Genomic DNA, 271,321 nt, shown 5'->3' with positions numbered 1-271,321 from the left:
ATGTAGCCATCATTGCCCCAATATGTGGACCATGAGTTCTTGATGAGCCAGTAGGTCTCTCCCTGCAGGACTCCATAGCCCACAGCCAGCACTGCGTGGTCCAGCGATCCCGGCGTGTTGTCTGCAGGGAATGACATGGGAGAGGGTTCACTTGAAGACCATCCCTGTCTGGAGACTATCCCTGTCTCGTGAGCATCCTTGTCCAGAGACCATTCCTTTCCCTGTCTGGAGAAGATCCCTGTCCAGAGAACATCCCAGTCTGGACAGCATCCCTGTTCCCAGGGCTACCCTCAGTGCTGCAGAGGACTTCAGGGCTCATCCCCTCCACCCCTCCCTTGACCACAAGGATGGGACCTGGGTGCTCTGACATTTCCTTGGGCACCCAGGCCCTCCCATGCCCCGTGTGCTGCTTGTCTCACCGCACTTGGGCTCATAGTAGATGCCGTTGGAGTAGAAGGAGAAGGTCTTGTGCGAGGCGTCGATGCTGACGGCCACGGGGCCGTGCTTGTAGATGGCAGCTTTGACTGCTGTGATGTTGCCCGAGGTAACATTGACGTAGCCCGTGATCTTGGCCAGCATCTCAGACTGGTTGTAGTGGCACAAGCCGTTCTACACAGCCAGGGGACACACACTGTCACCAGGACCCCTAGGATCCCTCGCTGGGACCCTGCCCACTCTGCCTGACCCTGTGGATGCAGGGAGTGATCTGGAATTTGGGCTGTGAGAGCATCCTGGCTCTGACCCCGCTGTCTTCCCAAGCCCAGGGTGGTGGACATGTTTTCCCAGTTGCTCAAGAAGGACACAGTGCGGAGAGCTGGCTCTGCACCCAAAGCCCTGGAGGGCTGTTGCCTGCATCTTGCTGCCACATCCCTGTCCCCAGGCAGCTTTGCTCCATCCCTGGGTAGCCCGGGGTATGGAGTGACCCATGGCACCATGCATGGGTGGAGGAGTCTTGTCCCTGTTTTGCAAGAAGAGAAACTGAGGGACACGGTGACAAAACCACCTGGCCGGGCCTTGGGGCTTGACTTTGATGGTACTTTGAACCACGGAAGCCTGGTGCCTTGGGGACGAGGTGACATCCTCATCTCCAGAGCCTCTTAGTGCCTCTGACACATCCAGGTGGGTCTCACCATGTCTTAAAGCCACAAGATGTTGGGAAGGCCATCAGGGACAAGGGGCCACCCTCACCTGTCCCTTGTAAGTGCCGTAGGACTCAGTGCTGGCAATGCCCCCGTGCTTTTTGATCCACTCGTACGCTCTCCACTCCTCGCCCCCGTCGCAGGCGTAGTTCCCAAAGCCCCAGGAGCAGTCAATGAGGACTTGTTGGGACAGGGGGGTCAGCACGCCGGTCTGCAGGGGGGACATGGTGAAGGGATGGGAATGGGCACCCTCCAGACGCCCCATCCATGCCGTGGGGCACAGCCCTGCTCCCACCTTGAGGAAGAGGGCACCTTCCATGGCTCCTGTTGTAGCGAAGCTCCAGCACGACCCGCAGACGGCCTGATCCTTCACAGGGGTGACAGCACCTGAGGACAATGGGGCAGGGGATGAGAAACTGGGTTGACACCACATGGTGGCAGGTGGAAGGGAAACTGAGGCAGGAGTTGAGTTCCAGAGGCAGCACAGCCAGGTCTTGGTGCTAACTGAGAAGTGGGGGAATGCACCAGCAAACCTGGGACCCCTGCCTTTGGCTAGGGGCAAGCTCTGGGGGTGTCACTCCCAGCTGATGGAGACATGGGGAAAGCCAGATGTTGCTTCAGATATCACATCTGTCCCTGGGGCACCAGAGTGAATTCAGGGCCAAGTGCTGACTCAGCTGCCTTTAATCATAGAAACACAGAATGGTTTGGGTTGGAAGGGAACTCAAATACCTTCTCATTCCACCCCCTGCCATGGGCAGGGGACACCTTCCACTAGACCAGGTTGCTCCAAGCCCATCCATCCTGGCCTTGGACAGCCTCAGATTCTCCATACAGCCTGTTCCAATGTCTCACCAACCTCATAGATGTGCAGGGACAGCACAGCCCCACAGGCTCCTCAGTGCAGTGATGGAGAGCAGGGGAGCTCTGTAGGACTCAGCGCTGGCCCTGGTGAGGAGCGCTCACTCCCAAAGCCCCCCAGTGTCCCTCTGACCCCGCACATACCGTACATGCGCCAGTCGAGGCTCTCGGGCAGGATGATGCCAGTGTAGAGCTCAGTGGGGAAGGGCAGCCCATTGTTGGGGGTCCCGCTGTGACGGCGGCCCCGCAGGGCTGCCAGTTCCTGGGGTGTGCGGTCGGCCAGGTGGTTCAGGGACAGTGTGTAGGAGAGTGCGGCGCGGTTCCGCGAGTGCACAAACCTGCCACCACAGTGGGGACAGCCCCAGATGGCACTGCCACCACCTCCTCGGTGTGAGCAGCACCCCCAGAGGGTCGTCATCCCCCCGCCTGCCTGTACCTCATGTTGTGCACGAAGATGCTCTGCCTGTGCTCCAGCTCCCGCACGGAGCTGTAGCGCCGCCCCATCTGCCGGCGGTAGTCATGGAAAACCTGGTGTGCCCAGGGCTGGTGCTGTCCCACCAGGTCCTCCATGGGGTTTGCCAGCACACGATGCTCTGCCACGTCCCCTGGCAGCACCCCACACTTGGTCTCTGGGGACCAAAGAGAGGACACCGTCAGCTCAAGCCCCGCGGGCAGGACGGGGGGACCCTCCCTGGCTCACCATTGATGGGGAGGTCGAAGACGGAGGGGGGGTAGCTGTTGTCGAAGTCAGTGTAGGCAATTTCGTATTTGTCGTAGTGGGAGCCCAGCAAGCTGTTGTACCCCCGCATTTCATAGTGCACGGGGGCCACCCCACAGCTGGAGTTGGTCACCCACAGGGTGTAGACATTCTTCTTCTGTGCCCAGCGGGTGACATTCTGCCACACAGCGCAGTACCGGCCCTCGTAGTACTCCTCCCGCAGGAACTGGGGGGGACACGGCCTCAGGGAGGGGACCCCAACCTCCCCCAGGCACCCTGCTGCCCATCCAGCCCCTTTGCACAGTCCAGTGCACACACACCAGGCTCTCTGGCTGCATCCAGTGGCTCCATGGCCATTAGCACACAGCCATGCATGGGATGGAAACGGGGGCAAGGATTTGGGGTGCAACACAGGGCAGACCTCCCTGTCTGGTTCAGCAGTGCCCTGGGGACACTCCACTGTGCACAGCACTCTGTGCACCCATAGCAGGGGTTCTGGCTGCACCATTTCTCCAAAAACCTCAAACGATTCCAGGTTTTCCCTGTGTGTTTCCAAGCTCTTGCCATGCAGGCATGTGTCCAGCTCAGTGACAACCTGCTGTCCCCACTGCTCACGTGCTGTGCCCAGCCCTGACGCAGGCTGGGGCCAGCGGGAGCTGAGCCGCCATGCAGGGACTTGCCCAATCCATGCCGAAACGCCAGCGTTTGTGTGGGATGTGACACGTCCCAACACGGCTGCTGGAGTTGGGAAAGGAGCCAGGAGTCTGGCCCCAAGCCGGGTGGGGAAGTGACCCTCCCTGCGCCCTGGGGTGTGGGCACGTGTCCTGGCCTGTCCCAGCACCCTGCAGCCCTCGGACAGAGAGGAGCATCTCCAAGCACCCTGTCCCACAGCCTGGAGATGCTTCAGGGGGCAAGTCAGTTCCAGGCTCTGATGCTTCCCACCTTAAAGCCCCTCATGCTGGGGAAGACGCTCTGAGCCATGACCACATCCTCCTTGGAGCCAGGCAGCTGGAAGCACTTCCTGGTGTTCACCTCCTTCTCGGTTGTCTCTGGCGTGATCTTGTACCTCATCCCATAGGGCTTCACCGCTGCCAGCTGGTAGGTTATCACCTGCCCTGTGCCAGGGAAAGGGGAACTGAGGCACAGGAGTCCTGCTGGTGCAGGGATGGACGCAGCTGAAGCAGTTGGGTGCCCACCTCCTACCTCCATAGTACTGGATCCGGCTCTTGTTCCCTGTCAGGTTGTACCAGGCTTCAAAAGGCTCCTCGATCTCGGCGTAGGGCAGCTTAATGACCCCTGTGAGCTCCCGGCACAGGACACAGGTCAGCCCCAAAGCCTCAGCACCCCAACATCCCTTCCTGAGCCCCCCAGAGTTTGCAGACCCACAGCCAAGCAAGCCACTGTCCCCACGGGTGAAGGGTCAGGAAGAGGCACTCAGCTGTTGGAACTTGCCCCAACTTGGCACTGGGACAGCCTGGTCCTGCCCGGTGCTGAGCATCCTCTCCTCTCCTCTCCTCTCCCCCAGCACAGGGGGCTGCGGGATCCCATTACCTCGGACGTGGTAGATGGAGCCGAACTGAGGGGGTGGGCGGGAGAGCCCATAGTCCTGTCCTAAAAGGCAGAGAGGGGCAGGGTGAGGGGGGCTGTGTGTCCTCCCAGCTGAGATGGGGATGGGAGACTGCTGGGCCAGTGCTCCCCTTCCTTGCAGCTGGGGGCTTCCCTGCTTGGCCAAAAGATCTTCCTGAGCTCATCCAAGGGACACCGAGGCACTGACACCCTCCCAGGGTCAGCACCATGCCACAACCTGCCGTGACACTGGAGCAAGCCCTGCACTGTTGCACCTCCAGGGAACCTCAGTTCATGGGTGACTGTTGGGGTAATGGTCCAGTGTCACTCCAAGCACTGGCCTTTCCAACGTGGGACTCGGCCAAGTTGTCCCCAACACACAGGGCATGGTTGAGGGGTGCCAGGGACCTGACTGGTTCTGCCTGGCTTCTTTCAGTGACCTCCCCATCCTCCCTCCGGGCTCCCAGCTTATGCAACCCCACGCCAACACAACTGCTGAGAATGAGCCCTTCCCTCTCTCAGCATCTTCCTGCTTGCCGGGAACGACTGGCAGCACGTGCCCAGCCCTAGACAGCACCTGCCCAGCCCGGGACAGCCGGGAGCAGACCTGCCCCCCAACCCTCGGGAACGCAGGGACGAGCAGACCCCCCCCAGCACCCCAGGCTGTGCCAGGGGTACCCATTACACGCTGTCTCTGGGCACCCTCAGACAGTGTCAGGGTCCAGCAACGGGTCCAGCCACCTGCCAACCCTGCTCGGTTTTATGAGCGCCCAGAAAGGGGGTCCCACGGGGGCATGGTCGCCCTGCCACCCCTGTCCCCTCCCACTTGGCTGCCCTGCCTGCTTGGGTTAAACCCCTTGGGTTAAAGCCTCAATTTAGTCTTATTTTCACGTCCCCAGCCCCACCAAGCCCTCAAGGTACATCCCCCCTGCCCACCCACCCCAGCTGTGTCTTGGAGGAACTGCAAATTTTGGGACCCGACAAGCAATAAAACCACTTCCCCAGTCTCCAACCCGCCCTGCAGTGCAGCGGGAGGAGATCTGGTGGGGTGCCGCCATCTCCCTCCCATGCCCGGGGTGTCCCCAGCGGGGACAGTGCCAGGGTGGGGGTCAGACTCACCCCGGACGGCGATGCAGAGTGCAGAGGCCACGAGCCAGCGGAGAACACCCATCCCGGCCGCCCCGGCTAGGCCGGCACCGGCTGCTCAACTTTAAGCCGGAGCCAGCGGCGGCGAAACCCGGCGGAGCCAATGCAGAAGTCGGGGCCCTCCCTGGAGGAGGGAAAGAACCGGCATCATGTGGTGCCTGGCGGGGGGACGGGCACCCCGGGGCGCTCGGCTGGGAGAGCGAGTCTCGGCAGGGCCCCCGTGCAGGGAGATGGAGCAATGCCGGGTGCTGCGGGGGATGGGAGGTGCAGGATGAGCCCCAAAACGCCTCAAGCAGCATTTGGGTGGGTGCACCAGATGGATCTGTGGGGGACCCCCCCAAGCTGGGGTCAGCCAGACTTCCTTCCCTTTAAGGGTGGGTTGTCACACCTAGTCTGCACCTGAAAGGGAGAAATGGGCAGTGGGGTGTTCGGGGCTCTGTCTCTCCTCCTGGGGTGGGAGGGCAGAGCTCCTTGAGGTCTTTTCAAGCAGTCCCACTGCCGGGGTGAGGCAGCAGAGGGGCTATAGGGTGGCATTATCGAGCCAGATCCTAAGACTGGGAGCACTGGGAACTCTTTGCTGGGGGTCTGAGCCAGCCCTGAGGCACAGGGACACGGCTGTGCATGTCCTGACACCAGATGGGCAACTTGTTCCTGTCCCTTGCAGGACCACAGCGCTCTGTGCCCAATTTGATGTCCCTTTGCTGTCCCCTGCCCGGGACGCTCCCTCGGGGAGCTCAGGGAGGCACTGTCAGGCTTTGGGGACAGGTGCAGGCAGCCCCCACCGTGGCACAGGTTGGATCCGCACACCCCCCGTAGATCCCAGCGGGCAGAGCCTGGGAATCCGCGCCAGTGTCCCCTTGTGCTACTGGGGACCAGAGGCCCCCGATGCCTGTTCCCCTCTGTACCACCTCCACGGGCAGGCTGTGGTCCCCAGCGAGCGTGCCGAGGTAATCCGAGGGTGGTCCGGAGGGTGATCCAGCAGCCACCCTGGCTGGGCTGGCTGGTACAATGAACCGTTGCTGCTAGCGCGGGGAGGAAGGGGGGGCGAGGGGAGGGGAAGCTCTTGCTCGGCTGCCAGAGCCGCCGAAGAGACAGGGGAAGCTCACGGCCGGGCGCTCCCGCTCTCCCACGGCTCCCGCCCCGACACCCCCGGCGCTGAGCGAAGCGGGGGCTGCCGTGGCTGCCCAGCTGGTGGTCCCGTCGGGAGCCCCGTGGAGCGGGGATCCATGCCAGCCGGAGCAGGAGGGTGACGGTAGGAGGTACGTGTGCGGTGTGTGGTGTAGGGTGGTGGGGGACTCACCGCTGTAATAGCGAGGGGGTCTCTTAATCCCTTTGCCGTGGTCTGCTGAGAGATGTCCCCTCCATGTGTGGGGTGGCTCTGGGTCCCAGATGGGACGGGCACTGAGCTGTGGGGACGGAGGGTCCGGTGACACTGGTGGGGTCTGTTGGGGGGCCTGCCCTCACTGAGCCCTCACTGCTTCCCTGGGAAATGCCTGGGGGTGGGAGCAGACCCCGTCCTCGCCATCCTGGGGGCAGCAGGTTAGCAGGGGGCTGCCGTGTGTGTGAAGATCTGGGGGCACCCACCAGCTGCAGCTCACCATCCCGGCACTGATCGGGGTGACACCATGTCGGGGACCCTGCAGAGCATGCGGTGCCCTCACCCGTGCCGGACCCACACGCTGGGGAGCGGACAGGCCACAGCTCCCTGGGGGACACACACACACCTGTGCCCTCCGTCCCTGCAGGTGCCCATGGGGTGCCAGCCCAGCCAGTGCTCCGGGGCAATGTTGGAGGCTCAGCTCTCCGTGGCTGGGGCTGGGGGAGCTGTGGGGGGCTCAGGCCCTGGCCGGAGCGGATGCTCCCCCCACTCTCTGCAGCTCTGCTTCGTCCCTGATCCTTGGTGTGTCCCAAGGAGGGACAGGAACTCGCTGCTTCCTGCCCTGCACAATTCCCTCCCCACCCCGCTCCTCCCGGGACATTGTATTTGGAGCCCTGGCTGGCTCCCTCCCTCCGCCCCTGCAGCCCCTTGGATCCGGGAATTGCTCTTCTTCCAGCGGAAATCCTGCTTTCCCAACCAGCGATGGGGCTGGAAAGCTGGGGAAGGGGGGCTTCCTCTCTCCTGAGCATCTCCTGCCAGGGATGGGGGCGAGGGGACCCCCCTGTCATGGGCCTGGTGGCTGACCGGTGAGCTTGTGGAGAAGATCACTTTTGGGGATGTCAGGTTCTTCATTTTTCACCCCAGGGAATAATCCTGCTTGTGGGCATGCGGGGTATGGGTGTCATCCCTCCTTGTGCCCCTTGTTCTCAAGGAACCTGCTCCCACTGGGAGCCACAGGGGACTCACCAAGCACTGGTTGAGCCGGGAGGACTGGAGCTCGAGCAGGGCTCCATCTCCAGGTATCCTCCGGGTGGGCTTGGGGCTGGGGGCAGTGGGGAAGGAGAAGGTACACGCCACCATCTGCCACCGTGCTGGAACAAGGAGCAGACAGGGGAGACAGATGTGGCCTCTTATCCCCTCCCCAGGTCTGTGGGGTCCTGGGCATGGGATGGGGACGCAGCTCCAGGTCCTGTCCTCTAGTGAGCCACCTTCCCCTTCTGCGCTGCAGCTGCCTCATGCCTCAGTTTTCCTGCTGGGACCAGGGAACTCCAGAGCCACAGGGTGACAGAGGAACCTCGGCGGCACCAGGCTGGGCTGTGCAGCCCTCTCAGTTCCTCTTCTGAGGGAGTGGGAGCCAGATCACCACGGGGGAGTGCAGGGTGAGGGTGTGGGACAAGGCATGGGGGGTTTCAGGATGGCCAGGGGGCTGCAGCCCTGCTGTGATCCCTGCCTGACCCTCCCAGCTGCCGCTATCCCCAGGGCTTGAGGTCCTGTCAGTCCTGTCGCCCCTTGGTGGCCACAGCACCATCCTCTTCCTCCCCCTCTTACCCCACACCGTGCTCCTGCTGTTTCCTCTTCCCACTGCGTAGGTGCCGTGTGAGTTCCTCTGCTAGCTGCCTCCTGCCCAGGGGGTCATGGCCCCCTCAGCCTGGCAAATGCCACCATGGCTTGTCTCCACGGCACAGGGTGTGACATTCCCAGCACCCCCATATTGCTCTGTGTGGCTGCATCCCCCCAGAGCCTGAGTTCTCCACTGCTATTGTTCCCATGAGGGGAACGAAGGCAGGGCATGGAGGTGACCCCAGGGGTACCTCAGCGCTGTAGATGACATGTGGGGTGACAATGGTGTGTGCAGGGGACATTGTGCCCTGTCTAGGAGCTGGGGACGGGGCTGAGGCTGAGCTGCCCCGTGTCCCAGGGGTCTGGGGAGCAGATGGATGGGCAGTCAGGGATGCGGCTGCTCCGTGCCCAGCCGTGCCCGGAGGGACGGGGGTGATGAATTGGCCGGGTCTCAGCGTGGGGCGGGACCTGGCAGCTCGGCCAGGACTGGTGCCGGTGGAGCCAGGGCAGGAAGGGCTCAGTTGCCATCTGCTCCCCGGCTCCAGCAGCTCCTTTTTGGGAAAGCTGGAGCCAGAAACCAGTGCGCAATCATCGGACACGGCACCAGCTGCGTCCCCTCCCCAAGGACGGTGTGAGGGATGGCTCTGGGCCACCCTGGGATGAGCACAGGGGGCTTTTGGGTATGCAGGGAAGGGGAAGCCTGGGTTCAGTGCTGCTGCACAGTACCTAAACCCTCAATGCTGTGATACTGGGAGGTTGCACTTGCCTGGAAGATGCTCCATGCCATCCCCGTCCCCGTCCCTGCTGGCATCTGTGGCAGCTCCAATTGCCTACTCAGCACTGAAATTCAGCAAAATGGGAAGTTTCTGAATGTGGCGGGTGGGTGATTCCCAGGCGGGACAGAGTTTGTGAGAGCCAGGGTTGTTCATCAGTTTAAATAGCCACCAACTATCATCAGGAATAAAATCCCCAACCGGCCAAGTTTGCTCAGGTTTGGCAATGCTACCCTGTCAGCAATGGCTGTGGCCTTGCCACACCACCAGTGTTGAAAGCAGAGGTGGAAGGGGAGAGCTGGGCTCTTTCCACCCCTACTGAGAGAGAGGAAAGGGAATCAATGACCATGATGGGGAAAACTTGCCTGAAACACCTCATCCACCCCAAAATCTTTGTCTCCTCCTGCTCACTGGAGTGCAGAGGACAGACATCTTCCTGCTCCTTCCCTCTGCTCTCAGCTGGAGACAGAGTGACCTCTGGCATATTGCAGACTGGATTGCTCTGCTCGGAGCAAACTGGGCAGACTGGTGTGGGTGCGTGCCCGGCAGCCAGGGCAATGACAGGGCTGGGGATGGACGTCTCCTTGCAGCCATGACAGGAGAGGTCCGATTTCCCCATCGTCCTCCTCTGTGACACCTTCTCACCACATGCGGCCGGAAGAGCCTGTCCTGACCACAGCGATGTGAGTGGGGACCTTCCACCCCAAAACACCCACTGCCGTCAAGCAGAGGGTGTGGGGATGGGGACGCTTCAGGGGCTCCTTCCCACCCGGCCTGGCTGCCCTTCAGCCTCGGGGACACAGATGCCTTGGAGGGACGTGAGCAGTGTGGTGAGGATGCAGTGAGAGAAAAACCCACTTGAGGATGTGGTTTCAGCCCCCACCGGGGTGTTGCAGCCCTGGGAGGAGTGTTGCAGCTTTGTGGGGGTGTTTCAGATCACGCAGATCATTTCAGCTCATGCAGGGGAGTTGCAGCCTGTGAGGGGGTGTTGTAGCCCATGCAGGGGTGTTACGGCTCATGCAGGGTATTACAGCCTGTGCATGGGTGCTTCAGTCTGTGCAGGGGTGTTGTAACTTGTGCAGGGGTGTTACAGCCGATGCAAGAGGTGTTGCAGTCCACGTCGTTGGTGTTGCAGCCTGTGCAGAGGTGTTATGGCCCATGGCAGGGGTGTTGCATCCTGTTATGGGGAGTTTCAACCTATTCAGGGGTATTTTAGCCCTTGGCAGAAGTGTTTCAGCCTGTACAGGGGTGTTCCAGCCCCGGCAGGGGTATTTCAGTCCACCCAGGGGTGTTGCAGCCTGTACAGGGGTATTTGATCCCATGGAGGGGTGTTATAGCCCATGCAAGGGTGTTGCCCCCCACCTGACGTCCTCCCTGGTGTCCACAGGTGCCTCTTCTCCTCCCCGAAGTGACATGGAGCAGCTGAAGTGACCTGAGGAGCCGTCGCAGTGAGTGGAGCCGCCATGGAGCACCCACGGGTGCCGCTGGGACATGGGGTCCCCTGGGGCAGCACAGCCCTCCTCGCAGTGGGTCCCTGCCACTGGCAGTGCCCATGGGGACCCCAGTGTCCAGTGTGGTCCAGCGTGCTGAGCTGGGGGGTGGCAGGACCTCCTGGGGCCAGAGGGGTGCACCCCAGTGCCTCTACCCATGTGTGCACACACGTGTGCCCTGCCAGGGGGGCGTGGGGCTCACGGACCCTCTGTCCCACAGGCGGTGCCCAGGATGGGCTGTGTGCCCTGCAAAGAGAAGGGGGCTGGCAAAGGGCAGACAGGGGGCGAGGGGGGCTCCCTCCAGCCCCCTGCCTCCCAGTACGACCCCGATCCCACGCAGCCAGAGGCCATCTTCACCCGCATCCCTGACTTCAACAACTTCCAGGGACCAGCGGTGCCCTTGGCCCCATCCTTTGCGGAGCCGGGGGGCTTCACCTCCAATGTGCTGCAGACATGGAGCGGGGGCATCACAGGTCAGCAGGGTGGCTGGATGATGGGAAGGGGTGTCCAGCTGCACCCCTGGGCTGTGGACTCTGGGGTCACCGTCGTCCCCTCCATGTGCCACAGGCAGGGGGGTGACGCTGTTCATCGCCCTGTATGACTACGAGGCCAGGACGGAGGATGACCTGACATTCCAGAAAGGGGAGAAATTCCATATCATCAACAACACGTGAGCCTCCCCAGACCTCCTGCACCCCCAGCACCCACATACCACCCCAGAGAGGTGCCTTTGTGCTTAGGTACCCATCGCAGGACCCAGGCTGAGGAGCCTGGCTCTGCCTGGCTCCATTGCTCAGTACCAGGGCCACGAGTCATGGGTGGTTTCAGCAGAGATGGGTGGGGGAGAGTGGGGTCTGGCGGGGCTGTGTGCAGGGTGAGGAGGCACATGGTGGATGGGTCTGTCTATCTGTCCCTCCTCCTCCACATTCTCTGTTTCTCTGCCCAGGGAGGGGGACTGGTGGGAGGCCAGGTCGCTGAGCTCGGGTGCCACGGGCTACATCCCCAGCAACTATGTGGCCCCTGTGGACTCCATCCAGGCAGAAGAGTGAGTAGGGGGGGGAAAGGGATGGAGACAAACCCCAACCCCACCTGCCTCAGGCCCAGGTGTCCTTGTGAGCCCCGGCAGTGCCACGGTGCTGGCAGGAGGTTCTGTGATCCCCTTGGCAGCGCCTTCGTGGTGCTGAGCCCATCACCATGGCAGGTGGTACTTTGGGAAGATCGGGCGCAAAGATGCAGAACGGCAGCTCCTGTGCCACGGCAACTCCAGGGGCACCTTCCTCATTCGGGAGAGTGAGACGACGAAAGGTAGAGGGACAGGGGTGGGGACACCGGGGGTTGTGCCCCACATCCCTCCCTGACCAGTATCCCCTCGTAGGTGCCTACTCCCTCTCCATCCGGGACTGGGATGAGGCCAAGGGAGACCATGTGAAGCACTATAAGATTCGGAAACTGGACAGCGGGGGGTACTACATCACCACTCGTGCCCAGTTCAGCACCGTCCAGCAGCTGGTCCAGCACTATATAGGTAGGGTGGGGTGGGGGGCACAAGGGGGCAATAGGAGGGGTAGGGAAAGCTCAGAAGACCTTTTGGTAAGAGACTGGGCTGACGGGGTTGAACTGGGGAAGGAGGGGGCTGTTCTGGTGGTGGCATTAGGGGTCTCCCTGAGGGTCTCCCCTTTTCCGTGTCCAGGGTGCAGGGGGTTCCCACTGTCTCCGGTGGGTGGGCATCACCCACTCCCTGGGTGTAGCTGGGCGGACTGGGGGTCCAGCCCAGCCGAGGGGTCGTGGGGCTGCCCCTAGGGGAAGGTGGAGGGGGATGCATCTGTGTGTTGGGGGTGACTGGGTGATACAGGGGCCTTGGCGATGCCTGGGGTGGTGGGAGTGGGGCAAAGGGCTGGTGGGGGTCTGTGCCCACACTGACTCCTGTCCCCCTGCCCCAATGCTGCAGAGCGGGCAGCTGGGCTGTGCTGCCGCCTGGGCGTGCCGTGCCACAAGGGAACCCCCAAACTGGCCGACCTCTCAGTCAAAACCAAAGACGTGTGGGAGATCCCCCGCGAGTCCCTCCAGCTCCTCAAGAAGCTGGGAAATGGGCAGTTTGGGGAAGTCTGGATGGGTAGGGCCTGATGGGCAAGCCAGGGTGAGAGGCAGGGGGGATGCGGGGGTACCCCCAGGCCTGGCACTCCACCAGGAAAAGCTCCTGCCTGCCAGGACAGGCTGAGAGACACCGATTTGCCGGTATGAGGAATTACCCCATGTCCTGCTCTGGGTTCACAAAGGGTACCCCAGATGCCCCATGTCACCTCTGCATGGGCAAGCAGACTCCCATTGCAGATGGGACCACAAGACCAGGCCAGGGGGTCCCACCTTCATCATCCTCTTCCTCCGGCGTGCCCTGCTTCCTCCACTCATGCATGCTGCCTTCATCCCATCACATCCCCTTCCTCCTCCTCCCTGCCTGCCCCCATCCCCTGCAGAGTACAACGATGGGTTGTGCCATCTGCTCACCCACCCATGCCCTGCTGTGAAGCCCCAGACCTTGGGATTAGCTAAGGACGCCTGGGAGATAGCGCGGGAATCCATCACCCTCGACAAGAAACTTGGCATGGGATGTTTCGGAGATGTGTGGATGGGTAAGGTGGGGGAGCACAGGGGGCAGGAGAAGCCTTGTTCTGTCCTGGCAGGGAGCATCACAGAGTGCCAGGTGGTACCCACTTGTGTGGGGGAGATGGAAACTTGGCACAGAATCCACAAAGGGTTTGGGAATGGGGTGAGGTTGGTCTTGGGAGAGGAGCTCACGGATGCCTTGGGGTGAGGGGAACTCCTTGTCCTGGGTGGGATGCAGTGGGATCCTGATCCCCGCCAACGGATCCCTTCCTTGCCCTGTCCTGATTTCTTGCCCATCCATCCATCCATCCATCCATCCATCCATCCATCCATCCATCCATTCACACAGGCATGCAAGCAGGCACCCACACACCCCTCCATCCTGGCCCCACCAGGGCTGGCTGTCCCCTGTGCTCGTGGTGACTCTGTGTCCCCAACCCAGGCACATGGAATGGCACCACGAAGGTGGCGGTGAAGACACTGAAGCCAGGGACCATGTCCCCTGAGGCCTTCCTGGAGGAGGCTCAGATCATGAAGCGGCTGCGCCATGATAAGCTGGTGCAGCTCTACGCTGTGGTGTCAGAGGAGCCCATCTACATTGTCACCGAGTTCATGAGCCAGGGTGAGCGGGGGGCACCTGCTTGGGCATGGTGCCAGGGCAGGGGGGCTCACAGGGGAGGGCACCCTTGGGTTTTGGGGGTCTTTGATGGGGACCCCTTCTGCCTGCAGGCAGCTTATTGGATTTCCTGAAGGATGGGGACGGTCGCTACCTGAAGCTGCCCCAGCTGGTGGACATGGCTGCCCAGGTACCGGGGGGCTGGTACAGGGTGGGGGTGCCCCCCAGGGGTGTACTGGGGGTCTTCACTGCTCCATCCCCCCTCAGATTGCAGCGGGCATGGCGTACATTGAGCGGATGAACTACATCCACCGGGATCTCCGTGCTGCCAACATCCTGGTGGGAGACAACCTCGTGTGCAAGATCGCTGACTTTGGCCTCGCTCGCCTCATTGAGGATGATGAGTACACGGCGCGGCAGGGTGGGAACCTCTGCACTGTGTCCTCCCTGTTGTGTCCCACCCTTAGCCTGGAGATGGTTACCCCCAAGGCTGGGTAACGTGGGCAGTGGGTGCCCCAAATTATGGTGCACCAGGGAATGATGGACACCCCAAATTATGGGTATTTTGAGTGACAGATGCCCCAGGTGATGGGTACCCCAGTGCAGGGTGGCTTGGGTGCTGGGTGTCCCAGGTGTAGGCTGCCCTAGGCAGAGGGTTTCATGGCTGCTGGGTCCCCCTAGTGCAGGGTGCCCCCCGTTCAGGGTACCCCGGGTGCAGGATGCCCTCAGTACAGGGTGCTTCAGGTGACAGTCCCAGGTGTGGGATGTCCCCAGATGTGGGTGCCCCAGGTGCAGGGTACCCTGGGTACAGGTGCAGCCCCAGCCGTGGTTCAGCTGTCTCCCCTTGCAGGTGCCAAGTTCCCCATCAAGTGGACAGCTCCAGAGGCCGCCCTTTTCGGGAGGTTCACCATCAAGTCGGACGTGTGGTCCTTTGGCATCCTCCTGACCGAGCTGGTGACCAAAGGCCGGGTGCCCTACCCAGGTACGGCCCACTGGGGCAGGGGCACCCCTGGGGTGAGCCGGGCAGGGCACAGTCAGGGGCTGACTCTCCTCAGCAAGGCTTGTCCCATGCCTCAGTTTCCCCACTGGCCTGTCCCATGAGGGTGCTGTCGCTGAGCGGGAGGTCCTTGTCATACAGGGATGAACAACCGAGAGGTGCTGGAGCAGGTGGAGCGGGGGTACCGCATGCAGTGCCCGGGGAGCTGCCCTCAGTCCCTGCATGAGGTGATGGTGCAGTGCTGGAAAAGGGAGCCCGAGGAACGCCCCACCTTCGAGTACCTCCAGTCCTTCCTCGAGGACTATTTCACTGCCACCGAGCCCCAGTACCAGCCTGGGGACAACCAGTGACCCAGCGCTGGCACCCGCAGGAAGCTCTGGGGTGGCTTTGGGGTGAATCTCCTCTTTTCTTTAGGAGGTTGTTGCTTCCTTTGTCTGTGCCCCCCCAAAAACGCCTGTGAGGGGTGCCCAGGGAGGACACAGGCCTTTGCACAAGGTTGTTTGACTCAGAGAGGAGACAGAACTGTGTCCCCCAGCCCCGCCCTTCCCCCACTCCCTTTATTGCCTTCACACCCAGCTTTGAACCTGAGAAGGGCTTTGGCTGCAAGGAGGAGTGTGGGTAACCCCCGTGAACCCCCCAGACACCCCCAGACCCTCAGTAGCAGAGGGCTTGGGGGAAACTCCCCATACCAACCCCAATCTCTTCTGGGAGCACAGCTGGGTGGGGTTCGGCCCCCCAAAATCCTGGCACTGACCTGTGGGAGGTCATCTCAACCCTCCTGCCCTTTATATCTCCTTTAATTTATAAGATTTTATATGCCTCCCCCCAGCAGCCATCGCCCCCACCAAGGGATCCCTGTATGTGGGGGATCCCCTCGTCCTCTGCCTTATCTCCTCTGCTTTATAGAAGAGCCAAGTCCTGAAAGCCATACAAGTCTGCGTGCACTGGGGGACAGGGGGGCCTGAGGGGAGCACACGAGGAGTCCTGGGGGGCCCAGGCAGGGTGGAGGCAGCTCTGCCCCAGGAGCTGTTCCCTCCTGCCCCATGGGGGCAGGAGGAGGGTACGGGATGGGGTCAGCCCCACAGTGCTTGGGGCGGTCCTGGCTGCAGCAGGAATTAAGGGGGGTCTGGGGGGCACAGTCAGTGTGTCGGTGTGACTGTAATGGCTCTGGGAGAGGAGGGGGCCACCCTGCCTGCTGCCCCTCCAGGCACTCCCATTCTCGAGTCCCAGTCCTGTGCCCCATGGCCAGTAGCGCCTCTGCACCCCCAGGGCAGGGCTGTGGGTGGACAGTCCCGGGAGGGAAGGGGGGGGAGAAGGGGGAGAAGGGAAGGGCAGAGGAGGGATTTGTTGTTTATTTTTTTTTTAATGAAGTCTGTAAATACAGAGAAATAAAACCTTTCTAACAAACTGGGGGCAGCCCAGGTCCTTCTGCCCCTGCCCCACCCCAAGAGAGACTGGCTGCCCCAGATGGGCATGAGCACTGGGGGGTGCTTAGAGCTGGGGGGACGACACCAAGTTACAGGATTTGGGGTGGGAACACCCATCCCCATGGTGGGGGCTCCCAGGTTCAGCCAAGCCAGGACTGAGTTATGCCCCCTCACCCGCCCCAGTCCCAGGGCATAGGTTTGGGGGGGTCTCCTCAATGCGGGTGAGCAGAGAAAGTCCCCCCTTCCCCCAAGTCCATGTGGGGAGGGGACACACCAGCTTCCTTTGTGAATAAAAGCCTGGAAACACTGGGTTGGGAAGCATTTGGGTTTGCAAAGCTGCCCTCATGCAGAACGCCCCACAGCCCCCCAGCACTCACCGAGAGGGGACTGTCCCTTCCTACCAGCTGTGACAGGGAGGGGTCCCGTGCTTGCAGGCTGGGGAGGAAGAGGTTAATTTTCCTTGCAGCTTGGCCTCCCCAGCAGGGCCCAGCTGTGCGGGTAATGAATTCCTCAGCACTGATGGGAAGGAGGGACTGGCCCCCACCCCAGACAGGGGGGGCTCAGGCTGTGGGGAAGATGCTGGGCATGTGGGGACGAGGGCACGGGGCCAATGCCAGTGGATGTGGGGACATACCAGGGGCTTAGGGGATATGCTGAGGTGTTTGGGGACATACCAGAGGCTTTGGGGACATACCAGGAGGCTTGGGAACATGCCACCATCCCTGGGTACCACCAGGCATCTTCACAGCTCCTGCTCCACCCCAGCCAAGGGCCCTGTCCCCAGCAGTGGCAGTGGCAGGAGTGGGTCAGGACCCATGTGGATTTGACACGTTCTTTTCATGTGGCTGTGCCACCATAATCCCTGTGACGCCATGGTCACGTCACCAGAGTGTGTCCCCCATTTTGCTGTCATGACTGTGACAGCTCTCGGGGATAGAGAGTGGGGCCTGAGGCTGCAGGTACCTGTGTGAGGGGCTGAAGGGGGGAAGGGGGGACCGCTGTCCTGGTTCCCATCCTTCTGTCCTCTCCCAGCACTGGTGCCCGCAGAAGGGGTGAGGGGCTTAAAGGATTTTGCTGCGGGGTGACCACAGGCTGAGTAGGGGAGGGACATCGATTTTATGTTAATGCTGGGCGGTATTGATCAGGGGTGGAGGGACAACTGCGGGTTGGCACAGCCACCCCCAGTGCCCGGGGTCACCCCTCACAGAGCTCCTGCAGCTCCCAGCAGGGTCCACCCTGAGGCCAGAAGAGATGGGGAGGTGGGGAAAGAGGTTGAGACCCCTCCAAAGGTGCTGCAGGCACCTTTGCTTCAGAGCTTGGGTTGGGGACTTGCAGGGAAGAGCAAAGCTCAGAGCTGGGGGCTCTGCTCTGGCCCCTTCCCCTCCCGGCTGGTTGCTCCCTGCAGCACCACAGGCAGCGCTGCAGCTGCAGCAGCTCCAGAGGGGAGAGGGAGCAGCTCAGCACCGCTTCCCCTGCCCTGCACCCGAGGGTTAATCCACCGCCATCAGCTCTCCCCGATGCTCCGCAGGACCCACGTCCCCACCGTGCCGAGCCCTGCTCGCCCCGCTCCTGCCCGCACACCCTGCCCAGCCCACGTGGCCCCGCTCTGGCTGGCTGCTCTGACAGCGCCGGGCCAGCCCGGGCCACGCGCGGCGGGGGGATCTGGAGCCAGCGAGCCCACCCGGTGCCTGGACACAGGTGTGGGGACGCTGCAGATGGCCGGCGCTGCAGACCCTGGCACGAGGCACCCGCAGCGCTCCCACTCTCCCCGGGAGCCCCCTCGCCCCGAGATGGTGCTGGGGACCCCCGTGACCGGGAAGGAGCCATCCCCACCCACAGCAGGGCGGGGGTTTGTCCCTGTGGCCCCTGGCCTCAGCTCCCCAGGGACTGGCAGAACCTGCAGAGCTCCTGGGTCGTGGATCGGAGCCACGTTTCCGAGGCAGCAACGGCCAGACAACAGTGGAAAATGGCCAAAAATGTGGATTTAGACTTGACCAAGCTTGAGCCTGCTGGTCCAGGCCTTCAGGCACTGTCCCCTCAGAGGGCAAACTGAGGCACGGATGGATTTATCTGCAACCACCCAGCAGCTCAGCACCAGTCACTGTGAGGGGACACCTTTTTCCATGGAAAAACAACAGATAATTGGGAAGAGCTGTGCACTGACAACAGCAGCATCTGTGACAGCAATGGGGGAGCAGCAGGATTTGGGGACGGAGATTTTCTGGGCGTGGGAATGGTCAGGTGACAGCGCAAACACAGGCGATGGGGAGGGGGCACAGCGGGAGCCTTGCTCTGCTGGCCACAGGGCTGCTCGGAAGTGGTTTTATTGGGAGAAATCCGGAATTGTTTTGCTGCTGCTCCGGGGCAGCCCGGTGCGGAATTCGGGGATGGATTGGGCTCTTCTGCCGCAGTTACTTTTATGGAGGCAAAATCTGAGTGCCCTAACTCTCCACAGTCGTTGCAGGGGCAGGATCCTCCCTCCCCTCCCCCCCGCCCCCCAACCCCATCAGGGCCTCTGGACTGCGCTCCCCGCAACGGCAGCTCCCAGTATCCCAGCAAAGCATCAAACACCTTTCTCTGCCCTCCTCGCTCCTCTATCCTCATGCCCCCAGATCTCCCCCACAGCACCCCATTGCCTCCTAATCCCCTGCTCCCACCCCGGGGAGCTGGTGGCTTTCGGGGTGGCAACTGCCATCACCGCCCCCCCCCCGGCCCAGCCAGCCACAGCTTTCCGGAGACAAACCCAGGCAGGTCACCCTCGTCCTGGTCACAGGGGTGGCTTCGACCCCCGGGTTTGGGGAGGGGGGCGGGTTGCGGGGACACGGACTGAGCCGGGGACAGCGGTGGCAAAGCAGCCACTAGATGGTAGCGTAAGTCCACGCCAACGCTGCTGACACAGCACTTGGCTGGGAGACGGAACAAGGGTGCCCGGGTGACCCGGGTGGCCCCGGGGACCCGCCTCCACCACCCACTTCCCCAGCTGAAAAGAAATCCTGGCAGGGCTGAGCACTCGCAAAGCTGTGACGCGAGTGGCATGGGTACAGCTCACCCGCCCCAGTGTCCACTGCCATGGCTGGGAGCCACCTGTGCCCACGGGGACAAGTGTGGGACCCCGCTCTCAAACCCACCGCATCCATCTCTACCCCAAACCCAGACTCCAAACACAACCCCCAAACCACCACAGGGCACAAGCCTGACTTGAGAGGGAACAAACCCAGGCCTGGGGACAATCAGTATGACCCACAAGATGCCCAGTTTAGCATGGGGGTGTGGAGCACCCACGGAAGTCTGGCAGGGCCGGGTGGGGGTGTCCATCCCACTGTGAAGTGCCTCATTTAACTCCTTATCCTCCTCCAGCCCTGCCTGGGGCTCCACGCCAGGCTGATATATATATTTTATGATAACTGTAGAGATGCACTTCAAACCTGACAAAGGACTTTGACAGTTTTAAGCATCTCTTTGATTAATACATGACCTTTTAATGCTTTGGATTAAATTAATAAATATTTTACATTCTAACCCATTCTGCTTGCAATGTCATGTTTTTTGCACGACCTCTCTCTCTTCCCTGCCCTGTCCCTCTGTCCCTCTCTGCCCCCCCCCCCCCCCACCCCCATCCCTGCACAGGTACAGTGATCCACAGCCTTGCAATATTCATGGGGCACAGAGCCCTGCAAAGCAAGAAGGGAGGGATCCTCCTCGGTGGCTTTTTTTTGGAAATGTCCCTAAAAATAGCAAGAAAATTCAAAGCTGACATTCAGGGTGAGGGGACGAGGAAGCCTGCAAAGTTGCTCACTCAGCCACCAGCAATTGCAGTGATCCTGTCTGCGTGTGCAGATTCCTCTGCTGACCGGGCTGGAGCCCAGGCCTCCACTCTGCTCCGCTTCCAGGGGCGATGCATCCTTATCCGGGCTGTGCAGAGTCCAGCCAGTCCCACACCCAGCCCTGCTGATCCCGATGGGGTGCATGGAGGGGACAGATCTGACACCTTTCCAGCTGCAATAGGTCCCAGCTGAAAGACAACTCCCAGTATGACCCCAGCTCACCAGTTCATCCCAGTTTAGCAGCGAAGCTGAGGTGACCAGCGTGTATCTGGAGTTCATATTCCTTCCTTGCTTCCTGTTGATCCAAAAACACACATGAAACCCCAACCTGCCCCACACAGGCGAGGCAAAGGGCTGCTGTAAAGCCAGGTGCTGTGTCTCTCCCTGCACCCATGTGTTATTCCATCCATGACTCACGTGTTATTAGCAGCCAAGCAATATTCCCAATTCCCTGGAGTTAACCCTTCACTCGTCACTCACAAAAACACGATGTCATAACAAACATCACCGGTATTATCTACTTTAATTATATTGTATCTACCCAGCTCCAGGAACATTAACAGCGACGGCGACTTGGTTCTGGGGAGATGCTCCGTGGAGCTGTGGGGAGGGAGGATATGAGGTGCTCAGGAAGTTGGGGAGCAGCTCCCTGCTCTGCCACCACTGTCCCGAGGGGTCTTGTTCACCACCTTCCCTCCTGGCATTCCCTTTGGGACATGGCCAAGAGGGGACGCAAAAAAATTGGAGGCGCAGGGTGTCAGCAAACAGAAGGGTTATTTCCAGGCCTCGGATAGAGCTTTTGATTAAAAAAAAAAAAATAGTTAAAAGTGGGGGGGAAAGGAAAAAAGGACATGCTTGGCTCCATGGGCACATTTGGCTCCATGGGCATACTTGGCTCCATGGGGGTTTTGAGGGTGCAGGGTTGCGGAGTTGGAGAGAGCGATGAAGTGCACCCCAGATTGTCGGGGGGGGGGGGGGGCTGCAGAGGGGTGTGTGTGTGTCCCCAAATCCTGCATCCCTAAGGAGGGGGTGCGCAGTGCGGGTGCAACCCGGGAGAGGGCAGCAATGCCCCGCGCATCCCACTGGGACCTCGGGGAGGGGGGGCAGCCTGGGGGGGGGGGCTACCCTCCCCCCGGGATATCCCCCCCAAAACATCCCCTCTCTGGAAGTGTCCCCCCCCTCCCAGGGCGGCGCTCAACGGCCGCGCGCCCGTTGCGCCCCTCCCTGCGCTTCGCAGCGACTGGGAGGAGAAAAAAGGGGGGGGGAAGGAAGGAGGGGAAAAAAAAGAGGGGGGGAAAGGAAGGACTACAAGGCCCGGCATGCCCCGGCGGTGCTGCACGGCTCCCCGGGGTGCCGGATGCTGGCCGTGCCGCTGACAGCGGAGAGAAGCGGAGCCGCGGTCCCCGCCGCGCACGGAGAGAGGAGCGAGGGGTTGGGCGCGCCTGGCCGCCGGCTCTGCTCCCCCCCTTTTATCCCAGCCCCCACAAAGCCGGGAGCGGCAGAAGGCAAGAGAGAGGGAGGAGGTGGTGGAGGAGGAGGAGGAGGAGGAGGAGGGAGGAGGAGGAGGAGGAAGGGGGGAGGCAGCGGCAAGCCAGGGCTCTGCTGCGCTGTGTCTTTCTTTGCTTTCCGCAGGCGGCGAGCGGCGGAGGCGCAGAGGGGAGGTCGGTTCCCCTCCGCCTCCCGCTCCGCTGCCTTTTGTGTGTGTGTGAGAGGCGAAGGGGGGGGAGAAAAAAGAGGAGGAAAAAAAAAAGGGGGAAAAAAGGTGAAAAAAAGGGGGAGAAAAAAAAAAAGAGAAAAAAGGGAGAAAAATAAGCTAAGCTGTAGAGGGGAGAGAAAATCCCGGAAAAAAATAAAATAGAGGGGTGGAGGGGGGGGGAGAGGGAAGGAGGAAAGAGCAGGCAGGGGACGGAGGAGGGGGCGGGCTGGCAGGAGCGGAGTTGCCTGGGGAGAATGTGAGCAGGAGGCGCTGGAAATGCTCTCGTTGAAGGTGGCGAGCGGTGCCGAGGGCTCCGGGACCCCCGCGGCCGGTCAGGACGCAGCCCCGGCGGGCGGCAGGAGCCTCCCCAAGCGGGCGGGCTCCGAGGGGCGCGGAGCGCAGGAGCCGGCGGGTGAGTACCGGGGACCCCCGCCTTTGTGTGGGGCTGGGAGGGGGGAGGACACACGGGACACCCCCTTTGGGCAGAGCGGGGTGGGGAGGGAGGAGGCGGCGTGTCGCGTGTATGTGTCCCCCCCTCGCCGTCCCCTCCGCTGAAGTTGCGCGGCGAGTTGGTGCCAAATTGCCGGAGTTTAATGGCACTTGTGGTGGGGAGGGGCGTGCGGGCGTGGGGTGCCCGAGGCGAGCCCCCCATGGCGGGGGGCTGCCATCTCCACGAGTTCGGCCGCGTCCCCCTGGACACCCCCCCACCTCTACCCCCCCGGGTGCGAGCGGTGAGTGACAGCTGTCAGAGCCGACTCCGGCCACTAGAAGGCAGAGCCTGTCAACAGCGCGGGGGGCTAGGGGGGCTCCCCGGGGAACATGGGGGACCCCCCGGGGCACAGCATCCCACCCCTTCCTCTGGCAGGCTGTCTCCGGGGAGCGGTGGGCCGCCCCGCGGGGGCACTCCCGGGAGGGTGCGGGGTGAGGGGCGTGCGGGAGGCTTCCCCCAGCCCCGCCGGTGAAGTTGCGTGGTCCGTGGCGCGGGGCTCGGCGAGCGGTTGTTACTCCGGTGCCTGTCATCCCCCCTCTGATTTGTTTTTATCGATCAGCTGATTTAAAACCCCCCCGCGCGGCCCCTCGGTGCTTGCGACAGGGACCGCGGGGGACCGCGATGGCTTTGGCGGGGGCTGGAGTCACCCCACGGGGTCACGCTGACGCCAGACTCTCTGTGTTTGGTGTCCCCAAGGCCGACGCAGGTGGAGACACCTGAGTCCCCGCTTGTTTACGTGCTGGGGGGACTACGTGGCTGTGCCCAGGACCAGGTGGCCTCGTGCATCCAGCCCCTCTGCCCGTGGCTGCCAGGAGAGCCCCCCAAAAGCAGCGGGGTGAGCTCATTGTGTGCCACAGCGCGCGATGGAGTCACTCCAGATTTATCCTGGCGTGACAGAGAGCAGAAGCGACCCCCCGGGGTGACGGGCACGGATCCTGCCCCGCTCGCTTTCCCACCCTGGTGCCGGCGTGGTCTGAGTCGGGGGCCCGTGGTCCAAATTGGGGCCCCGTGGTCTGAATTGGGGCCCCCTCCCAAGCCTCTCCCCCTTTCCTCGCCCCCCCAGGTGTCCCCTTACACTGGCTTCTCCTGCTGGGCTGTGGAATTTGCAGGGGAGGGTGGTGGTGGTGGTGGTGGGGAGCGGGGGGTGGAAGAGGAGGGCGGAGGGGGGGGCTGGAGAAGGGATGGCGCGGCGCCAAATTCCGCTCTGCCATGTCTCTGTAACCTGAATAGGCCAACTCCATCCCCGGTGCGAGTCCCCCGGGGCTCTGCCGCGCTCCGATGCAGTCAGGCGGGAGGTGGCTTTCGCTCGGCTGTTGGCGTGTCCCCCTTCTACACCCCGCCAGCCCCAGTCCGGTTCCCTCCCGGACACCGGCCGGAGCCACCGCGCGCCCGCCGGGAGCCGGTCGGGCAGGAGGTGGAGATGGTTTGGGGGAGAGGGGTTGGCACTGTGGCGGGGACGGGGTAGCCAAGGACATGCCGGGAGCGGGGCGGCCGGCGGAGGAGAAGCCATGGAAGCCCATGGAAGGTTACGGGAAGCCTGGGGGGGGGGGGGGGGGGGGGGCCGGCGCTGCCCTGGCCTCCTTAGAGGAGGCAGCAGAGACCCGGGGCAGGCTATTTCTGCTGAGATCCCGAGGAAAGCTCTGGGAGAATTGTGGGCTTCTATAAATAGTGTGTGTCAGCCGAGTGGAAACAGGGCCTTGAAATGCTCCTGCTATTCTCCCGAGTGCTTGGAACCAGCTCTTGGTAAACAGGGCAGCGGTGGGGAGGGCTGTTTCCTTCTTCCGGGCTCGGTAACAGGAGCGGGAGGGATGGGGGGGGGGATTTTTGCCTGGTGATATGGCAGCGTTCCCCCCCTGGGGCCAGCCGGCTGGATGCTGGGCTGTGGCCGGGCTGCCCGGATGCGGGATGGCCCCTGAATGCGTCGCAGATGTGTGTCCTCCCCCCGCTGCCGTCCCCTCCCCAGCCCCACCGCCCGCCAAACTTCGTGGCTGGGATGTGCCGTGTGGTCCGGACATGGTCCTTGGGGAGCCGATGATTCTGGGGGAGGTTTGTGGGATGTGAGGGCTCAGCTGGCCAGGAGATGCTCAGCACACCCCCTCCTCTGGCCGGCATAGAGGTGCGTGGGGTCACAGCCCGGTTCCCTCTCTCCCCACCTCGTGTCCATCCATCCGTCCATCCCGGCTGGACTTGTTCCCACTCTGCCTCAGGGCACATGCTGAGTGATGCCTTGGCCCCGTGTGCGTGCTGGAGGGCAAGGATTTGATCCTGTGGGACCTTCCCAGGCATGTCTGGACACCCAGGGTGCTGGGGACTTTGTTCCTCAGGGGGTTCTGCATGTGGAGGGGACATGGTGACATGTTCCCAGCGTGTTTGCTTGGCTCTGGGGCACATCCTGGCAGCCCCAGTGCTGTGGTGAGTGTTCAGCTTCCCACAAGGACCCTAGCATCATGCTCTTGTCATCTCCCCTCGCACCCACACCCCAGTATTCACCCTGTGCTGCAGACAGTGGCTCGAAATCTGCCTTGTTATTATTTTCCTTAAAAATAACACAAAAGGGAAATAACTGGGCTGTGCTCACCTACCCATTGGGAGTTTTTAGGGTGATGTACAGTGGGCTGCATGGTGGGAGGGATCCAGCACATTTCTGGTGGGATTTGGTGTTGGATTCGGAGTTCACCAGGGTGTCACAGGGCTGGGGGGCCCACCCCATCCCTATGTGCTGCCTGCCCGGGTGCTCGGTGCCGGCACAGTGGAGTGCATTCTCGGCGTGGGTGGGAAGGGGCGAGCGCCAGTCCGGTGGGGGTTTTTTTCCTTCTCCATCTTTCTTTTTTTTTTTCTTCCCCTTTTTTCTTTCTTTTTTTTCCCTCCCTCTCTGTGGGTTGAGCGTTGGGGCGACAGACAGGGAAAGTCTGAGCAATGGTCTCCGTGCTGGTGCTGTCTTCAATCACCGCGTCCCAGAATCCCTCGCTCTGGGCCTTCTAGGCACAAGGGCTTACAGCGAAAATCGGCAGCTGCAGCTGCGAGTGAAAGCACAAGAGCCCGGCTGGGTCTTTGGCATCGGCAGGAGAGCAAAAAAAAAAGCTGGGGGAGGCGAGGAGGGAAGGGAAAAGGCGGGGGGAAATGTGCCCTGTGGTTTTTTTCCAGGCTTGCCACCGAGGGTTGTGTTTCAGAGCATCGGTTCCCGGGCGCGGGAAGAGGCGGGAGGATGGGGGGTGCGGAGCGATGCCTCCGGGGAGCTCATTAAAATCTGTCGGCTCCCCCCTTTCGCCGGCCGAGAGAGGCTGGATATGGAGGGAAGGAGGGAGGGACGTGCTGGGAAGGAACATGCCGGCAAACCGGCTGCCCGGTGGGGACAGTTGCCGGCCCAGGCAGGAACGCTGCCCCGGGGGCTCACCTGTCGGAGCACGTCGGCCCCGGCATGCCAGCGAGGCCGTGACAGGGGCTGGCGTGTGCCGGGGACTCCCTCGGCGCTGCGAGAAACCCCCTGGATGCTTCGCCAGGCTCAGAGGGGTGATGAGCTGTCCTGGTGCCAGGGTGGTGGTGGGTAGGTTATGGGTATTCAGGCGATGCCGGGGGTCAGTGGGGTGCAAGCAGGAAGGGGTGTGTGAGTGGGAGGTGTCAGCACGTGCATGGGCAGCACTGAGAGTGTTGGCTGTGCAGGCAGGGTTTGATGTGCGGGTAGGGTGTGTGGACAGGGTTTGGTGCACAGGCAGAGACTGGCGTGCAGGAAGGGTTTGGTGTGCAGGTAGAGTTTGGTGTGTGGGCAGGGTTTGGTGTGCAGGTAGTTTGGTGTACAAGACAGGGGGTGCAGGCAGGGATTGGTGTACTGGCAGGGTTTGGTGTGCACAGGTAGGGTTTGGTGTGCTCGCAGAGATTGATGTATTGGGATGCGGTTGGCTTGGACATCCTGAGTGCTAAGGTGGGTCTGGGTAGGTGTTGGCAGGGGACATGCCACCCTGGCAGAAACACCTCCTTCCCCTCCCCAGTGAAGGGGACTGACAGTGTTTGGGATCCCCCTTCCCATTCCAAATCCCATGGCTTGCCGGAGGGAGAGTTGGTGCAGCCTGGCCTGGCACAGTGTGGGGAGACAAGGAAGAAGCAGAATGTGGTATTGATCCTCTCAGAGGGAGAGTGAAGCCGTTCTGGCATCCTCCAGCTCCAATCCTCTGCCCTTCCCACCGCTCAACCAGCTCCAGGCAGAGAGAGCAGCATGCCATGCCATGCCATGCCATGCCATGCCATGCCATGCCATGCCATGCCATGCCATGCCATGCCATCCCATCCCATCCCATCCCATCCCATCCCATCCCATCCCATCCCATCCCTGTGCTGCCGCTGCCGCCTCCAGGGCCCCAAGCCCCACGCACACTCTCCCTTCTCTCTTCCCTCTTCCCTCTTTCCTCTTCCCTCTTCGCCTCCTGCTGACTTCAGCGCATCGGCTTGGGCTCAGCGCCTGAACATTCCTCGCAAAACCTGGGCCTAAAATATCTGGAGGAGGATGGAGCGCCTTGGGCGAGGGAGATGAGCTCCTCAGCTGCAGGAAAGAGGGAGGCTGCCGGGCTGGAGGCAGCAGGGACGCTCTGCTCCCTGCCAGCTGCCAGCCCCACTGGCCCCCCGGGAAAACGCCAGGAATAAATCTTAATCTTGCCTGGTGAAGTCAGTGGTTTGGTTTGGTTTGGTTTGGTTTGGTTTGGTTTGGTTTGGTTTGGTTTGGTTTGGTTTGGATGTGCCCAGGCAGAAGCAGGGGCAGTGGGGAGCACGGCACTCTATGGAGCACCAGATGAGTGTCACAGGGAGCAGGGATGGTGTTGGGAGTGGGGTGACAGAAGGGCAGGGTATCATGGAGTGTGGTGACAAAAAACCAGCGTGACAGGGAGAGCAGGATCACAGGGGAACAGGGTAGCAGGGTGACAGTGGATCAGGGTGGCAGGGAATGGGATGAAGGGGGAGCAGGAGAACAGGGTGCCATGGGAAAGCAGTGGCAGAGAGCAGGGTGGCAGGGAACTAGGGTGACAGTGGAGCAGGGTGACAGAGGAGCAAGGTGGCAGTGGAACAGGACAGAAAGGTGACAAGGGAGCAGGGTGGCAGGAGAGTGAGCTGGGCTGGGGTGGCTGAGGAGGGACAATAACTGCTGGGAGGGAGGTGCTACGCGGGAGCTGTGTGAGAACCAGTTTGCGAGGTCCAGATTGGCAGCAGATCCTGAACCAGGAGGAGCTGAGCATCCATACGGCCCCTGCCGAGATCAGACGCGACGACAGCGACTCGGTTTGGGGGAAGAAATTGGAGGCGGGGGAAGCTTTTTTGCTGAAATGAAATTTGAACCCCGAAGTGGGAGGGAAGTGGAGGTGGGGGGCACGGCTCTCTCCACATGGTTATTACTGCTGTTTTCCACCCAGCTGAAAGGAGAATGTAGCTTAATATGGACCCGCGGGGAGGAGAAGCACTCGGGAACGGGGATTTGGCAGGAGGGAGCTGGGAAACAGCGAGAGGAACGTAGAGGTGAGAGTGGCCAGGGCTTTGCCCAGGGAGGAGAGGACAGAGCCGGGCTGGAACAAGGCGCTATTGTTCTTGGCGAGCAGGGGGCCGGCCGCGGCCCCCCCAGACCCGCAGAGCTGGCGCAGATGTGGGGAAGGTTTTTGGGACCGGTTTTTCCCGGCGGATTGCTGGCTGGGGAGTGAGAAGAGCTCACTGTGCTGGGGTGCACCAAAGGGAGCTCGCAAAACACCCAGGGAAGCAAAGGGAGACTCTCGCGTTTGATGGGGAGGTGACAGCAGGTGAGAGGACAGGGGTGAGAAGGGGGAATTTTTGGATCAGTGAGCGGGAGTGGGGGTGGTGGGGCAGGGGCTTGGTGGCCGGAGGACAGTGTGGGGATGGGGCAAAACCCGGTGTCCCTCATTTTGCCAGCACAGCAGCTCCTCCTTGATGTGTGTGTGGGGCTGGGGAGGTCAAAATGGAGGGTCTGGGGACCTTGCTGGCCTGGGGACCTCTGTCACCCCATGATTCACATCCTGCCATGATCCCCTCTTGGCTGTTGGCATGTCTCCAGTGGTCCCCACTGAGCCCTGCTATCCCACATGTCCCTTTGGTCCCTTGCCCCAGCACCTGACATCGCCGCCTTGGGCACTTCACCGCTGCTGTCAATGTCACGCGCCACGTTGCCACAGCCACCGGCTGTCCCCTGGGCCATGACAGTGCTTGGGGACACCCCAGGGTGCCACTGAGCAGGAATGTGGGGAACCAGTGAGGCTCATGGGGCTGGAGGAAGAGGAGGAGCAGAATGGAGGGATGTGCAATCCCATGGGCTCTGGGAGCTGTGACCGGGGAGGGGACGACGAGGCAGGGGCCAGGCTCAGGGCAAAGCTGAGCTTACCCCAGCCCTTCCTGGGCTCCCCATGCCTTGGCCCTCCCAGCCCAGCTGGAAAAGAAAGACCCCCCTGCAGCACATCCCTGGCATTTGCTCCCCATCCCCCCAGTTCCCACCTCTCTAATGCTTCCAACGCAGTGATGCCCTAAAGGCAGCAGAAGCACCTTCGCAAGTGCACACTAAATATTTGAACACGCTTGGGTGCTCTGGCACCGCTGCTGCTCTCACTCTTCCCCATCCTCTTCCCTGGTATCGCTGGACTCCCCAGATTTAGTGGGTACCCCTCCTTTCCTTTGGTGGGGGCTCCTCCTTTCCTTCCAGAGAGGGGTGTGATATTTGCTCAGCAGCTCTTGCTCAGAATTATTTGCTCCAACCAAGGCAGTGCTTGGCATCACCATGTCACCCTGGGTGTGTGTCATCGCGTGTCCCCCCCTCCCCAGCCCACCCGCTCCCAGCCCTGGCTGCACGTGGTGGTACCACAGTATCCGCGCGACGCCCACCTCCCCATCCTTCATCCCTCCTCTTCCTCCCAGCCTCAGCACCCTGCAGCCGGGCTGGGTGCCCAATGGGGCGGGAAGGGGGGGAGCAGTGTTCCCCTCCCTTCCCCGGCATTCCTTGGGAGTGAAACACAAGAGCTGGCAGGGCACTCCTGCTTTCTCTGGCCTCCGCTCCTCCGGTGCCTGAACAAAGCCCTCCTGCCTCTCCCAGGAACCTGGGGTTTGAAACAGGAGAGACGGCTGGTGCTGCGTGGCAATGCCCTCCTCGCGTGTATTTTGGGTTCTGTGGTGGGTGGGGGACAGAGGTGGGCAGAGTCCCCATGGGGGGCAGCTCTGGACAAGGTACCCCAGGGTGCCCACAAGCACTATGCCTGCCTTAAGAACTGTTGGCATCCTCCCCAACCTGGGTTTTGCATCCCCACCATCTCACTGCCATCATATTGCCATGGAAACTGAGCCCTGAGGAGCACCAGTTCAACTCCAGTTTGCCCCCAGTTTGATCCTAGTTTGGCCCCAGCTCTCTTCCCAACCCATCCGTGACAACATGAGTTGGTGTATCCTTCATCCCACCATCCAGGATGATGTATCCCACAGGGAATGTGCGCTCTGTCCCCCTTCCTAATGTCCAACACCCCCCCTCCTCACCACACAAAGCCCCCCCCCCCCCCCACCCTCCCCACCACCCCCGGTGAAACAGGCCCCTGTTGGAGCGCAGTCCCCGACAGCGAAGGTTATTTTAATGGATGCATTACTTTAAACGAACCCTCCGCCATCTGTTCCACCCCCTAATTACGCATGCAAAAAAAAGCCCATCTCACAGCCAGCGCAGGAGAAAGTAAAGATATAAGTGATTTAAATGCATGTATCCGCAGCTCCGCCAGCAGCTGGGCTGGGCTGCGCTCCTCGGCTGCCTGGCGAGCTGGGCAACTTGGAGGCAAGAAGGCAAAAGGGATGGTTCTCCTGGATCTGGCAGCGCCAACAGCGCGGGAGGGCAGCCGTGGTGCTGGGTGGATGGTGTGTGCAGCAGGCTTTGGAGCACGGTGGCTGTATCCATCCATGCCTCCATCCATCCCTCCCTCCATCCTGCCATGGCCTCTCCCCATCACCCCCTGAAGGTTAGCGCTGCCCGCCGGCTGCCAGCCTCGGTGTGGCGGCGGCTGAGCCTTCAAAGCGCAGGGACACGCGACCGTCCCCAGGCTGCCGCTGTGCATGGCGGGGGCTTGGGGGGGAGCACCCCCCAGCTTGGCCAGGCTCCTTGTCCTGACGCTGTTCGGAGGTGACTGAAGGGGCAGGGGGTCCCACGGGGATGAGGATGGGTGTGCCTGGCCTCCGGGTGACACTGTGGGTGCTTGTTCTCTGGGAGAGAGGCTGAGGAGGAAGGCTTTTCCCCCACACTGCTTTTCCCAAGCAGTAGCTCTGTTTCTATGACCCATCCCAAGATCCAGGGGATCTTGGGCCCTGAGTGCTCCCAGGTGATGTTCGACCCTGGGGGCCTGTCCTTTGGGACAGCAGAAGGTGAGAGTGGAGTGGAGGGGTCTGAATGAGATCCGCTTGGAGGGGCAGAGCTCATAGGTGATGAAAAAACCCCGTTTTTACATCAATCTCCTGCTTTGCGGAGTCCCAGCAGGGACAGGGAGGTGACAACAGTTTAGGTGGCTGCGTCCATCCCCTGTCCAGGGCGAAACAGGGGGGAACCCTGTATCCAGGGCTGCCCCATTGTGACTCAGTTTCCCCCATCCCCAGTACAAACCATCCTCAGGGATGGGATGGGTGACTGGCATGGCTTTGGGTGACCCCACGGTGACAACGCAGGACCATGACCACCACAGCAGGGCCACCGCCTGGCGCCGGAGCCGACAGCAGTCCTGGGTGCCCGTTGTCCCCCCCTCTCCCTCCGTCTCCTTCTCTCCGTGCCTGACTGCAGCAGATGCGCCAGCTCTGCAGGAAGAGGGAATTAAGTTGGGCTGGAGGAATTTTAAAGATTGCTGCAGGCCTGAGGGTCTTAGATCCCCCCGCGGAGATGGGCAGTCATGCAGAATTAATCCTATCGGCAGCCTGGCTCGGCTTCAGCCGGTGCAGAGCTCCGGGAGAGCGCGCGGGAGCACGGGGGGCGATGCTGGGGGCGGCTGAGCCAGCCCCGGCGCCTCTAAGCGTCGATGGGAAATTAATAATGAAAAATTAAAAGCCCCAATTCAGCCTTTCACCCCCCTCCTTCCTTCTCCCCATCAGCCTGGAGGTGGGACTCGTAGGGGGGAAGGAGGTGGGTGGATTCTGCAAAGCTTAAGGAAAACCTGTTTGCCGTAGCCAACAGAGCCCGTGGTGGGAGAAAATGCTGGGGCCACATCCTGCTCCCGGTGCACGGAGCTGTGGCACAGCTGGGGCTCAGCCGTGTGCCACAGGGGGCTGGCTGGGCCTGGCATGGGGACACCCCTTTGCTGCCATCACCCAGCTCCATCTGCAGTGAGGTCACGCAGAGGCAGGAGCAGGTTGGGGTGACAAGAAGGAGGTTGAGGTGGCAAGAGGGAGGTGGGGTGGCAGGAGGGAGGTTGTGACAGGAGCAAGTTGGAGTGGCAGTAGGAAGGTTGAGGTGGCAGGAGGCAGGATGGGGTGCTGTGCCAGCGCAGGGGACACAGGGACACACCAGACATCCCCACGTGCTGCACCAGCTGCCCGCCACATCCAAAGGGACGCCAGGGTGACATCTGGGTGCCCCGTGGCTCTGCCAGCCCCACAGGCAGCCTTGTCCCTATCGTCCCTCCTGGCTGCCGGGGCTGTGGTGCCACCGTGCCAGTGGGCTCGGTGGCTTCGTGACGCCGGGCAGGGCGGCCCGCAAGGGCTCTGCAGCTGCTGCCGAACCCTCTGCTCCTCCAGTTTATAAATAATGCAGCACCGAGGCGTGTTGGCAGTGCCCGCACACGCCTGCAGCCCTGGCATGGCGGCGGCGCTTTGGGGGTGAGCGACGGGTGCTATCACCCCGGCTGGGCGACACCGAGCCATGTCATCCCGGCGGGGAGGTGGCAAACCCTGGTGTGTCCCCCCCCTCCCCTTGCTCCCCACCCTGTCCCCCAGCCCCATATGTCCGGGGTGGGTGGTGGCGGTGGTGGGTGCCCGCGGTGACCCCACGCGTGGGGACGTCCCCAAGCCTCACGACAGTGGCGCGGAAGGCGACGCGCAGCTTGCGGGGTTGCCATGGCGATGTGCTGGCGCTAACGAGCCCGAGTAAACATTAACGAGGGAGAGCCCCACGCGGGTGGGTGCGAGCGTGGGGACTCAGGCGTCCTGCGGGGCTGGGTGCTGGGGTGGGGACACATCGTCCCCGTGTGGGGTGCACCGGGAGATTCTCCCCAGGCGGTCCCTTCTAGGTGCTGTGTGAGGCTGTGGTTTAATGGTCAGCTGGGACCTACTGGGAGCTCTGGGTGCTGGGTGAGGTCCTTGGGGGCAGGATGTCAGTCCCCTTCTCAGTTTGGGGGCACCCAGAGTGGGAAGGTCCCCACCTTGAGGTCCCAGGGGTCCTGTCGTGCCCCGGCACTGCTACCCCCCTCTGGCCTCCGTCACCCTCTTTGCAGGGCCCGCGGGTGCTGGCTCGGAAGGGGATGAGTCCCGAGGGTGCCCCCCGGCGCTGGTGGGAACTTCGGGGTATTCCTGGGCAGCAGCTGCCACCGCCGTTGCAGTTGTCACCATGACTCAACTCCCCGCGTTCCTCCTTCCCCATGGCCACGCCGGCACAGGGACCCACACCGTACTTTGGGTGGGGGTCAGGGTGGGGGCAGCCCCCGCGCCGGCACCTCTACCGTGCCCGAGGTCCCCTCCAACATTTAATGGTGCTGCAGCTCATTAAACGGAGGTGCAGGTGCCCCCGGTACCTTCATCCTCCCGGAGGGCTCTTAATGAGCGGCTGCTAACGAGCGCCCGCGCTCCCCTTCCAGCCCCGGCAAGAGGCTGATTGGCGAGAGGCACCCGCGAGCGGCGCGCGGGCTCCTTTCAGGGGCTTCGAGGGGTCCAGCGACCCCTTTGCCGTGCTGTAGACGTGGCCTTTGCACCGTGCACGAGGGTCCCACGTCACCGACACTGCACCGGTGTCACACCTGTCCTCAGCTTCTCAGTGTGTACATCATGGGCACCTGGTGCCCTGTGCCTCAGTTCCCGCCCCCCCCTTCCCCCCATCCTCGGGACACAGGGCTTTGGGGATGGGCACCAGTGCTCACAGACATGCAGAGGCGTGGGTTGAGGCTGCTGTTGGTCCTCCCAGCCCCATTTTTGTCCCCAGAGTCACACTGTACAAAGCCACCCAACCCCTGGGAAGACCTGCTTGGGTCTGTCTGCATGGGGGACTCCAGAGCGTTTGGCAGAAAGGCTGTGAGGGTCCTGTGCACCCCAGAAACAACCCAGTGGCACTGAGGGTGCCGGGCAGTGGGTGCCCAGAGGAGGCGGGCTGGGGGATGCCTGGCTCAGGGGGACTCTTAAGCTCGTTCCCCTCTTTTGGAGTCTGTAGTGGGGAGAGCCCATCCTGCAAAGAGCCATCGACCCACACCAGGGCTGGGTCCCCCAGCTCCCCACCGAAGGGAGCCCTAATCCTAGGTGACACGGTGCCCAGCTCCATGGTGGCTAATTGCAGTGTCCCCAGCTGAGGATTACAGTTTAAAGCAGGAAAGGAGCAGCAGGAGCAGATGAGCTCCTGAGCAACAAAGCTCCTGTTCCCCTGCAAAGCGACTTTTATTAGGGGTATAATTAAAAGCTGACGGGAGGGGAAAATCATGGGGACGGTCAGGGTGAGGGATGAAGCCACCTGAAGGTCCCTGTGTCCCCCCAGGCGTCCCGCTTGCCAGCTGCCCTTTCTGACCACAGCGTTTCTGGCAGGGCAGGAGGCAGCGAGGTGCTGGGCTGGCAGAGGAAATCCAAACTCGGCCCCTATGAAAGGGGCTTTGTGTGCCCAAGAAGGAGCAGCCCTCCTCCTTCTTCTCCTTCTCCTCCTCCTTCTTCTCCTCCTTCTCCTCTTCTTCCTCCTCCTCCTCCTGGCCACAGGGCCACTTTCCTGCCTGGAGGTGGCCTCAACGTGGGTGCCAGAGGAAAACTGAGGCACAGGGCAGCCCTGTGGCCTCCTGCCCTGCTCAGACTCCTGAGATTTTCCCCATTACTTGTACCCATGGCTGGGGGTGAGGCAGTCCCTGGGGATGTGCTGGGGACCCCCATGGGTGCTCCAACTGGTGCCATCCCTGCAGAGTCCCTGGGATAGGTGTTCTGTACCAGGGCTGGCCACGGCACTGGCAGTGAAGAAGGAGCTGCAGGGACAGAAAGACACGAGGAGAGAGGGACATCTTCCCCTGTCCCTTTCATGCCACCTGGATTGCCCTTTCCCAACACCACCACCTACCTCAGTTTCCCTTTCCCCCCTCATGAGTACTGTGCCTGCCCTCTGGCACGACAGGACCCCAGATCACTCGGGGGGAGTTGAACCCTCCTTGGTGACCCCAGCTGCCCCTGCAGACATGGCTGATGTCCCCTGGGAAGGGAACACTTTGTGGCACCCAGTGTTTGGCACCTTTCTGGGTTTCCGCTCACAGGAACATCGGTCTGGTGCCAGTCCGGTCCTGTGGCAGGGAGGAGGGTGGGTGCAGGCAGGGGCCCCCAGCTGGGAGCTGGGCACTGGCCACCTTGGCCTGGCCCAACCCCAGCCCCAGTGGGCAGTGGGGGGCTTGTTCTTTGCCTGGACAGGAAGATGAATGAATTCCATTATGGGATCGCGATTTTATTCCACGTGTCAGGGAGCCTGAGATTAACTTGCTCACCAGGCTGTGACAAACCCAGACACCCGCGTGCGCACACTCAGGCGCGGGGGCTTCGCACACTTGCTGGGCACAGAGCTGCTGAGACCCTGCCATGCCCACCCAGGGCAAGCAAAGCTGTGCCCATCCACACTGATTCCAGCTGGGAGCCCTTTGGCAGCTGGGGAGGTGGCAAAGACCAAGGCAGGGGTCTGGCAGTGCCACTGTGTTGTCCCATGTCCTAGAGGTCCTTTGGCCACCCAAGGACTTGTATTTTGCAGACAGGCGAGGGGCGAAGCATGATCCCAGCACAGCTCTGGGAGGCCATGTGCTGCCAAGTGACAGGCTGGGAGGGAGGAAGGAAGTGGGACATGGGGGTTTGGGGGCCTTCACGATAGCTGATGACACTGGGGACTTGACAAGACCAATGGGCTGCTCTTATCTCACCTCAGTCAGGTGGTTGCCTACTTCAGGAGGACATGAGGGCTGTGCAGTTGTGTCAGGGCTGTGCTGTGCTGTGCTGTGCCGTGCTGTGCTGTGGCGCAGGGCCGGCTGCTCTCCCCTCACCACCCCCCTGCGCGGGCGCAGGCAGCTGGCTCTGTTTGCTGGAGGCTTTGCACATTCCAGTTCGTGGGTCACTCGCCTTCGAAACCTCTCCAGGGACAGAGGCAGTTGGGAGCCGTAACAAACAACCCAAGGGCTCCAGTGACGCCCGCGCCCGACGCTGCCTGCCAGCTCTGGTGTGGGGGGGGCTCGGGAGATGGCCCCCTGCTCCCCTGGGGTGCTGGAAGGCAGCTCTGGGGTGGTGCTGGGAGGTCCCAGTACAAGCAACCAGGAAGGAGGGACACGCTGAGCAGGTTTCCTTGCAGGAGGTGGGAGTGATCACTTTTTGGGGAGCAGTGGAGAGCGCAGGAGGAATGCTGTGGTCACCTCTGCATTGGGGATGGGGGTATGGAGTGGGGCGCTGGCAGTGGGGCATCATCCATGATCCATATGGGAAGGGGTGGTGGAGTTGGCCAGGCACGGTACGGGCAACATGGGCAGCAAGCATGAGGTGGCTCAGGGCTGGTTGTGGTGTCCTGGAATGTGCATTGGAGCCATCCCGAGGAGTTCCTGGGTCCGGTGGGGTGGTGGGAGTGTGGTGGGAGCGCAGCGTGGCTTGGGGAGGCTGGGCAGTGCAGGGAAGGTCAGCCTTGGCCAGATGCAGCCACTCCACCCTCCTCCAGTGCTTTGCACATTAATGCAAATGCACTGGCCTGAGTGGTTCATTAGCAGCATGTGGAATGGAATAATGCATCCGCATCCCATTAGCCTAATGAAAAAAAGGGAGCCGGCACCTGGAACAAAGCTGCCGACTCTTGGCTAGTGCTCTGGCTCGGCCATGCTGGGCCGTGGGGGCCCCCCTTTCCTTCCCCTCCCCTCTCCTCTCCTCCCCTCCCCTCCCTTCCCGTCCCTTCCCCTCCCTTCCCTCTGCCGCCCCAGCCATCACCTGCCCAGCCCTCTGAGCATCCCTGTGCCCAGCGCTGCCAAAGGGGACCCCGTCCTCAGGGTGTCACCACGGATCCCATTCCCAGGATGTCACCATGGCAGGGTGCAGCCCCAGGAGGACTTCAGGGTGGTCCCAGCATTACCCCTCAGCATCCCAGGGTGGGAGAGGGATCCAAGCCAGTAGTGCCACAGAGGCACTGGCTGGGTGTTGAGATGTCCCCATGTCCCTGGGGCTGGCAGTGCAGAGCCTGAAGGATTCGGGTGCACCCCAGGGTGGGCAGAACCGGTCGCAGCATCATCCTTCTGCATCCCCGGGTGGGAGGGGGTCCAAGCTGGGAGTGCCGCAGTGGCGCTGGCCGGGTGTCGAGATGTCCCCATGTCCCTGGGGCCGGGAGCGCGGAGCCTGAAGGATTAGAGGAAACATTGCCAAACAAACCAGGCTGTGCCGGAACCAATTAGCCTCCAGCAGGCAGAGTTTCAGATGCTGTTATTTCTGCCTCTTCTCTTTTCTCTCCCTCCTTCTGTCTCCCTCTTTCCCCCTCCCCGGCCCTCCCCAGCCCCTCCTGCCCGCCCCCAGCATCCCTGCTCTCGCCATTCCTCTCCGTGTCGGAGCTTGTTTTGGGCACTGGCTCTGGAGTGAGTCATGCCGCGCGTAGGGGATTTTAAAAGCTTTCTGCTGTCGCTGGGAAGCCGGTTTGGGCTGCTCCGACACTGGGGGTGGAGCGCCATGCCTCGCAGACAACCCTCGTCTAGGGAACCCAAAAAAATCCCCCACCCCGATGCCCCGAACCCCTGGGATCCCAGGGCCCCCCCTTTGCGGGGGTCGGCTCGGTCACCCCAGCCAGCGGTTGAGTCACAGGCGAAACTTTCGAGCCGTTGGAGCTTCCTCCGCCGGGCCCCTCTCCGAGGAAGTGGTCTGCCGGGGCGTCGAGCCCGGCGGGGCGGTTGCCCCGTCCCGGTGGGTGCAGCACGCAGGCGCGGACGGACGGCGCTGGAGCTCGAAGCGTGGGAGATTTTTTTTTTCCACCCCCCGTTTCCCTCCCTCCTTCCCTCCACTGCCGCCTCCGCCGGCCCTGCTGCCAAACCCGGGGTGGGGGCCCTCCGGCACGACCCTCCCGCCAGTCCGCAGCTGGCCGCGGTCCCCCCCTTCATCCTCCTCCTCCTCCTCCTCCTTGCCTTGAGCTGTGCTGCTGAGGGACTGCAGCTCCCGTGGATCAGGAGGAGATTTAGGTCAAGCGCTCGACTGAGTCGAAACAGCCATCTGTGTGCGGAGGAAACCGGCCACCCAGAGCCCCCGGCGCGGCTGGCCCGGCATCGCCCAGGGTCCCGGCACCGCCGGCACCCCCCGGACCCTGCGCCTGGGCACACAGCCTGCCTTTGTCTCCAGCAAGGGAAAAAACCCACCCAACGAATAAATAAATGGGGAAAAAAATCCCCCTTCCTGCCGATCCGTCACCCCCGGCTGTGCCGTGGGCATCGCCGGGAAGTTTGGCACGGAGCGGCCGCGGCAGCGCTCCAAGGTCGCCCTGACACGCGGTGGGAAGGTGTGTGCCGGCGTGAACCGGGCAGGGATGCGGGAGCGAGGGCCGGAGCCGGCCGCGGGCGCCCGCGGAGCAGGCAGGGTGGGGAGGTGCAGGCAGGAGGGAGGCCCTGGCTGCCTGCCCGGAGCCCGGACTCCTGGGTTCCTGCAGGAACAGGGTGGAGCGGGAGGAGGATGGGGAGCTGGTGTCATCCCGGCCGCGGCGGGAGCGTTTCCCTCCCCGGGAGAGCGAGGGGCTCCGCATGAAGCTGCGGCCGCCGTGCCTCAGTTTCCCCGGATGATGAAGTGGAGCAGCCCAGTGCTGGCAGTGCAGCCGGGCACCCCGGCGAGGTGGGGACCCCTAGATGCCCCTTGACACCCCGCACCGGGGCGGAGGTGACCGCGGCCCCTCCTGCTCTCCACCTGCCGGCTTCGCCTTGCTTTCTCCATTTCCTTCCGGAGCCTTTTCTCGCCCGCCGGTGTCTGTGCCGCTGCGCCTGTGCGCACGCTGGGCGCAGGGAGAGGAAACGCCGCCGGTGCCGTGGGAGGGCTGCCCCCGGATGGGCCCCCCAGGCCCGGGCGGTTTGGCACACCCCAACCGTGTGACGAGTTGTGCCTGGTCTTAGGCCGGAGCCCGGCCGGGCGCGGGGATGCTCCCCGGCACCTCGCCCCGTTCGCTGCCCGCCCGGAGCCGGGCCCGCGCCCCGCCGGGCCCCTTGGGAGCCCATCGATCCACCCGCCGGGCCTGGTAAGGAGCTTTGTCCGGCTGCGCAGCCAGTTTGCACAGTAATCCCGCCTTGGTCGGGGGGATTATGCGTGGGGTGAACGTGTGGGGGGCCCGGAGCACCCAGGCAGACGGGGTTTGGAGGTCAAGGTTTCCCGCGGTGCAGTGGGTTCTGGCCAGGAGAGTGACGGGGACATCCTTGTGCTCAAGCGGGTCACACAGGGACCACAACGTTTGCCCCCAGCCACGGGGCAAAGCAGGCAGGAGCTCGGTGTCCCTGCAGAGCCCTGTGCTAAGCCAAGCCAGAGCTGCGGCCGGTGCTTCCCTCTGGGATGGTGTGGAGCATGCCTGCATCCTTCTCCAGCATCCTTCCCTCCCAGTGTGGCAGCAGCAGGCACGTGCAGGCAGCAGCGAGGCAAGAGCTGCCAGGAGGTGCGGGTCTCATCCTGGGTCCCTTCCCAAGGTCCCATTCCAGGGTCCCATCCCAGCTTCCCCACAGCACTGGGTCCCTGGGAAGGCTCGGAGGGGGCTGATGGATGCTGGGAGCTCAGCGGTTCTTTATGGTCTCAGAGGGCTCCATTAATTCTTTAAATATCCAGCCTTTCCAGGTGGGTTTTGTTGAAAATTAATTTCCGGAGCTATTTTAATTTTGCTGTATTTAATTTGCTGTTTATTTTAATTAATTAACACCGGGAAAATCTCTTCTCCCCAGCATACTGCAGCCGTCTGGGGTGGCTGCACCCGGGAGGTGAGAGCAAGGGGGTGTCATGGGTGTGAGGGGCACTGACAGGGAGGGTGCCCAGCCCCCACAGTGCCCACCTGGCTCCATCCCACCTGCCCCAGGTGACAGGGTTGGCATGGGAAGGCAGCGAGCGGGGTCTCTTCCCAGCTCCATCCCTACTCCCAGGCACATCACAGGGTTTGCTGCTGGCTCCGTGGGATGTTTGTCACATCTCCTGGTGGGAGATGGCTCAGGTGGTGCTTGCAACCACCTTTCTCCTCCTCCTCCCACCGATGGCCAGGGACCTGAGGGGGTGCATCCATGAGGATACAGTGCCATGCTGTGCCATGCCTTGTGCCAAGCAGGACAGTCTTGGTTTAATAGCCCAGCATGGAGCTGTTCAGAACCACACCCGCACAGAGCGATGCGGGACTGAGCCCAACCTCCCACTCCCATCCCCGCATCCCTCCCAGTGCTCCATCCTCGATGCTGGCCAGACCCCAGCGAGGGGGTCCCTGTGGGGCAGGCGGGCAAGGAGAGAGGGAAGGGATGGAGCCGCCTTCCTCCAGATCAAGGCCTCTGGTCTCTCGCATGTCTAGACGCTGCCACACACACCTAATGTGGTTCTTGGCAGGAGCCGCGGCTGCTCTCCCGAGGTTAATTGCTGCGCACGGAGCTCTGCAGACAGATAACCCGGCTCCATGCTGCCCCCGGACCCCTACCTCAGCCAGCCCTGCCTTGGCTGCAGTCCCCAGATGATGCTCGGATTCCCCCAGGATGCTCACACCCCCCCAGGGAGCAGCAGACCGGGGGTGCAGAGGGGGTGATGCTGTGATGCTGTGCCCAGTGGGTGGTTTGGGCTGCAGCACTGAGCAATGTGGGGGGGGGGGGTTTCCCGGTTTTGGGGAGCAGGCAGGGATGGAGGAGAGGTTCTTGGCAAGGGGTGACAGTGGCCACGGGGGCTTTGGGGCGGGAGAAGGAGAAGAGAAGGGCCCCACCAGCCCGGGGCTGCCTCCATCCTCTGCCTGCTCTTGGCAAAGCATCTGGGCCAGATAAGGGAAGCGCAGCGGGGGGAGCCGGACAAAGGCTCAGCCTTATTCAGCCTGCGTGGCCAGATCCAGGCTCCGGAACGGGAGCTGGAGAGAGATGCGGTGAGGACTGGGGTGGGAAGAGCCGTTTCATCCTCCAGCCCCAACATCTGGTGAAAAGAGGGGATGGGAGAAGAGAATGCTGGGCAGGCTGCAGGGGTGAGCCCCAGGGCTTGGCCACATCCGGACTCCCTGGGATGGGCTGGATGAGGCCATTCCCAGCAACTCCTCTTGCAGAGCACTTTCCTGGGAGCAAACACTGCCGTAATGATATGCTTGGAGCCACTGACACCCCAATCCTCATCCCTGCTTGGGCCCATCCATAGGGAGCAGCTTCCCTGTGGACAAATTTGTGCTTTGCCAGGGCTGGTGCCAGCTCCCAGGTGCCATCACCAAGGCAGGGTGATGCAGAGCAGGGCTGGTAAGTGGCACATTCCAAGGCTGGAATCACATCGGGTCCCTGGAGGGATCCCCAAAGCACGACATCCCCTCACCTCACACATGGCTGGGGCTGGCAATGGGGTCTGGGCTTGGTCCCATGTCCCAGGGCTGTGTGGGGGTGATCCCCAGCCCTGGGACCAGCCCCACACAGGATCCACAGGGAACTGGGTGAAGATTTCAGTCCAAGCTGTGTTTTGGTTTGGGGTTTCGTCATGATTTCATGGCAGGGAATTTCCGTCCGTAACCAAAGACAAGAACAAAAAAAAAAAAAAGGAAAAAGCTGAAACCAAAGAAAAAAACCCCAACCCTGCCTTGAATTTTTGCCAGCAAAATGGGATGTTTCCATTCTTGTTTTGGCTTTTGGCAGCCCCAAACTGCAGCCAGTGGAAGAAAATATCCATGTGGAAATGCTGCTGGCCTCCTCCAGCAGTGCAATGGCCAGGCTGGAGCTCCTGCCCCATGGCCATGCCGTGTTGGGGGATTTTGGGTGCAGAGGGAGGAGAAGGAGCATGGCCCCTCCAGAGCATGTCACCGTGCTCCCTTCCCTGTGCTCTTTGCAGAGGACATTGCCATGAGAACGGGCTTGTTGTTTTGTGGGGAGCATTGAGACAGAGCAGGCGAGCGTTTGCAAGGACACCAGTGGCACGCCGAGCTCGCGCTTCCCACTTGTCCTTGCAGCGGGTCGCTCTCTCCTCCCCAGCTGGCAGCAGAGCCATGTTCGGCTCCAGCATGTGCTGTGCCATGCCATCCTCCCTCCAGGCATTACCTTCCCTCCTGGCATCACCCAGCCTCCTCCCACTTCACCCCTTAGGTTTTGGGGGACCCTCTGTGGGGCTACAATGCTGTGGATGCCAGGGAAGGGAGGAGCGGCCACTGCAATGCTTAAATGAGGTTGAGTTTTTTCCACACATCCCCCCTTCCATCCATGCTAGGAAGAATTACAGTCGCCCAGGCATCTGTTCTGGCAGAGTCGAGCTAAAGAGCTTGTCCTGGGCTTGGCAAACCAGCCGGTGCAGCCGACAGCTTTTCCAAGGGCAGCCTTGGATGTGGAGCAGCAGGTTGACATTGCAGGGAGAGGAGCCTTGTGCTGCAGGCACCGGTGCTGTGCCCCTCAGCTCCTGCTTGGATGGGTTTTGGCAGGGAGTTCTTCAGGGAGGATGCTGAAAACCCCCTTCCCAAAAAGCAGCATCCTCCAGCAGGTCTTTGTCTGGAGCCGGGAAGAGGGTGAATGGTGCCAGCACATCCCAGGGTTCTCATCCCTGCACAGGGAGGACAGCAAGTGTCACCCTGCAAGGGACCACCGCCAAAAAAAGCCCTGCTAAATTTTTGAAGCTGGAGAGGCTCCTCTGTGTCCCCAGGCTGTGCAGCATCCCTGACACTGCCACCCTTCCCCATTTGTCACACCTTGAATATCACCCACAGTCCTCCAGAACACTGTGGATGGTTTCAGTGGTGGCACCAGGAGATGCCAGGAGCATGGCTGCCCGCTGTGCCAGCAGCACCAGGCACAGGCCGTATCCATGCCCTGAACCATCAGCAGTCGAGGCAGGGGGAGGCGAGTTGGAGAGGCTTGGCAGGGAGGTGTGGGAGCCCTGCCGGAACGCTGGGCTCGGAGCTGGAGCGTGTCAGGCACAGATGGGATCGTTAGTGGTGGTAAAAATTATCCAGCCCCTCTTAAAAACCCAGACACAGCAACCTGACCCTGCAGCTCCAGTGGTGGCAATTCCCACCGGAGCAGTGCCGGTGTTTGCTTCCCCTGCCATTACCATCCATCCCTGGGATCTGGGGCCATAGCTGCCCATCACATGCCGCATGTTCCCAATGCCCCGTCCCCTCTGCAGTGCCACGGTGATGGATTTCTCCTTCCCCCTGCCCCAGAGACAAGCACCCTGACCCCACACCCACCCCAGTGCCACCGCTGCTGGGCAAACCCCATCCCTGTGGGTGCTCCCACCCTTTATGCCATTTCCTATTTCTTTTTTAATGCACCCAGGTCTCCTGTTTGCTTTTTTAACTGCAGTAACCACAAGAGGGAAGTTTCAGAGAGGTACAAGCCTGTCTCCACCAGGAAGGGAGAGCCACCACCACTCTGTGCCCATCACCGCAGCACTGCGCCCGGGGGCTTCGCCGCCATGGTCCAGCGGCTGGTGGCTGTTGTGCTTTCCATCCCCCTCTTTCTGCCGCTCATCCCCAGCTCCTTTTCTCTTGGAAGTGAGGAATTTGAGGCTGGTCTGGCGTTGCCAAAGGGCCTCAGGCCCCCCCAGCGCCAATCGATCGCTCCGCGCGCTCCTGCTCCCTGTTTTTTCTGTTTGTTTGCAGCCGCTTGAGGGCTCTTGTGATGAATCCAGCCTGGACAGAATTCAACAACAGCTGAAACGCAGCCCGGGGTGGGGGTGGGAGTGGGAGGGCAGCAGGGCCGGCCCACACTGGAATGTGAAATGGGGCAGCAGGCAGTGCTGGGATGGCAGGATGGGATTGCTCCAGATCCCACTCCAGGGGTGCGGAGGGACAGGGAGCACTGCCAGCACCGTTCCAAAACTGTGGGTGCTGTAGGTTGGCAGCGTGGGGACCTGCCCGGTTGAGCGGGGTGAGCAACTGGGGTGTCTTCCTGTGTCTCCCTGCTGCCCATGGCTGCTGCTGGGAGCTGGGCAGCAGGGAGAAGGGCTGGTCCCACTGGTTGGGCTGCAGGATCACACCTGCGAGGGGCCAGGCATCTGTGCCAGCTCCACCACCCACCCTGCCATGCCAGGTGCTGTCCATCCCTGAGCATCCACAGGGACTGGCCACCTGGCCTACCTGCCATCACTGTAAAATGGCGGATTTTAATAAAAAAGGAAACATTCCCCAAAACTCCAGTGCAAGGAGGGGGGGTGAGCACCACCCTGTGCCCCCAGCATGCTGCTGCCAGCTTTGCCGGGGGCCATGTCAGCAAAGTGGGGGGCACAGGCACATGGGGGGCACAGGAGAGGAAGCAGAGTCTCAGAGGGAATCTTCCCAGGCCAGGATGATGCCGGTTGGCGTGACCACCGTGGTGCTCGGTGCCGGGGTTGGCTGTGATTTTGCAGCTGTGGCTCCAGGAGGGAACAGGACGCGGCTGCGCCGGCGTGCGAGGGTGCGCGCAGGCGGGAGGGATAATTAGTTCCTACTATAGCACTCCTCAGTCAAAGTGCTTTTTAAAAGCCTCCATTCATTAGTCTTCACGGCTCCCCCGAGGTGTCGTGTCCTGGTTCTCTTCCCCCCTCCAACTCCCCACCTTCCCTGGAGTGATTGGGGATCCTGGGCTGGGGAAGGGGAGGTTGATGTTGCTGTCGAGGCTGGGTCCTTGTAAAACCTGCAAATGGGGTGTCAGTAGTGGGGACCGTCTCAGTGTCCCCCTTCCCAGTGGGCTGGTGGGGTCTCATGGCCACATGAGCATTGTTGGGAAGTTTCCATGGAGGCTGAGCTGTGCCGGGTTTGCAGCACCAGGGAAGAGAGTGGGGTAGCAGGGAAGGGCCGTGGGTCCAGTGGGTGCCACCGCCAACCCGCCACCCTCACCAGCATGCCAGGGAGCAGCTCGGTGGTCCCAGTTCCCAAATTACCCAGTGTGTGCCGGGCTCCCAGGGGTCACCAGGTGGAAGGACAGAGGGTGGTGGAAGATGCCAGGGGGTGCCAGTGCTGCTCAGCCCCCAAACCTGAGCATCCCATGGGTGCAGGCATGGGGGGTACCCAGACGTGTGCTCCCGGTGAGGTGGCAGGGCCGGAGGGGCACAGAGGCAGGCAGGCTGGCAGTGGGCCTCCGCTGCAAACCCTAACCTTATTTTCCGAGGTCCGACGCCAGTTTCCATGGAAACAGCCGGGAGCAGAAACGGGAACCAGAATCCAGAAATGCGAAGCCTTGAGCTCCAGTTCGCCTTCCTGGATTCCTGCTCCCTGTGACCCCAGCTGGGTGCTGGCACCCACACTGCTCCCACTGTGTGTCGGGGTGCAGGGCTGCCCCGTCTGGGCACCCCCTGGGGTTGGGGTGCTCCTCTGTCCTTGCATGCTGCAGCATCTGTGGGCATGGTGTGTGGGGATGGGCATGGTGTTCCAGCAGGGATGTGCAGGGGGCACTGTGGGAAGGGGACATTGCAGGCAGGGGACATTGCTGGCAGCCCCATGCACAGACAAGTTCAAACAACACCTGCACACATCTGTGTGTCAAGGGGGTGCACAGGGGTGGGCATGATGAGCCCACGAGCTCTTACATGCACATGCACTTTATAGGTGTAAGGGGGGCTGTAGGCACAGTATGGATCAGTATGTGGTCTCTGTATTACTGGTTAGCACTGGGAAGACCCCAGTCCCGGGGTGTTCACCTGCCCTGGTGTCTCCATCCCCAGGATGTAGAGGGGACAGGGGACCTCACAGCCTGGAGAGGGGCAGCACCAGCTGTCATCACACGCAGGGGCCTGGGTGCTGCCCCAATTCCGGGTGTATGTGCATGACTGTGGGGGAGCCCTGCTCAGCCTCCTGGGGCTGGGAGTCCCCTGGGCTCTTCCAGGCAGCTCCTGCCAAAGTGGAGCCTCATGGGACACATCTATGTCCTGCAAAATCAAGCTCCGAGCCCTGTGCTTTGCTGTGTCCATCCATCCTATGCCATGCCGTGTCCATCCAATCTGTGCCAGTTCCTGTCCATCCAATTCGTGCCATGTCCATCCAACCTGTGCCATGCGGTGCTGATCTATCCTGCACCTTCCCTGCTACCCACTGGCCTCCTGCAGTCCCTCAGGTGTGCAGTGACATGTCCCATTCCTTTGTGAGCTTGTAGCAGCCAGCATCAGTTTCCACAGCATGGGACATCGGTGTACCCCGGCGCCTCCTGGCCAGTGACAGGGATCACTCAGTGCCATCCCAGTGCCAGCTGGCCCCATCCTCCCCGCAGCACCCTGCTGCTCCCCACGTGCCCATTTCACCAAGGTGCCAGCAGGCTGGGATACACAGGAGCAGCTCATGGCTTCCAGATCCTGTCCCCATCCCTCTGTCCTGTCCCCCATCCCCATGCCACACCTCGGGGGTGATGGTGGCACCGCCGTGACGCTTGTCCCCCCTCGGCAGCGCGTGGAGCCAGGGGCGCGGATGCTCTGTAATACATCATTTACCGACGGACAGGTATTAAGATACATTATGGATAACTCACGGAGAGAGACGCTATTAATAATACAGACACATACAGAGGGAAGAAAGTGCACACTTGATTTCCATGTTGCTACCAGGAGTTGTGAGGCTGGCTCTGGCTGCCTCTTCCCACACGTGACTGCAACACAGTGGGTAGCTGACAGCCCAGAGAGCCTGGCTTGGGGCCAGGAAAAAGCAGAAAACACAATGTCTGTGCATATCCTCTCTCTTAAAATAACACTCCAACACCGTCTGAGACGAATTAAAATAAGATCAGGAGCGGTCTCGCGAAGAGAGGAAGACGAAGAGGGAAAAGCCAGGCAGGGGAATGGCCGGAGCTGGGCGGCTTCAGTCCTTGGCGCAGATGGAGACAGGGTGTTTCGGAGGGTTAGAGTTGAAAATAATTGAAGGGGAAAAAAAAAAAAAACCAAAGGAGAAAGAGAAGGCGAAGAGGGAGAAGTAAATCCCGTTTTTGGGAGGGGAGCGATGGCGGCGGCGCTGGCTGTCCGGCACATGGCTGTCCTTTGGAGGGGAGCCGGGCAGGGCGGGGGATGCAAGCACAGGCTGCATGATGGAGAGCATCAGGAATTTCCTGCAGCTGAGGAACACACCAAATACCAGAATGCAAGAGCGAGCAGAGGAGAGCAGGGTGCCGGGAGGGAAAGGGGAGGAGGAGGAGGGGGGATGCAGAGGGCTGGAGATAACCCGTGGGGAGAGCAGTAAGGGCAGGGGGCAGCGTGTGGGGCTGACCTGGGGCTTTGGGGCTTTTTCCAGCTCTTTCCCTGGATTTTTTTGCTGCTTGTCTGCACCACATGGTGCCTCATGTGTGTGAGCGGGTGTTTGGGGCATCTGGGGAGTTTTATGTCTTTCTTCCCTTCTTTCCCCCCTTCTTCCCCTTGGTTATCTGTAATCAGTGATAGCTGGACACAGGGGCAGGATCCGGGCTCGGGGAGCCAAGAGCAGCCTGGAGAACAGGCACATCCCTGAAGAACGGTGTCCCAGGAGTGCGGGGGCCCTTTGGGGGGACCCTCCGTGTAGGCAGCGAGGCCGAAGGCTGCCCCAGGAACCACGGCGGCCCCTCCCACACGCACAGCGAGTTTGCCAGGGACTCTATGACCATGCTCCTGCTTTTCCCTGGGCCGGGCTGGGTTAAACACAACAACCCAAGCCTCCTGAGGCTGGTCTTGCATCCAGGTGCAGCCCGACCTCTCCCTCCTCCTCCTCCTCCTCGGCCACCCCCAGCTCCCCCCTGCATCCCGCTCCTGGCTGCATCCAGCCCCGGCTCCCCCGGGGATACTAGGGGGCCGGAGGGGAGGGGGGATCAGAGGGGGCATCTTGCAGTGCTGGATCCAGGTAGCCAGAAGGTCGCACTGAAAATCTGGAAGTGGAGTTTGGAGCTCAGCAGAGCGGTGAAATCCGTCTGGCTTTAGGGCAGACAGGAGGAGGAGGAGGGTGGAAGATGCAGCGAAAGGAGCAGGAGGGAGAGGGGCTGCGTGCCGCCATTTGGGGTGCGGGGTGCCCCCAGGTTAGTGCCGTGTCCCAGCTGGGGCTGTGCCAACATCACTGCGGAGCAGATTGGGGATATTTGGGAGACAGAGGGTGATGAAGAGGAGGCAGAAGAGCCTGAGTGAGTGCTGGAGCCCATCCAGCCAAAGCCGAAGTCTTTGCAGCCCCTCACCGGGTGCCTCCCGTTTCCACCGATCCAGACCACGGAGTCCCTGCCATCGCGGGGTGAGCGGTGACCCACACCTGCCGGGGCCACCCGGGACCGGGATGCTGGGAAAGGGCCGAGCTCATTAGCAGGCTCCAACCTCCCCGCGCAGGGGGTCAGGGAGCAGCAGCCGGGGGCACGGGGAGAGGCTGGAGTGGCTTTGTGTGGGCTGGCGGCTCCCACCATCCTGCTCAATGGACCCCGGGAGCTATTCCAGTTCCTGGTAGTCTGGGGATGCAGTGTTGTCCGAAGGGGATCTGACAGGAGGGTGCTGGGGGCTCCTCCCACCCAGTGTTGCACCCACTGTGTTTGTTCCTTCCCCTCCCCGCCAAATCCCCCTATTGCCTTCACTGCAGACCGTGAGCCTTGCTCTGGGTGCAGGGGGTGCCCATCCCCGGCCGCTGCCCTGTCCCTCCCTGCCCGCGTGGAGCAGGGTCTCTCGGCCGGTTTCGTGCCAGGAATCCCTCCAGCATCCCTTTGATCTCCAGCCTGGAGGGGTGAGAGGGCACGAGGGACCCTGCCGAGGTGCAGAGACAGGACCGCAGCCCGGGGGGGGGCTCTGGCACCCTGGGACCCCTCCCTGGGCAATGAACCTGGGGACAAGGGGCTGTCATGCCCAGTGTCAACCTGCCTGGGTGGGAGATGCAAAGCCTGTGCTCCCCCCAAAGGTGGGCCATTTCTTCTTAGGCATCAGCTAATTGCCCTCTCTGCAATCAGGGGGAGGGGGGAGATCCTTTCTCCAGGTATGTCCCCCAAATCTTCCAGGTGTGCCTGCCTGGCACGGGGCAGGGTCCCCCATCATTTTGGGTGGGTGCTCACAGGCATCACGGCATCTTCACTTGCACCACGGGTCCAGGGTTGGGGGTCGAGGGGCCCCAAATCTGCCCTGGCAGGAGACACTCAGGGTGCTGGTACCTCAGGATGGGGACAAGGTGGCATTTCATCTCCCAGCAGATCGCAGGGTGTCCCACTCCCCCCATATCCCCCTGCCCAGCCTGCCCCCCTCCCTGCACATGCCTTTGCGCAGGGGCTGGAGGCAGGCAGTGGGGGGGTGGGGGGGTGGGAATACTGGCTGGAGCGAGTCTGAACCTGGCATCTGTCGAATGTCACCTTACCCAGACAGTCTGTGCTTCCCTGTCTCCATATCAACCGTTCTGCTCCAGCCACCTGCGGGGGGGTGTCAGGGAGCGTCTTTGGGAGGAGGAGATCTCGCCACTCCCCTCACTCCCTGCAGCCTCCCTTTCCTTCGCTGCTGCCCCCGGGATGCCAGAGCCTGGGTTATAAATCATGGGTGATGCTCGTCCAGCCTGGGAGCTGGGGGTGACCCCAGCGCTCACAGCTTAGTGACCCCACATCGCACTATCTGGTTCCATCGTGCCTCAGTTTCCCCTCCCCGGTGCAGCTGCAGCGCAGAAGGGATGCTGAGGCTTGTTCCACCCCAGCCGCAGCGGTGAGGGCCTCTTCCAAGGGCTCGGCATTTTCCTTGGACTTGTCCCTCTTCCCCTGCGACCAGATGTTCTCACCCTCCTCCCTGCAGCGGGGTCCAGGCCAGAGCTGGGACGGCAACCGCCTGCCAGCACCCCCGCTCCTGCCCCGCACCTGGACAGCGGCTGGGGACAGGGGACAAGGGACCCTTCATAGCGTCCTCCCATGGCTGTGTCCCGGCTCCCAGGGGTCCTTAATACCAATCCTTCCCACCCCAGCTGAGTTGTGGCAGCACCAAAGGCAGCGAGGAGCTGAGCCCAATGTGGGACAGTGTGTGGGGCAGGGGGTAGTGGCACCAGGGCTTGGTGTTGTGGGGATGCTGGAGCCTTTGGGGGATGCTGGAATGTTTGGGGAGGTGCTGGAGTATTTGGGGGGATTTTGGAGTATTTGGGGGGATGCTGGAACATTGGAGGGATGTTGGAGTACGTGGGGTGGGGATACTGAAGTATTGGATTGATGCTGGAGGACTTGAAGAAATGCTGGAGCATTAAAGAGACTGCTGGAACTTTTGGGGTGGTGCTTTAGCATTTGGAGCATGGGGGCGGTGCTGGAGCATTTTAGGGGGTGCTGGAGCATTTGGGGAGGTGTTGGAGGACGCGGGGAGATGCTGGAGCATTGAGGTCAGGACTGGGCACCTGTGTGCAGGCAGGGCCCTCGCGGTGCGTGGCGTGTGCCGAGACACGGGATGGGATACCAGGGTGTACGGGTGGCGTTTGTGGGGCTGCATGGGTGCTTCCATGGGGTTCATGGACGCTGCTCCTGGGCCATGTGGATGCTGCTCATGGTCGCAGTGCCTTGGGAAGGCTCAGGGCATACAGCAGGCTGGGCGGATACACAGCAGCCAACGACGGACACAAGCACCGCTCCCTCCTCTCCCAGCCATGCGCAGCGGCTCCTGCAAGTGTGTAATTTCACCACAGTGCCTAAACGAGGGACAGAAGTAAATTGACCTTTTCACCCGTTTTCCTACCAGGGGGATTATAGCCTGTTTCCTGTTAAATCTCTCCAAGAACTGGCTCCATCCTGCTCATGGAGTGGGGTGGGGAGGGAGGGACAGACACCCAGCCAAAGTGGGGGCTTTAATTTCCCTCCTCATCCCCCTGCACCGCGCCTTTTCCACCCCATCCCATCGCTCCACCACCTCTCATCTCATTAAAGTCTTCGGGGTGATTTCACCAACCCCGGGCTAAACCAACGTGGAAAAAATTGCTGGGAGGAAGGAACCGAAGGCGGAGAGTGATAAATATTGAAAGGGTGGGATTTCGATGTAGGCTGCAACAGCTGTGCCGGTTACAGTGTCACACTATCTCTCCACAGGTTTACTGACCCATTTCCATTCACACGGCTGCCAGTATCTTAGCAACTGCAACAGTCCCCCAAGAACAGGCATATTGCCTGCTATTAGTGACTGCTGCAACTGTGTCAAGGTTAGCTCTCTCCCTCCAAGCCCTGCCGGGTTTGTTTTTTGCCCAAAGCCAGCACAGTCTGTTCGGTGACATGTCCCCCGGCAACCATCCTGGGTGTTGGGTGTTCATCCCTACCATGGAAAATGCCAGTGGGGCTGGAGCAGTTGGTGGGATGGTGATTGTGCGGTTGGGTGATGGATAGGATGAGGGGTTAGGTGATGGGATGGTTCAGGATGTGGGTTTGGGTGGTGGGATGCAGCAGAATGCGGGGTAGGGTGCGCTGGGAGATGCTGCAGGGTGTCGGTGATGGGGTGGGGTGCATTGTGTGTCCCCAAAAATAGAAGTCTTGCCATCTGGTTGGGTGTCACTGTCACCCCTGTGCAACTCTGAACCCTGAGAAGTCATTTGGAGAGGGTTGGGGGCTGCGCTGATCCTGCTTGGGGTGTCACCCTGCCAGGTTTGCTTTTCACCCAAAGCCAGCATGGGCTCTTTGGTGACATTCCCCCGGCAACTGTCCTGAGTGTTGGGTGTTCATCCCTGCCGTGAAAAATTATGGATGGGATGTGGGGTGGGGTGGGGTGGGGTGGTGGTGTAGATGGGATGGGATGGTGGAGCTCAGCATGCCGGGGAATGCTGCAGGCTGTTGGGGATGGTGCAGGGGCACAGTGTGTCCCCAGAAATAGGAGTCTTGTCATCCAGCTCAATGTCAGTATCATCCCAGCCTCGGGAAGTCACCCAGGGGGGGTTGGGGGCTGCACTGATCCCGCTTGGGTGTCACAAGCTGGATTGGCCTCATCCTGTACTCTCAGGGGCTCAAGCCTTGGCTGGGCATGGGCAGGGGATGGCACGTGTCCCTGGGGTCTGCGGTGGCACTAGGGGCTCGGAGGACAAGACTCGTCTGTCCTGGTGAGGCCAGGCACCACCAGGCTGGCACAGAAGTGCCACACAGGTGACGTCCACTGTCACCATCTCTGTTCCCACAGCACCCGGCCCTGAGGGGGGGTGCAAGTGAGAGAAGGGACTTGTGGTCCCTTGGTGTCCCCAAAAATGTGCGATATTGGGGTGACTGAACCCACACAGCAGGGAGAGGGCGAGCAGCTGGTGCATCCCCAAAACACCCCATGCAGGGAGGGAAACTGAGGCATGGAGCCCCCACCCCGGCAGGCAGAGCCCCCCTCATCCAGCTCCCGGGGGCTGAGGAGCAGCAGGGCGGGTGCTGGGGTGGGCAGGGTGCATCCCGATGCCCCATGCCGGCCATCTCCCCCGGCAGCGCTGCAGACAGCAGGCTCCACACCGGCACGGCCGCGGGGACGGCTGCGAGGGAAGCCACAAAAATGATTTAAGGGGCTGGCGGGATTGATTTATTAAGAACAATTAAAAGCGCTAAATACGCTTAGCTCAGCCAGACACCGAGCAGGGAGCCTGGGGGGGAGAGACCTGTCTGCCGGATCCAGAGGGCGCGGCTGGCAGCAGGATACTGGTGGCAGTGGTGGGGGACGGGGTGGCATTGGGCTGGGCTGGGACAGCTGGGAAAGGAGAGGGGTGCTGGTGGAGAGGCGATGGAGTGGGGTGCAGCACCCTGGGGCTGGGTTTGCATCCAGGGTGGATTTGGGCTCAGGGATGGGTTTGCATCTAGGGATAAATTATCACTCCAGAGTGGATTTTCACCCAGGTGTGGGTTTGCACCCTGCAGTGGGATGAATTTGCACCCAGGGATGGGTTTGCATCCAGGGATGAATAGTCACCCAGGGAGGTTTGTATCTAGGCGTGGGTTTGTATCTGGGGATGGGTTTGTATCTGGGAGGGGGGTTCACCGTGCTATGGGTATGCACCCTGCAGTGGAATGAATTTGCATCCAAGGGAGTGTTTGCACCCCAGCTGCAAGGGATGGAAGGGATGTCAGGGACCGGAAGGACCCCAGGCAGTGCTGCACTGAGGAGCTGTTTAGAGCCAGTGCCAGCTGCAGGGTGCCCCGGAGGAGCAGTGAGCCATTCTGGGCAGAGTGTTGCTGTCCCAGTCTGGCAGTGCTGCCCTGGGAGCTTTGGCAAAGGGGTTCCCCACCAATGGGCACCCCCGAGGCTGACACGTGTGTGGGTCCAAGGAGCTCATGGAGCAGAAATCCTGGGGTGTTATGACATCTGCAGACCTGCATCCCTCACAGGAAATCCCAGCCAAAAGTCCTTGGAGGCTGGGAGAGTCCTTGGACGTGTCCAGACCTGCCCAGCCCAGCTCCTCCCGGGCACCAGCGGCGGCTGTGGGGGGACGGGGAGAGCTGGGGTCTCTCCTGGGGTCCCCGGTGCTGTCACCCTGCAGGATGAGCTTCAGCCAGCAGTTCTGTGTTCCTGTGTGCTGCTGGGGCGTTGGGATACCAAGAATGGGGGCAGGGCTGTGCCCTGCATTCTTCCAGCCCCAGTGGCTGCCTGCAGTGGGAGCACTGGTTTTGTACCCATCTTCTAGCACCGTGCAGGATCCATCCCCTTCACTGGGCTCGACAGGCTGGCTGTGCTTTGGGATGGCAGTGGGGATCATGGGGATGCTCAGGGACACTGGGATGACGAGCCATGCTGCCTCCCTCCCCTTAAGCCCTCCCAGGGCTGTCAGGGAGGTGGGGGTCAGGTTTTTAGGTTTGGGTTCAGATCCCCCACACAGACCCCCCACAACCTCCTCCAGTCGCCCCACCTTGGGGCTGGATGTGCCCAAGTCCTCATCAACATTTGGGTCCCTGTGCCATGAGCCACACTGGGCACATCCTGCTCACCAAAACCCACAGTACCGGAAGGGGCCCCTGCCCTGGCCCCCCGGATGGGAGCCCCGGGAGTCAGGAGGTGCTGGGAAAGGTGCTGAATGGGAACAAAAGGTCCGCGGAGCGGCTGGCAGGGGCGAGCGGAGCCGGAGGCTTTCTGCTGACCCCGCTCCGGCGGCCCCGGCCCCGGCCTCCCCCCGCCACCCCCACCCGCTCCTGCCGACGTCAGCGCTTCCCGGCAGCGCTCCCAGGTCTACCTGGACCTGGCTGAGAGGTGGAAAAGCCATTTCTGCCTCTGCCCCGGTGCTTACGCCTCTGCCAGCCCTGGCCAAAGCCTCCCGGGGCAGGGTGGGTGCTCATGCCTTGTGCCCAAGCGTCACCGTGGGGCCATGTGTCCTTTTACCATGAGGATGGAGCCGTGGTGAGGTGTGGAGTGTGGTCTGAGCTGGGTGGTGGCCGTGGTATGGGTGCGGGGTACCCCAGTGTGCTCACTGGGTGTGCCTGTGGGGACAGTGGCTAGGAATAGAGATGGATCGAGGTGGCCAGGGGTAGCGGTGGAGGAGGTGATCAGGAATGGAAGTGGCCAGGGATGAAGGTGACCAGGGATGGAGGCAGCCGTGGATGAAAGCGGCCGGTGATGGAGGTGACCCCACTCAGTGGCCCTGGCACTGCATTTGCCTCTGTGCTCCTGCTTGTCCAAGTGCTGGCACAACCACGGGCAGCGGGGACAAAGCCAGAGCCCCTGGGACAAGTGGGCTGCCCACGGTCACCAGCTGGGACACACTGGTGTCCCAGTAGCCTCGCTGGGGGGAGGTGGCTGCAGTGACTCGCCCAGAGCTGTGCAAGCGGGGCGCTGGCAGAGGTGGGACGGCCCCCGGGCACTCGGCCGTGGGTCCTCGGGTGCCTCCGACCCCGCCAGCGCTCCCGCCGCCGGCTGCCCAAGGGTTAACGAGAGTTTGCTGCTCCTGCAGACAATTAGTGACATCTTTGCTGACAACGCCACACTGAGCCTCTGCCGCCTCCCCGGCAGCACCAGCCCGGCCGCCCCCGCGCCCCACGCGGCCCCCGCTCCGCCGCCTGCCTTCGCCACCATGGCCCCGTGGTCCAGCCGGCCCCGCGCCCCGACACCGCGCCCCGACACCTCGCCCGGCGGCGTTCGGCAGCAGCGGCAGGACTGCAATCCCAAGTGGAGCAGCCGGCTCCCCTCGCTGCCCTCTGACCCACTGTTGCTGTGGAAACTGCATCCCACGTAGGATTATGGAGCCGGAATCCGCAGGCTCCAAACTCCCCTCCAAATTCACACGGTCACCGGGGTCCCTCCTCCCGCAGCGCCAGCCCCCCTGCCCGCAGCCCCTGCAGGGTGCCCACAGGGTGCCTGATATCCCCAGTGGGGTGGCATCTGGGTACAGGAGGAGGTGGCAGCAGCACTCCTGCGTCCCCTGGTTTGCACCCACTGGCTGGTGACACTGCTGAAGATGTCATGGTGTCACCACGAGGCCATCAGTGTCCCCTGACCCATCTGCTTCCTTGTGCCATCGCTTGAGCATCATCTCCCAGTGTGCCATCACTGCATCTCAGGGGGAGAGGGTGGTGTGCTAGCAGGACCCTCACCCTCAAACAGCACCCCAGGAAGGGGAGTCCTCACCAAGGACCCATCCCCAGCACCTCTGAGGCAGCAGCAGGAGCTGGACACCCACCAGAGCCCCCCACATCCGCAGGGACTGGCAGCGTGGGTCCCCCACGGGGGGAAGGGGTGGGCACAGGGGAGAGCAGAGCCTGTTTGGGGAGCTCTGTGGGCTGCGCTTGTGTCTCAGCATCTCTCCTGCCACCCGAGGAGGTAGGAGCTGAATTAATCGCGATCAATTAGTGCTGCTTGCAGTCCCTGGCTCCCTCCCTGCACCAGCTTTGTGCCGTCGCACCCAGCGAGGGGGGCCCCGGCGTCCCCCGCAGCACCTGCGTGCCATGGGGGACCACAGCCCCTCTGGACCTCCAAATGGGGATGGGGAACAAGCAGGGTGTCCCCCAGCCCATGTGGCCACGAGAAACATCCCTGCTGTAAAATTTGGTGGAGGGGACAAGGAGGGGGCCTCATGAGTCCCTCGAGGTCCTTCTGCCAGGCTGGAGCAGGGTGACGGGGGTGTCCAGAGCGAGTGTCCGGATCCTGCAGGATACTGCAGCAAATGCCCTGCAATCTGCAGCCGGATGAATCCCACCTTCCTTCCCCCGCAACGTGCTGCCCTGGGCTACAGCTAATCTATTGTGCGCTGGGCTGCAGCCAGCACAAGCTGCAATACAGTAAATCCTTCTGCAGTATCCTGCAAGGGGACCGAGCCCAGCCGCAGCCACCCGCCGCCGCCAGACAAAGCCGGGGGGCCCCCGCGGGGATGGGGCGCAGGGGACGAGGGCACCAGAGGGTGGCAGGACCCCTGGCATTGTGCCAGCAAAGATGGGAGAATGAAGCCCTTGAGCAGGGTGGGAAGTTCTCCAGGGAGTTTTGGGTGGTGCTGTGCATTCTCCTGGCCCCCCAAATCTGCAGGTAGGGAGATGTTCAATCCTCTGAGTGTGGGGTTTTCCATAAAATGTTGTCACCACCGTGTTCCCCTTTCAGGGTCCCAGTGTGACGCAGGGGTTTCCATGCCCGCCCTCTCCCTGTGCATGGTGCATCCTCCCCTGTGCCTCAGTTTCCCCACTAGTAAAGGGCCACCAAGCCCGTCAGCTCCCTCCCTCAAGCAGGCTCCATCACATGTGAGCCCCGCTGCCCTTTTCTGGGGGATTTTGCTTGGATACTGTCATTATGATTATTATTACTATTATTATTATTATTGGGATGTTGGTGGGGCTCTGCGGCTCTGCCGGACCCATCTTTGGCGAGCAAGGCATCCTTCAAAGGGAAGGCGCTCCGTCACCGCCCCACAGCAGCTGCGTTCTCCTCAATTAGAAGAGGTAATGAAGCAATTTATGGGCATCTACAAAGTGATGTGTGAGTGACAGGCTGTGTACGATCCGCGCCGGGGCTCTGCCGGCAAGTTGTGTTCTTCCAATTTTAATGGAAAGCTCCCTGGCGAGGGGGGAGAGCAAAAATTGGTGTGTCTATAGGTGTGTGTGCTCCAAGGGGATTGGGTCGGTGGTGCCAGTGCGTCGTGGGTGGGTGCAGGGAGACCTGGGTGCTCCAATCCCCATCCCTGGGGAGCCCGAGCCGCGGTGTAACCGGAGCTGGGGGGCAGCTGGGTGGGAGCCGAGCATGGGGCTGGGGCACTACAGGATGCCTGGGTCCTCTGGAATAGTTGGCTGCAGCTCTGTTTCCATCAGCACCCCGGGCACTGCCCACCCTGCTCCTGCCTCAGGTTCCCCATCGCTATCCATGTCCCTGCTGCATGGCACTGGCAGACCCCTTCTTCACACCCCCAGCTTTTGGTGGACCACCGTGGCCTCTCAAAGGGGAGGGTGAATTGTGTTTTGGAAACCCCAGCAGCTTCCACTGGTGTGGGATGAGAGTCTGCAGTGCTGCCCTGGTGTTTTGGGTGCCTGGGGGATCCCTGGACCTCGTGGGTGCTGCCATGGGGCATTGTACCCCCCAAGTGGGTGTGATCCTGTGTGCACACAGAGGCGGGTGCTGCGCATCCAGGTGCCGGCACACCTGCGCATGTACCTGTAACACAAGTGTGCACCCCCTGTGTGCTCGCCAGTGCCTGTGCATGTTCCTGCACCTGTGCATACCTGTACACGCTTGTCACATGTGTGTGACCCACCCGTGTGCTCACTGGTGCCCACACATGTTCCTGTCCCTGTGTGTGCACCCACACCACTGTAGGTGTGTGAGGTGCACCTGTAGGAGGCCTGTGTGCACACACGTGTGCAAATCCTCCCCCATGCATGTACTTGTGCACACACCTGTGTGTGTACAACCACCTTGTGCACATTCAGGCCGGTTAGTGGGTGCATCGCCTCCACGCCCACATATTTGTGGGTGCCAGGCTGCCGGCGCGATGGGGCAGGGGTTGCCCCCACCTCCCCACACCCCTGCCCCATCACGCCAGCGTTGGCATCGTCCTCAGTGGCTCCCACACCCCAGCTCGGCCCCAACCGGCCGCATCTCCCAGGAAACAGGATCCACAGCCAGGAGTTTCCGCTCAACTCGTGTGTGCCTCCCACAAAAAAAAAAAAAAAAAAAAAAAAAAAAAAAGGGAAGAAAAAAACCCACCCTGACACCAGCACGGCCGTTAATCCTGCCCAGCTCATTCTGCTTTTCTTGTCTAGCCTGTTTCTAAAATTGGCCAAGGGAGGCAACTGGCTGCTCTCCCCCCACTCAGACCCCCCCTCGGTCCCCACCTGGTCGCCCCGGCGCCGTGTCAGCACCTGGACCCCGTCACCCCATTGCCTGCGTGCTGGGGCTGCGATGGGGGCGGCGCTGGTGCCCGGCATGGGGTGTGGGTGGGCACCAGCTGACCCAGGACCCCGGTGGGGGCATTGTCAGCATCCTCCTATCCCGGCGGGCGCCCCTTTGCTGCCCTGGGCAGCCCCCCAGCCCCAGCGTCGGGGGAGCATGGCTGTGCCGAGCGAGCCTTCGGCATGGGCACGCGTCCATCTGGCGCCTTCCAAATGTTACTGGCCTCGCAGGATCCCGGCTCCGCTCGGCGTTAACCCGCAGCGCCCCGGTGGGGAACGGGGGGACCTGGGCATCGCCGCTGCGACCCCCCTGGGGGGTCCAGCAGGGTGTCGGGGGGCTGTGCAGCTGCCCGGGGTGCCTCTGCTGGGGGTGGGGGTGGCGTGCGCAGCCACCAGAGCCCCCTCCGCGCCAGCGCGGCCACGGGTGTTACATGACCCGGCGTGGCCGGCGCTGGGCAGGGACACACCGGGGCTGTGACTCATGCTGTGGCTATAACAGGGAGCCCGGAGAGGGGGGCCGCGACCATCTGCGCAGCCTCAGGGCTGCCAGCACACTGCGGGGCCCTGGGGCGCGCTCCCCACGCCGGGGCACAGCACCCACGGCACCGCCGGGAACAGCCGGCGCACGGAGACGAGCGGGCAAATACACCCGGCACCCCGGGGAGCGCCCGGTAGCCGGAGCTGGCACCCCGAGGGAGGGGTGCTGGTGTGTCCCGTATCCTCCCGCAGGCAGGGAGAGGGCAGAGGAGGGGGCCCGGAGGCTGCTCGCCTCCTGCGCCGGCTCGACGGGGCGGGGGAACAAAGCTGGCACCGAGGGAAGAGCTAAATTTAGCCCGTTTCCCTGCTAGCTCTGAACTGCGGCGCTGGGCTCCAGCCGGCCGAGGTGCCACCATCGCTGCGGTCCATCTGTCGAGCCGTTCCCCAGCCCCATCGAGCCCCCCCAAGCCAGGGAGGAGGGTCAGACCCCTCCAGGGCCAAGGGGGTTGGGGGCTGCATCCACTCTGGGCGTCACCTGAGTGCCTCCCAGCCTCTGGGGGACAGCGGGGTACCCACGTTTGTGGGGCAAGAGGGGAGAGTCCTCTCCTGGGGGAAGGGGTTCTTCCTGGGAGGATGATTGCGGGGCAAAATGGTCGCTGGAGCAGGGGTGGTCATTGTGGGGAGATGGTTTCTCGCGGGGCAGATGGGCATCACAGGATGGTCTTTGAGGGGGAGTAGTCATTGAAGGGGAAATGGCCATTAAGGGGGAGATGATCATTGCAGGGAGGATGGTCATGGCAGGAGAGATGGTCCTTGTGGGGAAGATGGTGCTTGAAGGCAAGGTGGATCTTGCAGGGGAGATGGTTGTTGTGGGAGGGATGGCTCTTGCAGGGGAGATGGCTTCTTGTGGGGGAAATGGTCATTGCAAGAGAGATGGTCATTGTAGGGGAGATGGTCCTTGCAGGGGAAATGGTTCCTCCTGAGGGAGATGGTCCTTGCAGGGAAGATGGTTTATTGCAGCAGCAGGAATAGGGGCCTGACCAGGCATCCCCACCCCTGCCCACCTCAAGGGCACCGTGCCATGTTCTGGTGCTGAGGGCTGAACCTATCAAGGGTCCCACAGGCTCCAGGACTCCCAGGCCTGGCAGATGCCACCAGCTGAGCGGGCGCTGCGCTACAGGAGACCCCAGTGGCAGTGGCACATCTGGGGCCAGGTCCAGGAGAAGGGCCACATCCCCTGACTCAGCACCGTCCCCAGTGGCATAGGGGTGTCCCTGGGGTCCCTGTTTCTAGGACCAGGGGGATTGCAGGGAAACGAGCTCCCCAGCCACCTTCCCGCAGCACTGATGGGGAGATGCCAAGACCTTTGGCACCCTGGTTATAGCCCAGTGGTCCTGGATCCTCCTTCCCAGTGCCAGGGTGGGTGTCTGAGCTTGCCCTGGGGATGTGACACCCTGGGATGATGTGAGAGGGCAGAACCCAGGTGTGTTTGCCCCACGTGCCAGCCAATCCCTTCCTGGCACTGCCGTCTCTTCCTGCAGCGCCCCCCCAGAGCATTGGAGGGACATGTCCCCTCACCAACTCCCGCTTGGGGGGCACCCCGAAAAAACCGCTGGTAGCCCCACGAAGGGAACTGGCGGCCAGGCAGCTCGTCTGGACCCGTTACCTAAGATGAAACCCAGGCGCCATCTGCTCCGTCTCTTAATTAAGAGCATGGCAGAAGAGTCAGGGCGGCGGGGGGACGTGGTGACGGCAGGGGGGATGTGATAGCGGGGTTCCAACCATAGGGTGACAACTGAAAGAAGGGTCAGGGCTGCCTGCAGGCACCGTGTGCCCCAGCACCCATCTGTGCCCACCCTTCTGGACCCCCAGCTCTTGCGCTGCTCCCAGTCGCAGGGTGGCAGGTCCCCAAGGTGACTGTGTGCTCTGGGAGCTGCCAGTAGTACCCAGAGAGGACCCCAAACACCCCTGGCGCTGATGGGTGCCCCACTTCAGAGGTGGGCAGGGTGCTGGCAGGGGATGAGGTGTGGGGCGGAAGAGGAGGGAGCAGGACCCGGGTGCTTTGGGGTCTGTGATGCTGATTTAGAGGGGACGTGGAGGTCGGCGTGGAGGGGGTGCAGGCGGAGGGACCCCCCGCGTGGCTCAGGGAGGAGGTGGCCAGTGGGGGCTGGCTGGGGAACACGGAAACCCTCGGCAAGCGCCTGCCAGGAAGCTGTCACTGGAGGGGATTTTCCATTGGTGTCAGCAGGCGCAGGACGGGCTGGGGGGAACTCGTGGGGCGGGGGTTGGGGGCGCCTGGGAGGGGACCAGGGGGGTGCGAGGGGCGGGGCGCAGAGGGGACAAGCTCCCCGATGCCCCAGGGGCGTGTGTGGGGAGTGCGCAGGGGGGCTGCACCCCCGTGGTGCCCCCAGATTCGCGGGAACAGGGGAGGGAAACCTCTATCATGCCCTGTGTGTGTGAGTGCGCAAGGAGAGGCACCGCCACGGCGTCCCCGTGTGGGACACGAGCGGGACACCCCCGATGCTACTCGCGTTGGGGCGGCAAGGAGGGCACCCCTGCAGTGGAAGGCCAGCTGTGCACACAGGACACGGGTGACAGGGGGAATCGGAGAACCCCCTACGCCCACGTGGGGGTACTTAGGGCCACCCCAAACCCTCGCAGCGCCCCGCGGTGCCCAGGGACCCCCGAGGCGGTGGGGAAATAGGGAGGACGCCCCGTCCCCGCCGCTGCCGCCGCGGGCGGCTGGGCACGGCGCCCCGGCGGGGTGGGAGGCGTTGGGCCAGCGTGTCCCCATCTGTGTGGCGGCTGTGTCCCTGCCGCCTGCCTGTCTCCCGGTGGCATCTCCGGCCCCACCCTGACGTCTGGGTGGCCTCGGAGCCGGGCACCAAACCACGTCCGTGTCCTGCGGGGCCATCCCTCCATCTCCCCGCCGCCACGCCGGTGCCAAGACAGCCCCTCCGTGCCCGCCCTGTGCCAGCGCTGGGGGTCGGGGCTGGGTGCCAGCAGCCTCGGGGAGCTTAGGGGGGCTTGGGGGCTCCTGCAGCCCCCTGCACCCTCGTGCTGCCACCCCACGGCACCCTTTGCACCAAAGGGGGACCCTGTCTGGGTGGAGTGGGGGAGGCGGAGGTACATTCTGCCGGGTTGGCCGGGGCTTGGAGCAACCTGGTCTAGTGGAAGGTGTCCCTGCCCATGGCAGGGGGTTGGAACGAGATGAGCTTTAAGGTCCCTTCCAACCCAAACCATTCCATGATTCTGATTCCTCTCGCCGCCAACCTCCGTCAAGCCTGAAACCGTTAAACTAATTAAAGCTTTGCAGCAGCAGGATTAAGCCCGGGCAGGGGAGGTGGGAGCCCAGGTAGTCGATTAGTTCACCAGGCGAGGATATTGGATTTCTGCGAGGCGAGTCAGCAGTCTTCGGGGGCTGTTATCTTTGCAGGGCTGCGGGGTCAGGAGGTGGGAAGCGGAGGTGACTTCAATCTCGCCCGCTTCATCCCCCCGCTCTTCATCCTCACCCCCCCCGGCCCCGCCGCAGCACCCGGTCTGGCCGCCTCTCCCCCGCCCGCGGCGCCCATCTCTATCTCTCCTTCTCCCTCCGTCCCTCCTCGCTTGTGTGGTCTCGGCTGGTGTTTTGTAACCAGCGAGGAGAAAAAAAAAAAAAAAAAAATTAGAAGAAATTTTTTTTAAAAGGGAAAAAATAAAAAAAAAAAAAAAAAAAGGAAAAAGGCCCTACCCCTGGCGAGGAAGCCAGGAATGGCGAGGTCCGGAGAGCCTAATGGGAAACATGTGGCGGCTGCCTGGGGCTGAGCGGGGAGGTGAAAGTGAGCGCGGCGGCGCGGCGAACATCCCGGTGCGCCCCGCTGCCCCCCCGCAGCCCTCTCCGCACCGCAGCCCCCTCCGCACCGCCGCTGCCGGGCTCCCACCTGCGCCCCACACCCTGGTGGGCGGGGAGGGGATGGTGGGTGCTGCCTACGCCGTGGTGGGTGGGTGTTTGGGGGGTGCAGGTGGTCCCCGCTCTGGGGGTGGTTTGGACGGGGTGAGGGCGGAGTCCCGACGCAGGGAGTGTCCCCCGCGTGTCATGGGACACGTGGCCCCCTGTGGGGCCGAGGGCAGGAGCCGGACACCGGTCGTGTGGGGTAAGAGCCGCGGGATGTGTCCAGCGCCTCCAGCACCCGGGGTTGCACACCGGGGATGAACGTGGGCAATGCAGAGCATGGGCCGTGGGGTGTCCAGAGACCCCACACACCCCGGTGGGGACCCCACGGGCATCCCGCAGTGTTTGCCAAGGCATCCGCAGCTCCGTGCGGCACGGACGCACGGGGGGGGCGGCGCAGAGCTGGGGGGGGTTGCATCCCGACACCCCCAACACCCCGAACCTCCCCGTCGAGCCGTGCGCAGCGTGTGCAGCGGGGACCAGCTCCCGGCGGCTGTTCTGGAAAAGCTCCCGTTTGTTTCCTTCCTGCCTGCCTCCCCTCCGACAGCTCCCTGGGCACACCAGCAGCCTCAGCAGAGACGAGACCGGTCTTTCTAGCACATATTTTCCTGCTCCACATAGCCCTTGGTGTAACTTTACACCGAGGTGCCCGCATCTCCGCGGTGCCAGCGCTGCGCCCAAAGGCTGGCGAGGAGACGGGGAAAGGGGGGGATGCGGATGGACTGACAGGTTTGAATTCTCTTTCCCTGCCTTGTTGATAAGTTGTCACGCTAATCCAGACACCGGGAAGAGCCTGGATCACGCCGAGCGGCTGCGTGTGTGTGTCTGCGGGTGTGTGCTGGGGGAGGGAGCCAACCGGCAGGGATTCACACGCGGCTCTGGGGAGGGAAAACAGGCGGACATGCTGGCACGGGGGGACTGCGAGGGACCGAGTGGCTCCACCGTGCACGCCTGTGCCACATGGACAGCGGCTGTGGGTGCCTCAACCTCCTGCAGGAGAGCGGGGGGCCAGAGCTTTATGCATATGCGTGTGCAACGCTCACATCCGTGTGGATATGCACACGTGTGCCTACAGCCTGGTGGGGAGATGCTCCCCCTCGTAGGGGCAGTCCCGGTTCAAGGCATGGACACGGTGGGGAGGAAAGGGTTGTCCTGCCCCAAAACGCCACCCCGGGCATCCCGTGATGGGGCGAAGGGCACAGCGTGGGTGTCCCCGCGGGCTGTGGCTTCGAGGGGGAGGCGTCAACGGGTGGCACACGGCGTGCTCAGCCCTGCGGGCACCCACGGCGGCCGGGGCAAGTGGTGCTCCCAGGGGAGGGGGCCACTGGGCTGATGTGCGGGGGTCTTTCTCGAGCAGATGGGAGCTCGGTCGCCTGCCAGCCCCTCGCACTGGAGAACGGTGCCAGCCCGCCAGCCGAGTGGTTCCCGCGTGCCCAGGGCTCCGGCCCCCGCCAGCCCGGCAGCGACGGCGACAGCAGGAGCTTCCGAGTGAACCTGCACTGCAAACACCCCCGGAACAGGTACCTGGGGGCCTCACCCCAAAAATGGGGAGCGGCACCAAGCGGCATCTTGCTGCCGATGTTCTGTCCATCCTGCCTGGGAGATACAGGGCAAGGGGCTCCCCCGCTCTGCACGGCCTCCTGGCTTGGGATTTCGGGGTGCATAGAGGGGCTGCAGCCCCCACGGAGTGCAGAGTGGGCTGTGCAGTGGGCACGTGGTGCCCGGCACCCACCCGTGAGTGCCTGAGCCACCCCACTACCACCCTCGCTATACCCCATTCCAACGAGGGGAAACTGAGGCAGACACCACAGAGGGGCGTCCCGGCGAGTGGAGGGGTGGCACCGGGCAGTGTCGCCGTGAGTGGGGGTTGCAGCTGTGCGTGGGGTGTCCGCGGGTGGGTGGGAGCCGGGGGGGGGGTGTGGGATGTGCTGAGCCACCTCCTCGGGCGAAGACCCCCCCGTGTGTCCGGAGCGCGGCTCGCCGGGGACACCTAGTGGCAGCGCCACCAAAGGACCCCCGCCACCCCCCGCCCCCCCCGCCCCACGGAGCGGGTGGTGGGGATGGGAGGGGGGCGTAAACCTGTCCCCTCTGTCCCCCAGATCAGAGGCAGCCTCCCCCTCTTTGCCCACCCCCCCGCAGCCCCGACGCCACGGTGATGGGGCGGCCGTGGGAGCTCGGGAGGATCAGCCCCTGGTATGTCCCATGGAGGGACTGGCACAGGGGTGGTGGGCACTTAAGTGAGTCCCCCCCCCGTGTGGGGCTGACCCTGAACACCCCTTCCTTTGCAGAGAGCTCAAGTGCAATAGCAGGAGCAGCAGCAACGCCGAGGGTAAGTTCCAGTCCCAGCCCCCAGACCCCCCCACAGGCACCCAAACTCTGCCCTATGGCAGCATGGGGAAACTCAGACCTCATGGGAAACAGCTACCCCTCTTCACCTGGGAGGGGGCTCTGTGCTGGGGGCTGGCATGGGTGGTCCTGGTGTGGGGAGGACATCCAGCCCCCTGCTCCTGAGCTGTGGAAGGCATCCAGACCCCCTTGAGCTGGGGAAGGGGTTCAGCCCCTCTTGAACTGGAGAAGGGGGTAGACCCCCTGAGCTGGAAAGGGCATCCAGTTTCCCCAAGTCCCCATTTTCCCAGCTGTTAGCAGGGCTGACACATTCCTGCAGTGCCAGCCAGGTCCTTGCTGGTGACAGGGCAGGGTGAGCTGGGGGATGGATATGGGGACCTTATCCCTGAGAATGGGGGGATGGAGTGAGGCTCTGCTGGCTGCTTTTGGCTGGCAGTGCCTGTGGAGCCTCACTGTCCCCCTCTCTGCCGCCCATAGGTCCTGGTGTCACCTTCCCTGACCCCCATGTCAGCAACTGCTCGGCCAAGCGGCACGCGGGGGAGGAGGAGGTCAGGATGCGCGTGAAGCCCCCGGGCCCAGTGGTAACGACCAGCGTTGTGCGTGGCTCGCCCGACTACGTCCGAGAGCCCAAATTCTACCCGCCGGGACACCCGGTGCAGCGGCCCCCAGCCTGCCCGGCCGAGAAGGCGTTATCCTGCAGTGTGCTCAGCTTCCCTGAGGGGTCGTGCCCCGCGCTCGGCCGGGAGCACCAGGCAGGCTCGCTGCTGCACGGCGACCCGGCCGACCGCTGCCAGAGCGTCCACGGGGGCACCAAGGCGGCCGAGGACCTGCTGGGCTGTGCCGGGGAGCCCCGGATCCTGGGGGGCAGCGCGGAGGAGGCATCTGCCCGCGATCGGGCGCCCAAAACCTTCCCCAACGCGACACTGGCCTCGGGCCGCTGCAACATAGACAGCATCCTCGCCTTGCTCCGGAGCAAGTGCGGCAACGGGCACATCAACCTCCACCCCGTGGTGCAGCTCATCGACATCATGAAGGACCTCAACCGCCTCTCCGAGGACCTCAAGAACAGTGGGGTGCACCTGGACTGTGGCAGCCTCCGTGGTGGCGGCGGGGCTCACGAGGACAGCCGCCTCCTGCCCGCCGACCGCGACCTCCAGTACAGCTTCTTCTCCTCACCCTCCCTGGCCAACAGCATCCGCAGCCCCGAGGAGAGGGGAGTGCTCCTCAAATCCGACCCGTCGCGGCACCCCCGGCCCCCAGCACGTGATGGAGAAGCTGACGGAGGCGGGGGGAGCACCCCGCAGCCCCCTGGACACAGTGGGGGCGTGGGGGGCATCTCCAAAGCGCCAGCGGATGAAGCCGGCTGCTCCCAGCCCGATGCCAGCGATTACTCGGAACTGGCCGAGGCGGACATCCTGAACGAGCTGGCCTCCCTGGCGTGCCCAGGGACACAGCTGCTGGAGTCGCAGGCGATGGAGCCACAGCCCCAGTTGCTGCCAGCCCAAGAGCTGGACTCTCAATCCCGGCTGTTGGATTCCCAGTCCCTGGAGTCACAGCCCCAGCTGCTTGATTCGCAGAGCCTGGAGCCGCTGCCAGAGTCGCTGGAGCTGCAAAACCTGGAGCCGTTGGGGCTGCAGTCGCTGGAGCCGCTTTCTGAGTCGCTGGAGCTGCAGTCGCTGGAGCCCCTGTCCGAGTCGCTGGAGCTGCAGTCGCTTGAGCCGCTGGCGGAGCCTCTGGGGCTGCAGACCCTGGAGCCGCTGCCTGGAGCTCTGGAGCCCCCACTGCTGCCCACTGAGCCCTCGCTGCTGGAGCCGCAGCCGCTGGGAACCGTCTCGGAGCTGCTGGAGGCACAGCCAGGCGCTGGGGACCCTCTGCGGCCCCACGGGCTGCAGCCCCGGCTCGGGGGGTGTCCCCTGAGCACCATGGTGAAGCGGGGTCCCTGTGGGGGCCGGGGGGCCGGGCGGTGTGGCGAAGACCACCGCAAGTACGCCCTGCGCCGGACAGACAAGCCAAAGATGCTGTGCCGCCGGAGGAGGGCGGGGCGAGGGCGCCGGGTGGACGTCACCCCCGAGAGCCGCGTCCTGTCCCCCCTCGCCCTGCCCGCCGAGATGCCCCCCGGGCCCGAGGAGCCTGACACTCCACTGCTGAGCCCCCTGCCGCCACCGCCCCCCACCACTCTGGACCCTGACGAGATGCCCAAAGCCCCCACAGCGGGGAAGAAGAACAAGTGCCGGGGGGTGAGGAAGATGGTGGTGAAGATGGCCAAGATCCCCGTGTCCCTGGGGAGGAGGAACAAGACCACCTACAAGGTGTCATCGCTCAGCAGCAACTTGAACCTGGAGGGGAAGGAGCTGGCAGCCAGCAGCTCCATGGAGCCCACACCGCTGCTCAAGATGAAGAACAATGGGCGCAACGTGGTCGTGGTGTTCCCCCCTGGCGAGATGCCCATTATCCTGAAGCGCAAGCGGGGCCGGCCTCCCAAAAACCTGCTGCTGGGCCAAGCCAAGCCCAAGGAACCCACCCCGGAGGTGAAGAAGAGGAGGAGGAGGAAGCAGAAGCTGGCCTCGCCCCAGCCCTCCTACATCGCTGACACCAATGACAGCAAAGCCGACTACTCGGACGTGTTGGCCAAGCTGGCCTTCCTCAACCGGCAGAGCCAGTGCTCGGGGCGCTGCTCCCCGCCCCGCTGCTGGACCCCCAGCGAGCCCGAGTCCATCCACCAAGCCCCCGACACCCAGAGCATCTCCCACTTCCTGCACCGTGTCCAGGGCTTCCGCCGGCGCGGCGGCAAGGCGGGGGGCTTCGGTGGGCGTGGGGGGGGCCACGCTGCCCGTGCCGCGCGCTGCTCCTTCAGCGACTTCTTCGAGGGCATCGGGAAGAAGAAGAAAGCCCCCACTGCCCTCCATGCTGACCCCGTGCACCCACGGAAGCGCGGCCGGCCAGAGCCCGATCCCGTGGGAAAACCCAAGCGGAAGCGACGGGCACGCAAGAACGGGGCGCTCTTCCCCGAACCCAACTCCGGGCAGAGCTTTGGGGACGGCCCCACCGGAGAGTGGGGCGGGGGGGAGAAGGGCAGCCCCTGGACCCCCCACCACGGCCACCCCGGCAGCCAGGCCGGACGCAACGGTGGCTACCAAGGGGCAGAGGCGAGACCCTTCCATGCTGCGGGGCTGGAGTCAGGCTCCTCCAGCCGCGCTGGTTTCTACGCCAGCAGCGCGCCGTCCTCGCAGACAGAGACCGGTCCGGAGCGGCACAGCCTCTTCACCGGATACTTCCGCTCCTTGCTGGACTCAGATGACTCCTCCGACCTGCTGGACTTCGCCCTCTCCGCGTCCCGCTCCGAGTCCCGTAAATCGGCAGCTGCCTACACGGCCCCCCCGGCCGCGCTGCCCGGCCAGCGGGGCATGGCTGCCTACACAGCCCGGGGTGGCAAAGTGGCGGCGGCCAACCCTGGTGCCGAAGCCGCCTTCCATGCAGCCATGCAGGGCCGGCCGGCATTCCCGCCTGGCCGTGCCTCCAGCGGCTACGGGGTGACCCAAGGCTCATCAGAGTGCCGGGGCACCGAGTCCTTCCCCAAACTGGCCCCGCCGTCGGCCGTGTCCCGGTCACCCACGGCTCACCCGGCGGCCAGCGGCACCCCTGGCTATTCCCCATACGGCAGCTACGGCAGCACCGGGCAGAGCGTGGCACCCGCCAGCGTGTTCCCACCAGGAAAGCAGTACCCATCAGCACAGGACTGCCCCAGCAGCAAGGACTGCAGCTTCGCCTACGGCAGTGGCAGCAGCCTCCCGTCCTCGCCCAGCAGTGCCCACAGTGCCGGCTACGCGCCACCGACAGCTGGTCCCAGTTTGCCACTGGGAAAAGCCGCCTTCTTCAACAGTGCCGAGCAGGGGGGCCAGTTCTCCAGCGCCGCGCACACCCCCCTGCGTTGTGACAGCCGGGCCAGCACCGTCTCACCCGGCGGCTACATGGTGCCCAAGGGGTCGGCGTCCTTCCAGCCCTCACCTGAAAATTGCCGGCAGTTCCCCAGCGCCGCGCCGTGGGCCTTCCGGCAAGGCTACGGTGGGTTGGACTGGAGCTCAGAAGCCTTCAGCCAGCTCTACAACCCGGGCTTCGAGTGCCACCTCAATGAACCCAACGTCATCCTGGACATCTCCAACTACACCCCGCAGAAAGCCAAGCAGCAGACGGTCTCCGAGACCTTCTCCGAGTCCTCCTCTGACAGCACCCAGTTCAACCAGCCGGCTGGCTACCGGCGCGCCAACAGCGAGGCGTCCTCCAGTGAGGGCCAGTCCAGCCTCTCCAGCCTGGAGAAGTTGATGATGGACTGGAATGAGGCATCCTCTGCCCCTGGCTACAACTGGAACCAGAGCGTCCTCTTCCAGAGTAACTCTAAGCCCGGTCGAGGCCGACGGAAGAAGGTGGATATGTTCGACACCTCCCACCTGAGCTTCTCCTCCTCTTCCTCTTCTTCCTCTGTGTACCCCTCCAAGAGGAACACAGGACCCCGGCAGCCCCGGGGTTCCCGGGGGGCTTGTGCCTCCAAGAAGGAGAGGGGGACAGGCAAGGCCAAGTTCCCCACCAAGTCACAGGCAGTGAACCCCCTCTTCCAGGAGAGCACGGACCTGGGCTTGGACTACTACAGCGGGGACAGCAGCATGTCCCCCCTGCCCTCCCAGTCCCGCGGCTTCGGGGTGGGTGAGCGGGACCCCTGCGACTATGCCGGCCCCTACTCCATGAACCCCTCCACCCCCTCAGATGGGACCTTTGTCCAGGGGTTCCAGAGCGACTCCCCTGGTTTGGGGCAGCCGGATTTGGAGAGCAAGCACTTCCCTGCCCTCCCACACCAGCTGGCAGCCCCTGGACAGCAGACTGTGTTCGAGGCCGGTTTGCAGAAAGCCTTCTCGCCCAACTGTTCCCCGACCTTGGCCTTCAAGGAGGACCTCCGGGCAGGCAGCATTCGAAAGTTGCCCGCCTGCGACTCGCTCAAACACAGCATGCAGGGGGGGGCCCTGCCACACGCCCCACACCTGGCTTGCCGCGACCTCCCCATGCCTCAACCACACTACGACTCCCCCAGTTGCAAAAATCCCCCGTACTGGTATTCCCCCAACGCCAGCACCCGGAGCCCTTCGTATGACAGCAAGGCGGGGGCCGGGATGCTGGCAGACTTCATGGGCAGGACGGACCCCCCGTGTCTGAACCCCCATTTGAGCAGCCCAAGCGGCACCCACCCCTCCAAGGGTGAGAAGGAGCCCTTGGAGATGTCCCGGGCTCACCACCGAGGACCCTACGCTTGTCCCTTGATCAATGACTTGAACATCTCCCCCGTACCAAGAGACTCAATGTTGCAGCTGCAGGACAACTACAGGTACCCCAGTTTTGCACCCCAAGGGCACCCCGTCATGGCCCCCACCCAGAAGAGTGGGTTTTTGGGACCCATGGTAGAGCAACAACACCCTGAGGACACTTTTACGGTCACCTCATTGTAGTGTCTGCTGACGTGCCAACCGGACAACGAGGTTTTGTTACAGGGTAGGTGGGGGAGAACCTGGGGGTGAGGGTGGCAGAGGGGGATGCAGGAGACCCCCAGGGCCCTTCTCATCGTGTCCCCCTCTCTCTCCATGTTGTGTTTCTCTTTCAGAGGTAATTTAGCCAGCACTTTTTTCTGGAACACTTTTCAAGTTCTGTATTTAACTGGGATTGGAACCGTTTGTTTGTTTTCTAAAAAAAAAAAAAAAAAAAAAAAAGGAAAGAAAAAAGGAGAAAAAAAGGAAAAAAAAGGAGAAAAAAAAAAAGATAAAAAATAAGTGAAACAAAAGGAAAAAAAATTAATAATGATGGATGAAGAGAGAAACCCCCCGTTTTTCCCCCTCCGCACTCAAACCCGCTCCGCCTGTCAACCTCCGGCTCTGCTTTCCGGACTGCCGCCCCCCCCGCCCCGCAGCAGGACAATCGGATGGACGGACGGACGGACGGATGGACGGACAGACAGCGCAGGCCCCGCCAGGCCCGGCGCAGGGGTGCAGGGGTGCAGGCAGGGAGGGCAGGAGGGGATCTGGGGGTCAGCGCTGGGTGCCCCCTGCCCACAGCCCGGCCGGGGACCCCCTTGGCCGCCCCGGGGGAGGCTGTTTGGGGATTCTTTTCTTTTTCTTGTCCCTCCCCGTCCGCTCGCTCGCCGCGGGGGTTGCTCCTGCTGGACGGACACCGATGGGTGTTGGGAAGCGCTGGCCCCCACCAGGCTCTGGCAGCGTCACCAGCGGGGCTCGGAGACGCCACCATCACCAGGTAAGTGCCAGCCGCGTTCCCCACCCCGTACGGGTCCCCCGGCAGGGTGTGCTGGGTGCTCCATGCTCTGGTGGGTTCTCCGACCCACCTGCACCCCCGCTCTGGGTGCCCTCAGCCCCTTTTGGGCTGCGAGCAGTTTCCCCGGGTGTTGCCCCACCAAGCATCAAACTGGGGACCCTGTCGGCTCCAGTGTCTGGGGGTGGCTGGAGCCTGGGATGTGGGGTGCAGGACCCCAAGTGTGCCGGAGCTGAGGGGGTGTGGGATGCCCCAGACCCCTGAGTGTTTGGGTGCCAAATGCGGGGAGCAGGGCCCGATACCCCCAGGTATGTGGGTGCCAGACAAGAATGAGCAGGACCCCGGACTGTTGGGTGTGGATGGGAAGGACCCCAGATCCCCTGGGACATGGATGCCATATTTGGGGTGAACAGGACCTCAGACCCCTGGGTGTGTGGGTGCCAGGCCCCCAGGTCCGTGTGGGTGGGGGTGGGCAGGCATCCCATGGTGGGACCCTCACCCCTCTCTCCCTCTCCCCCCAGCCACAGCACCCCCGGCCCTGCGCCCCCCACCCATCCCGGCGGCCGGAGCAGAGAGCAGAGGAGAGGAGGGGGCCACCTCCGGAGGGGACCCCGCCCCCGCCGCCCCCGCTTCGCCCCCGGCCCCCGCCTCGGCCGTGGCGCCGGCGCCGCGTTCTCTCTCTCCTCCCAGCCAGAAGCAGAGGGACTCTTTAAGTTTTATTTTTTATTTGATTAATTTTCATTTTCTGCACAAAACCAGCAATTGTAAATACTTTTGAAGAAAAGAAGTTAAAAAAAAATGTTTAAGGATAAAAAAAAAATTAAAAAGCTGAAAAATCATACACACAAAAAAGAGAGAATCACACACCGGAGGGCGAATCCAAAAATGACGGAGAACAGGCCTAAAGCATCCAAGAGCTGAATATGCAGCAGAAAAGAGCAAAAACTCCCCAGTATGCACTGAGAAAAAATTTATTTACAGATCGAGCAACAAAAAAAAAAAAAGAAAAAAAAAAGAAAAAAAAAGAAAAAGTAACAATAACCTATTTATTGTATATAATGTTTTATTATAAATTGTGTCTTGTATATTGCATTCTGTACATCTGCTGTGGTTTTGTGGTGTGCAACTTCCGCATGGGTTCCTTGGGTTTCCGTTGCCTTTTTTTTAATGATTCAATGATGATTTGAGTTTTATTTTTATTATTATTCTGAAGAACGAAGGCGGGTTTTTGGTTTTTTGTTGGGTTTTTTGGTTGGTTTTTTGGCAGTACACACCCAAAGATCCAAATTTGTATAAAAACAAAAAGGAGTTTAAAAAAAAAAGAAGAAAAAATTTTTAAAAAAAGGAAAAAAAATAGGGAATAAATCAGTCACAGACCCTCTTGGTGGGGAGGGGGAGTGGGGGGGCTGGAGCAAAGGGGGTCCCTTTCCCAGGGTCCCTGAGGCGGTGGCAATGACGAGCTCAGGGTGTGGGTGCGTGTGTGGGTGCCAGGTGGGCTTTGGGGTCCTCTCCTCCCACAAATTCCCTGTGTGTGTCCCCCCCTCCTCAAGAGTTTAGCAACCTCTGTACAGCTTTGCGGGTTGTGCAAAAAAAGAGAAAACACACACACACACAAAAAGAGGAAAAACACCCTGAAATGGACAAAAAAAGGCAAAAATCACACACACAAAAAAAGGAAGAACACCCGAATTTGGTCAAAATACCCCCTCCTTCCCCCGCCCCCCCAGCTGCCCTGTGCAGTGCTTGTGCTGCCCTGGCCAGAGGGGCCCCCCTGTGAGCCCCCCCCGGCCCCCGCTTTGCCCCTCAAACGGTCTTTTTGTGTTATTTAGGAAGGAATTTTTAATAGGCACTTTTTTTATATTAAAAAGAAACCTATATATTGAGCGATGCCCGCTGCTTTCTTGCTTCTCTTTTTTAGGGGAGCACGGCCTGGCTGTGCCGGGGGCGGGTGTTGGAGGGATGCTGACCCTCCCTGGATTTAGGGGGGATGCCAGGATCTGGCTTGAGGTGGGAATTGCATCAAGAAAGCTGAATTTTGGTACAAATTGGGGCGCGGTGTGACCCGCGGGCCCCTACTGCTGCTGCCCTGCGGGTGGGTGGCAGTGGGGGCCGGGGGACAGGACCTGGTGGCACCCTGGGGACCCACGGCGGCTTTGCAGGCAGGGGGGTGCCCAGCCCTCCCCGGCACCACTGGCGGGGCAGGGGGCACAGGCACACACGCGTCTTCCCGGTGATGGATGGGAGAAGCATCAACGCCAGAAAGTAGCAAAAATGAAGGAGGAAAATAAGGACAAAATAAATAAAATTCAGAAATCCACCAACTTCCAGCCTGGGAAGATGAAGGCGGCAGCGTCCTCCGGGCGAGGAGAGGGGGGGTCGGGGGGTGGGGGCGGAGCAGCTACCTGTGGGTGGGAGAGGTGAGCGGTGCCGGCGGGGTCAGGGCTGCGGCAGAGGAGGGTTTGGGGGGAGCGGGGGGGAGCAGGGGGGTTGCTATGGAGAGGAACACACGGCGCATACTGATGGATGGGGGAGCGGGGGGGGTCGGGGTTGCCAGCGCTGCCGCAGCCCGGGGAGATGCTTAATGGGGTGGGGGGATGCTGAAGGACCCCCTCTTGGCTGGGCTGGGGGAGCAGCAAAGCCAACGCCCCCCCATTATAGGGGCGAGGGGCACTCTGAGCACCCAGGGGGGCTCACAGGACCCCCCTACCCAACCTCGAGGTGCTGGAAGCATCACCTGGCACAGCCAGAGCCAGAGCCAGAGCTGGGTGTGACCAGCTGCTTGGACCACAGCTGGATTTTACTTATTTTATTATTTTTAAATCTTTTTTTTGGGCCTCAATTATGTCTCTCAAGCAGCGTGAGCCACTCTAAAGCCTGAAAAACCTCATGATGGGGCTGATTGCTGGGGGTTGATCAGCACAGCCCAGCATTGCCTGGGTTTGCAGGGAGAAAGGAGGAAAAACCTCAAAATTTGGGGGGAGAATTATTGTTTTGCTATTTCTTTATTTGTTTAGCATGGATTTTTGGAAGGTTTCTGGGAACTGCTTGTGAGGGCACCCAGGGTGAGTCCGGCATGGCCACATGGTGCCCAGGGATGCCAGATGAGCCAGGTCCTGGTGCCTGGCTGCACCTCGGGATGGAAATGATGATTTTAATTAAGCAGCTCTGCTGGGAGGAGGGTTCTGGCCTCTCAGGGGGCTGGAGCTGGGAGACCAGGGATGCTGCACGACCATGGGATGAGGGATGCTCCACGTCGGAGGGGCCCGTGGCTGGGCCGCCACTGCGCCAGAGCGTTGACCACTGGATCCATGGGGAAGACGGATGTGAGGATGCTCGGAGGGCTGTGCCGGGATCCGGCATGCCCCTGGCAAAGGAAGGTCTGCCCCCAATTCCACCTTCTCCCATCCCCTTGGAAACACGGCAGGAATTTGCCCTCCTGCCTTCCCTCCCTGCCCATCACCTGGGGCTGGAGCCGAGGGAACTCCTCCTTCCCGGGACGATGGCCGGGGCAGGGGATGGCGTGCATGGATGCACACACGTTGCACACCCATGGCTCCATCGCCCTGGCACGGGAAGCACGTGGGATGCCTGTGCCGGTGCCAGGCTCCCCGCGAGGGTCGCGTCCCCCACCCCGGGCAGGGCAGCAGCAGGACCCGCCCTCACCCCGCAGTGCTGGGGCCGGCGGATCCGCCGGGAGCTGCCGGGAGGTTTGGACACCCCGTTCTCCTTCAAATTAATGGCTGTGCCGTGAAGAAAATTGAAGCCATTATTCTTCGCTCGCATCCTTTATACCCACCAACTTCAACCACTTGACATGCTAATCACAGCTAACGAGGGAGGGAGGCGATTTCCCACGTCAGACCTGCAATCCAGCGCAGCCGGGCGGGGAACAGCTCCGCGTCGGGGACACCGGCACCCCAACAGCGGCACCTCTGCCCCAGCACCGGCCCTTCCTACCAGCAGCACCCCAGTAAACAGCCCCTTCAGCCCCACTGCAGCTCCCCATGGCTGGTGTCACCCCAAGCTGTCTTTGTCCCTCATTCCCAGACAGGAAAGTGGTGTGGGAAGCATCTCGGCGCTGTCACCCAATCCGTCACCCCTGCTGCCACAGCAGCCCTTCCTGCCAGCAAACATCCTCTTCGGACACACTGAAGCCCCCCCAAGGCTGGCGTTACCCCAGGCTGTTCTTGTCCCCCAGCTCAGGACAGCCGGGATGGGGATGTGGGTGACGGTGGTGCCACCCCACCATGGGCAGCCTGTGCTGTGCCACAATCCCGGCCCCTGCACCGGCACCGGCAGCGGGGGCGGCAGGGCCCAGCTGGAGCACCAGACCACCCCTGCTTTTCCCAGAGGAACGGCCAGGCCCTTGGAAGGTACTTCCACCCCCCCGTGTGTCTGTGCCCCCCCATCCTCCTTCCGCTCTGCCGTGTGCTCCGGGGTCCAGCTGAGCCCTGACGCACTCATTGCACCCGCCTGTCCTTCCAGGGCTGGATTCATCCCAGCTGCCAGCCGGGCAGAAAGCTCTGGAGTCCATTAACATTCCCCGGAGCGATCTAATCCCCCTCTCTGCCCTGGCTCTGGCTTTCACTTGGTTTTAATCAAGCCCAGCCTGGCGCCTCTCAAATAAGGGGGGCGGATGGCACCCAGCTCCCCGCATGGCACATGGGTGCTGCTGGCCCCGCGGCGGGTGCCAGGGAGGAGGGGGCAGCCGGGGGCAGGGTGATCGCAGGGGTGTCCACTCTCTGGTAATTTTAAAAGGCATTTTGGAGCTGGAGGAGCTGAGCTCAGCAGAGCCAGGGCCAGCAAAGCCAGGGAATAAAAGCACAGGCGGTTGCAGGGTTGTTATTAATATTTGCTGGATGGTGATTGAGGGAGGGCTGGGCACCAGGGGGGAAATAGCAGGATGGGGTCCCCGGGAAGAGAGGGGGATTTGCCAGCTGGGTTCCTTCCCAGCACCCCAGTGGTGGGTGAGGGTGCAGGACCTGTGCCAGCACTTCTGGGGACCCAGCTGGGGCAGGAGGTGATGCTCGCCACACCAACAGCCCTAAAACAAAGCACTGGGGCTCAGCTAGGGTGCCTTGCGGGGCTGCGGGACCCCCCAGATGTCTCCTTGGGGACAAGGAGGGTGCATGGGGGCACCCATGGCATTGTCCCTGGGGAGCAGAAGGTGCAGGGGCACCTGGAGTGCTGAGCTTCCAGGGGCTTTGCCACTTCCCCACTGCAAAGGAAGTAGGAGCCGAGAGGGCAGAGCCTCCATGGGGGTCCTGGATGGGCCCCTTTGGCTGAGTTTGGGGGCTCTGCAGTGTCATGATGGCCTCGCCGAGTGGGAAGGAACCAGGAGTGCTGCTGGATCCTCCCAGGATGGCAGTGGGGATGGATGGGGCGTCTGGGGTTGCTGGGAGGTGGTGCCACAGGGCAGCACAGGGAGTTTTGGGGGGCAATGTGTGAGCCAAAGCGTTTGTTTTTCTGGGGACCCTGGGTGTGAGTTATCAGCGGCAGCAGAAGCACGGTGCTTCCCGGCCGGGAATGCGTGCTGGCTCCTCGGGGAGGGATTAAGGGGATTATATTATTATTTGTTATCACTGAGGGGGGGAGAAAAAAGAAGAAACCTCCGTTGCTGGGAACTCTGCCTAATCAGAGCACAGATTAGCTCCCTGCCTCCGCCCGGCTGGGATGGGCTCCCCTGTGCCCGTCCCACTGGCAGTGGGAGCCCAGTGGGGTGACATGGGGTCGTGGGGTCCCCAGGGATCCACCTTGCCTGCAAGCCACGTGTGGGACCAGTTTTTGGATATGCCAGTTACTGCCCGGAGCAGTTGTCAGAGGGTATGGCAGCTCCTCTTCCAGCTTCCCCCAGGACTGTGGGGACCACCGCCCCCATCCAGGCATGGGAACATCCCGTCCTGGGAGACCATCCCCAAGGATGATGAGAGCCACCTCAAAGGCTCTCAGAGAGAGGGAGCTTATGGACATGGCCAAGGATTTCCATCTCCTCTGGCCGTGGTGGGGGGATCTTGGAAGGTTTGGGGGGGATCTTGGCAGGCTCGGGGGGAGAGCTTGAGCTCAGCTTGGAAGCACAGGCAGGGGATTTGAACCTCCCTCAGCAGTGGGATGAGGGTGAGTGCCCCCAGTGACATCCCAGCATCCCCAGAGGATGGGGACAAGCTCAGCCCTGGTGGGTCCTGGGCTGTTCCCTGCACATCCTGAGCATCCCCTGCCCAGGGGTCTCTGGTGGGCTGGGGATGGAGATGGCCCTGGACACCTGGCACAGAGGGGTCCCCCTTGTCCTGCTCCATGGGTGCAGAGTGGCACACCACGAGGCAGAGGAGGTGTGGGACCACCCTGCGTGCTCTGGGAGCTGGTGCAGCCATCTCAGAAGATCCAGCTATTTTCCCTCCACTCTTTAAGCCCCCATCTCGATCTGCAGGGCCAGGAGCCCCCCCAGAATAGCCTTACACATGCACATCTTGAATCTTCCTTCCCCAAACCCCCAGTTCCCAGCAAGCAGAGGCTGAGCCAGGTTCACACATGGGGTGTAGGCACTGGGACAACCCCTCTCCAATTTTCCCTTGCCTGGAGCGAGGCTGAAGCCACTACCCCACCGCAGAGAGCCCATCATTAGAGCCCCTTCCACACACCCCATCCGCTGATGGACCCACGATTTCCTTTAGTCTTTTATTTACACTTTATTGCTCTTGTTTTTGCACTGGCAAAGCGCTGCTGGAGAGCACAGAAATCCTTCAGATCTCGGCTGGCAGCAGAGCTCTGCCTAATCATAGTCATTATCTGGAAGCAGGTAATGGGCATCTTTCCCATGTTAATTTGAAAACAGAATCAGCGAGAGCAGGACACCGGGGACGGAGCATGTTCCCAGCACCAGCCACTCCCTTTGGATGATTTTTGGGTGGCTTCCGTGGATGTTGGGGTGTGGGTTTGGGATGGGGGAACACAGAAAAGCAGGCAGAACCACGTGCCAAGCCTCGTGGCTCAATAAATCAGCCAGGAAAGGGGCTGCTGGCCGGAATCCCGCATGGATGGAGCCTGTCCTTGCTGCCACAGCAATAAAATCTCCCGGCCTTGTTTTTTTGGTGGCGAGGAGGATGATGGTGGCTCTCCCTCCTCCCTGCGCCACCGTCAGAACTTGCCCCCGTGGCTGGGTCCTTCGCTAACAAGGACTTGTCCCTTTTATCCCCAGCGGCAGGAGGGGATGGGGATGGAGGTGAGAGGCGAGGATTTCTCCCGGGGCCGGGAGGGGAAGGCTGGGTGGCGTTGGAGTTTCGTTTGCTGAGATACCATTAACGAGTGAGCAAAGGTTGCGGAGTCTCCATGGAGACAAGACAGCAAGAGAAGGGAGCGGGTGTGCGCTGGGTGAGAGCTGATTAGTAAATGTCAGCGGCACAGCCACTGCCCGCGCCACGCTGGCGCGGGGACGCGCCGGGCACCCGCACATCGGGCACCTCCTGTGCACCCCGGACACCTCCTGTGCGTCCCGGGCATCCCGGGCACCTCCTGTGCGTCCCGGGCATCCCGGGCACCTCCTGTGCATCCCGGACATCCCGGGCATCCCACGCATCCTGTCCGTCCTGTGTGCCCGTCGCATCACGGGCACCCCGGGTATCCCATGCACCCCTTCCATCCCGTGGGCTCCACTGCATCCGGGTGTCCCGTGCGTCCCATGTGTCCCTGCAGCCCAGGCACCCTGGGCAGCCCATCCACCCCGTGTGCATCATTTCACCCTGGTTATTCCGTGCATCCCAGGCACCCCGTGCACCCCACGTATCCTGTGCATCCCAGGTATCCTGTGCATCCCATGCATCCCGGGTATCCTGTGCATCCCAGCTCCCCTGCCCATCCTGTGAGCCCTATTCCACCCCGGCTATCCCACATGTCCTTGTGCATCCCAGGTCCATGAGAATCAGGGATGCAGGAGAAGCCTGGGTGCATGTTCCCAAAGCATCCTCACAGCTCTGGTGCTGACAGCCCTGGCTCCTTTCCCACAGGGAGCAGGGATGCAGCTGTGCCTGCTGGGATAGGGGCAGTTGGCCAGCGAAGAGACATCCGAGGCTTCAACAAGCTGCCATCTCCTCCCTCCCGTGGAGAACGTCCCCTTTCCCAGTCCCTGGATCACGCAGAGAGAGGATGAGGCTGGACCTGCTGGATCCCACCTGGTTTTCAGCAGCATCCAAGCCCAGGCTGAGGGAATCAGGGTTGGGATGAGGCACTGATTTGTGCCAGGGTCTGTCTGAGGTTATCAAGGGCTTGGACACGGCTGGAGCCCACCTGGGAGGGCAATGGGAGGCAGGAGCAGTATGGCTGCCCTTCCCCATCCCCTGGAGCATCATTTACCTCCAGCAGAACGCAGGAAAGCACCTGGCAGGCGAGAGCACCAGGGAAAAAAGTGTCGGGGGGCACGACGGCGGGGAGGGGGGGCTGGATCCTGCAGTTTAGCAGGTTTTATTCAGCAGCTATAAACAGAGCAGGAGAGATAAAGGTTGCAGTGCAGATACAGATTAGGAAGGTCCCTTGAGGCTGTGACACCTTGAGATAGAGGCAGATCTTCTTCAAGGGAAGGGCTCGCTGGCAGCTTGGAAAACATGGAGCTGAGCGGCCTCCAGCAGCACCTCAGCCCCTGGTCTGCACCCACAGGTGAGAACTGGGGGTGCTAGGGCAGGATGCGGGTACTGGGGCAGTGTCCCATGTACCCCATCCATCCCGTGTGCCCCACTGCATCCTGGGCACCCTGGACATTCCGTGTGTCCTATGAATCCCAGGCGCCATGTGGATCCCATATGTCCTTTGCCTCTCAGGTACCCCATGCACCCCATGTGCCTGTGCATCCCAGGCCCTGGGCACCCCATCCATCCCATGTGTCCCATTTCATCCTGCCAGGATGCAGCACAGGGCAGCAAGCAGCACCAGAAGTGCTGACCATCCTACAGAGGTGGGACTCATGACGGAAAGTGATGCAAAAAACAGGCAAGAAATGGCTGCTTCAACATGCTTGTGTGTCCATCTCTCCCAGGAGGATCAGGAGGGATGGCAGTGCTGGCAGAGAGACCCCTGGAGCAGGCACAGGCTGTGTCACGGGGCAGAGGAGGCACGGCCATGAGGGACAGGCACGGCTCACACCGGAGTGACCCTGGGACGCTGGCTCCGCCATCACGGCTCCGACATGGATTTGTGTGCTGCCTGGCGGGAGCGCCGGTGATTTACTCCCTGTGGTTTGGTTTAAAGCAGGAGCACAGAGCAGGGAAGAGATGGATGTCTGTGCCAGTGGCCTTCATCCCTCTTCCCCCTCAAGCCCACAGGTTTGGTTTGATCATCAGGCAGGGAGGGAGGATTTAATATCCAAGTGCACCAGCAGAAACATGGAATGCCATGTGGTGGAATTTCTCATCAGATCTCTGCTCCTGCAGTCTCTGGAGGGCATTAGCATCACCCTGGCCCTGCCAAGAACCAGGATGAGTTGCAGGATGCTGGCCCCATCCCTGGGAAGTGTTCAATGCCACACTGGACAGGGCTTTCAGCAACCTGGTCTGATCAAAGGTGTCGCTGCCCATGAGTTTTAAGATGAGCTTTAAGATCCCTTCCAACCCAAGGGATTCCAGGACTCTGCTTCTACGCTGCGCTGAGGCCGGGCAGGAAACAGGGCTTTTCCGAATCCTGGGGTGACCCCCACGTGCTGCGATGTCCCTGTGGGATTGGGATGCAGGACAGTGCCCACCCAGCAGGGCCTGTCCCCGTGTCCCCAACAGCCCTATTCGTTACTCCAGGCTCCTTTAATCCCTGACTCCATTCCCAGCCGCATCAAGCCACGGGGAGAAACCCAGGTGGGAGCCAAAGTCAGCATCACCCGGCTGATTCCAGCGGCCATGGCCCCTGCGTGGCCAGCCAGGAGGGCGGGGGGCTATCCCCATGGCCCAGCTCCGGGGACCCCCGTGATGGGAACCTGGTTTGGGGGCTGGGGACGCCCCCCTCACCAGGGGGCTGGAGGTGGACGGGGGCTGGGGGTCCTGGGAGTTGCGGCAGGACTGGCAGCGGCCAAGCTCCGGTCCCGCTGGCCAGCCCAACACTGTCCCTGTCACCGCACCTCCTGCCCCACTGCCACCCCCCATCCCTCCACCCTTTCTCCTGCAGTCCTGTCCCCTAACTGCCCACCCCACACGCCTTGTCCCACAACTCCCACCCCCGACCCCGAACCACAGACCCCGCCCCGCCCTGGTTTGACACCCCCGCTCCCCCAGGTGGAACTTTCCTCGCAGGGCGGGAGACCATAGAGGCGAAAGGCAACACCAAAGCGGAGCTCTCCGGGGGAGGTGCGGAAGTGACAGAGACCCCTTTCCTCCAATGCCGTTTGGAAGAATATCAAGCTTTGTCTTTCATAGACAAAAAAACCCAATAATTTAAGATGTCGGAATTGTGATCGGTGGCGCGGTTCTCCCCTTTGCCCCTGCAATCTGTCCCCAGACTGGCCAGGGTTCCCCCCGTCTATCTCCCGCCATGGTACTCTCCTCCCTGTTTACTCTCTTTGCGCGGCCGGCTTGGGTGCGGTTCTTCCGCTGCGCCAGGTTCGTACGAAAGCGGCGTAGGCCGGCTTTGATGGACAGAGAGCCGCAGCCAATAGCGCGGCAGCATCTCCGGGCGGACCGCCAATGGCGCGGCGGCCGGGGGGAGGCGGGGCGAGGGCCCGTCGGGGCAGGGAGGGGGAGTCGTGGAATGGCGGACGGGCGGGCCGGCCCGCCCTGGTGATAGTGAGTCCAGGGGCCCGGAGGGGACAGCTGCGGACAGGGTGAGTGCGAGAGGGGCGAGCGGGCCTCCCCAGCCCCCCCGGGCCGTCTCTTCCCGGGGGAAAGAGGCGGAGGCGCTGGAGTGGGCCGCAAGGCCCTTGCCAAATAGTGAGCTCTTAGGTTGAGGCGGGTGGTGTTTCCTGCCACATAGTGAGACAGAGCTACTGCGGTCCTGGGAGGGGGTTTTCGGGGGGTCTGTCCCGGTCTGGGACTCCCTCCCCGGGCTGACACTTCCGCAGCCCTTCCCGGGGGCCGCGGTTTGGTGCGGGGTGTGTGCCCGGGCCGGGCTGGCCTGTGGGGAATTGGGGCGGGCTGCCCGGGGGTGCTCAGAGCCCCGTGCTGGGTGAAGGAAATGTCGCCTGCGGGGCTCTCCCGAGGCCTGGCCGGTGTGTGCTGTGCTGGGGTTGTCACAGAGGTCTGGCATAGCGGGGAACGCTTGGGCACTCAGGAGACAAGGGGGTGGTGCATGGTCCCTTTTAGGGGGGAGCAGTGGGGCTCTGCTGGGGGAGCAGAGGGGGTCCCTCCCTTTCCCGGCATTTGCTGCCTGAGTTTGACATTGGGACTTGTGAAAACGTGTCTGTGTCCGTGTCCAAAGTGTGTCCGGGTGGGAGCTGGGGGCCCTCATTGAAGGAAACTTCTCCCTCCTGCCTGTCTTCTAGCCCCACTCCTGGGTGCACCCCTCGATCTGTCTGGGAACACTTTAAGTTGTGTGTGTCACCCCCTTGGCTCTGAACCATCCACAGCACGTAAAATCTAAAACTACTCGGTGTGACCCCCCTGTGGGTGCTGTAGCGTACTTTGGGAATTTTTTTTTTTTCCCCTGTGAAAAGGCTTGGGATACGGTTGGATAGTTTGGTTTAGTGCACTGACCTCCTGGTGGCCTCAGACCACACTTCTTCTAGACAAGAAATAAGTTATTAGGGAATGTCCTTGTGGTTGTACCTCACCAGCATTTAGGTTAGTGTTGGGGTTACTTTGGGAGACACGTAGTCTGGAGAAAGGTAAGGAATGCAGCTTCTCCCTGTTAGCTATCACTTGACCTCAAGGACGTCCCTGTGGTAGGATTTTTTATTTCCCTGACAGAGTTTCACATTTGGCATTGCTGTTTTGCTTTCTTCAGTAGCAACAACAGAATTGGGCACCTCTCCATGGGTCAGAGTACTGGTGGGGCTGAGGGATGTGCTAATGCTGGAAATTCAGCACTAGGAAACACTGAAAGTCTTAAATCTTTCAGCACTGCAGATTCTGGTGGACATGAAATTCTATTAATAATGATTAAAAAATCTTCTGTTAAATACATCAGCTGCAGGCAGAGTCATAATTGATGGAGCCCTCTGTAACCCTCACACTTTTGTGTCTTTCCTGAAGACTCATGAGAGGGAGAAGTTGAAATGAAAAGATGTTGGAAGCCAAATGAGGGGTAGGGATGTGCTTCCCTGAGACAAAACTGATGCAAAAATGTTGCTTTTATAGAATCATGGAATGGTTTGGATTGGAAGGGACCTTAAAAACTATCTCATTCCACCCCTGCCATGGGCAGAGGCACCTTCCACAGACCTGGGAAGTCCCACTTTATGGGAAGTACCGAGTCTTGCACACTCAGTCACATGAGGAAGGGCAGTAGTTATGTTTTCCACCCATTTTCAATATCTGCAGAATCAGTTGCTGCTAAACACTGCAGGAATTCAAAAGGCTGCGTTGCGACACTTTTCGTTCCGATTTGTCCCTTACTGACCTTGAATGGGTTTTGCCATAGAAACCGACTCATAGTTTAATCCCAGACTGAGTTAAAAACAAACCAGAGCCAGTATCTCCCCACAAGAGCACAGTCCAGGGAGTGACTCTCGCATCCAGAGCCAGGCAGGAGCGCTATCCCAGCAGTGGGGCAGAGCACGCCAGGCACAAAGTTCTGTGCACTTTGGGGGTTTTATTTCTTTTTAAGGAATGTGCTTCAAAACATGAAGTTTGAGTGACAGAGCGTGACCTGAGCTTGCAAGAGCCGCCTGACACTGATCCTGGCTCAAGCTGCAGTTGTCACTGTTATTCCTGGGTGTGTTGGTGATGGTGGGATCAGACTTCCTGGGATTTACCGTCCAAAGCCTTGATTTCTGCATGATTTAAAGCCTGGAGCTTTAAAGCAGCTCCCTTGTAGCCCACCTGAGATGAGGTGAAGCTTTTTAAGTGTGGATTGTAAGAGGATAAACTTCCAGGGGTGAACTCAATAAACTTTTCCCTAAACTATGTATTTTCCACTGGTTTTAAAAACAACGGTGATTTTTTTTTGTCTTGTCTGGTAACGAGATCAAAAAGTAAATGTCCCAAATTCCATTATTTTAATTTAAAGAAATAAAACCTTTCTGATGGCTCATGCCGGTATAAAACTGGTTTCCCTATGACTAATGTGACACACCACACAGAAATGGTGTATTTTTGTGAGTTACAACTCAGAAGGTATTTGCAGACGGTGATTCATGACAAGGAATACAACCCTTCTGATCAGTCCCAACCCAGTTTCTCAGCGTGCTTTGAATATATCTCATTCTTCAGGGCTGGTCTAGGAAAAGTTGATTTCATTCACCAAGGTTAGATAATTGCGGCATGTGGGTGGAGGGGTTAAAACTTCAGTGATTGCCTCATGTGCATAAAGTTACAGCAACAAATCCCTCTCCTGGGTTTATTTTTTTATATTTTTGTGGTGATAGAAGAACAAAGGTTGGTAGGATTAATGTTTTTTAAAAAATCAGGTTTTCTTTGACAGATTGTAATAAAGAAGATTTCAGCAAGTGTTAAGACTTGGCTTTAATCCTTCTAGATAGTTTCTCTCTGTGGGTTTTCTGGACTCAAAATATTTAATAAATTTAAATGCAAGGTTTGGGGTTTGCCTCTGCTTGCTTTGGTGATAGTACTGAGCCCTTGGTCATTCAGCTGAGCAAAATACGTTGCTCGTGAGTCAGTCACAAACCAGGAAAGGGATTGAATAGCGATTGTGTTTGCATGTGCTGTGGATAAAGTTCCTGCTGTCCTCATACAGAATGGGACACCAGGAAAAAACACTGCCAAAAGCTCCTTCTGAGGGTTCCAACAGCCACAACGGGCCCTGTCCGGTGGCTCAGCTCTGCCCTTGCTCCTTTGTACAGTTTCTACAGCAAATGCACAGGAAACAACCCAAAACTGACACACTGTGAAAACTCAGGAAGGCAAAATGCAGCTATTTTCCCAGACTGTCTTCTGGTGTGTTACTGTTTTCAACAACACTCTGGCTGAAATGGGATCTGTAGTAAGAAATTTGTGTATTTGAGTGTTTATTCTCACTGTGCAAGGATAAATATTTGTGAGATCAGGGCCTTAGTTACCGCAGATTAACATTTATTTAAATACTTTAGGTATTTATAAACACAGGATTAAAAAAAGGCGTGTGGCAATGGCTTCTGGGTAATAAGCAAATGACTGCTCAGAACAGAACCACCCTGGTGGCATTTACTTCCTTTTGTATTTTTGCAACTCTGTGTAATAAAACGACGTGTTGGTTCTTTTTTGAGGAGGGGAGGCAGATCAAGCTTCACTGTGAAGGGAGTGCTTGGTAGAAGGTGGTCAGATTCAGGCCTAATTCTCATTTATATGGCATTTCTTTTTCCATCTGAAGGTTTGCAGGATATTTTTTTCCCTGCCTGGAAGGCAGTAGGAGGGGAGGTCCCTTCCCAGAGGAACTTAAATGTGGACTTCCACATTATTTTCTCGAGCAAGCAGCATGAGCTGTTAATCACATTCTCTCCATCCCAGCTCCTTCCCCACAGTAATGGGCCTGGGAAATAGTTTGTCTAGATCCTACCCTAATTCCTGAAATTGCGGGAAAGCTCTCTGGTGTTAGGTTGCTACTGGAGAAGTGGTGGAGCTCAGATATCTCAAGTATGCATCTGCCAGGGGCTTTGATGAAGGAATTTAAAGCACCAGGAAGCTCGATGGGTCTCTCACAAATGGGTCAGTGGTGACCTGCTCTGTTCTTTCAGTGCCTTCTGTGTCAACTCCTCTTCCACTGCAGTATCCCAGACTCTTTTTGGGGAGAAGTGGTGCTTTAAGGGATGCTGTGATGCTGACAGAGGAAGGCAGGAGATGCCTGTGAGGCAGCAGCAGTTGGCATAGCTTCTTGAGGGCTGGAAGTTCTGCCCAGGAGGCTGTTGCTGTGTCACTGCTTCAGGTGAGCTGTTCCCAGGTCACTGGTGACTTGTTTGTGAGGTTTGGGTTCTCCTGCATTACTGTTGGAAGCAGTGCACAGTCCAGAATGGGTCAGACACAGAGCTGGCCACTAAATCTGGTTTGTTCTCACTGCTGCTGTAAATCAAACCTAAACCATGAGTTACTAGTTTGGTTTATACTGAAAGTGCTCCATAAGAACTGAGCGCTTCTCTTGTGTTTGATCATAGAACCCAGAACAGTTTGGGTTGGAAGGGACCTTAAAGCTCATCTCGTTCCACCTCTGTGCCATGGGCAGGGACAGCTTCCATAGACCAGGTTGCTCCAAGTCCCATCCAACCTGGCCTTGAAGATGCAAGCCTTCTGCTCAGAAGGGGCTTGTTTTATATGAAGGGTGAGGAGTTTATTTGAACAACTCCTTTGTGAAGCAAAGCCACACACAGATTTGAGATTAAAATCCCCTAATTTTGAAGTGAATGGCATAAAAGGAAGCGTCATTTCACCTAACATGATAAATATGGGATTTGCTGCCCCAGGATCTCATGGATGCATTGTTCAGATGAGTTCAGGAACTGATCAGCGCAATCCATGAAGGACAGTTAAATGATAGTGTTTGTTTCCACATGGTCTTAGGGTGCAATGGGGTGCTGCAGCATGGAAAAGCAGGGAGAACTCTTGCTCTGTGCTTGCGTTGTTCCCATGCTCTTCTCTTGCTGCATCTGGTACCTGGCCGTGATGGAGAGAGTACATGGGGTATCTGGAAGCTGGATGATCCAGTGTGGCTGTCCCTCTAAGTCCTGCGATTTGTCTTCTTTATTCACTGATGTTCCCAATGATGTTCCAGAGCGACCTGCCTCTTCCAAGCCTCCATTTCTCCCCGCTCATCAAACTGGGCTAATGACTCTGACCTTTTGTTTGTAAAGCAAAAGGAAAAGGATCAACAAAATACTGGAGCTTATTTACTATCATTACTGAAATGATGAGCAGTGCCACTTTGCAGCACTTCAAAGAGGCTGTGCTCGTAAGATGCTGGAAATCCCTTGAGAGAGAAAATGTTTCAGATGGAAAAAGAGGAGGGGGAGTATTCTTCACATTCTCCTCTCCAAAGTGTACTCTCCTGCAAGGCATGGAGGCACTATCCCCCTCCAGCCCTCTCCTCTCCCAACTGGGCACTTTAAAATAGTGCTGACAAAATTTGCTAGTTTCGGTAAACGCCAGACTTGCTGGTGTCACTGCTCCAAGTTCTGCATAAATTGTTCCCATGCCGTGGAGTTGTGCAAAGTACTCTTGTTGACCTATTGTATTACCACTAATAAGATTGAATGTGGTTTTAATTTCTCATTTCCTCTTTCTCTGGATGCCCTTTTCCTACTACTTAGAGTCTTACTTCAGGTCTCTCTATAGCAAAAGTCTCTTTCTGTCGCTCAAAGAATGAACGATGCTTTGCTTTCAGAGCGCTCCGCACTGGAGGGCTTTAAGTGGCATTCAGAGGAGGCTATCAGCCTCAATATCAGATGTATTGGTGTGGCTGCAGTTCATGCATGGAGTGCAAAAAATGGGATTTAATTGGGAGGGAGGGGGAATAGTGGCCTTGGCTGAATGGATGGGTGAAAGTTCCCCGACCACCCCTTAGCCCAGCAAATAGTTGGTTGAGTGCTTGCCAGAGCGGAAGCAAGTTCCCTTTCAGGCACCCTGCCTTTGTCACTGTAAGAAAAAGCACACACGCACTCATATGGGTTTGGCCTTGCAGCTGCAAAAAAAAACCCAACCAGGCGAGAGAGAACCATGCACACACCCAGATCCTGTTCTTTCAATACCAGCAGCTGCAGAGCCGGTGCTTTGCTGGAGGAAAGCATAGAGCTATAAACACAGCTTGTGGAAAACCTTTACCTTCTGTCTAGGGCAGCATGAAATCACTGGCCGCTTCCCTTCTGCAAGCTAAATTAAAAACGGCTGTAATTAACTTACACAAAATAGCCTTTTGGTTGCTATTGAGAATTCAATATTGTATCAAGGAGGTTACATCTAGGGGCTGGCTTCACATGAGAGATTTCCATAAAGCAGCTTATTGTAGACCTTGTGGTAAGCTTGGCTAGAAAGGTCTGCATCTTTAGCATCCCTGATACGGTCTAATCTCTCTTTTCCCAAAAAGATCAGTTCAATAAAGTGATGATTCTCCCTCAACGCTGGTACCTGGTGTACTGCATGCAGCTCTGGGCCCCCAACACAAGAAGGATATGGAGCTGCTGGAGAAAGTCCGGAGGAGACCATGGAGATGCTCTGAGGGCTGGAGCCCCTCTGCTCTGGGGACAGGCTGGGAGAACTGAGGATGTTCACCTGGACAAGAGAAGGTTTCAGGGAGACCTCAGAGCCCCTTCCAGTGCCTAAAGAGGCTCCAAGAAAACTGGAGAGGGACTTCAGACAAGGGCCTGGAGGACAGTACAGCAGGGAATGGCTTCAAACTGAAAGAGCAGGTTTAGGTTAGATTTTGGGAAGAAACCCTTTGCTGTGAGGGTGGTGATGCCCTGGCACAGGCTGCCCAGAGCAGTTGTGGCTGCCCCTTCCCTGGAAGTGTCCAAGGCCAGGTTGGATGGGGTTTGGAGCAGCCTGGGATGGTGGAAGGTGTCCCTGCCCATGGCAGGGGGTGGAACAAGTTGGTCTTTAAGACCCTTTTCAAGCTCAACCATTCTGGGGTTTTATGGTTTCAAACACCCTGAAATAGTTTTGGATGGTCCACAGCCTGGAGTTTGCACTGGAGATTACATAAGGTGAGATCACTGCTGGGCTCAGAACATGCAAAATGGAAACAACTGCAGTTTAAACTGAATATTTTTCTGCCTGTCCCAAGGAGATTTCACAGGCATCTGTCACCACAGCCAAGCTGAAACCTGACCCTGCTCTGTCAGACCAGGGGGGCTGATTGAAACAGTGGGGCCTTGCTGGAGTCTACTGGAAGGTTGTTCTGCTGGCTGCAGGGATGGAGAAAGTGAGTCCAGGGATTGTCATGCTGTTGAGCAAAACCAGAGGACTGCTCCTCGCAGCTTCCTGCAGCTCTGCCTGCAAATCCCAAATGGCAGCCTGGGATCCTGTGCCGTGCCTGTGCATTGCACAGATGGCTTGTGCACACACAGACCCTGCATTCAGCATTTCTGTGGGGTCACCTCACTGGACACTGCCACAGAAGAGCTGGGTAATCCCAGATTTGGAGCAGGCCCCTTCTCCCCCAGCCCTGGTTCCTCTTCCCATCCTTGAACAGGACAAACCATCGGTGTAGGGAAGGAGAACTACCTGGAAAATCCCAGATATGTGGTGGCTTTTGGTACTGGTGTGGTGGGATCCTTCCTGTTCTCCCGAGTTCACAGTAGTGCCCATCTTGCTGGGCTCCTGAGATCCCAAAAGCATAATCAGGCTCTTCACATGGCATCGTGTTTATATATTTATTTTTTCCCTCCACAATGGAAAGCCTGTGTATTATTTTGACTTTATTAAGATGCTGTTTATAAACCATTTTGATTTAGATGCTCAAGGCCGTTCTCTAGGTTTTTTGTGACCGAAATCCCAGCAGATACAACACTTCTGGAAAACATCAGGGAGCCACTGTCCTTTTTTTTTTCCCTCTCCCCTCATGTCAAAGGTTGACTTAAAATATTAATGCTGCAAAGATTCATTTAAGATATTAAAACTGTTCAGGCAAGAATACATGTACATATTGTAATTACTTCCTTTTTCTTACAATTAAAGTAATTGGATTATATTTAATGAGCTATTTACATTTAATAATTAAGAAAAGACTTATCTTTCCAGTATTCCCCAAGTGCAGCAGAAGGGTGGGGGCACTCAGAGCTGTGATATAATTATCTAGGCGTGAGTTGAAACTGAAAGAGCAGTTGAGCTCTATAGAAAACACTTGGAACTGGTTTGTTCCTACTCTTTCATTAATCAAAATAGTTTAGTGTGTGGCAAAGAAGGGAAGGCTGAGCTTAGCTGCAAATGAGACAGAGTTTATCTGCTGAAAAGGAAGGTTAAAATATGCTCGAACTTAACGAATAAGTCATTTAGGGGGAAAAAAGCACACCCTCTCTTTCCATATTAATTACCGAGCACTGCCCAGGAATGAGAATGTGCTGCTGTATTGTGAGTTGGGCTTTGTTAGTGCAACAGGCACAAGCCTTTCCTCTGGCTGGGGAGGCTGGTGGGAAGCAGAGGAAGCAAAGCCGCTGTGCTCATTAGCAGGAATTCAGGCCGGGATTGAGGGAGGCAGCGCCGTTCGGTTCAGCAGCCAGGCTGGGCTTCTGCTCAGGCATTCCCGCAGCCAGGGGCTCCTGCAGGACCTCCGCAGGGAGCTGTGGGAAGGGGCACTGCTTGCCTTCCCACCTACACTGTGTCTCTTCTAGTCAAAACCCTTTGAAGTGAATTCGGCGCTGTTACAGGCTTTGAGGCTTGGAAAATTCTGCCCCTCTGTCACGTCCTGGTGACCTGCAGTGCTGCCTCCAGCTATGGGGTGCTCAGCACAGGAAGGACATGGACCTGTTGAAGCAAGTCCAGAGATGCTCTGAGGGCTGGAGCCCCTCTGCTCTGGGGACAGGCTGGGAGAGCTGGGGATGTCCATCCTGGAGAAGGCCCCAGGGAGACCTTAGGCACTCCAGTGCCTAAAGGGGCTCCAAGAGAGCTGAAGAGGGACTTTGGGCCAGGGAGAATGGCTTCCCACTGTCAGAGGACAGGGATAGATGGGATATTGGGAAGGAATTCTTCCCTGTGAGGGTGGTGATGCCCTGGCACAGGGTGCCCAGAGCAGCTGTGGCTGCCCCATCCCTGGAAGTGTCCAAGGCCAGGTTGGACAGGGCTTGGAGCAACCTGGGATGGTGGAAGGTGTCCCTGCTATGGCAGAGGGTGGAACGAGATGGTTTTTAAGGTCCTTTCCAGCCCAAACCGTTCTAGGATTGTGGGATTCTAGGACTGAAACCTGCCCAGACCTCTCCCCACGTACTCCTGAAATGTTTTGGAATCTGTTGTGGGTTTTCAATACCCAAGGACACCAAAGCTACCTGTTGATTGACGGTCGTGATGCCACTCTGTGTTGTCACTGACCTTGTATCCTTGCCCAAATTATTCCCAGGTTTAGTAGAGAGCATTCTGCTCCCTTTGCTGCTTCTGTTTCCTAGGAAGCAACAAAGCCAGAGCTCTTGTGGTGCTGAAGGAGCCCTGCCTCTCTCTCCTGATGTATACCCTCACAGCAAAGACCTTGAAACCTTTCTGTTCTGGAGCTTTAATTCCTGTTTAATCAATAGTTCTGTATTCTGAGAATCAAATCCCTGTGACAGCTCTCTTTAATTGAGCTAAACTGCCTTTCTCTTGTCACATCTCTTCTAGAGTTTTATTTAAATGCATTTGTTCTGCCTGTATCCTAGTCAGGTATTGATAGGAACACCAGGTGACCCTCTTTGTTTAACTTGTTTTTCAGCTAAATGAATGGAAACATTAATTAGTGCAATGGTTTGTTTTTTAGGAATTAAAAAAATAAAAGTCTAGGTCAACCTGCTGTCTCTATTAGCACTCCAGCAGAAGCCAGGAGGATCTGTATGTTCCCCATTAGTGATACCCCCATCCTTCCACCCCCAGCCTGATTTCTGACAACAGCTCTGATCGAGTCCCTCTCCAGGAGAGCAGCCTGGTATTTATTCCAGCAAGATCATCTTCAGCAAAGCTGATAACAAAAAGTTTAAAAGGAAGAGCCAAATTTTCAGTCACACCTGTGCAATCCCCTTGAGGGCAGTAAATGATGATGATAATGCATGAGCCAGACAAAAAAAAATGCGCAGAAAATGGCTTTCTGAGCCTCTTTTGCATTTTTCAGAGCCAGCAGACTGGAGGGGGGGGGGGAAGGCAGGGGAGAAAAAAAAAGGAGTATTTTTACTGTGGGATTGGAGCGGGCTGGATGCTTGTTGTCTCAAGGACTCCGCACTGTACAGTCCTCGTTATGCTGCAGGATCAGGGCTGACATTCCCAGTGTCAGAACATCACTGTGGAAAAGGGCAGTGCTGCTCTTACCCCACGTTATTGCCCAAACAGCCTCTTTTGTAATGCTGGCAGGTCGGGCCTGCAAAGTTCTCCACTTGGTGATTGAAGTGCGTTATTAATACACAGAGGGCTTGTGGATGTGGGTTTTTGTAATCGGCTGAGTGTGTTCTCCCAAAGGTCCTGGATTTTCAGTAGACCCTGGTTCAGGAGAGCTTTTGTGTGAGGGTAGGTGAAAACACAGCCTGTGCTTCCCATCCCACCAGCTGCTGAGAGATGGTGGGCAGTGTTTTCCCCTGCGCCCAGGGGGGTTTTACCCGTCCGTCTCCCCTGTGGTTTTTTGGGAGAATAGACCACTGTGAAAGGAAGCAGCCCTGCAGCTGCCCTTCACTGCTGACTCCTGCTCAGCTGCTGGCAGGCTGGGCTGGTAATGACAGATGAGCCTGTGACGCGTTTTTGGGAATGAATACTTGTTACAGCTGGCGGGATGGAGTAGTTTGTGGCATCACATGGCAGTTTTCTCTATAATTTCGCTCCCTATTGCTCGGATGCAGCACTGATTGCTGGGTCTCTCTCCGAGCGTGGAACTGGAGCATTTCTGATTGCCGCATCCCACTTCTCTGTGGCTGCATTGTGAGCTTGGATATAGCCCTGAGCACTCAGCAGAGCCTTATGCTGATTTTTTTTTTTTCCCCTCAGTTCTCCCTCTGTGTGTGTGTGTGGCTGCTGCTTCCCTTTCTGCAAGTCTTTTGGGGTTACATAAAAGCCAGTCTCTTTCTGGCCATTACAGCTACATGGGGGAGTAGTTACTGCTGAGAGAAGCTTGAAATTTGAAGCAGAGTTGTCACAGACATTAGAAAGAACAGTCGGTCTGCGTTGGCAAGCGACTGAGTTAAGTCTTATTTCATACTGATGGGAATTTCAGATCTGATTATCTCCTTTTCCCCCTCATTCCCAAACCTGCTGGTGTGTCTAATCCCCCGATAGGCACTCCTAGAGACGGCTCTCCAAAGCGCTTAGCTGAAGGCTTGGTCTCCTTGACTATTTGTGTCCAGGCAGAGGATTTTGTAAGCCCTGCCGAGGGCAGGGTGGTTGGTAACCCTGACGTACTTGGAAATCAAGCCTAAATTCCCTTTCCTTCCCCAAAAAAAGCGCTCTGCCCTCCTTAGGTGCTTTGTGCTACACCAGACACTGTGACAGATGATCTCACTGCTGGGGTCCAGATTTATTTGCAGATGGTCCCTGATCTAAGAGGTTGTGTGTCACATTGAGCAGGGAATTACCCAGGTGACTCCCAGTAACGCTATGCTAACTGGTCAAATACCAGTGAGGAGAACCTTGCCAGATCTCTCCCTCCAACTCACCTGTTATTTACAGCTCTTTGTGTGCGTTGCATCCGCAGGGCTCGCCTTGGAGTCCTGCCTGCCTTCTCTGCACCACCACGGTGACTGTGCTATCTGCCTGCTCTACAAAAAAAATCCCAAAAACCAGGTCTGGTTCCTCTCTTGCTGTGCAGTGCTGTTTTCTGCTCTGCTCCAAACCGCTTGTTAAGGAGTATTTGCTCCGAGTTGCTGTTTTCAGTCGACAGAACTCGCCTTGGAAAGCAACTACTCAATCCTAAAGCATCCCTGTATTGCTTCTCAATAGTTGTAATCAAAGTCTGTCTCCTTTATTGTTCCTAACAATTGTTCAATTTTACTGTGCCAGCCCTATTTATTAAAAATAGTCAATAAGACGCAGCTTTGTGCAGGGGGTTTATGGACTGGCAGTTCTTGTTTGAAACAAACCAATTGCACTTGATTCTAATCCAGAACTGGGATTCCTGAGTGATCTGCTGCAGCAGAGCTCATGGGGAGAGCGGTCGATGGCTTGCTGAGAAGAAATCTTGGAGCAGCACGCTTATCTTGGATTTACCTTGGCTTTGCTTAAAGTGCTGGATTCGGAAAGGCAAGAATTTCAAGTCACACGTTTTTCCCCCTTTTTGAGCCTGTGTTGGGCCACGCTTGTTCCCCAGTGCCCAAGAGTATTTACAGAACTAATTGCCAAAGTCAGAATCCTCTTAAAAACTGGTGAGCAGGACGTTCAAGGTGAGAGCTTATTGTGGCGGGAGCAGGGTGTTGGATCAGCAGCCATGGGAAGAAGCTCCACGCATGGATCCTGCTTTCTTGGAAAAAACATGAGGTGTCCAAGACCACGATCTGCGCAGTGAGAAAGGATGAGAGTTGTTGGGAAGGATGGTGGGGAGCAAAACCCTGGTGAATCCTGGAAACAAGGTGCCAGTTGTGGCTGGAAGATCAGTAGGAATGTAGGAGCAGTGAGTTCAGCTTCCAGGGCTTTTTTGTGCTCAGCAAACTTTTTTCTGGGCTGGAGCAGGCCAGGGCTCGGCAGCGCCTGCGTAAGCATTTTGGGAGAGGGAAATTATGAGGAATCCTGGCAATGCCCAGCTGGAGGTGGGGCAGCAAGGGGAAAGGAGCTGCGGGGTGAAGCTGGGCTTTTCAGATGGTTTGGCTTTTAGTCACTGCCATCACAACAAGGCTTGGAGCTTTCTGTGATTTAAGTCATGACTTGGAGGCTTCAGAGAAAGTGCTTGGGAGCAGGTAGGAAGGGTCTGGTTCAAGTGGGAGAGGAAAATCATTTGTTTCCTCGTTTTTAAGAAGGTGTGAAGCACAGTGGTTGGGAGGATGAGCCTTTTAAATGTGGATTGATGCAGCAGGGTTTGTGGATTTTCCTTATGGCTCTCCCAGCCAGCAGAGATCACTGAACTTCTTTCCTTGCACTGTGTTTCAGTTTGATGCCTTTCTTTGTTTTCCATATTCATTAGAAATCTGTTGCAGAGTTTTCTGTTTCTAGAGGCAGTTTCCTTTTACTTCTAACATACTTGATCTCCTCTCCTGTTACACAGGAATCAGGGCAGGTCCTCTGTGCCCATGTCATTCTTGCAGCTTCTTTAAAAACAGTGTTTGCACCCCAAAACTCTACTCCTGAAACAAATCTAATCTCCAGCATTCATAAGCAAATGGAAACGCTTATCTTTGCCCCAAAGATAAGGATTTTCGGCCTTGCAATTCATTTAAGTTGCATCTGAATGGTAGGATTTAGTTATAATATATGGTCTGCAGTCATTGTGTGACAGTGACTAATGCCTGATGACCAGGCTGGCCAGCCGGGGTGGAATTCTGCTGTGCTGTCATGCCCTGAGCACAGAAAGTGAAGCGGTTCTGGATGGCCCGTGCTTGGCACTGTGCTGTCATTCGCCTCCTTAATGACTCTCTTAAAGAATAACAGCACGAGCCTCCCAGAAAGCTTTTTTAGCCCTGTCCCTTCTTTCATTTACTGTGTCCCCTCCCTGCCCCCAGCTCGTGCCTTGCGCTGCCTCCAGTGTTCTGCTTCCTCTTCCTCCTTCACCCTTTGCTCTCATACCTTGTCCCTTCTCCACACCTGATTTTCTGCCCTACCTGACTCCTGCTTTTGAAATACACCACTTATTTTCCAGTCCACACAATTAATCTTTGTCCCACCTACTCACGAGGCATGAAGGTTTTACAGGAGCCCATTAGCTGTTATCTCTATCCCTACCCTCCAAACACTCCAGGAAGAAGCAAGGTCTAACAGTGTTCTTGTGGGGGCATCACCTGCTCTTTTTGCAGGTCCTAGATTTCCTTCATAAAATCTTGAAGCTCCTCGTCCTTCTGCTTGGAAGAGAGGAATTTTTGCTTTAAAATGCCTCTTACCCAAAAGCTGCTGGGAGAGCAGGGTGGTTGTCCACAGCCCATCCTGCCCTAATCATCTCTGATGCTCCACAGGGTTAATTTAATCTCTTAGTTTGCTGGATCCTGGTTGGGTTTAGGGGCAGCAGAGCTGTCCCCGTGGCCTTGGGAAGCGCTGCTGTGGAGATCATGAGGGCAGAACTCTGTGTCTGTAGTGTAGTATGGCCGGGAGGGCAGGGGTGGCTGATGAGCTGGGCTATAAGGGGAGTCTTTTTCTTAGCCTTTATCTCTGCTGTCTTGCACCAGTGCAAATTTCTGCTGTACATGTGCTCTACCTTAGTTTTTCTTTTAAAAAATGCAGTTCTCACCACTACTCTTTGCTTTTACTTTCAAAACATGCTTTGAAGGCAGACACTTTTGGGGTGACTGTATACAGGCACGTATCCAGAGCCTTTTTTGTTGGTATTTGAGCTACTACTCCCATTTTCTGTCCTGTTTTCCCCATCCTTGCAGAGATCAGTGCTACGTGCATTTATCCAACCACGCTACCAATCATCTTGGGGGGTTTTTTTGTCTCCTTTTATACAGTACACTCACATCTCATCCCCCACTTCCAGGCTTATTTTTCCTCTTGCTGTTTTCCTTCTGTCTGTCCTCCACCTTGGAAGGTTTCCAGCCAGGCTGTCCACTCCAGCTCTGCAGATCCCACCGCATGTGCTCCCTGGCCGAGCCCTGGGGAAGCACAGGGGAGAAGCTGGATGCAGGCAGCCTGCAAATGCTGCCTTGTTTATGAGAGCTGCTTGTTGGTGCAGACTGCAGTCTGGGGGGAGCTGGGAAAGTTTGTCTGGCATGAAGCACTAAAGCTGACAAAAGATTGTAGGGCTTGGGCTGGAATCGATAAAACACGGGGTGTTGGGAAGGGAAGGTCAGAGCCCTTCCTTAGTTCACCCTGTTCTTTAAATATCCCCGCAGTTACTGGTGGCTGCAGTGGACACAGGGAAAAACAACACGTACTCGATCCTTGGAGGGTCTTGCTTTTATTTATTTGGACGCAGATCTCACTCCCCTGTTCCATAAGGTCCTCAGTTTTGGGGACCCTTTCCATGCAGCCTGGTCTTGTGGCAGGAGGTTGGAACAGGATGAGCTTTAAGGTCCCTTCCAACCCAAACCATCCTGGCATTCTGAGATGCTGTGAAATCCCTCGTGTCGAGGCGTTGCAAAATGGTAGCAACCTACATCTGCTTGTCTGGGAGATATCCCAGCGCCCGGTGCTGCGGCTCTTGAACTCCTCTGCCTTAATGGGTCAAATTTAGCAATTCAAAATCTGGCTTGTGAGGTAATTAGGAGGGATAATGCCCACTTCTTCCTCTTAACACCCTGATAGAAAAGCATCCAGGAAGGACTCCTGGACCTCAAAGATAAGCTGCCAGCTGCCACAGAGACTATCAAAGGGTGGCTCAAAGTCAAGAGCAAACAGCTGATTTTTTATGGTTCTTGGGTTTTTGCTGGTGGTGACAGGAAGCCATGTTCCCCAAGCTGTTCGCTTCCTGTTTTATTTTTACACCCAGCCCGAGCAGATCCACATGCCTATCACATGGGAGCTGCCTGCTTCTCTTGGGTTGTTCCTCAGCTGACCTAGAAAAGTGATTCTTTCCCCTTATAAATTAATCAAGAACTTGGGATGTATTTGCTTTCATTTAGTCCTAAAGATTTCAGGCATGTATGATGCTCCTTGTAGTGAGCTGGTCACCCAGGTTTCCTTCTCCCTCCTGGAGCTGGACAATCTGGGAGGGAGCTGTTTGATGCTTCAGTGTTTGGGCCTGTTAGTAAAGAGATTTTTTGTTAGTTGGCACTGACCTGCACATAAAAGCATTTTCTGTCCAAAGCATAACTTCCGGACACTTAGGTTTTCTTCAGGTTTTTTATTTTATTAGTTTTTTAAAGAACTGGAAGTTTGTCCTGCCTGTTGTACAATCGAGTCCTGAGTTGTTTCTGAGCACACTCCAGTCCTGCATCCTGATTAGAGTTCCCTCAACCTTAAACTGCTCTAGCACGAAAACAATGGTCCAGTGTAAACCTCATCCCCGGGGGATTTCCCAAGGGAAGAGGGGTGCAGCCTGCAGGATAAGGAACAGTCACCAGAAAGTTTCCTGGTCAGCTGCAAGCGCTTCCTGTTGTTCCAGGAGAGCCCAGTGTGCTGCGCCAGGAGGGAGGCACCACACGTGCTTTGGTGTGCTGGGAGAAGCTGTTTTGTTCTTCCTTTTTTTTTATAATAATATCTCCTGTCTTCATCTTCTCGGTTTAAGCAACTATTGATTGCAAGTTTGAAATGTTTCTGAAGAGGAGCTTGTAAGAGTCATGCCAGGCGCTGTGTGAGCGCAGGAGGCGGGAGCCCTATCCGGGCAGTGGATGGGTGGGAAGGGAACAACGGCTGCGGCGTTGCCAGCAGCGCTGGGAATGTGGGCGAAGATGCGGAGTTCTCCATCTCTGCCTCTGTACCTGGGCTGGTGGGGCTCTGCTGTCACTGCAAGCCAGAGAACAGGAGGATCTTTATTTCTGATGAACCAGTTTTCTCAGGGTGGGGAGGGGGGGAAAGAAGGCTTATAAATAAAGCCATTTGAGAGCAGGAAAAACGAACACCATGGCTCTGGTGTGCCTGGAATTTGCGGTTGAGTAATCCTTTCCTGTTTCTTTTTTGGGTTGTTTTTCATCTTTCAGAACAGTGCCTGAAGCAGGTCCACCATGCCGTTAGTAACGAGGAACATTGAGCCAAGGCACCTGTGCCGTCAGACGTTGCCTAGCGTTCCGAGCGAGCTGGAATGCGTGACCAACATCACCCTGGCAAATGTCATTCGACAGCTGGGCAGCCTGAGTGAGTACCATGGCGAGCCTGCGCGTTGCCCTCAGGAGTCGCTACTGCTCTTTATTTAGCTCCCTTTCTACTCTCGTGTTCCTATTTCTCCCCCATCTGCCTTCCCTGGGTAATGCTAAAATGTTTTCCTAAAGAAATCTGATGCTAATTTCATATCCCTGGTCCCACTGCCTTCCTATCTAAGAGAAAATGGGGAGGGGGGTGTGTGTATGTGTGTGTGTATGTGAGAGGCTGCAGTGAAACTGCAGATGGAAGGATGGAGCACAACTCAGGCTTGTAAAATGGGAGGCTCTCGGAGCAGGCAGGATCTTGTGTCAGAGAACGTGCCTGTAATTGCATGTGCTACTAAATGGAGCCTGACTCTGTTGAATCTACACCATATCAGTAGTCTTATTTTTAATGGAAGATAATTAAAGCCTCCACGCAGAAGCTCCTGTTTGCCCCTGCTGCTGTTTGTTGCGTTGTGAGACCCAAAGACCCGTCTGAGCCAAATGGTGCCTCCAGAGCGTCGGTGGTTTGGGGCTGCTCACTCAAATGGCAGCATGAGCTGAAGCGATGCCTGGCTCAGCTCTCCAGTGGGCTGACCCGTAGCCTTGGAAAAGCTGGAGGGAAAACACAGGCCTACATGCCATAGGAGAAACGAAGAGTTAATTGTGGTCTCTCCGGGATGACTCCATACTCTGTTGAAATGCTCTGGGTTCTGATTAACCACCTTTGTCCTTGAATCGAGACTTTGATAATCAAATTAATCTATTGTTTAGCTTCTCTGGGGTGTTTGCAAGCCCTTCTGCTTGCTCTGCAAAGCAAGCCCTTGTCTTCCGCCATGTGGCAGGCAAAGTTTGGGTGCAGCCTCTTTCCAGCAGTGCAAACCATGGCTGTCACTGAAATCTGGGCCCGTGTTTGCTGCCAGTCGGTGTCACATTCTGTTGGGTTGGAGAAATGTCACTGCACAGGCGAAACCAGGCTCTCTGCTCGCGTTCAACTGGCCCTTGTTGTTCATTTGTTAGGTCTGGTAGCCAAGATGGTTGTGGAGAGTGAGTGAAATCCATCTCGTGCATGTGAAATGGTGAGGAAGGAGGCAGTAAAGCTGTGCAAAGCCCCGCTGCAGAGAAAGCTCATCCCTGTTCAGAGACACGCTGTGGGTTAGTGTGACAGCCCTGGCCAGATCCCACAGGTTTAGACCTTCTTTGCACAGATATTCAAAGCTTCTCTGTTTCTGAAGCGCTGGGAGCCAAATTGCAGCCTGGTTTTTTCCTTGGGAAGGTACCCTGGGAGCTGGGATGTGGGGATGGGAAGATGGGAGCTGCTGGACCAGTCACAGGTACCTGGAGGGGAAACTGAGGAGATGAGCCTCCTGCTGACACATGGTGTGAGAGGAGAGCAAGGCAGATGGGAAGGAAATGCTGAGCACCATCCACTTCCCCAGGGTCAGCAGTATTTTAAATAAAGCAATGTTTAGGCTACGCTCGCACCCAAATGACCAAACTCCTGCCCCCCACCCTTTCCTCTCTCCTCCGAGAAACAAATTCACTCTCTTCTTGTACCTTGACTAGTACAGGAACGTAGAGCAGGTTCAGTAGGCTGTGACAGCCATGTCAAGTGAATAATCAGCCATGCCTGGTGCACCACAGTCTCTTTACAAAGATGCAAACATAAATCTTGTCAAACTTTCATATTCCAGTGAGTTTACCCTTCGTTACTATCGCAGCTGGGAGCACTTTGTATAAGTCGACTGCACGGTTTTGTGTGATTTTATAGAATCCACAAGCTAAAGATGGAAGGACCTATTAAATCATGCCGTCTGTCTTCCTGACAGTGCATGACAAAGATAATTCTGATTGTAAGCTGCACTTTTGCAGTCAAAGTAACTAAACTAAAAAATTAATCTCTGTCTTACCCCATCTAAAAGTGTTCATGAAGCACAGGCGACGTGAGATGCTGGGTGATAACTCCAGCTGCACTTACACAAGCAAGGGAACACCGACCATCCCTTCTTCTCCCTCCAGGGCCAAAACCAATACAGAAAGTGCTGTTAGATAGTGTTTTATACTTGAAATATACTTTGCATACCAAAGACTTAATTTTTCCCCTAGTGCTTGTTGCACTTCCTGGTGAAATTCAGAAATGTTTTTCACTTCTTGTGAAAGTAGAAACGAAATTGCAACTTTTCTTTTTTTGAGCTGTTGCTGGAAGGTTTTGCATTTTCCCACAGATAAATTTTTGCTCTCTATGGTCAAATAGGAGAGCTGATGTGTGCTGATGTTGAACATGGAGAGTGCTTCATGAAACATGAGCTACGTGGCCCTTAGGTTTCCAAACATAAAATCCTTCTCATGAGTTTGAGTTTGTTAATTGAGCATATGTGGAGTCTGCATTGTCTGGGAGGGTAGAAGGAAGAGGTCAGTTGAAGTTAACCTTCAGCATTTGCTTTCTACAAACACTTGGACCTGGCATTGCCACTAAAAGGGGTGGAGAAGGTTGAATTTTAACCTGGCTCGTTCACCGTGCTTGGCAGTGTAAGGAGATCTCCTGGGAGCAGGAACAAGGAGCTGATATGTCAGGTTAGATAGCTGGGAGTGTTTGTGCAGCTGGGCTTTGGGGATGCCCTCGCCCTGCCTTGTGCAAGGGGCACTTTGTCTCTCTGATGGGACTCTGCAGACAGCCACGTTTTCCAAAATTGCTGTTGAAATTAGATTTCCAACTGGTTTTTCTTTCCTGAATGTCGGAGAGGATCTTTAGGAGTAACAGATTCCAGAACAAACTGTTGACCATATGATGATGCACTTCAAAACCAGACTGCTTATTGGGAGCAGCCTTGTACTCAGCAGCCGTGGCTGGAAATGTTTCCCATCAGTGGGAACACCACGAGCCCATGTCTGTGGTTGGTGCCAAGTCTGCTCTGCGCTGTCCTCGGCGTGGCTGGGGCTCCCTGACTTGGTTTGTGCCTGGGAGCAGAACAAAAAGACAGGACTCATTGAAAGTTCTTGGATTTCTTCCAAGTTTCCCACCTCTGTCTACCTGTGGCCATCTCTTGTTGCACTGTAGGCTTTAAACTCCTAAGGACGGGGCATGATTTTGTTACTCCTGTAACTGGTGCAGCTCCTGGTCTGAGCCCCAGGCGCTCTCGTGGCCCAAACCATGGATGGTGCTTGTCATAGCAACCCACTGGGTAGTCCAGGCTTATTCGAGAGGGAATTCGAGAGGGACTGAGAAGTTCCCTTTTGGTTTTGATTTAGAATCAATGTGAATGCATCGATTTTTCAGACAGTGCCACCTGAAGGAACAGCAGGGTCAGTGCTGTCAGCTGTGGTTACAGCTCCAGCTTTGGGATCCAGGACTGGGTCTGCTCTCTACTTCCAGAGTGCTTTAAGCTTGTAAAGATGTGCCAGCTCCCCTGGAGGCAGGCCTGCTGGAGACTGGGAGCCTTTGAGATTCTCCAGAGCAATAAAAATCTAACTGTATTTCCTTGTCTAATAAACAGAACAGCAGAGAATCTTAAAGGACCTTCAGATCCATCCACATTCAGACCAGTGTTGTGTTGTCAGTCCTTTTTAGTTCGTTTTAGTTTAGTTTTAATTGACTTTAAAGTATGTCTCAATTGTTTCCTTATTGCTTGAAGTTCCCTTGGAAATGTCAGGTTTTGGTGGAACAAAGCGTTTTCTTCCTGGATGTTAAACTCAACCCTGACAAACTTGAAGAGTGGTTCTTTCTTCTCTTTCTCTCTTTCTCTCTTTCTCTCTTTCTCTCTTTCTCTCTTTCTCTCTTCTCCTTTCTCTTCTCTCTTTCTCTCTTTCTCTCTTTCTCTCTCTTTCTCTCTTTCTCTCTTTCTCTCTTCTCTCTTTCTCTCTTTCCTCTCTTTCTCTCTCTTTCTCTCTTTCTCTCTTTCTCTCTTTCTCTCTTTCTCTCTTTCTTTCTTCAAGAAAACAAGCTCGGAGACTGAGTATGGTCTGATGTGGTTCATGAGGGTAATGTGGACACTTTATTATTGCAGGTAAATCTGCAGAAGACATATTTAGGGAGTTGTTTACTCAAGCCAACACCTTTGCCTCTCGGGTGAGCATTCTTGTCGAGAGAGTTGACCGCTTGCAAGTCAAAGTCACTCAGCTGGATCCCAAAGAGGAGGAAGGTAATGGAGTGGAGCACAGGCCGAGCATGGTGAAGGTTCTCGTTGAGTCAGCATGGTTGGTTCAGCACCGTAAACCCAGCGTGACACTGCCCTGGGTGGTGGAATGTGTTCTCTGGAGCGAAGAGGGACTGTTCCCTGCCTCCCAGTAGAGCACTTGTGCACAGCCTTTTTGGCCAGGTCCAGCTTTGCTCTTCAGGGATTCCCCATGTGGGAACTCACTCTCCAGCAGCTGGGTGGCAGTGGATGAGCTGCTTGAGCTTGGTCACAGGGGTTCCAACCCCATGGGCCGCTTGAGGGAGGGCTGTGTGGATGGAGCAGCGGATCTTGGCACAGCACGCTGGAGATTTGATGGGTTTCCCAAGGGATCTGTGGGAAAAGGAACCTGACCTTAAGAAGTGCAAAGCATGCCAAGAACTCCAACTGCAATCAGATGTTCACTGCTTGGGCTTCAGTGTTGTTGGCCTGGGTCAAGCTGTTCTTCACTTGCTCTGTCCTCTTCCTTACAGTCTCCCTGCAAGGTATTAACACCAGGAAGGCCTTCAAAAGCTCCACCACTCAGGACCAGAAGCTCTTTGACAGAGATTCTCTCCCTGTGCCTGTCCTCGAAACCTACGGGACCTGCAATACTCCTCCACCTCTCAACATCCTCTCACCTTACAGGTAGGGCTGCAACACCTTCTTGTTCCCTTGCAGAGGGGAACCTCTTCCTCCCAACTTGCCGGGGAGGTTCTTTCCCATCCTGTGCTGGACTGAAGTAGCTGTTTTCTCTGGGAAAGTTGAGTTGCTAAACTGAAATCCACCAGGAAATCTCCGTCCTTTGGATTATGTGAAACTTTGCTTTTGAGGTCATACAAATGAACATAGCTAGGAAATTATCTCTTTGGTTTTCTGCTGTCACTTCTGTGACTGCCTTGGGGTTAGGCGTGGCTGGCACTGCAGAACCATGCTGGATGTGCTGCAGATGAGGTATTTTTCTTGTGCTGCTCCGTAGCCCCATGGCTCCTTTCCAAAGAGCCGCATCACGAGGTGCAGAGCATTCACCTGGAGGTGGCTCTCACCCAGGTGGGTGCAGCAGACTCCTGGTGATGCTTCCTGTGGCCTCCAGTGCCTGGTCTGAGACATCTGGTGGGACCTACACTGGCTGTGTAACCAGTTCTGAGCAGTCCCACTCTGATTCCATCTTGTAGGTAGTACAAGTAAAGGGGGTCAGAATCCAGAGATTATCCCACATCCATAAATATCTTCTGAGCAGGTAAAAAGTAATTACAGATAGCTGGAGGCAGCTGTCTCCTGCCAGACGCGGCTGCACTGCAAAGTGGGAGGAGAGGGAGTGTGTGTGCGCTCACTCAGGAGCTTCAAGGACGCTGCTGGTCTGATTTAGGGTTCCTGAGCTGGAGGAGGAGGTTTTTTCACACCGAAATACTGCACAAACAAAAGGGAGTTGAAGTGAGAGACCTGCTCTCTCCTGGTGATTGTTCAGAGCAGTTGAGCTCTTCAGGTGCTGAGGAATGGAGGGTTTGTGTGAGGGCAAAAGGGATGGGAAGCGGGAGCGCCAGGATGACTGAGATGGGGGGTCTCTTGCTGTTCTGAAATGGGGGAGCAGAGGCAAGAACAGCCCTTCTGACCATCTCACTGCACTTTTAAACCATCATCTGAGATTGTGCCTTGTGTTTCCTTCAACACAAAGAAATATGTGACTTGATCCTTGTCTGTGTGGTTTTTTCCCCTCCCTGCTCCAGGGATGATGGCAAAGAGGCGCTTAAATTCTACACAAATCCTTCATATTTCTTCGACCTTTGGAAGGAGAAAATGCTTCAGGACACCAAGGATATCATGAAGGAGAAGCGGAAACATAGGGTGAGGAAAGGAAGAACGGGAAGTGGGAAGTGTTAATAAATCTTGGACTCCAAATTTGCTATCCAAAATTCAGGTTTGCACTTTTGGACTGCTGAGGTATCAATTCAGTGAAGTTTTTATCTGGTTTACCCTCAACCTTGTTAATTAAAAAAAGAAAACAAAGATACCTCTAATTGGTTTTTCCAAATGCCACTGTCTTTGGGTCTTAATGTTAAATTAGAGCATAAGAGACACAGTCTTAACATGCTTTATGTAGCTTTTGAGCAACTGGAGCACTAAGCATGAAAATAGATTGTGATTCTTCAATGAAAAATAACAAAAGATAGATTTAGGGTGTGTTAGAATCCTGAGTGAGGCCATCTAAAGCCCAGTTCTCTGTGGGCAAGTGTCCATATTGTACCCCAGGACACTGAACACCATCAGGGTGAAGGTGAGATTTGGGCATCTTGACACAGAGGCCAAAACCTGAATTGTTGTGGGAAACCAAGCTTTTACTCTGCCCTCAAGCTGCTCATGCCAGAGGGTGATGATGGCATCGTGTCTTGGCTGCACTGGGGAGCCTGATGTTGTCTGGCATTTTTTTATGTTGTCTGTGCTCCAGCTTTTTTATACGAAAGATCTTTGGAGAGTGCAGCAATCAGGAAAGGAAACTAAAAATCCTCTTTGAGAATGTGTCTTCTTGTAACTGCTCCAGGTCTGTCCTGTCCCTCTCTATTCCCAGTGAATTTAAAGCAAAATAAAGCTTGTGTTTGATTCCTCCTCTCCTAGAAAGAGAAAAAGGAGAATCCAAACCGAGGAAATGTGAATCCACGGAAAATCAAAACCCGGAAAGAGGAGTGGGAGAAGCTGAAAATGGGACAAGAATTTGTCGAGTCAAAGGACAAGCATGGTCCTGCTGGGTAAGCAAGTCTGGAGCTGGGTGATTGGGATGCAGTTCACCCTGTGCTGCAGCTCCTCCGGATCCACGGATCGATACTGCCACTAATCAGATTCTCCAAAGTAAATCCGTCTGCTGATTTAAAATTTGCCAAATAAATCAGGGAGCTGCACGGTTGGAACAAGGTGACAGGAACGGCTCTGGCTGCTCTCGCTGCCTGTGGGCACAGAGGTGTTGGGAGCTTTGGCTCTGCCCCACGGCAATGCCCTTCCCTCGCACCCAGCCGAGGGTGGCATCTCGGTGCCATTGTGTGATGGCTTTGTTACATTTCACAAATGGCTCTTCACACCCTAAAGTTGAAGCGGGGGCTGTCCCCATCCAAGTATTTCAAGCTACAGATCTCTCTTTAGCACTTCTGGCTTGGGAATTCATTTAACTTTTGACACCAGCAAGGCTGGAAGCAGACCGAATTCCCCACAATCCTCTTTTTCCTTGCAGCTTCCTTTCATATAAGAAAAAAATCTCTCTTTAAATCACACTCTTCAGCTAAAAATAAAACTTGCTTTTAGTTTAATAGGAGAACAGGTTTGGTTTCTAGCTGGGGAATCGAGCAGCACAACAGCACCATTTTCTTACTCCTCTCTTTTCTCATGTGAGCGTGTTCTTGCATTTGGATTCACTTGGGGTCCAGGGCCCCCAAAAATGGAGTGGTTCCCCCACCCCACAGTGAAATGAGTCCACTGAAAGTGTGAGAGTCTCTTTTCAGTGCTATTCCAGCTTCGGATACTTGTTTTAATGGCATTGCGGTTTCCATTTCGATATTCTATTCTCAAGCTTATTTTTTGGCATCTTTGAGTATCTCCTGGTTTTGCCACTGATGATATTCAGTGTAACTGCAAGTTCTTTAAGTCCAAGTTGGTCAAAACACTCTTAAGTGTTTTTTCACAAAATCAAGTGTTAAGAAAAATGGATTTATTCAGGTGTTTGCTTGTTTATTAAAATACATACTCCTGCTGTTCCGGTGTGTGGTAGCAATAAACAGGGCAGCACCTGAGCAAATTTTAGCCAAAGAATTATGTAGAGCAAACACATACAGGTGTATGTGGTTCTCCATATCAGAGTCTGAGAAATAAAGGTTGTTTTTTTTAATGTTATAAAGTCATGGACTGGTTTGGGTTGGGAAGGACCTTGAAGTCCATCCAGTCCCAACCCCTGCCATGGGCAGGGATACCTTCCACTACCCCCGGTTGCTCCAAGCCCCATCCAACCTGGCCTTGGACACTTCCAGGGATGGGGCAGCCAACCTCTCTGGACAACTCTCTGGGGGAAAAATGAGCTTTAGACATTGCCTTGAGCTCTTTAAACAAACTGCTCATCTTGCTTTTCCCAGGTACCCCTCCAACATGGTGTATCAGAACGGCAGCATCGGCTCCAGCGAAAGCATGGATGGGAACTGCTACCCGCCACCGCCACAGACTGACTCTATTGTGCCACCACCTCCCTCATTCCCAGATGACAGCCTGCCTCCACCCCCGGTGGAATTTAGGTAAGCCTACGGGATCCCTTCTGTCACCAAGGAGTAGTAGGTGGTGTAAAAGGATGACATGAGACAGGCTGAGATAGTTCAGCAGAACTTCCTAACGGGTGTTGTATGGGAACCAGAATGCTCCTGTCTGGAAGGGAAGTGCAACTGCAGGCAGGGACAGAGGCATAGGCAGCGCAGCTCTCCATGAATCCCAGCCACCGTCACCATTCCCAGGCGGAAGGGGAGAACTAGAGCAGATTTATTCCACAGCGGTGTCCCAGTGAATGGTTTGGCTCCATTGCCGGGGTTTTCCAGTGCAGTTGTTCCATAGCATGAACTTGTGTTCCTTGTGTTCCATTTGGACAACGCTCTCAGGCACGTCTTGGAATTGCTGGGGGTGTCCTGTGCAGAGCCAGGGGCTGAACATGATGGTCCCTGTGAGTCCCTTCCAGCTCAGGCTATTCCATGATAGAACTTTGCAAAGAACGGCTTCTTTAACCTCTTTTGCTCTGATCTGTGAGAAACGCACGACGTGGGCACTGGAGATGGAGATGTATTTAAATTTCAAGGACTTGAGCACAGCAGCTGCCTCCTTCCCAGAGACTTGGGTGCAAGTTCAGGTCATTTACTTCGGATTGAATGAAATGGTGACTTCCAGGCACCTCCAGAGATGAGAGTTACGGTCCAGCAGTGGCTCAAGACGCAAAGGGCAAAACAAGAGTAGACTTTTTCTATTTTTTAAAGACATTAAAACAGAGTCAAGAGGAACAAGAGAAAGTCTGTCTGATACACAGGGCTGCTTGGCTTGTCTCCATCTTATCCAAAGGCAGCAATGCTGCAGCAAAGGCTCTTCTGATGTGTCAGAGAGACCCAGCACTGCACTCTGCAGCCTGTGCCTCTCGGGCAGAGCAGACACGAGCTCTCAGATGAAGCTCTCACTGCCTTGTGCAGTTGCTTAGATCTCTGCCCAGCCCCACAGATCTCCCCTCTCTGGTTTTGTTTTGATGGTTGTTCTTAAGGAACCCTGGGAGGTAGGTTTGATCTCCAGGAGTCTGTTTTGGATCAGCACTGTTAAAAATGGTGATGTTTTTGTGGCAAATGTACCTTATACTTCTGTCTTGCCATGGAAGGAGGTGTCAGTTTGGGGCTTCCCTTACACAGGATGTCATGCTGTCACATGGGCAGTGGGGGCCTTGGGATGAACAGAGTCTCCACAATGGGAGATGCAGTCCCTCATGCACTGGTGTTTTCCATAAACCATGTTGGGTTTCCATGTCCTCGCCTTCACTCCCCATGGCAAGCTCTGAGATATGGCTGCTGCACTGCAGCTCCAAGCCATGGAATCCAGGGAGGAGGAGATCCATTCCTAGCAGGTGTTCAGAGCATATGCTTTCCTGGCACCCCCGCCCTCCTTGTGGGGTTTATCCCTGCAGACATCCCTGATCCCTGCCTGGCGTGTCACAAACCTGACCTCAGCGAGGAGGGGTGATGGCAGGAGCTCTGGAGCCAGGAGCCTGCTCTGAGCTTGGATGTGCCTGCCGGGCCTCTGACAGAGGTGAGGTGGCTCATGTTCTTGTCAGCCTGGGAGATGGGATGGAGGACAGCATTCCTGCTATCCCTAGAAGCTTTCCTTTGTTCTGGAGGTGTAGGCCAAAAGAAACAGTGCAAGGGAACTAAAACCAAGGAGTGAGGTCTCATGGAAACATCAGTTAAAAGCTGGAACTTGGATTTTTTTTGTCTGGACTGCAGCAAACACACATGATTTGCATTAACATCGAGACTCTACAGTCTGATCTGGCCTCAAGACTAATTCCCTGTCTCTCTCCTTCTGTTGCCACAGCTATCCTGTAGACAACCAAAGAGGTTCTGGTTCTGGAGGGCCCAAACGATCCAGCCTGGTTAGCCCGAGCCACCCTCCACCAGCTCCTCCGATCGGATCCCCCTCAGCAGCCAGGCCGGGCTTTGCTCCCCCTCCGGCTCCTCCTCCACCACCACCACTGATGGAAAACAACCCCCCTCCACCACCTCCCATGGGCTTCCCCTCCCCCGGAACCCCCCCGCCACCCTCGCCCCCTTCTTTCCCCCCTCACCCCGAGTTTGCTGCCCCTCCACCTCCCCCACCTCCCCCAGCAGTTGACTATTCCAGTGTTCTCCCAGCTCCGCTGCCACAGCCGGGCAGTGGGATTGCACCACCCCCGCCGCCCCCTCCACCTCCTCCCGGCCCACCACCCCTGGCTTCCAGCGGCCTGGATGGCCCCCCGCCCCCTCCTCCACCCTCCGACACCTCCACATCCAAGCCCAAGTCATCCTTGCCTGCGGTTAGCGATGCCAGGAGTGATCTGCTTTCAGCTATTCGGCAAGGTAAGGCTGTGTTTCCATGCCAGCATTCGCCTTTGCCTCTGGAAAACTCTTGGGAACTGTCTCCTGGAAGGAGTGTGACTGCCTTGCTGCTCAAGGCTTGTCCCTTGTGGTCCCTCCTTGTCTGCCCACCCTCATGAGCACCTTGCTGGGTTTTATGCTTCCCCCAACACCTTTGGAGATGGCAGTGCCAGAATTGGAGTGATCCAGGTTTGTTGGGGAATTTACAGCAGTGGAGTTACCCCTCAGAGGGGCACAGAAGGGATTTGCTTCCCATTCCACCTCCCCACCCAGCCTGTCCTGGCTGTCACCATCAGTGTTACCCCAGCACTCCCAGCCTGCCTCACTCAGAGCACTGTGACAAAGGGAGATTTCAGTGTGACTGAGACCTTAGCATGATGATCCCCTCCATTCCCTCCTTCCCAACAGGCTTCCAGCTGCGCAAGGTGGAGGAGCAGCGGGAGCAGGAGAAGCGGGATGTTGTAGGGAACGACGTGGCCACGATCCTGTCGCGCCGCATCGCGGTGGAATACAGCGACTCTGAAGACGACTCCTCCGAATTCGATGAGGATGAGTGGTCGGATTAGCCACGCTCCCATCCCCTCCTTCCCTTCTCTCCTGGGTTCGCTTCTTACAGAATCAGGTGGCCAGACCTTGCGCCACATCCTTTTCATCCCGTAACCAAAGATATGCCAAGGGTTTTCAGACAACCAGCAGCATATCTCCCCTCTCCCTCCCCCTCCAGCTTTGGCAGGACTTTGTGCTCTGCCTTTCCAAAAGGTCTCCTCACGGACACTGAGGATGCGGCGTTGGGATTTAGCTGGAGGGGGTGTAACGGTTGCTTATTTAAAAGAGAGCTAAACCTCCAGATTTTTGATGCCACCAGGCAGAGCACATATAAACCCTCCATCCTGAGGGATTTTTAAAGTAAAGATGGATGATCCTGTTGCGGCCGCATGGCCTTTCGGATGAAGGACATTTTCAGCTGGTTTTCTCAGTGCAACAGCAGACAGTTGATCTGATGGCTCTTCCTTGCCAGTGAATACTGGTAGTGCTGCAAGAAAATGGGCTTTAAATGTCAGTTCTCTGCTGCATCCCACTGTCAAATAATCAGGTTTTTGGCAATAGTGCACAATTCTTTCCCCTCTAACCCCTAAGTATTAATTCCAGATCACCCTGTGTGGGGTGCACTTCCCGGCTCCGAGGCTGCTGAGTGCCTTGGGTGCAATGTAAGGAGGGACTTTTTTTTTATTTTAGAAGCTGCCTTTACCTTCCTCAAATCTCCTGGACTGCTTTGCCAAGAGGAGACTTGCACAGAGGGATGTAAAACCAGGGCAGGATGCTTGCTCAGCTTCCCACTCCTGGGAAAGCAGAGCTACTGCCCCACTGAGACACATCTGTGGTCAGCTCCGAGCGGTGGCCAGACCTCGCCAGGCTGATTTTCTCCAATTCATGCTGAGGCTGTGTCTTAAAATTCCCAATCCAGTGCCTAAGACAGGGAGATGGGGTGGGGAGGGGTTCTCTGAACACCAGGCACTGTGGTGGTCTTTGGCCTGGCCAGGGCAGTTTGAGAGGTGCTTTTTTTAGCGGGGTGACCGTACTTTTAACACAGGGACTTAAATGCTGGTATTGCCTTTGCTTCTTCTCCCTTCCCCCTAGGGAGGGGAGTTTGTGTGCCTAAAAACATCATGTGTGTGAGCTGAGTTGCCCATCAGTTACATCAGACCTAACTTACCCTAATTTTGTTATTATAATTCATTAGTTAATTTTAAGAGAACGTTTCTTCTCCTCACTAACCCCGTGAATTAATTCCCAGGCTGCTCACTATAGATCCAGTACTGGCAGGGGAAAAGGGGGAATTTGAACTAGCTGACCTCGGTTTTATTGCTGTTTTATGTTACCTTACATAGAATATGAGCATATCTTGGAAATCTAACCCAGATACCCCTGATGTGTATTTTAATTTGGACATGACTCAGTAAGGGTCATGCAAAAAGCAATTCCAAAGCCTTTTTGAGGTTATGGGTCCAGCTGTTGTGGGATGTGTGTCCCACTAAGACCAACTCTCCCATCTTTTTGCCTTTCCTAAAGTATTTCACCAGCCTGTGCCTGTCTCTCTTCCCTGCCTCGCCTCCTTTAATGATGTTGCTGATACCTGGAATGCTGGGCCCTGCCCGAGGCTTGCTGGAAATCCTGCTTGGGAGTTGATTGATGGCTTCAGCTTGTGCCATCGAGTTCTTACTGATTCCTTGTGTGTGTGTGTGTGTGTGTGTGTGCATTTTAATCTTGACTGGGGCAGAGATGGCCTGGAGGATGGGCTTGGGGTGCGGATCAGGCTGGGACCCAGTGAGACCCCAGAGATTCCCTGGGTGGCTGCACCATCAGGCTTTGTCTGCAGGCAGGATGCAGAGGGCATAGGCAGCAGGGCATCCCAGTGGGCTGGGAACATCTGAGCAGCACTAGTTCCAGGTTCTGGAAGAGGGAACAAACCTCTGGAGTGCAGGTGAGCCGTGGTGCAGTGGAGAGATTGGGAAATGCAAAGGGATGGTTGCTGCAAGCTGGGTGAGGGGATGAGAGAGGCACTGCCTCGTTCTGCTGCTCTTTCTGAGAGCATCCTCCTCCGGCTGCTCCCAGAGACAAGTTCCCGGGAACAACAGGCCCTGAGCTAACCCGGGCTGACAGCAGGATCACACAGGGAAGCGAGGAGCCCGCAAATGCCAAACCTGGCTAAATTTGAGATTGCCTTAACTAGACTTAGCCCTTGTTGGGAAAGGGGAGCGAGTCTTCCTGTGGCCTGAAATACGGAAAAGTGCCATATTCCCTGAGCCCCGGTGGATGGTGTGTCAGGCAGGGCCGTGCCGGGGCCGCTGGGGACAGTCCCTCGCACTCTGTCTGTTGCACAAGGACGCTGCTGTGTGGGCACGGCCGCGGGCGGAGGCGGCTCCTCCGGCTCCTCCGGCTCCTCCGGCCTCCTGGCAGCGGGAGGGACGCTGCCTTGTCCCTGCAAGCCTGCTGGAAACACCCTCTGCTCCCAAATCCCATCCCAGGGCAGGAATCAAAACTGCAGGATCCTAAACAGAAGGGTTGTGGACAGGTAGGGAAGGTTGGTTGTTGGAGTGTTTTTTAAATCTCCTTTGAGTCGGGCTTTTTTTTTTCCTTTTTCTTTTCTTAAATCTTTGATTGCCAAGCAGGCTTAGCCTGTGCAGGGATCCCTGAGAAACAACTGCTCTAGAGGGACCATCTCTGAGTATCGTTGCAAAATCGCAAAGCTCTGGGCCACCAAGTGAGCTCAATGTTTTTGAAAGCAGTAGGGGAGGAGGAGAGGTGCCAAAACCAACCTTTGCAAGAGAGAGCAGCTGTGCTGGAAGTGCAGGGCTGCCCTACCACCTCTGTCCTCGTGTCGTGGGCTCTTACTCTTTCCTCCCCTCTTCCCACATGAGGCTGGGGCGAACCTCGAGCGTTTCCCGAAGCCCAGGGCACGAGCTGGTGCTCCCTACGAGCGGCCTCCCGCTCTCATTGCAGCCATTCCGCCCATCATGGGAGCCGCTGGCTCGGGGCTGCAAGTCCGGGCAGGCACGGCCGCCTTCCCTTCCCTGGTTAAACATTCTCGCGGTGTCCTCGCCCGCAGTGCTTGGCTGCTGCTCCCGGCAGCCTCTCCCCCGCCGCCCCCCTTCCCCTCGCTGGGAAAGCCTCGTCCCGGCTCCCCGGGCTCAGCCCGGAGCCGCCGCCGCAGCCGGTGACCTTCACTGCTTCTCCTCTCCTTATCAGAGCCAGAGCACAGGCCAGAGCCAGGGAAGGGGCTCGCGGAGGTCCCAGATGGCTGAGGAATCGTGCAGAGTGTCATTTCAGGGAAAGGATAGATTGGGTTGGGGTTTTTTTTGTTTTTTTTGGTTTTTTTTTTTCACAACGTGAACTTATTTAACGTATTTCTTTTGGAAGTCCCTGCCCTGGAGGTGCTCTGGGAGAGAGCTGCCTGGCAGGGCAGATGCAGCTGCCCCGGGTCAGGTTTCACTGCTGTTGGATTTCGGGGGTGCTTTCTTCTCTTCCTTTTTAAACAAAGCCTTGAAGTGGAAGTGGATCCGATGTTTTTATTACTGTATTAACAATCATTTTAATTCATTTCAGAAACTAACCCATTTTTCTTCCTGATTAGAATGTCATAGAATTAGACGAGCTGTAACCCCTCCTGAAGTGCCTTATTTTCCTACATGATATAAATATATTTATAAGAGTAATTATTCCATTGGTATCTTAGGGGTTTATTGCTGAGCAGGAGATAAGGTGGGAGAGGAGGGATGGGAAGTGCCCTCCACGGACCCAGCCAGGCTGGAGGTCAGAAGGGTGACATTTGATGGATACTCTCAGGGTGCAGGGGGTTCCTCACTTCAGACCAAAGGAGTTTCAGCTCTGAAACTCTGCTTACAAAGAAGAAAAAAAAGAAAAAAAAAACCCCAACTTGTGAGCAAAATACTGTAGATTTGTCGGGTTTTTTTTTTACCCCTGCAAAATAAACACTGATGGCCGGACTCTGCAGGGAGGCAGTGGGTGTGGGGGATCAGAGCCCGCCGCTGGTCCATAACTTGCACATCCCAGTGCAGACTCCCTGCCTTCTGTATTCCCATGTAATGTCTGTGCTTTTCCCTGTCAGTTGCTGTATAAGCCAGATTTCCTGCTGCTTTGTTTCGTTGTTTTTAGTAGTCAGCTCAGTAACCCCTGGATGAAGATCCCAACTGCAAATATTTTGTAATGTACATGTATAAAAAAAAGAATTTTTTTGATTCTTTTTTAAAACTTGATAAAACCTTTCTATCCAGTCGGTGCCTGTGTGTGTTACTGTGGGGGTGTGAGCCTGGGCCTGGCACAGGGGCTGCAGGGGCTTGGTGTGTGACTTGGAATCATGGAAAGGTTTGGGCTGGAAGGGACCTTAAAGCTCATTCCATGGGCAGGGACACCTTCCTCTCTCCCAGGGTGATCCAAGCCCTGTCCAGCCTGGCCCTGAGCACTTCCAGGGATCCAGAGGCAGCCACAGCTTCTCTGGGCAAACCTGGCTCGTTCCTGGGAGCATGGGAGGTGCTGGGCCACCGGAGTCAGTCGTGCCTGTCCTTGTGTCCTCAGTGCAGCTACCAGGGTGTCCCTTGGGAAGCCCAGTGTCCAGAGAGGTGCCGGCTGTGTCCTGTCCAGGCGGAGGCCAAGGAAAGCTGGCACATCCCGGGCTGTCTGGCAAACGCCATTGGCACAGACACCTTTCCTGTGCCGAGGTGGGCTGAGCGCTATTAACAGTGGGAATTTGAGGGTCACAGCACCAAGGAAGCCCCATCCAGGAGCAGCCTCCAGCCTCCCCCCAGCACTCCCTGCCATAGGAAATGAGCCATAGAGCAGAGCTGCTGCAGCTGGGCTGGGAAGGGGCTGCAGCAGCTTTTTGCCTCCATTTCGCAGCTCCAGGTCCCTCGTGCAATGAATGTGCCTGGCAGTGGTGGCTGCTGGCCCCGAGCTCAGGTGCCTCGTCTGGCCTTGCTCCGTGGGGCTCTGTTTTCTTGCTGGTTGGTGAAGAGCAACAAAAGGCTCTGTCCCTGCTGCTCCTCATCCCTGCTTTTACCGCAGGCTTTGCTCTGCCAAATTCCCTTGGCTTTAGGAGACACCGGTGCCTCGCTCAGCAGCGCTGTGCCTTTCTTGGCTGACAATGGTCCCTGGCTGCAAAACCTCATTAGATTAATTGGCCTTGCCAGCTCCTGAACAAGCAAGGCCTTTAGTCATGCTGGGGCACAGAGGGCAGGGGAAGGAGGGAGCTCTGGGGCTTCCACACTCCCTTGAGCTGCATGTCCCAGCTCTTGCCTCCAGCTGGAGCCTGGGAGGAGCAACTGGAGCTCCTGGCTGCCTTTGGATGGGTGCGGCTGTGGCCAGGTGGTCCTTCTGCTTTTTTGGGGTTCAGGACAACATGTAGCCTTGTCCTTTTGGAGTGACAGCCCTTGGAAGACATCTTCAGAGTCTGGGAGGTGTTGGTGAGTTTTGTGCTGGTTTAACCCCCTAAACAATAGGGAGATCTTCGTCCCAGATCTGCCTTCCTGGGTAACCCGCAGGGCCCTATGCCTCCACCCTCCACAGAGACGGGGAGTTCTGGAGGCTGAGGTTTAGCTCGGTGCAGGGAGGAGAAGCCCAGCAGTGGTTGATTGTGTGAGCCCCAGCCCCATCCATGAGCAGTGCTTTCCTGCCACAGCTGGGGCAGTGTCTCCACAGCTCCGTATCCTTGGCACACCGACCTTGGCCCCGGCCTTTGATCTCTCTCCGTGCCCGTCTGTCTCTTCCACATGACTCGGCACAGGATCACAGCTGGCTGGGCTGCGGCTTCACAGGAGACCCCATCTCCAAAGACCTATTTAATTTTCTCCTTCAAGGTGGTGTTAGCAACACCCAGAAGATGCTGCCGGCTGCCTTGGACGAGTGGGCTGCGTGTCCTTTCCACCACTGACGTCAGCTTCTCTCCCTTAATTCCCCCTCTGGGACCGAAGCAAGTGCAGGCGCTGCCAGCTCGGATCAGCGTTAACAGCCTGCTCTCCCAGTGTGTGGCAGCGCTCCGCCGTGCCAATGTCACCCCCGACTCGCGCTGCTGTCCCTGGCCAAGCAGCCATGGGAGGTGGGAGAGCACTACCCTCTTCCAGCATCCTGGGAAAGGCCCAGTGCCAGCAGAGAGTCCCTGTTCCTCGCACGTAGGTGTGTGCTGAGATGGCAGCTCAGCCCCTCAGAAATGGCTGACTCCTCTCTCTCGCTCTCTTGCTGCCTGGTGGGTTTTTTTCTCTCCTCCTCCCTGCCTTTGCTGTTGCCTACGCGGTTGTGTGGGGAAGGCAATCGGCTCCCGTGCTGCGGATGGCTTTATCTGTAACTCTTCCATCTGCTCACAGCAGCTCACAAATAACCACGGGGTGCCAGAGGAATTATGTTATTTGGAGCTCAAGTTTCTGCAGTCTGGCAGGGCAGCAGCTCTGCGCCGGGCTCAGCCGCTCTGCAAAGGCCAGCGCCGGCATGGCCAGGGCTTAAGGCAGGAGCTGGGGATGTGGCCAGGGCCGAATTACTCTCCTCATCCAGTTAGACAAAGCGCCAGCCCTGAGCCAGCATGGAAGCCTGGTCCTCTGGGAGCTTCCTGTGGAGAGCAGAGGGTCCTGCTGGCCCCGGGTCCCTGCACAGCCGTGGGCTCATGGCAGGAAGCCGCCTTCTGCATCACGTGTGGCAGCAGGGATAAAATGAGCAGCTGCTGACCCCCTCTCCTTGCACTTTGCTGTTTCCCACCAAGCATAGCCCTCTCGGACAGACTTCCCTCCCTGGGAAGCACCATCCGATGCCTGCAGAGCCATGGCTGTGGTGGTGGCCGAGGATGATGCTCGAGGCCGAGCTGTGCTGGGAAATGCCTCCCGCTGCCTCCGGCATTTGGTAAAACACTTACAGCAGGGCCGTGTTTTCTTCATTTCCTGCCTGCTCCCGCTTCCAAGGAAACAAAATCCCCCAAGCCAGGGCTGAGGTTTCTCATTTAAATGTAACCCAGGCCCATAACTGAAACTGCCAGCCCTCCCCATGGCCCAGCGGCCCCAGGGTGGTGCAGGGGCTATGTCAGGACTCACGGTCCCATCACGGGCACTCCAGTAAGGCACTGAGAGCAGAGACCCATCCCTGGGATGGGGTGTGGGGAAGGGCAGCTCTTGGCTGTGCCCCAGGCAGGGCACTTGGGCTTCATGGTGCCAAGGGGAGGGTTTGGGTAGAAGCAACCTCCTTCCCTCCTCCCATCTGGCAAAATCCTGGTGGTTTTGGCACCAGGGCTGTAGCAGGGGCTCCAGAGCAGGTGGTTTGGGACCAGCCCTGGCTCTGCTGTGGGTGCTGCCAGCTCTCTCACCTGCATGATGGCCAAGGGCAAGTGCTTGGAGCCATATCTGGGCCCCGCTGCTGCCAGCAGGACCAGAGCTGCCCACACTGGAGAAGGGGAGCAAACCCAACCCGCCCCCCCTGCCTGCACTGCAGCGCAGGCAGGGCTTGGAGGCAAGAGCTGCCTGTGTTTGCGGCATCTGCTGAGAGCCTGGGAAGGGCTGGCCCTGCCAGATGTGCAAGCACAGCTGGGGTGAGGCCGTGCCCACGTCTCTTAGCTCATATTTTAACCCCAAAGTTGGGCTGTTGGTCCCTGCAAGCCTCTCCTGCACATCCCTGGCGTGGGGGTGGCTGCTCAGCACTCTGGCACCTTCTTGGATGGATTTGACTCTTTTTTATAGCTTCACTTTTTGCATCTTTTCCACCAAAAAAGGGAGCAGGCTGAGCCCTGCTGTATCTCCCCGCCCGGTGCCTCCTGCTCCATCATCCCCCAAAGGTCTGGAGCAGCCGGGAATGTCTCTGGACTCATTGGAGTGCTGGGAGAGCAACCAGCCCTGGCAGGATCAGGGTCGTGGCTTCCTCCAGCCCGTAAGCTTCCCTCATCCATCCTGGCAGCAGGGAACTGGACACAGGTAGGAGCCAAAGGGTGCATTTCCCAGCCGGGAAGGGGGCACACGGAGCAGCCACACGTGGTGGCAGCAGGGGACGGGGCTGTGAGGGTGACATTCTTGGGGTGGTGGGGACAAGGATTCAGTGAGGGCTCGGCTCCCACAGCTCCCAAATTGCTGCTCTTGGGGAAATGCCTTGGCCTGAGTTATGATAGCTTTTGATGCCATGCTGTCACTGTGGGTCACCGCAGCTCCTGAGCCCTCTGCATGCCCCGATCAATCTGGGAAGCTCCAGCACAGCCCTGCCAGGAGCTGGGAAGGGAGGGCTGCAGCCCTGTGCCCACCCCCACCGCCGGCCGTGGTGGGTGGGAGCCTGAGGAGGGGTTCCAGCAAACCTGAACGGTGCTGCCTTTGTGCCCTGCACACCCTGGTGTGTCACTCTGTCCCCAGGGGAAGTGACAGGGACCCCAGGGAGTGGGAGGAACTGGAGGGGCTTGCACACCGTGAAGCTCCCTCTGAAGACATCAGCAGGGGAGGCACGAGGGAGAGAAAAGCTATTTCAGCTGCCATGTGATGTTGACATAAGAATCACCAGGTAAAAACTGCCCCTGAATACAGCAGAGCTGGGAATTACAGGATTTTTCACTGCTGGGGGAGGTAGGCTCGGGAATTATCTCCTGGCTGAGGGTGCTCAGCTGAGCCCTGGGGTACAAGGAACACCTCCAACCTCTGGCTTAACCTCAGCGGAGACAAGGGGAGCCCGAAAGTCCCCATCCCCGGTGCCGAGCTCAGCCCTGGGAGAGCAGGAGACGATCTGTGGGTCCTTCAGCCCCCCCCCCAGCCCCATCTCCCCTCATCACTTGCTAACGCAGCCCCTTGCCAGCGCTCAGCCGAGGGAAATCTTCATTTCCTCTGCAATAAACAGCCCCAGCCCCCGGGGCTGCCACCAGGTCCCCGAGCCCAAGGTGAAGCGGAGCCCCGGGGGCCGCGCACATCCCCCTGCACCGAGCCGGCCCCCGGCGGCTTCTCAGCCCCGGGCTCTGCCACATCCCGGCGCGTCTGCGGATGCACAAATGCCTGTGAGAAACCTGCTGCTCCCTGACCGGGGCGGGCAGGGGCACGGGGGGCTCTGGGGGCGCAGAGGCTGCTACCGGAGGGTCTGCTGCCCTAATTAGCTCTGCCATCATTAAGCCCGCCTTCCGTGCGACCAGCAGGCAGCTGGGGCAGCAGGGATGGGTGTCCCAGATCCTGTGTGAGCGGCGACTTTCGGAGCATGGGAATCTCAGTGTGGGGGTGCTGGGCACGGCCCCCCTGTGCCCCCTCCAACACGAGAGGGGCTTGGGGGCAGAGATACCATTCCTGCTGGATGGAGGGCCCAGGTCGCAACCCCTCGGATGGACGCCCACGGTGGGAATGAGTCCTCGCCATCCCTGGGTGGGGGAACATGTCAGATGTCACCAGGAGAGCTGGATGCAGCCCCTGTGCCTGCTGGGGCTGTGAGGATGAGGATGGTCAGGGGCCTCGGTGCTGCTCCCCCCGGGCCAGCTCCCGCTAACAGGATGTGATGGGTGGGGGAAGCACTGTCACTCGGCATCTCTTATCCGGGAGCAGGGAAACGGAGCAGGGGGACAGCCCTGATGGGACTCGGGGACCGCAGCCTTCTCTGCCCCCTCGGGAAACAACATCCCACCCCCTCCCCAGCATCAGACAGCCGCACCTCGTATCACAAATTAATTTATTCCCCTACCAGAGTTGTAAACAAGAAGCAGCCCCCCCACCCTGACCCTCTGAGAGGTCCCCATCCAGAGGGGTCCCTGTCCTGAGGGATCCCCAGCCCAGGGGATCCCCATCCCCAGGGTCCCCTTCACAAGGGGCCTTTCACATCCATCTCCCCAGCCCAGAAACATGCAAATCCAATCCCAGTGCAAAGAAAGGCTTTGGTGGGGGGAGCCCTGGGTGCCGTGAGGGGGGGTGGCAGCACACAGAGGACCCCAAAACTTGTGGGTTTGGGGGTGCAGAGCCTCCAGCAGCCCTCCCTCCTGAAGGCAGCGAGCACTAGAGGGCAGCAGGGCCCAGTGCTGGGCGGTGGGAGGGAGGCACAGAAATCAAATTAAATAATAATTTTAAAAACAATAAATAAATAAATGGATGGACGGCTGGGAGAAGGGGGAGGGGGGGTGAGTCCCTCCTCCTGTGGTAACAAGTCTCTCCTCCCCTTCCCCAAATGTATAAAATATATTTTGACTATCTGAGGTAAATAACGAGGTTGTAAAAAAAGCAAGAGGGGGACAAACGTTCCTGTTGCTGCCCCACCCTTAAAAAAATAAAGCATCGTAAACAGTTTTAAAGAAAATATGAGGATCACCCCCCTCTCTCACGCATAAATATAGATTATATTATGGATAAAAAATACATCTTTCTCTCTATTCAAAAAGTGGAAAAATAGAGGAAAAGAAGGGGTTGTGCCCAAAAAGGATTAGGCTGGGAAGAGCTGCTTGATTCCAAGAGCTCCTGCAACGTGCCTCTGGGAATGAGAAGAGGGAATCAAAGCAAATCCCCCGACTGCAATCGGTAAGTGAAAGAAGGGAGGGTGGGGGCACATCAGACGTCACTGGGGGAGCGGGAGCGGAAAGGCAGCGTGGAGGAAAAGCACCCGCAGCACACGGCCCACAGCACTTTCTGGATCTCCTGGTTCCTGAAGGCGTAGATGACGGGGTTGAGCATGGAGTTGTAGGTGGCGGGGAGCAGGGTGACGTAGGTGTAGAGGGCCGGGTAGCTGTAGTCCCCCAGCAGCCCGTACACGGCAAAGGGCAGCCAGCAGGACGCGAAGGTGCCCAGGATGACGGCCAGGGTGGCGATGCCCTTGCGGGTGGTGACGTAGTGGGCGCTGGCCAGGAGGTGCCTCTGGACGGCGATCTGGTGGGCATGCCGGCACACGATCCGACAGATCTGCACGTACAGCTGGAGCATCACCGCAAACACCGCGAAGAAGGAGACGGAGAGGATGACGAGATGGTTCTTGGTCAGCGGTCTGACGATGCTGCAGGCGGAGGGCTCCTTCAAGCAGTTCCAGCCCATGACGGGCAGCAGCCCGTAGCAGATGGAGGCTCCCCAGGTGAGGATCAACATGATGTAAGTCCTGGTGACCGTCCTCTCTGAGTAGTAGGTGAGGGCATTGTAGAGGGACAGGTAGCGGTCAATGGTGATGGTCAGCAGGCTGCTGACGCTGGCCGTGAAGGAGGTGACCAGGAGCCCCACAGTGAGCAAGCTGACCACTTCTGATGGGATGAAGTACACAAAGGCAAAGTGCAGGATCAACCCCAGACCTGCCAGGAGGTCGGCTGTGGCCAAGCTGCCGATCAGGAGGAACATTGGGGCACGGAAAGTCGGGGTGTAGAAGATCACCACCACCACAATGGCGTTCTCACAGGAGATGATGGTCCCCGAGATGGAGAGGACAACGTCCCACGGGTTCAAGGCGAGGGGCTGCACCACAGACTCCAGATCCAAGGAGCTGCCACTGCCATTCCTGGCTGAGAACCAGCCTTGCTGGCCTTCGCTGGAGTTGGGGGACTCTTTCTCCATCATGATGGCGGAGGGTGACCTGCAAGAGCAGCCCCCTCAGTGCCCGCTGTCCACGAGCTGCCCCTGTGCTACCCAGATGGGACAGCACTGCCTCCCCCCAAAAGTTGTCTTCAGGAGGGTGGGCAGAGCAGTGTGTGTTGAGGGGGTGCTCACTGTTTACTCTAAGGGGATTTTTCTGGATGAGATGGTTCAGTTTTAAAATAAATAGGTGAATAAAGGGGAGGGAACACACACACACACTCAACACCCCTGCTCTTGCCTGCCTTAGCTGCTGGGGGTTGGGCACTGCATGATTTTGATGGATAAATCCAGGAGAGCAGGACTGCCAGGGGAAAACACCCTCCTCCGCGAGGACTTCGGGGCCAAACTGAGGGGATCCCAAGCAGCAGGTAAAGGGGGTGACCCTGCCCCCCCGATCAGCACCCCAGCGGGAACGGACACCCTCCCATCCCCACCATGGCATCCCTTCTTACCGCGGGGGTCTACCCCTCCCCGGGCGGGCAGCAAAGTCCCTGGACGGGCTTTGGGGGGGCACGGCCGCCCCTCGCCACCCTCCCCATAGCGCGGCGCTCTGCCAGAGCGGGGTCCCCCCTCCGCCGGTGCCCCCCCGGTGCCGGGCACTCACCTGCCGGGATGCTGGGCCCGGGCTGCGCTGGGCTGCCCGGCTGGGGCCCCGCTGCCATGGGCGCCGCCGAGTTATAGTGACCGAGCGGGGCCGGGGGGGCCCGGGGGGCTCGGGGGTGACTCACGGCCCCCCCAGCCCCGCTCGCCCCGCTGTGACGTCAATGGCGCGCCGGAGCCAATCAGCGCCCGGGCGGGCAGCGCGGGAGCGCGCGCGCCGCATAGTAATCGCAGCTCATTCATAAAAAACAGCCCCCCCACGCCCCGGCCCACGCCCGCTGCACGCCCCCCCCCCAAACTCCCACGGCACCCGTGGGACCCCCCCACGAGCCCGGGTCACCGCCGTGCTGCAAGGGAGGGAAGCCTGTATTGACTCGCCCCCTCTCCCCGCAATGCGGAGGTTTGGGGGCTCCGCTGTGGAGGGGGCGGCCCGGGGTTTGGGGGGGATGTGGGGTGGTCGAGGGGGTTCTCTCCTGGCCCCGCACAGCCGGGGTGCCCAGCCCCCTCCCCTCTCCCGGTGGGTCCCCGCGGCCCGCCTTTCCCACGCGGGGCTGAATAATTAATGGACAGGAGAAGCGGGAAAGCCGGGCCAGGGGAGCTGCGGGAAGGGCTGGCGGGGAGCCCTCCCCCCGAGAGGAGGAGGAGAGGAGGAAGGAGAAGCCTGAGCTCCTCGAGACTCTTCCCCGCGCAGGTTCCTCGAAGCCCAGCGCGTTTCCCCGGTGATCTGTTCCCGCCGAGGAGAGAGGGGGTCTGCCGGGACCCCCGCGGGAATCGGGAGCCTCCGGTGGTCCCGGGCACGGCTGCGGCCGCCCCCTCGGAGCCCGGGCAGGGACCGGGGCCTCGGCCCGGCCCGGCTCGTTTCGGTTCGGCCCAGCCTGACTGGCCCCAGCCCCGGGGGGACGGACCCACCGCAGGCCCGGGAGGGGTCGAAGTGTCCCGGGCACGGGGCTGGGGCGGGGAGTGCGCGGGGAGAGCGGGCAGTGCGTGTGCGGTGAGTGCGGTGCGTGCAGGGTGTGCGGGGTGTGCAGAGTTCGAAGGGTGCGCGGGGTCTGCTGTGCACAGGCGGGTGCGGTCACACGGTGCGGGCAGGTGTGTGCAGGGTGTGCAGGTGTGTGCAGGTGTGTACAGGTGTGTACAGGGTGTGCAGGTGTGTACAGGTGTGTGCAGGTGTGTACAGGGTGTGCAGGGTGTACAAGGTGTACAGGGTGCGCAGGTGTGCAGGTGTGCGGGGTGTGTGCAGTGTGTGCAAGTGTGTGCAGCTGTGCACAGGTGTGTGCAGGCGTACAGGTGTGTGCAGCTGTGCACAGGGGGTACCGTGTGTACAGCCCGTGCAGCCGCGGGTTTCCCACGGCCGGTGGGGGGTGTGTGTGTGATGGGGGGCGGTGGGGGTGATGCACCTCGTGAGAGACCCCCACACCCCCGGGCCGGGCCTGCCGGGGCGGGGCCGGGCGGGGCGGGATAAGGCGGGGCCGCCCCCCCCCGCCCCCACCGGCGCCGGGGCCGCCTCCCGCGGGCGCGCATCTGCTCCGCTCCGCTCTCCCGGGAGATCCGTGGACACACCTCTCGCTGGGACCGTGCCGAGCCTGGCCGAGCCGAGCCGGGCCGGGCCATGGCCCCGCCGGGTCCCGGGGCGCTGCGCTGCGCGCTCCTGTGCGCGCTGCTCTGCGCGCAGGGACCCGCTCCCGCCCGCGCAGGTACGGCCGGAGGGCGCGGGGGGGAACTCGGGGCTTTGCAGCTTTGGGGCAGCTGAACTTTTCTTTGGGGGGGATTGTTTTTTTCCAGAGGTTCCCCTCGCCCCCACGGGACTCCGTCCCCCGGCCTTGGTTTGGAGGAGAGGGACCTCTGCTCCTGCTCCCAGCCGTGCTCCGGGGGACTGGGACTCCCAAGGGCCAGGGGGATGCGCTGGGCTGCAGCGGGATAAGCGGCGTGTAGGGTCCAAGCTCCTCCCCAAAAAGTGTGGGGGTCTCGTGGGCCGTGGTGGGGAGAGGGGAACGGAGCCGTCACCTCCTTCCGGAGGTGCTGCAACTCCGGGCATTAATTATGCAAACCCCAAGCTTCCTTCTGCTCCCCCTCTCCCATCCCCCTGCTGCTGCCGGGAGACATTTCCACCCTGACTTATCCCAGCGGGACCCACGCGTGTTCCCAGAGCACCCCTGGGAATGGGGCTGCCCTCAGCCGGCCCCGCTGCCCCCCTTTATTCCCTCTCCTTCCCCACACCTGACGGCAGGAGCGCGAGTTGACAACGTTGGGCTCAAACGTCTGTTCCTGCGCCTGCCACGATAAAAATAAATTATAAACCTGCCTAAACCCTTACGAACAAAGTCCTACTTTCCCATTGGCTCCCGGCAGGTCTCCAAATGCTGGAAGGGGGGATCCAGCGGCGTGCCCACCTCCTCCCTCCGTAGCCATGGCAATGGGGCCGCAGCATCTCTGCTTCCTGCCTTGCGCCACCAGTTGCCCCTTGGCTTTTCCTGGGAAAGAAGGAAAGGGGCTTTTCGATCAGCCGCGCACGGTTTTTAGGGAACCCTAAAAGCTGGGGGGCTACAACTGGTCGCTCCAAAGGGAGGTGCTGTGGTGGGAAGCGCTGCCGGCAGGGATGCCTTGTGCTTGTTCCGTCCCCTGGGGAGCCAACCCTGGGAAATGCCCAACACCCTCCTGCGAGCCCTGGGGGGAGGGTTCGCCCCTGAGAGCCTGGAAACACATCCAGGGTGGGGAATGGCTCCCGGCTCTTTCCTGGGATGGTGCAAACGCGGGCGTGGGACGCAGCGAGGTGCAGGCAGGGCCCGGCCGCAGCCCGTCGCAGCCTCCCTCGCCGACAGCCAGCGCTGTAAATTAATGATGAGCGTGTGTGGGGGAAGAGCAGCTCCGCAAACACCCGCGTGACTCACCGCCTCCCCGGGCCGGCCGCAACGGGGGTCCCGCGGTGTGGCCGGGGGGGCAGAGGGGCGACGCTGCTCAGGTAACCCTGACCAGGCTGGTGCTGCCACCTCATCTCATTTCCAATGAGATCTCCACCAAAAGATCTCTGGAGGGCTGGCGATGCTACAAACCCCCCCATCGGGATGGGACTGTGGGGTTTGGGGCTATGGGATGTGCCTTCATCCCTCCTGCTGCACCGTCAGAGTGGAGCTGGGGGTCCAGCCCTCCCCCACTGCCGGAGGGATGGGTGCTGGCCCTGCCCTCACCGCTTTTCCCTGGCCTTGGCAGGAGGCTGTGGCGAGCTGAGGTCCTGCGAGATGTGTACAGCCAGCAGCCATCCCCACAACGGCACCGACTGCATCTGGGTGGGCTGCAGGACCCCCGAGGAGCCAGGTGAGTGCTCGGCTGGGTGAGCACAGAGAGGGGCTCCCATCAGCCCTCCCCAGCCCCTGTCACTGGACCAGGGCCATGCTGGGATGGCGTCAGCACTCAGCACCCTTGGATGGCCGGTCCCAGCTGCTTTCATGGCTAAGGTCCATCTCAGCTGTTCACAAAGCCCCTCCCTGGGCCCCCACCCACAGACCCTCAGGTGGATGCCCACCCCTCAATGAAGCCTTCTCATCCCAAACCCTCAGGTGTCCAGGGATGCCTGGGCCTGAACACCACTGGCTGTGCTGGTTTGGGATCCTTGGGGAAACGGTGCCCCCTCTTCCCACAGGAACAGGGAGCTGCGTGCAGAGAGGGTCAGCAGTGCGGGAGACCTGTGCACTCTACAACACCAGCGCCCTGTGCCGAGGTAACCCCAGACCCCCAAATCCCCCCCCAGAACCTCTGACCTTCAGGACAGAGGTGCTGGTGCAGGTACCAGGGCCATGGGGATGAAATCCCACCACCAGGACAGGGACCTGGGGTGCAGGGGTGTGCAGCAATGTCCCCTGTCGCCCCTTTTACCCCCTTGCCTCTGTCCCTGCCTTCTCCAGCACTGAAGTCCCACACGGAAGAGCCTCCACAGTCCCACAGCAAGGAGCCAGTGACACACTCCACAAGTGAGTGGGTCTGGGGAGGGGTGGGAGGTGGTGGGATGGGGGTTCTGGATGCTCCAGGGATCGGGGACATGTCCCAACAAGGCACTTCCCTCCATATTTCACATCCCTTTGGGAGGGATGAGCAGAGCTGCCCTCAGGGTTGGATCATTGGATGTACCCCCTGTCCTGCGTCATAGCTCTGTCCCTGTCACCTCTCTCTGAGCCGGGCAATGCCCAGGTAGGGCTAGGGAACTCACAACACTCAGCAGCCCTCCAGGAACAAGCCCTGATTCCATCCTTGCTGGGAATTGCCACCTCCAGCCTGGCTGGGAGTGGAGAAGGAGCCTCTTCCAGGAGCGGGAACTGGAGAGCGCTGGGCTCATTACAGCGGGTAACCAGAGCCCGGAGCCTGCTGAATTATTGATCCCACTGGGATCTGTTTGCCACTGGCTCCTTTCCTGCAGCTCCAGCTGCTCTGGCATGGGAAGGGGCTGAGCCCATCCCAGCATCCACATATTGGTGGGAACATCCCAGCCCAAGCTGGGAGCTACCAGTCCTCCCTGTGCAGCCACTGGGATCCGCATGAACCCCAAATCCCCTCTTATACTGGTGGACGCATCTGTACCCAGGGATACCAACACACCCATAACTCCCCAAACCTCCTGTTTCCCCGGCCACCAGGGACCACCACCACCAGTGCCCCACTGACAGGCAGCCCCGACTTCCACCCACCCGGCTTCGACACAGCGAGTTTCATCGGGGGCATCGTGCTGGTGTTGTGCGTCCAGGCCGTCGCCTTCTTCATCATCAAGTTCATCAAGTCGAAGGACAGCACCTACCAAACACTGTAAGGGCCCTGCACTCCCACCGGAACCGGGATGGAGGGGGGGACCCGGGCCAAGCCCACCCTAAAGTCAAGACTGGGGTCACCCTGGGGTGTGTCCTGTCTCCGCTGTGTTGTGTCCCGTGGCTCTTTGTGCTGGTCCGTCCTCACCCTGCAGGGGACGATTTGGGAGGTGGAGGGGTCCATGTCCTCCTTCCTGTCCCCTTGCTGGTGCCTGGCTGTCCTGCCACCTGCCCTGTCTGTCAGTGGGTCCTGGCTCTGAGCCCGTGGGGAGCGGGAGGGCCCCGAATCTGTCCCTCAGAGCTGAGCCAAGGGTGCTCCATGCTGTCCCCGTGTCCCTGGGCTAGCTGTGTCTAACGTGGGGGGCCATGCCCCATCTCTCTTTCCTTCCACGCTGCCAGAGAGGACAACCAGTAGGTTCTGGGTGCCGGCGGCAGGGGGAGGGGGTGTCCCCCCGCAGCCACAGAGCTTCACCCTTCCTTCGCACCCCCCCGGGCCTCCCTCCCTCCTGGTTTGCATGACGAGTGTTTCCCAGCTGGTTTTGCCGTTTCCTGTGGGTTTCCTGTTAGGGATGGAAGGGAAGGGGTCCCCCCCGCCCCCTTTCCAGCACGGAGCCCCTCAGGGCTGTAGCCCCACACAGCCCCTTCTGACACCTGGGCGAGGGGTCCCCAGTGCCCCCAGCCTCACCACAGCGGGGTGCAGCCCCCTCACCCTGAGCATCCTCAACAGCACGGGAGCTGTGGGGCTCCCAGTCTGGCCCCAGTTTGACCCCAGCTCGCACCCAGCAGCCCCTTTCCCACTCTCGGCACCCCCTGCCCCATCGCCCCCCCACAGCCTTGAGGCTCATGGGGCTGGGGGATGCCCTCTTCCCCTCGTGGATTCTTGGGTGCTTTTTCCTCCAGCATTTTGGCCGGAGCACCCAGCCCTGCCCTGACACCCCCCCAGTCCCCCGTGCCCGCCGAGGAGCGGAGCCAGGGCCCTGCTGTGTCCTTTTGCTGTGCCTCTGTGTGCTCTGGGGGGGGCTGGGGGCTTCCCTCTCCCCCACCCTCTTTCTGTGTGCTGTTTTGGGGAGGGGGCTGCGTGTCGTGTGCTGTGGGGTGACACTTGTAGCTCGGGCTGCCCCCATTAAACTCTGGTGGTGGTGTCTGTGTTGTGTCCGGGGGGTTCCTGTGGCTGGGGAGGTGTACAGGATCCCTCCCCGCTGCAGGGGGAGTCCAGTGCAGTCCAACCCCTCCCCATGGTGTGGGTGGGCACTGGGACACCACCTGCACCCCCCTCCCTGGGGGCTGCGAGGGGCTGGGACCCACAGGGTGAAGCCCCCAGGACCTTTCCTGCCACATCTCCTTTCTGTCCCATGCACCAGGATCTGAGGGCCCCGCGCCTCCAGGCTGGGGGGGGACGCTGTCCCCGCCCTCCCCAGGTGAAGAGACCACCGCTGGTGTCACCCTGCCCGCGGCCGGACTGTCCCCCCGCGCAGGCCCCCCACAGCCGACTATGCAAAGCTGGGACACGGCCCCCAGGCCCGACCCCGTCCCTGTCCCCAGCGCGGGGCTGGGGATGCTCCGGGGTTTGCACCCTCTGGCTGCTCCCAGGGGATGCAGGGGGGCAGGGGGGGCCCATCCAGCCCCGAATTCCACCGTGGGCCCCCCACCCTGCGCTTGCCAGACACCCAGGGGACCCGTGGCCATGGGTGGCAGTGGGGGGGCCCTTTGCTGGCCCCAGCCCCACACCAGGCAGAGCCCGAGCTGGAACAGGGGGGACAGAAACCAATAAAGGATTTTCCTGTAATTCCTGGTGTCCGTGTCATTGTCACCCATCTCCTGTCACTCCGGAGCCCCAGCAGTGGGTGCTGTCCCGGGAGATTTTGGTTGCAAAAAAACCTTTGGGGATTTGGCTGTTCCTGCCCACAGGGTGATACTGGTGGGTGGCTCCAGTGACTCCAGTCTTCCCAGTGACCAGGGAACCACTGTGGGTCTCCCAGTGTGACAGGGCAGCCCAGTGTGGGGTATCCCAGTAAAAAAAGGGGCATCCTCGTAGAGGAATGACCCCCCCACCCAGGGCTGTGACAGGGCCACTGGAGCTCCGTGGCTGCCACCCCAGGGGCTGGGAGGACAGTGATGGAGGGCACAGCCGCACACTGGAAGCAGAGGGATGCAGCAGCTCCAGCCCCGCAGTGGAGGGAGAAGTCAGGGTGTGGTGGCCAGGGCAACAAACAGCCACCAGATGTGCCCTCAGCAATAAAAAGCTGCCAGATGTGCCCTCTGGTGCCACTTCATTGCTGCTGGAAGGGGAGGGCACAGACCCCCGCCCGCACAGTGATGTCTCCGTCCCTCAGGTCCCACAGGCCCACTGGCTCCAGCCGGTCCTTGGGGGGCTGGGGCTACGCCCGGGGGACCAGGTTGGTCCGCAGGGGCAGCAGCGCTTCCACCCAGTGCCCAGGCTGCTGCAGCAGCTGCTTCCACACCCCCTGCTCCTCCGCCGTCGAGTCCATCCAGCCCACGGGCAGCCCGTAGCTGCTCCCTGCAGAGAGACCACCCCGTCACCCTCGAGCTGTGACACCGGGGACACCCAGGGCACACCCTGAGCAGCTGGGGGTCCCTCCTCCTCACCAGTACCCAGGCTGAGCCGGATGCCGCCCAGCTGGTGCTTGGAGAAGGCTTCGTGGTGCCAGAGGGTGAACTCGGCACACGCCTCAGCCAAGTCCTTGGCCTGGAAGCCGTCGTACACCATGGTGTGGTTGAAGAGGGGGTTCAGGCTCCGCTTCACCACCCGTGTCTTCTGCCGGCTCGCCTTGCTGTCATCCGGCAGCACGTAGCTGGGGTGACACCGTGGTGAGGGGGGGCCTCCCAGCAGCCCCTCTGGGTGCCCCCGGGGTGTCACCCCCCCTTACCACTGCACGAAGGCATCCACGGTGCCGCTCTGCAGTGGGATGAGGCTCTGAGCATCCTTCACCCAGATGTGCAGCTCGCCCGTGGGTGGCATCCCCGCTCCTGTGGGCCAGAGGGGTCAGGACCGCCCTGCATGCCAGACTCCCCCAGCTGCCCACAGGCCCCTCTCACCTTCTGAGCCGGCAGGGATGAACTTCAGTGCCAGGTTGAGGTTGCCCCGGCTGGCAAGGCCATCTGAGGGGATGGGCATCTGTGGGGCATGGGGGCGTTACGGGGGCAGTGCATGAACAGGGGGCTGGGGAGGCAGGGAGCTCACCCGTGGCTGGAGACTGAACCACTCGGGGCGGGTGTTGGCCCAGTCCCAGGTGCCCAGCGCGACCTCCACCTCCCCCAGGAACAGGTTCCTGCCCAGGCTGTCGTGGTGCCACACGGAGAGGTTCAGGGTCCGGCCCTGCAGGTCCCTCTTCTCCAGCTTGTACTGGTGGGGAGGGGACACAGGCTGAGATTATCCACCCCCAGCCATCCGATCTGAACCACGGGGACCCTCCAAATCCACCCCTAAGCATGGCTAGAGACCTTGAGGGTCTCGTTGAAGACAGGATCCAAGCTCCTCTTCCTCACTGCGGTCTTGCGCTTGCTGCGGTTGGACTTGTCTGGCAGCAGGTAGGTCTTGATGTACCTGGGGCCAAAGAACGAGGTGGCTGCAGTGGGGGCAGGGTGGGCATCCCCTGGGCAGTGCCACCAGGGGCTGGGGCACTCACGGGTCCGAGCGCTGCTTCTTGGCTTCGGCCAGCTCCCGGCAGCGCAGGACGTGCACCTGCAGCTCCTTCTTGGCTGGGTCGTAGCGCAGGGAGAACTGGACACAGCCCCGCACGGCCACCCTGCCCAGCTCCCCCTCGCTGTACAGGCTCATCAGGCTCCCGCTCAGCTGTGGGGAGTGACACGGTCAGGGTGGGGTGGGGAGGTGACACCAGGGGGGCTGGGGAGGTGCCCCCCACCCACCCCGCCCCAGCCCCAGCCCCAGCCCAGTCACGCACCGTGGAGGAGCTGAGGCTGGACACGGAGGAGCTGGTGCTCAGCAGGCTCGGGCGGGTGTGGCCGTTCTGTGGGGACGCCGGGGCTGGGGGGGTCTGGTCTCTCGGGGGGGTCTCTGGTCTCTGGAAATGCAAAGAGGGGTCAGCACCGCTCCTCGGGCCCCCAGCCCCACTGAGGGCACCCAGCTCCCAGCAGTGTCTGGTGCTTGGGTACAGCCCATGCTGTGCTGGTTTGCTCAGTCTCCCCAGCCCCCAAAAACCCCATACAGCCCCCCCTCCAACCTTGTACAGACCCCTCCAGCCCCCCAAATTCATACAGCTCCTCCAACCCACCCAATCCTAGAGAGCCCCTCAACCCCATGGAGCCCCCTCAAGACCCTACAGCCCTATAAAGCCCCATACACCTCCCCTCAAACACCCCTTACAGCCCCCCCAGCCCCTACAGCCCCCCAGCCTCCCTCCCACCTGCCCAGCATCGTGGCTGCTGTGTGCAGAGCCCGGCTCCTCCTCATCCTCCTCCGTGCTGGATGAGCTGAAGGAGTTCCCACCTCCCGTGTCACCTGCAAGGACCAGGGGCGGGTGGGGGTCCCGACCCAGCAGGGGTGGGTAGGAAGGGGGGATCCCTCTTTTGGCCAGAGCAGTGGAACGGCCACAGTGGGGGGCCAGGAGGAGGCTGGTGATCAGAGCTGGGGGGCTCCAGCCCCCCAAATCTCCACAGCACAGGCCCCCCATCTCTGTTACCTGGCTGTGCCGGGCTGTCCTGCTCCTTCACCGGGATGTCACCCTGCAGCAGGGGCTGTGACATCGGGGTCCCCTCCACAGCCGGGGCAGGGGGGCTGGGCTGTGAGGGACAGGGTGAGAACAGGGACCCCGGGCACCCCCTCCTCCCCCACCTGCTACCCCCAGCCCAGTTCCCCTCTGCTCCTGGGGATACGGTGAGGGATGACCCACGGGACACCCCGTGGGACATTTTGTGGGACATTTCCCATCACTCCTTAGGGTTCAGGATCACTCCAAGTGCAGCACAACCTTGGGATGGCACTGGGGGTGCTGCAGGGTGATCCCCACCCATCACCAGGGTGTCAGACACTGCTCAACCCCACACCAGGGACCCACCTGGAGCTCAGGGGCCTCCTGCATGTCTGTGGGGGAGCTGTGGGAAGAGATCACCGTTAGTTTGGTCTGGATGGTGGACAGCCAAACACTGGGACAGTGGGAGACACTGGGATGGGGGGAGACACTGGGATAACAGACAGATGGACACTGGGATGGTGGACAGATTGTGCAAAACCAGACCCTGGAATGATGGGCAGGCACTGGCCCTGGCTGCACCATCCCCTTCGCCACAGGTGCTGTTCCCCTCCAGCCCCCTTGTGCCACCCCAGTGGGTACCAGTGAGATGCCACCAGCCCTGGGGCACCTATGGGATGCCACCCTCTCCTCCCTCACCTCTCCTCCGTGTCCAGTACACCATCCTCATCCTCCTTCTCCTCTGCCAGCGGCTCATCAATGGCCTCCAGCTCGCCCAGGCTGGGGCCACGTTCCAGGTTCCCCGTTCCTGGGGACATCGGGGAGCTCAGGGGCCCAAGCCCTGGCCCCCATTTCCCTGTCCCCCCATGCCCCATCCCTCACCTACCCCGGGGCTGCCTCCTGCGGCGGATGGAGGCTCGGACGAGGTCGGAGCCCAGCGGGTGTCGGTGGCGCTGGGCCCGGGCGTCGCAGAACCAGTCCCCGGTGAGGCTCCGCAGCCGTGCCGGGTCCGACACCGACTTGCGGAGTTTACTGGGGGCAGGAGGCTGACATTGGGACCCCTGTGCCACTGCCCCAGAGCCTTCCCAATCCATGGAGCTGCCCCAACAGGGTCTGGGGGACACCAGCCACGCCCCCCCCCAGGGGGTTTGAGACCCTCGATGCTGGTGTAACAAACCGGGGGCTTCATCCTGGCTGAGCTCAGTGGGTGACCCCATCGCAGGTGAAAAGGGGACCCTCAGCCTGGCTGCTCTGTCCCCAAGGGGTGATGGACCCCCAGCTGGCTGCTCCTGGAGGGTCCACGCTGTCCCTAATGGTGGCGCCGAGCAGGGACCCCCAGCCCACCTGATGCGTCCCTCCTCCCGCCGGCGGAGCTGCCAGTCCCGGCGCAGCACCTCGGCGATGCAGCTCCGCTCCTCCTCCGTCAGGAAGCTCAGGTCCAGCAGCGCCTCGGGCTCCAGCGCCATGGCGGGGTGCGGGGACAGCGCGGGGACACGGCGAGGGGCTGGCCCGGGCGGGGGCACGGACACGGAGTGCTCAGCGTGCCGGGTGTGCACCAGCGATGCCAACATCTGGAGAGGCACCTCGGGGCCGCTGTGGAGGACCCCCCCCGGTCATCCTGCTGAAAGGACAAGGGGGAGGGGCTCAGCCCACACCCCCACTCTAAACACCCTAAACACCCCTGCCACCCCCACCGGCGACAAGCGAGGAGCGGGGCGATGCCGAGGGTGCCCAGAGAAGGGCACAGGCAGCCCGAGGGCGGGCTCGGGGCACTGTGGCGCTCCTCCGGCTGCCGGCTCCGTGCCAGGCCAGCCCTGCCCGCGGCCCGTGTTTGCCCAGCGTGTTTGCTCAGGACTGGCCCTGCCCCTGCCCGCTTTCCCAGGGATTCACCGGGTGCCAGCGCACAGGGACAGATGGCAGAAGGGGGCTTGGCTGCCCCCAGGATGGGCTGAGACCGAACCGGGCTGAGACCGTTCTCAGATCATCACATCTCCCGGGGGGTTTTGCCCCATGCCCGGCGTTGCCTCACCACGGCCCTTCCTGTTCCCGCTGTTGGGAAAGCGCTGCCTGCTGTCACCGAGGGCAGGAAATTGCAGCAGCCGTGGGGCAGGATCAGCCTGAACCCCCCCGAGCAGCTCCCGGGCACCCCCAGGCTCCTGAGCACCCACAGAACCACGTCCTGGCACGGCTGGGGGGTCCCACCTCCACCAGTGGCCCTGTCCCCAGCCCCAAAGATGACTCTGACCCCGCCCCATGGGTGGCCCTGTCCCAGCCTGTCCCCAGCCCCTCGGAGGGTCCGATCCCTTCCCCACAGGTGCCCCTGCCCCAGCGCCGGGGGGTGTCAGACACCCCGCAGGGTTGGGGACCCCAGCCCAGGACCTGAGCACGAGAAGGGCACCTTCTGCTGCCAACCCCAGCACAGCCCGCCCCAAACCAGCCCCAGGGAACCCCCCCATCGCACACAGAGGAACCCCAACACCGCCTGGCCCCCTCGGGCGAACCTGTGACACCCACCGGCCCCCTGCCCCCGACATCGGTCTGGGGGACGGTCTCGGGGGACACGAACGGGCTCTTCCCGGGGCTGGAGGGGTCTCGGGGGACACGAACGGGCTCTCCCTGGGGCTGGGGGGGTCTCGAGGGACACGAACCGGCTCTCACCGGGGCTGGGGTGATGCTGCCGCTGTCTCCCCGCCGCAGCCGCTCGTATCCTGTTTACTGCCGGCACACGGGGGGGGTCCCCCCACCCCGGAACAGAGCCACCACCTAAAAATGTCACCTAGGCCTGAGCCAGGCGCTGCTGTGGTGCCCAGTTCCCCGTGGGGACCCCAAAACCGAACCGTGAAGAAGCACCACAGCCCCGCCAGTGCGCAATGGGGTGCTGGGCACCCGGCCCCCCACCCTGCACGGGGGACCAGTCAAACCAGTTAAACCTCCCCAGCAAGCCACAGCTGGGGGGGTGCACGTCCCCCTTTTTTCATTGCAGGCAGCCCGACAAGACAGAGGGGGGGTCCGGACGGCGTGAAGCACCCCCCACACCCCTCCCTAAAATGTACCCACGCCCAGCCCCTCCTGGGTGACCCCCACAGCCCCCCCAGGACTGGCAGATCCCAGTCGCCTCCAGCACAGCCCAGGCTTGCCGGACACCCGGCACGCCCTCGCCTCCTCCTAGCACCAGGGACCCCATTCACGGGGGCCTCAGACCCCCGCCAGCCCCAGGCCTCTGTCACAGCGTGAGGACAAGAAAAATCACCTCTCAAACGCGTGACCCGGAGCCCCCAGCCCGCCCTTCTCACCGGGCAGCAGAGCGGGGCGGGTGTGCAGCCCCTCAAGTGGGGCGAGAGGAGCCAGACCACACCCCCCCCGCGGTGCCGGTGCAGCCCCCCCGCAGTGGGTTCAGCCCCACGCCCCCCCTTACCTGTCCAGGTGAGGGGTCTCGGTGGCTCGTCGCCCTCCAGCACCCCACGGGACCCTCGAGGGTGCGCGGTGCCCCCGCTCCCCACCCCTGGCTCGGTGCTGTGGCCGGGGTGACTCAACCGCAGCCCTGCGAGCGCCTCCGCGCCCGGCGGCACGAAAGCAGGGACTGGAGCCAGAAGCACCCGCCGGACGGGACTGAACTGGGCTGAACTGGGCTGAACTGGGCTGAACTGGGAGGCGTCAGGCGCCTGGGAAGGGGTGGCGCAGCGGGGATGCGCCCCGGGACAGGGTGACCCCAAGCGTGGTGGAGACTGGAAGCCAAGGACGTGGGAAAGGGGATGGGTGGGAGATGTCCCACCCTGGTGTCACACGGGGGGGGGCTGGGGGCAGGATGTGGTTCTGGGGTTCCTGGGAGAGCGCCTGGGCTGCACTGGGGGAACTGGGGGGACTGGTGTGTGCTGGGCATGGGGGGAGCAGTGCCTCTGCCCCCCTGCAGCACCCTGAAGCCCCCACCCCAAAAGCCCAGTGTGGAGCAGCATCAGCTCCCTGGGGCTTTGCAGGACCCCCATCCCCAGGGTGTCCTCGGCTCCATGGCTCCCATCCCATAATGCATTCCCAGCCTACGACTGCTTTCCCACGGGATGGCCCCAGCCCTCTCCTCACCCCATGGCTCCCCCCAGCCCCAGATTCCCTATCCCATGGATATGTCCAGCCCCACAACCCCCATCCTGCTGGGGACAATCCCATCCGGCTCTGAATGGCCGGGGGTCCTGACCCTCCAGGACCATCCTGGGTGCTCAGCCCCACACAGGAGTGGGCCAGCAGTGCCAGTGCAGGGATAAATCCTGGGCAGGAGCACCTCTCTCTGGCACAGCGGGACCTGTGCCTCAGTTTCCCTCGATGCCAGAGGGAGAGCAGCTGGCTGGGGGTGGGGGTCAGGCTCCCCCCAGCTTTAATGCGAGATGGCAGCACTTACTGAGCACAAGACTGCAAGAAAAGGGGATTATTTTTAGCCTGGTTTCTCAGGAAATGAGACTTCAGCAGTGGCTTCGTGTGTCTGTCTGTGGGCCACCCTCCTCTTCTTCCCCTTGCAGGGCGCTCGCTGCTCAGCTCTGGTGGGGGGTCCCAAGGGAATGGGAGCCTTGCAATGGGTGTCCTGGGAATGCAGCCAGGTCTCTGCAGGGGAACAACGACATGAGGACAGTTGTGTCCCCACAGGGCTTCTTGTGGGCTGGGGGCTCAGCCCTGGGTCACCCCGGGTGGGCACCAAGCCTTTTCTGGGCATCCTGCACCCTTTGTTCCTGCAACATCCAGAGTGAGAAACATTTCTGGGATGGAGAAGGAAGTGGGGAGAAGTGGGACACATTCTGCAGTGTCCCACGCCATCCTTGGTGACCCAGAGGTGCAGCAAGTTTGCCGGGTCTCAGCCACAGCCGGTGCCTCGGGTGGTGGGGACGGAGGCTGCAGCAACCCAGTGACAGCGAGTGGCACCCAGGAACACCCTGGCCACCAGCACACCTGAGCCAGGTGCCGGGCCAGCCCTCGGGGATGGTTTTCCTTGCAGCCAGGCACAGAGCAGGTTCTGGCTCATTTCGGTGCCGCGTGGGCAGCCCTGAGCCAGCGCTGGCGAGGAGCGAGTCCCGGCCTGCTCCCAGCCCTCTGCCCCCTCCAGGACTTGTTCCTCGGGAGATGCAGGCAAGTCTGGTTCTCCTGGAGGAAAACTGAGGCAGGAGCACGAGCTGGCGCACAGGCAGAGCCCCACCAGTGGATTTGGGAGCAGTGGGGAAGCCCTTGCAGCACAGCACCCCAGCTTTTACACTGCTACATGTCCCCCCAAAGCCTTGTGGCCACCTGGCCCCATTCCTCTCCTGGGATCTCAGCTCCCCGTGCCCTCTGCCCTCCCAAAGCCTTTGATGTGACACTCAAGCGCTCCCCAGACACACAGGAACGGCGCCAGATCCCCCAGGGACAGACCCCAGCTCCCACAGGGATGGACCCCATCTCTCATGGTGCCAGACTCCAGCTCCCAGGGCCTGGGGGACCCTTTGTCTGCACTTTTAATTCTTTATTTCAAATCCCCACACCAGAGCAGGGACCTCGAGGCGTTTCCAGCTGTGGCTCAGGCTGGGAATGACACGCAAGGCCTGGCTGGGAGGTCATTGCTGGGCCTTACACCCCCTTCCCCTCCCCTGCCTGGGAAACAACAGCGTGAGGGTGAGGAGGGATCCACAGCCTGGGAGGCACCACAGCCCCCGGCAGCCTCCAAAGCTCCCAGTGTGCCCCAGTGCAACGGGATATTGCTGCTGGGGGAGCCCTTTGATGCACCCCCAAAGGGGGTGACCCCTGGGACCCCTCCCCTCCGTCCAGCTGCAGCGAAGTGACCACACTTCAAAGGCGGCTCCACGGCGCTGACATTCCCGGCTCCCCGTGGCGAGGGAGGTCGGGGACCCCCAGCCCTGCTCCCCACGGTGGTGCCCGGGGGGGTCGGTCACACTCGGCCACCCCAGGCGAGGACGGGGGTGGGGGGGAAGCAGCGGGGGTCACTGCGGGATGAGAGTTCAGGCCATGTGGCAGCTGGGATGGATCCTGACATTCCACTGCAGCATTCCTGGCTCCCGGGGCTGGGCTGGCCACGCTGAGAGCTTGGAGAGGAAAACGAGGGGAGCAGGGCTCGCACAGCAGCCTCACGCCCTGGGTAGGGAGGTGGGAGCATCCCGGGCATCCGAGCGGGGCTATCCGGGCACACCGGGACCGGCTGCTTCCCCACAATCCCCACATTCCATGACCTGAACCGCGCGGCTCAGCCCCCACACATTCCACGCCAGATTCCCTGCAGCTCCCGGGCTGGTAGGAAAATCCTGCCAGCCTTGGGAGGCGGGGAGGGACCACTGTGGTCCCGGGGGCTTCGGCATCCTCACCTCACCTTCCAGCGACAGATGTGTGGGATAAAGCCCTCGGAGCCGCCTGCCGTCCCGCAGGAGCTGAGGCTGCTTGCCTGGAGGGGCTGAGCAGCAGGATCCAGGTGGTTTTCCATAAAATGGCTGCACCACGAAATCCCCCGGCCTCGGACACAACCTGATTTTAAGGCTGATGTACTTCCCCCTCATCCCCCCAGCTCCAGCCTCTGGATATCACATGGAACAGAAAATCAGTGGCTGCATCTGCAGGCAGCAAGCACAGCTTTCCCGGCTCCCAGTTCAGGCAGCAGATCCTGCTGGGAGAAGGGAAAATGAGTCTGGCTCTTTGCTTCCAGCAGCCCCAGGGCCAGGACAGGCGTCCCCTCCCCAGGGAAGGCAGAGGGCTCCGGGCTGGAGAGGGAAGGAGCTGGGAAAAGCAGTGCCTCCCGGAAAATAAGACACAGGAGAGACAAAAGGGGAGCTGTTCACAGCTGAAGCGAATCAACCTTGGAAAAAAGCATCTTCCACCCCCGAACACCGGGCTGCCCCCGCCTGGGCCTCGAGACCCGGCATTAAATCCCACAAACTCTTCCTGCACTGCAGGGATGGGGATTCTCCTGCCCCCCAAACCTCCTTCCCAGCAGCAGGGTTGTGAGTTTTCCCTGGAGCAGGGAAAAGGGCGAGTTCATAAAGCCAAAGGTGTGGGAGCTTCAGGATCCGGCTCCTTCGGGCAGGAGAGGGGCTGGGGCTCAGTGGGACGGAGAGATCCCGACCCCGCTCTTGGCTGAGGGCTGGGAGGAGGGGAGATGCAGCACTTGGAGATATCCACAGAAATCAGTTTATTTCCCTGCCGTCGGGATTATGAAACCACAGAAGCAGAGTTTAAATATTTACAAAGAAATCCAGCGCCCCGCAGAGATGAAGGGAACAAAGGATGAGGGATGGGGGCTCGCCCTCGCCATTCCAAACTCCGCTCTGGTAAAAAGCATCAGGACCAAACGAGAGGGAATTTTACAGTGGGGTTTTGGAAGTCCAGGGGCTCCCTGACACCCCCAAGTCTCAGCTTTGGCAATTCTTGTAGAGCTCGTGGATAAAACATGAACGGGATGGGCCGAGGGGCTCGAGGTTATTGCTGAGGGTGGATCCAGCCCCGGGGCCGGTCACTCCAAGGAATCACACTGGAATCAACATGCGGGGACAGCACCCCCCTCTCCCACCCGGCTGGCTCGCCCTGGGCACGCTGGGCAGTGGCTCCTGGGCAGAGAACAGAGCTCAGAACACTCCGTCCTTTCATCCAGGTTCTCTTTGATCAGGATTTTGGCTTCCCCTGCAGCCCCAGACCCAGCAGCCTCCATCCCACCTCTACACGGGAAGGGAATGACTGTACAGAGCAGCCACTGGAACGTTTCAGCTCCAGGTTGATGGGGAAGGCCAGGATGGGGTGACAGAGGGACAATAATGAGCAGAAGGCTTGAGGGGCGATTTAAGTGACTGAGGAAAAGGGGAAAACACAGAAATGAGCCCATGAGGAGGGTCCCATCCGCCCATAAGGCTGGAGGAGTCAGGGAAGTGGGAGAGGCACATGGGGAGGGGTCTGAAAACCAGCGACAAAGGCAGCAGGAGACATGGCAGGGACTCCAGAAAAGCTTTCCTGCTGGCCACAAGCACTCCTGGAAATGGATTCCTTGGAATCTGTCAGGTACTGGAGTAATGAGCTGGTTTTTCAGGTGTGAGTGGCAAAGCTCCTCTCCCTGCTCTGCAGTCAGCAGGGACCTACTCAGCTGCGCATAACCCTTCAGCCAGGCTTGGTTTTAAAACACCCCCTGGCTCAGAAATCAGCACCTGCAGGGCAGACCCAGCTGTAGAAAGGGTTCCAGGGCACATCCAAGCTCCCTTCCTGCCTGGCACTCAGAAACAGCCCCCCTTGCACAGCCCATCCTGCCCAAGCTGTGCCCCTCACACCAACCCCTGCACAGCTCCTGTGCCCAGCTGTGCTCTCCAAAGCTCCCTAAACCATTCCTCAGTCACCACCCAGGACCAGCCAGGAGAAAGCCACTGCCCCACTTTGCTGCTGCAAAGCTCAGCCAGACAGGCAACTTCCAGTACCTTCTCTTTTCAGCTCCAAGCTCAGGTGCTGCTCCCACAGAGGTTTTCCAGCCCCAGCCGCTGCCTGAGACACGGAGCACAGGGATCAAAGGGACACAAGTGGCTTGTGAGGACTGCAGTGCCAGATTCAGCAATTCAGAGCCCAGGGAGAAGCAGGGAAGTGATATTTTCTCTGGCACAAGCTGAAAGGGATAGAGAGCTGCCTCCCAAGGCTGCAGCAGGCTCCTGGATGGGTGCACCCTGCCACGAGCTGTTCCCAAGCCAGCCCTTCGACTTTCCTGCCTTTCCAGGCTCACCAGCAGGACCAGGGCAGTCGGCCCTGCCACAGAGCGTCCCTCAGGAGTGTCCCACCTCAACAGCCTCCTGCCACTGCCAGGGGGCCATCGCTGAGTGCTGGGGCACCCCATCCCCCCAGGAAGAACCCCACACTTCCACTTTGGAACATGTGCTACTGGAGAGATGTGGCACAGGGGAAACAGCAACTCCTACCTGGAGACCCAGGGAATTTGAGGAAGCATCTGGTGAAGAGGAGGAAAGCAGGTGATCAGAGAGACCCTCCCGAGGTGTGTCTGCTTGTGCCACTGCAGAAGGCAGTTTGCCTTGAGGCTTTTCTTGGCACTGAAAGCAAAGGCGCCCACCCCTCTCCTTTCCTGACCCCATTCCCACCTCCCCTGCTGCAGAAAGGGAGAGAGCAGAAGCTTCCAGACCCCTGACATTGGGAGACACCATCAACAGAACAGAAACAGGAGGAAAAGAAGCCAGCTCCAGGAGACACAGATGAGCTGTTACGATGGAGTGGGGCTGCCACCTCCCCTGGAAAAGGGCTCCCAGAGTCCCATGCCTCTGTCCCGCTGGATCAGTCACAGTTTCTTCCTTTGTGTGCTCAGGGATTGGGGGTTCAGGGCTGCCATCACCGCAGGTGCAGGGTGAGAACCACGGTCACAATCACCCCCAGGAAGAGGACAAAGGGCAGCCAGGTCTTCACAAATCCCCCTATGCTGCAGGAGGGAAAGGGGGAAAGGTTTAAATGTGAGAAATCAGCAGAGACAGAAGGATGGGAGAATAACTGGATGAATCAGAGGGAGACAGATGCTTTTCTGACTGTTACCTACTGCTGGCACTGCCACACATCCCATCCTGGACATTCAGCCTTAAAAACTGAGACTTGATCAGGACCACAATAAATATATCACAAACAACAGGCCTGGAGTCTCCTTCCAGCTTAAATTAAGCCAAACACAAGCCAATTTCATACTTGCACAGACAGGAATGGTGACAAGAGACCACAAAAAATGAAACCCCATTACCACAGGGCGCATTATTCTGACTGCTGGTGGATTTAACCAAGATAGCACGAGCTATCCTTGCCCAAAAGCAGGCAAAGAAGCTCTTCCTGAACAGGGAAGACTCCCTAGAAGTGGAGTTTTATGCAGGGCAGACCTCACAGAATCTCCTCTTCAGGCACAAGGAGTTGAAATGGAGATTCAAAACCCTTTCCTTAAGGAGAGCTCGGGGTTTCCCTCGCCACTCCAGTTGGAAGCTCCACAGCAGCTGGAAATCAGACCAGCTTTTATGTAAACAAGATTCAAGAGAGGGGAGGGAAACCAGTAATCCTTGGAGAGAAGCCATCCTGTGACCTTATGTTCTGACCTAACCCAGCCAGAAGACAACACAGAGTGAGATTTGCTTTAGCCAGCATTTCCCAAATTCCAGGCACTCCAAATTAGCAGCCAGAAACAGTATTTTGGGAGCAGCATCTAGTGCAACCCAGCGAGCACTCCTGGTTCTCTCGCTGAGCACAGGCAGCTGACAGCACCACCCACCAGCAACACACCCACGGCTTGGGGGGACACTTCTCCCTTCTCCATGGGATAGGCAGATGCTTCAGAGGGCTCAGGAGAAGGAAAGGGCCCATTTTGCTGCTGAATCCAGGCTGTCCCTCAGCTCACCTGACGTATTTCCCATAGAGGAGTGTGAAGAAGCACAGTTTCACCATGTTCCAGGAGGTGCTGTTATCGTATCTCATCAAGTTTAAGGCCAGAGCCACGTGGGAATGGCAGTTGTCACAGCAAAGGTTGTGCTGGAACACAAAAAGGGATTAGAAATCCTGTCCCTGAGGTCCCCCAGTCCTGGTGGAGAGCCACAGGTCCCACTCCTGTGGCAAGGAGCCAAATCCTGGGGAGGGATCCCTTCAAATCCCTGCAGAGATACGGAATCATGGAATGGTTTGGGTTGGATGGACTTCAAAGCCCCTTGCTCCAACCTGGCCTTGAACATTCCCAGGGATGGGGTATCCAGAATGTCTCTGGGAACTCCCTGGAGCCTCTGGGGGAACACTCCCTCCCTCCCTCCCTCCCTCCCAGCCAGGACAGGAGCTGTACCATGCGGTGCTTGTACTCCTCGGACGCGTCGTGCACGGCCGTGTCCCAGGCGTTGGGACCAGTGGCATAAACTTTGCTGGGATCCAGTTTCCAGTACCTACAAGGATGAGAACAGCTCCCTTTGCATTGTTCTACTGCTGCACCTTCCCCACTGCCTGCTCCTCCCAGCAGGAAGATTGCGGAATCACAGCTCAGCTAGAAGGGACCCTACAAGGGTCATCAAGTCCAGCTCCTGGCCCTGCACAGGCTTAAAGGACTTGGATAAATCCAGTGCCTCTGAACTGCACAGAGCCCAGCTCTTGGAGACAAGAGAGGCAGCAAAAAGGCTGCTCAGCATCCTCAGCACCCCAGAGAGAGAAATCCCAGAGCTCAGGGGCACAGCCCTGAACTGCTCCCACATCCTGAAGGAACCTCCCGGCCACTCCAAGCACAAACCTGACCTGAGAGACACAAACCCTGGCCCTTCTCCTGCCCACAGCACTGACAGGACGTGATTGACACCAGCTCATCAGCACAGCCAGGCAGTGTTTACTCAAGAGCACTTGCTAACATCATCTTAGGATGGTTTAGCCTTTTCTTTTCCTTTTCTCTGACAAAGGATCCACACAGCTCTGGTTATTAACACCACCACGTTGCTGTCATGCTACTAAAAAGATTTAATTTAATGTGGTTTCCTGGAAAGCAGAGACACAGCGGCCACCAAGGTGAATTAGGGCAGCTGAACACCAGGAGAAGCAATGTCACAGCACGTCTGTCCCCAGGAACCGCAGGGCAGTTTAATACAAACAAGCAGCACTTACTTCACAGGTTTCCCAAATGCCATGTTGTCTTCCTACAAAAAAAAAAGGAAAACTGCCTCAGCAGGATGAAACCCAGTGCAGTATTCAGGGCATGGATCGTGCTGGAGGTCTCACAGCTGGCTGGCTGAGTGATCCCACTGCCCCAGACACCAATCCCGGCTGTGCCTGGGTTTGGATTCCCGTTGTTTCCATACTCCTGATCTGGGCACAGGCACATTTATACTCCACACACAGTGACGTCATCCACTTACAAGTGCCTTGTTCCCCTCCTTTTTTTTTAAGTGTTAATATTTTGTTAACTCTCAGTTGTAAATGCCTCAGTCTATTAGGAGCATTAATTATCCCAAATTAAAACTCTTTACTTTCAGAATCCCCTAGACCCTCAGCAGCTTAAGAGGCCTGGCACACACCTGATGCTGAGCAGCTGAGGAAGCTGAAGGCACTTCTGCTACTCAGAATTAAGAGAATTTAAGTCCTAAACTCCTAATTTAGAGCCTGGAATACAAGATTTTTTCCCCTTCTCCTCACCAAACCAGCCATTATTTATCACACCCCCAAATAAGCTCCAGCCCAAGGAGCAACAGCAACAATCCCAGCTCCTTAAAAACACCTAAAGCTGTTATTTGAGCCAGAGAAGGCAGGCTGGCTCAGGAGTCACCAAGGCAGGGGAGAAGCAGAGGAAGCAGGAATTCTGCTCATGCTCCTGGGTCCAGGATCTACTCACGGAGACAAAGTAGGGCCCCGCGAAGTCCCGGATGACGCCGGTGGAGGTGCAGATCCCCATGTGGCCGATGATCGGGAACAGCCACCTGCCAAGGAACAGGGGACATCAGGAGGGGGGCTTGTCCCTGCTCCCACCGAGGGCCCACGGCACAGGTAACCTGGGACACACGGCTGGGAGGGGGAAGTGTGGGAGCCAAAGCCAGGCAAAGGCTGGAAGAGACACAGAAAAATGGGGAAAACACCAAGGGAACACCCCCAGCTCCGCTGGCAGGAGGGCTGGAAGAGAACACCACACCCCAAAGCGTCCTGCACACACCCTGGGCAGGGAAGGGCGAGCCCTCTCTCCCAGACAAACCCCTTTGTGCAGCCAAGCACAGAGATTAGATCCTGGAGGAACTGCCTTGGGATAAAACTGGACTTTCCACTCCAGCAACCAAAAACCAGGTCACCCTGCCCACCTTCCCACCACGCTGCAGCTTTCCAAAGCAACCTAGATTTAAGCTCTCCAGACACAAAACTGAGTTCCTGGCTCTAGGAAGAGCATTCCCTGCCCTAAATGATCCCATTGTTTCACAGACCTTCTCCCTGATGGGTATTTACAGCCCCAGGGAGGAGCAGACCTACATCCAACCCCCTTCCATCATCAGACCTACATCCCAAACCCCCTGCATTATCAAACCTACGTGCCAGCCTCCTTCCATCATTATCACGTAGAATGGAATACTCCAGGTCATGCTCCAGCCCTCTCCCACATTCTCCAGCCCTCTCCCATCCTCAGGTTTGTTGATCTCCCTCTGATTTCTCTCTCCTCTCTCCCTGAGTGGCTCTGGCAGCTCCCTTCAGCACTCCCAGCTGGGGTTAGGAATGTTAAAAAGCTCTGGAAAATCCTCCAGGAAAAGGACGAGGTGAACATTTTAAACAATCAAGAAAGAAAAAAAGATAAAAGAGATAAAAGAGGCGTCAAGAGGAGAAGTGCAGCCTCTCCTGGGCGAGGAGAGCTCCGGGCCGTTCCCGATCCCGGCACACCCCACACCACATCTTCTACGTGACTTCGAGCCCGGGCTCAGTAAACATCACCTGATGGGAACCCGAGGGGAAGAGGAAGGTGGAAAAACAAGCCTCGCTGTGCCCAGACAACCCCCACAGCCACAGCTTTCCACGTTCCCACGACCGGAGGAAAAGTCCCAACTTCTCTCTGGAGCCTGCCCACACTTGGCTGCCGAGCCTGGGAAGGCAAATCCAGTCCCAACTCATGAAAAGAACGCACCGAGACTCCCCTCGGGGCACGGGGTGGTCTCAGATCCCAGCGCCCAAACCTTTGCTCCAAAAAAGCCTTCCCACGTTCCCCTGGATCCCTCCACTCCCGCTCCTGCAGGGACAAGCCCGTTCAGCGCAGAGCCTTCCCCGCACTCGCCTCGGCTGCAAGAACGAGCCCCTCCCTCCCTGGGACAGGGTCCCGCGGCAGCCGAGCACCCCGGGAAGGGCAGGAGGAGCCGGGAAGGGCAAGGAGGAGCCCAGGAAGGGGAGAGGGGCTGGAAATGGCGAGGGGGCCCCAAGAAGAGCGAGGTGGGGGGACTCAGGAGGGGCAACGGGAATCCGGGAAGGACGAGGTGGGGGTCTAAGCGAAACGAGAGGGGCCGGGAAGGGCGAGAAGGGATCCGGGGAGGGGCTCCGGGAGAACCCGGGAAACGCAAGGGGGGAAGCGGGGAGAGGGTCCCGACAGAGGCGGGGGAGGACCCGGGAGGGGCGAAAGGGGATCGAGAGGGGCGAGGGGGCCCCGAGAGAAGCGCGAGGGCTTCCGGGACAGGTGACGGGAGGCCCCGGGAGAGGCGAGGGGGTCCCGTCCCGGGTCCGGCCCCCGCCGCGCCGCCCGCCCCCGGTGCGCCGCCGGCGCCTCGCTCACGTCAGGACGGGGATCGGGGTCCACACCACGCAGTGCGGGAAGCGGCCGCGCTCCGCGTCCGGCGCGGCGCCACCGCCGCCATTGAACTGCTTCATCCCGGGCTCCGCCGCCGCCATGCCCGGGGCGCGCCCGCAGCGCGTCACTTCCGGCGGGCCGCGCGCGCTTCCGGCAGCGGGGAGCGCGGGGGGGAACCGGGAACGGGCCCCGGACCGGGAACGGGCCCGAACCGGGAACGGGCCCGGACCCGGGATCAGCAGCCCCTGTTACGGGCCTGGACCACCCCTACGGGACCAGCACCCCGGGCCAGGGCCCCGGACAGCCCCTCCTGGCCGGTCCCTTCGCCCCTCGCCCCCCGTGTGCGGAGCCGCCACGGCCCCGCCGCTGTCCCCAAGGCCGGGAGCTGGAGGAGCCCCCGTAGAGCCCCTCAGGGAAGCGCAGGAGCAGAAATAACCATCCCACGGAGCCCCCCGGGACAGGAGAGGAACTGCCAGAGCAGCAACAGCATTTAGAGACGGAGAACAGAGGGTTAGAAAAATAACAATCGCTTTATTAGGGAGTTAAATTCAAACTACATGAGGAAGCTGGAGAAATGTGTTTATTCCAGATTTCCACCCAGCACAACACACTCGAAACGCAGAGTGAGACCCACGGGAGCGGAGGGGGCACAGGGAGGTCAGGGCTGCCCCAGCCCAGCCCAGGATGGGGATGTTCTGCCCCAGGGGTGCAGGAGAACTGCTACTGTCCACCTTCCAGCCTCTGCATTCTCTCAGGTTTTCCTTGGGAGCTGCTCATTTCCTCCTCACACAGAGCCCGTAGCTGTTTCCCGTCGAGGCAGGGCACGGCCAAGGCTCTCCAGGACAGCCTGTGGTGTCACGCTGCTGGGCCAGGGGGGTTGGCAAGAAACAGTCTTGGCCCCTTCCTGCACGTGTGGCAACACAGAGCCAAGGTGGCCTTGGATTTGGGGATTAACAAACCCCCTTCCCAACACTCATCACAAACTTACGGCTCCCGCTTTTTACCGACGTTCCTCTTCTTCACCGAAGGCTTCTCCCTGCTTTGTATCCTGCTTTCCCTTCCCTGCCTTTCCCTTCCCTGCCTTTCCCCACTCATTAGGCTGAGTCCAGCTGTGGACATTCTCTGTTCCAGGACAGAGCAGCACTGACACACTGAGCTTTAGACTCCTGAGGCTTCCAGGAGAGAGCCCAGGAGATGGGTGACCTCTGCCCACCTCAGAGGGGCCACTGTGGCAGCAGAAAATGTCCCTGAAGTCTCATGTCAAGGTGGCCTCTCCCCCCTCGAGCCACAGCAACTCCCCCCAAGCACTCGGCTGTCAACACAAGTAGCTCAGTAACACACAACGTGTTTTTTCACCTCTACCAAACCCTCAAGACTTTATCCAACATCTCACCTGATTTCCCAGCCTAGACCATGGTTTAGGAAAGCCTTTTCAAGAGGGAAATATTTCCAAGGCGGTGCCAGACTCTGTTCAGTGGTGCCCAGAGACAGGATGAGGAGCAGTGGCTGTAAACTCAAACACAAGAACATGAGGAAGAACTTCTTTTCATGAGAGTGGCAGAGCTCTGGAACAGCTGCCCAGGGAGTGTGTGGAATTTCCCTCTCTGGAAACATCCCAAACCCACCTGGAGGTGTTCCTGTGTCCCCTGCTCTGGGTGACCCTGGTGGGGAGGGGGCTGCACTGGGTGACCTCCAGAGATACCTTCCAACCCTGAAATTCCATGATCCTGTGAAAGCTGCTCCAGGGGTGTTGGGATGGACCTAGAGCCCCCTGCCTGGAGCTCACGTGGAGCTGCAGCGTGGGCAGGGTCCCTGCAGGACCTGTCACTGTGCCAGGAGTTGAAAAACAGCCTCCAGTCACACTCCTTGGGGCCTGATGGAAAAGGAATTCACAAAATAGTCTCCAAAAGAGAGGAAGCTGAGGAAATCAATCACTCTTGAGAGCAAAGCCACGGCTGGTGCTTTGGTTTCTGATTTCTTCTTTTAGGACAAAGAGTAATGGGTTCAAACTGAAAGAGGGGAAATTTAGATTGGATAAGAGGAAGAAATCCTTCCCTGTGAGGATGGTGGGGCTCTGGCAGAGGGTGCCCAGAGAATCTGTGGCTGCCCCATCCCTGGAAGTGTCCAAGGCCAGGCTGGATGAGGCTTGGAGCAACCTGGGGTAGTGGAAGGTGTCCCTGCCCATGGCAGGGGGTGGAATGAGATGCTCTTTAAGGTCCCTTCCAACCCTTAACATTCTGTGATTCCGTTTTGGCACTTGGGATGGAAGATGCACACAAAGGTTGTGTTTCAGTGAACACTTTTTGTTAGACGAAGAAAAAAGTCCTGGCATTGATTTGCTCCAGGCCAACATAAATATCAGAGATTGTGAAAAAGCCATGAATGAGGGCCAATGTTCACATCAGCTAATGTGGTCCTGGCACGTTTGTCGGATTAGGCAATGGATTTGCTCTTCCTGCTCATGGCTGGGAGGCTGCTAAGCAGGCTATCACCAGGGACCAGCTCCTTGGCAAAGCCTCACAGCAGGGACAACACTGACAGCCTCAGCAGGACGTGTCCCCGCAGTGCCACCTCCCGCCTGGGCAAGGGGCAGTTCAGACACTTCCCTCCCTCGTAAACCAAGTGCAGGAAGGCAAGCCCAGCTGCTGGAGCTCGGGAAGAACACAGCTTTCCCCAGGCTGGATTAAAAAAAAAAATAATTAAAACCAAAATCAATAGAGCACTGGTTTGCTGTGCAGCTCTTTGTGTCTGTCAGGGAAGCACAAGGGCTCTCCAGCCCCGGCAGAGCACGGCTGAGCTGGAGCTGACAGCAGGGTCTTCCTGGTGACAACTGGAAAGCTGCTGCTGTTGTGCTGCTATTGATCTAAGCAGAATACAAAACACCTGAAGTCAGCAGGGAAAAATAGCTGCAGTTGGAAAAGGAACTGTGGGGGGGAGGACAGGGAGGGGAGAGCAGGTAAGAAGTTCTCCATGCATAAAATTAAAGGCCAGGGTTTTATTGCAGCTCTCTTGCCTGACTACAGCACTGGATCGATGTGCAGAGCAGGAATGGTGCCACCATTGTTTGTGCAAGCTCTCGTTTGAGGAGAAACAAAAGGGTTTGCCAGGGACTCGCCACCGACGGCTCCTCTTCCTCCCCTCAGGCAGAACATCCTCGGGACAACGGGGTCATGTCCCTGCTCCCGGCAGGTGCCAGTGTCCTGTTCGGACCCTGGTGACCCAGAGCCTTCCTGAGGGGAGAGGATGGAGCACTGTGGGTTTGTCCCAGCACAGCCTGGAGCCCAGCCCGGCCGGGATTCGGGTACCTCCCGTTCCCAGGCTGGCTCAGGGCGCAGCCTGGAAGCAGCAGGCGCCCAGCCAGCTCCTGTTCAGCAGCGCTTCCTTGGGAACCTTCCCTGTTGTGACAGCTCGAACATTAGAGGGACTGCCAGAACCAAAGCACTCCAGGAGGAGATCCCCTCCCCCTCCTGACATTGACAGCCGAGGCGGCAGCAGGAGCTGACTGGAAATGTCACCGAGGCTCGGGCTGATGGAGGACACCAGCCCCGTGTCCTTCCCCGGCCCCGCGGGGGAGGCTGGGCTGGGTTTGTGCTGTTCCCCTGCTCTGGTCTGTGCAGCCTGAGAGCCTCTCCCGGCTCAGTGTGAGCCAAAAACCTCCCTCGGGGCTCTGCTGGTGCCACTCACAGCCCCATGGGATGTGCCAGGCTGAACCACCCTCCCCAAAAGTGGCCCTGAGCCACCTCGGCCCTCAGCTCCAGCCTTCGGGGCTTTTCTCTCTCCCTGTCACTGGGAAGCTGCATTTCCCCCTCTCTCCCTCCCCAGCTACCACCGCCGATCCACAGGGCAACTTCCATGGTTAAAGGAAAAGCCACCGGTTTCTCAGGGACAAGGGGCACCAGTGGAAGTGCTCCCAGAGCCAAGTGCTGGTCATGGTGATTTCTCAAGCTGTGAAATCCAGGACAAGACCCAGCTCCTCTCCAGGCCAGCCCTAAAGGGGGTCCCCGTCATTCTCTCCTGCAGCAGCAGCAAGGCCTGAAACAGCTACAAGGACTGAACTGCTCCTGGCACCCACAGCAGGCAGATTCCCGACACCCTGCTCCCATTTTGCTCAGACACAGGACCCATCTTGAGCCTGGTGCAGTTTTATTGCTGGCACTGCCAACAGTTCCATCAGAGAAAAGTGAATTTGTCAGTCAGGCTGCAACTGTTCCTCCCCCCACATCTCAGAGCATATCCCTCCTCTGCCTCCTCAACCCAATCCTCTCACCCAAATGACAAATAAAACTCGTTTTCTGGGTCCTTCTACCCATTTCCACCCACAATTCAAACACTCAGCTTCCAACCACTCACTCCAAGAGCTGACCCAATTAGCTGATTGCCAATTCCAGCTATGGATGCTCATTGCTTTGTTACAGCAGAGCTGCCTCTTAAAGCAATAATTTATATGAGACAGGATTTGAAATGAAGAGGCCTCAAAAGACCTTCGGCTGAAAGGTGTCCAACAGGAATTTTTAAGAGAAGAGTTCAAATGGATTCTGAAAATAACAGCCTGGTTTTCCAACTCTCCCTTAAGGCCTGCAGCTTGGAGAGCAAGGAAATATTTGGGAGGTTTTGCAGCAGGAACCCAGAGGAAAAAGTGAGTTGGTGAGATCCTTCAGCAAAGGAACATCTCAGGGTCCAAAGGCTGGTGTTGGACACGCCAGGCAAGGCAGGGAATGTGCTGCTGCTGACACAGGAACATCTCGGGAGGTCTCTCAGTGAGTGACTCAGGCAGGTGACCTTGGCTCTGCCCGGGGCCCCAGGGCTCCGCTGCTCCGGCCCGGGGCCTCTTCCAGAGCAGCCACAAGGCCGGATGGGCTCGGGCAGCTTTGTGCCTCCGCTCACCCAACTCTGGCTTCTGGGTTCAGCAGGGACCGCACAGGATTTTACAGCTTTGCTGTCTCTGACAAAGCCCCTCAGACCCTCGGACTGCTGGAGCAGCTCTGCAGGACGTGCTTCCCTCCCCTCCTCCCAGGCAGCTGCTCCCATCCCCACCCCAGTGCTGGCAGCTCCAAACCCTCGAGCCACTGACAGCTCCGAGTTCCCAAACCTGGACAGATTAACTCAGCACTGACTCCGTGGCCACCACAGCTCATGGGCCACGGTTCGGGCTCCCCAGCCCCCTTCCCACTCAAGTTTTTGGAGCCTCTGTTCTCTGAAGAACAGACAGCACCTGGCCCAACCAGGCCACCCTCCACCCACCCGAACAGAGGAGAAAGGTAGAACAAAGCCACCACGATCCCCCAAACAAAACACACCAAGAAAGAACTAGAACAAAGAATCGTTTAATCGCTTAACCCTTTCTCTTCCAGGGACCAGAGAAACAAGTTTTCTGCTCCTTCTAATGAGGGCAGTAAGGCTCGTGTGTTACCTCTACAACTGCAGGGGCAAAGTTTACGAGATGATCATCTTTAGTACTCGAAAAAGCGAGAAGCAATGGTCACTGCAACACTAAGAGAATCCTAGAGTCTCCTAACGGAGAGCCCATTGCTAGAATACAAAAATAAAGGAGGCATCCCTGCATATCCCAGGCTAGAAAGAGTTAACCAGAAGGAGCAGGAAGAAGCTTTCCCAAAGAGGGGGTTGAAGTAAACAGCAGAGGTCAATAAAGCAACATCTTCTCCTGACTTCCCCAGCATGTTTTTTTCCTTCACCAATAAATACAAATTCCTCGTTAACAAGCGACAAGCAGGTAATCTGCCCACAGCAAGGGGAAAAGGGGCTAGAGGCAGAAAGATTTTTCTCTCCCCTTCTCTCCTATTATTATTAATCTTCTTTTTTTTAACCAAAGCAGCCATTAAAAACAGCAACCCACTTGCAGAGGCAGGGAATCTGGTTGCTTTCACACTGCAACTGGCAGGTAAAAGAGCTGCACTGTCTCACAAGGGTAAAAAAACCCAAAAAATAGCTGCCACAGCAAAAGGTGAATGGGGAGGGAGAGGTCTGTCCTCTTCAGAGCTTTCCATCTCAGTCTCTCAGTTTAAAAATCAAAGTCTGCAGACGTCTACTGAAAGCTGAAAAAAATGTTTGAGTGGGAGGAAGAGAGGGGAAAAAAAAAAAGAAGATGCATCTAGTAGGAAGCCTTAAGCAAAAAAAGAAAAGGGCATACCATGTCAGAAAGTCACCCAAGTGAGGAGAATTTTCTGCTGCCTCTGGGTTTGGAAGAGCAGCAAGTGCCAGGGGTGCACCCCCAGCCAGGTGAACTCAACAGTCTCAGGTACTGTGTGAGAACAAACAAACCTGCCCCAGGAGCTGAGGGACACCTGGCCCAGGTGAGCTCTGCCTCAGCAGCAGAGGGGAGGCTGGTCCTGCCACCACAGCTGGGCAGAGCACACGGGGAGCTGGTCCCTTTGAGGGGCTCCCACAGCACCGGGGCGAGCTCGGGCTTCACCCTGGGAGAGAGCAGGCGAGTCTCTGTCTGAGGGGCACCCTCAGGTCCCAGTTCTCTCTCTCTCTGCAGGGAACAGTCCTTGGAGAGATGCTGCCCGCTGACCTCTCTCCCTCCTCGTGTCCAGGACTGTTCTGGGAGGCAGAGGCAGCCCTGGCTCAGGCAGCCCCGCGCAGCCGCGCTCGGCAGCGCCTGGCAGCCAGAGGCAGCCAGAGGCAGCCAGGGCAGGAAAGGGAGGCCTCTCATCTTTCCACGGCAGCAACAGGAAGACCAGGGATTGCACCACATGGAAGAACAGCACACACACATGCGCGCACACTCCCAGACACACACCTCACACCCCTGGGACCACGGCTAACATGTTCAGACCTTCGGCAGGAAGAGACACGAGACAGCGCAGAGCGGTTCAGATCTCCAGGGGCTCTTTGGTCTTGGTTGATAGTCCTAGAAAAAAACAACCTCCAGAGGTGGTTGTAGCACAGCTGTGTAAGATCTGTGGGGTATTTAGTGTTTGGCAACTGCAAGAGGGGAAACAGGGTGTTTACAGGGTGTGTTACAGGAGGGGGAAGGAATGGAAGTACAGTGCTGTGTTTCCAGGTGTGCTCCTGGCTCTGCAGCCAGTCAGGGCGTGGAGAGCAGGAAGAGGAAGGAGGGTTCCTGAGAGGACCACGAATCCATCCGATGTTACACCAACAAGGAGGCAGGGAAGGCCCACCTTGGCCCAGACAGAGCAGCTGGCTGCACAAAAACGCTGCTTCTGACAACTCCAGACTGTAGCTGCATCATTCACACAGTGACAACGTTCTCAGCTCCCGCACAGCGGAGAGGAGAAAGCAAACACAGCTACACACGTTGGGCAATGGAGAGGTGCTGTCACCTGCCCCTTCCTCAGCAGCTTTAGCTACACAAGTCCTCAGCCTCTGATCCAACCTGTGCCCATCGCTGTCAGCTCCCTCCACGGGCTCAGGGACCACAGGAGGGAGTATCAGAAGTGGGCAAGCTCGTCCTGCCCCGTGGAGCTGCTGCACACACCCAGTGCCTTCACTGATCCCTCAGCTAAGACAGGGGGACAAGACAGGCAACCTCCAGTCCTCAATACAGCACAGCTACATCTGCTGACGTGTCTGAGATGGAAGCCAGAAGAAAGATGTTATGGGACAAAACAGGTGTTTCATGGCCAACAACCATAAACCGGGGGCCTCTAGACAGGCTGGTAGCACAGTCAAGCTTTCAAAATCACTGCAGTAAATTCATTCCATAACCCCTGCCCTAGGTTTGTATTTTATTCAGGAATTTAACATCCCCCCTGCAATGCAGGCAACAGCCCCTCTACCAGATCATACAGCAGCTCTGGAAAAATAATCACCAGTTACACTGCTCACAGACAACTCAAAGACCCCTGTTGGGACTAAATTCCACTAAAGGCAAACCCCGGACTGCACTGCCGGGGAGGAGGAGGAGGTGATGGTTTAGAGACGGCCGCTCCTGCCCCTGCCAGCTTGTCCTACCCTGTGCATAGTGCGAAACAGTGCAGTCATTCACCAGAGAAAGTTCAGGACCAAGGAAACTCGGTTCCCTTTCAGCCAAACAATTAGAGGAAGGAGAGGCAGTTCTGTTTTAGCTGGGCCGGCACTGGACTTGCCCCTCTGAGCTGTCTTCATCATCTGAGCCTCCAGCCCCACCACTGGTCAGTCCTGTGATCCGGTACCCCATGTTCAGCAACATCACCTCCAGCGGGTCCGCGTTCATCCGCCTCTGGTTGGCTTGGGAAGCACCTTCCATGTCCACGACCACGCGGCCGTTGAGGGTCTCACTCTGCAAGACACCGAGGGACAGCACTCAGGACCAAAGAGGGGCTGTTCCCGCTGCTGCAACGGGAGAGCCCAGTAGGAAAAGACAGCAGCAAAGAGCATCCGACGACACGGGAGGCTCTGACCGCAGCTCTTACCTCCGGCCTGGGGTTCCAGAGTCGCACAACCGGGTCGATGCCGCTGGTGGCCAGGAAGCAGTAGCTGGGATGAGGCTGGAGACAGTTCACAATGGACTCGTCTCCCTGCAGCACACGCACCAGGTTGGTGGTTTCCTTCTCCCAGATGAAGAAGGAGCCGTCGTCCGAGCCGCTGACGATGTACTGGGCATTGCTAGGGCAGAGGAGCAGAGCCTGGGTCACACTCAAGAGCCAGGCTCCAGCAGGCTGAGAATCTCACATGGCTTCTACCATCAGCAGGCTGACACCCCTCACACTTACAGATCCAGGTAAAGCTACCCATGCTGGTTCCCTGCATCCCCAGGAGCCCTGTTTTCAATCCCAAATGGATTTCTTCAGTGCTAGCCCAACCAGGCCCTCTGTGGATCTGCTCCTCACCAGCTGCTCGTGCAGCTACACACGAGGAGGGTTCCCGCCAGCTTTTCCCAACCCTCCAAACCAGCGTCCGTGTCATTTCATGAACGGGAACATGGGGCTACATGTGAGGCTTTATCCCACAGAACAGAGCACCCTGCTGCTGCTCACTCTGTCCTGCACCCCTGCTACCACCTGCCAGCATACCTGCCAAAGAAATTGGCCTCTTTGATGTCTGTTGTGGTGTTACAGTGGCCGCAGTATCGGAATTTGTAGTCGTAGCTGCGCTCCCTCAGCACCATCTCGTCCTCAGAGATGGAGTCCTTGCGGCCTGTGGCTCGCAGCCGGATGGGGCCTCCCCCCTTCTTGTCTTCAGCTGGAAGGACAACACGTTTCCTCAGCACCACTGGGGGAGTTCTAAGCAAACAGCACCCCAGGAGACCCCAGCAGCCTTAGAGAAGAGTTAAGGACAATTCCAGCAGGGAGCTGGGCTCAGAGCACGAGCTTCCTTCCTTCCAGATTATCTCCTGGCTACATCAGACTCCTTTTATCACACTCTCACTCAAGAGCAAACCAGGACCAGGCACAAGGAAAGAACAGGCTCAGGCTAGTTTTTCTGCACAGCAACAATCAATCTCTCTCAGAAGTTGGAGCTTTACTTCAGAGGGGCAGTTTAAGGAGGAAAGTCCTTGTGTGCTCATTAGATTTCAGTGTAACCTTGGAGAAGCCCAGGAGCAGCAGCACTCACCGTTATCACTCTTGGAGAAGAGGGCAGCATTGATGTCCCTGTCTAGTGCATCGCAGGCACTGCTGTGTGCTTGTTCTGGAAACTTCCCTTTAAAGTCATCCAGACACTCCAGTGCCTCTGCCACGTACTTGAGTTCAAAGAGACAGCGGGCAAGGCGGAAATGGGCCTTCAGGTGGCATGGATTTAGGGATATGGCCTTCAAGCAGTCCCTCAGAGCATCGTAATGGTCCCCATCCCTGAGGAAAAGGGAGCGGTGGATTAGCCAGCCCAAGCAGCAACAGCAAACATTTTCCACTGCTGTTTCCCAGCCCTCATTTCACTCCACAGCTTGTTGTTTCCAGCTCTCTACACAATCCCACACCCCAGGAGCTCACTAACAGCATTTGCTGTGACTCGGGGGCACCACCTGACCCAGCCCAGCCTCCCCAAGGCCTCTGCAGACGCCCACAGGCAGCTCTGGGATGTGACCACACCAGGCTGCCCCGCCAGCCCTGACCTGCCATTTTAAATCCAAGAGAGCAGAGCTCCCTGCTGCAGCACATTTCGGGAAGTCCTTTGAAGATGGAGGATGCAGCAGCCCTCTGGCCAGGCAGCACAGCCCTCCCGTGCCAGGCGGGCTCCCTGTCACAGCTCAATCGTGCCCCTGTGTGGACACACGGCACAGCTCCGGCCCACGGAGCCCCCGCCAGGAGCTGCAGGACCTCCCACCACAAATGCACAAATGTCTCAAGCAGGAGCCTTTTCTCACCTTTACAGGAAAAAACCCTGGAGTTTTAGAAGTGATGTTACAGCAGGCTGGGCCGTACTGGGTATCTGTATCCTGTTTACAGCCTGATTCCCCGAGCTCAGGGCTGTGGGGATGGGGCTGTCTCTGGCTGTGCTCTGGGAGCAGGAGGGACTTGTTGAGCCTGCTATGGTGCTCAGCTCAGGCTGGCAGGGCAAGGCTGAGTGCCCAAGGCTCCATTTGATGGTTAATAATAATAATAATGTTTCATACCTGTAACCTACATGCCCCACTGTGGCTGCCCCATCCCTGGAAATGTCCAAGGCCAGGCTGGACAGTGCTTGGAGCAACCTGGGATAGTGGAAGGCGTCCATGCCCATGGCAGGGAATGGGATGAGATGGGCTTTAAGGCCCCTTCCAACCCAAACCATTCCAGGATCCTGTGCACTGCACCTACCGAAGTCCAAAATACCCCCAAGGAGATGATGAATTTGCAGAGCAACAATTTTAGATCACATGAAACCCTTGTCAGGGAAGCACAAGAAGGCTTAGGTGGGAAGGGACCACTGGAGGTCATGCAGGATGCCCTCCCTGTTCAAACAGGGCTCCCTACAGCACATTCCTCAGGATTGTGTCCAGACAATTTTTAAACATCTCCAGTAAAGGAGAATCCACACCCCCTGTGGGGAGCCTGTCCCAGTGCTCTGTCACCCTCACAGTAAAGAAGCTCCTCCTCATGCGCAGGTGGAACAGGGAAGAGGTGTCCCAGTGACTGGACTTACTAAGGGGAGCTCCAAATCTTGCAGGAGCATGTTTTGCAAACCATTCACCCTGCAGCTCCCTCCTGTCCAGGTGGGTATTGGCCACTCCCCAGCAAAGCAGAGGGTGGAATGCCCTGCCCATGAGATCTGCAGCAGGAACGAGGCTCTCCAGGGCTGCCTCTGCACACTGCCAGGGTTAATTCAGGACATGCAGCAACAGGCCCCTTTCAGTCAGAGAAAGAGGGAATGCAAGTTACCTGTTAGGATGACAGACAGGTGTCTCACATTTGCACACCTGACTGGGCTTTTAAACTGCTCTGCCACCCTCAAACATCCTTCAAGCTCAACTACCAGCGCTGGCAGCCCAACAGACTGGTGTGAAAATGGACATGGTGGGATGTAAAGCAGGCTCTGACTTCTCCCTTTGTTACAGGATTGACTCAGCTTGTGCAGAACTAGAAATCAGCTCAGTACTGCCAACGTGGACTGCTGAAAGCAATCCAGAGGGGGATGCAGTTGGCTTTTAGGAGAAAAATTTCAAAGGGCAGCCTTAGAAGTGCTGGAAAATATGAGCAGCATCTTAAGGGAGATGAGCAAGGGGAGGTTAGGAAATTACAGACCTTCCTTTTTTCTTGCTCTCTCTGTTATTTAGAGAATGAGGCCAAAGCAGGACCTGCAGGGTTCTGAGGGTGGCCTGTACCTGTTCCAGACATCAAGAACACCTCAGAGACATGTGGTGGTTCAGCCTGGGTCACTGTCTGCCTCTCCTCCTGCTCAATGACATCCCAGCCACCTTCTCCACTCTCCACAAACTGTTCCTAGCAGAAAAGTGCCCCTTTTCTGCACCTGGAAGGTATCAGCTCAGTGCTATTTAAATCCTACCCCCTGCACGCCACAGAAACCCACTGTGTCTATGTTTTTCACATCTTCCTGCTACCCAAAACTGTGGCAAAGCAGTAGCTGACACACTGAAAGGTTCAGATGTGCCAACACCCTTCGGGAAAAAGGATTCCTATAAGAAAAATGTCATTCATGAGATCAGCACTCAGCTTCTGTGTTCCATCCCTTAATCCCAACCTATTGTTCTTCTCCCTCTGAACACTGAGGTCTTTTTGAGGCAGCTCCCAAATCTCTGCTATTGCAAAACAGCCAGTAGGCCAGTTACCAACAGTCACAACAACTGCTGGCTGCTCTTTATCTTGGCAAGAAGAGAGGAGAATTCATACTGGGGATTTCAGCAGGGAGAGGAGAAGGATATCCTCACAAAGCAAATGGAGATGAAGGACCACAGCTATTTTAAATATGTTAATGGCAAGTCATGCTACTCAGTCTTACTCTGCTCAAGGGGACAGGCACTAAAATAACTCAGCTGTATCTTGCAGATGCAGCTCTGGCCACTGGTCAGAGCAGACATTACCTACTGCAGAGGCTGACAGGGTGTTTTGCAACCACCAGGGCAGAATCCCCTCCAGACTGCCAGGATCTGCCACCTCCCCAGATCCCTCCCAGAGGTTTGTTTCCAGTCAAAGGGAGTGTGGGTTAACTGGGGTAACACAGGAACCACCAGGTCTGAGTGTCTGCAGTGTGAGGTACTTGGATAAAGCAGCAACCAAAGCCACCCCAGCAGCCCTAAAACAGCCTTCTGTCAGGAGATGTTACAAAGCACAGTCACCCTTACGTCATGTGTTGACAGCAGATTTAAGAGCCCTTCTTCAATGCAGATCAGAACCACCCAAAGACACACAAACACCCTTGGAGACACCCAGAATGCTGTGAATCAGATGTGGATTTGGGGTTTCTTTTTAAACAGGAAAGGGTCAGGATTTCACTCAGCACATCAGTAGGTGAAACAATGGGCTGCTACCAGCTGTGCTCCCCAGAATCTCTCCAGCACAGACAGCTGTGCCATCCTTTTGAGCCAGAGGTGCCCAATTGTGGCTCAATCTGATAACCCCAACCCCGCCCTCACAGAGGGAAACCAGGCCCTTCACCCAGGTGGCCCCTGGGAGTCACCCACGGTGGCACTGCCCCCTTACCACTTGCGCTTCATGTAGGCAGCAGCTCTGTTCCCGTAGAGCATGGCGTTGTTGGGGGCCTTCTGCACAGCTTTGCTGTACAGCTGGATGGCCTGGGTCCACAGCTGGCACGCGAAGGCCTCGTTGGCTTGCTGCTTGATCCTCTCCAGGTATGGGGGCAGCTCCACTTGGGGGCTGCAGGGGAAGAAGGGAGCAGCACAGGTAAGTTGTACATCCTTAACTCCAGGTCAGAGTCTGCAGTGTTTAGTTCCAGCTTAGCTAATGCTTGCTAGACTTGCTAATAAAAGATTCAGGAAAAGGCAAAAAGGGACTCTGGACCTGAAGAACCCGAGTTTAAGAAAAAGGCTTGGTTTTGACCACAGAATTCCAGAATAGTCTGGGTTGGAATACACTTTAAAGCCCATCTCATTCCACCCCCTGCCATGGGCAGGGAAACCTTCCCCTATCCCAGGTTGCCCCAAGCCCCATCCAACCTGGCCTTGGACACTTCCAGGGGCAGCCACAGCTTCTCTGGGCACCCTGTGCCAGGGCCTCCCCACCCTGTGGCAGTCTCACTACATCAGTGTGACCATCATTTGACTGTTTCCATTTTTTCTTCATCTACAGAGACACACTCCAAAATGAGCAGTGGGTATTTTAAGCATCGGACTTCACCAATACATCTTTGTTTTGACTGCATAAACAACATTTCCAATCCTCTTTTAGCAATGCACAACAATGCAAATGCAGAAGCATCTGAGCTCACCAGGCCCATGCTCCGCAACCCAAAATTCCAGCCCCATTCCTGCTGCCGCGGTGGAGGGGCCATCTAGAGGAGAGGAGCTGAAACATTCCACAAAGTGACTTTGGAGGAACCCAGACTACCCATATATGGTATTAAATAAGTGCCTCGACTTAGAACCAAGTCTCATCAGCTGGAAGAAAAACAGCCAGCAAGATGTGCTGCTGCTGCTTCGCCCCAACTGCATTTTGTTCTTAAAGAAAGAAATCAGCAGGAGCAACAGAAGAGGCTCCATCCAGTCCCAGCTCCCACGCCAGGAATGGCAGTAGTGATTCCAGTGTTGCTGTCACAGAACAATTCTGGCTGCTTTGGTTCAGTTTGCAGCAGGCAAGTGCCCAAAAAATGGCAAAGGGAAGCAAGGTCCCTTCACCTGGCAGCCTCTGCCACTATCAACACACAGTTCCTGTGGGCCAGGAAGCAACCACCACTCAGGACACTTTGCTTCCAGGCCTGAAAAATCATTTCTTAGTTTTGTCCACCTTAACTCATCATAAGAGAGGAAAAATCCTCACGGACAATTTCCCCCAGGATGCTCTTGCCCGGTCTGCCTCCCGTTCACAGCCCAGGCACCAGAGGCCAACACAGCCCCAAGGACAGAGGCCACTTGGTGATCCAGGAGCAGGGAAAGGGGATTTGCACTTCACACCTTTTTAGCAGCACCTCACCCTGGCGAGAGGCAAAGGACAAGGAGGAAGCCAGAGAACCTCCTGGAGGGGCAGTTGTGCCCTCACCTGATGTGGGCCCTCACCTGATGTGGGCCCTTCCCTCGGACAAGCGGAAGCCGTTGCTGTGGAGATGGATCCCATTGGACACTCCATTGGTAGAGGTTTTTCCATTCTGCACTTCTGAAGGTCAGAAAAAGAAATATACAACCATGCTAAATATCAATGTAGATTATACAAACTCAGGGTTTATTTTACAGCAGGGCCAAGCCAACACACCAGCCCCACTCAGAGCAGAAACAAAACCTCCGTGACTCCACCTGCTCCAGCCGCCTGGATTTGATTTGTCCTCTTATATTTAGTACTTCTTGTATTTACAAATCTCTGCAGTGTCCTTTGCAATACAATTCTAGATCAGAAAACCAGACACACACAGAACTAAGAGCTCACACACAGCAAGGGCTTCGACTGATTTTAGGCCATAGTTGGAGTATCACCGAATCCTGGAATGGTTTGGGAGGATACCAGCACCTCAACCACTGACAAAGTCTGCTTAATCCTTGAGCATAGCTTTAGGCACGCTCAGCTCACACACACCCCTCTCCACAGGTCACTTCTGCCCTCATATTTTGTCCCTCTGCAGAAGGATTTTGGAACTCAGGGTATGAACTGCAATGCACAAACAGCCCAGCAACACCCACACCCGGCTTCATTTTCCTCCTGCACCCTGAAAATGAGTCGTGTAGCACAGAACTTCACTCTGCTGTTCACTCCCTTTGTGACAGCAGCACACTTACCCCCTGAAGTGTGGCACTTCTTTGGGAGGAGAAAAGTGTATGGTCGCTGTTTGTATGTCAGATCAAACAAATAGACCTAAGGAAAGGAAAGAAGAGCATGAGACAAGTCTGCAAAACAGAGATGCTCAAGTCAGAAATAAAAAAGGGCTCAGTGGGTGCACAGTTCCCTGTTTGTGTTTGCTATTTCCAGTTTTCTCACTGGGAATCTTGTTTATAGATGGACACACAAGGGATGGCAGCAGTAACTGGGGTGTATCCCAGGCCAGCCCAGTTCAGAGAGAATAACACTGAGAAACAAGAACTTGGTCTTACTCCACACCTGCAGAACTTAAAAGATGACCTGACCACTGACCAACCTGCTCAGAAAGCTTCATAGCTCAATCAAGCAACTAAGATACTTCAATTAACACGGTGATAATGAAGAAACCAAACACCAACTGACACAAAAGAGGCAGGACACTGAGGAAGAGACTCTCTAAGATGGAACCAGTATTTCCCGAGAAACTCCCCGGGCAGTCCTGTGAAATCCTGATTTACAGCTGTACTGGGACAGGAATGGACAGCCTGGGCTGGACCCACAGCTCACCTTCTTCTAAAGGGAGTGATTGCACGTGTGAGAAAGAGCTGCAGAGGACAAGCACAGTGCAACCTGCCCACAAGCAAAGGTCCTGTTTAATCCACGCTGATTAATGCTGTCAGGAGGATTTTCTCATTCCATTGATAGGCTTTACAAAAGATCCATGAATATCACCCAGAGCTTAAAATTAAAGCAATCAATATTCCAGGTGAAGGCCTTTTCTTCTCCAAGTTCCTTATTCACTACGTTCTATTACAGAAGCAGTTTGATGTTTCAAGAATGAGTTATGAATCCTTTCTAGGTCAACAAAGGTCAATTCCAGAATTGGTTTTGTTTATTTTCTTTCTCCTCTTCCAGAGAGTGAAATGTGAATTGGAAAATCACAACAGAACATAGTTTAACTTTGATCAGTGACAGCGTAACGAATATATCCCTAATCCCAAGTATTTAGTCTGAATTAATCAGAAAGCAGTTTAAGATCAATCACATTACCCACAGAGAAGTTGCTGTACCTATTTTCAAGAGCACACAACAATGTCCAGTGATCCAATGTGAAGCTTTGCTGCCTCCTTACCTGCTCCCCTCCCATGTTGACCAAGAGCTCGGTGCCATCGGGGCTGAAGGTGACGTACGTGGCCACCAGGACCCTCAGCCGGTTGTTGTAGTCTGGAAGCTTCACCGGGAGGTGCCCTGTGAGGAGGACAAGTCCATAATTATTGGCTTAACTCCTAACTGTTGTCTTTGTCCTACCCCAGCTGCTCCCTTTTACAAGAGCAAAGCCATGGAGCACAAGCACCTACGGGATTTTCCATTTCCCACTGTTTATTGGATCCCTCCATGAGGAACCAGAACACGCACAGTGCCTTTTCACAGGTTCCAGGTATCGATGCCCCATCCCTGGAAGTGTCCAAGGCCAGGCTGGATGGGGCGTGGAGCAACCTGGGACAGCGGAAGGTATCCCTGCCTATGGCAGGGGGTGGAACAAGATGTGCTTTAAGGTCCTTTCCAACCCAAACCACTCTGTGATTCCATGATTCCAATTTTGCGCAGCCACCTCCACATGAAGACAGGAACTGTAACTGCCTTGTTAAACAACGAGCCTGCAGAACCCAGCAAATCTCAGTTTTAGGGATTCACTAGGATTTGGCTTTTGTGATTTGTGGCCATCTGCAAATACCTCCATCCTCAACCCCCTAATTAGGTTTCCTTAATAAAGCCCTCAGCACAACAAAACCAAAGCTCCTAAATATTCAGCTCACACACAGGTTCTGTTCTTCAGACAGCAGATGTGTTGCATGACCAATTCAGGGGACCTGAGGAATCCTCTAGTGGGACTCATCAGGAGCAGGACTGTCAGAACTGGTCTGCTGAACATGCTGGTCTGAGCTATTTTTTAAAAAAAGAAACAAACATTTTGGGGTAAAGGATAGTAAATAACGAACACTGGAGAAGAATGTCATCTAGATTGCTCAGATACTGCATCGCTGATTCTTTATCTGCAGGATGAGGACAAGTCACTTCTGTGCCAAAAAATTTTGAACAGCAGATTTGCTGGGACCAACTCCAGGAAAGCCTGTAGAGCCCAGGTTATATCCAGTCCTTGACTTTCCAGTAAGAGTGACAAAAATGCATTTATGCTGGACAAGAAGCAGCAAGGCTAGCTCACCACCCCAGTGAAACAACCTGCAATTCCACGGAACATCCCACAGAAGAGATCCTCTGAGCAGGGGATTTGTGTGTGATGGGCAGAACTCTGCTTCTTCAGGCAGTGAAGTCCCCCCAGTCACCCCCAGTGCAGGGCCCATACCTGCCACGTAGTACTGAGCTGCCCCGTCCGGGAGGGGCTTCTGCCGGTCACAGAACGTGTGCACTCCAGCTGAAGGACTCTGCTTCATGCTCTTCCTACCCACAGAGAGGAACAGCCTTATTACAACCACAGTATTCAACTGCTGGAAGCCTGATCTACACCGGCTTTTCTTGTCCACCCACGAGGACAAGGCCTCCTGCCCACACAGCTGTGGGGTCACCAGCCTCACACCACCCTGATGTACTCATCAAAAAAGACTTTGGGTGATAGAAAAAATGGAGCAAAACTTCCCAGAAACAGGCGAGTGCTGGATCCCTGCAAGTCCCTCTTCCCATCAGAGCCCTGACCAGATTCCTGCACCAGAAATGTGCCCCCAAAGCCAGGTGCTGTTACCTGTGGTTGTGGATCATGCGGATGTCGTAGAGCCGCACAAAGGGCCCGCTGGCCCCAACGGCCAGGTAATTGTTATCCTGGGGGTTCACTGTCAGGCACTTGGCCTCCACCAGCTGCCCACAGTACTCAGTCAGGTCGATCAGGACCTCGGAACGTTTGCTGTTCTCCCGCAGGTCGTACTGCCTGCAAAGGGATGGGAGTGGGGCAGACACGTCATGGGGTAACAGCAGGAACAGACTCATGGAATGTCCTGAGCTGGGAGGGACCCACCACAATCATCCAGTCCAGCTCCTGGTCCTGCACAGACACCCCAACAATCCCACCCTGTCCCTGAGAGCATTGTCCAAACACTCCTGGAGCTCTGGCAGCCCTGGGGCCGTGCCCATTCCCTGGGGAGCCTGGGCAGTGCCCAGCACCCTCTGGGGGAAGAACCTTTTCCCAATATCCAGCCTAAACCCCTCCTGACACAGCTAAGAGAGATGACACCAAGGACATGAACAACAGTCATTGGTGCCACAGGTTACTAGAAGCACCTCAGTTCAACACACACTAGGCCTCAGTATCAGGATAATCATTAAAAGCAGATCTATAATGTGCACAGATTTATTCAAGTTCCAAATTTAACTCCCAAGTCATGACCTGCTCCTTTCCTGGCCACCCTTTCCAGCAGTGAGGAAAATGGAGGAACTGAGGAGAGTATGTATGACTCCACAAGATAGATCCTTCCAGTTTTAGGGAAGGCAGAGATGAGTTTAAGGTGTTTAGTACAGAGACAGCCTCTCTTCAGGTCTGTGCACAGCCCACATTGTGATGGTTCCCACAACCAAACCAACTGGAATCCTGTACCTGATTAAGCCATCTTCTGCTGCACTCCAGAAGGTGTTTGGCCACATGGGAGCCGTGGCAATCCGCTTCACTCTGTTGGTGTGATCTCCAAACATGTGCACGGTCTCCTTGACAGTCAAGTCGTGGACGTGCACCTTGGAATCTGCAGCTCCCGTGATGAGGACCCGATCCCCCGAGTGCGGCAAGAACTGCGGAAGAGGGATGGGACACTCAGGCTGGAGAAGCACTGAGGCTGCTGACATGGACACCCTGGCAGTCACGAAGCAGGAATTCTGCTTCAGGAACATGGGCTAACCCATGTTATTCCCTATTACACAGGCAGCGTGCACACTCAAGAGTCACCAGCTACAGCAGGACACAGGAGAGTGTCTTCATCACACATCCCACTTCGCTACAACCAATTCCTTCCAATTCACAGAGAGAATAAGCCTGGAATCTGCATAAACTGAGTGCAATATTAGATTTAATCCCTTTTTCCCCATAAGCAGAAATATTAAACTTTTTTGGGGGGAAAACTGCTTGCAGGAAAATGTTTCCCAGCAAGGATTTATCCTTTTGCTGCTCAGGTTGCTGCTTCTGTTAGCTGCTCATTCCTTCTAACCACGTACCTTGACAGAAAAGATGTTTGCAGTGTGTCCTGTGTGCATAGAAAGGAGTTTCTTGTGGTGCAGAGGATCCCACACAATGGTATGCTGGTCATCAGAGCCAGAGGCCAACAAGCTAAAAGGAACAGGAGACAAATATGCACCATGAATTCTTCTGTTCCACACCATGCCCAGGTCCGTGGAGCTGTTTGACCGCAGACATCCATTAACTTAATTCAGCCCTAAGCAGCCCATTTCCTCTCTTCCTTCAGCTCTCTGTCCTTGCTGCTCACCGTGCACCCATCCCTTCAGCCAGGTCAAGGAGCTAAAGCAGACAAATAGCCATTCCACGGAAAACACAGCTGACTGAAGCACCTCACCCCGATTCCGATGGGAAAACAGGAGTGTTTGCTCAACAACAAAATGCAAGGCCTCCGCCTTCCTTATTACCCTGGCTGTGTTAACTGCTCCACATCATCCCTGAAGCCCAGCCAAGGCACTCATTCCCAGGCTCCGGCTGTGCCCAGGCAGTCCCAGGGCTCATGGGGTGAACCACAAACTGCTTTTTGAGTGCAAAGCCATTGCAAGGTGCTCTTGGCCTTGTCCATCCATCTGCATCTGAACCAAAGGAATCTGGCATCTGCAACTCTCAGCTCATTCTCTTTCAAGCACATGAAATTTTCACTGGTAAATAATTCGGAAGAGTGTCAGAGGGCAGACTTTGCATGCTGTTAGAGGCATGCCCAGAAATACCCCCTCTTCCTTCCATCCACTCATTTCTCATGCAGAGGGGTGAATTCTCTACCTCCCTGCCTTGGATATTTGTCCCTCAGCAACAGCTTTTAACAGCATGGTGAAGGGGGTGGGGAAATATCACCACCAGCTGGGCAAATCCTAAAGATCCATTATAATCCATAATACCACTTAAGAGAAGAGAAGCAGCCTTCAGTCTCCACTTCTTAGTCTGACCATTTCCCTTCTGAACTCACTAAAGGGGCATTTCTAATAATATCCAGATATATTTAACAAAATAAAGCTTCTTTTGAAGCGTGAGCTCTACTACAGCTCAAATTCTGAGCTTGAGCTCCACTTTACTAGAAATGGGAAGCAGCTGCTTATGATAAGATGACCTACATCCTACTCTTGGGAAAACCTGGGGTTATGGCTTTGTTGATCCCCCAAATGAAGCCACATACTTACTCTCCTTTTTCATTCCATTCCAGACAGTTGACACACCCGGAGTGACCCTGACGAAAGGAAACAAGGGAAGATGGTATTACTCAAACTTCAGATTTATCAAACAGAGCTGTCCTAAGACAAGGCCACAGCGAGCTCCCCACAAATAACAACTTGTTCCAATAAAAGCAGAGTTTTTTATTTTTTTATTCCAACCCTGCAAAGAACTCCACACACTTGGTAGATAAGCTCCTCCAGAAAAGAGAGACATGCTAGAGCAGCTGGGGTAGAAAAGGCAAAATGAAACAAATAAAAAAAGGTAGTGTTGAATAAAATGGCAGTTTAGTCTCAGCGGCTACAGCTGAAATCCCGCTGTACGCATGGAAAGGTGACTTTGCTTCCAAAGCCCTTGGCTAGGCTGACAAATTACATGTACAGGCACTCTGGGAACACAGGGAAAATGCACTTTTGATAGCTCTGTTAGAAGCACCTTGCTGCTGGGTGACTACATCATCCATCTTCATCCACATTAACCAACCTGCACCAGGATGTGGGGGAGTGTTGAGCAGCGTTTGATATGGGCGATGTGACTGAAAAGGGGGACGAAAGAATCCTTTTCTCCCCCAAATCAAGATAATTGATGTGTTAGAGGTTGGCTCAGTTGGGTAGAGCAGGGTGTTGATAATGCCAAGGTTGTGGGTTTGACCCCCAGATGGGCTGTTCACTTAAGACTTGGCCTCAATGATCCCTGGGGGTCCCTTCCAACTCAGAATATTCTGTATGATCTTAAAATCTTTTCTAAGGTATGTCAGAGTGCACTACAACCTGTTCCTTAGGGATCCCATTAGAGCTGAGTATGCTGAACAGCTGACAATTGTCTCCTTCAGGGATCAGTGCTGGGATTAGGTGGTGCCCACCCTGCTAGGGTTCTCCTGCAGGTGCAGGAGTAGTAGTGCAGAAAGCTCACGCAAGCTCTCACTGAGCTACTCCTGGCTCTAATGCAGTTTGGGGGACCAAGTAAACGGCATTTACCTCACAAAAGAGAATTTCATACCCTCCTGCAGTGAGGTGCACACCAAGGAGTGGTTTGCTCTCTGGACACTCACCTGCAGCTCAGCCTCCAGCCCCAGGCGGCGGATGAAGGGGTCGGTGACATGGTAGTGGCGCTCGAAGCCCAGCGCTCCCCTCTCCTGCAGGGCCAAACAAGCACCACACTGACTACAGCAAACACAACACTCCTTTTGCCCTTCCAGAGAAGATTCTCCAAGTTTAAAAATCACCCCAGGTACTGGGGTGCCCACAGGTCCTGTAGCGTAGTAGGAGTCACAGAATCCCAGAATGGTTTGGGTGGGGAGGGACCTTAAAGCCCCTCCAGTGCCACTCCCCACCATGGGCAGGGACACCTTCCACTGTCCCAGGCTGCTCCAAGCCCCGTCCACCTGGCCTCGGACACTTCTAGGAATGGGGCAGCCACAGCTTCTCGGGGCAACCTGTGCCAGGGCCTCACCACCCTCACAGGGAAGAATTCCCTCCCAAGATCCATCTAACCATGTCCTCCTTCGGCTCAAGGCCATTCCCCCTTGTCCCACCACTACACATCCTTGTGACAAGTCCCTCTCCAGCCTTCCCATCCTTTGAACATCTCCAGGTGGGCAGATCATAATCTTTGCCCCTGAACTGATTTTAACCAGTGCCAGGCTCCAGCTGGGGAGCCAAAACCAGCTCTGAGAGGCCCACACTGAGGCAGAATGAGCTGACCCTACTTTGGGCCTGAAACAGAAGATATGGAAGAACCTGTTATTACCCCTTGGCAAGGATTTCAGCAGGACCTCAATCCTGAGGACAGCAGAACTGGAGCAGAGCTGCTCAGGAGAACTCTGCCATTGCAGAGCCTGTCCCAAGGCACCAGCACCATGGGGCGAAGAAGTGGGGAGTGCAACTGGCCAGCTTCCTTTAGGGATGGGCTGTTCCTCAGCGAGGGAGCGGGAGCTGCAGAGCCACAGCACAGGCTGTTCCAGAGGGATGGGAACAGCTGCCACAGAACTGCGTCAGTACAAATGAAGGTGAAGGAAAGCAGGACAGTTGTTTCCCCTGTGATCTCACAGGGCTCACAGATGCATCAGCAGATGGCTCTGATGAAAGAAGGCCAACTGCAGAGGCAGGAATGAAGGAGAGGGAATGCAAGTCAGATTCTGGATGGAACATCTAATGTCCAAGGAGATTCTTCCCTAGGACTTGACCCAGCTGTGGTCCCATTCCAAGCCACACTCATCAGCTTAATCCTTCCTCATCAGCATTTCGAGGTGGGAACACTAATGTCAAAATCACCCTGCTGGTGCCCAAAAAACCACCCTGCTCGGAGCACATCAGCAGTCCCAGAGCAGACACACAAGTGCTGAGTTCCCTTCCCAGCCCAATGCTCAGTAATGAACTCCACACACCAAAAGCTATTTGAAGACAAAATGGAGACAGACATAAAAGGACTAGAGGCAAAACAAACCAGGCTTTTTGTAGGAGCTTCCATGACAAACTTCAAACCCCTTGATGTATTTTTGTGGAGAGCACTCCTAAAGCACTGCAAGGTGCTGCAGGTACAGTTCTGTGCTACTGCAGCCTCAGTGGCTTTGTGAGGGCTGTGGGGTAGGATATTGCTTTTCCTACAAGGAACTGCCTGACTTAGCAATCTTTCCAAGGTCACACATCAAAGTCTGACAGAGCAGACAGTGTGAGACAGTCCCAGGCTAAGGCTCAAACCACAGAACCAGCCCTTCCTTGTTAGGGCAGCAAAATAAATCTTTGCACATGGATTAAATTACAAGCTTATAACCGAGTTTGGTACCAAACTGCAAAGCGAGCACTCGAGCTCCCAGTTCCTTATTCTGGCTACTCACAGATCCCTTTCCTGAATGCTGATTATCAGCAAAGCTGCAAATGATTTCAGGCCTCTGAGTCCAAGCAATAATTGCCTATTGTGTCTGCTGCAGCCAGTCCTTTCACGTTGATATTCCACAAATGCAGCCATCAGATGACTGATCCCACCACTGCACAAGTTTTTTTTCCCCTACACAAAGGAAGCAACACAGCACTCTCTAAAGAAAAGGAGACAGAGAGGCTGTGACAGAGATCATTAGCTTTACTACAGTCAGAAATACCTCTGATGGCAAGATCACACAGGGAGAACACAGAAAGCAGAGAGGGAAGCTGGCTAAGGGCCTTTGTGGTGCCCAAACACAAGCAGCTCTATTTCTCTCTTCAACTCAAAGGGAACAGAGCTGCTGATGGCAAACCAGCCTGGGGAGAGGAACTGTGCTCCTGTCATGCCAGACTTCATCCCAGATCTCCATTAAGGACAGCGACAGGTCCTGCGTGTTTGTTCTCCTAAGCTCCTTACAGGGCTTATCAATATGTAAGTAACAGAGATCTCTTCCCAAGGAAAGGCAACACCAGGAGTTTTTCCCAATCCAGCGCTGACTCCACCTCTCTCCACCCAACACCAACAGGGCTCACACGTACCTTGATCTGCCTGTGGATGATGTCTCTGGTGATGTTGGCTTTTGCCATCTTCTTGCAGTGGGGCAGACGAAGAGAAGCTACGGGAAGAGCTGCTGTGCATCCAAGCATCCCAGCCGAGCCAGGATCCTCATTCAGTTACCTGGACAGGACAGGAGGGACACAGGCAGGGACACCCCACGTTAGGCCACTCACATACAGTGCCAAGCTCTGCTTCCCGGAAATAGTAGTGGCTAAGAACTGAAAAGTTTGGAATAAAGGCTCCTGAAGGAACTCAAGGAAGGAATAATGGAAGAACAAAGAATGTCTGACTCAAGGCCATTCCCAGTTTGTGGAGAAATTCATGATGAGCAGACTTCCAGGACTACATCAGCCTGGAAAATCCATGTTCCTATCCCATCAAAGACCCTGTGGGTCCAGGGCAGTGTCCTGTCCCAGGCTTCCTTCCCACCATTCCACGACCACTCACATCCAAGGTCATGTTTCCCAAACTCTACAACCAACAAGGGTTACACTGTGAATAAACACAGCATCGGTGCTTTTGGCCACCTCTTCTCTCTCCTTTGCTACATTGGATTATCAGAAAAACACCCCTAAAATAGCCAAAAGGGCATGAACGTTCCCTGGAAATCACAACAGCCAACCACGAGGTGACAACTGAACACCTAATTACCTCAGCAAGAGAAAAGGGGTGACCAGTTAAAATTGAATTTCCAGGAGAAATTAAGAGTTTTGCATGCTCTTAATGGAGTTTAATGTACTAACCTAAATAACTGAAACCCCATGGAATTGGCTACTCCTGCTAAAAACCATTCAAATTGCAGAGGGATGGTCACAACCCTGAGCTGGACAGGCTGCCTAGCAAAGGACCAGTCAGTCTCTGAGAAATGCTGTAATTCCCCCAATTTTCATCCCACAACCTGGCCCATTTAGATATTTCTACAGCTCTCTTTAAAAAACCAAAAAGAATAAAAATTAAATTTCAAACACCCATTTTGTCCTATGTAACCCTCTAGTTTTAAATCCTCTTTAAAAACATTTCCAAGCAGAACAAGCCAAAATTTTCCTCTTCTATATCAGGAAATGCTGATTCATTGAAACAAGAGCATTTCACAGAAACGCTGCAACAAACAGGAGTCCTGGCAAACCTCATCTGATTCTCTGCTGCCACAGGAGGGCTCCCACTGGCCCTCCTGTCCCGCCCTGCCATGGGCAGGGACACCTTCCATTATCCCAGGCTGCTCCAAGCCCTGTCCAGCCCAACCCCAGACACTTCCAGGGATGGGGCAGCCACAAAAACAACAACTTCCCTCAGGAATGACTCCCAAGGACAGGAAGGGGAGGAAGCAGCAGCATCTGGGCACAAGAGCAGGTGGATCTGCTGATTCTGCGGCTCCTGAGAAGTTTCTGAGCTGCTTCCCCAAACTTCAGGAGAGACACGGAGAGGCTGGAGCGTGTCCAGGGAAGAGAACGGAGCTGGGAAGGGGCTGGAGCCCCAGGAGTGGCTGAGGGAGCTGGGAAAGGGGCTCAGCCTGGAGCAAAGGAGGCTCAGGGGGGACCTTGGGGCTCTGCACAAGTCCCTGACAGGAGGGGGCAGCCAGGGGGGTCGGGCTCTGCTGGCAGGGAACAGGGACAGGAGGAGAGGGAACGGCCTCAGGCTGGGCCAGGGGAGGCTCAGGGTGGACATCAGGAACCTGTGACCAGTGACTGGTGGCAGTTGTACAACCTTTTCCAGGGAAGTGACTGATCCACTAACCCCAAGTCCATCCTCAAAAGACACAGGGACAATACCCCAGGCACATCTCACGCCTCAGTCTCGTCTGCAGCCTTCCACTCCTCTTACTGCTTCCCTACAACATTCCCAGGCTCTGCCCACAATCTCCCCTCTCCAGGCAACATCCAGCTTCCTCCTCTTCTTCCCTGACGGGCAGATTTCCTGTCTTCCTCTTTGAGAGCAAATGAATTTTGTTCTTAGGATCCCAAAGAACTATGCCAGGGCCAGACAGGCTGTCCCCTCCCGACTGACAAATACCCCACTGCTCTTTTAGGAGTCTTTTTGTCACATTTCCTATCTCTACTTGTGGCTAATTTCTAATCAGCTCCTTTCTCTTCCAACAGCACCAAACAACCTCAAGGACACGTGTGAAAAAAATGTGCATGCATGGAAAGGCCCAGATCTCCCATATTCAGCCATAATTAACCCACATCAAGAAGCCAACTTAGAGGTAAATAAGTCACTGCAAAACCATTAATACCCTATAAACTCGCTGTATGAACCGGATACCCAGAGGGAAGGAATATCCAAACCCCCCAAAACCACCACTCCTTAACAGACCCAAATTCCCTGGTTTTTCAACAAAGGCTCCTCTGTGCCAGCATTTTCTACCTTGTGGAACTCTGACACCCACCCTGGCTGGGTGAGAGCAGCAATACACAGGGGCTGGCTATTTCTGGGAGCGTTTTTGGGATTATTGATGCATTGTGGAGCTTCCCAACTCTGGACAAGTCACTGCCAGCTGTGGTAACTCAGAGGTGGCCCCAGCAGAACACTGTAATGCAGGTCTCGGGAGATCAACACATCTTAACTTTACTTCTTAAAAGACACACAGGTGAGGAAAGCAGGCCTTGGGTAACAGGCTCGCATAAAACCCAGCCAAACAGGAATGAGGGAGTTTAAGGTGTCTCTCCATCCAGGAAAGTGCTTGATTTGACAACTGGATGCTGTAAAATGCTCAAAAGTCTCCTGGATCTTGTGCCTTTGCTTGGCCAAGAAGGCTCCAAGAGCCTTTCCTCCTTTCCCTTGCTATTTGTTGCTGCTCAACAGGTATTCCACAACTACAAAGGCTCTGGGAACCTTTAAATTATCACGGAATCACAGACAAAGGATTAAGAAGCCCAAACTCTCATTCCAGATCACATTTTGAGCATTAGCCACAACTGATCCCAGTCCCAGACTCCCAGTCCCCATGGATATGGCAGTTACCTTGTTCAAATATTAAATAAATAAATAATAAACAAATAAAATATTAAGTGTTCTTAACACTAAAGACTATTGACCCCACCACTGTACAGATCCAGCCTCCAGTTACAAACTGACCCTGGAACAAAACACAAAATCTCCCAAGATTTGTAGGTCTCCTGCAAAATACAGATAATAAAAATCAGACAAAAATAAACTGTGCCTCCCAATTTCTTAGACACAAAGGCTTCCAAACATGAAGCCCCTCCAAAGAGCCCATCTTTGTCACCACCAAAGGAATTGGAAATTCCTTGGAAATTTCCACCATGGAAATTGGTAAAGAATGTTCCTCTTTAGGCAAAACCACCGTGCAAATTCTGCTCTAACCCATTCTTGCAGCTCCTGGCTTTTAACTAACCCTGCACAACCAGCTCCTGGTGGAATGAGGGATTAAGCCCCAGAGCAAGGGACAGTTTAAAATAAATCTGCACTGCTGCTGCCAGGGCTGACTCCACAGGTAGCTGCACTCTGGCTACACGCAGGAGAGGATCCCGTCCCTCCCTGCCTCTGCAAGTGCTCCAGGCCAGGCTGGACAGGGCTTGGAACAGCCTGGGCTGGTGGAAGGTGTTCCTGCCACTGCAACAAGATGATCTGTAGGGTCCCTTCCAACCAAACCATTCCATGATTCCGTGACTTCTTTGGGGTTACTCCTTAGATGACACCAGGACACATTTCTCTATCACCCTTCAAGGACAACTTTCCCTCATCCCTCACTGCTCCAAACCCACCTGGAACACCCCAGACAGGACAAAAACCTGGGATCCAGTAACAGCTGTCACCTCATCCAGTGACAACCTCTTCTCAAAGTGCTCCCTGGAGCTCACTGAGGATCAGCCCACCTGCAGCTCCCTGCACTTTCCTCCCAGACTCTCCTGCTGCTGCCACACAAAACTTTCGCAAGACTTGGCCTTTAAATCCACAGTCAAAAATTAACAAGGCACAGATTTCTGTGGGCTCCAAATCTGGCAGGCTCTGTTTACACTGACAGTCATTTAAAAGCCCCTTAAGCTCCTGGGAAAGTACACTTCCAGAGGGTGCTCCAGGGCATGGGGAGGAACACTTGCTCCAGGTCTGGAAACAAAACCTTGACACTGATAACACAAATAATTCCATCAATTTAACACCAAACACTCCCACCACAGCTTGGATTTGGGGGATTGCTCCTTTGCTGGATTGTATTTCCCTCTCATGGAACCACCTGAGCACCTCCCACCCACAGCAACACAATGACAGAGACGGGTTCTGCACAGGGGGGTCAGACCCCCAGCCCCCTTTGGAAAGGCTCTATCCACCCCAAGGAACTCCACAAAGCAGCAGGCCTCCTGAAATCAGCAGTTTTAAACAAGCAATCCAATTCCTAACTGCTTGGATGTGCCCAGGTTTCTCAGGCTCCAAACTCAAGGTCATTGGAAAAAGCAGCACTCTGCACACCATGAGCCTCTGGACACACAACTCATCCCAAGGGAAGACTCCTTAGAACCTCCCTTCAGCATCTATAAATCATTTCACCCATCCAAACACTACCCAGAGCCCATCTCAAGAGGCTTCTTTATCCTCACAACTTATTTCCCTGCTTTCTTTACCTTGACTTTCCAAGAGGTCACAGATCAAATTAAAATACATACATGTAGATAGGAACTATTTTTTCTTTTTTAAGAAACCTGGAAAACCAAGAGGGAATGACCTGGTTAGCAGTAAACACCTTGTTAAAAGAAGGTTTTGCTCCAGCTGAAGGAGCTGTCAGGAGAAGCAGTGGCTGGCCAGGACAGATGGCTGGAACAGGGAGCCAGGAGAAGAGGTGAGATGTGAACCCTGACAGAGCCGGCACGAGGGGACTGTCAGGGAAACTCTGACACACTCAGGCCACACGGTGCGTCAGGCTCAGGCCTCCCACTGGAACCCTGCCTCTCCCTTGATCCCCAGCTGACACATCCACGGGAGAAAGGGAAGATGCCAGGCAACACCTCAGCCCAGCACAACCAACATCCCAGTGCCAAGTCCCACATGGCCCAGCAGCTCCAGGAAGCAGTTTAACTGGCAAAGGAGGAGAGGCTGATCCCCTCTCCAAGGAAGGGGCTACAGGCCACCCACCAGGGCAGAGAAAGTTTCTGTGAAGGCTTTAGGAAGGGACAGTGGGCAGAGAAGGGAGCAGAGCAGGGTCACACCCAGAAAAGGGGAGAGGAATGTGAGGACAGGGCAGTGCCAGGGGTGGGAGGGGGAAAGAGAAGCCAAAAAGCAGGAGCTGTACCTGTCAGGGGGCGGTACCAGCAGATGATGCAGGGCTGGGGAGAAGAGGGGCTGGGGAAAATGGGGGTGAGGGGCTGGATAAAGGAGAGATCCTTAAAAGGAGTCAAGACTCCTCGGGGGAATAAGGGGGCACCTGACAGAGCCTGGGGTGCGGGGAAATGTCAGGAAAGGGAGGTGAGGGGGGAGAGCTGAGAGGGAAGGGGGTACATGCGGATGTAGCTGTCAGGCAAGGGGTTTGAGGAGTACAGCTCAGAGGGAAGTGGGCACAGGGCGGGCAGCTGACAGGGAAGAGGGTACAGGGGCACAGCTGACGGGAAAGAGAGTACGGCTGTCAGGGAAGGGGCAGGAGGTGTGCTTTACTGGGGAGGGAATGGGGGGATGCAGCTGATAGGGAAGGGGGCACAGCGGGGAGAGCTGACAGGAACGGGGCACCGGGGGCCGGCTGACAGAGAAGGGGCCCAGCAGATGTAGCTGCGAGCGAAGCGGGCACAGGGTGTAGCTGACAGGGAAGGGGGCACCGAGGGGCGGCGGGCAGGGAAGGGGATAAGGGGAGGGGGTGTCTGACAGGGTGGAGGGGCCGCGGGGGCGGCGGGGCCCGTCCGGCCCGCGGGGGCCCGTTACCTGTCAGGCCTCCCGGGCGTGAGCGCAGCGGGCACTGGAGGTTGCGAGGCTCCATCCATGCGGGGCAGAGCGGGACGCAGCGCAGGGGCTGCGGCGGGGCCCCGGCCGTGCCCCCCGCCCCCGGCCCTGTTTACCCCCTCCAGCTGTCCGGGGCTGCGCTGCGCCCCCCGCCGCCGCGCGCTGCGCATGCGCCACGCCAACTGCGCAACCAACCCCCCCCCCCCCCCGCGCTCCGCCGCGCCCCGCCCCGCGCAAAAGGCGTAAATCCCGTTCGTGAATGCCGCCCCTTCCTGCCCGCCGCCGCGCCGGAACTGACAGCTCACCGAGCCAATGGGAAGGGAGGAAACCGTTCGTGAGCGATCCGCCAATCGGCGTTGAAGAGGCGGGAGCGTAGCGGCGCGAACGGGCTGCTGGGAGATGTAGTCAAGGAGGGGGAGCGATGGCCGCCGGCTCCCCTTCTGCAAAGCTGGGCTTTAAAGCCCCCTGTGCCCGGACCGCTCCACAGGCGGCTCCGGGTGGGAACCCGGCTTTGGGGATGGTGAAGGGTCTGGAGGGGAAGGCATAGGCTGAGGTCACTCCGTTTGTCCAACCTGGAGAAGAGGGGGCTCAGGGCAGAGCATATCAGGGTCTGGAGCTTCCCTGTCCCCAGAAGGGTCCCGTCCCACCCCTGCCATGGGCAGGGACCCCTTCCACTGTCCCAGGCTGCTCCAAGTCCTGTCCAACCTGGCCTTGGACACTGCCCAGGGATGGGGCAGCCACAGCTTCTTTGGGCACCCTGTGCCAGGGCCTCACCTCCCTACATGGAACAATTCCCAAAATCTAATCTAAACTTACATTCCACCATCTTAAGGCCATTCTTCCTTGTCCTGTCACTCCAGGCCTTTTAAGTCATCCCTTTCCCCCCTTCCTTGTCGGCTCCTCCAGGTACTGGAAAGCTGCAGTGAGGTCACCCTGGAGCCTCTCTTTTCCAAACCCAGTCCTGTCAGCCTTCCCTCTCGGGAGAGGTGCTGCATCCCTCTCAGCCTTTGCTGGCTCCTCAGGATGTTCTGTGATTCTCTGCCCTCTCCACAGCCAGGCTGTGACCGAGCCCCTGCAGAAAAACTCATCCCAGCGCTTGTTCTTTGCAGCACAGCTCCAGAGGTGAAGGAGCGAGAAGCCGCTCGTCCGGCAGCACCAAGCTCGGGTTTGCTTGGAAAATAAAACTCCCGTGGAAGGAGCCAGGGGGTGGCAGTGTTTGCAAAATCCTTCCCTTCTCCTTGTCCTCCCCGCGGCCACTGGCCCTGGGGACACTGAGGACAAGCAAGTCCAGTCCCAATTATCTTAATGAACCCTCCCAAAAAGGGGATGTATGTAAAATAAATCAAAACTTAACCAATTCACCTCCCTATAATTTATTTCCACAATTAAGCATTCCTGAAGTCTGTTAATAAAGTGTAATGAATAGTTTAAATTTTCATTTGGAACTTAATGCCTTGGCTCCCAGATAATCCCAGCTGCATGGCAGAAGAAAATTGCTACTTGCTTATTCCAAGAGAAGGAGGAAAAGCCCCTTAAATCAGAGACATCAGGTGGAAGCTTGAGGACTGTTCCTTACAGTTCCAGCCTCCTAAGGACAGCTGCAGTGATTTGTCTCCATCTCGCAAGTCGTTAACCTATTCAGCTGTTGTCAAAGTTCTTTACAGAAGGTAATTGTTAATTGTTGCCTCTGCATCGGTCCAGACTCTTTAATTAAACAAATAATAATCGGGATCCATCCTCACAAAAGGGTTTTATCTTCTTTTCTCAGATGCCATTCCCCATGGGGATCCAAAGCTCCACACAGAATTGAGGCAGGCTTCAGATGTCCTTGACATGGAAGTTTTTCTCTCTGATGGAGAGAAAATTGGGGCACAGGAGCTTGATTTTTTTCTCAAGCTGGTGACAGGAATGACAGGGTTGGAGCCAAGGAGGACTTGCTGGTTCTGACTGTCAGACCCGGAGCTTCCTGACGCAGTCTCAAAGCTGGGGGATGCAAACAAGGTGTTCTCCCAGCAGCGCAGCTCCTGCAGGACAACCACACCTTGGAAAGCATCCTCGTGGAACAGAGCTGTGGCGTTCCAGTCCAAGGAAAGGTACGGGGAGCAAGGAGTAAATTTGCCTGAGAGCTGCCCTTGCCCTTCTTACAATCTTGGAGGGAAAACAACTTAAGTAACACAAAAGGCATTTTTAACACTTTCAGAAAAAACCTGTCTCCTTTTCTATCTTCAACCTATGCTGCAAAGAAAAAAAAAAAAAGAAAATTCAGTGTAAAAACCCCACAACATGCACATAAAGTTCAATTTTACACCCTGTGCCGTGGTTAGGACATCCCAGGGTGAAAATGCAGTCTCACAGACATGGATTTTACTCTGTGAGTGGTTTGCCCTGCAGACACCTAGCACTGGACTAGGATTTGTTTGCAGGTTGAAACAGTCAGGCCAGAGCAAGGAAATTTCCTCTCAGTCAAGAATCTGCAGCAACCAAAACCCTTTGCAGAGTTCAACAGCCTCGACAGGCCCTTGTCCAACCACGACAAGCAGGAACCCGCTACCAAAGCCACGAGGAGGACTTCCCTGGATGTTGCATCCCTCCCAGCAAACACCCACCAGCCAGAACGGAGCGATGCAGCCCTACCCCACCACGGCTGCCAGCTGATCCAGGCACAGGGAGGGAGAAAAACCCAACCCAGTTATTTCACAGGAACACTGTACCTGTTTTAGCTTCTGGGAGCTGTTTCTGAAAGCAAAGCAGCCCCCGTGTTTTTGCCTCAACGAGTCTCCCGTTAGCAGAGCACAGTCCTGCCTCAACCCAAACATCAGCAACTGCATTGCACGGGCTCAGGCTTCTCACCCAGATATGACTAAGCCCTTTCAGAACGAGAAATGCTCAGGATTTCTTGCTTAATTGCTAAAACAGATTAATGTGACTATCCAGCACATAGGCAAGCGGAAAAGAGGAATTGACACACCTAGCTGGTTCCTGCTGAGGCTGATGATCTGCTTTAATTGATGGGTCACGTTTGGGGATGATTTTCCACCATGCAGCTGCCACAGGGCTGCTGGGCTCCCCTCCTGCCCTCTGCATTCCCTGCAGCCTTCTGACCACTAGTGCGCTGGGAAGCTTAAATCAAGAATGTAACTGATGCGAACCAGCAAATGTCACCTTCAAAGCTTGAGGTTTAGCTGCCACATGTCATGGAAAGGGCCCATGCCTTCCCCACATGGAGTTCTCCCAAGAATTAGGGGCTGCATCTTTACCAAAAGGTCCCTTGGCTCCAAAAGTTTAGGCAGTAAACCAGGTCAAAACTCGTTTGGATTGCTCTGGTCACACACATGTGGCACTCAGGATGCTGGAGGAGAGCCAAGAAATCAGGGTGGCTGAGCCTGGCCACAGTGCCAAGCAACCCCCCGACGCTATTTCACTGGTTTTATTGGAGCCTTATCAGATTTCCTGGTGACTCAGAGTAACCGGTGACCGGGGAGAAGGGCATGGCCACAGCAGCAAGCAGAGATGGGGTTACAGCTCCGCGTTGGTCCAGAATAGCAGCCAATGCCCACCAGGCCCCTCCAGCCCCCCAGACCACCCCAGAGCTCTCCTGCTCCACACCGAGGACAAGCAGCCCACGGCCGTGCCCTGCAAGGAGCAAACACGGAGGAGGCAGTGGCTGCTCAGCTGTTCCCAAGAGCCCGGGGAGCCCTGCCAGTCCCCCATGCCCTGGCTGAGTCCCCACAGGGCGGCTGGGCCGCGCACCCCGCGTCCCTGCAGCCCCACGCTGCTGGGCACAGGGCAGTGCCAGCCCTCTGCTCCCCTACAGCAGCCGCCACCCGCTCGCAGATTCCGTTTTCCTCCTTTTCTTTGGCACCCCCTGCCCTTGCTTTGGGGCCCTTTGATTCCTGCACAGCCCCCCTCTCTGGGCACCCCTTCTTGCGTTTTCCCCCCGTGCCGGCCTTGCGTGAGCACCCTCTGCCCCTGCAGCCCCTTCCCCTGTACCCCCCATTTCCCTTGTACTCCCCCTTCCCCCTGCAGCCCCTCTTCCACCAGCACCCACCCGTCCCGTGTTCTGCCTCTGCACAGACACGCACACACCCCGCAACCCCTTCCCCCGCACCCCACCTTCCACCCCCCCCACGATCTCCCCGGTCCCCTTCCCGTTCCCTCCCCCTCCCACCAGCACCCCGAGCCCCGCTCTCCCCGTCCCTCTCCCCTCGCACGCCCCGCAGCCCCATCCCCTCCCTCTCCCCTCACGCCTCCCTCCCCGCGCGCCCCGCTCCGCGCTCCCCCCGCCCCGTTCCCGCCCGCCGCCGGCGCCGCCCCCGCCGGTCCCTCCCGCCGCCGCCTCCCGCCCGCTCTGTGGGCCGAGCCCGGCTCCGCGGCCGCCCCAGCTCCGCTCGGGCTGTGGCGGGGCGGCTCCAGCCCTCGCCGCCGCGGCGGCCCCGCCGCCCCCCGCCCGCCCTGCGCGCCCCGGCCCGCGCCCCCCGCCCGCCGCCATGGGCGCCGCGGCCCTGCGCGCCCTGCCCTGGGCGCTGCTGCTGCTGGGGCCGCTGCTGCCCGGGCAGGTCCTGCAGGCCAACCCCATGCTCACCTCCGAGGGCCAGCCCGCGCCGCTGCCCAGCGGCAACGTTCCGGGCTTCACCCCCGCGCCCCCCGCCGCCCCCGAGGAGATCCACCCGCTCAAGGAGCACCCGGCCAACGGCTCGGGAGAGGGGCACGCCAAGCCCCGCAAAGCCTTCCCGGTCATCGGCATCGACTACACGCACGTCCGCATCCCCTTCGAGATCTCCCTCTGGATCCTCCTGGCCTGCCTCATGAAGCTGGGTAGGTGGGCGGTGTTGGGGGGGAGTCCGTGGGAAGGGGGCTGCGGAGAGGCCCCCGGTGTCATGGAGAAGGAGGGACCCCCCAGCCGAGTGGAACAGCAAGCATCCAAGGAGGGACCCCCTGAGCATCCCAGGGTGGGATCCCCCAGGCAAATGGGACAGACACCCCCAAGCATCACAAGGAGTGACCTTCGTGAGCATCTACCACAAGGGACCCCTAGGGTGGCACCCCCTGAGCATCCCAAGGAGGGACCCCCTGAGCATCCCAGAGCAGGACATCCCAGCTGGATGGGACAGGCACCCCCAGTCATCCCAAGGAGGGACTCCTGTGAACATCCCAAGGAGGGACCCTCTTGAGCATCCCAGGGAGAGACCCCTCTGAACATCCCAGGGTGGGATCACCCCAAACATCCCAGGGCAAAGTCTCCTGCACATCTTCTGCAAACCTCTCAGGCCGGCTGGGCTGGGGTGGGCACTGCTCTCCCCACGACCTTGGGTCTCTGTCCTGGGCCTGGTGGGCAGCCACATCCCAGTCCCTCTACTCCCACAGACTTCTCATCTCCGTGCCTGGGAGCAGGGCTGAAGATGCTCCTGACCCCTGCTTGGACCAGGTTTGCTTTCTTCCCTTTGACGCTCAGGGAGGAAGCATCCAGTTTGCTCGCTTCCTCTCTAAACCACAGATGCTTTTTGTAACCTTGGGAGAAGTCACTCAAAAACCTCCCGGTGCTTCGGCCTCCCCTTCCTCCCCCTCCGCAGCAAACCGGGGTGGGTTTGACTCTGCTGCAAAGCATCCAGAGATTCCCGCATTAAAGAGAACGGCGTCAGGGCTGGAAATGTCACCCGCTCAGATGACCCGCTCTGGGAAAGCATCACTCTGCCGGGGCGGGGGTTGTTGACAAAGTGTTTTCCAAACTTCTGCAGCTGGATCGATACCAGCTGAATTACCCCAAACCTGTGACGTGACGCAACCGCTCCGCGCTCGGCCCTGCTGTGCTGTCCCCAGCTCCGGCAGTGCAGAGGTTCAGCTGGCCCTGGTCCCGTCCCTGGTGATAAAGCCAGGGAGACAGGTGAAATGTTTGCTTGTCCCTGCCTTGGAGCAGGTGGGGAAGGAAGGGAGCTCTGCCCTCCTTCGTTTTGCTCCTCAGTTGCCATCAGTGGTTTAATAACACTCAGGGGCACTCCAGCTCGCTGAGGGAAATCCTGCTTTGGGAGCTTTTTTAAGCTGGTTCCTGTTGTCAACTGTGCCCTGTCCTGGTCTGGAGGGGTCTGAGAGACCCCCAGGAGCTCAGATCCTTCCTGCCCAGCTATTCCTAAAAATATCCCATCCCCTTCCCAGCCCGCTGTGAGCGTGCGTAGGCAGGTGAAGCCCCATTTCCACAATCCCTCCTGGGTTTTATTTACATGCAGGCGCAGGAGTGAGAACACTTCAGACCTGGAGGCTTGTCTGGGAGGCAAGCAGTCAGGACAGGGTGGAACCAGGTGGGATCCATGGGGTTTATGCCTTCCTGGCTTTGCCCAAAACAACCTCGGGCACGTTTGGCTGGAAGGTGCCTCTCTCCAGGGAACGCAGCTGGGAAATCTCCCTTTTCAGGGCTCTCCCGGCGCGTGCTCAGCGAGCTCCGCTGTTGCACTGCGCCTTCAGCCCTGCTCGGAGAGCAAAGAGTGATGAAATCAGGAATATCTGTGCGGAAGCTGGTGGAGAAAGGAGGGGCCAATGGCCTGCGGCCCTGCCGGGGCGCACGGGGGAAACCGCACTGGAAAACACCAGAATGGGCAGCGGGCAGCGGCTCCAGGGGGATGGATGGACGTGGTGGGAGCAGCCACGGGAACCCTCTGTCACTGGTGCTGTGGGAAGCTGCTCCTGCCGCCCTTGCCTGGAGTCAGGGCTCATTTGTGCTGCAGGAAAAGTTGTCTGCCGGCTGTCGCGTCTTTGATGCTACAAATATTATGCAAGACTGCGTGTTTTATGGGCTGTATTTTAGGAGAGGCTGCCCTGCATGTTTGGCGAAGGTCTTTGGAGGTGGCAGGTGCTCTGCAGAGCTCCAGAGATGCTGATTATGCCAAAATCCACACCCTAGCTTACCTATACCTGTGACAGGGCCTTGGCAGCAGGGCAGTCCTGGGACACCCTTTTCCTTGGCCTCCTTTCCAGGGTTCTGCATTTCTCATTCGTGCTGCCTTGGCATGTAGTTCCCAAGTTGCTGGTACAGCTCCCTCTGCTCGTGAGCTGCAAAGAAGATCTTGCTGCTCTGTGTCCGTATCCCAGCCTCATCTATCCCGCCCTGGATCACTGGATGTTGTTCAGCAGCAGAAAATAGGCTTTTTTCCACTCTTACACAACTGGGCGCTGCTGGCAGTACAACCTGGGGTGGTGGGATGAGGCTCACACAGCTCCAGGATCCCCAAACTGGACAGGGTTTGCAGCATCCCATTTCCATGAAGAGGGGAAGGGGGTTGATAAACAGAACAGGAATTTGCAGTGCTTCCTCTTTCTCCCCATCCTGTCAGTGTGCATTTATTGATGCATCAGGGTGATCCTCCAAAATTCTGAGGGGACAAACATCTTCTTACTCCAAGAGCAGGAGTTCCTGCAGCGTGGGCTGTGCATTACAGCTTGGCACCTCCTGACTGCCCTTCCCCATCTCCACAGGCCTCTTTGCTGGATTGAAGCTGGTGATTGAGCCACAGGTTGCTACAAAACTGAGTCTTCAACCCTGTGAGTCACTTCAGGGTGTCGTCCTCAGGGGTGGCGCAGGGTGACCATGTCGAAGAGCTCAGAAGTACTCACAGGGCTCTGCTCCAGGCCAGGAGATGCAACCTGACCTTGTCCTGTTGCTCAGTTTCCCCCTGTTGTTGCTCTTGATGCTTTAGACAGCTCTTCAGGCTTAAATACATCCCCCTGTTGTCCCATCCAGGGGATTTGTCCTCTCTCCAGGAGCTCTCACTGTGAGATTGTTTGGGGAATCAAAGGTGTGAGTTGAGCCCTTCCCCTCTTGCTGCAGTTTTTGTAAAATGCCTCAGAGATGTTGGTTCCTGGAGGACTCCTCACCTGACAGGGCACAGAGGGATGTGTCCCCCCAGCATGTCCTGTGGGCATGGGCTGTTCCTGCTTTGTTGATCCCGGTGGAGAAGGGGAAGCTGGTGCTGGCTGCTTTACTTAATACTCACATGGTATTTTGGGGCTGTGTAGGGGAAGAGGAAGTGAGGGACAGCTACAACCATGTTCAGATCACGTCTGGTGGTGGCCTGACTTTGCCAGGAGAAACCTTTGCAGCTGAAAGTTGCAACCAGACATTGTCTCAACCTGTTGTATTGCTGCAGAAGGTCAGACCTTCACAAAACACCCCAATCAGGAGCTCTCAGTGCCCTTCTCCAAGGTTTTGCAGGGATATCGTAAGGGCTCCTTCACACCGTGCCCAGGGAGTGGTTGGGAAGCTGAGGGGTTTCTCAGCAGGAGAACCTGGTTTCCTCACTCTGAGGGTTGACCTTTCAGCTCACGTGGCTCCCAGAGATGTTAAGGGGAATTCAAGTTTGACTGTAAATACTTTTTTGTTTCAGGGGAAAGGGAAGGAGTGAGTCAGGAATGTAAATAACAGATTGTGGTCAGCAGTGCCTTTGCCGGCTGTGCTGGGGCCCAGCGGGCAGAGCTTTGTGGTGAGCACCAGCTCTTACCCACCTTGGAGAAGAGTTGGGGCTACCTGTGTCTCCAAAGCCCATCCTGGCCCTTCCTTCTAAAGCCAGAAAGCAGAGTCACATGCCATTAGCCACCTTCCACTGAGGCATGTCCTGTTGTCTGTCTGCACCAAATGGCTTCCCAGCCTCCCTGGAGTATCCTGGCCATTCCACTGCCCAAGGGCTTCGCAGGGTATGGTGGGTTCACCTTGGCTGGAAAGTAACCTAAAATTTACATCTTGAGCCCAAGATTTGAAAGTTGGGTGGTGCCTCTGCTTTTTTTCTCTGGGAGTCCATCTCCCCCAGATGGAGAGAGGCTTCATAACAGGGCCTGTAGTGACAGGGCAAGGGGAAGTGGTTTTACAAAGGCAGGTTTAGATTAGATCTAAGAAAGAACTCACTCAGAAGGTGGTGAGGCCCTGGCACAGGCTGCCTAGAGCAGCTGTGGCTGTCCCATCCCTGGCAGTGTCCAAGGCCAGGTTGGATGGGGCGATGGGGCTTGGAGCAGCCTGGGATGGTGGAAGGGGTCCCTGCCCATGGCAGGGGGTGGCACTGGATGGGCTTTAAGGTCTCTTCCGACCCAAACCATTCCATGATTCTGTGACTCCTGGTGCCCACCAAGCTGCTCTGTCACTGCCCTCCTCTGCAGGAGAAACTAGGATGGAAAAAAACCTCATGGATCAAGATAAAGGCAGTTTAATAAAGCAAAAGCAAAGGTCATGTGCGGAAACAAAGGGAAACAAGAGATTTATTCTCTACTTCCCATCAGCAGATGATGTCCAGCCACTTCCTGGGAAGTACCTTCAGGAGCGTAGGGGCTGCTCCGGAAGGCAGATGTCGTAATTAGAACTGCCCACCCTCCCTTCCTCTTTGCTTTTATGTGGTGTGGAATATCCCTTTGGTCGGTTTGGGGCAGTCCCAGCAGTGTCCCCTCCCAGGATGCTGCCCACCCCCAGCTCCTGGCGAGGGTGAGTGTTGGGGGTAGCTTTGATGCTCTGAGCGCCACTCAGCAGCAGCCAAAGCACGGGGTGTTATCAACCCCCTTGCAGGCACAGTAGGGTTGGTGCACTCTGGGGGCTGTTGTGGGGCAGATGAGCTCCAGCTCAGCCAGACCCAGGGCACAGGGACATCATTCCCTGCGTGCCCACGCCGGTGACCTCCCCACGAGGCACCGCTTCCCAGTGGAGCTCCTTGGCTCGCCATGCGCCCGACGCTGCTCGCTGGGTTTGGAGCCTGTGGCAGTCACTGAGTCACTGCTCTGTCTCTCCTTCCCCTTCACAGCGCTGTTGTGTTGGGGGTGTTCCCTGCCCCTCCAGACCGAGCCTCGTGCTCGCGGAGCTGTCCCCACCGTGCGAGTGTTGGGCTGGTGTAAAACAAGCCGGGGACGGAGCCTGCGCTCAGCGAGCAGAGGGAGCTGTGGCAGCAGTGGGTTATGTGGGGACACGCTGGTGCCTTGGGGAGGTTTGGTGTCACATCTCAGCCCAGTGTGCCAGCGCAGCGCCAGCGCTCAGTGACGCTCCTTTGGACAGCACTGATGGTCCCCAGCACTGCTGTGCCTGGGGAGGAGCAAGATTAAGGAAGCTCTTGGAGCCTGCGAGCTGGCGATAGGAGCTGGGAGAAGAAGAGCAGAACATGACGGGTGCAGGTGGGGTTGTGGAGCCTCACGGGGGCTCAGGACATGGGGGGTGGCTCCTGCGCATGGAGGAGAGACAACTTCAAAATTGCCAGAGAAACGTTTGTAGAAGCTGGTGGCTGCTGGCTGGCAGCGACATTTGGGTGCTAAAACTCTTGGGTGCTAAAACACTTGGGTGCTTTTCAAATGTTTTATCAGCCCACATCCCTGCCCTGAAATCGGGGCTTTTGGAGGGGCCACCCCGAGGTCTTACAGAGCCCTGCGAGTTGAGGAACTTGAGGATTCCTTTGGGCAGGGGGTGATAAGCAGGGTAGGAAACCTGCTGTGGTGGTGGCACTGGATGGAGGAACTGGATCTTGAGACCAGACACAGTGGAAACACCCCGGAGCAAAGCCACTGGCGTGGGGACGCCTCTGCAAGGCTGGGAAAGGGACAGCAAAGAAACATTCCCAGAAGAGCTTTGCCCCGTGTTGGGAACACAAGTGTCTTATGTGCGGGATGAGTGTGCTGGAGTTATCTCTGTGGCCCTTCTGCCACCCCAAGGGTGGCTTCTCGGGCGCCAGGAGGGCCGTGCTGGGCCGGCTTTGCTGGGATGGCCATCGGCAGAGCCGGGCTGGTGGAAGGGGCTGTTCCTTCTGGATCCTGGGACTGGCTGATGCAGGTTCCCTCACTGAGCCAGAGGGAAATCTTTGTCTTATTCTTGGTGGGAATGTTTGTGTTACAACCTGGCTTATCATGTGTTGACTGCAGGCACTGTGGTGTGAGTGCTCTGAGATCACCCCGGTGTCCCCACTTGTCTCGGGGAGCTGTTCCAGGGGAGCTGGGCCTTGGGGAATGACTGTTAGCAAAGGATTTTGGAGTACTGCTGCAGCTGTGCCACAGAAGTGTAAATTGTCATGATAATGAATTTAAACATCTCTTCCAATGCAGACGTGTTGCATTCCTACTTCCTTATTGGGGAATGATCCAAACACATGCTCTGGCTCCTTTTTCCCCTGCTTTGCCATCTCAGAAAGAACAGCCACGGCATTTATTTTTTCCTCCCTGATCTGCCCATTGCTGGTGTCTGAGCTAAAAAACATCCAAACTGTTCCCTCCATGGATCTGAGGAAACCATTAGTTTAATTATGGCTGGAAGAGTGAAAGGTTCCTGCTGTGAAATACAGGATGGTGATGGAATGGGAAAAGCAGAACAGGTCTGTAATCACAGCCATTCCTCCCTGGCGAGCCCGAATGTCCATTAAGGCAGGATTACACTCCGTTACAGCCATGGCTTTGCTCCCTGCAGGGACCCCACCGCCTGTGCTGTGCCTGTGGCAGCTTCTGGACCTCAAGGGCCCCAGGAACCAAAGCTTTTGTTTCATCCCGTTTATCAACAAAGGCTTGGAGACTGGATGCTGGGGTCAGGGATAGGCTGGCTTCCCACACGGGCTGCAGGTGGAATTTGGGATGTGGGTGTTGCAAGTCCTGTGGCAGCCAGAGCTCACATTGGTGCTGGCCTGGCTTTCAGGGAGATGCCGTGAAGTTGTTCCTCCCCTGGGACCTCCAGGTGACCTGGGGTGGTTTGTGGGCTAGGAGCAGAATGTGTCAATATTTGGCTTGTTTGGTTCGAATCCTTTCTCCCAAATTTCCCAGTCACCCAACCACAGCTTGTCCACGATACCCGGAGATGCTGGAGTTCCCTTGGGAATTAGTGGGGTGGAGGACAAGTCTTCTGTCTGCAATTAATGTAGCTAAATAGTCTCCTTTGGGGTTTGAGAATTACACATGGGAGAAGGGAAAACCAGGAGGTGATGGAGAGCAGAGGGTCGTTCTTGGGGTGACAGTAATCCTGTGGCACAGAGGGACTGCAGCCCCTCGTGCAGAAGAGACACAGATATCTCTGTAGTACAAACCAGATGCTCATTAGGCTTGCAAATAAATACGTCTTTGACATAATCCTTCCCCTTTTCCCTCCTGCAAGCCCTGGTTTTGGCTGTAGATGCAGAGGTGATGGGGGCTTTGAGCCTGTTCCAGGGTCAGTCCTTTGCTACAGCACCGTGTGAGCTGTGGGCACCAACAGAGGAAGAGCAATAAGGGGGATGAATTACTGCAGCTGCCTTGTAAACATTTAGTTTCTTTTTTTTTTTTTTTTCTTCTCTTTTGGGTCTCCAAGGCCTAATTTGTTCAAATAAAACCCAAAATCCACACGGAATAATCTGTGAAAACACAGCCATGCTGAGTGGAGCTGGAGCTGGGTTGCACCTCATCCCCCTGTCTTCACTGGGCTCCCTGAGTCAGCAGCAGCTTTTTCTCACCCATTGGGGCTCAAAACTGCTGGTGTAGGTTTGATGAAAACCTCAGTGTTTTGAGATTAGGGCCAGACAGCTTCCAAGGGGACAGCAGAGGAGCAGGGGATGCTTTGAGTTGAACCAAGTGTTGATGGTTGATCTCAACCTCACTCCACTGAGGTACCACTATAGGCAAGCTGTTCCATCACCATCTGTTCTGCCTGGTGTTGGATATCTCACTGCCCTCTCTGATTTTACGGTGTCTTCCAGTTGTGTGGTAATTGAGGGATGGCTCTCTCATCATGTTCTGTTCTTCTGCTCTTTCCTGGGCCAGCAGAACTTCCGTGTTTCTTCTTGGGAAGGAAGAAACCAAATTAAAAGCTCAGCAGGAGGGCGTGCACACACTTGTTGCTGCCTGTTTGTCAGAAAAGGTGAGATCCAAGGCTGATCCTAACTTGGAGTGGAGCACTGAGAATGGATCTGGTGTTGTGTCACCTGTGGTGGTACAAAAATTTGGTGCTACATCACCCCATGTGTTGGGGTTCCTTCCAAGGACCTGCCTGTGTGAGAAGGGCACGACTGAGGCTCATTGGAAGTTGGGGTGGTGTTTTGAGTGGAAAGCTGAAGAATGCAACGTGCTTTTTTAGTCAGAAGAGAACACACGAATTTCCTTGGGCTGCCCAGGAGTGACTCACAAACATCTCAGCATCCGAGGTCTTTGTCTCCAGAAAGTTGCAATACAATCGACCTCCAGGGACAGCACTTAAATCCCACTTAGCAGAGGGTGCTGCTAGGGAAATAATTCCCCTCTCTTGTGCAAGACACACATCTGCAGAGGCAGACACCCCTTGGCAGCAGTTTATTTCCAGTGCCTGGAATTATTCTGCATTTTGGAGTCATGGCATGCTAAATCTTAATGACGGATTTGGAGAGAAGGCAGCTTCCCACCCCACTGCTGGAGATTTAACAGCAGACACGCCAGGGGCACAGATTGAAGCACATACAGGCCTTTAAAGAGAAGAGCTGGTGTTTCCAGCCCTGTTAGTGCCTCAGTTTCCCTTGGGAACACTTTTCCCACAGCAGCCTTGGTCCCTGGGGGTCCCTTTGCAAGGAACAGCTCCTCTCCTGTCTCAGCTGCTGCGTGGAGGGAGAGCAGCTGCTCCCAGGAGCTCGGCTGGGTGTGAAAAGCATCCTGGCTGGGGATGGTGCTGGAGGGCTGGAATGGAGTCTCTGTGTGCTGGGGAAGAGGTGACAGTGGCCGGGTGCTTGTGTTGGCTCTGGACGCGCTGCTGGCGTGTGCTGAGAGTGGTGTCACCTTGCCTGGGCTTGCAAAGCCCGGTAGTAATCAGTGCTAATTGCAATTACCTCCTCCCTGCTGTCCGAGTGGAGACCAACAGGTTATTTCCTGAAAAGCTTTTGTTTGTCTTTCCTGCCCGTGTTCCCGGTAGGAAATCTGCCCTTCCTGGGAAGGGCGATTGGCATCACTCTGCCTGGGGAGTTTGTCTATGGTCACCTCAGGCTGGGTCAGGTTTAACTCTCCCCAAGGCCTCGAGGGTCAGCAGGAACTGGGAATTTAATGCTGTGTCCTGTGGCTGAGGGCAAGGAGCTGGGAGAGAGACTGGAGCCTTATTTAGGGTGACCAGGCACTGTCTCTTCTCATCACCTTGGGTCCCTTCTGCTCCAGAGCATCCACCATCTGCATCCAACAGTGTGAAGGTTCCCTTTGCACCACACAGATGTTAACTGGGAGGATTCTATTCCAGAAATCCCCTGGCGCTGACCCCTCCTAAATCAGCTATTCATGGCATCCAGCGCCTTGCAGCAGCTGAAGGAATCTGGGAAGAGATGGCTGGTGAGAGTGAGTTATGTTTAGCTCCTTGTCCCTTTCCCTGGAGCTAAAGAAGTTTTTCTAGACCTTAAACCTCCTCAAAATGCTCAAGTCCAGCTGCTGTGAGTGTTTTGGAGGATATAAACCTGGATGAGGATGCTGTTGCCCTGTAGAAAACTCAGTTTTCCAGGGAAAATGAGCTGTGCCAGGAAGATCTCAGCCTTGCAGGCCTGGCTGTGAGCTGCACCCATCCAGAGCTGGTGGGAAAAAGTCAAAATGAGTCTTGGAGCAACAGCAACGGAAATCTGGGTGGCAGTTTGTCCCCGTGTGCCTCCGTGCCCGGCTCCTGCTGGGTGAATGCCATGGGTTGGTAAAGATTCACGGTGCCGCCCTAGAAAAACTGCGTGGAGCCTGCCCAGAGGCTCTGAACAGGTTTGGTAATCGCAGGCTGTGGTTTGGGAGCGGCTCTGGAACATGCCCGCTGGAGGAATGCAGTCAGCAGGGATCGGGGTTACCGGAGCACCGCAGTCACCGGTGACCGCAGCGCCAAACCCTTGACCGGTTTGCCAAAGCTCAGCGGGGAAGGGTGGGTTTGGCATCTTGTCACGGGGCAGCTCTAGACCTGGAGAGAGGTGGAGGAGAGCTGCTCCACGCACAGCTGGGCCTGAGAGAGGATTTTTCAAGATGTGGTGGCACCAAGCCTTGAAGCCTCCCAAGCCATCGCTGCTCATTGACTCTGCTTTCCTCCCAGCTTGGAATGCTGCAGCCATGAAGTGATGAGGTCCAAGGGCCCTGGGTCTCTCAGTCTTTAATGGCAGTTAGGTCTTTGTTAATATCTGCTTTTCTTGCAGAGTGTCCTTGGCTTTCCTTCTGGTGTGAAGGAGAAGCGTTATCTAAACACAGGACTGGAAATTGGGAGCTGCTGGGTTCTCACGCCAGCTCTCACATGATTCACTTGGGGACTTGGGCAAGTCCATTTAATGTCTTTTGTCTCTCATTTCCTTTTTACAGCTGGGAGGAAATTAATACCAGTTCTGTAAAAGACTCCCAATTGATCTGTTAATTTCTTGTGAGTGCTTCAAGATAAAACCAGGGTACGTGCTCTTGCTGCTCCCAAATAAAAATACGTTCAAGTGTTTCTGCTAAAGGCCTCTGCCCATGGATTGTTCCCAGGGCATGTTGTGGTTGTGTGTGGGCACCTTCTCCTCTCAGGAGGCTGCTGCTCCACGTCTTCCCAGTCCTTCCCAGGCTCAGGGCAGTGAGGTTTAATTGGGAGGAATCGCTGGCGGCTCTTTGGCCGCAGGCTCAGCAGTGTCTGCTTTGCAGGGAATGCCGGGCGTTGGATCACACAAAAGGCTCCTCAGGCTTCTCTGAGCTGTCCCATGGTGTTTGGAAAGAGAGAGGGACACAGCCCCTTCAGATGGGGGAGAAGCAAACCATGGAGCAGCCGCCCATCCCTGTGCTGGAGGGAAGAGTGGGTGCTGAGCCAGGGAAGAGATCTGCGTGTTATCATTGCATTCCCCATGTAAACAGCTCATTTCTGAGTGTACACAGCGGGCTCTGGCAGGGGGGCCGCCCATCCTGGCAGGCTGAGATCCAGGGTGCCTGCGCGTGATTCAGAGCCGGGATCGCTGCGTCCTCTCCCGCACTGCAGCGCTGCCGCGGGGTCGCAGCACACCTGCAGCACTCACACAGCAGCCGCCTGCCCTGCACCCTGCCGGGACTGTGCTGGGGGAGGGAGATGGGATTTGCCTTTCCAAGGGGAGGGTGTTGCTCCTGGAGGGTGTCAGGGCAGGTGGGGAGCTGGGCTCATCTGCATGCGGCTCCTGGCTCCTGCAGGATGCAGCGACACCTTCGGTCGTGTTCCCCCGTCTGCTCAGCTTTTTGGGGACCTTTCTGCATCTCCAGATCCGGCCCTACATGGGAAGGACAACCTCGTGGTTTCCTGATAGTGCTGCCATCATCATCCTTGGGAATTTCTGTGCTGGTGCCCATGGCTGCGAGGGGGCTGCATCACCAGGGTTCACAGTCTGGCACTCCCTGCATCCCTCTGGAGCGTGGCAGTGCCTGCTATGGCTGGCATGGGATTGAGGCACATTCCTACATGATGTTGCTGCAGGCACTGAGGTACCAGAGGAGACTGTCCTTGCACTCAGTTGCCAGAAGAAGCTTTGCCCTTGCCCTGCTGTTGCTGTCTGTGCCAGGGCTCAGGTCCTTGCCCTCTGTCCCCAGTGGCTGGTGCTGGGTGGGAAGGAGCTGAAGCCCCCTCCCCTGCTCACCCTCCCCTCCGTGCCCCACCCCAGCAGCTAGTTTGACAGCACACCAGACCCATGATCACCGTTAGCAGCTACAATGCATGAAATGGCTCTAAACAGCTGCTCTCCAAAAGGCTCCATGCACAGAACAGCCCGGCCTCATCCCCCAGACCATCTCTGAACTGTCCTTGGCACCTTGACCTTGCAGACAGCCACACCAGCATCGCTCCTGCTGGTGCCCTGGCATCCATCCCCTCTGTGCATGGAGCTGGGAAGCTCTCAGCACCCTCCTGAGGGGAACGGCTCTGGCTGCAGCTTATTCTGTGTTTATCCTGCCCTGGGATGTGGGCTTTGCTCCCCAGAGGTCCCCAGGGAACAGTGAGATTTGGGAAAGGCAAGTGCACTGCTGCTCCCTCCAGCTGCCTCAGATGAGGTGTCTGCACTTGTCTCCCCTTCCATCAGAGGGTTTATTCAGGGCCTTGCCAGTGGGAGTTACCTGGGAGCTGCTGCTGCAGGAGGATGGTGCCCTGGGAAGCTGTCAGACATCAGAGCCCTGCTGCACCTCCCCGCCAGCCCCTCCTCACACAGCGATGCAGGGAGGCCTCTGTTGTTTCCCAGGGCTGAAGGGCTCTTCCCTGCTGCTGCACTAGCCAGCACTCCTGCTTTGGCTGATGTGGCTATACCTTGAGGGCTTGACCAAGCCATTTCTCACGAGTCTTCCTGCATGGAGCTGGCTCAAGTTAGGGGTTGTGGCTGCTTGGCTGAGCTGCAGCAAGGCTGGTACCTGGCAGTGTCTGCTTTTTGTCCTGTGGCTTGCAGGTTTTGAGTCACCCAAGGGCTGGCCCGATGCTATCAACCCTGTTCTTATCTCCTGCAAAGCAGACGGGGTCCAGCCAGGTCACCTTCCCACACACACCTGCCTGGCTGCAGGCGCTGGGGCTGGATACACAGGGCTGGGGCAGCTGGGGCTGTACCAGGCAGCCCCCGGGCTCCTATCTCAGGACCTCCCTCCATTTGCCCCCCTCTGTTTGCATTAGGTCGGGAAGAGGGGTAAAACCAGGGGCAGCTACGAGGTGGGGCCGAGCTGGGTGAGCAAGGTCTGTAGGCACAGGGTGACAATGTCACACCAAGAGAAAATAAAGCTGTCCCTTCGTCACCTGGCAAGGGGTCCCAGTGGGTATTGGCTGTGACAGCGTGGCTTTGGGGGTGTTGTGGGCGGTCCAGCTGCTCGGGGTCACAGCCAGGCTGTGCTGGGCACCTTGGGCAGGCAGACCCTGGGGGAACCAGCCCAGGGCTTCATCCCCTCCCATCCTATGTGGATGAAGTTGATCCTGACTCCTGAAAATGCCTGGAGGCTGCAGGACAGTGCTGGATGCTCATGGATTTTAACCAGTCCTGAGCACCAGTGGGGTTGCAGCCCCTGCCCAGCCGAGTTTGGGGTGCAGGAGTGACCCCAAATCAGGGCCGGATGTTTTGCTTTTCCCTTCTCGCTGCACTGGCTTTGCACACTGTGCCCATGGTGAGGTTTGGGGGGTGGCTCTGTGGCCCCTGTGTGGGATCTGCATTCACTCAGTGACTCACAAAAAGCAGCATAAATTAATTACCCTCCTGGTTCTTGGCTTTGCTTCGTAATTAGCGGCAACAAAATAATGAGGCTTGAATGAAACATTTGGTTTGTTCTGGAGGAAATTGTTTTGCTTAGAAGCACTTTCTGTACCTGCGTCTTAACACAAAAAACAAGAAGTCAACTTCTCACCAGGAAATGGCATTTTGGGGTGGAAAATCAACGCTTTTCCGTTCTGGGCGTTGAAGCCACTTAAAAGGTTGGCTTAAGGTATGCTTAAAAGGTTGCCCAAATCAACCCCAATTGCTGAAACCAACCCGAAAAGAGCTGCAGGGAAGCACTGGGGTGACCTGGACCTGCATTAAAACCCTGCCTGATCCCTGGTGAACCAGAAGAGGGTATGGCAAAGCCCAAACTGCGTCATGGCTCCACATGTGCCCTCCCAGTGGGATGGCTGTGGGAATAAGCCAGGTTGGAGCTCTGTGGGGTTGGGATTTCAGGGCACATGGTGACGTTGGAGCTTGTGAGAGGCAATGGATGTAATTTAAGTACGGTGGTTTTACCCCCTCTCCTGGCAGGGTGACATGAGCCGTGGCCTCGCTCTATTTATAGGTGTAAATCACCAGCTCTTTAATTCCTTTTGGGCAAGTTCAATTTTCATCCCCTTCCCCCGAGGCTTCCCTGCTACATCTGGTGCAGCTCTCTCCATTCTCCTTGCTCCCTGTCTTTGCAGGAAGCCGCTGGATCTGGCTCCATTTTCCAAGGGAAAAGCACAGCAAGGCTGAGATGTCCCCACATCCCCTGATGGCCCTGCTGGAGCCATCAGCAGAGCCTGGATGATCTTTGGGCAACTGCTGCTCAGGCGAGGGAAGAGAGAAATCCAGTGTGGGTTTTTGAGAGGGAAAAGGATAAATGGAAAGAAGCTGCAGCCAAACTCTGGGAGACTGGGATGGATTTTCCCCTGGGAGCCAGTTGCAAAATGTTCTGTTAGTGCATCGCCATCCTCACAGGGCTTTAACCCTGCTGGGGTCTTACCTCCCATCCTCGACCCTCCACGTCCCCAAAACACAGAGTGGGAGAGCCAGGTCCCAGGGGCTTGGAGTTCTGCGGACCCTGGAGCCCAGCCCAGCCCTCCTTCCCTTCCCTCCCTGCTGCTCTTCAGCACGGAGAGAGAAGGGGATGGTGCTGAGTCACAGCTTTGTGGATCACTTGTGCCCGGGGCTGGTGACACATCAGTGATTTTGGGGTTCAGCCAGCAAAGTGTCAATGTGGGGGGGCTCTCCGTGGTGCCTGTGTCACACGGGAGCGTGGGAAGGTGTCCACACTTGCCTGCATCCCTCACCCCAGGATTGCTGCTGCCCCTCTGTAGGGCCCACCCGGCCCCTGCCAGCCTGGTGTCCTGAAGGGTTAAAGTGGCCTTTGGAGGGGCCCCGGTGCTGTCAGACACGTGTGTCTCCTCCAGCCCTGCTCTCTGCAGTGTCCTTCAGAAGGGCAGCCCTTCTGAGCATGCCTGCTCTCCCCGCTGCCTCCTTCCCAGACCCTGTGCCTTCTCCCAGGGCTGTTCCAGCTCCTCAGCTCCATGCCCAGCCACGGCCACTCGCTCCCACCCTGCAGCCCAGACCAGCACCCGGGGTCCCCAGGGCTGCAGAGAGCATCACCCGGGGGGCTTCACCACCCCCTGGCCCACACTAACCCCTCACCTACTACCTCCTTCCAGAACAGAATCCCGGGGCTGGGAGAGCTCCTAACCCTGGTTAATAATTGAGTGATTCCTCTGCGCCTGCCTGCTGGAGCCTGCAGCTGCTGCAATAAACCTGGGAAGCCTGGGAGGATGGGGGTTTGTGTAACCATTCTCCTTTCTCGCGCCTCCTCTTGGCTAACAGACGTCACCCTGGGAGCATCCTGGCTTTCCCGAGGCCGTGTCCCCATGCGTGGGCGCTTGGGAATCTGGGGTGAAGCCTCAGGAGCATCCAACTTAACCACAAATGTGCCGAGCCCTTCCAGCCCTGCCGTGTGCTCCCTGCCCCGCTCCCTCCCCGTCCATACCCGGCTCCAGCTCTAAACACCAACTAAATGGGTTTTCTTCCCTCCTCCTTCGTATTTCTCTTCCTCCTGTGGAAGGAGGGGATGTTAGTGCCACCCAAATTCAACCTGCAGGGGATGTGACTGCTGATGGCAATCCCCAGCTGCAGGGACTGGCTCGTGGGGACAGTCCCCTTGTCCCCAGGGCTGGCACACTGTGTCCTGGTGCAGGCTGGCTCCAGCATCAGCATTATATATTTTTTTTAAACTTTTTTTTTTAGTTAGTTTTATTCTTTATTTATCACGTCTGAGCACCAGCATCTTTCAGGCCCGTGGGAATTGCAGAGCCTCTTGCAGTTCCGACTCCAGGAATGTCCCAGTGGTGGGAGCCAGGGTGGGAGATGTCACATCTCCCCGACTTGGCCTGGATCAGGGAAGTGCCTGAAGGCTTTGCCTCCTTTCCTTCGTCCAAGGTTTGTTTAAAATGTCCATATAGTGTTCTGAGGGAGGTCTTTAAACCAGGGGACCACTACAAGAGCTCTGCCTAAGCCTGACCTTGGATCCCGTGCCATATGGAGCTGTAAGGACTGGGGCAATGAGAAGCTGCAAATCGTTCCCTCCTGGCCTTGGGAGAGGCTTTCCAAGGGGCTGTGAGCACCTCAGTGCATGGAGATTCCTCAGCCTCAGCTGAGGGGGAAGTGTCACCTCAGGCAGATGCTGAGAGGGATCGGGCTGGTTCTGACATCCCCAGGGTGGGAATGCTGGATCTGGATTGGGTGCCTCCCCTTCCCCCCATGTCCCTTCAGGCTCCTCCTGCCTGGGCTGAGGATGGGAGCAGAGTCATGAGGCAGCTCATATAACCCCAGGTACAGCACCCAGTGACCCAAGTACAGCCCAGGAAGGAAAAATCCACAGTGGGGCAGAGTCTCTCCCAGGCTGGTTGGTCGGGAGTAAATATTTACATGGCACTGCATCCGCCAGCAGCCGGAGCCTTGGGAAAAGCAGCCCAGCTCCTCCTTGGAGGGATAGGGGCAAACCTTTGACAGCCAAAATGGGAGCCCTCACACTTGCAAACCTCCTGAGGGAAATTCCTGATGTTGCCCTCAACTGCCCCGTGCAAATCCTCTGACCCCAAAATAAAGACCAGAGACGTTCAGAAGCTGCGGAACAAACCTTGTCAGCACCAGCTTTCCTTGCCCAAAATCTCTTCAGTTTGGAGGATGGGATTTCCTCCAGGTCTTCAAGTGCTTAGACTGCAGTTAAAACCAGGATTCCAGTCCCTAATTCCATTTTGCCCCAGCCCAAGGAATTGCTGACCACCAGCAGAGCCATCCCCGTGTGTGCCTTGCTGGGTGTGTGATGTGGGCAAGGAGCTGTTTTAATAGGAACTGTTAACTCCTGGATTTCCTTTTCCATGTTTGCACACGCTCTCGGGGTTCGTGTTTAACTCGACTGTCTCACTCTTGATGGTTCTGGTGGTGTGTGATGCTTATTATTATTATTATTATTATTATTATTATTATTACTATCATCATCATCTTTAAAGCCATTATCGAGGCTTATTCCCCTTTCTGCTGCCCCTGGATGTGCCCGTGGCCGGGCATCCTCATCTCCTAGCATCCTGCCACAGCCTTCCTCATCTTCCAGGAGGGAAGTTCAGGCACAGAGCTGGGATCAAACCGGTTCACCCCTGCCGCAGCCTCATCCCCACAGTGAGGCCGTTCCTTCCCACCAGTCACCCCCATCCCAAAGGGGGATGCTGGCTCAGCACTCGGAGCAGGATCCCACAACAGATTGGTACCAATGAGCTCTGGAATGCTCTAAAAATACTGAGTGGAGCAAGCAGGGAGCAAAAAATGGCTGAGATTCAGTGAAATCAAAGGCATAATTAAAATGCAGCCCGTGTAAGTGTATTTTTAGGGCCCTACAAAAAGGCTGTAAACCATTGAATTCCCATCAGCACACGAATGTTCCAGTTTAATGGAATCCTGGGGCCTGTGGGGAAGAAGTGAGAGATGCTTAATTGTCAGTGTTTGTGTTTTATTCATGATTGAACATACTTAGCAAGCAAAAACTGATCTGCTGCTGGCTTCTCGCTGCTTGTGTGGCTTTAAGCCTTATTCCAGCCAGAAATTGCCCGGTGTGCTGGAAGGGTCAGTGGTTCCCGGTGTTTGCATGAGCTGTGCATGGGAAAGGGATTATCACCTCCCCTCCCACAGGCAGCCAGGGCTGCCTTGGGGTGCTCAGAGCTTGTGTGGGCTCCAGGGGATCCAAGAAAGAAGGAAAACCCCATGGGGGTAAATCAGGAACTGCATCCGGGCTGGGAAGTCCCTAATGCAGGTGACTGGGTGTTGGGAGAGAGTTTGGATGTTCCCATCTCCTCCCGGCCTCCCCTCGTGCCTGAAGCCAAAGCCATCGAGCCATTTGCTCAGGATTGGTGCTGCTGTGGCAAAGCCGAGCTGGGACCCAGGCTCCTTCCAGCACCAGGGACCCTTTGGAGCAGCTGGAATGGTGCCTGGAGCCTCGGGTGTGAAGAATCCTCTGGGCTCGCCCACGCTGGAGCCTGTGCCCACAGCTCAGGTGGAATCTGGGGGCTAATCCTGCCCCCAGGGACCTGCACGGGGCTGGGCCGGGGGCTGCCAGTCCTTAGGGAGGGGCCGTGGAAGTGTGGCCTCTTCCCATGGGAGCTGGATCCGTGCTCTGCGCTGTGCAGGTGGAGGAGGGATGAGCCGGCCGTGGCACACATGTGGCCCCTGCAGGCTCAGGGGGATCTGACTCGTTCTGGAGGGGATTGAATCTGTTGTGGAATTGCTGCAGATGGCACGGCCGGAAGGAACGGAGGAACATGGCATGCCAAGGCAGGGTGCCTTATTTTAAACTGCCTCCCTTGCCAGGGAACAAATATGCCTCGCTTCAAAGTAATAATTATAAAGCCTGGGAGAAGATCCAGGAAACCCAAAATCCTTCTGTGGGTGTTGGTGTACTGGCAGATGCCCGGCTGGGGGTGTTTGGTGGGAATGTCATCCCAGCGGGTCACGGCTGGCTCAGAGAGCTGTGCTGGGAGCTGTGCTGTGATTGAAAACGGGGAAAATGTGTTCCCTGTTGCCTTGCACCCCAAGGATGCATCCTGTCCCTGCTGCAACCAGCCATGTAAAACCTCCAGGAAGGGGAATTGTATCCTGAAATCCACCAAGCAGCAGGTCTCCTCCCTGTGCCTTGCGTCAGGGCTGCCCAGGGATGGGCCCTGAGCCTGGCACGCTGGGAACAGTGGCACTGGGTGGGCAGGCTGCAGTCTGACGGGAGGGAAACGCCACTGCCTGCGTGTGCTTGGGATCAGCTGGAGCCAGTGACAGCTCCTGTGGAGAGAGCTGCCTGTGCTGCAGGGCGGGGGGCCACGGAGAGACCCCGGCGTGTCCCAAGGGTGGCTGTCACCTGCTGCACTGGGACTCGCAGGGTTCTGGCCTGACCCCAGCAGTACCAGGGTCTGGTTAAGCTGCAGTTTCTGTTTGACAGAGCGGGGCAGGAGGGGAAACTGAGGCACACAAGGGGCGACAGATCACAAGGAGTGCAGGGAGGGCTGGGAACTGGTCCCTGACTCCGGCAGGGCTGTCCCCCTGCAGACAGCATCCTCCATTCCTGTAGCCAATGCGTCTCTTTCTCTCTCCTCTCCAGGCTTCCACGTGATCCCGTCAGTGTCCAGCATCGTTCCCGAGAGCTGCCTGCTCATTGTGGTGGGCCTGCTGGTTGGGGGGCTCATCAAAGGGGTGGGTGAAAAGCCCCCCATCCTCAAGTCGGACATCTTCTTCCTCTTCCTGCTCCCCCCCATCATCCTGGACGCTGGCTACTTCCTGCCCTTGCGCCAGTTCACCGAGAACCTGGGCACCATCCTCATCTTCGCCGTGGTGGGCACACTCTGGAACGCCTTTTTCCTGGGGGGGCTCATGTACGCCGTGTGCCAGCTGGGCGGCCCCGGCCTCAACCACATCAGCCTCCTGGCCAACCTGCTCTTCGGCAGCATCATCTCGGCCGTGGACCCGGTGGCCGTGCTGGCCGTCTTCGAGGAGATCCACATCAACGAGCTGCTGCACATCCTGGTCTTCGGGGAGTCCCTGCTCAATGACGCCGTCACCGTCGTGAGTGCCTCAGCCCAGGGAAGGGGGTTTGCTTTGGTGCAGGAGCGTCTCAGGGTGGAGGCAGTGGGGTGGCAGCTGTCAGGGCCATCCCAAGCTGCCAGGTGCCTCCTGGCAGCTCCACTTGCACCAAACCTTGTCCAGGTGCAAAGCTAAAAATAGAGGCTTAAAACACCGCAGAGGTGGGTTGAGGTGAAGTGTTTCATGTGGTGGGTTGGGGAGGCTGAGGGCACGTGCCCAGTCAGCCTCTCGGTGCCATGGGCTCTGGGAATCTGCTCTCCTGGCTGGAGCTGCTGCCAGGGAAAGCACGAGGGGCTGATGCTGGGTCTTGCAGCACTGCCATGGAGCTGCTGCTCCCTCTATCTCCTCTTATGTGGTCACCCTTGCTGTCCCCCAGCTGCAGCTCCCAGGAGGTGGCAGGGCAGGGCATCAGCCGTGGCATAGGGGAGAGCTGGGGGGGCTGAAGCCAGGCTGGCATCCCGGCCTGGATCATCACCCCTCAGCCCCACTGCAAGCAGCAGCTTTGCAAGGACCTTTGGGAGGCAGGGCCAGGCCTGCTCCTTTCCAAAGGACACCACTGTCCAGGTGCTGGCTTGGCTGTCAGCGTGGCCTTCTCCTCTCTGCAGAGCTGACCTCTACACTTACTTCTAACCCACTGCTTTTTCCTGGCTCCTTTCCCGTATCCCAGCTGTCCGTTTCGGAGCTGGCTGCTCAGCCCCTGCTGACAAGGTTCCTGGTGACAAAGGACACTCTGTCCCACCACGGGGCTTTTTCCAGGCACTTCTCCCCCATTTTCCACCAGAGGGGTGCCTGCAGGGTCTGTGTCCCCACTCTCATGCCTGGGGAATGCTTTTGTCTGTCCCTGCCCCACCCAGGGCCTGGCCCTGGCAGGCAGGAGCTGGCACCTTGCCCTCTCCCTGCCTGTTCCTGCAGGATCCCCTAAAGCCTGTTTCCCATCCTGACAGCTGCTTTAACATCTCTGCAGTGTCTAGGGGTGGGAGAAGGCAACACAGCCCAGGGTCTTTCCCTCAGGTTTCCTACAGCTACAGAAGCTCAAGAGCTTGGGCTCTGCTCTGGGCAGGGCAGGGCAGGGCAGGGCAGGGCAGGGCAGGGCAGGGCAGGGCAGATGGTGGCTTTTCTTTCCATGCATCTGTCAGGAGTCCCCCAGCCTGGATCTGTCCTGACCTGCTCGTTGGGAAAACAGGAACAGCCTCTGGCTGGGGACCAAAGGCCCTCCTGGGGCAGCTGGAGGGCAGAGCTGTCCCAGACACACCTTCGGTGGCACCACGTCCCTGTGGGCGCAGAGCACGGGGAGCTGGTCCCTCGTGTCTGTGTCTGGCACAGCAAAGCACCAGCACCAGGTGTGAGCCTTGGTCAAGCACAGGACCCAGCTCGGGGTCACCAAGCACCGACACAGCTCAGCTCAGGTGTGCCTGGCTCCCAGGGGAGGTCCCTGTGCAGGTAGGTCTCCTTCGAGGTGAGGCTGTCTCTTGCCACAGGGACAGTTTGAACCCTGCTCTCCTTTCTCCCTGCCAGGTCCTCTATCACCTCTTTGAGGAGTTTGCCAACTTCGAGCAGGTGACCATCATCGACATCATCCTCGGCTTCCTCAGCTTCTTCGTGGTGTCGCTGGGTGGGGTCCTGGTGGGCGTCATTTACGGGGTGATCGCTGCCTTCACGTCCCGCTTCACCTCCCACATCCGGGTCATCGAGCCGCTCTTCGTGTTCCTCTACAGCTACATGGCCTATCTGTCTGCCGAGCTCTTCCACCTGTCCGGCATCATGGCGTGAGTTGGGAATGGGGCAGGAGGTGCCCCTGGGAGGATTTCCTGTGGTGTAACCACAGCCTTCTGGCTGGCCCAGCGTGGTCAGTTCCTGCCCAGTGAGGCCCAGGGGTGTGTTTGGGCTGGACTATGCAAGGAGGCGCATGAGGGAAGTGAGTCTTGGGAGTTGTCCCACAGATCCCGGGGTGCTGGCAGCCCATTCCTGTTCTCCTGGACACACAGGAGCAGGCAGAGCCTGCTGAGCGCTCGGGACGATGGGTTTGTGCTCCAGTGCTCACTCCTGCCCTGCCAGGGGAAGGAGAAACCTCGCGTTGCCTTCTCTGGAGGCCTTGAGTATTTGCTGGTGGTTCACAAGGCCTGTCCTGCCCTGGGGTTGGGTGTCAGAACACAAAGCAGTGCTGCAGGGCCAGGGCTTGGGGCTGACCCCATGTCCCCATGGCTGCTGAGTGCCCCAACCTCACCCCCAGGCTCATCGCCTCTGGCGTAGTCATGCGGCCCTACGTGGAAGCCAACATCTCCCACAAGTCCCACACCACCATCAAGTATTTCCTCAAGATGTGGAGCAGTGTGAGCGAGACCCTCATCTTCATCTTCCTGGGTGTCTCCACTGTGGCTGGTCACCACTACTGGAACTGGACCTTTGTCATCAGCACGCTGCTCTTCTGCCTCATCGCCAGAGTGCTGGGTGAGCTGTCAGTGTGGTGGCAAAGCCCTTGGGGTGGTAAGAGAATCATGGGATGGTTTGGGTTGGAAGGGACCTTAAAGCCCATCTGGTTCCAAGTGCCGTGGGCAGGGACACCTTCCACCAGACCAGGTTGCTCCAAGCCCTGTCCAACCTGGCCTTGAGTGGCCACCTGGGTCATGGTGACCTCTCAGGTCTGTGATGGTTTGCCTTGCTGGGGAGGCTGGAGACGGCTGGGTGGCACTGCTCCGCTGTGGGCATCACCCGTGCTGGTGGCTGGTGGTGTGGGGAGATGGGGCTGAGGCCGTGCCAGACACGGGGTGGAAGCTGGTGAGGGATTCTGAGATGAGCAGACAGCTCTCATCTGCACCCACGGCCCCGAGGGGCTGCAGGGTGGCTCTTTGGGACTGGAGGGGATCCTTCACCATTCACACAGGACTGTGCTGCTCCCCCAGGTGTCCTGGTCCTCACCTGGTTCATCAACAAGTTCCGAATCGTGAAGCTGACGCCGAAGGACCAGTTCATCATTGCCTACGGGGGCCTGCGGGGAGCCATCGCCTTCTCCCTCGGGTACCTCCTGGACTACAAACATTTCGGCATGAGGGACATGTTCCTCACAGCCATCATCACAGTCATCTTCTTCACCGTGTTCGTGCAGGTTGGTGGCACTCAGGCTGTGCTTTCAGAGGGAAAGGGGGCTTGTCGTGGCCGTGTGGAGAGTGGGGAGCACGTCCCCCCTCCATCCCTGACCCTGTCCCTGTCCCACATCCCAAACACTGCCCGGTGACACCGATAGCAGTTTGGCTGTGCTGAGCCCATCCCACTGCCACCACTGTGCCCTGGGCAGAGACGTAACCCCCTCCCCTTTCCCAGGGCATGACCATCCGGCCCTTGGTGGATCTGCTGGCTGTGAAGAAGAAGCAGGAGACCAAGCGCTCCATCAATGAGGAGATCCACACGCAGGTAACGCGCTGCTCTGGCCGCCCCACGCCTGCTTTAGCCCTCTGCTCTCTCTGCTTCTGCCACTCCACCACTGTCACTGGGACTGCCCCTAAATCAGTGCCCAAGGTAAGGGGGGCAGAGCGAGGGCTCTCCCCTGTCTGTGTCGTCCAGTGCCCGCTCTGACCCAGACCCCCCCAGTGCCTGTAGAGCTGAGCCCGGTTGTGTGGGTCCATCCTGCCCTCCCAAAGCCCATCCTGGACCCACAGCCCTGATTTTACATGCCCTGAGTGCTCTTCCCGTGTGTCAGTGTGGGTGTCGGGGGAGGGAGAGGGTGGGCAAGAGCCCTCTGAGCTGCTCACGCCTTGGGCCATCTCTTCCAGTTCTTGGATCACCTTCTGACAGGGATCGAGGACATCTGTGGTCACTACGGGCATCACCACTGGAAGGACAAGTGAGTGGGGAGGTTTGGTGGCTGGGGAAGGGTTTCTGTCACCACCCAGAAGGTTTCACAGCCCTGTGGCAGGTTTTTCCCCAGGCTTTAATACCCACACACAGACTCCCTGTGGGGAATTACGGCCCTGGATTGAGACCAAGTGGGGCTGCAGGGCTGCACCCCTTGGCCCCACCACCCACAGCAGGTCCGGGGCAGGGTGGGAGCTGCCAGTGGCCAGTCCCTGCAGGAGCTCAGGACCATCCCCAGTGGGTGCCAGCGGGTGCTGGGTGTTGTGGAGACACCCTGGCTCGGGAGGGATTCAGGGAAGCCTGGCCTGAGCCGTGCTGGTTGAACTGGACCCAGCACTGAACGCAGCAGGGCTGTACTGGGCGGGGCTGGGGAGGGGGGACAGGGCCGGGGCTGAGCTGTGGCTGCTCCTCCTCTCCCACACTCCCGGGAAGACTGAACCGCTTCAACAAGAAGTACGTGAAGAAGTGCCTGATCGCGGGGGAGCGCTCCAAGGAGCCCCAGCTCATCGCCTTCTACCACAAGATGGAGATGAAGCAGGCCATCGAGCTGGTGGAGAGTGGGGGCATCGGCAAGATCCCCTCCGCCGTCTCCACCGTCTCCATCCAGTGAGTTCCCAGCCCTGGGCACCCTCCCGTGGCACCCTGAGTGCTCCCTGCTGGTGGCCACAGGGCAAGCAGCCCTTGGGTGCTGCGTGGCCATCGTGGCGTGGCTCTGAATCCTGTCTGTCCACGCAGGAACATCAACCCCAAGACCCTCCCTCTGGAGCGTGTCCTTCCAGCCCTGTCCAAGGACAAGGAGGAGGAGATCCGGAAAATCCTCCGCAATAACCTGCAGAAAACCAGGCAGAGGGTGAGGTGTCCCCTTTGCCTCGCTGGGAGCGGCAGGGACGCAGCCCTCAGCTGGGCCCTTCACTCCTGCTGTCCCTGCCCTGCTGTGCCTTGTGCTCCTGGTCTGACTCCTTCCCCAGGACGTTTTTCCCCCTGGGACGGTGCTGGGATAGTTGGAGGGGGAGGCTGATTTGGTCAGCAGCTGAGCCCAGCCTTTAAACCCTTGCTGGGCCAGGGTGGGTCAGAATCAGGCATCCCGTGGTGGCACACCAGGGATGAGCCAGGAGCCTGCCTGGACCTGCTCTGCCCACTGGTGGCTGTTTCATCCATCTCCAAGAGGAATGGGACTGTGACCTTTCTTTCCCTTTCCTGTGGGATTTTAACCCATCTCCTTTCCTTGGGATCTCTCCCCAGCTGCGATCCTACAACCGGCACACGCTGGTGGCCGACCCCTATGAGGAGGCCTGGAACCAGATGCTCCTGCGGAGGCAGAAGGCCCGGCAGCTGGAACAGAAGGTGCTGGGGCACACCAGGGCTGGGCAGGGCGAGGGCCGGGGGCGTTCCCAGCCTGGGAAGGCTCAGGGAGGGAGCTGAGGGATGACAGAGGGTGACCCCAAGCCTCGGGGGTCCTCTGATTGCCCTAGGCTCCAAGCACGTCCCTGGAGCGTGGCTGGGAGAATCTGTGCCCTTGTCCTCTGCATCCCACTACTGCTCCTTGCCCATCCCTGTGGCCGGTTCCCTGCCTCCCTTCCCCTCCTGCCCTGGCTGTGCTGGTGACAATGCCCTGCTCCTGTTCCAGATGAACAACTACCTGACGGTGCCGGCGCACAAGCTGGACTCTCCCACCATGTCCCGGGCTCGCATCGGCTCAGGTAGGTGGGAGGGAGCTGCCAGAGGAGCAGCACCTGGAGCACCTGGAGGTTAGGCTGTCCTGCACCTCCTCAGCTCCCTGTGGCTCTCCAGCCCTGACCATGCCCATCCCACACCCATCCAGCTGAGCCACGAAGGGTTGCTGTTCTGAGCAGAAGCACCCACCTCACTTCCCAGCACAATTCCCACCGGGAAATCAGGTTGGGCTCTGTCTGGAGCCCTGCTCACTCCATCCACACAGCCATGTCTCAGTCCGTGCCCGTCCCAGCCCTCCTCAGGGGAGAGGATCAGGAGCGCTCAGCCCCAACCCTGTTGCCGCTGGATTCCCAGTTTCTCCATCACACACTTGCTTTGCCATCCTCGGTTCCTCCTGTCCTGTGTCGCCTCCTGCTCCGGGTGTCGGGTGTCGGGGTGTGGCGGGGCTGCGGAGCCGGCGGTTCATCAGCAGAGGGCAGCTTCGCCCTTCCCGATGGAGCCGGGCTGTCAGCAGCTCCGGCTGGGATGTGGAAATCGGGAAAAGGAATTACACAGCAGAATTGGAAATCAGCGACACCGCCCAGGCACCCCAGCCCCAAACAAACGTCTGGGGTGCATCACCGGGGGGTCCCTGAGATCCTCCCTTCCCTGCCTGACCCCTCTCTGCCCCCCAGACCCGCTGGCCTATGAACCCAAGGAGGACTCGGAGAACCTGCCCATCATCACCATTGACCCGGCCTCGCCACAGTCCCCCGAGTCCGTGGACCTGATGAGCGAGGAGCCTCAGGGAGGCTGCAGTGGCCTCCCACCCTCGCCCGAGGAGGATGAGGAGGGGCTGGTGATGCGGGTGAAGGAGGAGCCTTCCTCCCCGGGGACTGACGACGTCTTCACCCCGGGGCCCAGCGACAGCCCCAGCAACCAGCGGATGCTGCGGTGCCTGAGTGACCCCGGCCCGCGGCCGGAGCCCGAGGAGGGGGAACCCTTCATCCCCAAGGGGCAGTAGCTGCTGGCACAAAGCCTCCAAATCGTTTCTCTCTCTCTTCATTTGTTCTTTCTTTGCTCTCCTTTTTGGTTTCCTGTCACTACACTCCGGGTTCGGGAAGGGGAGACCGTCCTGGATGGACTGGGATTGCCAGGACAGCTCTGCCCAGCGAGCCCTGGGCTGGCCCCAATGAGCAGGGAAGGAGCCCTGGGATGCCCCGGGCTCCTCGGGCAGTGTGGCCTGGCGGTGACGGACAATTTTCCGCCCGGGATTGGGATTTGCAGGTGCCTCACAGCCCCCGCGGGGCTCTCCCAGAGGTGCCCACCCACTCAGGACCTGCGGCCGGCTCCGACCAGGGGTGTCCACAGTCGCTCCCCCATGGCACAGCTTCCCCTGTCCCCACTTGTGCTTTAGCTGCCCCCTGGCCTCGCTCTGGAGCGGAGAGGTGGGACGGCAGGAGCTGTCACCGGGGCTGGCACACCCACGCTCCCGTGCACCCCCCAGGGACCTCGGGTTCGTGCCGCTGCCCCCTTGCCTTGGCAACTTCCCTGTGGGACCGGCTGTGCCTGGGATCCTCCCTCCTGGCCTCACATTTCATGCCAGGTCTTTTCAAATAAATATTCTAGAGCCATGCAGGGGGGCAGCTGGGACCCCTCACTTTGAGCAGCATCTCCGTCCCTCCTGGAACTGCTGTCACCTGTCCCCATGGGGACCCTCTGCCAGCTTCAGCCCCTCGCCCTGTGCCAGTGTGGCAGCGGCTGCTCCTTAACCAAAGATGGGGCCCAGGGTGTGCCAGGGGGGATTTTTTGTCTCCCTGCGACCGAGAAGAGCTGGGGGTGAGCCCAGGGCCAGCTCCCCCAGCGTGGGGACACGATGGATCCCAAAGGTTGGCAGGAACAGGACGACTGGGGGTGCCAGGGGTCCTGGAAGGACCCATCTTTCCCCAAGGCTTGGGAGGGCTCACTGGGTGTTTCGGTGACTCGCAGCCCTCCCTGGGCTCAGGGGTGTCCTGTATCTGTCGCCTCGCCCCCCGCGTGCCCCCCAGCTCCCACCATGGGCCACCTTCGCTGTGGGTGCCACGGGGGGCTCACCGCCCCCTCCCCGGGGACCCCCGGCCGCTGTCCCCTCCCTGTGCCGTGCCTTGCCACGCTCTGCCCCGCTGCCTTGGTGGGCACCTGTCCCACATCCCCCCGCTCCACATCCCGCTGAGACCCCCGGGTCCGGCGTCCGCGGGGCTCCGTCACCGGGGCGAGCGCCCACGTCGCTGCCTGCGCCTGCCTGCTGCCCTGCTCTGTTTCCAGGAGGAAAAAAGCAATGGAAATTCTCTTGTATAAAAAGGAAAAAAAAAAAAAAAACCAAACCCACATGTAAAGAGATTCTTGGTTTTTATCATAAATATTCTAATAAATTAATGTTAATTTTTAGTGGGGGTTTTTCCAGCTGTTCGGACTCCTACTGCTGCCACACAGTCCCGGCTGTCCCAGAGGAACGAGGTGGCCGTGAGACTTCGTCCCCATCGCTGGGATGGAGAGTTTGCCTCTCAGCCTCCTGCCGCGGCTCGGGGACACCTGGAGCCCCATCCCAGGGGACATTTTTAGCTGTTCCGAGCTTTGGCAAAGACAGAGGCTCAGCAGAGCCCGGGCTCCCAAATCCCTCCCTGGGGCGGCACCGGTTGAGGGTGTTTGGGGAGGGTCCCGCGGGAGATGGATCCTTTTCCAGGGGATGGATCTCCCCGGCGCAGCCCCGGGATGCCGCCGGATGTCCCAGCACAGCTCTGCCCATCCCGAGCCCGGTGCGTTGTCCCCAGGGAGAAAGGGGCAGCACCTGCCTTGTCCTGGCACTGCAGCAGGGCTTGGGGGGGACAAAGGTTCCATCCCCAGGGGAGGGGTCTTGGGGACATCTGAGCCCCGTGATTTTCTTCCTGGATTTCCCCAGGAGCCGCGGCTGGGGCTGAGCCCTCATAAAGGAGACAGTTCCCAGCAGCATCCCGGGACTGCGGAGAGGGGAGAGGCTCAAGGCAGTGCCCGGGTCAGGAGCGGCACCAAAACCCCCCGGGATCCACCTTCCAGCCGCAGCAGCACTGGCACCTCCTTCCACTCCCCGCTCCAGGGCCGGGGGTGTCCCGGGGCGGCCGGAGTCCCCCGCTTTGAGGAATTGCAGTGGGAATGTGTTTCGTGGCTGCAAATTACAGCCCTGAGCCGGGAGCCGTGACTCAGCCCCCGGGCATCCCGCAGCGCGTCAGCGCTCGCCTTGCTCACCTGCCCGAAATACCTGAACCCCGGGGTCCCCCTGGCCTGGGGCGGGACTCGGCTGGGTCACCCCACTGCAGGGGTGACCCGAGGGGTCCCTGGGCAGGATGAGGTGGCCGGGGATGTGGGGCAGGCGATGCCATGGGGGCCATAGCGGTGCCGGTTCGGTGGGTGCCACCCTTGCATCCCACGCGGGGCCTGGGCTGGTTTGTCCCCAGGCCAGGGGGACACCAAACCAAGAGGGTTTGGCAGGAACAGGCAAAGCCAGGCCACGGCTCCATCCTCACCGGGGGAGAGCAGCGGCTTTGCCACTCCAGTTGGAGGGGTGGGAGCACGAGAGGTGCCGGACACTGCCCATCCCGGACACGGAGGGGCAGCGGGAGCGCGGCAGCCCCGGGCAGTGCCCGGGTAACTCAGCTGCCCACGTGCTGGAGAGCGTCACTTGCAGCCTAATTTCAGTCATACCTTTCGAGCGAGAACTCCCCAAACCGAGGCATTTCCAGGATATTCTTGTTTCTGTCTTAAAGGGTGAGTAACTTTTTTAATGAGGGAGGACTGATGATCCCTCCAGGGCTGGGCTGTCACCGCTGAGCCACTGCCAAAGCACACGCAGTGCTGAGGCCGGGAGGTGGATGGGCCCCAGCGTGTCCCCCCCCGACACTCCGGTCCTGGCAGTGATGTCTTTTCCCTGTGTGTGAGCCCCCCGTGCCCCACATCCCCCTCTCCCTCCCAAAGCATGTTTGGACCGTGGTGGTGGCACCAAGGACAGGGAGAAAAGGGGCTCTGAGCAGGATGACCTTGTCCTTGCACGTATGTGCCGTGGTGTTTATGCCCCTTCCACAGCCCCCCATTCGTGAGCATTAAAGAGCTGCTGCCCCAGCCAGGAGATGGGCTTTCCCATGCCTCAGTTTCCCTCTGTGTGGTGGGGCAGGAGGGGAGTGAACGTCCCCATGGCCCCAGCAAGGACCAAAAGCCCTCAAAAAGCCATGAAATCCCTCCTCGAGTCACTGACTCCAGGCTCAGCAGCCTCAGCTCAGCAGAGCTCCGGCTTTCCCAAGAGGAGAGGCTGGCCCAGCAATGGGACAGGGTGTCCTGGAGCTGCCACCACCTGCAGCTGCACTGAGATGTCACCCGAGGCCCAAAAGCCCAAAGCAAAGGGAGCATCTGCACTCCCTGCCAGGCCCAAATTTGTGGCACTGAGATGGGTCATCCCCTGCCACAGCTGTAAAGGCACAAGTCATGCCAAGAAAAACAGCATGTGGTGTCCCCGGGAAGCCACCGAGCCTGGGGACACACAGGTCATGATGCCTGGGGAAAGGGATGTCCCCAGCCAGTGACAACCCAGGGGAGATTCAAGACAGCCCACGTCGGTGCTGTGTCCTTGTCCCCGCAGCCTGGCGGTGCCGTGTCCCCCCCACTCCCCGGGCAGCATTTTGCAGCAGCCGGGGGAGGTGACAGGTGCCATTCCCCAGCTCTGTGTCACCTGCACTAATGACACCCTGCGCTCCCTTTCATCTCAGGGCCTCCCAGGTGGCCCCTCTCCAGCGGCATCACTCATCATCCCTTCCAGGATGGGATGTGGCCGAGTCTGGGGGCCCAGGGTGGTGACACAGGGACCCCAGGCTGAGATCAGAGAGTGACAGCAGAGAGTGACACCCGTCATGCAGTGCAGTGGGTGCTCACAATGTCCCTGTGCCAAATCCAGCCTTGCTGTGGCCAGCATGGGGAAAACACCTCTTGGGACAACTGCAGCCAGCACAGCAGCCGGTGGCACAGCCCCAGGGACACGGGTCACCAGTGGGGAGGGTCTGGGGACAGCAAGCAGTGGTGGCACCTTCAGGATGGGCCGTGTGGGACTGACCGGGGCTGGACAGTGAACTCAAGTGACTGGGAGGTGTCCAGGAACTGTTTGCCGAGGGAGGATTTGGACACAGCCATGGAGAAGGACTCCACCTCCTAAACCCACAGCGGGCACGTGGACATGGGCATGTGCGTGGGGATGGCAGCGTGGGCGTGGGGACGGTGACGAGTGTGTGGGGACAGCAGCAGGTGTGCAGGGGACAGCGGGTGTTTGCCTGGCGACGGCGGCTTTTGTGCATGGGGACGGCAGGGAAATGCCTGGGGACGGCTGGAACCTGCCTGGGGACAGTTTGTGTCCGCCTGGGGACAGCTCTGCGTGTGCGAGGGGCAGCCGTGCACAGCCTGGCCGCTGCGGGCATGGAACAGGCAGTGCACGCTCGGTGACAGCTGCAGCGGGCACGGGGACAGCCGGGACACGGCTGACGTGAGCGCGGTGGCGGTGCCAGGGCGCTGCCGGGGAGCCCCCACCCCGACACCGCCGTGCTGCTCCCCCGAGGCGACGCTGGGTGACGTTGGTGGCTCCGGGAGAAGGGCTTGGTCCCTCCTGCTTGCTCAAGGAGTTGGCACACGCCCTGCTCAATGCCGAGTGGGACGGAGCCGGTCCCACGCGGGTCACGGAGTGCCCGAGGTCTCTTCACCTCCAGGCTGAAGAGACTTTCACCCATTGACCCACTCCCGCAGCTCTTCCAGCCCTTTCCCCCCCCCGTTCCCCACTGACCAGCCCGCCACGGCCACGGGGGGCTGCCGAAGGTCCCCAGCGCCCCGGGGGGCTCAGCTCAGGCGGGGAGGTTCCGCCTTTGCCCCCCGTCCGCCCTCCCGGCTGCCCCGGCTCCTTCCCCTGCCCCCGGCGTGCGGTGCCCCCGCTCCTCCCCACGCACACGCCGGGGCGCGCTCCGGCTCCACCCCGGCTGATTTCCCAGTGGGACGAAGCCGTGTCCGCCGGGCAGCCCCGGGATGCTGCCGGCCCCAGATCCGCGGGGCAAGCGGGGTCACGGCATCCCGAGGCGCCGCACCCCTGCCCAGCCCCTGTCCCACCCGCACATCTCCAAAGGGGCTCTGCCACCCTCGTGCCACCCCCGGGAGGCAGGATCCGCCCGGGTTTCACCCCAAGACGGTGATTATTCCTTAATTGCCAACAAAACAAACGAATAAAGCCCGGGCTGGCCCTCGCTGAGCTGGAAGGAAACGGCCCGGCTGCCATTCCCAGAGCCGGGTTCGCCGCCCGCGGCTCTTTGGGACAATCGCTCGGTGATGGACGTTAACGAGCGGCTCAGCCAGTCCGGCCGGAGCGCGTCAGCTCTTTCCAGTGGGCCGATGTTTCCTCCGGAGCCAGCAGCACCTCTGTCCCCCTCGGCCCGGGCGGCACCAGAGTCCATCCCAGCTCATCCCAGAAGCATCCGCAGCGCCTTGTCCGTCCCATCTCCACGTCTGATTCCTGACCCACCACCCAGGGCTGTCGCGGCTGGGAGTTCCTCAGGCCCCGAGCAGCCCTTCCTGAATCCCCCCAGCGGGATTGGTCCTGATCCCTAAAGCCCTTTAGGCTCTCAGCCCCTTGGGAAACCCTTCCTGATCCAGTATGTTTTGCCAGCAGCATCAAAAGGGTTTTGCAATGAGAGGCAGCTGCCTGATTTTATAATCAAGTTCCTTGGAAAATCACTTTCCACAGCACTGTCCTGTGCCCCAGGTCAGAGCCTCACGGGAGTAACCAGGAGCAGCTTTTAATCCCAATGGAGAAGCCTGGTGTAGTCACGCGATGCCCGGGAGCGGAGCACCACGGCACGAGGGGCATCCCCACGTGGGGACCCCGGTGGAGGGGACTCCAGCCCCCTGGGAACCACTCGGGCTGCCGGTGCATCAGGGAATGGGGAGGATTTCAGAGGGAATCTGGGCTCGGGACACCACTTCCCTTCTCTCCCCTCCAACCCCGGCTGCGGATGCTCCTGAACACCCCACTTCCCCCTGTTCCTCTTCCTGCAGCCAACTCCAGCTTCCAGCAGCAAACCCTTGGGATATGGCAGAGGCCTTGGCTTGGGAGACAGACTTTGCATCTTGGAAGACCTCTGCAGCGCCTTCCCTGAGGTGAAAAGTCCCAGGGTGGATGTTCAGGAGCTTCCAGAGGAGTTCTTGCAATAAAACCCTGTGAGGAGGGTGTGAAAATAAATCAGCACTGTCTCATCTCCCAGCAGGGCTTGTGGCTTCTAAGGATGGATCCAGGCACCAAGCAGGAACAGGGGATATGGGAGTGGCCACTGCAGATGCTGGACTTGCATCTGTCCATCCCTGGGACCTCGGGGCACCAGGCACCGGCTTGGCCGAGAAGGGCCTGCTGGAAATGTCTGCAGGGTGAAACGCTGCGGGGAAATGAGCTCTGCAAAGGGGTGGGAATTGTTGGGATGGAAGGAAATGGGCGGCCAGAGGCCGGAGACACGTCTGGCTCCAGGAGGAGGTGGTGGCTCGGCTGAGAGCAGGGCCATGTGCAGGGATTTAGGGGCCGGGTCTGAACTCCCGCAGCTCCATCACCCCAGGGTGTGACCCTGTGTCTGCTGGGTGCCAGAGCTGGCACAGGGGGGCCCTGGGACACTTCTGGCCAGGACCAGGGGCCTGGGGGAGCAGGGGGTGCCAGGATGGGGACACTGAGCTGTGGAGTGACAGGCCACGGGGTATCTGTGGGGTGTCAGACCATGGGGCATCATTCCATGGAGAATCAACGGGACACCAGCCTGCAGGGCATCAATGGGCATCGGTGGGCATCAGACCACAGAACATCTGTGGGGCACCAGGGTATAAATGGGGCATCACTGGGGCATCAGATCATGGGTATCAATGGGGCCTCAGTCCATGGAGAGTCAGTGGAGTACCAGGCTGTTGGGCATCAACGGGGCATCAGATTGTAGGGCATCAGTGGGAATCAGATCATGGGGCATCAGTGGGCATCGATGGGATATCAATGGGATATCGAAGGGTACCAACGCTGTGTCAAAGGGCATCAACGGGGCACCAAAGGGAACCAGCAGCACATCAAAGGGCACCAGTGTGGCATCAGTGTGAACAGTGGGACCCCAGAGGACCTCAGTGGGACATCGGTGGGGTCTCAAGGGGCACCAAGGGGGTCCCCGGGCGCACCCGGGCCGTCCCCTTCCCGCGTGTCCCGCGTGTCCCGCGTGTCCGGCCGGGATTCCCGCGTGTCCCGCGTGTCCGGCCGGGATTCCCGCGCGCCGCGGGGGCGGAGCTGCCCCGGGCCCGCCCCGCCCCTCGCCCCGCCCCTTCCCCATGGCCGCTCCGATTGGTCCGCGCTCCAGCCGCGCTCCTCCCCCTGAGCCGCCGCTCGGGCCGGGATTGGCGGGGGGCCGGGCCAATGGGGCGCGGCGCGGGCCTATATAAGGCGCGGCGGGGGGCGGGCGGGCGCAGCGCTCGGCGGAGCCGGTGGCGGGCGGGGGGCGGCCGGGGCCGGTTCTGTGCGAGTCCCTGCGGGCACCGACCGCGCTCCCGCCGCGCCCCGCGCAGCCGCCCCTCGCCGGCGCCACTTGGGGGTTGGGTTTTTTTTTTTTTGTTTTTTTTTTTTTTTTTTTCTTTTCCCCCTATTTTTAAATTTTCCTCCCGCTTCCCCTCCCCACCCGGCACTTCCGGCTGGTTTCCGGGTGCGCGGCTCCTTTTCCGGCGGCGTTCGGCGGGGGCGATGCTGGTGGCGGCGGCGGCGGGGGCCGCTCCGGGCGGCGCGGAGCAGCGCGGGAGCCGCTTCAGCGTCCTGACGTGGGAGCAGGTGCAGCGCCTGGACCAGATCCTGGGGGAGGCCGTGCCCATCCACGGCCGCGGCAACTTCCCCACGCTGTCGGTGCGGCCCCGCACCATCGTCCAGGTGAGCGCCGGGGCTGGGGGGCTGCAGGGGGGCGCGGGCCGTGCTCCGTCGCCCCGTTCGACTCTGCCCCGCTCCAGCGGGGGTCAGGGAGAAAATAAAAGTGCTGAGGCGGCGATAAGCGGCCCGTCGGGCCCCGAGCCAGCCCGGCCGGGCACCCTCGGCCTCCCCCCGCCGGGCCCGGGGCAGAGCGGCCGGTGCGGGTCCGCCGCGGGGAGCGCAGAGCCTTTGAATGGTTCGGGTTGGAAGGGACCTTAAAGATCCTTGAATACCCTCAGCTGGAGTGGACCCACAAGGAGTCCAGCCATGGCTCTGCACAGGACACCCCCAGAAATCCCCCTGTGTGTCTCAAAGCGTTGTCCAAATGCTGCTTGACTTCTGGCAGGCTTGGAATTCGGGGAAAGCATCTTGTTCCAGCACCCTGCTATGGGCAGGGGCACCTTCCACTAGAGCAGGTTGCTCCCAGTCCTGTCCAGCCTGGCCTGGTTGCGCCAGGGGGAGTTAAAAGTTTTGGGGGGACTGGCCCCCATCGTTCTGGGCATGCTGTGTGCTCAGCTGGCTCCACTTCCCAGTCCTGGGGGTCTTGGTGGGGCTGGCCCTTGCCAACAGCCACAACAGGAATGTCTAAAGCTTGAGGCCCCTCCTGAAAAGCTCCCATGCCTTTGAAATGCATGCCCCATCCCCGGAGCTGCTGCAGCTTGTGCCATAGATCCTGCTTAGCTTCCTCCCCTCTTACGTTGTTCCGCCTCTTTTTGAGTTAATTTGTTGCCCTAAAAAGCAGTGAAATGTGTGTGGCCAGGGCTAAAGTGGCTTTTTTTGGAGTACGAAATGGCTTCGTGCTGGTGGACATGTTGGGCTCGTGTTGGAAGAGGCAGAGTTATTAATTCAAAGGCCGGATCAAATGTCCATGTCCTTTGATTTCTGGGCACCACTGACTGAGTCCTCCAGAGCCTGCCCGAGACTTTGGCTTCTTCACGAGCTCCTGTTAGTTTAGCCATCAAGTAATAACTGTGTTTAATATTAAACTAACAATGTAGCTCGAATGAGCTGATGCATATTCATATTTGGGAGGCGACTTCATTCCTCAGTAATGACTCATCAAATGTAAAATCGGGCATGTTGGCTTCTAATTAAAAAGCCTATTCACGGCGCTAAAACCCAACTGGCTTTCACAATAACCGGGATTTTGGGGCCTCAGCTGCTTGAGAAATAGTTAAAGTTAAGTTTGAGAGACGGAAAGGTGACATTTGAAAGGCTGGTTTGGAGTTCCTCGAGTTCCTGCCGCATCTGTCGGGGGCAGAAGCGCTGGGCTCTGGCTGCTCGAGCTTCGAGCTGAATGACAGACGAGAGCTGCAGGCAGGACGCTGCCCTTGTCTGTGGCAGCACCACAGCACTGAGCAGCATCAAATATTCCAGCAGTTATCCCTCTCTGGTTCCACGAGGCTGCGGCGATCCGGTGTCGGGGCTGCTCAAAAGGATGCTGCCAGCAGCAGCTTCAAACACGGGATAACCGAGGGCTGTAATTGTGCCCGGCCGTGAGGGCAGACCCTGTGTTTAGGGCTGACTAAGCTGGAACAAGTAACCCAAAAGGCAGTTATTTATCCTGTTGTTGTTGTTGTGGGAGGTGGGAAGCAGCAGGTCAGGACGCAGCAGGATTTGCTCCTGCCTGGCTGTCAGAGTCAATTATCCCAACCACACGGAAGGTGAGCTGCTGTTTTGGGAAGCAGGTCAGCCACTGCCTAACCCTGGAAATATCCAACCCTCTGGGGAAAAATGCAGCCCTGAACCCACTGCCTGCAGCCAGGAGGGATGAGCTCCAGGTGTGGAGGTTGGTGGGTGGGAGCTCCCAGGGAATGGCAAAGTGCTCTGCTCCCTGCTGCTCTGCAGGTTCGAGATTTCTGGGATGATTTGGGACAAAGCTGACTCCAGCAATTTGGGTTTTTCCCCTGTTTTCTGAATACGTCTCACACGGACAGACCTGGGGAACTCGAGTAAGCTTGGAGCTTGTGGGTCTGGAGTGCTGTAGGTCCTGAGCCATGCCTAGAAAGGGGTTAAGCAGATGTTCTTTGGGGTTAGAAAATTAATCTGGAATGAGATCTTCTCCAAGCACTGGGCCCAGCTCTGCATCTAACACTTTGTGACCTATATTTCGTCTCTCTAAGCCTGAGAGCACAAAATTCTTTAACTCCACGAGCAGTGCTGGAGCCGTGCCCCGGGTGAGTGACTCCAGCTGGCAACAAATGAGACCAGGAGCTCCCCTGGGTCACCTGAGTGATGTTTGTTCAGTTTGGGGGAAAAACCCTGTGTGTCTTCTAGGAGCAGATTAATTTTTTCAAACTCTCTGCCTTGGAAAACAACTTCTCTCACTGGCTGGACTGGCTGTGCTGGTGGGGACTTGGGGCTTGCAGTGGTGGATGGTTCCCTGGTTAACTGTTGCCTGACATGTGACTGTCACCACGGGCTTGGCGCTGAGCCCGGCTGCATTCCCAGCTGGAGCAGGGATGGCTCATGTCAGGGAGAGAGGGGAAGCACCACCAGGGAAGCTGCCTTGTGAGCCTGAACAGCCCCCCAGGTGTGCAAACATCAGTGGGTTTGCTCTGAGATGTTTTTGTGAAGGCAGCAGAACTTGCTGGTGGCCCTTGGCTGGGTCACCGAGGGTCTGGGATGTGACGAGGGTTTCATGCTGCAGTCCCTGACCTTTTGTGTGTTCTTCCTTCCAAACAAAACCCATGGAGGGGCAGTTTTACAGCTGCTAAGACCAGGACTGCAGGGCTTCTGATCTGCCTCAGAACGGCTCAGGCCCATGTTGGCCAAGAGGGTTTGGCCCTTCTGACACAGCTTTGAATTAAAATTCACACTTTGGGCAGCCAAAATGCAGAGTTCATGGGGCCTCTCAAACTAGGGCAGGCTCACTGGGCTGAAGGGCCCAGCCAGACTGGCTCTTAGTGATCCAGTTTGTCCATTTGTGTCCCAAGCTTTGGCTCTTTCAAGCCACAGCCTTGCTCCAGGCTGGCTGGTTGGGACTCCCAGGAGAATGGGAAATGGCTGGAGGGGAACATGTAAGCAGGATGAGAGGTGGGAAGAGCTTCTGCTGGAAGGTGCAAACCCAATATTCCTGGGATCTTTGAGCTGAGTTAAACTCAAATTATAAGCTGGTGTCCAGATAGTTTATTTTATGGTCTTGGGGGTTATTTTAGCCTCCTGCTTGTTAAGTAATCAGGCAGGTGATTCAGCTTCCCTGTAAATGAACAAAGCTTTGGAGGGGCTGCTGGGTGTGCCAGCACTGAGCAGGCAGCATTAAAATCACCGGAGTAACACCCGTAAGATGAAAGCTGCCTCTTGTGCTTGATAGCACGCCAAGCTCAGCACGAAGCTCTGACACACTGGAAATTGTTAGGATACACTTACTAGTTGGGACATGAACTTGCATACGCCTGGCTGGGGCTTTTGAGCTGCTCTGGCATCTTGATTTGCCTTTAATGAATCTTGACAGGCCGAAGGGGATGGTTAAAAGGAGTGAGCCACCCTGATTAAAGCCATGGGGACTGCTGCAGATTGGGCTGCCACCTCCTATTTGGGGTCAGTTTGGGGTCGGCTGGTCTTGGCTTGGTCACTGGAACTGGGAGGGGATGAAGAGGGCAGAGACCACCCCAAAAAAATGGGGTCAGGAAAGCTCTCCAGGTCAGTGTGTGGGGAAGGCAGGGAGAGCAGACACTGCACTGGAAGCAGAACCGCTGATCATGTGCAGTCAGATCTCTCTAATGCCAGGGAATAAGTAAAGGAGAGCCACCCCCAGCTGCTGGCAGGACTCGGGATGCTTTCCAAAGTGACCTATTTCCAATGGATTAGCTTTTTATTTTACTGTCTTGCACTGGAGTGACCCACATAAGCGCTGGGAGTGAATCCTGCTGTCCCCAGGCTGCTCCAAGAATCCCTCCTTGCCTCTCACTGACTCTCTCTCTGTCTCAGGTTGTCCGTAGCCGCCTGGAGAAGAAAGGAATCACAGTCCACAACGTCAGGTTGAACGGCTCAGCAGCCAGTCACATCCTACACCAGGACAGTGGCTTGGGGTACAAGGACCTGGACCTCATTTTTGGCGTGGATCTGAAGACCGAAGACGTTTTCCAGCAGGTTAAAGATGTGGTCATGGATTGCCTGCTCGACTTCCTCCCCGAAGGTGTCAACAAGGACAAGATCACCCCCATGACCCTGAAGGAGGCCTATGTGCAGAAGCTGGTGAAGGTGTGCAACGAGACCGACCGCTGGAGCCTCATCTCGCTCTCCAACAACAGCGGCAAGAACGTGGAGCTCAAATTCGTGGACTCTCTGCGGCGCCAGTTCGAGTTCAGCGTGGACTCCTTCCAGATCATCCTGGACTCGCTCCTGCTCTTCGGGGAGTGCTCGGAGAACCCCATGGCCGAGAACTTCCACCCCACGGTCACTGGGGAGAGCATGTACGGGGACTTCGAGGAGGCCATGGACCACCTGCGCAACAGGGTCATCGCCACCAGGAACCCCGAGGAGATCCGGGGCGGGGGGCTCCTCAAGTACTGCAACCTCCTGGTGAGGGGCTTCAAGCCCAAGTCGGAAGTGGATATGAAGGCACTGCAGAGGTACATGTGCTCCAGGTTTTTCATAGACTTCTCTGACATCAGCGAGCAGCTGAGGAAGCTGGAGTGTTACCTCCAGAGCCACTTTGTGGGCATGGAGAGCAACAGATATGACTATTTGATGACCCTGCACAGGGTGGTCAATGAGAGCACAGTCTGCCTCATGGGACACGAGAGGAGGCAGACCCTGAACCTCATTGCCATGCTGGCCGTGAGGGTCCTGGCTGAGCAGAACATCATCCCCACGGTCACAAACGTTACCTGCTACTACCAGCCAGCCCCTTATGTCAGTGAAATTAACTTCAACTACTACGTGACCCACGTGCAGCCCTTCCTGCCTTGCAATCAGTCTTACCCCACGTGGCTTCCCTGTAACTGAGCCAGGACAAACTCCAGGGTCTGTCCTCCAAGGTATTTCCCTGCCTTGGGGGGTTGGGAGGGAGGGGAGGGGGGAAAAACTAAAACCTACCAACCTTCCTAGAACTGCATCAAAAGGAAACTTCCCTGGACTCTTGCTCGAGTGTCTCGTTCCTGGGGTTGTTGGAACGAGACCTGTCTGCTGTACACTGTGATGGGAAGTGCAGTGTTATGGAAATGACTCCTTATGGAATTCTGGAGGCAATGGGGTGGGGGGGTGTGTGAGGGGAGACTGTAGAATTACGCTAAGGTAGAGCTGCACTGCCCTGAAATGGATCTGAATTGTGGTTTGTTTTTTTTTTTTAGTGCAGGAGGTGTTATGGGTGTGCAAACTTGTGGTTTCTGCCGAGAGAAGCCAGAGTGGCTAATTCCTTTGAAGGACCAAAGAATCCTGTTTAAGTGCCTGTAACAATATAAACACAACTGTACTGTAAACCTTTATTATTTTTTTGCGGGGGCTGATGGCCCAGAGCTTGAGTGGGGAATGTCTGAAGAGGAAAATGTTTCTGTCGTGGGTGGGGAGGGTCGCAAGATCATTTCTTATCCTGGCTGAGGCCAGAGCAGGTTCTGTGTCACTGAGGGTTTGGGCATGACTTGCTGCCTGTGAAGGACCAGCTGGAGCAGAGAGCTGCCAAAGAGGGGCTGCACAACGCAGGGGGGATTGGAATGGCTACGTGGAAAAGCCTGAAACTGGGAACACCAGGGAGGGGGGAGTGCATGGAGGAAAAAGCTGTGCAGAGCTTGCTGGAGAAAAGGCAGCAGGGTCCTACACACGAGTTTCTTCAAGCTCCCAAGTCTGCAGTGCCAAAATATAGTTGAGTTCCTAAATGACGAGGCAGATGATTTGTCCAGGAGCCTGCCCCAGGCTGCCATACCTGATCCTGTATTTTCTAGGGGAATTTGAAATGCTGCTCTTCCGAATTTTTTTTTTTTTTTTTTTTTTTGGCATGCAGTGTGGTTTTAATGCACAGAGCCAGAGGCCAGCTGGGCTGTTGGGGAAGGTGAGGCTTGTCCTTTGAAGCACAAACCAGCCAGGTCACTGGTCAGTCATTTCCAGCCGTTGCTGTGTCCTCCAAGGAGGTGGACAGACCTCTTCCATGCTGGAGACCCTCCCTTGGGCAGGTCTTATCTCCAAAGCAGCCAATTCCCAAGCAGCTCTGTGATTCCCTGTGTGAGCCACTGATAGCATTTGAAATTCATTCTCTAGCTAGAAATGGAGCCTGGGGTGGGGGGATGAAGTTAGTTGGCCTTAAAAAAAAAAGTCTTCTAAACAGACCCTCTGGTGTTGTGAGGGTTTGGCTCTCTCAGTCCAAAGTGGCTTTGAAGTTGTTGGGTGTCCGGAGCACAAAAGTTTTTCACGGAGGTGCCTGGATTGCTGTGCTCGCGAGACGTCTCTGATTTCCCCGTGCAGGGAGGGAGAGGCGGGCAGGCAGCAGGCATTCCCTAGGGATGCTGCTCCGGGAACACCACGGCTTCCTGGTGCTTCCTCCGAGGCTGACGTACTCGAGTATCTTTACTAACTTGTGGTTTTTTGGTTTTTTTTTTTTTGTTTTTGTGACAAAACTGTAACAGCCGGGCAGATTGAAATAAAGACTAGATCCTTGGAATGTGCATAGCCAGATTGGTACCTTTCTTGGGGTAGGGGCAATGCGGATGGGGAGTAAGGGTGGGGGTGGCTCTTGCACCTGACATGGACGAGCCCAGCTGAGCTTGGTCCAGCTCTGCTCCCTCCCCACTCGGAGCTGGAGGAGTGGCACCAACCACCGTGTAGCTATTGCAGGTTTCAGCTGCCTCCCCGCAGAGCAGCTTTGCTTTCACGGCCAAGTCCCCTAACTCCCCGGAGCCTCATCCCTGTGGTGGGAGCTTGAGATTTGCCAGTGCAAGGTAAAACTGGTTTAAGGGCTGCTTTTGGGAGCTTAAGTGTGCCACTTTTGTGGCTTCAAGGAAGATGAGATTTTTTTCTTGCATTTTAAACTGAACATAGATGCCATGTAGGTTGTTTTTTACAGGCTGCTCCTACCCAACAACACACTAAACTGAGATTTCCTCCTTCCCTTTGAGATGTCCAGAAAGATCCCCTACAGCCAACAGCTCGACAGGGCGACTTACCATTGCGATTGCACTTTTGATTGATGGAGTGTGTGTGGTGGGACTCTTGTGAATGGGTTGAACCTGAATTTTTCTAGACCTTGCAGTGATACTGTGCTGCCTCCTGTGAGGGGGCAATTGGAAGATTCCAGTAGCTTGAATGGCACTGATTTCTTTTTTTTTTTTTTTTCATTGTTCTGTTTGTTTTAAATGTCTTTTTTTTTCCTACACCTGTATCACTTGTCATGCAATGGGCTTGACATAGACTCACTAGATTCTTTAGAATCTGTTACGAATAAATACAGTGTATTCAAATTTGTTGGATTACTTTTATTTGCTTGTCCATCTGGGTAGTGTCATGAGGAGGAGGTGACCCGACCCTGTTCCCCCCAAAAGCCAGGCTTGGAACCAACTGGGCACCTTGAAAGGGGCGAGCTGAGATCCTGGTTCTGGATCTGCCCAGGTGCTCCTGTATCTCAAGCTGCTCCATCCCTCAGTCCGGAGCAGCTCTGAATCCCTGGGAGTGTTGTAGCTGTTGTCAGGTCACTCCTGCAGCCAAGGGAGGTTTCTATTCTAAACGCTGTTCTTTGCTGTTGTGCATTTTCCCTTTTGCTGGTGCTCCTCGCGGTGCTGGGGGGGGGAGGGTGGCCCGAGGTGGCAGCCTGGTGCCCGTGGTGGTCTGAGGTCCCTGCGGTGGGGGTGGCACTGGGAGACTCTCCCTGCTGCTGTGAGCAGCGAGAGGTGACTGGAGTAGCTGGGACTTGGTTCTTGTGTGTAGCTGCCCCACCTGCGGAGTGGTTCCTCTCAGAGCAGGGGAGGCTGAGAGGCTGTGGAGGGTTTATCTCCCAGGAAAAGCTGTGTTTGGGCCAGATTCCCATGGGACGGCTGGCAGCTGGGCGCAGCTCCTCCAGCCCTGGCTGCCCTCCAGCCTAAGATGAAGTTTCACTTCCCCCTGTCAAGCTCCAGGCAGTTCTGGTTCCACTGCAACAATGGAGCTGACGAGGTGCCAGTCTCTCTTTGAGACAAACTTGCTGGCTCGGCATCTCCAAATTTTTACAGTCGCGGGCCAAAGCTTCCCTCTGACAACAGGGCTGGGATGTTCTTGCTGGGCTGGCACTGTCAGAGTCCCTGTCCCTGCTTGAGCAGGCTCTGCCTTTGCAGAGCTCATTTCTCTCCACACCTGCTGGGTTTAGAGATGTTTCCCTCTTTCTGGCACAAACTCAGCGTGGTCTCCTGCCTTTCCCAAGTGTGTCTCACGTATGGAAGCAGCTCTGAAGTATCTTAGTCCCTCAGCTGTCTTCTGTGTGGGTGGCTGGTGCTGGTGTTGATGCTGTGGTGAATGAGCTGCCTCCGGATTTGTGACCCTGAGCAGAGCAGCAAAAGCCCTGACAGAGTCGGCTCAGCATTGTTGGAGCGGATCAGACCATACAAAAGGATGTTGGTGGAAAGTACTCGTTGTGATCAGAAAGGAGCTATCAATGTTTACAGCCGAGATTCCGATCCCTCTTTTGTTAATTGTCAAATAAAAAAACCCCTATATATTTTCTCACAGCCTGTAGTCTGTCATTATTTTCCTCTTTGAGCAGAGGGGGTGATGGAGAAGTCAGGACGTGCCTGAGGATCTGGTGGGTGAAATTTAGACTCCAGTGCTGCTGCAGTGCTTCCCCCAGCCTTGGCTGTGCAGCGTGGCTCCGAGGGCAGGCGTGTGTGGGGTGGCTGTCCCTTTACAGCAGCTGTCTATAAATACAGCCCCTATACTTAGCCCAGTGGTCTGGGCAGTGCCCAGCTCGGGAACTGGTGGTGGTGGAGGAGCTGGTGGTGCGGTGCAGCGCATGGGGCTGCTGGGTGCTCCGTGCCTGGAGATGCATCCAAAAATACTCAGCCTTGCAGCAGCAGGATCACTCCTGGGGCTGCCGATGCGGCTTTTACAGCTGCAGCTTTTCCTCCTGGAAGGACACCTGGCCGTGCTCCAAACTCACTGAAACGGCAGGAATTTGTCTTGACTCCAGCATGCAAGAAGCATCTTGCTCCAACCCTCCTGCTTCCAGCTGTCCTTAATCTGCGGGCCTGGTGCCGAGGGTGGCACCAGCTCTGTGCAGGCGGCTGCTAGACCCAGCATGGCATTTAAATTTTATTTTAATCTCTCTATTTAGCTTTTTCCTTGCGGCGTGCCAGTGTTTCTCCCTCGCTGCCCTTCTCCTCCTCCTCCTTCTCGTCCCCGGGAGCCGCTGGGGCAGCGCGGGTGTGAAGGCTGCTATTGGAGCTGCTGCAGCAGGGGAGAACAGCCTGTCTGTGTGGCTCCTCTTGCCATTTATAGCCGTGCTCGGGGCTCCAGCACACGGGTCCTTGTGCTCCAGCACCCGCTGCCAAGCACGGGACAAACGCTCCATTGATGTGCCCGTTCCCGGAGGGTTCTGTGCTCCCGGGACGGGGCTGAGCTGCCTGGGGATGGCACAACCCCCCTGCCCGGTCCGAGCCTTGCAGGGGAAGGCTGAGGCTGAGAAATGTGTGGGGACTCTGTCATTGACCCCCGATGTTATCTCCTGGTCCTGCTGCCGGATCTGGTGCAGGCTTTTCTGTTCCCAACAGGGTTTGTGCTCCTGCTGGAGTTGTGGAATACCCTGGCTTGGAAGGGAACCACACAGATCATCAAGGACAACCCCAAGCGTGCTTCTGAGAGTTGTCCAGACTCTTCCTGACCTCTGGCAGACTCGGTGCCACGACCACTTCCCTGGGGATCCAATTCCAGTGCCCAGCCACCCTCTGGGTGTAGAACCTTTGTGTGCTCAGGCGGAGGAACCTTTAAAAAGCCTTTTTTTCCTCTGTACCGGGACTATTTGCACTGTTCAGCTCCAAATACAGGTTGCCACAGCTTTTTTGGCTAGCAGCTCTGTGATTTCCCTGACAACCACCTTCTCTCACCTCTGACTTCTTGGATCCAGCCTGGAATGAGCAGCTCAGGCATTCCCTTCCCTCCTGAGCCATCGCAAGAAGAGATCAGCTCGTGCAGAGCCTCTTGCCTGCTCCGCAGCATTCCAGCTTCCCCCAAAATCCCAGCGTGCCGGATGCCTGCTCTTCCCTGCTCCTTTTCTTTGGAGGAATGAACCACACGTGGCCAAGCTGCCACTGGGGTGGAAGTTGCTGTTGGTTTGCTGCTCCCAAGCCCGGGTGGATCCCCGAGCTCGGACACACATTCCAGCTTGTAGAAACACGATGGCTCTGACAAATTTGATTGAAATCCTCTGCTGGCACCCCGAGGTATTCAGGGGAATGATTGACAGCCATCGCAGAGGCGTTTCCTGAGGAAAGGAGGAAAAGGAATCCATGGCCTTGTCACCGCAGCCCGAGGTGTTGCACAACGGAGCCGTGAGATCGGCCAAGGACGGGGCGTCCTTGCACTCCTGCACCCCAGCCCCTGCACGTCCCACCAGCAATGCCAAGGGGAAATAGTGACATTCCCAGGCGGGACGAGGGCTGGTGGGTGTGACGGTGGCTCTGGAGACAGGCGGGAGGCTGGAGCGGCGCCCGGGGAGGCGCAGGGCGGTGTGAGATGTGTTATCTCTCTCGGTGCAGGTGAGAACTCGCATTTTCACTCCCAGCATCTCAGGATTCTCGCAGCCGTTCCCACCTCTCCCTGCTGGCCGGGAGGTTCCCTGTGCTGACGGATGGGGACGGGATGGGGACGCAACCCTGGCGGGGCCGGCTGCTTGGGGTGGTTGATCCTTGCCCTCTCCACCACCACGGTGTGTTTACCCTCCTTATCTTGCCCCTATCAAAGCCCGGGCTCAGCAGGAGCAGTGTCACCCTGCCTTCAAAGGAGAAGCCACGGCGCCGCGCTCCCTGGGCTGTTTGTGTGGCCTATATTTTTGCCTTGTAATCCAAGGAGGAGCTGGAGGTATGGACACCCCTCCAGCCCTCCTCCCTTCCCCCCGTAGCCGGCGTGGCTGGAACAGCTGATTACTGCAAGCATCCCTCTACTAATGTGCAATTACAGGTGGCTTGGGCTGAAATCCCGGCTAAATCCTCGTGCCCGGGGTGTGACTCACCCAGCGACTGCTCCCCTGATGGATCCTGGATGCATTCCTGAAAGACTGGACATAATGGTTAACGTGCCACTCACCAACCACCCTTCCCAAATGTCACCAGTGTAACGAGTTTAGCCAGTCCCTTCCTCTGCTCCTCCTTCCCCACAGCCCTGGATGGTGCCGGCACGTTCGGATGGCCAGGCCGAGCACCCAGGGCGTGATCCCCCTTCGCAGAGGGGTTTTCTAGCAGGGCCCAGGAGGAATCAGTCCCTCAAAGGATGCTCGTCTGCCTGGGGGTGTTTCAGCTGAGGTCAGAGACTAAAAAGCCCCAGACTGGGGATGGTGGGAAGGCAGGACGGACACGGCCCTTCCCCACAGCGACAGAGTGAGGGATGGCGGAGCACGTGTCGCCTCCTCCGCAGCGCCGGGGCTGCTCCCAGCACAGGCAGCCCTGGGCTTTGGGAATGTGCCTTTCCAGAGAAGAAGGGAGCCTTTGGAGCCAACCTGCTCATTTGGGGCAGGGTGCTGCTGTTCCGGCTCGTGCCGGTGACGGAGGGCACAGGGTGCCGTGAGTAAGAGCATCCTCACCACCGCCCCACGTCACCGCTGAGCTCACCCCGGGAGGGGCCAGGGCCCTCCACCCCCACTAATGCCCAGGGAACTGGAGATGGTCGGCGTTGCTGATGGCAATAATTGCCCCCTGGTTATTTAGCTGATGATTTGTTTTATCCAGGCAGGCTGAGGTACGTCCGACCCCAACCCATCCGCCCCGAGGCCGTCCCGGGTGTGCAGGGAGCCAGGAGAGACCAGGGGCTGGCACAAACACAGGCTGGGTGGGGAATGGAGGGAGAGCAGCCCTGGGGAGAAGGACTCGGGGCTGCTGGTGGATGAGAAGCTCAGCAAGGCCTGGAAATGTGCATTCACAGCCCAGAAATCCAACCCTGTCCTGGGCTCATCCCACAGCCTGGGCAGCAGGGGAGGGGTGGTTCTGCCCCACTCAGGTGAACCCCACTTGCAGACCCCTGGGGAACAACAGCACAAGGACCTGGAGCTGCTGGAGAGAGCCCAGAGGAGGCTGTGGAGATGCTCTGAGGGCTGGAGCCCCTCTGCTCTGGAGCCAGGCTGGAGAGCTGGGGGTGCTCACCTGGAGAGGAGAAGGCTCCAGGGAGAGCTCAGAGCCCCTTCCAGGGCCTAAAGGGGCTCCAGGAGAGCTGGAGAGGGACTGGGGACAAGGGCCTGAAGTGCCAGGACAAGGGGGAGTGGCTTCAAACTGACAGAGGGCAGAGTTAGGTTGGATATTAGGGATAAATTCTTCTCTGTGAGGGTCCCCTGGCAGCTCCAGCAGCTCCCCACAGCCCCAGGTAAATGCAAACCCCCCTGGCAGCTGGGAAGAGGCAGCTCCTGCCTCCAGGCCAGGCGATGGCAGATGCTGGTGGCTGGGATCCAGGGGCTGGGCTGGAGCCTGTCCCCAGGGCAGCTGGTGGCTTTTAGGGGAGGCTGTGCCGGGGTTTGGGTGCCAGGGCTCATGTCTGTGGGCAGGCAGGGAGCTGCTCTGCTCCCCTGTTCAGCAGCTCCTCACTCACCCTCACATGGGTGGGAGGAAGGCTCATGCTGCAGCCTAAACCCCCGAAAGCCGGGATTACCGGCATTATCCCGTAATTGAGGAGATTCCTGCTCTCATTAAGCCCCATCAGTGGCTGCTGCCCCCTTCCCTTCCCTTCCCTTCCCTTCCCTTCCCTTCCCTTCCCTTCCCTTCCCTTCCCTTCCCTTCCCTTCCCTTCCCTTCCCTTCCCTTCCCTTCCCTTCCCTTCCCTTCCCTTCCCTTCCCTTCCCTTCCCTTCCCTTCCCTTCCCTTCCCTTCCCTTCCCTTCCCTTCCCTTCCCTTCCCTTCCCTTCCCTTCCCTTCCCTTCCCTTCCCTTCCCTTCCCTTCCCTTCCCTTCCCTTCCCTTCCCTTCCCTTCCCTTCCCTTCCCTTCTCTCCTTCTCAGAGCAGGGGTCCCCACTACTCCCCTATGCCCTGGACCTCTCCAAAGGCACCACCAGCCCTGAGTGGGGCTGGGGACCCAAAAGCTCTGGAGTGACCATGGGGCTTCTCCCAGCCCCCGGCTCAGGCCACCAAGAGCTGTGGGATCAAAAGTGTTGAGATGTTTTTTCCCCCTCTGCTCTCAGGGAGGAGCTGCCTATGTTTGCCTGCTGTGGGTGAAGCTCCATTCTGTGCCCCAGGTTCTCTCCCTGGCAGAGCTGCCTGTGCTCCCTGCAGCCCCGGAGCGCAGCGTGGTCACTGCCGAGCCTGTCCCCATCCCTGCGCTGGCTCCATCACCGCCCTGAGGAAGAGGAGGATGCTGAGATAACCAAGGAGCTCAGACAGCACAGGATCCCGCTGCTCCCGTGCATCCCAGCAGATTAATGGCTTGAGAGGAGGTGCTGCAGCATGGCCAGGGCAGGAAAAAAGTCAGGCTCAGGGGAGTTGGCTCCTGCATGGATGGAGAGGGAGGTGGGAGCACCCCCGTCTGCCCCGGGACGTGGTTCTGCATCCCACTGGAGCTCAGGGGAGGTTTTCTGGTGTAAAGGGGTGTCAGCAGGGGCCACATGGCAGAGCCTAAATTCCAGCACAAGGTTTTGGGCATTGGGAAGGGACATGGAGCACAGCAGAGCTCAGCACAGCCTCGGGGCTGGCACCACCAGCACCCCTGGATCCACAGAGCACTCCTGCTCCTCATCCTCCTGCACCTGGAGCTTGCATCATCCCAGTGGGAATTGCCTTCTCACCACAGCAGAGGGGCCGGGGGACGCGGCTGCCACCAGCCAGGCAGGACAGGGCCACCCTGCAGCAGGACAGCCTGGAGCAGGGCGTGGGGAACTGGACAGGGCAGCTCCAGGAGACCCCATGCCCTGTGTCACACCCAGGGGAGACCTTTAAGTTCCAGGATATGGGCCAGAGAAGGGGGCAGGAGGCACCGGCTGCTTTGTGATGTCCATCTGCCCGGCCCCTCTTCTCCAGCCGGAGTCACCGGAGCCGTGTGCGGTCAGTGTGCGGTCAGTGTGCGGTCAGTGTGTGCTCGTCCCCTGCACAGTGCTCTACACGTGTTCCCGGTGTGATAAGGACAGCTGAGATAAGGACACGGATGTCCCTGTGCCTGGTGCTGTGCTCCAGCTCCCTGGCCCCGGCGCAGGGCTCTAATCCAGCCTTCCCCCTTTTCCAGCTGTGCCAGGGCTCAGCAGTGCCCACACGTGCCCAGGTGGGTCCCTGCTGTCACAGCCCGTGTCCCTCCTGTGCTGGCACGTCCCACTGTGGCTCAGGGAGAGGTCAGGTCCTGCCTCACACCATCCATGGTTCGTGTCCCCAGTGCCGTGACCCTGCTGCACCGTGGGGTGAGATGAGCCCAGAAATTCCCCTTTTCACCCCTCTGAGCCCCAGCCCAGCTGTGCAGCACCCCCTGCACCACCAAACTGCCCCAAACCAGCCCAAAAGCCGAAGCAGGAACAGGATATTTGCTCTCAGAGGGACTGTTGGAACTTCTCCCAGTGACTCCACGGCTTGGACAGCCCCAGCTGGAGCAGGTGATAAATCCCCCTTGCCGTGCCCTGTTCCTCAGGTATTTCAGGATTACATCAACCTCTGCATCCTGTGCTTTCTCCCAGGCAGGCTCTGTGTGCAGAGCAGCCCTTTGGGGTTGTTTGTGTTCATGGCTTTGGGGTTATCGGAGCCCAGGAGGGGACAGAGTGACATGGAAATGGCTTTGGGTTGAAATGCCAGGTGAATTGGTGGGTTCCTAAAGCACACGAGCCACAGTGAGTGTGAATGTTGTGCTCTGCTGCACTCGGGAGGGGCTTTACTCAGGCTGGCCCCAACCCTGCGGTTGTGCAAAGCCAAGTGAGGCTTTGACCTTTTAAACTGACCTCAGGGGCATTTTGCTGCCTGCTTTGAAAAGCCAGGGTGGTAGGAGGAAAATGATGTGGCTGTTTTCCCCCCAGATGGATCCCTGTGCGTCCCAGGCTGGACTGTTTTCACAGAATCATGGAATGGGTTGAGTTGGACGGGACCTTAAAGACCTCCTTGTCCCACCCTCTGCCATGGATAACCTCTGCCAGGGCCTCACCACCCTCACAGGGAGAAATTTCTTCCTAAAATCCGACCTAAACCTACTCAGCTCAAAGCTGTTCCCCTTTCTCCCTCTTGTCCTTGTCTTCTTTTGCTGCAAAGCCTTCAGCAGCTCTTCCTGACTGGAAATACAGCTTCATCTTGGCTGAAATTCTGGCAGAAAGTGGAGATTTGGGTTAAAATCCTGGGCTGAAAGCAGAGCAGGGAGCTCAGAGGGTTGAGATTCTGGGAGCTCACGGTGCAGCTGAGGCTTAAATTTAGGATGTTTCCAAACTGGTGAGCACATCTGTGGCTCAGCCTTCCAGCTTTGACTCCCAGTCATAGGAAGGATTTAACATCTTTCAGGAAGAAGGGAGTGGGGAAAATTCATCCCTGTGATCCCCTTTGGAGGGCTTTGGAAGGATGAGCAGAGCTCCTTGGGGCTCACACCACAGCACGGAGCGTCCTGGCAGCAAAAAGAAACACCAGGACCTGATCCAAAATCCTCACCGGGAATTTTTCCATCTGCTGCACCGGGCTGTAGATCAAACCTCGGGTGACCTGCGGGGCGGACAAAGGGAGAATGGACTTTTGGGGTTTGTTTAATGTCCCTGGGGCTGGGAAAGGACGTTCCCGGCCTCCGTCCTGTCCTCCCTTTGTTCCCGGGTTGGGCATTGTAGCGCGGAGCCCCAGCTGGGGCTGTGCTGCCCCAGCCTTTTTGCCTTCTCCTCTGGCAGCCGGATCGAAGCTGCTGGATTTTGGTGCTCACAAGGATTTTTGGGGGCTTCAGGACTGTGCACGTGGCAGGGGGGCTGTTCTGTGGGGTTTTCCAGAGGAGGGGCTGAGGATGCAATGCCAGCATCTCCCTGGGGGACGAAGTGGAGGGGAGAGGACCTTCCCCAAAAAAAAGGCCGGAGGAGGATCCACTCCTGGCTCTCACAAGGCTCCGTGTGTCCTCCGGCCCCAGCCGGGTGTGGGCAGGGGGTGCTGGCCAGGATGGGAGTCGGGAACACTGGGATCAGGCCTTCCCAGCCGGAGAAGGAATGGGAGCAGGAGGAGGGTGCTGGTGTGTGGGATTTTGCCACAGCTTTTCCTCCAGACAGCTGCTTCCCCCCTCGGAGCGGGGTTATCGGAGCAGCCGCCGTTTTCCACTCGGAGCGATAGCCCAAGGACACGGCAGGTCCCTGGGGACACGGGGACCTCGGGGGCAGGCTGCCGGCTTTGCCTATCACAAGGTAAAGAGCTGAAAACAGCCGGGAAAATAAACCCAGGGCTCCATGTGGGAGCCCCGCTGGCATCAGCAAAACTTTCCATGGAAATTGGTGGCACTCGGGGACAAAGCTTCACCCCTGGGACACACGGGGGGGACACGCCTTGTCCCCGCATCCTCTGGCTGCTGCTTGGTCACCCAGGGGACCCGAGTCGTGTTGATGGACGGGATGCTGGTGTTCCCTACGGGAATGGGTTTTTATGGGATGCAAAACAGGCGGTATCCCAGAGCCGGGGTGTGATGCCCATCCCGGGAAGCCGCGGTCCCACAGCCATCCCTGCCGCCACGGCGCTGCCAGTCCCCGTCCCTGCGTGTCCCTCCGGTGCGTATTTTTCTTGGCAGTCCCCGGGCAGGAATGTTTCCCTCTGCCGAGCGAAAGTGGAGGCAGGAATTGCTGGAATAGCGACAGGCTGAGTAACAGCGCTAACTTTATTCTCCCAAACAAAGGGCAGTGTCCCGGCGCCCCGGGCTGGTCCCGCTCCCGGCCGGGCGGGGGCCGGGGCTGGGGAGCGCGGGCAGCGCCGGGAGCGCCGCCGCCACCGCGGGGGTCCCTGCCCCGAATTCCTGCCCTGGAGACCCCCCCGTGCCCGGCTCCCACCACAACCCCCTCTGCTGCCCCCGCCAGCCAAAAGCGCGTTCCCAGGAGCAAAGAGAGGTTGAGAAACAGCGCAGGAAGGCTGCGGTTCCTCTCCGAGACTTTGAAGCAGCTTCCCAGGGCTTTTCCCTCTGCAGGTGTATCCCCAGCCTATCTCCCAGGATTTTGGGGGGCTGCGAGCCTGGCGCTGACATCAAATAGCCCTGAGCGCCCCGTGCCGCTCCCACACTCGCGGGGTGCTGCAGATGGGGTGCTGATCTCCCGTCTGTCCCTGCCCGGGGTGATTCCTCGCTGTGGAAGGGGATCCCCTCGTCAGAGCCCACAAACCCCACGGGCTGTGGCAGCACCTCCTGCTCGGAGGAGGGTCCAGACCCCGGAGACCATCCCCCGGAACCCAGCCCCGGGCTGGGTGCTTCCCTGCAATCAAATCACGGATTTGGTCGGAGCAGGATCCGTCCCCGCGAGCAGCCTTGGTGCCAGGGCCGGCCTTGGCTGCAGGGCTCGGGCAAGGCAGCGCTTTCCAAAGCAAATATTTGTCCAGCGCAACAACACGTGGGAAAGAGCAGGAGGATTTGCTTCCCCGGCTCCAGGGGGAGGTTCCCAGGGAGCTGGACTTGGCCGTGGGGGTTCAGCTGTGCCCTGACCTGTCACTGAGCTGAGCTGCTCAGGCTGTGAACCTCTTTATGCTCTGTGGGTTTGCACAAAACGGGTTTTAATTTGCAGCCCAGAATGGGAATCACTCTTGGATGGACTCAGAAAATCCCTCTGGACACGAGGGAAGGGTGTTCAGAGAGAGATGGGGCCTGGTTCTGCCCTGCTGTCTGTGCTAAAGGATCTCAAAGCTCCCATGGCCCCCAAAGACCCCAAATCTCCCCCAAAATCCTCCCGTGTGTGAAGCTGAGCAGGGTTGTGCACTGGCAGCCCCGAGGTGTCAGATATCAGATGCTGGATGTCCCTTCCTCAAGGGTGCCCCCAGCCCCTCGCCCCCACGGTGACAATGCTGTGCTTGGGGGATCCCACCCACCATTTAACTTCCCCGGGATTCACATCCCAAGGCTTTTCCCTGTGTCCGTGGTACCTTCCAGCACCTTTTCCCATCGCTTTTAAAGTGAGACCATCCAGCACTGGAAATCCCTGCTGCCCTGCCACCCCCAGGGCACTGACACGGGCCCGACGCTGCTCCGGCCACCGCCCAGCCCCGGAGGGTTCCCCACCCACCCAGGATTTACTGGAAATGCTGTAGGAAACAGGGAGGGACCCCGTGCAGAAGGCCAAGCTGAGGCACCAGCAATGAGCCCCCGGGATGCCCAGGGACGCCCAGCAGCCCCCGAACCCCCCCAGCTCCTTCTGCTCGAGCCTTGGCAGAGGGCAACTGAGTCTGGAGCACCGAGGGTCAGCGCTAATTGGGAATTAAGGCACGGAAAGCCCCGGGGTGAAGCCAAATTAATGGCGTGGCTGCTCCCACCGAGGCACCAGTGCCTGGTGTGAGCTCTTCCTCCTCCTCCTCTTCCTGTCCAAGAAGCATCAGCTGTAAGGTCAAGCTGTGGGCCCTGCCTGTGATCCCGCTGAGATTTAAATCCCCGTGTGCGTTATTGCATTCACCCCTCTGCCCGTGCACCGGGGGACCACAGAGGGTCTGGCAGCTGCCAAAACCTGGGGGTACCCGGTGCCTCTCTCAGGGAACCCCAGCGAGGGCAGGACCCCAGGGCAGGACGGCTGGAATCCAGTTCTCATGGCTGTCCCCATGGATGGTGGCACGTCCCAAGCACGTTGTTCCCTCCGTGCCCTGCCGGGGCTGATGCGGGTGAGCCAGGGCTTCCCCAGAGCTTCTCCATAACGGGAGCTGCTCCCGGCCCCTCTTCCCTCCTGCTCCTCTCCATAAGAGGCGAGACGGGGAGAGCCGAGAGGAGCCTGTGCTTGGCTTTGCTCCACGGATTCCTTTCCTGCCTGTCACCGACCGATTTAGTGCCCAGCGTCAGCCCGGCCGCGCGTCAGCCGTGCCGGGGCCGGCGGGTGGGCGCGGGGCTGGCACAGCCCGGGGACATCGCTGGGACTCGACGGTGGCACTCACGGTGCCCGGGGGTCCCGCGGGGGGTGGTGGGCACAGGGCAGAGCCCGGGGTTGTTTCAATCCAAGCAGGCCGGGGGTCCTGGTGTCCCTCATCCCGTGGCACAGGGATGGTGCTGCGGGTGCACGGGGGGAGGAGTGGGGAGAGAAAGAAGGGGTGGGGGTGTTGCTTTTCCTTCCTTCCTTCCTTCCTTCCTTCCTTCCTTCCTTCCTTCCTTCCTTCCTTCCTTCCTTCCTTCCTTCCTTCCTTCCTTCCTTCCTTCCTTCCTTCCTTCCTTCCTTCCTTCCTTCCTTCCTTCCTTCCTTCCTTCCCTCAGTGTGATCCTTACACTGGGATCGCCCAAACCCCCCCAACCCCCCATTTTTAGCTCTTCCAAATGAACTTTGCTGGTTGAGCAAAACCCACCTGCAAACAACAGAGGGTTGGAAGAATTTGGGGTTTTTTTCCCTTAACTGCTCAGCTCCCACAGTGGAGGCAGTGGGCGAACTGTGGCTTGGGACGCCGAGGGCTCGGTGCCACCCACATGCAGCCAGGGCACCACACGGTGGAACTGGGACATGTGGAAACCTGGAGCTGCCTCTGCACCCCCACCCCTGGAAGGGGAACCCCAAAAGCCCTAATTTGTCAGTTTTGAGGATTATGCTGCTGCAGTTTCTAAGAAATCCTCACCTGCACCCCAGTGAGTGGAGCCCAGGGATCTCTGGATGCTCCCCAGGGAAGGGCTGCAAGCAATAACTGGAGCTTTTGGCAATTAATCTCGTTAAACCCCTTAATGAACCGTGATCAGGTTACAGAGCTCCCGTCATCTCAGATTGCTGGGGATTAGCAGGGACAGGGAATGCAGCAGGCAGGGGAGGGGGTGTCCCCGAGCGTCTGCTCTGGGCATCCCTGCTGCAGGGTTGGGAGTTGGGCTTAATCTCTACCTATTCCATTTTGTATATCCGATTTCATTTATTTATTATAAATTACAGATATCAGGGTTGCAGGGGGACTCTGTCCCACTCCCCCAGCGTGAGATGGGACAGCGAGCAAGGCAAAACCACTCACCAGCACCTTGCCCTTTGCTGTGCACGTCATGGAGCTATTTTGGGGACCATTCCTCACTGTGCTGCCCTTCCCAGGACTTGCCAATCCACAGATTTGGCTGCCATGGGTGTAGGGAAGCCCTGGTGCTGTAGGGAAGGGGCAGGTGCAGGTCCTGGGGTGCTTGGGATCAGCTCTGGGGAGCAGCAGGAGGATAATTCCCCTCTGTTGGGGACACAGTCCTTGCAGGAGACGCTGGATCCTGCCCAGGCAGGGACCATGGAGCACCTGTGGGCTTTGGGAAGGAGCAGCTGTGGCACGGGCAGAGGCGTGTGATCGGATTAGGGCAGCCAGGGCTGAAAATAGAGACGCTGCTCCGTGATGGGAAACCCGGGAGCGATCCAGCCAGCCCTGGGATGGAGGTGACAGGCAGGGATACCTGAACCCTGGAAAATCAGGGCTTGGACAGTCCTGGCTGTGCCCAGCTCCAGCCCGGCCTTCCTGGAAGAAAAAGGCCTTAAGAACCCACGTCTCCAAACCCACAGTTGGCAGCATTAATTACCCTGTTTCCCTTAAAGGATTCCTTTAAAAAAGGGCTCAGATGCCTGGACAAATCTGTTCTGAACACCCAAGTGCTTGGAAAAAGGGGTGTGAGGAGGGGGATGAGGCTGACCAAGCCATTTTCAGCTGTTCCTCACCCAAAAGCAGACGGGCTGTGGGGGAACACCACAGTGCAGCTGTGCCAGCAAGGATGGGCACCAGACCAAGCCCCATCCCAGCTCTGCCATGCCGTGGCAGGCACAGGGCAGGACCCCAGGAGAGGTGGCAGATCAGCCTGGAGCTGGGGCACCCACCAGGCTCACTCGGACCCCATGGCACGGCTTTGCATCCCAGTCCAACCCTGCCCTCATCCTGCTGCCAGGACAGGGGCACAGCACCATGCACAGGGTGTCACTCCTCCCTCAGGGATCTCCTGGGATCCCACTCCACGTGGGGCTTCCAGGGTCAGAATCAGCCGGGATGAGAGCAGGGGAGCCGTGTGCTGTGCTGGGGCATCCTGGCGTGGGCACGGGCACTCGGGCTGGGCGTCAGGAGTGAGCAGGGCAGGAATTAGGCACATTAACTTGCAGGGCAAAACAACCCGATTGCCAAGGTTTAACGAGATCAGTGACTTAAAGAGCTTTAGTGGGGAAGAGAGAAGTGGACCAAGAGGAGCTTAACACAGTAAGGCGAGCACCGAGCACCCAGGTGCCACAGGAAGGGGCTTCTGAGACCTGGCAGCTCCCCAGAGCCAGAGCAAGACCCCTGGAGCTCTGGGGCAGGGGGGATGGGGTGGTGGGGACAAGGTGCCCACCTTCAGGCCCTGGGCAGCATCCCCCACCTGGCAGGCACAGGGGGACGGGACTGGAAATAAGGGATTTATGGGCTTTTCTCAGCACATCTGAACTGGGGTGAAGCACAAGGCTGCTCATCCCAGGGGCTGGGAGTGGGAAGCTGGAAATACCCGCGGCTCAGAAGGAGGCAGAAACACGGCCGGGTGTGTTCCCAGGTGCGGGTCACAGTCCCAGCCCCTGCAGCCCCCTACGGACACCGACTGCCCTGGTCAAGGAAGAGGAGATCAAAATCCCTGGTGAGGGACTTCCAGCTCCCGCAGAAGGCTCGTGGGGAGCCCAGACTCAGCTGCTGGAAGGGCTAAATTAGAGGCCAGGTCCCCCCCTCGCCACTTTTCGGGGCTGTAATCGCCTCTCGCAGGAGGAAAGGCTGGAGCGGGACCGGTCCCGGGGCCGCTGCGGCGGCGGCTCCCGCAGCGCCCTCTCGTGACCGCACCGGCGGCGGCCTCCGGCTCCTGGCCCTGGCCCTGTCCCTGTCCCTGTCCCTGTCCCCTGTCCCTGTCCCCTGTCTCAGTCCCTTGTCCCAATCCCCTGTCCCAGTCCCTGTCCCCTGTCCCTGTCCCCTGTCTCAGTCCCTTGTCCCAATCCCCTGTCCCAGTCCCTGTCCCCTGTCCCAGTCCCTTCTCCTCTGTCCCTGTCCCAATCCCCTGTCCCTGTCCCAGTCCCTTGTCCCAGTCCCTGTCCCAGTCCTCTGTCCCTGTCCCCTGTCCCTTGTCCCTTGTCCCCTGTCCCAGTCCCTGTCCCAGTCCTCTGTCCCTATTCCCTGTCCCTTGTCCCCTGTCCCCAACACTCTGGCACTGTCCCTGTCCGACCCTCTCCCTCGCCCTCGCCCTGTCCCTTTACCACCCTTCATCAGTTTTGCACCAACCCTGTCCCCTCTCCATCGCCCTCTCGCTGTCCCTGTCCCCTCTCCATCATTCTCCACTGTCTCTGTCACCCTCCATCACTATTGTACCATCCCTGTCTCTCTTCCATCACCTCCCCGCTGTCCCTGTTCTGCTCCATCCCACTTCCACTGTCCCTGTCCTCCCCTCCATCATTCCCACATGGTCTCTGTCCCTTCTCCATCACCCATCCACTCTCCCTGTCCCCTCTCCATCACCCTCCCACATTCCCTGCCTTCTCCCTCCCTCTCACATCAACCTCTCAGAGTCATTTCAGCCCTGGGCAGTCTCTGTGGCCCGTGGGTGGCTGTGCCCTGTCACCCCCCTCACACCAACTCACTTCATCAGGTCCAGCCCGGAGGAATTAGCACTGGAAAGGGGAGAAGCTGGGCTTAGGTATTAACGTGCCACATTAATTTTATTTTTCCCAGAAAGTCTGTAACAGAATAATCCCATAAACCCAACAAGTGTCAGTGTTTATGTAACAGAGCCTGGCAGGAGGGCAGGAAGGCAGCGGGGTTACGTAAAGCCCTGTGCTCCCGAGCCTGGGGGTTCTCCCGGAGCCACCGAGGGGTCTGGCTCCTGCCCTGTCCTTGTGCTGCAGCTGCTCTGGGTTTGCCCTCCCCTGATCTGTGCCCCAAGCAGGCCCAGGACCCCCTGGCAATGACGATGGCAGCTGGAGCTCCCTGTGGCTCGTGGAGATCCAGGACGTGCTGGCTGCTCCCACCGTGTCATGGAACTCCGGGGCCAGCTTTTATTTCCTTTTCCTTCCTGTTCCTGAAACGGGGATCACTTCTCACTCCAGCACCAGCCTGGGGAGCTGCTGTTACTCCTCCAGTCCAAAATCCAGGCCCAGGCATGGCCACAGCTGCCCCCCCCACCCTCCCTGGGAGATGGAGATGGATGCGCCACTGCCTTTCCACATCCTCTGAAATCCTGAGCGTGGCATTCCCCGGGCACCTGGGGCACACAGGTATCCTCCTTTCAGCTCTTTGCGGGGTGGTGAGGAGCCTTGGGCTCTCCTTGCCCTTCCACCGACCCTCCTGCCCTCTTCAGCCTCCCCCATCCTGGAAGAAAATGGGAATAAGCGTGTGAGTTGTAATGGATGTCAGGTTCCAGCTGAAGATACCCCAGGAATGCAAAGTGGGATGAGACTGTATCCTCACTGAGACTGAAGGGTGGAGAGGAACCATCACACAGAGGGATTTTTAATGATTTTGGTCTTTCTGGTTCAATGGAGTTGATTTATTATAAATTTAAAGTCTTTCCGTGCTTTTCCTCTAAGTCGGCTCTGCCCTAATCAGGTCAAAAGCTGATTTGCAAATAATCACCAGAGAAAGGGAAAAAATCGAGGGATTTAAGTCCAAGCTGTGCATTTCATACTATTAATTGAAAGCCAGAAGAGATAATGTGTCTCTTCTCCTGGCTGAGACCCCTAAGCTGCTCTTAGCAGCAAACACCCCGCTTGGCTCCGGGAATCACCTTCCAGCTGGGATAACACATGGGAAACCTCCCTGGGATGGAGGGAGTGAAAGAGCAGGAACTGGGGAGCACTGGGAGGTGTCAGAGCATTCACAGCCCCGCACGGGGCAGCACAAAACCAAGAACTGTTCGAAAACTGGGATTAACGGGGAAAAGGCAGAGTTGTTGAGTGTGGGGCTGTAAAGACAGGATGGGAGCTTAAATATTTCTCTGCCACCTATTTTCTGCAGATATTTATGTGCACATTGTGTCTTGATTGTCACCTTATGTGAGTATTTCAGGACAGACCATGTCTGTAGGTGTGTATATATATATATATATATATATGTACACATATATATGTACATATGTGGTGCCAAGCAGAGACCCCGGACACCCACAGTGACATCCTGCTGCAGGAATTCTGAACATATTTTTCCACATCTCCCCACACGCTCAGAGGAGGGAAGAGCTCGATAATCAGGGAAATCCACTCTGGTATTAATTACATGCCATTACCGGGGCTTATTTGCTAATCCCCATTCTAATCACCCTCCCGGTTATAGTTCAGCCAGCACCTCAGGACACCGCATCTAATGAATAAAATATATATCAAAGTTTATTCCAGAGCACGGGCAGCACGGCGCGGGCAGCGCAGCCAGGGTTACACAACAGACCTGCTGTCACACCAGCGGAGGCGCGGCACATTCAGACGTCAGTGAAATCCCCCCCACCCCAGCCCAAACCCGGTGTTTTGGGTTTTTTAAATTAAAATAAATAAATAAATAAATAAATAACGGGGGGACTTATGGTTTTCCAGGGGGATTCATGCAGCTTCTGGGGAAAGCCACTGCGGAAGCTTGGCACGGCGAAGCGAGAGCTGGTGGCTCAGGTGAGGGACGGTCACCCCGGGGCCGGCGGCGGTGTCCGGAGAAGGAGCGGGGTCACGGGGGCTTCGCCAGCTGAACCTCTGCAATTCCCGGCAGGCACAGGCTGATTCCATCAGGTCCGAGCCATCCGTCCTGAGGCCGGCTCAGGGCTGTGGGACAGCGGTGGGGACAGCGATGGGGACAGCGGTGCCAGGGCCCTGCACAGGCTTTCAGTCCGGAGAGAGATCCTTCATCCCGGAGAGGGATCCTTCATCCCGAGCCCGTCTCCGCGTCCTCGTGCCTTCCTGCCAGCCCGCAGCGACCGGCTCTGCCACCAGGTGACATTGGGTGTCCCCAAGGACGCTTGCGGGAAGCGCCGGGAGCGCTCGAGTGTCCCTGCTCGGTCAGTCACCAGAGCAGTCCCGAAACTCCGGCTCGGTGGCAGGTGAGCAGTGCCGGCGGATCACGAGTCCCGGCCCCTTCCCGCTGTGTCCCCGCGCAGGCCGGAGCCCCAATCGCTGGCCAGGGACGGTGGAGGTGCGGTGGCCCCGAGCCCGCTCGATTCCCCGCTGAGGATTGCAGGGGGCACGTCAGCGCTGCCCCGTGTGCCACAGTCCCACCAGTGCCCCGCTGGCCCAAGGGCCGGGTCCCCTCCTGGGGGCCGTGGGGCTCAGACGGGGAAGGGGCCCTGCCCCAGAGCGGCTGCCCTGAACCTGCTGCCTTCAGGAAGGAGGCGACCCCAGACCGGGCTGGGGGTGCTGGCAGCGGATTCCTCTATAAGCGCCCCCAAATCTGGCAAGATCCTCCAGGGATCCCAGACTCTGAAGGGTCTCCCAACCCCATGGAGGTTCCCAGAACCTGCTGGGTCCCCCAGCCTCACTGTGTCCCCCCCAGTCTGCCAGCTCAGTGCACACCCTGGACCCTGACCCTGCAGGGTCCTTCAAGCAGCACAACCCTCAGGGATGCTCCCCCCACCAAATTCCTCAGGGCACCCCAAGGTCCCCAGACCCTGCTGGGTCCCCTGGAGTGCCCTAATAGCACAGGGTCTCCTATGGAACCCCAAATACCCCAGAGTCTCCCCCCATCAGACCCCTCAGGCCACTGCTGGGGTCCCCAGACCCTGCTGGGTACCCCCACCCCACAGAGTCCCTGAGACCCTGCAGGATCTCCCTGGCACCCTCAAGGATGCTTAAGCCCTTGCAACCCACTGGGTCCCATCCTACTGGACCCCTCAGACCACCCCCAAGGTCCCCAGACCCCGCCAAGTGCCCCAGACATCCCCCACCCTGCAGGATCCCTCTGGGACCCCTAAATCCCATTGGATTCCCCAGACCCTGCTGGGTGCCCTTACCCCATAGGGTCCCCTGGACCCTTCACATTCTGCAGAATTCAACTGTAACCCTCAAACCCACCGGTTCCCAACCCACCAGACTCCTCTAAAGGACCCCAGACCCCGTTGGGTTACCCCACACCAGGTGGTCCCCCAGATCCTGCAGGGTCTCCCAGGCTCCTCACACTCACCAAGGTGCCCCCCACCCCAGGACTCCCAAACCCACCAGGTCCCATCCCATCAGACTCCCCAGAACTCCCTGAACAACCCCAGGCTCTACTGGATCCCCCCACAGCATGGGGTCCCACAGCTCCATCGGTGAGCCCAACAAGGTGTCCCTCCAATTTCAGAGCCCCCAAATCCCCCGGGTCCCCCCGATCAAACCCCGTCAAATACCCCAGACCACCCCAACTCCCCAAACCTCCCGTTGCCCCACCGTTTAGACTTCCCAAGACCCCTTGAAGGACTGGATCCCCCCCCACCATGGGGTCCCCCAGATCCTGCAGGGTCCCCCAGGCCCACCAAGGTGTCCCCCACTTTCAGAACCCCCTGGGTCCCCACCCATCAAACCCCCTCGAGCACCCCAGACCCCTCCGGCTCCCCGGCACCCCCAGCCCCGCGCCCCCGCCGCTCTCCCTAGGCGGAGCCGCGGGCGGCGGAGGGCAGGCGGCGCACGGGGGTGCCCGCGGCGGCCCCGCGGGTGCGCGCAGGGGCCCAGGGGACGCAGCTGCGGAGGGCGCGGGCGGCCGCGAGGAGCGCGCCGGGCCGGGGGCGCGGGCGGCGGCGCAGCCCCTTCTGCAGCCGCTGGCTCTGCGCTGCCAGGGCCAGCTGCGCCTGGGCCACGCCGGCCCCGAGCCGGCCCAGGGTCTCCGCGCGGGCGGCCAGGCGCAGCTCGGCGTGCAGGAGAGCGCAGTGCACCTGCCGCACCCGCCCCTCCAGCTCGGCCGCCGCCCGCCGCCGCCCCTCCGCCGCCACGAGCCTCCGCCGCGCCGCCGCCAGCTCCAGCGCGCCCGGGCCGCCGCTCTTGCTGTCGCTGCCGCCGCCGCCGGGGCCGCCGCGGGACGGGCGCTGCGCGTCGCCGCCGGTGGGGCTCGGAGGTGCCGGTGCCGCCGCTGCTGCAGCCATGGGAGCGGGAGCGGCGGCGGAGGGATGCGGCGGGGATATATAGCCCGGGGGCGGTGCTGGCGGCGGCGGCTCGGCCCCGACGGGGGCGGCTCCGGCACGGGCTCCGCACCGGCACGGGGGAAGGGTGTGGGGGACACGCGACCCCGGACCGGGACGGCACGGCCCGGAGCTCGGTATGGGCCGGCGCGGCACCGGGCCGGGTGCGGGCCGGCATTGCACCGGCCCTGGGCTCGGTGCGGCACCGCTACGGGCTCGGTACGGCACCGGGCTCGGTACGGCACCGGGGCCGGCATTGATGGGACCCCGGGCTCGGCACGGGACAGCCCTGGGGGGCTGCTCGGGCTCGGTATGGCCCGGTATGGCACCATCATGGGTCCGCCTCGGTACCAACACCGGGCTCGGTACAGCTCGGTGCGGCACCGCGCGTTAGTGGTGCTGGAAAACTGCCCTCTCTTGGAGGGATCGGTGGGAAATGCGGAGCTCGGGACGGGTGGGATCGCTGAGAAACGCTGGGAAGGTCACTGAGGGGTCACTGGGAAAGGCTGCACTGGGAGGGGCTGTGGCCGGGGTGTCCCGGGCGCAGGGGCGTCCTTGGTTGCGTGGCTGTCACAGCAACGTCGCTGCCAACGTCATTGCCATTTACACGGTGCTAATAACGCTGGGAGGGGGCTGGCAGGGGAGGGGGCTGCAGCGGGAGATGCCGCTGCCACCTTGCTCCCCCCCAGAGCCTGTTTTTTGGGGTTCCTCCTGTCGGAATGTCATTCTCAGCAGCTGCATCTTCGTGTAGGTGCGTGGGTCTCACATCGGAGCAGGAGAGAGGATAAAAGAAATGACAGAAACCAGGTGCCAAGGTTTCATCCCACCCCCAGACTGAAATAAAAGCCTAAGCCAAAAACAAAACTCCAGCCTAAATCTGTTTCAGGCAGAGCCACATCCAGGCCTTCAGTGGATGTCGCCCACGGGGCTGGTGACATTTTTGCTTTCCTTACCTTAGGAGGAAAAAAAAAAAAACCCATCTCCTGTGCTTTGCATCACAGTCCTGCTCCTGCCAGGCTGCCACACGTCTGCCAGGCACCGGAGCAGCGTCAGCGGCTGCTGCGTCACTGCTCCGGCCCCCGCTGCCGGCTCGTCCCGTCCCCCGGCTGCCACCGCATCCCCCCCGCCCGGGGTCGGGAACACGGCTACAACCTTCCCTGAAGCTCCTCGGGCTGCTTTCCAGGCTGTGGGGAAGCTGAAGTCCAGGTTGAGCGATCTTCGTCTCTCTGATACAAACCCTGCTCTAAAATGGGGTGTGGAAGTTGAGGGGAGCTGCTCTGTCGTGGGGTTAAAGCTCTTTTCATGCTTCCTCTGCCCCCCAGCCCAAAAAAACTGTGGGGACGGTCAGGCATTAAGCAGAGCATCCTCCTCCCTCATTTTTTGCTCTGATTAGGTGGAACCCGGACCGCCAAGGGTACCCCCAAAAGGGGAAAGGGCCGGGGTGTGTCCTGCCCTGGGCTTCCCCCGTTGCCCCAAATGAAAGCCGGGAATCGCAGAGGTTGGAGGGACCTCGGGAGGCGCCTGCTCCGTCTTTACCTGCTCAGAAAATAATTGCTTTTTTGATCACCCCCCATGTCTGCGCTGCTTGACGCCTTCCCAGCTCCAGTCCCTGCTCCAGGGTGAGAAAAGGACATGGAAAGGGCGAGCAGCTGTGCCTGGACATGAGTCTCAGAAATAAGAAGGTGAGCTGGGGACACTGGGCACTGAGGCTGAGCCCCCCAGAGCAGCCGCGTCCCCGGGCTGTCCCAGCACATCCCAGCAGTGAGCAGACAGCAGCTGGGAAATGCAAATAGTAGAAAAAGACAAGAAATGCCCCTGCCCTGAGGTAAGTCGCATCCTGAGTCCCCAGTACCCTCCGGCACTGCAGGATTTCTGCTCGGGCTGACGAGCTATTAATGATTTAGCAGAGGAGGCTTCAATTAGCAGTGCTCAGAATAAACCTCGGTGCTGCAAAAGCCCGGTGAGAGCTTTGTTCTCCCTTTGTTCTCCCTTCCCTGGCAGTGCCCCTCTGCCGAGGCACCAATCGCCGGGATGGGACATCCTGCGGCCAGCCCAGCCCCCGGTATTCCCCCGGGATGCGGGCGTTAGGGATGCAGGAGGACATAGCCGAGGGATGTGCAGTGGCCTCATCTCCAGCCTCTGTAAAGCCCCGCGCTGGGATGTGCTCTAGAAAAGCGAAGCCTTATTACAGGCAGCAAATAATTAATGTCGGTGCCATCTCTCCCAGCCTCTCCCTAGGTTTTTCCCCGAGTGTCCCAGTTACCAGGGCAGGAGGGACTCAGGCTCTGCTCTTTCATCCTGGCAGTTTTTGGGAAGGAATCCTGCACCAGGATTTCAGGTTTAAGCCCCAGGATTCCTGGCCTGACCCAGCTCCCCATGCTGCACCCAGAGATGCCAGCAGCAGTGTGGGACACGGTGCCAGCTCAGCTGGGAGGTGATGGGGCATGGGAAGAATTCAGGAGCTGAGCAGTGCTGGGTTCAGAGGGGCACACTGTGCTGCTCAGCTCGTCCTGGGAGTGTCAGGCTCCACGGGACAGTGCCAGGAGAGGTTCTGTGGCCAGGATCTGTGCTCAAGGCACGCGGCAGAGGAGACGACGCATTTCCAAGCAGTGCTGTGAGTTATCCACAAACTGGGGAAACGGCACCAGCTGGACTTCGGTGCCAGAGGCCTGGATAAATAAAAACGATCTTTGTGCCCTTCGGAGAAGGAATGAGCTTCTTGGCACTGGCACCATCCTTTAAGTTGACTACTCTCTCCTCTTTCCTCTTGGAAAGCGGCAGCAGACTCAGTGCACATTACCACTCCACCAGGCTCCTTCCCTGCTGCCGCCTTCCCAATGGATTTCTTTCCTTTCCATCAAACCTCCGGGGAAGGATCCGGCCCGCCAGGAGTGAATCACCAGCTCTTTGGGATAGGGACACTTCGGGACTGGGACCCTGGGGGAGGGAGACCCTTGCGATGGAAACATTCAGGGTGGGCACAGGGATCCTCACCGACAGGGATCTTGGGACCAGGACCCTGAGAACGAGGGCTGGTTGGGGACACAGCCCCTTGGGGAAAGGCGCGGCCGCTCTGCCCGGGCGGGGGTCCCCGGGGGTCCCCGGTTCGTGCCCGGCGCTGCGGACGGAGCCGCTTCGCCCGCCGCCCTCTGCTGTCCCTCGGCGCGGCCCGTCCGGGTCACGTGGCGCACCTGGCCCAGGTGAGGCGGGGCCGGACGCGCTCCCGGCTCGCAGGTAACGAGAGCCCGGCCCGGCCCGGCCCGGCCCAGCCCAGCCCAGCCCGACCCGACCCGACCCGACCCCGACCCCGGCCCCGGCCCCGGCCCCGGCCCCGGCCCCGGCCCCGGCCCCGCCCCGGCCCCGGCATCAGCCCTGGGCCCGGCTCCCACCCCGCCGCCCGGCGCTTCTCCGCCTGGGCCGGCCCGGCCCGGGGGCAGCCGCAGGCCCCGACCGGCAGGGAGGGACGGAGGGAGGGAGGGCACGGCCGTCAGCCCCGCACCGGGATCTCCCCGGGCTGCCCCGCTCCATCCCCCGCCACGGCGCTTTCTCCCTCCCCGAGCGCCCCGGGGTCCCCCCGGACAGGGACCCCCGTGTGCCCCGGCCCCCCCGGCTGGGCGCAGCCCCCGCTGCCACCGCCACCGGCTGGGCTCGCTGTCCCCCGCACTGTCCCTTCCCGCTGCTGCGGGACCTTCCCCGCACTGGCCCTGGGGAAGGCTGGTGGCGGTCGGAGTTTCCCCGGGGGGGTTTGTGACAGTCGGAGCTTTGCCGGGGGCTTTGGGTCTCCCTGGTCCCTGCGGGGGTCGGCTCTGATTTCCGGGGCTGGAAAACGAAGTGCGGAGCGCGGTGAGAGCCTGTGCTGGACAGGCCGGGCTGGGATGGGCTGGGTCTGTCCCCTGCTGTTAGCTTCTCCTCTCCCCAAAAATCCCCTCTCTGGAGGACATGGTGGGCCCAAGGTAGGCAGAGGGGGCTCTGTTTGCTGCCCAGCTGGGTCTCCCCTTTTCCTTCCCTTTCCTTTGGGAGGGAAAAGTGTCAAACTTTGTTTACCTGCCCCGTGGTGGAGCCCTGGTTGTCAGCTGGAATGGGGTGGGTGTTTTGGGCCAGGGGCACGGGGGACATTTGGCGAGAGGCAGTTCCTTGGCCAGGTTGTTTCTATCCCAAATAGCTGAGAGAGGGAAGATGCTGGATCCCCTTTTACTCTGGGTCAGGATCCCCATCCCTGCCCGGTGCCAGCAGAGCAGTCAGGGACAGGAGCTTAACAGGTGACTTCCAGCTCCTGGCAAGGCTCCTTAGGACACCTCACAGCTGTGGGTGCTTCCACAGAGTCCAGAGAAGCTGTGTCAGTGTGTAAATCCTTTAGGAGATGTTCCCTAGCTGCCAACAACATGGCAGCGTGGTTACAGGCAAACGGATGGGACTGTTCAGGAGATTCACAACTTAACTGAGCTTTTTTAAAACTTTCCAAGGAAATCCCGCCCTCTGAACAATGAAGACCTTAGACCCTGGCTAACTCTGAGTCCTGCAAACCCTTTGTGGATCCTTCCTGGCTCCTGTGGAGCAGATGCTGAGGCTCTCCAGAGGGATCTTCTCCAGTCACTCACGGCGCCCGCGTGAGAGCAGAGGAAGCTCCCAACCATCGTGTGAGTAACACTGGGATGTGGATTTTGGTCTGAGCATTTATTTATGGCTGAGGGTTTCGGTCCAGTCCATTCCTGCGCTGGGGAAGCTGCTGGACTGAGGAGCTGTGTCCTGTCCATGCTCCTGAGGAATTTTCCCATGTGGTCCAGAGGTCCCAGAAACGGGAGCTGTGATGGGAATGGGTGAGCCCAGAGGTGTCTCTGACACCTGTGCCTGCAGTCTTCTCCTTAGAGCTGGGATAATGCTCCTCTCTCTGTCCAAGATGCCGTGAAATTCAGGATATTGTCTGTTGTTATATAAAGGAGTGTTGCTGTGCAATGCAGATGTTGGGTCTCTCAGTGAGGCCTTGGGATGAAGAGAAACATCCCAGTAACAGCAGTTCCCAGTTCAGCTCAAATGTTTTCTTTTCATTTCATGTTTTTTCAGTCTGTTTTTAAATTTTGAACTGCTTTACAAAAATTATGAAGTTGAGGGGGAAAAACCCCAACTTGTTCTGAAGTGAGAGCAATCAAAACTCTGCAGTGATGCTGAGGTGAGCTCTGCCTGCTCAGCACTGAAATTGGAGCATCTGGGGCCTTTTATTTTGCATATTGCCCAGGAATGTGCAAAGGGAGCTCCTGGGATGAATTTTTATAAGGTAACAGAGCCAAAACATTCCTGGAAAGCAGTGGTGTGCTGTAACTGCCTGGCTTTCAGTCTGGGCCTGTTTCTGTGTGGGGAAAATGTGACTATTGGTTTGAAAAACAGGGAAAAAGAGGCAATGCTCTGACAAGGTCGGACAGATTTATTTATTCATGCTTGAGGTGCCCTATAGAAAGTCTACAGTAAAGCAACAAGGACAGTCCTAAAACACTTAAGCTATGGCTGGGCTCTCACTGCCTATTAATTACCCTAATTAGTATTTAAAAGGATCTCTTGGAGGTGAAAGCAGTGTTAGCCAGGGAGCCTGGAAACCATGGAGAATTCCGGGACCCTCCACAGGCTGGGATAAAGGCAGAGCAGTGGAAGTGGAGAGTGACAGCCCTGACCTGACTTCCCTCACATCGCCCCGTGCTGAGCTTTAATAATAAAAAGATGAAAAATGGGGAGAATTAAGGTGCCAAAGTGTGACTGTTGGCTCTGTGGGGATGGAACAGGACAGGGCACACTGTAACAGCAGTTCACTCCTGCGTGCAGGCCTGGAGGAGCCGTGTTGGCACAGCTGAGCAGGGTCTGCTGCGGGATGCCTGTAGCAGGGTTTGTAAAGGTTTTGTTCCCATGAGGGGTGATTTGAGACCGACTTGTTGACAAGATCTTTTCCTTAATCCAGATGAAGACATTGGGTTTTCATAAGGAAGTCTTTGACATCCCCCGACCTTAGCATGACTGGCAAAAATCATTAGTATTGGTAATGCTGTCATTGCTAAATCCTCTAAATTGAAATAGCAGCAACTAACGTGGAGTTGGAATTGGCAGCTTGCATAATGATGGATTGCTTGTCATCTCCTCCTGGGCACGATGTGTTTTGAAATGGATAAGCGCTGTCAGGGCCCAGCCTAATCCCAAGGAATGCAAGACAAAGGGAAGTTGTTTAAAAAAAGATACTTTCCCTTTGGAGCCTGTCAGTGGCTCCACCTCCGGCTGTGCTGCTCCTTTATTGCTCTGGAGCTGACTCCTCTTCCAGCTGCGTGGAGGAAACTCTTCTGAAGGTTACAGGGATTTTGATGTCTGAAAATAGTCCTTTTAAGGCATCTCTCTTCTGATGTCTGCATCTGCCCAAAGGCAGCAGCAAAGCTTGGGCAGTGGGAGAACCCCGGAGTGCGGGCTGGATCCCCTCTCTGTGCCCCGAGTGAGAACAGCGTGAGTCCTGATTGGAAATATTCCCGTAAATCATTGAAATGTTGAATTTGGGAATCTCTGGCTGTCAGATCGCTCTGTGCTGATGGACAGCTCGCTGAGGTGGGACTGGTGCTGAGTTGATTGCTCTGATTTGAGCCCTCTGTGTCCTGCAGGTGCCCGAGTGCTGAGCCATGCTGGGCCGGAGGAGCCGACTGCCCCCCGAGCTGAGCAGCCCCCGGCAGCGGGAGCAGCCCTGCCAGGAGGCCGTGCCCCTGCGGGCACGGGCGGCCAGGGACACAGATGTCAGCCTGGAGGTGTTCAGCGGCTCCACGCCCGAGATCAAAGCGAGCCGCAGCAGAGCCCAGCAGATGCGGGACAGGAAGGGGCGCAAGGCCGAGCTCAAGGACTCCAATGGCCGAGAGGCAGAGACCATCACCTTCATCTCTGGGACAGCAGAGGCTCCCCCGAACCAGAGCTTTTGCTGCTCCTCCCTGTCTCAGGCCTGGAACACATACAAGGCCGTTTTCTGTTGCATAGTGACGTGTGGGAGCTGCTTCCAGGACTGCAGTGTCTGCATTCCCTATCCAGGGCCTGCTGAGACTTCCACGGATGATGGGAAGAACGGAGACTACAACGGGCGGCTGCCAAACAGCCCCACCAACACCTCTCCTGCTGAGAAGAACGGGAACCAGATCAAAAAGTCCAGCATGGGCAGCAGTTTCAGTTACCCAGATGTGAAGCTGAAGGGCATCCCTGTCTATCCAAACAGGAACCCCAACCACCACCTGGAGTCAGATTCGTGCTGCAAGGAGCTGCTGGAGAAGCCCTTCAGGAACAGCATAGAAAAGCCACCGCTCCCCAGCAGCCACCGGAGCTCGGAGGAGTATTATTCCTTCCACGAGTCCGACGTGGACATCAGTGAGCTGAACGGCTCCATGTCCAGCAGGCAGATCGACGTCCTGATCTTCAAGAAGCTCACGGAGCTGTTCAGTGTCCACCAGATCGACGAGCTGGCCAAGTGCACCTCGGACACCGTCTTCCTGGAGAAGACCAACAAGATCTCGGACCTCATCAACAGCATAACTCAGGACTACAACCTGGATGAGCAGGATGCCGAGTGCAGGCTGGTCCGAGGCATCATCCGCATCAGCACCCGGAAAAGCAGGGTCCGGCCCCACATTTCCATCCCGGCCAGCCAGAGCCACGAGGAGAAGTCCAGCCGGGGCAACGCGCCGGACAGCGGGAATGAGACGATGCTGGAGTCCATGGTCATCAGCCAGGACGGTACGTGGGGGTCCCTGGGTGTCCCTGCTGTGCTGCAGGAGGGCTGTGTTATCAAAGCCACGGAGATGTGGCACTGGAGCAGGGCTGGAAGCTGCTCTGTCCCCAGGATGGGCTTGTTCTCCTGGGCTGTGTGAGTGGAGGTCCTTATGGAGAGCTCTGCTTCTCACCCTCCCTGTGCTGTGGCTTTCTTGAGCTTGTCTTCCCTGCCAGTGAGGTTTGTGCTGAGCAATAGATGGGCTTGTGCCGTTGCTGCTGCTGATTCTGCCTGTGCTCATCTAAGGGAGGCAGAAAAACCGTGAGTCAAACTGAACTGGTAGGACCAGACGAGCTGCTTGTGCCAGAGGATGTCCAGTTACTCAGCTGGCTCTCTCCCATGTGCTGCCTCGCTAATGCCACCCTTAGACTGCAGTGACAGTGTGTCCTCAGAGCCCAGACCTCCTCCACACAGTGAATGTCCCTGCAAAGAGGAGGGAAGGGCTGTTCCACAGCACCAGTGCCTCCTGCTACTTCCTCCTTGTGGGAGCAGCCTCAAGTGTCTGAGCTCCAGGGCAGGTTATAATAGAGCTTCCTGTAGAAAAACCTTGAAAAGCTGAGTGTGGGGGGCAAGGAGATATCCAGAAGTACCAGAGGAAACCGTGTGGGTGTTGTGCTTCCCAGATTAGCAGAGAGGCTGCTCCTGGGATTTAAGGACACACAGCTCAGATTACCGGGACAGTGGTGGAAGCAATGGGAAGAATCAGACTCTGCCTCTCCTGTTCCCTGAGGGTGCTCCCTGACAGGGATCCTTAATGCTGAGTCATCCTTTTTACATCATCCTTTCTACATCATCCTTTTTACATCATCCTTTACTGTCTCAGGCCCTCTTGGTTTTCATTCCAGAGCTGGCCGTGCAGATATCGGAGGAGACGCCGGCGGATGTGATGGCCAGGAACATGAGGCGGCACAGCAGCGCAGGTAACGCACCTGCCCAGGGCTGGGGCTGCAGGGGGTGCCCTGAACCTCCCCTGTTTCATGTTCTCACCCTCCACAAAGGCTGAGCTGACCCTGCTCCTCGGGTTCTCCTCAGCTCCTGGGCTTCGGGAGTGATGGAGCTTGGACACTCCCTGGGTTGATTGCACAGGACCCGGTCTGAGAGCTCTCAGTCTCTCTGCGCCTTGACAAAGTTTGGGGCTGTATTTGGGGTGTGACTGGGATCAAAAGGAACTGTGCAAAAGGGAAGCAGGCAAGAGTGACGGGCTGTCCCCGAGCTCTGATCCTCCCAAAGAGCAGCCCAGGGCTAAAAGACAAGTTTCCTCCTGCATAGCAGCTCTGTCCTGGGAGATGGCTGCAATGCAGGCAGGGCTGTTCCCTGCCATGGCTTTGTGTGGCTTTCTCCTCCCTCATGGTACACAAAGCCTTTTGTGCAGCTCCTTGCCCACGGCCAGGCTGCTGTGCTCCACCTGGGCTAACGGCTCCATCTCTTCTCTTTCCTCCCCAAGGCTCTCCAACCAGCAGAGATTCCTCTTTCCAAGACACAGAGACTGATTCGTCTGGGGCACCTCTGCTGCAGGTGTATTGCTAAAGGACCCAAGCAGCAGGGAGGCATTCCAGGGCTTTGCTGCAGTCACAGTCCTCCTCTTTCCATATGGAGTGGGCTGTGCCACGTTTGGTTTTTTTTTTTCCCAATCTACCCTGATCCTTACTGAGGCCAGATTCCTTCTGCTGTCTGAATTTCACTGGATATTTTTGGTTTTTTTGGACAATCAAGGAAGCAAACTGCAGAGCTAATGAACTTGGGAGGAGGAATGTGTGCCCAGGGAGGAGAAGATGGACAAGGAAGTAGCAGATAACTTGTGCCTCTGTGATTTCTGTAAATCACATTTAGCTCCAGCAGCCTCAGTCGCTCAGCCCTTTCCCTGCTTTGAGGATCTGTTGTACAGTTCTTGCTTCCTGGCATTGCCTGAGTGAACTTGGATAGGGAATAACTACAGGGGGTCTCTGTTCTGGTGCTGATGTTGAGCTGCAGGCTGAGATCCTGCTCTCTAGGGACCCAAATCTCTCTGTAGGGAACCAAATCTATTTAAAGTGCCTATGTTGGTCCCACAAACCCAAAGTCTTCTGCCCATGCTGTTCTGAGTAGCCAGATTTGCCTTTCCCTGCTGACCCTTGGTGTCATCTCCTGCTGCCTCATGAGGAGAAGGTTCAGGTTTATGGAGTTCATTTAATTTTAGGCCTCTTGGCTCATCTCCTGAGCCAGTGCCAATGCTGGGGGTGGGATGGCTGCTCAGCTGCCCCCTCCATGAGCAGACCCTGGGGATCAGCTCTGCCAGCCTGAAGTGAACCCTGGGGGTGAGGCATTCCCAGGAGCGCACACTGGGACTTGCCTGCCAGCGGTTCTTCCTCACTCCTCTGCCAAACCCTCCACATTTCCCCTGTGAGAGCCTGGAACTGGGACTGTGGCAGACTGAGGGGAATACTTGATTCATCCCTAACTTCTTGTGGTTCAGAACTGGGATGTTTACCTGTTCTGCTAGAAAATCTCCTAAAAGTGGTTTGCTTTGAAAGGAAAGGCTCCTGCGAGAGTCTCCAGAGGGTTTGTGAGGCACTGCTGGTCCTTTCCTTTCCCTGTGGGCACTCAGCACCTTGTCCTTCCCTTTGCTCCTCTCCAGCAGGCAGTGGAGACCAGGAGATGGGGCACTGCTGTCCTGAGGGCACAGTGCCAGGTGACCTTGAGGGCTGCAGCAGGAGGAAGGTGAATCTGTGGTGTTGCCACTTGGTTGTTTATCACAAAGTAAACACGTCAAAGCCATGGGACTTGTTTGGAGATTTGGGTGCCCTTGGACATGGATAGGAAATGCTTCACTGATTTTACCAGCCATAGGATAAACACACCCACTGGATTTTGGGGAGAGGGGAACCCAGACAGGCCCCGGGCTTTGGTGTGGACCATGGTTTTGTGCCTTAGTTGAACTGAAATGTGCCTTAGTTGAACTGAAATGTGCCTGTATTTTATAGCCTGTGATTGCTCTTCAGAGGTTTGGGCAGGGAGGAAGGATTTAATTCCTCTCATGAGCTCTCAGGCTTCTTTAAAAGGCCAAAGCCCTTTGAAATGGACAGTTTTGGTCCCTGTTAGAGCCTGTTTTTGTAAACCACTGGCTTTTTTCAGAGCGTGCTTCTGGAAATCAGGGGCATTACTGCAACCACACCTGGAGACATTGACAGAGAGAGATATTTCGAAGATAAAGGGAAGAGACTGAGCCTGGGATTTGGCTTCCCCTCCCTGCTTTGTGTTTAAAGCTGTTGGTTTATGAGAAATCGAGTTTATACAAGGAAACGACTTGAAGCAAGGCCAGGCTGGGACTCCCAGGGGAGCTGTGTGAGGTCACCTCCTTCCGAATGCTGCCCGTCCTGAGGGACCCGCTTGGCTTCTGCTTCTCACGGGGTTTGTACACTGTTGTTTGGACAAGTGTCCTCAAAGCTGTGCACTGAGGTGTCACACGGGTCACGCTGACACAGCTCTGTGGGCTGTGCTCTGGAGACGAGGGGTGAGCTGGGCTTACAACGAGCTGCAGTCGCTGGTACAGAGCAAATGCACATTTTTAGTGTCTAGTCTGGGTATGGAGAGTGAGCGTGTGCAGATTAAACTAGCAAAAAAAAAAACCCAGGCCCCCCAAAAACTCACTAAGAGGAAGACTGTCAACTCGACGGTCCCTGAAGCTGGTTCACCTGTGATGTCTTATGGGATTCTTTTGCACTCATTGGCCTTAAATGTTCTGGTTTGGTCTTTTTTATAAAGTAAAAGTTGTGCTCTTTACCTGTGCTGTGACTTTTACATTCCTGTTTTCATCAGCTTGGGGATCCTGGGTTGGGGGTTGCACAGAGGGTGGCTGATTCCCGCTTTCCCAGATAGACAAAGATATTTTCATCCATTTGGTAGCTCCAGGGGGATCCTGAATGCCAGGCTGGTGTCTGGATGCAAATGAAGGAGCCTCTGGGGAAGTTCTCGTTGACACGCAGGGAAACCTGGACCTTCCCTGAGCGGTGATGCTGGAATTGAGCTCTGGAAAACCTGAGCTGGGGGGAGAATTTCTGTTTGTCCCTGTGATGTCACCAGCTCATGGTAGGAAATGTGGGATTTGCTCCAGAGTGGCCCTGATGGCGGGGCAGGATCAGCTCAGGGATGGAGGTTGGTCTGACCCTGTGACTTGAAGGACCAGTTCTGCACTTTCCAATTTCAGTGCAAATCCCAGGATAACCTGCTGGGCTCCATTCCTGGCCACTGACCTTCCCTCACCCTCCTGGGGCAGGGGCTGGGCAGGGGCCGTGGGGGGGTTCCCTCTGGTGCACAGGACCAGGGTGTGTTTTCTGGGAGGATTTCAGAGCCATGAACAGGTAAATGCTGCCTTTTCTCGGCTGGGAAGGGTCTCTGGAGATGTTTTTGTGTCTGGAGCCCTCAGAACAGCTGGGTGGGGCCTGTCAGCCCTGTTGTGTTCAGCAGCTTCCCTTTGGAGTTTGCTGCATGAGCCAGGGGTTTCCTTGCTCACATCCACACACAGAATGAATGCAGGGGGTTTTTGTCTGCAGGATGTTGTTTGCTGTGGATGAAGCCATCTTGACTCTTGCTGGAGTGGTTTTTGCTCTGAGCATTAGTGCTGAGTGTTCTGCTGAGTGATCTGACTCGGTTGCCCAAGTAGTGATCTCACAAACAGGAGAGCCTTTACCTGGCCACACACCTGTGGACGTGTTTTCTCACACAGGTGCTTCCTTCTGGGAGCCTGACTCAGCACCTGGCTTTTCCTGAAGACACTGTTTGGTTTTATTTGGCTTGGTTTTGCCAGGAGAGTCTCCAGAGACTCCCACTTTTATGGGTCCTTGCCGTGCTCTGTGACCTCAGAGGGATCCCTGTCCTGCCCAGCCCGAGCCACCCCGCAGCCCCCTGGGATCGAGTTAAGGAAGCTCGGGAACTCTGCAGGGAATGGCTGCAGGAGTGTTAAAGAAGTTCCTCTTCCACATCCACACCCTGAGCTGCTGAATTATTTATTTCAGCGTGGCTTAGGCATTAGGATCAGATGGATGGACCCTGATTCCTCACAGCCTGGCCCTTGCAGTAAGAGTAGCTGAGGCTCCTCCTAAAACTACGCAGTAACATCCAATAATCGCTGTTCCTGTTTCCCTCCTTGGGGTTTTGCTGTTCCATTGCTCTTCCCAAAGCAGTCCTGCAGTCTGGGACATTTCCCGAATTCTCTGAGCTGCAATTAATAAAAGCTAAGCCAGGAGCTGCTGTTAAAGAAAAAACAAACGGCTGGGGAAGAGTTTACCCTGTGGAAAGCTGTCTGCAGAGCCTGTTGTGCCTGCGAGGCCTTGCTTTCCCAGGAGGTGGGCAGGGGCCCTGGGCAGGTGAGGCGCTCCGGGCTCTGCCCTCCGGCTGGTGGCAGCAGCGGAGCGGCTTCTCCAGGTGCCGTGACACGGGGAGGGAAGACAAAAGGACCTTCGCGACCTGTCACTGTCCAGCACCGCCCTTCCCGGTCTGCGGGGGCTCTGCCATCACCACGAGGATGCGTTCGCTCGGTTTGGGTCCCAGCGCTCCTGGTGGTGCTCAGCGCTTCCCTACCGTGGGCACCGGGACACGGCCACACTCCGTGGTCCCAGGGACTCAGAGCGAGGGGGGGCTTTGCCTTCCCCAAGCCTCGAGCAGCTGCTCAGAGCTGGCAGGTTTTATCCCAGGGGAAGCTGCCTTAGGAGGCAAAAGGGTGCTCCCAATTCCCCTTGGCCTGGGGACGGTGGTGGCAGGGGGTGTTTGCGGAGGACAAGGCCGTCGGTGAAACACCTTCTGTTCCGCTGGCCGAGGGGCGAAGTCCAGGGGCAGCTCTGGGATCAGCCACGGTTCACAAACACGGCCCCGGCCATTCACCTCCTCCACGGGAGCAGCAGGGCCTGTTCTCCCAGCGCTGTTTGCCTTTTCCTGAAAAGGCCGAGGGACACTCCTTCCTCCCAAAATCTCTTCCCCAGCTTCCCTGGGGGTTCCTGACACTGCCTTTCCTCTGTCTTCTCTCAGCTGCCACCAGAACCAGCAAATCTGGGATTTCCCAGTTATTACCCCAAACTCTGCTGTGGCTCACACCAGCCTGACCCTGCAGTGGCTGAGGACAGAAGAGCCCCGGGATTCTGGGAACACTGAGGGAGCTCTGCGCTTCCAAAGGGCAGGGACTGCTGCTCCCACCATGCTCCCAGATCCAGGAGCTGCCAGGCCAGGCTCAGGGTTCTGGTGCGGGACACAGGGCTGAGGAGGAAATGGGGAAAGAACAAACCCACAGGTTGGGCTTGGGGTGGTGCTGTGGACTCTGCTGGTTTATGGCTGCCCTGGTGCCTGCCTGTGCTTGTCCCTGAGGAGGGGCTGGCAGAGGGATGCGGATCCTGCTGCAGGTGCAGGGCCTGGCCCTGCTCCTCCCACACCAGCACCTGCAGGGAGCAGCAGCAGCACTGACAGAGCTGAGAACGGGGTGAAGCTTGTCACACCCCAGAGCAGCTCAGCCCTCCCAGCTCCCCTGTCCCACAAACCAGGGTTCAATGCAGACAGGCTGGCAGCTCATTCTGGGGCTAAAACCTTCAAATCCAGCATAGTCTGGCTTTTTTAAAGAAAACAGGAGATTCTGCTCTTTTACCAGGGCCAAAGCACAGACAGGCAGGTGTGTGTAGGGTAATTTGTAAGACAAACAAGCAGGAATATCTGGGCCAGAGCACTCCAGAGGCAGCTGCCCCAGTCTGGGTCCTTGCTCACCCTCAACGTCACTGCTCTGCTGGGTGGGGGCTGCTTTTTAACCCCAAGAGCCTGTAAAACTGGGAGGCTTCATGCAAACAGTGCTCTGCTGCTCAAAAACCCCACCACGCCAGGTGCTGTGCCAGGCCGGACTTTGCCCAAACAGGATTTTCAGCCGTTTGTGCCCATCCCTCGGGGAGGAGGTGGAAATGTTTGGGGGAGGCAGAGGGAAGAGCCACGGCAGCAGGGATCTGGGATAGAGCCCAGCATTTCCTGACACTCTCCCTGTTAGCTCGGCATGAAGGAGCCCTGGGGCAAGGGTGGCTTCCTGGCAGGGTCATGGTCATGTGCTGCTCCACGGAGCAGAGCCTGGAGCAACCACCCCTGGGCAGAGCTGAGGGTTTGAGCTGGGAATGGGGGTCAGCAGCGCTCCTGAGCAAGACACAGCTCCCACTGCCACTTCCTGAGGGAGGGAGATCAGTCCAGAGCTGGAGAGGTATTCACAGGCAGCTGCAGAGAGCACAAGCACAGGAGCCCCCTTGGCACCTCCTCCTTCTCCTCTCAGCCTGGATCCCAGATCCCTTCTGCCAGAGAAACCACACGCTCTGCCTGAGACATTCCACTTGTGTTCCTTTATGTTGCACTGCAGTTTTAACAGAGATAAGAACATGCAGAGTGATGCCACTCGTCAGCGGTAGCTCGCACAGAACGCGGCGATGCCCGTGGTCGCCAGCAGGGAGAGAGGCCCTTGGGAAAGAGGCAGGAGACACTCCCAGCAACAACAGCATCCCCAAAGCCCCCCCATAGCCACAGACTCTCCAGCCTTTCCTTGCTCTAGGACAGCAGGTTGACCTCTCCAGCTGTGCTGGGAGCCCTGGAGTGCTCCAGCTGTCCCACTCTTCTGGCACAGGAGCAGCAGCAAGGAGAAGCAGGGTCTGTCTCTACTGCAACAGCTGTGCTTTTAAACTGCTGTTTTCCCTTCCCAAGAAGGCAGAAAAAGATTTATTTTACAAAATAAACTGACCCTTGTTTTTGCAGGAGAGCAGGAGGGAGTAGAACTCAGGAGTACCTGTGCCAGTGGCAGAGTGGATGAGCAGCTCCGCGCAGCCCAGGGAAGCGAAAAAATACCTTAAGGATTTATCCCAAAACCTCTCAGGTCTGGCTCTCTCAGCCCTAAAAACACCCTTTTTTGCTCTAGCCCCTCCTTCTCTCCTCACTGGCCTTTGGGAATTGTGGCAAGTGGCTCTGTCTGGAGCTGCTGTGGCTGCTCTGGCCCTGCCTTCTGCTGCACGGGACGCTGAGGGTGGCTCCGCACAGGTGCCTCCGCAGCAAGCTCGGGTGGGGGATGCTGAAGTTTTACTTGCCCAAGGTGAGGAATATCCAACCATACATATCCTGCCCCATTCAACGGGCTGACTGAAAGAGGGGGGGGAGAAGGGGAGAGCTCAGTTGAATTTAGCCTTTGAAAAGTCCATTTCTGGATGCTGTTCCATGAACCTGCAAGGAAAACAAAGACGAGAGTTTGGGTGAGTCAGCAGGAGCCAGCTCTGTTTGGGGAGGGAAGGATTTCTGCTTCCTGCACTGTGGAGTTTTGCTGCAACCCCACAGCCTCCACAGCAGGGAGGGTTCTGCTGAGCTCCTTGGGACACGTTCCTTGGACTACAAACACCTTGTCCTCGGGTCAGTGGGAGCAGCACTGCTGCCAGCCTACCGGGTCAGGAAGTCCAGACACACGGGAGCTGTTAATTACCAAACACACCCCCTTAACTGTTACCTCTGGGCTGGGCACGTAGCAGCCATGACAATGATTGTGGGGCAGAGGGGAGATGGTGAAGACAGATTAGGACTGAAGCTCCAGCCTGTCAGCTGGAGCTTTACTGGGAATATGGGGAATATCCCAGTGCTCTGACAGTAAAGTCTCAGGGAAGACGTGACCAGAGGAATCTGGTTTCAAACCAGGTGCAACAGAGGGAATCATAGAATGGTTTGTGTTGGAAGAGACCTTAAAGATCATCTTGTTCCAACCCCCTGCCATGGGCAAGGGCACCTTCCAGGGACTATTTGGACTCAGGTTGCCACATCAGGAAGTCCTGAGGGCAGTGCTCTGTGCCCAGGAGTGCCCAGTGCACACAGAGGCTCTGCTCTGCTCTGCTCCCAAGGGACACAACACATCACACCCCTGTGCAGGACTCACACACAGAGTGAAGTAAGGGCAGCATGGTCTCCTCTGTGTTCCCATCTCAGGGTTTCCCCTGAAATGCCCCCAACAGCATTTCCACTTCCAGGGGTATCTGTGCTGTGAGGATCATGTCCTTGTTTGGCAGCCAGGAGAGCTCCTGGCAGAGATCAGCACCCACATGGGTGTCACCGAGTCTCCTTTGCCCTGGACAAAGTCTAAACTTCCTCTCCATCCTTTGCCAGCCAAACTTCCAGAGCACCAAACAAGTGACCCTGCCAACGAGGTGTCCTGCATGTGGCTTCCTGGGGGCAGAGGGAACTTCCCACCCCACTGATCACCAGGCACTAGGGAAGCCTGGGCTCTGCTCTGGTCAAAGCCACTCAGCTTCACAGAGAAGCTCTGGCACTACAGATAAAGCCAAGGGAAGCACAGAGTCAGGTCAGCCACAGCAATCCTTCACCCAGAGATAAGGTGTGGGGCTGCGCTTGCTGAAGAAGCTGCATGACCCAGAATTACCTCCACACCTTCCCAAATGGCCTTGGAAGCTCCAGGAATCATTTCCCTGCCACAGGGCATTTATGCCAAACAGGGCAATAAAGCCATAAAAGCGGCTTGGGGACAGCTGTCTGGGGGCAAGTGGAGGGAGGGGTGATTAGCTGGGCTACCGAGGGAGATTAGACACCAATCAAGACCATGTTAAAGTTCAGCAGAGATGGCACCTCCAGTTGTAAACTGCCTTCTGGACTTGAAATCAGCAGATTAAGACAATTCCAGAGCTAGGCCATTCCCAGACTTTCCCATTAGGCTTTCTAGCCCCTCAGGCTTTTACAGACACTGGTGCTTGGCCAACAATACAGTGACTGCGCAGATGTGAGCATGGGTAGGACTGAAGGCCAAGCTGCTCTCTGTTCACTGATTTGTGCCAGAGAGGAAGAGGAGAAGGGGCTTGGGAAGGCAAAACCATGCAAAGGAACGAGCTGTACCCACTTTTTCAAAATATCCTGCTTCTTCTGTTCATCAGAGGTGGGCAGGCCCATGGATTTCTGTCGTTGGTCATACATCATCTTCTCCACCATGCTGCGAGTTTCGCTGTCCAGGTCTGACAGCTGAAAGCAAGATCCAAATTGGAACAACTCTGGGCTCAAGTGAGGTAATTTCTGAGCAGGCTCCATCCCGTAAAACAGGAGAAATCTTACCTTTGAGTTCTCTGGATTAATTTTCTTGGTGTTGATTTCTGGGTCTGTGGAGACCAGTTTGTTCCACCACTCCATCTTGTTGATCTAGAGGATGAAGAAGCAAAACCAGTTTATTTTTCTTGGACTTGTTCTAGGGTTTCTAAGTCTCAGTCACAGGAAAAAAAGGATGGAATCAAACTTTAGTTGGCAGTTTTCCAAACATCAGTAAAATCTGAACATAGATAAAGAGTGTTTTTGTTTCAAACTACTTTAGGCAGCCTAAATTTTCACAGCTGGGAGATCTGAGAGAATGTCAGATGTCCTGTTTGGCATGACATAAATGGGATTACAACAAACCACCTGGAGAGGCCCAGAGGGGACACAAGAAGGGACACAAGAAGGTCTACCCCTGGATTTTCATGTCACTAACAGATGTCAAAACACACTAAGGGACAACTTCAAAATGACTGATTTCCTTCCAGCCTTTCCTGAACTGCTGAGAAATCCATTGGATATCCTGGAATAGCACAAAATTAGGCTGAAGATGGGGGAACTTAAATACCCCACTACCAGTGGCACCACTGCCACTGTACCCAGGACAACCACGACGGTTCTGTTTCAGCTGAGAGCCCAGAAGAGGCAGCCAAGCCTGAATCCTGCCCAGCCCATCCTGCTTTACCTTCTCCAGGTGCACGGTGACTGTTTTACCATCCTCAATGAGCCAGGAGCTCTCCTCCACCTTGACCTCATTGAAGAGCTCCCCATCAATGACAGGAGCATGGCCCTTGAGGCCGACCTTGAGGCGGCGCCTCTGGATGTCGACCACCACGTCCTTGCCCTTCAGCCTGAAGCTCACCTTGAAGGGGACAGCCAGCTGCAGCAAAAAGGAGCAGATCTGAGGAGCTGGGCAGGGAAATCCCTCCTTACCCTCCCATGCTGCTGTTCCAAGTGTTCCAAGCCTTTCTGCCTTGGTTTCACCGGAGTCAGACAGAGCAGGGACTATTTTCCTTGAGATTCTGAGGGAGCGGGAGGTGAAAGGAAGGGACCATAAAAAGGGAAGCAGATTTTAATGCCTGGTTAAACCAAGACCAAAATCTGGCAAACTACAGCTCCTGGGAATTTTACTGAGTTATGAAGCTCTCTCCAGCTACTGCAACACGGCTGTTTCCAGCAAACTTCCAGAGGCAATTGAGACACAGGGAACTGGCTTCATCTCTTACCAGCACCTGCTCTTATTGCCTGTCTGAGATTCCTCAGATCCTGGTCATAAAGCACTACTTACATCCAATTCTGAAAGAGTCTGTGTCCATCTATAATTTGGAAGGTCAGCTCCATTGCCAGAGTTGGGTTTAAGTTTTCCTTTATCCTTCTCATCTTCCTCTTCATCATCTGTTCCCTAAGCAATTCAAGTGTAAAGAAAGAAGCTTTTCCAGTTTCCACTGTAACAACAGTTCTTGGGTTTTATAAGGATTGCAGGTCAGTTGTTTGTATTTTATATCCACTTAAATTTAGCCCAAAAATGAATAGCTGCTTCTGTTAAAACATGACTACAAGAAAAAAAAACCAAAAAGCCCTCTGGATTGGCACATTTAGGAATTAAGTGTGTATTTTTTAAGCCAAATTTTCTAATTTGTATTTTTAAAGTGTGTATTTTGGACAGGGCTTGGAGCAACCTGGTGTACTGGGAGGTATCATGGCAGGGGGTAGAACAGGATGAGCTTTAAGGTCCCTTCCTACCCAAACCATGCCATGATTCTAAAATATCCCCAGACGAGTTTTACCTGTTTGTTGGAATCTGAAGATTCACCTTCCTCCTCCGAGGGTTTCACTGGGACACCGTTACCCTGCCCTTGTGCCTCTTTCTTCTGTTTGAAAAGAGAAGGAAGAGAAGGACCATGCTCAGCCAAGAGCTGGCACTTTGTGTCACTTCCTGAGCTGGCACTAGATGGCCTCAGCCTTTCAGCTCCAGCTGAAGAGCACCACTCACTGCATCCCACGCTTCGAAAACAGGCAACTCTCAGCCCTTAGAAAAGGCACAGGAAAGAGGTACTGCCAAGGGGAAGATTCCCTTTGTCCTCCCGCTTGGACAAAGAACGAGCCTGGGACCCCTCACAGCCACGGGGAGGACAAAGGTGCACCTGCAGATCCCTGACACGGCTCTCACCTGGTTGATTTCGTGCTGCAGCCTTTCTGCCTCCTCATCTGTGAGCTCCTTGATCCGTGGCTCGTTGGCCTCCTGCCTCTCCTTGGCCAGCCGGGCAGCGCGCTCGGCCTTCTCGCGCCGCTCGGCCTCCTGGCGCGCCTTCTTCTCCTTGCGCTCCTTCTGCGCCAGCTTGTTGTGGTGGCTGAAGGCCTCTGTGATCAGCTGAGGGACAGGGACACAGGGGGTTAAAAAAATATCATCCATTTCAAACCTGAACCAAGCCAGTGTGGTCTCCTGAGGAGCATGAGAACACCTGTTAGGTCACACAGATGTTGTGACTTGCCCCTTCATCTTCACTCGGTTTTTTTGACCGAAAAATCCAGAGATTTTTTCAATTTAAAAAAACAGAGGAGGAAGTGAAAAGAGAGGAGAAAGAGAAAATTCAAAATATTTAAATGTAGCCCTTCCTAGTTACACTGGGAGTGTGTTTCCAGGAGGTAACACTGAAATATAAAATTCTCCACTCATTTTGTCCTTTGTGCAATTCCAGCAGGATGAGCTGATGCCCAACCCAGCCACCTGAAGCTACTCCATACATCCAGGACAGCTGGACACACCAGATCCAACTTTTTTACCTTCTGACCTTTCCCACGCCTGGGCTTTTCTCCAGATGGAGCTTCAGTGCCATGATTTAGAGGAGAAATGCTTGAAACACCCCTGCGTTTTTACACTGAGGGGTGAGTTCCTCCACAAATCTTTTGTTTCAGCCTCACTTCCAATTCTCCAAAGGTTGTTGTGACTCTGGGAGGCAAAATCCCAAGGTCTCTGATGCCAAGGGCCGCGTGCTCAGCGGGAAAGCTGAGTACACAGGCAGGGAGCCAGAGAATTGCCCCAGGGTCGATAAGGCCGGGGTGCTGTGCAGAGCAGCACGTAGGTGAGCTGAGGTCTGCCCCAGAAAATAACAGAGACAGATCCTCAGAAAGGAATTAGAGGGGAAAAATGTATTTATATATATCACCTTTCTCCTACAGGCACAGGTTTGCCAAGGACAGTAGCCAGGCGCTCTGAACTGCCACCCAGGTGGGATCACACAGCCTCCAGGAACAGGGGGACATTTGCTCTCTACTCTAAGAAAAATGACAGTAGGGTTCACCTTTCTTATTTCAGAGAATCACAGAATGTTTGGGGTTGAAGGGACCTTAAAGCCCCTCCAGTTCCAGTGAGGGCTCCCTGCAGGACCGGGGATGCTCCATCCAGGCTCCCCAGCCTGAGCCGAGGGGCAGCTGCATGTGCAGAGCCGAGGACTTTGTGCCTTTTCTGAGCTGAGCAAACAAGGTAACCCGGGCTTATCACCTGCTGTGGCACCGTTAAGTCAGTGTGTCTGGCAGGTTTGCTTTCCAAACAAGCCTTTGGCCAGAGCCTGGCAAAAACCCTGCACTGTGCTACCATCCCAGCAGGGAACTGTGTGCTCCTCAACTCGGACTGGGGCACCTCTGGGTCTCCTTCCCTCAGGAGCTGCTGGTGCCCAATTGCTGGGAGCTGCTCAAGCAGGGGACTCTTGGCACGGCACAGACACGGGTGGGATGGAAGGAAGAAGAGTTAAAGGCCTGAGGATTTGTTTTTTACCTTCTCTGCTACTCCATCCTCTCCCCCGGTGAAGAAATCTGTCTTCCTCCTCAGGAAGCTGAAGAAGGTGTTCACGAGCTGGGGCAGGGAACAGGGAGAGGGTGGAGAGAAAAGGAGCAATGAGGCCAGGTCACCCCAAGTCACCTCGTGTCTCTGGAGCAGCCTTTATCCTTTGTCCTCCCTATCTGTGGCTGTGCCAGGATGGCCCTGGAATCAGCCCCGTGACCACTGCCTGAGGAAAACCCTCTGTTGTGGAGATCCAGCCCCTGGATTCCCAGTTTGCAGAAGAGGCATTTGTGTGTTTGCATGAAGAAAGGCAGCAGTTTATTCTCAGGCCCTGCTCCCATACCCCAAGCTGTTATCTGGGGCAGGAATGGATTTACACATGCATACATACCTATATCTTAAATATGTATGTGTATATATATATATATATATACCATATTTTGCTGCTTGGCACACCTAAAAGCATGCCAACTCCTTATTTTTGCAGCTGTCAGGGATCACCAATGAATGAACCACCACCTTCAAACCCCCTCTGGAAACCTCGAACTTCTCCTTGACCTTGGCTGATCTTTATTTCCCAGGAATTCTGTCCCGTGGGTGTTTCAGTCAGAGCTCTCCCTACAACATGAGGGGCCGTTACAGGACCATTTTTTGAAAAATTATTTGAGAGTGGGATGTGGGTGGGATACTCCCACACCCTCCAGCCCTGCTGCAGGTCAGCGCCTGGATGTGGAGCCGCCAGCCAGGGGGATCAGGGCGGGCTCAGCCGGGTCGGCACGTCCCTGAGCACGAGGGGATCCCCGACCACGGGCAGCTCTCACGGGGCCGGTGCTTGCGCTGGGAGGGTGAGCGGGGGAGATCGATCCTGCCCTGTGGTGCTTTGCCCCGCTGTGACCCATCACGGGCACTGCCCGCGCACCCGGAACCGTCCGGGAAGGCCCGGGGGAGCTCAGGGAAGCCCGGAGGCGCCGGGGCCAAGGGGCGAGGCCACGGTGAGGGTGCCGCGGCGCCTCATGAACACCCTACTCATTAACGAGCGGGGCAGGCGCTGCCGGGGGCCGTTATCGCCGCTCCGGCAGCAGCGCACGTGCGTCCCGTGCTCCACGTGCCGGGGCGGGGCCCGAGGAGGCCGGGCCGCTCCCCGCCCGCTCCTCTCCGTCCTGCCCCGCCCTCCCCGCTCCCGATCCCGGCGGCGCTACCTCGCGCACGCCGCCCTGGTGCTGCTGGGCCATGGCGAGCAGCATCCCGTCGAACCGGTCCTCCTGCTCCGCCGCCTCCTCCGCGCTCAGCCCCATCCCGCCGCCGCTCCCGCACCGGGCCGCCACCGGAACCGGAACCGGAACCGGCGTCCACGGAAGCGCGAGCCCCTCCCCACCCACCAATCCCAGCGCGCCCCCGCGCCGCTCTCTTCGCCGATTGGTCACGCGCGCTGTCAATCCTCCAGGAAGAGGCGGGGCGCGAGGCGCGGCGGGGTTGTTATGGCGACGGGCGGTGCGGGCCGCAGTTCCCGGGAGGGGAAAGGGGCAAAGGGGAAAGGGGGTCCCGGGCGTGGCCCCACCCTCCTGCCGGGGAGCTGACAGCGAGAAGGGCCCCCTGAGCCTCCTTTTCTCCAGGCTGAGTCCCCCCTGCTCCCTCAGCCGCTCCTGGTACTCCAGACCCTTTCCCAGCTCCGTCCCCTTCCCTGGACGCGCTCAGTGCCTGTCTTGGGAGTGAGGGGCCCAAAACTGAGTTTGAGTTGCCTCAGCAGTGCCAGCACAGGGGAACAATCGTTGCCCACTTTGGCTCATGTTCAGCTGCTGTCAACCAGCACCTCCGGGTCCCTTTCTGATGGGAAAAGATGAGAACTTTGACCTTTTTTCCTTACTTTTCTCTCATTCTGAAAATGGGAGCACTTTCCCTTCCCCAGCCCTACGTTTCCTCTGAGAGAGATGACCCCTGGCCCCATCACAGCCTGCCAGTTCACCAGGTTCCTCTTCCTCCACCACAACAAGAGCCTCCTGAGCAAGGCCGGGCAAACAGCCACTGATAACACAACTTCCAGGTTGCTCTTCCCAAGGCCAGAGCGCCGGGGCCATTGAACGCCGGGCCCAGACGAGCGCCCCGTGTTTGTCTGTGAACCCTGGCAGTGACACCTGCCCGATGGGGCCTTGGTGCCATGGTACAGCCTGGGGTAATGACTCTGTTTATCCTGTTTGGGTAATCCTGATAAGGCCGCACAGCCCCTCCCCGCCGCCGATTCATTGAGAAAACGGCCGTTGACGCCGCGCCGGGAACTCGCTCGGCCCGGCCCAGGGACAACGGGGCTGGCTGGGTGGTTTTAATGAGGGCTGCTTAATCAGGCCGGTCAAGGCTGTGGAGGGGTGTTCACTGTGACCCGGCCTTATAAGAGCTGGCTGGAGCAGCCACGGGCTGGCAGAGCTGGGAGGACGGGGACACTCCGGCCTGTGACATATTTTGGAAGGGATTTTACATCTCTCTCCCACCTGCTGAATTTCGACGAGGACCTGGCTCAGCCATGAGCACCAGCGTGGATATGGAGTGTGAGAGGTGCCAGTGCCACGGCAAGGACAAGCACCCCGCCATCCTGTACACCCTCCTGAGCCAGAACCTGCCCCGCAGCGGGGCCCGGCAGCGCTGCCTGTGCCGCCAGCGCCGCACCGTGTGCCTGCGCACGCCACACCTCACCTGCCAGGCCGCCTCTGACGTGCTGGTCAAAACCATCAACTTCATGAAAAACGTCGCTGCCTTCCACCTGCTGCCGCGGGAGGATCAGCTGCTGCTGCTGGACAGCTGCTGGGTGCCCCTCTTCCTGCTGGGGCTGGTGCAGGAGATGGTGACCTTCGAGGTGATGGAGGCCCCGGCCCCCAGCATGCTCAAGAAGATCCTCCTCAGCGGCCAGAGCAAAGGGCAGGAGCCCGAGGGGACACAGCCCACGCTGGCTGCCGTGCAGCAGCTGCAGTGGTGCCTCCACAGCTTCTGGAGGCTGGACCTGAGCCCCAACGAGTACACCTACCTGAGGGGAGCCATTCTCTTCAATCCGGGTGAGTGCCAGGCCCTCGTGGCTCTGCTGGCCAGCGCTGGCAGCTGGACATGGAATCACAGCATCCCAGAATAACTGAGGTTGGAAAAAGATCTCCATCGAGCCCACCCTGGGCCAATCCCCACCTTGTCACCAGCCCAGAGCACTAAGTGCCACGTCCAGGGGGTAGGGACTCCACCACCTTCCTGGGCAAACATAGACCTTGTGGCTTGGAGATGCTCAGAGATGGGCAAGTGTGAGAGTAGAGAGGGCTGGTCACCTTCTCCCTAACTCTGGTCATTCCCAAATGCACTGGGAAGCAGGGAGGATGTCAAAACCTTTGCCTGCCCTGCAGACAATAAATCCTGGATTCCTTTACTTTTAATGATTTTGCCCATTAAGTGCTTTCCCCCTTCACACAGCATCCCTGGAACAGCTACGCCTCAGCAGTGCTGTGTCCATCTCCTTAGCGTGGCCTCAGAGATCCCTTCTGAGAAATGGGGACGGGTGGGAATGGGAGAAACCTGGAGCTGTTTACCATCCTTCTTCATCTCCCTCTCTCCCTCCTCTCCCTCGCAGACATCCCTGGGCTGAGGGCTCCGCTCTACATCGAGAGCCTGCAGTGGGAAGCCCAGCGAGCGCTCCGGGAGCTGCTGCAGCCGCTGCACCCCGAGGATCAGGGCCGCTTTTCCCACATCCTACGGGTCACCTCCTCCTTGAAATCCATCCCTGCCGCCCTCATCACGGACCTGTTCTTCCGGCCCATCATCGGCGACGCGGACATGGGGGAGCTGCTGGTGGAGATGCTGTTCGAGGTCGCGGGCTGGCCGCAGGCCCCGTGGCTGCCCCTGCCCTGCTGAGCGGGGATTTGGGAGAGAAGTGCTCCGGACTCTGCGGGAATGCCGTGTTTCACTGGGGCCGAGGCTGCAGGATCCCTGGGAAGCAGCTGTGGCTCAGCAGATTTTACAGCAGCTCCTGCTCTGCCTGGGCCGGTCTCCAGCCCGGGGAGCGTGTGTGGGTGAGGGGTTTCCTTCCCTGTTCCAGAGCACGGAGCTCTGCTCCCAGTTTCTACTCATTTTGCTGTGAACTCCAAGCAGTGAGGGTTGTCCCCAGCTTGATCCCGTGGTGTCTGGTGGCCTCAGTGGGATCACTGACCGAGAGCTAACATTACAGAATTAGCTCTGGCTCTGGCTTCTGTGCTTAGAAATACTCAGGACATTTCTTCAGGGAAAAAGCCAGAGTGTTAAATCCTACAGGGTGTACAGACTCGCCCCTCTTTTCCTCAGATTCTCTCTTTCCTCCATAATTCCATGAAATACAAAAGGATTAAGAGCACTTAGGAGCACCTAAACCTACTGCACCTCATTTGGGGCTCTGGGCTTTCCCGTTTGTGTGAAAAGTGAACCCCGAGTGGAGCTGGTTTAGTGGGAGATCCAAACCTCCCTCCCTGGAGTTAGAGCCAGGTGCACACCTGGAAAACTCGCTCCTCCTGCCTCCAACAGGCAAGGTGTCAGTATTTTATAAGTGAACATTCATGTGGTTTGTATATAAGATGCAGTAAATTATTTTTTTAATAAAATGTTTGGTGCTTTGGAACACGGTGGTTTGGAACACAGTGTTGAATTTGGGGTGGGCAGAAAAAACGGCAGTCGTGGAAAAGATAGAATGGAGTAAAAAGGGATTTTCCATAAAAATCCATCTGGCAATGCAGACAGGTTGACTGCCAGACAGTAGGGGCTGTTGGATGAGCAGCTCCTGGCTGCTCCCAGCACACAGAAATTTCCAGCGCAAAATCCCCACGCTGCACCTTCCTCCAGCTGTTGAGATCCAGGTGTTGAGCCTCTCCCGAAGGCGATGTCAGAGGCGGCTGCTCTGACTCACGCAGCTGCCAGCAGGCACAAACCCCGTCCCATTTTCCATGGCTGGCACGGGTGACGTGTCAGGTAAAGCTGCACAAAGCCTCCCCGTGCCCACGGAAACACGCGGAATCTTCGCCAGCAGTGCGGAGTGAGGAAGGATTGCTGTGTCAGCCCGGGCTGCACCTCTGCCGCCGCTGCCGAGGTGATCTCAGCCCCGTGACGGCCTTTTTCCACGGGGAGGGAGCGCCGGAGTCACGGACGGCTCCCACAGGCCCACGGGCAGCACCAAGCCCCGAGTCGGAATTCCCGGCTGTCCTGGGGACAGGGGATGGCCGGGGGTGCTTGTCCAGCGTGGGACCCGCCTGTGAGGGGGCGGTGACAGCAAAGGTCGTGGGACTGAATGGGGACAAGGCCAGGCCCCTCACATGGGATAAGGATGGGCAGCCTGGACACCCCCAGCGCCTGAAACCCCCGGGGTTTGTGACCCCCCTGGGGGTCTGGCCAAGCCCTGCTACCCCCGGGGCCTGTTAAACACCCCCACAACGGGGTCTAGACACCCCCAGGGCCTGTTAAACACCCCCACAACGGGATCTAGACACCCCCAGGGCCTGTTAAACACCCCCACAACGGGGTCTGGACACCCCCAGGGCCTGTTAAACACCACCACAACGGGGTCTGGACACCCCTAGGGCCTGTTAAACACCCCCACAACGGGATCTAGACACCCCCAGGGCCTGTTAAACACCCCCACAACGGGGTCTGGACACCCCCGGGGCCTGTTAAGCCCCCGTTGGGGTGCCTTGGTCCCGAGGCCTGTGGCACCCCAGGGTCTCTCTGTCCCCAGGCCCTGTGACCTCGCCAGGCCCGGGGACCCCAGGTCTGCCGCGCGCTCCCCCGCCGCCAGGCGGCGCCCTCTACTCGTCGCGCTAACGTCATCCCCGCGCGCCGGCAGCGGCCGTCCAAGATGGCGGCGCCCAGCGGAACCGCCGGTGATGGCGGCGCGGCCCGGTACTGCCTGGTGAGCGGCATCCCGGCCGCGCTCCGCTCCGCGCAGCTCCGCGCCTACTTCAGCCAGTTCCTGGAGGCCGGCGGCTTCCTCTGCTTCCACTACCGGCACCGCCCCGAGCGCCTGCCGGCGGGCGGCGGGGCTCCGGCGCCGCGCACCTGCTCCTGCCTGGTGTCCGTGCGGCCCGGCCGCGCCCGCCGCTTCGTCCGCATGTACTCGGGCAAGCGCTGGGTCGGGCCCGGCGGCGCCGCGCTGCCCGGCCGCTGCCTCATCCGCAGGGTCCGCCTGAGCCCCGGGACAGGTACGGGCGGGCGGGGTCCCGGCGCGGCACGCTCGGGGCACCGGGCGGTTAGAGCTCCTCGCGGAGCTTCCTTGATGCTTCAAATCTGCTCCGAGGCAGGAAGAGCCCATGTGGGCTCCGCTTATTCCCCTCCCGCTCGGGGGCGCCGGGATTTACCCGCCCCAACCCATCGCTTTTCTCCCGCAGGCCCGGAGGCGTCTCCCAGCAGCGAGGACGGGGCGGCTGCCGGCGAATCTGTCACCGAGGCGCAGCTGAAGCGGCTGCCCGAGTTCAACCCCCCTTCCTTCATGCCTTTTGGGAACGTGGGCACCCCCCTGAGCGTGTTCCTGGAGCTGATCCGGGCCTGCAGGCTGCCCCCCCGCGTTATCAAGAAACTGCAGCTGGATTTTCCAAAGACTGGCTCATCCCGCAGGTATGGGAATGTGCCCTTTGAATACCAGAACACTGAGACAGTTGCTGAGGAAGAAGGAGTTTACACGGCTGCAGGGGATGAGATCACGGAGGGAGAGGAGCCGGTGCCACCCGCGGGGGTGACTCACCCTGCCCGGCCCGCGGAGGATGAGGAGGGGCAGGAGAAGGAGGAAGAGGAGTCGGACTCAGGTGATGTAAGTGGAATATTCCAGCACCATCCAGGCTCAGCTGCTGGAGCTATGAGGGCAGATCCCACTCTCAGAGCTCATTTTTAATCCTTTAGTTGGATAAATGGCTTGTTAGAAACAGTGTTAAAATACAGTTGTTCATCCCTTGGTGCACTGAGCCCCTTGGGGCAGGGACAGGGGTGCCTGAACCCCCCAAAACTGCTCAGGGTGGTCGTAGGGGTTGGTCCCAAAGTGTCTGATGTGAGGAGGAGCAGAGGGGAGGCTGCTGCTGCCCAGCAGACCCTGCCCTGCTGCCTGGCAGATGGGCCCAGCTCTGCTTTGCTGGGAAACGAGGTGACGGAGGTTGGGGACCACGTTTGTGTGCTGGGAGTGACGTGCAGAGCTGCAGAAAGGGCTGACCTTGGATGCTCCTGCACTTGGAGTTTAGTCACTCTGAGGAAAGTGGCTTTTGTGACAAAGGCTCCTGGAGAACTGGGCTGGGCAGGAGCCATCCCACCCCTCTCCCTGGCAGACGCCTGTCTGGCCTGTTCTCCCAAACCTCTGTCATTACAGATCCCCAGGCAAGCCATTCCCGTTCTTTCCTCCACCAGAATTAACTCAGATGCCAAATCTCTGCTGCAATTCCACCCCATTAGTTTCTCCTGGCAACAGGGAGCACAGAGAGCGCTTTGTTCCCTCCTTTTTCCAGCTTTTTAATCAGTGTTTTCTTCTCCAGACTAAACAGACTCCTCCAGCTGTTTCTCCCAGGCTGTTTCCTGGCTCTGCAGTCGTCCTTTTGGCTGTTCCTTGGCTGGTTAATGGCTGTGCCCAGAGCTGGGCAGGCAGCTCTGTGTCTGTGCCAGGGCGCCGCTTCCTGGGAGCCCACACAATCTCCTTAGGGATCAGCTGGAGTGGAACTAATTCGTTGCTAGTGCTGACTTCAGGTCCAACGCACCTGCTCCTTAAATGGGCATCTGTGCGGGGCAGGTCGGGCCTGTGGAGTGGGTGTGCTGTGGGATTTCTCCCTGCTGACTCTGGAAGTGGCGTTAGTCAGGGGATGAGCTCATCCGTCGTGTCGGGGCCTGAGCGCCGCGGGCCGGGCCCGGCTCTGCCGGCGGAGCTGCTCCAGAGGGACGGCCTTGGGAAGGGGTCAGGGAGCAGGGACGGGGCCGTGCTGGCGTCCCCCAGCTCCCTGCTGGGCTGTCCTTGCAGGACAACGACACGTGTGAGGAGTGGGAGCGGCACGAGGCCCTGCACGAGGACGTGACGCAGCAGGAGCGGGCGCGGGAGCGGCTCTTCGAGGAGGAGATCGAGCTCAAGTGGGAGAAGGGCGGCTCCGGCCTCGTGTTCTACACAGATGCCCAGTTCTGGCAGGAGGAGGATGGAGGTGACGTTGGTGTTTGTGTCACTGAGCCCACGAGCTTAAATCAGGTTTAAGCCCTTACAAAC

At 58.0% G+C, this 271,321-nt stretch overlaps 16 protein-coding genes across 33 annotated transcripts in view; 9 read left to right on the top strand and 7 right to left on the bottom strand.

Annotated features, from left to right (window-relative positions):
- Nucleotides 1–5,495, bottom strand: part of LOC138121982 (digestive cysteine proteinase 1-like) — a 5,729-nt gene extending 234 nt beyond the window's left edge. The window contains exons 1-11 of the mRNA XM_069036023.1: nt 5,404–5,495; nt 4,270–4,329; nt 3,922–4,014; nt 3,661–3,833; nt 2,701–2,944; nt 2,437–2,629; nt 2,145–2,338; nt 1,435–1,526; nt 1,189–1,350; nt 420–609; nt 1–121 (exon numbers count right to left, since the gene is read on the bottom strand). The exon at nt 1–121 is cut by the window's left edge and continues 234 nt beyond it. Coding sequence (XP_068892124.1) covers nt 1–121; nt 420–609; nt 1,189–1,350; nt 1,435–1,526; nt 2,145–2,338; nt 2,437–2,629; nt 2,701–2,944; nt 3,661–3,833; nt 3,922–4,014; nt 4,270–4,329; nt 5,404–5,455 — 1,574 coding nt within the window. The 5' untranslated portion in view covers nt 5,456–5,495. The remainder of the gene's footprint in view (nt 122–419; nt 610–1,188; nt 1,351–1,434; nt 1,527–2,144; nt 2,339–2,436; nt 2,630–2,700; nt 2,945–3,660; nt 3,834–3,921; nt 4,015–4,269; nt 4,330–5,403) is intronic.
- A 1,029-nt stretch (nt 5,496–6,524) lies between these two features.
- Nucleotides 6,525–16,175, top strand: FGR (FGR proto-oncogene, Src family tyrosine kinase). Of its 4 annotated transcripts, XM_069036078.1 has the most exons (13): nt 6,525–6,689; nt 10,529–10,589; nt 10,852–11,104; nt 11,199–11,301; nt 11,578–11,676; nt 11,833–11,936; nt 12,007–12,156; nt 12,580–12,744; nt 13,678–13,857; nt 13,965–14,041; nt 14,119–14,272; nt 14,702–14,833; nt 14,990–16,174. In XM_069036078.1, the coding sequence occupies exons 3-13, from the start codon at nt 10,864–10,866 to the stop codon at nt 15,196–15,198; spliced, it is 1,614 nt and encodes a 537-aa protein (XP_068892179.1). In that variant the 5' UTR covers nt 6,525–6,689; nt 10,529–10,589; nt 10,852–10,863; the 3' UTR covers nt 15,199–16,174. The 4 variants fall into 4 exon arrangements, with proteins under 4 accessions (XP_068892179.1, XP_068892177.1, XP_068892178.1 ...); XM_069036076.1 differs by having other exon boundaries at nt 10,529–11,104; XM_069036077.1 differs by lacking the exons at nt 6,525–6,689; nt 10,529–10,589; nt 12,580–12,744 and adding an exon at nt 13,106–13,261 and having other exon boundaries at nt 10,709–11,104; nt 14,990–16,175.
- A 5,566-nt stretch (nt 16,176–21,741) lies between these two features.
- Nucleotides 21,742–70,234, top strand: AHDC1 (AT-hook DNA binding motif containing 1). Of its 2 annotated transcripts, XM_068994434.1 has the most exons (6): nt 21,742–21,760; nt 22,087–22,207; nt 63,519–63,681; nt 64,450–64,490; nt 64,985–70,042; nt 70,152–70,234. In XM_068994434.1, the coding sequence occupies exon 5, from the start codon at nt 65,062–65,064 to the stop codon at nt 69,997–69,999; it is 4,938 nt and encodes a 1,645-aa protein (XP_068850535.1). In that variant the 5' UTR covers nt 21,742–21,760; nt 22,087–22,207; nt 63,519–63,681; nt 64,450–64,490; nt 64,985–65,061; the 3' UTR covers nt 70,000–70,042; nt 70,152–70,234. The 2 variants fall into 2 exon arrangements, with proteins under 2 accessions (XP_068850535.1, XP_068850534.1); XM_068994433.1 differs by lacking the exon at nt 21,742–21,760 and having other exon boundaries at nt 22,052–22,207.
- Nucleotides 70,235–81,506: 11,272 nt separating this feature from the next.
- Nucleotides 81,507–113,935, top strand: WASF2 (WASP family member 2). 2 transcript variants are annotated; one of them, XM_069035942.1, is made up of 9 exons: nt 81,507–81,596; nt 98,231–98,379; nt 102,371–102,505; nt 103,012–103,165; nt 104,245–104,362; nt 105,131–105,261; nt 106,630–106,785; nt 108,605–109,125; nt 109,552–113,935. In XM_069035942.1, exons 2-9 carry the CDS (start codon nt 98,250–98,252, stop codon nt 109,707–109,709), a joined length of 1,503 nt encoding a protein of 500 aa, XP_068892043.1. In that variant the 5' UTR covers nt 81,507–81,596; nt 98,231–98,249; the 3' UTR covers nt 109,710–113,935. The 2 variants fall into 2 exon arrangements, with proteins under 2 accessions (XP_068892043.1, XP_068892042.1); XM_069035941.1 differs by having other exon boundaries at nt 98,226–98,379.
- Nucleotides 113,936–120,179: 6,244 nt separating this feature from the next.
- On the bottom strand, nt 120,180–121,166 carry GPR3 (G protein-coupled receptor 3). The gene has a single exon (XM_068994381.1). It carries the CDS (start codon nt 121,164–121,166, stop codon nt 120,180–120,182), a length of 987 nt encoding a protein of 328 aa, XP_068850482.1.
- Nucleotides 121,167–123,356: 2,190 nt separating this feature from the next.
- On the top strand, nt 123,357–128,325 carry CD164L2 (CD164 molecule like 2). The gene is made up of 6 exons (XM_068994383.1): nt 123,357–123,478; nt 124,992–125,096; nt 125,422–125,499; nt 125,684–125,749; nt 126,410–126,575; nt 127,936–128,325. The coding sequence occupies exons 1-6, from the start codon at nt 123,394–123,396 to the stop codon at nt 127,940–127,942; spliced, it is 507 nt and encodes a 168-aa protein (XP_068850484.1). The 5' UTR covers nt 123,357–123,393; the 3' UTR covers nt 127,943–128,325.
- A 13-nt stretch (nt 128,326–128,338) lies between these two features.
- SYTL1 (synaptotagmin like 1) lies at nt 128,339–134,818 on the bottom strand. Of its 10 annotated transcripts, XM_068994380.1 has the most exons (16): nt 134,660–134,818; nt 133,903–134,007; nt 132,589–132,837; nt 132,131–132,276; nt 131,944–132,052; nt 131,611–131,647; nt 131,236–131,335; nt 130,960–131,054; nt 130,498–130,617; nt 130,222–130,388; nt 130,037–130,139; nt 129,777–129,938; nt 129,632–129,710; nt 129,463–129,562; nt 129,182–129,387; nt 128,868–129,092 (listed from the first exon to the last, which is right to left on the bottom strand). In XM_068994380.1, the coding sequence occupies exons 3-16, from the start codon at nt 132,813–132,815 to the stop codon at nt 128,953–128,955; spliced, it is 1,791 nt and encodes a 596-aa protein (XP_068850481.1). In that variant the 5' UTR covers nt 132,816–132,837; nt 133,903–134,007; nt 134,660–134,818; the 3' UTR covers nt 128,868–128,952. The 10 variants fall into 10 exon arrangements, with proteins under 10 accessions (XP_068850479.1, XP_068850481.1, XP_068850477.1 ...); XM_068994376.1 differs by lacking the exon at nt 133,903–134,007 and having other exon boundaries at nt 134,660–134,718; XM_068994374.1 differs by lacking the exon at nt 133,903–134,007 and having other exon boundaries at nt 132,589–132,865; nt 134,660–134,702.
- A 3,552-nt stretch (nt 134,819–138,370) lies between these two features.
- TMEM222 (transmembrane protein 222) lies at nt 138,371–145,611 on the bottom strand. 2 transcript variants are annotated; one of them, XM_069035968.1, is made up of 8 exons: nt 145,469–145,611; nt 144,882–144,934; nt 144,643–144,790; nt 143,567–143,651; nt 142,843–142,874; nt 142,043–142,139; nt 141,611–141,741; nt 138,371–140,659 (listed from the first exon to the last, which is right to left on the bottom strand). In XM_069035968.1, the coding sequence occupies exons 1-8, from the start codon at nt 145,582–145,584 to the stop codon at nt 140,572–140,574; spliced, it is 750 nt and encodes a 249-aa protein (XP_068892069.1). In that variant the 5' UTR covers nt 145,585–145,611; the 3' UTR covers nt 138,371–140,571. The 2 variants fall into 2 exon arrangements, with proteins under 2 accessions (XP_068892069.1, XP_068892070.1); XM_069035969.1 differs by lacking the exons at nt 144,643–144,790; nt 144,882–144,934.
- A 5,180-nt stretch (nt 145,612–150,791) lies between these two features.
- Nucleotides 150,792–175,717, bottom strand: WDTC1 (WD and tetratricopeptide repeats 1). The gene is made up of 16 exons (XM_069035724.1): nt 175,541–175,717; nt 169,657–169,795; nt 167,250–167,333; nt 166,168–166,214; nt 164,992–165,103; nt 164,384–164,571; nt 163,538–163,720; nt 163,145–163,239; nt 161,912–162,027; nt 160,761–160,836; nt 160,050–160,146; nt 158,521–158,694; nt 155,000–155,235; nt 154,459–154,627; nt 153,859–154,051; nt 150,792–153,725 (listed from the first exon to the last, which is right to left on the bottom strand). Exons 2-16 carry the CDS (start codon nt 169,762–169,764, stop codon nt 153,528–153,530), a joined length of 2,076 nt encoding a protein of 691 aa, XP_068891825.1. The 5' UTR covers nt 169,765–169,795; nt 175,541–175,717; the 3' UTR covers nt 150,792–153,527.
- A 4,307-nt stretch (nt 175,718–180,024) lies between these two features.
- On the top strand, nt 180,025–207,696 carry SLC9A1 (solute carrier family 9 member A1). Its single transcript, XM_069036067.1, has 12 exons — nt 180,025–180,373; nt 199,289–199,749; nt 201,283–201,533; nt 201,998–202,215; nt 202,668–202,870; nt 203,086–203,175; nt 203,535–203,605; nt 204,049–204,222; nt 204,352–204,466; nt 204,859–204,960; nt 205,244–205,316; nt 205,965–207,696. The coding sequence occupies exons 1-12, from the start codon at nt 180,046–180,048 to the stop codon at nt 206,291–206,293; spliced, it is 2,415 nt and encodes an 804-aa protein (XP_068892168.1). The 5' UTR covers nt 180,025–180,045; the 3' UTR covers nt 206,294–207,696.
- Nucleotides 207,697–213,799: 6,103 nt separating this feature from the next.
- On the top strand, nt 213,800–220,872 carry TENT5B (terminal nucleotidyltransferase 5B). Its single transcript, XM_069035955.1, has 3 exons — nt 213,800–214,237; nt 218,204–219,255; nt 219,568–220,872. Exons 1-2 carry the CDS (start codon nt 214,058–214,060, stop codon nt 219,221–219,223), a joined length of 1,200 nt encoding a protein of 399 aa, XP_068892056.1. The 5' UTR covers nt 213,800–214,057; the 3' UTR covers nt 219,224–219,255; nt 219,568–220,872.
- Nucleotides 220,873–240,982: 20,110 nt separating this feature from the next.
- Nucleotides 240,983–241,630, bottom strand: TRNP1 (TMF1 regulated nuclear protein 1). The gene has a single exon (XM_068994495.1). The coding sequence runs from the start codon at nt 241,469–241,471 to the stop codon at nt 240,983–240,985; it is 489 nt and encodes a 162-aa protein (XP_068850596.1). The 5' UTR covers nt 241,472–241,630.
- A 3,068-nt stretch (nt 241,631–244,698) lies between these two features.
- On the top strand, nt 244,699–253,037 carry KDF1 (keratinocyte differentiation factor 1). 3 transcript variants are annotated; one of them, XM_069036115.1, is made up of 5 exons: nt 244,699–244,741; nt 245,971–246,144; nt 248,134–249,244; nt 250,124–250,198; nt 250,723–253,037. In XM_069036115.1, the coding sequence occupies exons 3-5, from the start codon at nt 248,152–248,154 to the stop codon at nt 250,803–250,805; spliced, it is 1,251 nt and encodes a 416-aa protein (XP_068892216.1). In that variant the 5' UTR covers nt 244,699–244,741; nt 245,971–246,144; nt 248,134–248,151; the 3' UTR covers nt 250,806–253,037. The 3 variants fall into 3 exon arrangements, with proteins under 3 accessions (XP_068892216.1, XP_068892217.1, XP_068892214.1); XM_069036116.1 differs by lacking the exon at nt 244,699–244,741 and adding an exon at nt 245,072–245,350; XM_069036113.1 differs by lacking the exon at nt 244,699–244,741 and adding an exon at nt 245,072–245,460.
- Nucleotides 253,038–256,593: 3,556 nt separating this feature from the next.
- Nucleotides 256,594–264,449, bottom strand: NUDC (nuclear distribution C, dynein complex regulator). Its single transcript, XM_069036126.1, has 9 exons — nt 264,309–264,449; nt 263,104–263,181; nt 261,499–261,699; nt 261,116–261,199; nt 260,617–260,730; nt 260,014–260,208; nt 259,356–259,439; nt 259,147–259,265; nt 256,594–257,477 (listed from the first exon to the last, which is right to left on the bottom strand). The coding sequence occupies exons 1-9, from the start codon at nt 264,402–264,404 to the stop codon at nt 257,426–257,428; spliced, it is 1,023 nt and encodes a 340-aa protein (XP_068892227.1). The 5' UTR covers nt 264,405–264,449; the 3' UTR covers nt 256,594–257,425.
- A 945-nt stretch (nt 264,450–265,394) lies between these two features.
- Nucleotides 265,395–267,724, top strand: NR0B2 (nuclear receptor subfamily 0 group B member 2). The gene is made up of 2 exons (XM_069035972.1): nt 265,395–266,150; nt 266,708–267,724. The coding sequence occupies exons 1-2, from the start codon at nt 265,625–265,627 to the stop codon at nt 266,986–266,988; spliced, it is 807 nt and encodes a 268-aa protein (XP_068892073.1). The 5' UTR covers nt 265,395–265,624; the 3' UTR covers nt 266,989–267,724.
- Nucleotides 267,725–268,938: 1,214 nt separating this feature from the next.
- The window catches only part of GPATCH3 (G-patch domain containing 3), a 4,728-nt gene continuing 2,345 nt past the window's right edge, over nt 268,939–271,321 (top strand). The window contains exons 1-3 of the mRNA XM_068994397.1: nt 268,939–269,294; nt 269,481–269,899; nt 271,085–271,259. Coding sequence (XP_068850498.1) covers nt 268,952–269,294; nt 269,481–269,899; nt 271,085–271,259 — 937 coding nt within the window. The 5' untranslated portion in view covers nt 268,939–268,951. The remainder of the gene's footprint in view (nt 269,295–269,480; nt 269,900–271,084; nt 271,260–271,321) is intronic.

Source organism: Aphelocoma coerulescens, chromosome 23 (assembly GCF_041296385.1).
Source record: "Aphelocoma coerulescens isolate FSJ_1873_10779 chromosome 23, UR_Acoe_1.0, whole genome shotgun sequence".
NCBI lineage: Eukaryota > Metazoa > Chordata > Aves > Passeriformes > Corvidae > Aphelocoma > Aphelocoma coerulescens.
This window is presented reverse-complemented; position numbering and strand designations above follow the sequence as displayed.

Excerpts from the sequence above, each read along its gene's own strand:
- SYTL1 (XM_068994380.1), bottom strand. The coding sequence starts at position 132,815 with ATGTTGGCATCGCTGGTGCACACCCGGCACGCTGAGCACTCCGTGTCC. Across the intron at positions 132,277-132,588 it reads CGGGAGGAGGGACGCATCAG|TAAACTCCGCAAGTCGGTGT; the intron begins GTGGGCTGGGGG and ends TCCTGCCCCCAG. Across the intron at positions 129,388-129,462 it reads GTGGATGCCTTCGTGCAGTG|CTACGTGCTGCCGGATGACA; the intron begins GTAAGGGGGGGT and ends GTGTCACCCCAG.
- NR0B2 (XM_069035972.1), top strand. The coding sequence starts at position 265,625 with ATGAGCACCAGCGTGGATATGGAGTGTGAGAGGTGCCAGTGCCACGGC. Across the intron at positions 266,151-266,707 it reads AGCCATTCTCTTCAATCCGG|ACATCCCTGGGCTGAGGGCT; the intron begins GTGAGTGCCAGG and ends TCTCCCTCGCAG.
- KDF1 (XM_069036115.1), top strand. The coding sequence starts at position 248,152 with ATGCTGGGCCGGAGGAGCCGACTGCCCCCCGAGCTGAGCAGCCCCCGG. Across the intron at positions 249,245-250,123 it reads CATGGTCATCAGCCAGGACG|AGCTGGCCGTGCAGATATCG; the intron begins GTACGTGGGGGT and ends TTTTCATTCCAG. Across the intron at positions 250,199-250,722 it reads GAGGCGGCACAGCAGCGCAG|GCTCTCCAACCAGCAGAGAT; the intron begins GTAACGCACCTG and ends TTCCTCCCCAAG.
- WDTC1 (XM_069035724.1), bottom strand. The coding sequence starts at position 169,764 with ATGCTTGGATGCACAGCAGCTCTTCCCGTAGCTTCTCTTCGTCTGCCC. Across the intron at positions 162,028-163,144 it reads AGCTCAGTACTACGTGGCAG|GGCACCTCCCGGTGAAGCTT; the intron begins GTATGGGCCCTG and ends TCCTCCTCACAG. Across the intron at positions 158,695-160,049 it reads GAGGGAAGGGCCCACATCAG|CCCCCAAGTGGAGCTGCCCC; the intron begins GTGAGGGCCCAC and ends CTTCCCCTGCAG.
- TENT5B (XM_069035955.1), top strand. The coding sequence starts at position 214,058 with ATGCTGGTGGCGGCGGCGGCGGGGGCCGCTCCGGGCGGCGCGGAGCAG. Across the intron at positions 214,238-218,203 it reads GGCCCCGCACCATCGTCCAG|GTTGTCCGTAGCCGCCTGGA; the intron begins GTGAGCGCCGGG and ends TCTCTGTCTCAG.
- GPR3 (XM_068994381.1), bottom strand. The coding sequence starts at position 121,166 with ATGATGGAGAAAGAGTCCCCCAACTCCAGCGAAGGCCAGCAAGGCTGG.
- WASF2 (XM_069035942.1), top strand. The coding sequence starts at position 98,250 with ATGCCGTTAGTAACGAGGAACATTGAGCCAAGGCACCTGTGCCGTCAG. Across the intron at positions 102,506-103,011 it reads GGATCCCAAAGAGGAGGAAG|TCTCCCTGCAAGGTATTAAC; the intron begins GTAATGGAGTGG and ends TCTTCCTTACAG. Across the intron at positions 105,262-106,629 it reads GACAAGCATGGTCCTGCTGG|GTACCCCTCCAACATGGTGT; the intron begins GTAAGCAAGTCT and ends TGCTTTTCCCAG.
- TRNP1 (XM_068994495.1), bottom strand. The coding sequence starts at position 241,471 with ATGGCTGCAGCAGCGGCGGCACCGGCACCTCCGAGCCCCACCGGCGGC.
- SLC9A1 (XM_069036067.1), top strand. The coding sequence starts at position 180,046 with ATGGGCGCCGCGGCCCTGCGCGCCCTGCCCTGGGCGCTGCTGCTGCTG. Across the intron at positions 204,467-204,858 it reads TGCAGAAAACCAGGCAGAGG|CTGCGATCCTACAACCGGCA; the intron begins GTGAGGTGTCCC and ends ATCTCTCCCCAG. Across the intron at positions 204,961-205,243 it reads CCCGGCAGCTGGAACAGAAG|ATGAACAACTACCTGACGGT; the intron begins GTGCTGGGGCAC and ends CTCCTGTTCCAG.
- FGR (XM_069036076.1), top strand. The coding sequence starts at position 10,789 with ATGTGTGCACACACGTGTGCCCTGCCAGGGGGGCGTGGGGCTCACGGA. Across the intron at positions 14,273-14,701 it reads TGAGTACACGGCGCGGCAGG|GTGCCAAGTTCCCCATCAAG; the intron begins GTGGGAACCTCT and ends CTCCCCTTGCAG. Across the intron at positions 14,834-14,989 it reads AGGCCGGGTGCCCTACCCAG|GGATGAACAACCGAGAGGTG; the intron begins GTACGGCCCACT and ends CTTGTCATACAG.
- AHDC1 (XM_068994433.1), top strand. The coding sequence starts at position 22,072 with ATGCTCTCGTTGAAGGTGGCGAGCGGTGCCGAGGGCTCCGGGACCCCC. Across the intron at positions 63,682-64,449 it reads TGCAAACACCCCCGGAACAG|AGAGCTCAAGTGCAATAGCA; the intron begins GTACCTGGGGGC and ends CTTCCTTTGCAG. Across the intron at positions 64,491-64,984 it reads GAGCAGCAGCAACGCCGAGG|GTCCTGGTGTCACCTTCCCT; the intron begins GTAAGTTCCAGT and ends TGCCGCCCATAG.
- CD164L2 (XM_068994383.1), top strand. The coding sequence starts at position 123,394 with ATGGCCCCGCCGGGTCCCGGGGCGCTGCGCTGCGCGCTCCTGTGCGCG. Across the intron at positions 125,500-125,683 it reads CACCAGCGCCCTGTGCCGAG|CACTGAAGTCCCACACGGAA; the intron begins GTAACCCCAGAC and ends TGCCTTCTCCAG. Across the intron at positions 125,750-126,409 it reads GCCAGTGACACACTCCACAA|GGACCACCACCACCAGTGCC; the intron begins GTGAGTGGGTCT and ends CCCGGCCACCAG.
- TMEM222 (XM_069035968.1), bottom strand. The coding sequence starts at position 145,584 with ATGGCGGCGGCGGAGCCCGGGATGAAGCAGTTCAATGGCGGCGGTGGC. Across the intron at positions 143,652-144,642 it reads TCCCCTCGGGTTCCCATCAG|GTGGCTGTTCCCGATCATCG; the intron begins GTGATGTTTACT and ends GTTCCTTGGCAG. Across the intron at positions 140,660-141,610 it reads CTCTATGGGAAATACGTCAG|CATAGGGGGATTTGTGAAGA; the intron begins GTGAGCTGAGGG and ends TCCCTCCTGCAG.
- NUDC (XM_069036126.1), bottom strand. The coding sequence starts at position 264,404 with ATGGGGCTGAGCGCGGAGGAGGCGGCGGAGCAGGAGGACCGGTTCGAC. Across the intron at positions 263,182-264,308 it reads ACCAGGGCGGCGTGCGCGAG|CTCGTGAACACCTTCTTCAG; the intron begins GTAGCGCCGCCG and ends TCCCTGCCCCAG. Across the intron at positions 261,200-261,498 it reads TGCAGCACGAAATCAACCAG|AAGAAAGAGGCACAAGGGCA; the intron begins GTGAGAGCCGTG and ends CTTTTCAAACAG.